Source organism: Bos mutus, chromosome 5 (genome assembly GCF_027580195.1).
Source record: "Bos mutus isolate GX-2022 chromosome 5, NWIPB_WYAK_1.1, whole genome shotgun sequence".
Classification (NCBI taxonomy): Eukaryota; Metazoa; Chordata; class Mammalia; order Artiodactyla; family Bovidae; genus Bos; species Bos mutus.
In genome coordinates this window covers 27,395,972-27,684,329 of record NC_091621.1, presented here as the reverse complement: position 1 = coordinate 27,684,329, position 288,358 = coordinate 27,395,972, and the positions used below count along the sequence as shown (strand labels likewise).

At 40.4% G+C, this 288,358-nt stretch overlaps 3 protein-coding genes and 1 long non-coding RNA gene across 10 annotated transcripts; 2 read left to right on the top strand and 2 right to left on the bottom strand.

Moving 5' to 3' along the window:
- The first annotated feature begins 94,611 nt into the window (after nt 1–94,611).
- CPM (carboxypeptidase M) lies at nt 94,612–176,713 on the top strand. 2 transcript variants are annotated; one of them, XM_070370564.1, is made up of 9 exons: nt 94,612–94,692; nt 94,987–95,149; nt 137,369–137,466; nt 144,350–144,522; nt 146,166–146,350; nt 147,035–147,202; nt 153,281–153,433; nt 164,188–164,336; nt 172,582–176,713. In XM_070370564.1, exons 2-9 carry the CDS (start codon nt 94,990–94,992, stop codon nt 172,624–172,626), a joined length of 1,131 nt encoding a protein of 376 aa, XP_070226665.1. In that variant the 5' UTR covers nt 94,612–94,692; nt 94,987–94,989; the 3' UTR covers nt 172,627–176,713. The 2 variants fall into 2 exon arrangements, with proteins under 2 accessions (XP_070226665.1, XP_005909094.1); XM_005909032.2 differs by lacking the exon at nt 172,582–176,713 and adding an exon at nt 166,434–167,909.
- A 12,691-nt stretch (nt 176,714–189,404) lies between these two features.
- On the top strand, nt 189,405–192,409 carry LOC138987915 (uncharacterized). The gene is made up of 2 exons (XR_011464204.1): nt 189,405–189,539; nt 192,326–192,409. It is a non-coding gene; the product is annotated as an uncharacterized lncRNA (long non-coding RNA).
- On the bottom strand, nt 191,756–217,134 carry MDM2 (MDM2 proto-oncogene). 5 transcript variants are annotated; one of them, XM_014482679.2, is made up of 11 exons: nt 216,763–217,134; nt 215,967–216,051; nt 213,282–213,356; nt 210,994–211,127; nt 208,978–209,027; nt 206,290–206,360; nt 206,056–206,152; nt 201,908–202,068; nt 196,101–196,256; nt 195,048–195,125; nt 191,756–193,170 (listed from the first exon to the last, which is right to left on the bottom strand). In XM_014482679.2, exons 2-11 carry the CDS (start codon nt 216,045–216,047, stop codon nt 192,595–192,597), a joined length of 1,479 nt encoding a protein of 492 aa, XP_014338165.1. In that variant the 5' UTR covers nt 216,048–216,051; nt 216,763–217,134; the 3' UTR covers nt 191,756–192,594. The 5 variants fall into 5 exon arrangements, with proteins under 5 accessions (XP_014338165.1, XP_005909096.1, XP_070226663.1 ...); XM_005909034.2 differs by having other exon boundaries at nt 206,290–206,357; XM_070370562.1 differs by lacking the exon at nt 216,763–217,134 and adding an exon at nt 216,189–216,475.
- A 42,446-nt stretch (nt 217,135–259,580) lies between these two features.
- Nucleotides 259,581–276,806, bottom strand: SLC35E3 (solute carrier family 35 member E3). 2 transcript variants are annotated; one of them, XM_005909040.2, is made up of 5 exons: nt 276,172–276,804; nt 275,236–275,346; nt 271,200–271,358; nt 266,126–266,208; nt 259,581–261,759 (listed from the first exon to the last, which is right to left on the bottom strand). In XM_005909040.2, exons 1-5 carry the CDS (start codon nt 276,571–276,573, stop codon nt 261,573–261,575), a joined length of 942 nt encoding a protein of 313 aa, XP_005909102.1. In that variant the 5' UTR covers nt 276,574–276,804; the 3' UTR covers nt 259,581–261,572. The 2 variants fall into 2 exon arrangements, with proteins under 2 accessions (XP_005909102.1, XP_070226662.1); XM_070370561.1 differs by lacking the exon at nt 275,236–275,346 and having other exon boundaries at nt 276,172–276,806.
- Between the last annotated feature and the right edge of the window lie 11,552 nt (nt 276,807–288,358).

The window sequence follows — 288,358 nt, the reverse complement described above, 5'->3', positions numbered from 1 at the left end:
ATTTTCCAGGCAACCAACTAATGAAGCAACGAAATCATCAAAACTTAAGTGGCTTTTGCATGTCATATGTAAGCAATAAGTGAAAAGAAAATTATTTGAAAGAGTATTGAATTTAAAAACTGACGAAGGCAGATGTTAACCAGTTCACATATAAGCAGCTTAGCAGGCTTCTTTTATGTTGTATTTAGGGTTGCTAAGACCAGGCATAGATACAGCTGCCAAGACATGAATGCAAGTCTATCAAAGATGTTGCTTTAGAAATGTTGGGTGATATGGTAGCAAAGGAGGTAGCTCAAATGCCATTTTCCAGTGAAATTATAGTTTAACATATTCAGGAACTGACTAATGATATGGAAGGCTAATTCACAGGAAAAATGTGAAACTAGCAAAGTATCTTTCATTGAAAGTAGATGAATACACAAGTGCTATTAATCTGGCCATCCTTTTAGTATGTGTATGGTTTAAACATGACCATGATAGGAAGAAATAGTCCTTTTATTTTCTCACTTCATGGCTAATAAACACAACTGTGAACTGTATAAAACTATAAAGGATTACATTGTCCATAAATGTGTCTGGAGTTAGGATTTTGGGTAGGATTATATTCTGATGCCACAGCTGCAATGACTGGAAAGCATTCTGGGTTAGTTACCCTGCTTAAGGAACTGGTGCCAGAATGTAAATCAGCACACTGCTTCCTTCAAAAGTTTTGCTACAAAAGTCAGCCGAACTAAACAGAAAATTTGTGGATCTGAAATCTTTCATAGGAAGATATTTAAACTTCATTATGATTCCAGAGGATAAGTCATTCCAACTGGCTACTGATGAAGGACTGAGGAGGAAATTCACTCTATTTTGTATAAAATTTAAAAATGAGAAACCTAAGCCTGCTCAAATTACTCTGAAATATCTTCTTCTGTTCTGTCAAAATAACCCCATGAGACTAGTTTCCCTACTCTGAGTATTAATAAAACAAAGCACAGAAACAGTTTAATGTATACCTTGCTCCCTTCAAGTGGTGTGTGATCATCAACCTGACCAAGATTGAAGAGTGAGTAAGCAAGCTCATTTGTCTTATTAAAACCCTTAAATATTGATATCAGTGGTCCTATTTAAAGTGAGCCTACAGCACCTAATGGGGGAATCCTATTTCATTCAAAATTTTTACTTATGACGTTGGAAAAACCAAGAGTTATAAGGTCTATCATTTATACACATGCTTTAAAAAACAATATGCTCAATTTTTGTAGTTTTTTCCCCTCTTTTATGTTTGTTCTGATATATTTATTGAAAATAATTTTATGTGTAACAATCTAGAAATAAATGAATCTAATAATAAAAAATACATACTTGAATTTTGTATGTATTTTATCTCACTTTTATAGTACTTCATTTTTTAATTGAATGAAAGATTCTTTAAATTCTATAGTGCTTTATAGGTTCACATACATGATTTCACATAATTCCATAATAACCCTTTTTCTCCTCCTTCCCCGCTATTGCCCCCCCCGCCACTCTGCCCTTTCCCCAATGGTGACTAGCTTGTTCTCTGTACCCCTGAGTCTGCTTCCTTTCTGTTTTATTCTCTAGTAACTCATTTTTATCATATTAAAAGAAGTATTGATCTGTAACAGATTGAAAGAGGGAAAAAGTGGGGTGGAACAACCTTCTCAACAGATTGAAGAAGGCTGCTTTAGAGAGCCAATCTAGATAAGGGATCCACAGCTTAGAATTCTAGCCCCACAGGCCCTGAGCCTGTGTCCAGGACTCACACGAGCTTCTTTCCTGGAAACACACAGCTGCGGGTGAACAGAGTTACCAGTAGGGTAAGCCCTAGATCCCGAGTGTTTGGGGGGTCCTGGACTGAGCTAGGATGTCAAGCCATGAATGCACAGTATGACAAGGAAAAGAAGTGGGCAGGCTACCATATTCCAGCATGAACTCCATAGTGTCCAAATATTCAAAACTTGACAGATTGTAAAGAAGGTGTATTTGTCAGAGCAGAATAATAGAATGCACTTATTCAACAGTCGATAGCTTCATTCATAACTTAAAGTTTCAGACGTTTGGAACATGGGCCTCGATTTTGTTCTCTTGTCAGGGCCTCACAAATGTTAGGGGATGACCTAGCCAGGAGATATGCTAAAGCTGGAGCTCTGAATTTGGCAGTCAGCATGGAGGGAATATTTGAAGCTGAGGGAAAACAGTCAAAGGTAAAGAGAGTAGGTCCTACATTCAGATTGCCTGCTTTGAATCCCTTATCTAGCAATAGAACTATCTATTTGTTCATTGATTTTCTCATCTGTAAAATGGAGATATTTAGGTGTTAATAGCATTTATTTCACGGTATGGTTTCAAGGATCAAATGAGTTCATCCATGTAAACCACTTAGAACTGGCTTGGTATAGAGTAAGTTCTCAATACCAAAGAAAAGTGAAGTCACTCAGTCGTGTCCAACTCTTTGTGACTCTGTGGACTATAGCCTATCAGGCTGCTCTGTCCATGGGATTTTCCAGGCAAGGGTACTGGAGTGGTTGCCATTTCCTTCTCCAGGGGATCTTCCCAACCCAGGGATTGAACCTGGGCCTCCCACACTGCAGGCAGACGCTTTACCATCTGAGCCACCAGGGACTTCTCAATACCAAGGGTGTCACTAAATTACCTGGAAAAGGACTAGAGAGCAAGAACAGAAGGGCCTCAGGCCTATTCCAAGAACCTTAGGAATAGAGATAAGAGAGGGTGAAGAGTGTGTCTTAGCACCCACCACAGGGCCGGCAGGTGGTAACTGCCCAGTAAATGTGGATGGACTTGAAAGGGAGCATACAACATGCTGCTGAATGCAGCAGAAAGTTCCAGTGGGGGAGTACTGAGCAGAGCCTGTTGGATTCCTAGTCAGGAAATACCTTTAAAAGGATGTTTTAGTTCACAGGAAATCAGATCACACTAAATTAAAAAACGAAGGAAAGATATTTCTCTTTTTAGTTTAGCTTAGTAATGCTGGTGGAATCTATGCTTTTATTTTATTTGGAAGCTATGCTTTTAGAAATTAGTGTTAGAGAATAAAAGAGATAAATAGTAGCTTGAAGGACAGGCAAGGTTGAATGAAAGTTCTTTTCTGTTAAAGGAAATAGGGCATAGTTGTTTCTAAGAAAAAGAAGGCAGTGGAGAGGAAGAGATGATTAAAGGGGCAGGAATCTAGGAGAAAGACAGAAGAGATGGAATCAAGAGAAAAAGACATAGGAATGAGTCTTAAAAGAATATTCTGCCTGGGGTGCAAGGAAACAAAATCATCAATAAGAATATAGAGAAGTGTTGAGGACAGAAATTGAAGAAATTCTTGAAGTTTAAAGTGCAGGGAAACTTTAATTTCAAGAAGAGCAAATAAATATAACTGACTAGTAGGAGGGTATTCTGTTACCCATTGTGGCAGATACGGTGAGTTTGTGCACTCACTTGAGTACTTGGCGAGCTGATCTTCCTACTACGGAACAGTAGTTGGCAAGCTACATACAGCCCACAGGCCAAATTTAGCCTGCTGTCCCCCAAATGAACTCAGGTTCCTTCTTCCACTGCACAGCAAAGCCGATCTACTGACACCAGATTGTAGCCACTGGCAATTGAATTATCCTCCAGCACTTCTCCTTTTCCCAGAGGTCAAGGAGGTAGGACTAAATAGATCTAACTCTCTAATTACATGATCGGTTCTCCTGGCAACCATTGTCCTCTCCTTAGATGTGTTTAAAAAGTAACCTCACTAACATAACAAAAGATACTTTGATAATTCTCATCACTTGGGAAATTCCAAGGGTTTTAGGACCTCTGTGCCAGAAATGAGGATGAAGACCAAATATATATATTTTTTGTAGTTCACAATATTACAATATCACATATAAATGGAATTATAGGGTTTTTTAAAATTCTTTGTGACTTAGAATAAAGTCCTTGAGGTTCATCCACGTTGTGGGATTTCTCAGGTGGCTCAGATGGTAGAGAATCTGCCTACAGTGCAGGAGACCAAGGTTTCCCTGGGTCAGGAAAATTCCCTACATAAGGGAATGGCTACCTACTCCAGTATTCTTGCCTGGGAAATCCCATAGCAAATCCTCTGATCTTAAGAAAGTGCATCTGATTCAACCTTTATTAGTAATAAAGTATTAGAAGTCACAGAAAACAAACCTTTGCATATGAGTAAATACTACCATAGATATGGATATACAAATATCTGTTCAAGTCTCTGCTTTTAATTCATTTGAGTATATATCCAAAGGTAGGATTTCTGGATCATATATTAATGCTATTTTTAACCTTTTGAGAAACTGACATAACATTTTCCATAGCAGCTACACCATTTTCCTTTCAGTTTACAAAGGTTCTAACTTCTCCACATTCTCACCAACACTTATTTTCTGTTTTTGTTTTTTGAAATAGCCATCCTAATAGCTATGAGGTGATCTCTCATTGTGATTTTGATTTGCATTTTCCCAATGGCTAAGTGATGTTGAGCATCTTTTCATATATTTATTGCCTATTTATACATTTTCTTTGGAGAAACATCTTTTCACATCCTCTGTCCGTTTGTGAATTGGGTTGTGTGTGTTGTGCTTTAGGAATTCTTTGGAGAAGGAAATGGCAACTCACTCCAGTACTCTTGCCTGGAAAATCCCATGGATGGAGAAGCCTGTTAGGCTACAGTCCATGGGGTTGCAAAGAGTTGGACACGACTGAGTGACTTCACTTTACTGAGCAACTTCACTTTCACTTTAGGAATTCTTTATATATTCTGGATATTAATCCCTTGTGAGATATGTGATTTATAAAGTTTTCTAGTATTCTGTGGGTTGCCCTTTTATTCTATTTACATTGTCCTTTTGCACAAAAATTCCCAGTTTTGATGAAGTTCAATCCATCTATTTTTACTTCTGTTGTTTGTGCTTTTGATGTCATATCCAAGAAAATCATTGTCAAATGTATGAAGAAGAGTTTCCCTTATGTTTTCTTCTAAGAGCTTTATAGTTTTAGTTCTTATGTTTTAAGTTTTTATCCATTTTTAATTAACTTTTGTATATGATGTAAGTTAAGGGGTCCAGCTTCATTTTTTGCGTGTTGATATCTTTTTTTCAGCACCATTTGTTGAAAAGGTTACCCTTTCCCCATCAAATGGCCTTGGTACCCTTGTTGAAAATCAGTTGAAAATCAGTTGATCATATATGTGAAGGTTTATTTCTGGGCTCTTTATATATTTAAGTGGTTGGGGAAAAAATCAAAACAATAGTATTTTGTGACATGTGTAGGTTTTATGAGATTCAAGTTTCAGTGTCCATAGAAAAATGTTCTGTTGCAATATATCCTGGCTGATTTGTTTCTGTATCATCTATGGCTGCTTTTCGGAGAAGGCAATGGCACCCCACTCCAGTACTCTTGCTTGGAAAATCCCGTGGATGGAGGAGCCTGGCTGGCTGCAATCCATGAGGTCGCTAAGAGTCGGACACAACTGAGCAACTTCACTTTCACTTTTCACTTTTCACTTTCATGCATTGGAGAAGGAAATGGCAGCCCACTCCAGTGTTCTTGCCTGGAGAATCCCAGGGACGGGGGAGCCTGGTGGGCTGCCGTCTATGGGGTTGCACAGAGTCGGACACGACTGAAGTGACTTAGCATAGCACGGCTGCTTTTGCATTATAGCTGCAGAGTTGAATGGTTGTGACAGAGTCCATAGCTCTGCAAATCCTAGAATATTTACCATCTGATCTTTCATTCTTTTTTTTTTGAAGATTTTTTTGACAAGGACTGTTTATAAAGTCTTTGGTGAATTTGTTACAATATTGCTTGTTTCATGCCTTTGTTTTTTGGCCATGAGGCATATGGGATCTTAGCTCCCTAAGCAGGGATCAAACCCACACCCCCTGCATTGGGAGGTGAAGTCTTAACCACTGGACTGCCAGGGAAGTCCCCTACTATCGAGTCTTTAAAAAAAAAAAAAATTACCAACCTCTGCTATAGATAGAGGATAAAAAGCTGTGAGATGTATTTCTCAGACTCTCTCACAGCTAGGAGGTAGACAAGTGACCCAGTTTCCACAAATCAGATTTCTCCACATAGATTTGCATGTGGAAATGACTCACAAGAGGCAGCCACATGTGGGGAGATCAAATTTTCTGGTAAGTAAAGTGGGGCATCCAGTTCTTCCCTTGAGGTTGTTGGAGGGTTCTGACATCTGATTCTTTACATCATGAATGCTGAATATTGGAAGGTAGCTGCAACGGAGTCCCTCTAGAAAGGTTCTATGGATATATGCTGTGGTATTTTTCTGACTGTGCTTTCCCTAGCCTCTTTTTTCCTGACTATGTAGCATCAAATCTTAGTTCTCTCTCTCCCTTGGCGAATCTGTGAGCTGCCTGTGTGCTGTGCTTAGTCACTCAGTTGTATCCAACTCTTTGTGACCCCATGGAGTGTAGCCTGCCAGGCTTCTCTGTTCATGGAGATTCTCCAGGCGAGAATGTGGAGCGGGTTGCCATGTCTAATGTTCCTTTAATAAATCTCTTCCTGCTTCAACAGCTAGAGTAACTTCTGTTGTCTGCAACCTAGAACGCTGACTAATATTTTCAGTAAAGACATTTATGTTATACTCAGAGTATAATACTCTGAGTATTATATATATAATATAATATTATATATTATATTATATTAATATTTTGGCAAAAGGTAAGAACAGTGTTTTGTGAGAAACTCTTAATTCTAATCATGTCTTTTCTACCAACTTTTATTGCCTATCACCTTCCAATATCTCTAAAACTGACTTAATGGAATTTATATATCATAAGGGTGATACCTTGTGGCTCAGATGGTAAAGAATCTGCCTGCAATGCAGGAGACTGGGTTTGATCCCTGGGTTGGGAAGATCCCCTGGAGAAGGGCATGGCAACCCATTCCAGTTTTCTTGACTAGGGAAATACCATGGACAGAGGAGCCTGGTGGGCTCCAGTCCATGGGGTCACAAAGAGTCAGACATGACTGAGCGACTCACACACACACACACACACAAGGGTGATACAATAGAGATTATCAAAGGAATAGACACAGAATTTAGACTCGAAAAAGTAAAAGCCTCTGAGTGAGAAACCGTAATTGAAATAGCACATTTATTTGTAGGAACTTCAGTCCCCAGACACTTTGACTTCATTGCACCTGAGTGAAAAAGATATATTTCTGAGAAGAAAGAAAATTAAGTTTCAGTACTTTGTAGAGCAGAAATCCTAAGAGTAATTCAAAAGAAGGAATATAGTTTATCATGGAAGTGATTGTTTAATCATGGGAGTGAACATGTGTTAGAGGTGATGGAGGTGAGCAGATAAGGAAAGAGGGAATGCTCTGCTGCTGCTGCTGCTAAGTTGCTTCAGTCGTGTCCGACTCTGTGCGACCCCATAGATGGCAGCCCACCAGGCTCCTCTGTCCCTGGAATTCTCCAGGCAAGAACACTGGAGTGGGTTGCCATTTCCTTCTCCAATGCATGAAAGTGAAAAGTGAAAGGGAAATCACTCAGTCATGTCTGACTCTTAGCGATTCCATGGACTGCAGCCCACCAGGCTCCTCCGCCCATGGGATTTTCCAGGCAAGAGTACTGGAGTGGGGTGCCGGAATGCTCTAGACCCAGAGGTAATATTCAGAATTTTCATCTCAGTTATTCCTCTTAGATGCTGAGTAACTCACCACATTTAGAGCTGCTCTCATTTCTTCCAGCTGATGACTGCACTCTTGAAAAAACAAAGTGCTCAAATTAGGATGCTTATTTTATTGTTATTTATGCCTGCTCTCTTTTTTTCCCACACAGTCCTGTGGATGAGTAATAGTGACATCACCACAAAAAAACAGAACTTCTTACATGAATCCTGCTTCAGGAATGCCCATGATGATCATTGTGTTAGACGCTCAGTCATGTCTGACTCTTTGCGACCCCATGGACTGTAGTCCTCCAGGCTCCTCTGTTCATGGAATTCTCTAGGCAAGAATACTGGAGTGAGTTGCCATTCCGGGATCTTCCCGACCCAGGGATCAAACCTGGGTGTCCTACATTGCAGGCAGATTCTTTACCATCTGAGCCACCAGGGAAGACTTTCTGATCCTTGCTTTTTTTCCCCTATAAGATATATCCGTTATTAGAGATTTCCACTTTTTTAAAAAAGATTTATTTATTCATTTACTTTTGGCTGACTGGGTCTTCGTTGCTGCAAGCAAGCTTTCTCTAGTTGTGACGAGTGAGGGCTACTCTGTAGTTGGGGAGTGCAGGGTTCTCACTGTAGTGGCTTCTCTTGTTGCAGAGCACAGGTTCTAGGCACTTGGGCTTCAGCGGTTGCAGCTCCAGGACTCTAGAGCATGGGCTCAGCAGCTGTAGTGCATGGGCTTAGTTGCCCCAAGTCTCATGAGATCCTCTTGGAGCAGGGATTGAACCTGTGTCCCCTGCAGTGGCAGGAGGACTCTTAACCACTGGACCACCAGGGAAGCCCAAGATTTCCACTTTTTCTCCTAATGTGAACACATTGATCCTATTGAAACATAATACTTCTCTCCCATGTTCACCTCTCCCATAAAAGGAAAAAATTCCACTCTTACTATACATGAGGAAAAATTGAGAAAGAGAGAAATGAACAAAGTAATTTAAAATGGAATTAAAGAGCATATACACATCCTGAAAGTTAAGATGATACTTAAAGAAATCTGAACAAAGAAGCAAGGCATAGAAAGTCGATAACCTAGTACCATGTGAAAAGTCGATAGGGAAAATAAAAGGTCTCTTCAGAGAAAAGCGCATTCTGGTACAGGTAATAAGGGGGGTTGCTCTAGAAGTTCACACCCAGTAGACAATATCACTTTCATAGGCAAAGAGCAACCTATGCAATCACTTGTGTCACAAACAGCGAGTGACAAGCAGCATCAGACATCTGAGAACTAATTATAGCTTGCCCTTGATTTTCAGCCTGCAATTAGACAACTGTGAGTGCAATTATTTGTGTACCATTTTGTAACAACAGGTAATTGTGACTAAAGAGCTACCTGCATTGTGAAAGGGAGATATAATTGGGGCCCTCTTTTAATAAGTTTGTATTTTAAATCTGAGCAAATGTATAATCTGATTAGTGGAAAGACACCCATGACATTTTTAAAATCACATTTTTATATTTTAACAAGTGCATTCCCTAGCCTATTTGTGGGCCTCACTGCAGCATCACTGGCGTAGTACAATCATCATAAAACTATAAAGAAATGCCACATCCCAGATGGACCAATCGTGAGTGCTATCCAGAACACATGGGCATTCTATAGCCAACACAGAAAAAGTGCAAATAAAAGATCCAAAAGCTGAATCCAATAATTTGCATCGCACTTGAAATATAAAGAAATCAACCGAAGGGCATCCCGCTCAGCACCTGCTACATGGAAGGCACACGGCAAGGATTTCCTAAATTGGCACCGTTACAATCTCCTCTCTTTGTGCCTTCGTGGCATTCAAAACATGCCTTTACTTTAACACCCAGTGCTTTGTGTGTGTGTGTGTGTGTGTGTCTCTTTCCCTACATCTCTGGGTTATTAGAAGAAAATGCTCATGTCTTTTCTTTTTCTCAGCCTGTTTCCGTCTCAGACAGCAGAAAATGAACTCAAATTAGCTTCAGTCAAACAAAACAGAACAAAATGATTGGCCAACAGAGGTAGGCTCTCAGCAGGGTTCTTTCTTTTCTGCACCTCAGGAGGCAACCTCCTCCAGTAGAACAGACTCATTCCCTTTATTGTGGGTGGGTGTCCTTCATATTGGGGGCAGGATAGGCTGATGGCTCTTCAATACGACTGTCGAGCCTTGAATCTGCTCCACCACTTAACCTAAAGTAAGTTATTTAACTGCTTTGAGCCTCAGTTTTCATATCTGTAAAATCAGGGAAATAATACTACTTATGTTGTTGTAAAGATTAAATTAGTGTGTGTATATATATATATATATATATATATATATATATATATGAACTCAACATAGTGTCTGACACATAAAATGTGCTCAATAAATGTAAGCTACATTTAGTACATTTAGTTTAGTGGGTTTTGTTTTTAATGGAAGAGGCAGGGAGCAAGGTATTACAATAGACTGCTGCTGCTGCTAAGTCACTTCAGTCATGTCCGACTTTGTGTGACCCCATAGATGTCAACCCACCAGGCTCTCCTGCCCCTGGGATTCTCCAGGCAAGAACACTGGAGTGGGTTGCCATTTCCTTCTCTAATGCATGAAAGTGAAAAAGTGAAAGTGAAGTTCCTCAGTTGTGTCCAACTCTTAGCTACCCCATGGACTTCAGCCTACCAGGCTCCTCCATCCATGGAATTTTCCAGGCAAGAGTACTGGAGTGGGGTGCCATTGCCTTCTTCTAGGCTTATCACATCCTAACTTAGTGATCCCAAATGAAAAAAGGAACACCAGCATCTGTAACAATTTATATCTCTATATATAATTTATAACATCTATAATACCCCAGCATCTGTATTTCTCAGCATACAAAATTTGGGGGCAAGGATTCTGAGTGGTAACTGAGCACAAATGCACATACATCGAGGGTTTACTGTATGCCAGGCACTATGGTGTTTCCATGCATTATTTCAATTTTCACCGCAACTCTATTATGGAAATGCCATATTTACCCTCACTTTACAGACAAGCAAACCAAAGCTTAGAAAAGTTTAGTACAGAAGGACACAGAGGTTGGCAACCTTTATTTTTTGTTGGTGAAGAATTAGATAGTAAATATTTTAGGCTCTGCAGACCAGATGAGCTTTGTCACAACCACTTAACTCTGGATTGTAGTGTGTGTTAAAAACCAGAATTCAACTGAGTATATTTTGAAGATCTAATTGGTTTTACTGAACAATTCACAAATTGGGCAGTGTCACATCTAGCAAACCTTGCAAAGGACTACCGAAAGACAGGACAAGGAAGTCATAACCAGAAAAAAGGATTATTTCAGATTAGGTCATTTCCCTTTTAAGAAAAAAGGGCCATATTAGGTGGCTTACCTCATCTTCCTTTGGAGGATGGAAAGGGCCATGTGAAAGATTACCTCATTGGTCCTGACCAGAATATTCCTGGATGAGCAGTTAAGACTTCATTTCTAGGACTTCCCTGGTGGGCCAATGGTTAAGAATCCACCTGCCAGGGCAGAGGACTTGGGTTCAATCCCTGGTCCAGGAAGATCCCACATGCTGAGGAACAAGAAGCCTGTGCACCACAACTCCTGAAGCCCGTGTGCCCTAGAGCCCATGCTCTGCAGCAAGAGAAGCCACTGCACTGAGAAGCCCACACGCCACAACCAAGAGTAGCCTCTGCTGGCCACAACTAGAGAAATCCCATGCATAGCAATGAAGACCCAACACAGCCAAAAATAAATAAATCAATAATTTTTTAAAATAATACATTTCTAGGGCAGATTGAAGTTTCATGGGTTACATATTAAGCCCTGATTTGGTGGCATGGTGTAGCATAAGTGACTCCATATTGGGCCTATGATTTTTTTTTAAACAATGCCCCTTCAGCTTATTTGAGAGGTGTGATGAAAATTTAAGGCATTAGCACCACTCTCAGCTGTTGCTCTGAAATTCTCACAGTTTGTATTGTTCTTTTGTACAGAGAAGAGAAGAGAAAGTTAGTCACTTAGTCATGTCTGACTCTTTGTGACTCCATGGACTGTAGACCGCCGGGCTTCTCTGTCCATGGGATTCTCCAGGCAAGAATACTGGAGTGGGTTTCCATTTCTATAAATTATGACATTTTTGCAAAGATCATGGCTTCAGGCTCACAGTTTTTAAGTTTGTTATTCTCTTTCTTTTCTGATGGTTCAGTCTTACAGAGATCATTTTCTTGGTGGTTAGTGGCTGTGGACTTGCATTTAAGGCTTTTGAGAAAATATAACACATAGAGGAAATTATAATGATTCTAATAAGCAGGATAATTCACAATGTCCAGAGACCCAATTAATCAAAATCAAGTAAATCAAAGAAGAGGCTCATTGAAGGAGTCACCTTTTTAAGCCAAGTGGCTTGCTCAGTGAGTTTCAACTTTTACAAAAGTGCAGCAGTTGGTGTTGAGCACGGCATAGACTCGCTCTCAGTTAAAAGATAATCAGGGATCATCCTATTGTCGAGAACAACTTTGGCCACAGAGTCTAAGGGTCTTTGTTGGATAGCCATTGTTTTAGCAATGGAATCTGCAGTAACTTCATGAGTTAAGGAGAAACTTCTGGACATCCCTGCCAGTCTAGTGGCTAAGACTCCATGCTTCCAATGCAGCGGGCATGGATTCCATCCCTGGTCAGGGAATTAAGATTCTACATGCATGTGCAGTGTAGCCACAAAAAAAAAAAAAAAAAAAAAAAAAAAGGCTACATTAAAAAAAAGAAAGGAGAAACTTCTGATCATGTCCTCATTTGCATTTACTCCTAACCAGACAAGGTGGCTCTGCCAAAGGATGAAGACCCTGAATCATAAGCACTTCCCAGTGGGTCCTTTCTAACTTGACAATGGAAATTCAGGGGAATCAACCAATGGGGTGTCTTAGTTTGCTTGTGAAAGGCAAAGAGGCACCATTGGATAACCTGAGGCTTTGCCTGCCTGTGCGTCAGCCACCTAGGCATTCTTGGCCCAAGAAGAATGATAACCAGCACAGACAGAGACAAACCCTGTTGAGGCACAACCATTTCCATTAAGGAGGTACTTTTAATGGATTTTTCACAGGGATTGAGATCTCTTAGTGGGTGGAGCCAAATCTGATTCAGATAATCATGGGAATGTGGGAGTGCAAATGTACTAAGATTTACAAAAGTAATTGTGTCTAATTGGGTACATACAGGTATGATCAGAGAAAGGAAAAACAAGGCACAATTTCTAGCCGCAGAAGTTGAGCTCAGTAAGAGACTTTTGTTTTCCCTGGTAGCTCAGATGGTAAAGAATCTGCCTGCAGTGCAGGAGACCCAGGTTTGATCCCTGGGTCGGAAAGATCCCCTGGAGAAGGGAATGGCAACCCGCTCCAGTATTCTCACCTGGAGAATTCCATGAACAGAGGAGCCTGGTGGGTTACAGTCCATGGAGTCCCAAAGAGTTGGACACAACTGAGCGACTAACACACAAGAGACTTTGCGGGAAAACATTGATTGTAGTTTGCATTGACATCAAGAATAGAAGAGAAACAGGTCTCAGGGAGGATCAGAGATTCTCAGGCATCATAAATAGATTGAAAACTTTGATAACAAATCCAGTAATCAGAAAGGTTACTGCTCCCCACTCTTAACAATGAAACCTGGGAGATAGGATGAGGGTGTTACCTTCCAGGCCAATATAAAGAGAAGAATGAAAAGGTGGAAGGGTTTCATGTTTAAAGTATGAAGCCTCAGTCCAGCATCTTAGGTAGAAGCAGTCTACTTCAAAATCAGCTACTTCTCTTCCACCTCGATTCCTTCTGAGGTCTCCAGTCTGTGTACAGGACCAGGTGTCAGGTGGAGCCTTTTCTAACCATGAGCGAAACGTGTACCCAAGGCTCAATGCTTTCTAGTTTTGAGGCACTGTCAGTGGTCAGAACATTTGGTAAGGTTCCTTCTAATGGGACTAGAGGGCTGTCTTCTTATGATGTTTCCAGAATACCTTAGTCACCAGACTCCAGACTGTGACCAATAGGATTCTTTGAATTGGGATCTGGGAAAGCCACTTCAGCTTGTCGATGACAAGCTTTAGCATAAGACTTACAGTAGCTGGTCATACTCAGAGAAGGCAATGGCAACCCACTCCAGTACTCTTGCCTGGAAAATCCCAGGGACGGGGGAGCCTGGTGGGCTGCCATATATGGGGTCGCACAGAGTCAGACAGGACTGAAGTGACTTAGCAGCAACAGCTGGTCATACTAGCATGAGGCAGCAAGGAGTCAGTAGAAAGTTGCATACTAATGGTCTACTGCTGACTATCACAGGTGGAGATATGAGTTTATGTTTTCCAGAGGGGTACTGCATACAGTTGGCAAAGTCCAGAGGTATTACCTTAGGCCAAAGAAGTCCAGTAGCTTTCTTTTGACCTTGCCTGATGATTAATTGTGCTAGAGACAGTATAATTCCAAAAAGTGCAAGGTTTTCATTAAGGTTCATATGATTTGTCCTGTGAATTGGGTACCTCAGTCACTGGAGGTAGTGGAAGTCTATCCCAGGTGGAAAATACATTTTCTAATAGTTTCTTTGCCACCATTAGGGCATCAGCCTTGTGCCAGAGGAAGGGTCCATTTTAAAAACACCCACATAATAACAATATATTGATCAACCATGCTAAGTGACAACTGAATAAAGGCCAGCCACAGATACTCATAGGGTCCAGAGGAAGGAGGTCTGAGACCTAGTTTTTTTCCAGGATTACGGACCTGACATGCCAAACGTTACTACTTTTGCAGTTTTATCGAAGTCTCCCCACCAATGTCTGTTCACAGATCGAGTTATCTCAAATACGCCGTGATGGGCAGTGGAAAGCAAAAGCTGAAAAATGGGATCTCCGAGGGGTCAGAATAAAACAAGTGGCCATCTTGGGTTTCCCATAGTCCTGACAGTTCATTTGACTTATAACCACTGTTTGCCCATCTTAATTTCTCTGATTCAGGAGCAGACTGTTGCCACGTTACCAGGACTTCCGGAAGGCAGAAGTCTGGCCACAAGGGGTCATTCTGCAGAGGTGCGATGGACTTCATCCACAAGAGCCATAATCTTTATAGACTTCGTTGCTGCTGCCCTCACATGAAAGTCACGAGGACTTTCCCTTGATACTCACTTAGGTTCAGGCCTTTTAGTATGAGTCAGTTTTGAAGGCAGCAATTTCAGAAGAGAAGAAAATAGCCGTAAGAAGCTCATCTGCTTGTGGCCCACTGTGGATTGGGGTCCCAGAGGAGGTAGGAAAACTCTTTTGTTTCCATAACCTCCCCAGATCATGGATGACCCAAAGACATACCAGCTGTCAGTATAAATACTAACAGTGCGTCCTCAGATAGCTGCTGAGGTGCTCTGGTAAGGGCACCTCCTTATTGAGCGGATCCAGCACGTGAGAGGCTTTCTTTTTCAAGTGGTTCATGTTGGATAGTAATAGCATAACCAGCTTGGAAATTTCCATAGTCATTTCTACAGTATGTCCCACCAACAAACAGGATTAACTCAGGATTGGTTAAAGGGATGTCTTGTAAATCAGAACACAGTGTCACAAAAAGGGACACTGTTACTTTCTCACAGTCATGAGGCTCACCTTTGTAGGGTAGAAGAAGGGAAGTAGCAGGATTGAGAATATTGCAACATTTAACACAGTACACATTGCTCTATTTACAATGGATAACCAGCAAGGAACTTTGCTCAATGTTCTGTGGCAGCCTGGATGGGAGGGGAGTTTGGGTGAGAATGGATACATGTATTCCTATGCGCTGAGTCCCTTTGCTGTTCACCTGAAACTGTCACAACATTGCTAATCAGCTATACCCAATACAAAATAAAATCTGTTTGTTTGTTTTTTAAGAATGTTGAGACATTTAAGATGGCTATTAGGAAGTGAAAGAGGAAGAGTCTCATAAGAGGTTAAACCTGCTTGCAGAGAAATGTGTCAATTTAGAGTTAAGACAACTCTGGACTGCAGTGAGGAGGCTGTTAAGTAAACATAATTTCCTAGGGTTAGGTCTGCTGAGGCTTCTACTAACTTCCAACAACAGGAAGGAATGACTGACTCAAGTGCGTTCTACAATATGTAGTTGGCCTGTGTTTATTACCATGTCTTTGCATGAGCATTTCCAGAGCCTAGTTCTCTCTCATGCACAAATAAGGTGAAATGTTTTTAATCATTAGGAAGCCCTAAGGCAGTGGTTCTTGCAGAGCTTGTTTTAGTCTTATAAAAGCCTGCCTGTGTTTATCTTCCCAAATAAGGGGTTCAAAGGCTGAAAGTTTAGTTAAGTTCCTAGAGTGGGGAAATTAATAGAGAAAAATTAGGAACCCATAGCCACAATAACCAACCAAGTTTGTTAATCCATGAAACTCTCGCTTATTTGTGTGTCTAGGAAATTCTTAAATTAGCTTAATCCTTTTTTGAGATAGCTGGATTTCTTCAGTGCTTAGGTTATGACCTACTTAATGAGCAGTATCTAGAGAGAATTACAATTTTTCCTTAGTAACTTTATGTACCTTTCCAGCTAATCTTTTATGAATGCCTCTTTGGTAATTTAGCACAATAAAAGTCATCTAATATTGTAAAAGAATTGATTTCCAGGGAACTGAAAGCTTACATCTTGGGGAGTAGGGAGAAATAAGAAGGCACTTTGGTGAATCCCTGAGGCACAAGGTATATTACTGTCTAGGTATATTACTGATTGTGAACCCCAGTTCCCCTGACATAGAGTTCCCTCGCTGAGTTACTTTGTTCTATTTTTTTTCTTTTTTTAAAATGGAAGTGTAGTTAATTTACAATGTTGTATAAGTTTCAAGTGTACAACAAAAATGATTCAGTTATATATATATGTGTATATATATCCATATCTATTCTTTTTCAGAATCTTTGCCCTCTAGGCTATTACAAAATATTGATTATAGTTCCCTGTGATATACAGTAGGTCCTTGTTGGTTATCTATTTTGTGTACAGTACGTGTATATATTAATCCCAAACTCCTAATTTATCCCTCCCCCTTCCCTTTCCCCTTTGGTAACCATAAATTTGTTTTCTATTTCTGTGAGTCTATTTCTGATTTGTATGTAAGTTCATTTGTATCATTTTTTTTTATATTCCACATATAAGTGATATCATATGATATTTGTCTTTGTCTGACTTACTTCACTTAGTGTGATCATCTCTAGGTCCATCCGCGTTGCTGCAAATGGCACTATTTCCTTCCTTTTTATGGTGCTTTATTCCCTTTCTTGTCTTGCCTTTGTTTCCCTCAGAATTGGGGGGCATCAAAGAAAAGGGCGGGGGTTTAAAATGAGTAGGATACTTTCTAGGTACAAAAGCCGATTTCTGTCCCCTAGCTCTTGCTTGTAGAAAAAGGCTTTAGTCTACTAGGCCTTCCCTGAGATCCAACAAGCAGACTCAAGCAGTTGCTAATGAAGGAAGTGAGAGAAGGCAGAGACAAAGGAAAAGCCGTTTAAACAGGTAATGATAGCCTAGGCAAGAGTTCAGTGATAAAACAGAGTCCTACCTAGTTCGCTTAAGGTATGCATATACTAATCAGATACATACCTTTGAGTTGCTCTGTAGAAACTAAGACCATCACCCAGGTTAAGGATAGCGACTCATTGTGACCATAGCACATAGACCCCAGGCTGATTGGAACCATAAGGTTGATGATTAAGACTGTTACCACAGAGCAGTCCATGGAGAGTCAGAAGAAAGTCCATGAGCTGTAAACCCTCACCCCAAAAGTTGCCTTTAAAAAAACCCTCCCCTGAAAGCCATTGGGGAGTTGAGTCTTTTGAGAATGAGCCACCTGTTCTCCTTGCAATAAATGTAATTTCCTTCATTATAATCTGTTGTTAGTAGCTTGGCTTTGCTTCTCATGAGCAAGAGGACCCAAGTTCAGTTTGGTAACAGTTTTTCCCAGTAAAAGAAAATAGATTTTGGTTGTTGGGACCTAGGAATGCTGCAAAAGACTGAACAAAGGTCTACGACAGTGAACCGTTTTGAGTCTGGTAGGACTTAGGACACGGAGAAGGCAATGGCACCCCACTCCAGTGTTCTTGCCTGGAAGATCCCATGGATGGAGGAGCCTGGTGGGCTGCAGTCCATGGGGTCACGCAGAGTCGGACACGACTGAGTGACTTAGCAGCAGTAGCAGCAGGACTTAGGACAAAAGGATGTTTGGGTATGAAACAACTGAGAAACTGGGAAAAACTTTCTTGTTAATAGTGCTTAAATCCTAGACAAATCTCCATCCCCATCCATTAGTTTTCCTAACCAGTGAGATTTATGTGTTGTAGGGGCTGGTACAAGGAATCATTTGCTATTTTTTTCCACTCTGAGAGATTTGTTGGCATATAAGAGTGGAGTTTAAAGTAGAAAGCGTAACTTCAATATTAACTAGAATTAAGCAAGGTTTCCCATTAATTTTAATAGGAAGCTGCTGGTAATAGTTTGCAGTTTGCTGGAGAATCTCTTGGAGTCCCATCAACTCTGGGAACAAGTCATATGGGGGCGCTCCCTTGGGAGCAGATATGGGGGCACTAAAGATGAAGAATTTGCATAGGACCTTGGAGCATAATCCTTTGTCTAGTGTCTCGGTTGATTTCAAATGAGACAAAGGTCCTTAGGCCAGCATTTTGATGGTGGACCCCTACAAGTGTGTCATATAAGAGGCTGAAGTATTATCTTAGATCTCTAGCCTTGTAGCTGTAATAACTGTAAGGCCAACAGCTTGGCAGATTTTTGTTTATGGTCTTGCTCTAAGATCCTTTCAAAATACTTAGCTATGGGACTTACCTAGTGGTCTAGTGGCTAAGACTCTATGCTCCCAGTGCAGGGGGCCTGGGTTCTATCCCTGGTCTGGGAACTAGATCCCACGTACCTCAACTAAAGATCTCATGTACTACAACTAAGATCTGGCACAGTCAAATAAATAATTGAATAAAAATAAATAAATATTAAAAAAATTCTCAGCTATGATCATGAACTCAGTCAGACTGCCCCCCGCCCCATCCTATTTTCTGCCTTTTAAAAAAATCAGTCCGCTAATCTCAGGTGATAACCATTTACAAATAGGCAACTAGAGTGTGTTAGATGACCCTACTTATTAGGGAACCTGGAATGCCCCAGAAAGAGGGCTTCTACGTGAAGATTTTAGGGCTTCTAAAAATCTGCCACAGATCCACCTTTCTTTTGTTTGCATGACTGAATAATAGACCAATCAGTTCAGGCAAGAGAGACTCTAGGAATGGCTTATACAAGGTCAGTTGCTCTTTTGTGAACTTCTTATGGTCAAGGGTCTTGAATATCATTCTCAGGGTTTGCCATTTCGTTTCCTGCATTCATGATTTTGGGCTTCACCAGGTCCTATGAACACATGCACAAGCTGATAAAGTTCTGGCATCCTAGGATTGTAGGCCCTGATTATGAGTCTAAATTCATAAAAACAAAAACAAAAACAAAAACCTTCTGGGGATCCTCCATAGGTTTAGGAAATTTCTTAACTATGATCCTTAGTTCAGTCTTTGACCAAGGGGAGAAAGATACCTGAGGTGGTTTGTCTGCAACCTCAGGTATTTTTATCTTAAAAAATAACTGTTTAATAAAAGTATTTTTAGTTTAAAAAGTCACTGTTTAATAAAAGTATTTTTATTTTAAAAAGTAACTGTTTTATTAATAAAAGTATTTTTAGTTTAAAAAGTGACTGTTTTATTAATAAAAGTATTTTTAGTTTAAAAAGTGACTATTTAAAGTAATCCATTTAGTTCTGTTTAGCAGTCTCTTCAGAGTGGAAAGGCAGTTCAGACAGAAAATATATAAATTTTTAAAATATATTCTAAATAAATAAATCATAAATTGTGAGGCAATCATAAAACGTGAGGCAAAGGATAGAGGGGAGCAGTGTCATGTTAGTCCTGTTGTCTTTTATTTTAGGTACCTCTTTTATTTTTAATTTTTTGTTAACCTATTTTAACAAGTCTTTATATGAAGCTACTTTGGATCTTGAAGACTTTTGGAAGTTTCTATATCCCAATTCAAATAGGTATCCCATTCTGTTTAATTCAGGAAACTGTACTTTCAAAGGCACTTCCTAAATGAATGATTTTATCTAATTGGAGCATTCCCCAAAATGGCCATTGTAATTCTAGATTGTTTTAATAATATTTTTCCTATTTTTGTGGATATTTACAGCTTCCAGGATTATAGCTCTTGGACATAAAATAGACAGTGTGCTGGAAGGTAGCATGTTTGGTTCTTTAGAATTAAAGATCCAATCTCTTTTAGCTGTCTTTACCTATACAAGACAAACAAATATGTGCACTTTACCAAAGTTTGGCCAAGAAGAAGGGTCTGTGTGTGCCACGAGCAATTCCCAACATGGAGCCTAGGACTGGAAGAAAGGATTGAATAAGCAGGCCTCAAATGAAAGTTGCAAACTGATTCCAAATAAATGAGGAATCGCAGCTGCTACCTGCAGTTCTCAGGAATCTGGGAACAGAATCAAAGGCTGGGAATTTCCAGTCAAATGGGCAATTATGGCTCAAACTACCAGGAGCTCTGATTGTAGAACTAGTGATTCTAGAAAAATAGGGAATGGGTTGAAAAGCCAGTTAGATTGGAGGCTCAACACAAAGAGAGAAACTTACCCACAGCTTTTGAAAGTGATGAGAAGGATAATGAACTCAGGTTCACGGGTACCATGGCTGCATTTCTTGTTGTCCCAAATGCCATCAGACATTCACTTCATATCCCACTGCTGTCACCAAATCTGTTCTAAAAACAAAACCTTTAAAATAAGTTTTAAAGATCTGATGGGCTTTGTTAAATATTCATGAATCAGGTAGCATCCCACCTACCAAGTAAAGGAGAGCTCCAAAGGGCTATGGGAAGGGAAAGAGTTTTAAAGGCAGGACAAGGAAGTCATAAACAGAAAAAAGAATTATTTCAGATTAGGTCCTCTTCCTTTTGGTAAAACAAAGTCTTAGTAGTTGAGTTAGCTCATCTTCCTTTAGGGGATAGAGAGGACTTTCCTGGTGGCTAAGATGGTAAAGAATCTGCCTGCAGTGCAAGAGACCCGTGTTTCATTCCTGGATTGGGAAGAACCCCTGGAGAAGGGAACAGCTACCTACTCCAGTATTTTTATTTTATTTTATTTGTTTGTTTGTTTTGACTATTGTGGGTCTTTGCTGCTGCTTGGGTTTTTCTCCAGTTGGAGTGAGCGGGAGCTACTCTTCATTGTACTACACAGGCTTCTCATTGCAGTGGCTTCTCCTGTTGCAGAGCACGGGCTCTAGGGCTCAAGGGCTTAGTAGGTGCAGCACATGGGCTCAGTAGTTGTGGTTCCTGGGCTGTAGAACACAGGCTCAGTGGTTGTGGCACACAGGCTTAGTTGCTCCGTGGCAAGTGGGATCTTCCCCAACGAGGAATCAAACTTCAGTCTCCTGCATTGGCAGGTAGATTCTTTACCACTGAGCCACGAGGGAAGCCCCCCTACTCCAGTATTCTTGCCTGGAGAATTCTGTGGACAGAGGAGCCTGGCAGACTATATACAGTCCATGGGGTCGCAAAGAGTCAGATAGGACTGAGTGACTAACACTTTCACTTTCATGAGAAAGATTACCTTATTGGTGCTAACCAGAAGATTCCTGATGGACTGGTTAAGACTACATTTCTGGGGGAAGTTGGAACTTCACTTAGATTAGTTATTAAGCTCTGGGTTAATGTGTGGCCTAGCATACATGACTCTGTTTTGAGCCTGTGCTTTTCTTTTTAAAACATGAAAGCAGCCATAGACAATATGTAAACAAATGAATAAAGTTGTATTTTAATACAACTTTTTATAGGCCCCCAAATTTAAAGTTTGTATAATTTTCATGTGTCATAAAATACTATTCTTGTTTGGATTTTTATGTGTCATAAAATATCATTCTTCTTTGAATTCATTAATCATTTAGAAAGGGCTATACAGAAACAGGCAATTGGTTGGATTTGACCATTAGGCTATTGTTTGCTGATGCCTGACTTAGTCACTTTCCCAAGGCCACACAGCTAAAAATGACGGACCCCAAGCATTAGATCCATGTGGTGTGATTGTAATCTACACATTTAATGACATCTGCCTCTAATTTTGTAAAAATGTACTACTGTTGATGAATTGAGTTAGTAAGACTGAAAGGAAATATTTAGTTGAAATCAGCAAAAAGGACTACTGGATAGCCTTTCAGTGGAGTGCTGGAATCTCCAAGAATGTGACTGGGCTATTTTATAACTCTGTATGTTGTAGCAAAGCAATAGCTATGCAAATAATTCTTGACTAAAGGCAGGCAGCTAAATTCTATCTGGTGGAGGGGCAGTACTACCCTACTGTGAAAAAGTCAGTTCTGTACCCACTTTTAAATCCATTTCAATATTCCTTATCTATACGTATTCTATCCTTTGTGCAAAGGATAAAGCGAGAGTCAGAATTTTGCCATTTTGAAATTATCCTTTTAACAGTTTTGAAGGTCTTCATGGGATGCCCAATGGATTCACCCAACAAAGCTGGCTGAAATTTGCTTACTCTCTGTTATTTTTAATTTTAATTGTATTTCTGTGAATTTGTGTTTTGATTTGTTTATGGCCAATAAGTCTTTCCCCATTGGTAAGAGAAATGATTGGGAATTTGATTTATGGTCTAGTTAGTTATTTCTGAGAAGGAAATGGCAACCCACTCCAGTACTCTTGCCTAGAAAATCCCATGGACGGAGGAGCCTGGTGTCCATGGGGTCGCAAAGAGTCGGACATGACTGAGCGACTTCAGTTTCAGTAATTTCTGTAAAGGGATTATTGGATTATAGAGATGTACAGATATTTGTTCATTCTTTTTATGTCTAATTGACTATTAATAGAGCTAAATCAAAAGTGAGAGAGATTGGAGATGCTACACTGCTGGCTTTGGAGACAGGGTAAAGGGCTGCAAGCCAAGGAATACAGGTAGCCTCTAGAGCTTCCAGAATGAATGCACCCCCTTTATTTCACCTCTTTTCAGCCTTCAGACCTCCAGAAAATAGTAAATTTATGTTATTTTAAGCCACTAAGTTTGTGCTAGTTTGTTACAACAGCAATAGGAAACTAATACAGATTCTTTAACAATATGTCCTCCTTTAACCAGGATATAATTGACAGGAGAAAGAAGAGTTGGGAGGAGCTGTAACAACAAAGAATCCGTTGGAGGACCCTGAGAGTTCGAAATGTAGTGGCTCTTCATTGGCTGAGCTGTGATAATCTCTCATTGACTGAGCTTTTGCCAGGTAAGGAGAAATTATTCTTCCTCCTACTGTGTTGTGAAACAGTAACTTTCTATTGAAGTTGCAAAGAATATATTTTCCTGTTGGGTCTGCAGTTACGGTCAATTGATAAGACATAAGAGCTCCCATTTCTGGACTCGCAACTCCATTTTGTTTTGTTTTATTGAAGTTCCAACTCCATTTTAAATGAAGTTTTTGTTCATTAATTTTAACTCTGCCATCTGAAGCTTATCAGTCTCTCCTCTCCTCCTGGTTGACTTTTCCACTTTTTTCTGTTTACACATAGTGTCCTGACTGGACTGCCCACCAAGTTTGCTCTTTCTAGTCTAAGGATGACCTCAACACTGAGCAGAGATGATGCACGCACCTCGAGTGGAAGGAAGTCCTTCCTGAACCAGCGCTCCAGCTGTGCACATCCCAGAAGAAGTCCTCCCCTAACTGGGCTCTTGTGACATAATAAGAAATATATATTTGGTCTTCCTCTCCAGTTTCTGGCACAGAGCTCCTAAAACTCTTGTAATTTCCTAAGTGATAAGAGGTGAAGGACCATCTTTTGTTATAGTATTTAGTTTTTGTCCCCGGTTCCTGAAATAGCTCTTAGAGCAATAAAAGTGGAAGTAGTATATTTTGTTATTCACAACAAGCCCCTTCCTACCAGAAATAAGTTTACGTTAATGAACTGATTTTTTAAAATCTGCTAAGGACGGGAGCTTTTTGCCAGGGAAACTGACTGTGTGATTAGAGGATTGGAACTTTCAGCTCCACCTCCCCACCTCAAGGGAGGGGAGAGGGACTGGAGATTGAGTTAATCACTAATGGCCAATAGTTTAGTCAATCATGACTACCAAATTAAACCTCCAGAAAAATCCTAATCAAACGGGTTCGAAGTGTCCAGGTGGTGAACACATTCACATGCTGGGAAGATGGCATGCCTGGAGAAGGCTTGGAAGCTCTCTGCTCCTTGCTGCGTACCTTGCCCTCTGCATCTCTTCTGCTTCACTGTTCCTGAGTTGTATGTTGTATCACTTTTTTATAGTTGATTTACAATTTTTTTTTTAGTTTCAGGTGTACAGTAAAGTGATTCAGTTACTTATATATATAAGAACCTTCAGATTCTTTTCCACTATAGTTAATTACAAGATATTGGATATAGTTGCCTGTGCTATACAGTAAGACCTTGTTGTTTATCTGAGTTGTATCTTTTATAATAAAGTGGTAAATGTGTTTCCCTAAGTTCTATAAGCTGTTTTAGCAAATCATTGAACCTGAGGGAAGAGACATGGAAAACTTCAGTTTGTTGCCAAGCAGGACAGGAGCTGCAGATGACCTGGGAACCTACTGCTTGGGATTGGCATCTGAAGTGGGGACAGTCTTCTGGGACTGAGCCCTTTACCCTATGAATTCTGATGCTAACTTCAGGCAGATAGCATCAGAATTATATTGAATTGGAACACATCCAGTTGGTATCTACAAAGAAATGGAGAAGAATTTGGTATGGAAAAGCCACTGGTTTTGATCTCATTAGTGTTGTGAGTAGAAACAGAAATGAAGCTTTACATTCAGCCCTTCTTCCCTCCCTCAATTCTACAAAATAGGACACTCCTTCAGAATTGTCATTTTCAGTCAGTTAAGTTCACTTCAGTCATCAGTCGTATCTGACTCTGTGACCCCATGGACCGCAGCACGCCAGGCCTCCCTGTCCATCACCAACTCCCAGAGTTCACCAAAACTCATGTCTATTGAGTCAGTGATGCCACCTAACCATCTCATCCTCTGTCTTCTCCTCCTGCCTTCAGTCTTTCCCAGCATCAGGGTCTTTTCAAATGAGTCAGTTCTTTGCATCAGGTGGCTGAAGTACTGGAGTTTCAGCTTCAGTATCAGCCCTTCCAGTGAACACCCAGGACTGATCTCCTTTAGGATTGACTAGTTGGATCTCCAAGGGACACTCAGGAGTCTTCTCCAAAGCAGTTCAGAAGCATCAGTTCTTTGGTGTTCAGCTTTCTTTATAGTCCAACTCTCACATCCATACATGACCACTGGAAAAAACATAGCTTTGACTAGAAGGACCTTTGTTGGCAAAGTAATGTCTCTGCTTTTGAATATGCTATCTAGGTTGATCATAACTTTCCTTCCAAGGAGTAAGCATCTTTTACTTTCATGGCTGCAGTCACCATCTGCAGTGATTTTGGAGCCTAAGAAAATAAAGTCTGTCACTGTTTCCATTGTTTCCCAATCTATTTGCCATGAAGTGATGGGACCAGATGCCATGATCTTAGTTTTCTGAATGTTGAGCTTTAAGCCAACTTTTTCACTCTCCACTTTCACGTTCATCAAGGGGCTCTTTAGTTCTTCTTCGCTTTCTGCCATAAGGGTGGTATCATCTGCAAATCTGAGGTTATTGATATTTCTCCTGGCAATCTTAATTCCAGCTTGTGCTTCATCCAGCCCAGCATTTCTCATGATGTATTCTGCATAGAAGTTAAATAATCAGGCTGACAATATCAGCCTTGACATACTCCTTTTCCTATTTGGAACCAGTTTGTTGTTCCATGTCCAGTTCTAACTGTTACTTCATGACCTGCATACAGATTTATCAAGAGGCAGGTCAGGTGGTCTGGTACTCCCATCTCTTTCAGAATTTTCCAGTTTATTGTGATCCACACAGTCAAAGGCTTTGGCATAGTCAACAAAGCAGAAATAGATGTTTTTCTGGAACTCTCTTGCTTTTTTGATGATCCAGCAGATGTTGGCAATTTGATCTCTGGTTCCTCTGCCTTTTCTAAAACCAGCTTGAACATCTGGAAGTTCACGGTTCATGTATTGCTGAAGCCTGGCTTGGAGAATTTTGAGCATTACTTTGCTAGCGTGTGAGATGAGTGCAATTGTGCAGTAGTTTGAGCATTCTTTGGCCTAGCCTTTCCTAGGGATTGGAATGAAGACTGACCTTTTCCAGTCCTGTGGCCACTGCTAAGTTTTCCAAATTTGCTGGCATATTGAGTGCAGCACTTTCACAGCATCATTTTTTAGGATTTGAAATAGCTAAACTGGAATTCCATCACCTCCACTAGCTTTGTTTGTAGTGATGCTTCCTAAGGCACACTTGACTTCACATTCCAGGATATCTGGCTCTAGATGAGTGATCACACCATCGTGATTATCTGGGTCATGAAGATTTTTTTTTTGTATAGTTCTTCTGTGTATTCTTGCCACCTAAAATGTTTTAGATTCGCATATAAAACAGAAACACTTCCTTATTATATATTGCTATGTTTTCTGGTCTCCATATAATATAGTTGGGGGGGAAGAGCTATTTTTATTTAAAAACAAAAAAGAAAAATTGATGAAATGGCAATCTCAGTTTTGTTAAAAAAAAAAAAAGAGGAAAAAATGTGCATCTGTGTATGTATAAGAAGATATTTATGGTGGTCACTGCCAACGATAGGATTACAACTGATTTTAATGATTCATTTGCCTTTTCATCATTTTCTAGCTTGTTACAAAAATAAAAAGGATACATCATACATAACATCCTCATATTTTTAATTTTTTCATGGTGCCTCAATAATCACCAAATTGTAAGAAATTATGAATGAGAAGCATGCAAGTCAGACTGACTTGTCCAGGGACCAGAAATGCTCAAATAATCCTAAAAACACTTATCAGAGCTACAAAAACAAAGCTAAAGAACTAAGGATCTGGACCCAAACCAGACCATGCAGCTGTATTCCCAGTAGGTTCCCATGACACAGAGATGGTACTGAGTAAATGTGCAAATATTCTGAGTCGGCTCTATCATGCAGAAGTTATCCTTTATCACACTGTACATGGATTTTGCTCTCTTTTTGCCTTCTAAACCATTTCCCTGCACCAATCTCTCTCTCTCAGGGTGACGTCCAGACAAGAGTATGAGAATCCTTAGTTGCCACACGAATGCCTCATTGGAGTGAAGAACATGAGATTTCATTTGTGAGGAGGAACCCAAGAAGAGCGATCATTCTCTTCTAACAGCTTATAAAGATGTGAATAGAATTGTTTTTGTTTTCACTTCTTTCCTCAGGACTCTCTCAACAGTCCTAATAGGAGACTGTGGTAAGCAACAAAGTCCCTGCTGTACGGGAACAGAATTTACTGCCCTATAATATGTCTCTCTGGCATATTAGTTGTTTTTTGTTTTGTTTTGTTTACTACAGCAAACACTTTTAATAAGAACACAAAATTTGCACAACAGGCACGTTCTGGGGAAAGTAAACGAACTATCACAAGTAGTAATTCTGCTGGAAGAATAAAATAAGGCTCTCTCAGAGTACAAATGTACAGGAGGGAATGATTTAAAATAGGTTCATGATTTATAGTCACATTATACTGTGTTAAACACTGAAAACAAGCATATTAATTAAAAAGCCAGCTAAATGCCAATTGAACACATATACAAATGTTAGTCCACAAAGTTCATGTTAACAGTTTTAAGTACTTCATTTCAACACAAAAGAAATGAACAAGTGAAGGGATACATGTCAAAGTATTAATTTATGACAAAAATCTATGAAGTGAAAAGTTAAAGTGAAGTCGCTCAGTCATGTCCGACTCTTCGCGACCCCATGGACTGAAGCCTACCAGGCTCCTCCATCCATGGGATTTTCCAGGCAAGAGTACTGGAGTGGGGTGCCATTGCCTTCTGCAACTAATTCACTAGTTTGTTATGCAATAAAATAACAGAGGCTTCGAATAAGCTAAACTGGCTAGTAACAACAAATCAGTTTTCTTCAGTGAATACTGTTCTTCTACATAGGCAGGATAATTAATTCATGGATGGTCTTTCTGGTCTGTCTTCAACTATTCTTACACTACATAATGAAGTCTATGACAAAAATCAAGAGAACTTATATTGAAAAAGGATTACATTACTGATAAAACCATGCAGAAGACAGACCACATAACACAAAACCAATGGTGCTGAGCTGTTTTAAGCTGGTTATTTTCTAAGAAACAGCAGACTTGGGAAGAGGTCTGAAAACCAAGAAGCAAAAGGAGTTGCTGTTTTGTAGGAAATATTTCCTGTAAGGAAAATCTTCATTTGCAGGCGTGTTTCCCTCTCTGTGCCTTGAAGAGGATGACCAAGTCTCTAGAAACATTTATCAATGGAGAAGGCAAAGACAAATCTGTATGAGAATCACCTTTGTCTATTGTGCTTTTCCTGATAGCCGCTCCTGACTGACTCTCCCTACCTTTAGCCTGTTTTGTCTTTAGCTGAGGATGGTATTTAAGGTGAGCGCTTTGGCCATTTGGGTGAGTTACTCAGTTTTTCTGTGTTTCTGTGGTGTATATGCTCCCCATGTGGCTCAGCTGGTAAAGAATCCACCTGCAATGCAGGAGACCTGGGTTCAGTCCCTGAATTGGTAAGATTCCCTGGAGAAGGGAAAGCCTACCCACTCCAGTATCCTGGCCTGGAGAATTCCATGGACTATACAGTCACAAAAAGCTGGACACGACTGAGTGACTTTCTCTTTGGCTTTCCCTGATGACTCAGTTGAAGTCTCAAGTTACTGGGGCTTCCCAGGTGGCGCTAGCGGTAAAGAATCCACTCGCCAACACAGGAGACACAAGAGGTTTGATCCCTGGGTCAGGAAGATCCCCTGGATGAGGGCATGGCAATCCACTCCAGTATTTTTGCCTAGAGAACCCCATGGACAGAGGAACCTGGTAGGCTACAGTCCATAGGGTCACAAAGAGTCGGACACGATTGAAGCGACTTAGCACACACACACACACACACACACACACACACACACATATATTATTAAATTTTGTTTCATTTTCTCCTGTTAATTTGTTTTATGTCAATTTTAGTTCTTAGACCAGAAAAATCTAGAAGAGTAGAGGAATATTTCTTCCTCCCAAGCAGTGATTCCTCTAGACTGATAACATGGCTCTCTCTGGCTGACTTAATTTCCCCCAGAGGCCTCCTTGACTCTTCCTTTGATCCTGTCCTGCAGAGACTTTCCTATCAAACTTCTAGACATGCCCCACTGCTGAGTCCTTAGATATTCAGGTGGAACCCCTGCTACATGGTAATTGATATACAGGCAGAGCAAAAACTATGCTATTTTAAAAGTCATATCTCTGTAATTAAGCCCTAGGCTCTTTAACTGTACCCCTAAGGAATGTGATTGTAAGACCCATGACTTCTTGAGTCATCCTCTCAGACACTTTATAATGTGTCAATTGTTTTTAAAAAAATATTTTGACACTTGTTAAAATATTAAGGAAGACTTTATGCAAGACTATTGCAATCAAGGTGTTGTAACAGGGGAAAACTATTCAGCTCACCTCCAAGTACAGCCAAGACAGCTGGGAATTTACAGCCCATGAGCTGAGTAAGAAATCAGTGGATGGAAAATTACTAGGAGGCAACATCAAGGGTAGGAAGATTCTAAATAAACTGACTTAGCAGGATTCTTACTACAACTGAGGTAGGTACGCTAAAGATAGGACATGCACCAAGGCCAACCCCTAGTTGAAAACAGGGCTCAGAGGAACCCAAGTTTGGTCAAGGAGAGAATCTTTGTCACAATATTTCCTGTTTTAAGATGTGGGTCCTAGAACTGAACAATGTAACACAGACATGATCTGATCAATGCAGGGTCTAGAGGGTTCTGTCCTTCCTTGGTGTGAATGCTAAATTTCTCCAATTTGTAAGGCTGATGTGAGATTACTGGGTAGTCACAGAGCCCCCTTATATGGTTGGTTCATAATTAACATTGCAAGCAGGTGTTTACTCACAAGAACTGTCTTTCAATTTTTCCATCATCTTACTCCTGATGCTAAAAACTAGACCTCTGTGCACTGGTGCTGAATCAAATCTCATAGACAGAGTTTTGGGTGAAGTAGAAAAAAAAATAGCTTTATTGCTTTGCTAAGCAAAGGGGACACAGTGGGCTTGTGTCCTTCAAAACTGTGTGTCCCGACCTGGGAGGATTTGGTGAGGAATTTTATAGCAATGGTTCAAGAGTGGAGTTACTGATAAGATAAGGGTGTGTGCACTTCTTTAATCTGACCTCACATGACCTCCTGATGAACTTTTCTTGTTCCTTTAATCTGGTCTCTGATGGTCTTCTCTGGAATGAAGAATGTTAGCATCTTCCATTTATTGAGGATTTTAGTTCGGTAAAGAGTTCAAAGATATTGTTACGCGAATCCTTGAGTAGAAACCAGGACCCTGCCCCAAGACTACACTATTGTTTCTTGACTGCTGTTCCTCTGTCTCTGCAACTCCTCCCTTCCTTGATCAGCAACTGTTGGTGTCTTCACTTTGGGACTCAGGGGAGGTCTTGGATGCAGGAGTCTATCTCCTACAGACAAGAAATGGGGGATAGAAAGGCTTCCATGCCTAGGAGCCCCAGGGGGTCCTGCTGTTTTTCAGAAGTGGCTCCACTCTGGGCCTAGGAATTTATTTCAATAACTGGACATTACCATCCTCATTCACTGTTCTACACTGCTTTGTGCAATATTTCACAAGTGTATGCCATGATAAGGGATGCTGCACAATTTAATGCAGATCCTGTGAACTACCTTGAGCTTACAGTTGGTGCACTATCTGAATAGATGCTGTGCTTCCAGTTTTCAAGTGTCCTGTAGCATCCCTGTGAGTTTGCTGCAGCACTTCAGGGCACCTTGAAGCACAGCTTCAGAACCATGGCCTTGGTCATCCCTTTTATAAACTGGAAAAGGAGTACGTCAAGGCTGTATATTGTCACCCTGCTTATTTAACTTATATACAGAGTGTATCATGAGAAACACTGGGCTGGAAGAAGCACAAACTGGAATCAAGATTGCCAGGAGAAATATCAATAACCTCAGATATGCAGTTGATACCACCCTTATGGCAGAAAGCAAAGAAGAACTAAAAAGCCTCTTGATGAAAGTGAAAGTGGAGAGTGAAAACGTTGGCTTAACACTCAACATTCAGAAAACTAAGATCATGGCATCCAGTCCCATCATTTCATGGCAAATAGATGGGGAAACAATGGAAACAGTGGCTGACTTTATTTTGGGGGGCTCCAAAATCACTGCAGATGGTGACTGCAGCCATGAAATTAAAAGATGCTTACTCCTTGGAAGTAAAGTTATGACCAACCTAGAGAGCATATTAAAAAGCAGAGACATTACTTTGCCAACAAAGGTCCATCTAATCAAGGCTATGGGTTTTCCAGTAGTCATGTGTGGGTGTGAGAGTTAGAATATAAAGAAAGCTGAGTACTAAAGAATTGATGCTTTTGAACTGTGGTGTTGGAGAAGACTCTTGAGAGTCCCTTGGACTGCAAGGAGATAAACCAGTCCATCCTAAAGGAAATCAGTCCTGAATATTCATTGGAAGGACTGATGCTGAAGCTGAAACTCCAATACTTTGGCCACCTGATGCGAAGAACTGACTCATTTGAAAAGACCCTGATGCTGAGAAAGATTAAGGGCAAGAAGAGGGGACAACAGAGGATTAGATGGTTGGATGGCATCACCAACTCAGTGGACATGAGTTTGGGTAAACTCCGGGAGTTGGTGATGGACAGGGAGGCCTGGCATGCTGCAGTTCATGGAGTCACAAAGAGTCTGACACAACTGAGCAACTGAACTGATACTAATATCTCTCTGGACAAGGAACTGCCATTCCAGTAAACAAAAGATGTTGCCTGCCATCCCGGTTCTACAAGGATCAAGCCGTTAGTCACTGTAGCCACCCACCAATGGTGCACCCTCAGGGGCATTCAGGATGGAGAGAAAAAGGAAGTGTTCTGTGCTTTGGGGACTGGCCCTAAATAGTTAAGATGCATATCTAAGGAATAATTTCAATAAATCCAGAGTTTTTTCATCTTCCCATACAAAGAAAAGCACTTAAAGCATAAGCTTGAGATGATGATTTTTTGTGATTAGCAGTAGTCTTTTGTCATTTGCAGTAATATTTTGTTGTTCAACTACATGATTTTTCCAGCCCAAAGCCCCACTATATAGCCTGACTCTTCCCTTCTCTCTTCACAACAGTTTCTCAGATCTACCTGAAAGGCTATACCACTGGCTAGAGTCCTCAGTAAGTTATAAACTTAACTCCCAACTTTTAAGTTGGGAGGTTTTCTTCAGTCAATATCTCTTCAGTCGAAATTTAAAAATTTTTTTTCAGTTTTGTTATTTGAAGACTTACTGGCCAGAGTCACTCAACTAGCGACTCTTCTGTATGAAGAGCAGAAAAAGATAATATTTGGGACATTAGAAGTCAATGTCAGTGAAAATAATGAAATATGGGAGAAAGATGAACTAAGAAAGTCTTAGAAAATGAGATGAGAAACCATGATCTTATTAAATCATTCAACACATGTCAAAGTTTATCACAGAAGACATTTTTTTCTTTTGAATTAGGGCCAGCTTTGGTTATTTGGCTTTGACTGACAGCTGGGATAGTCTGGAATGAAAGGGAGTTGATGAAACTATACTCCCACAACAAAAGGTAGGGTTTTTGTGTTTTTAATCTTTAAAAACCAAGTGTTAAAAAGAAATAAGAAGCCCAAAATGGGATAATTTGCCCCTTACTACAGCAAATCAGGACTTAATTGCTATCTCAACCCTTCCCAGAAATATGGCTTTTAAAAGAGTCCATCTGAAGTTTCCTGATTAACATCAGTGAAATGACCTGTATGATAAAGACCCCTCCCTTTCCCCACACCAGAAAAGATGATATCCTGGCCCCAGATGATCTTTTTTTTTTTTTTTTTTCCAGCTAATGGCTTCCTTGCCCCCACCTCAGCTTCTAGAAAAGTTTTCCATTTTGCACTGCTCCTCTGAGGCCCCTTTTGGTTCCTAGATGGGCTGCTTTCCTTTCACAAATCACCTCATATAGCCAATTAGATCTTCCGACTTACTGGGGGTTGACTTTGTTTTTTAGTACAAGGAAGAGAGAGAAGGACAAAGAGGGGAAGGGAAGAGGAAATTATTTCTCCCCTCACATAATATTTTTTAATCACTCATTTTGTAATCATCTATGTTCCCTTGCTTAGAGGTAATCATGTTTGTGCTGCTGCTACCGCTAAGTTGCTTCAGTCGTGTCTGACTCTGTGCGGCCTCATAGACAGCAGCCCACCAGGCTCCGCATCCCTGGGATTCTCCAGGCAAGAACACTGGAGTGGGTTGCCATTTCCTTCTCCAATGCGGGAAAGTGAAAAGTGAAAGTGAAGTCTCTCAGTCATATCTGACTCTTAGCAACCCCATGAACTGCAGCCTACCAGGCTCCTCCATCCATGGGATTTTCCAGGCAAGAGTACTGGTGTGGGGTGCCATTGCCTTCTCTGAATCATGTTTGTACAAAGTGCATTAATAGAGGATGTTAAAGAGGCTAAGCCTGGATCAGAGTTTAGGATAAACAGGATAAAAAGTCTTTGGGTTTACACGGTGCTTCCCTCTGCCCCATTCTGTCCCAGTCTTGGTGAAGTGGCCTTGTCCAGGCCTGTTCAATTCTTTCTTTAGTCCCATTTTAGGCATCTTTGTATCCTACTCTCTGGGTCCATCTGGATCAGAACATGGTAAAGCAAAGCCTCACAGCAGGAAGGCTTTGATTGAGCTCATAGTTCCTCACTGGGCTCCCCAGTCTCTCCAGAAATAGGGACTGTTGTTCTTACCCAGCAGGAACTTTAATTATCCAAGTGACTGGGGCCTTCGTGAGTGGTTTCTTAACAATTCCATGAGTCATACATTCAAAAAATGGAAAAAGCAGATCCTGAAATCCATGAGTAATAGCACTGTTTCAGAATCAGGGGCACTTTTTTGCTTCCAGATTCCTGAACTTAGGTTTCACTATTTTAGAAATCTGAGCTGGTGGTAAAAGGAGCAAAAATGAATGTGTTATGTGCCCCTTGGTTCATGATCAGCATTTTCACATAGCTCAGCCTTAGTGCAAGGAGCAGCGGTAAGGTTTTGTTCTCATCTCACAAAGCAGCTGTGCTGATACTTAGAGCAGCTGGCTCTAATGTCAGCAATCGACTTGACAACTTGACATTGGTAATTTCACAAGCTAACTTAAACATTCCAGACTGGTTCACAAGCACTGGAAACAAGGGAAGTACTCGGTAGTCAGTGAGAAGAACCAGCCCCTCATACTCCAGAGGAGAAAGTTTCCCTTGTTATAAACTAAAAGGGAAAAAAGGCAAGGCGTCATATTTTAAATTACTAATTAGCTATTTCATGCTGCAGCCAAAGCACTTATCTGTTGAACCAAATATATCACTGTAATGGTTTTGTTTAATGATATTTGGAAAGTTGAAAGTCGACAATGTGAAATATTCAACTCATTCGCACCATCATTAAGAAATGAATTAGGGCCATGGCATTTAAGAGTTGGATGTTGTGCTGTGACACTAAAAAGAAGCATCCTTTGAGCCTTTCCCCAGAGCCCAGGCAGGCCTCCAGATTTCAGGAACCCGGGATGACTAAATAAGTGGGATTATGAAAGGTATGGAAATCCAAACATCTGCCCCAAACTGTCTCCTTTTACTTTAGGAGCTGTCAATTTCCAAAGCCAAACTTAAGAATAAACATTTTTTAAGAGGCACATACAAGGAATAGTTTGCCCCTAACCAAGGGTGACATTAAATAAGCCCACAAATGAGGTGCTTGGCAGGATCACAACTGCACCATTAGAAAAAGTAGCCAGGCAGTCCTGAGGCCTCAGATGGAGTCTAGTTTAAAGAGTTAGGAAAGTTAACTTAAGATCAGGAAAAATGGAAAAATATAGGTTCCCAGGCTTTGAATTCCACCAAAGAAGAGAAACAAGAAAGGAATATATAATATAATTATCTAAACCATACAGACCTTAACATTCAGAAAACTCACCATTCAGAAAACTAAGATCACGGCACCCAGTCCCATCACTTCATGGCAAATAGATGGGGAAACAATGGAAACAGTGACAGACTTTGTTTTTTGGGGCTCCAAAATCACTGCAGATGGTGACTGCAGCCATGAAATTAAAAGACTCTTGCTTCTTTGAAGAAAAGCTATGACAAACCTAGAGAACCTATTAAAAAGCAGAGACCTTACTTTGCCAACAAAGATCCGTCTAGTCAAAGCTATAGTTTTTCCAGTAGTCATTATGGCTGTGAGAGTTGGACTATAAAGAAAGCTGAGAGCTGAAGAATTGATGCTTTTGAACTGTGGTGCTGGAGAAGACTCTTGAGAGTCCCTTGGACTGCAAGGAGATCCAACCAGTCCATCCTAAAGGAGATCAGTCCTGAGTGTTCACTGGAAGGACTGATGTTGAAGCTGAAGCTCCAATACTTGGCCACCTGATGCGAAGAACTGACTCATTGGAAAAGACCCTGACACTGGGAAAGATTGAAGGTGGGAGGAGAAGGGGATGACAGAGGATGAGATGGTTGGATGGTAATCACTGACTCAATGGACATGAGTCTGAGTAAGCTCCAGGAGTTGGTGATGGACAGGGAGGCCTGGCGTGCTGTAGTCCATGGGGTTGCAAAGAGTCGGACACGACTGAGCAACTGAACTGAACTAAACTCAACTGATACAGACCTCTGAGGGTCCATGGAGGATGCCAATAACCACAGGCGTTTCCAGGGGCCAAAGGGACAGTGACCCTGAGTGGCTCCCAGACATAAAATGGGAAAGAAAGGAATAAGTGGGGACCTCAGATTTGGGATCTCAGGTACAGATTCTGTTAACAACACAATGATAGCAATGCACAAATTCTTTCCTCCCTCAGGGCCTTTGAACTTGTCCTTCCAGAAGGGCATGCCTCTTGTTTTCACATGGCTGCTGCTGTTAGTCATTCACCTCTCCATGAGCTTTCCCCAACCACTGGCCACTCTCCACCACATCATTCTGCTTTAACGTCTTCACGGCTTTTACCACCATCTGGGTTCATCATATTTGTTATCTGAGTATCTATTAGTGGTCTGCTATGGGGGAGGAGGAATGAAAGTCAATACATGAAGCACATAACTTCCAAATAATAAAAAATAAAATCTGTAATATTCTTTATTGTATGTGCCATATAGTCAATTGATTTTCTCAGAATGTCATTGAAGATTTTTGCCAAACTCAACTGTGGTTGCATTACAACTGTGATTTAACGGAGTTGCATCCATTCCCAATAAAAGTATTGTCGTTAAACGTGATATGTCATCTACTATTAGGCTATTTCCCAGCCTCATACAGATTATGTTCATTAAATTAGCACTTCTTTCAGCGTGGGCATTATTGCTTACAAGAATGCTAGTCATGGTTTTAGCTTCTTGTGCAGTTGCAAGGTTTGGAATGTTGTTTATCAATAGCTTTCAAAATTCCTGACAATGTAATGATCCACTCTCATGGGCCAACACAAGCTCTGTGCCTCTCCAGCCAGATGGTAGAAAGTTTTATGAGAGGATGAAGGACACCCGGAATGTGTCACATGTACACAGAGCCTTTCCTAATACAAAACATACTCATCTCTTCATTTTGATGCTCTTAAAATCTTTCTCTACCTGATTCTTAATCTTCCTGGGATGGAAAGACTGGGAGAAGTGCTGTCATCCCAACTACAGTTGCCCAGCTACTAAAGATGACAATTACCACACTAATTATTAGAGGATTCTAATGTCCAGAGATTTTGGTCCGAGGTGGAACCTGGAGCTACAGACATCTGAAGCAATTCTTTTCACTGACAGACCATCTTTTTATAAGCGTTGTGCCATAGATTTCAAAACGCTGAGAGCATTTTGGTCTCCTGACTCACGCTGTTTAATTTTGCCTACTCACAGAGGCCTGCAACTTCCACTCAGGCTGGTCATGTGATACGATGTGGCATTTCTTTCGTTTTTAGGATATGGCAATGTATTTGTTTGCTAAGGCGCCATAACCAAATACCACAAACTGGATTGTTTAAATAACAGAAATTGATTATCCCAGAGGTCTGAAGGCTAGAAATCCGAAATCAAGGTGTTGATGGGTTGGTTCCTTCTGAGAGCTGCGAGGGAGAATCTAGTCCAGGTCTCTCTCCTAACTTCTAAGGGTTGGCTGGCAGCCTTTCACATTCCTTGGCTTGTGGATCCATCACCCTGATCTCTGCATTCAGCTTCACATGGTATTCTCCCCACGGGCCGTCTAGCTTAAAGGTCTTTAGAGTTAGATTAAAAAAAAAAAAGTATCTAACTCTAAAGACCTTTAAGCTAGATGGAATTCTAAGAAAGTAAATGTATTCTCTATCTAGTTAAGAATTTTTAAACTTTATGGGATCTTTCATAGCTTTGGGCTCTTACAACTCTTAGAGATATTTAAAGATAGGTCATCATGCAGCTGTTTTGGAGTCAAGAACTCAGGAGATCATTCTTCTGACAACTCCATTCAAGTCAACAGTGTACAGTGCTGGATAACATGCTGTAAATATATATTACATCTTTGAAATCCACTCTGAAATCTCTACTGTTTTACTCCCACAGTCCCTCTAGAAATTCAGTAAACAGCTCAGTGATTACTGGCTATAAATCAATTCTAAGTTGAGCATTTCCCCCTACAGTTGAACATTTCTAAAATCACAATCTGTTTATGATTTTTGGCACACTGTAGTTAATTAGCAGCATTTTTTCATGGGATATAAAATAATGGTATGATCTTAACTGTGGTGTCTTACTTTCAATGATATACAGTAGTGAACATTACCATTTTCAGGTGCTGCTAAGTACTTAGAATCTAATGAATAGTCATAGAAAGAATAGCCTTCACAGTCTTTTAGGAGAGACAAGTAATAATCTTCACTGTAGTAATGTGGGGAGATAGTTTTTTCTGGGGAGATAGTTCTTTTAAGACTCCTGATTCTCACTTACCTACTGCCCTTTCCATCCATGTTGCACTGTGATTATTGGTTTTCTTGACTGTCTTCTCCTCTAGCAACTGGAGGGCAGCTGTCCTTATTTACTGGTCCCTATATCCTCATTGCCCCAGACTGAGCATGGCCCATAGTCAATGCTAAATGATTAAATGAATGGATATAGCTCTAAGCCTACATTGTGTTAGAAAATCTCACTAAAGAAAACTTAGAATTTATGATTAACTATGAAAACAAACTCAAGTTTATCTGCCTACAGGACCTTCAAGTAGGACTGCCTAGAATGCATATTATTAAATGGCTTTTTTGCTGTGGTGGTCCTTGGTAAAAGTTGGAAAATCATAGCAAAGTGTAGGGGTTGTTCTTTGGTTTGCAGTTTTCACAGCCAGCTGTCATCTGGACTGTAAGATCATTCAGGAATGTAGGGGTGTGGAGTGAGGTCTTCCCTGTATTCCAGGGTCCTATATCTCTTCCTTATTCTCAGGTTCAGACAGAATTGAACCTAAGTGAGCTTTGACTAGCATTTTGAAGAAGTGAAGAGATGGGCAGTAGCTGAACAGAACAAGATTGAGATTTAGTAATGCAAGGACAACATAAGGCATATGTGTTAGTTTTCTACTGCTGCATAACAAATGATTATAAACTTAGCAGTTTAACACAACACATATTTATTATCCCACAGGTTCTGTGGGCCAAGAGTTGGGCATGGCTTAGCTGGGTCCCCTGCTTAGGGTCTTACAAAGCTACAAACAAGGTGTTAGCCCTGCTCAAATGGACAATGATCTGCTTCCAAACTCCTTCAGGTCGTTGATAGACCTCATCTGCTTCAGTCATACAACCAGTTTACTTGCTGGTTACAGCTAGGGCTGCTCTCGGCTCTAGAGGCACCTGCAGCTCCCTATCACATGCCCTCTCCTTAGGCTTTCTCACAACATGGCACTATACTTCAGAGCCAGCAATGGAGAGAGAATCTCTGACCAAAGGGAGAGCCCAGTCCTCTGTTAAGGACATTTACCTGACTGAGTCAAGTCCATCCACCACAATCTCCCTTTTGATTTACTCAAAATCAACTGATTTGGGATTTTAATTACATCCATAAAATCCCTTCCTCTTTGTCATATTCTGTTGGCTAAAAGCAGGTCACTAGTCCTACCCAAACTCAAGGGAAGGGGAGATTACATAGGGTGTGAACATTAGAGAGAGAATCAGGGGATCCATTTTAGAATCAGGGGATATCCATAGATATCCCCTTACTATAATAACTTGGAAGTTAACTTTATGGAATTCCAGGGTTGGAAAGGACTTCCACAGACTTTAAGTAGGTCAGAAAAAATGAATGTTTATCCCTTTATAGATCTTCCAGGAAAGTGAGTTTCTTCATAATCAATCTTTGTGAATAATAAAAGCTAACACTTATAGGAGGGAAATATGTTTCTTACCAGGTCCAATTCCTTGGTAGAGGCTTTCTAGCTTCCTGAGGTATGGAGTTGGGAAGGTTGTGAAGCTAAGAGTTCAGTGGAAAAGAATTCCAGGATCAATTATTGATGTCTGCCCAGCAAAGGCTAGTGGAAACAAACATATGACATAGTTGCGAATGTTGTAATGAGAAAAGAACCAGAAGGGAGGAATGGTCTGCTCCAGACCCATGTCCACTCTAGCAGGTGACTTTGAGAAATCACTTTACCTCTCAGCTCTTGTTTCTTTATCTGTTTAAAAAAGAAAAGGGGGAAAAAAAAAGTTGCCTCTTAGGGTTTTCTGGATGATTAAATGACATACCTCAGATGAAGTTGTTCTGTAAATATAAACATTAAACAACTATAAGATGTTATTGCTGTCTAACTTCTTGAAGGAAATTCTTCCAGTACATCTTCTGACATAGCCTTTGTCCCAAGCACCTTGTTGCTTGCTGCTTTCTCCAAATCTCAGGTAGAAAATATATTTCTCAAATTTGCACTTGGTGGACTGACAACTCCCTGGAATAGATGTCTGTCTTATCAAACTGATGAACAGGATGACAACACCATTGTAACTATAGAGTCAGCCCTAATGTGTTCTAACTCCTTTGAGTTTGGTATGTTAAGATCAAGGTTCACCTAAACAAATACTAAAGGATATTCTCTAGACAGGAAACACAAAAACGGTGTATAAAATCGAACCCAAAACAATAAAGTAAATGGCAACGGGATCATACTTATCAGTAATTACCTTAAATGTAAATGGGTTGAATGCCCCAACTAAAAGACAAAGACTGGCTGAATGGATACAAAAACAAGACCCCTACATATGTTGTCTACAAGAGACCCACCTCAAAACAGGGGACACATACAGACTGAAAGTGAAGGGCTGGAAAAAGATTTTCCATGCAAATAGGGACCAAAAGAAAGCAGGAGTAGCAATACTTATATCAGATAAAATAGACTTTAAAACAAAGGCTGTGAAAAGAGACAAAGATGGTCACTACATAATGATCAAAGGATCAATCCAAGAAGAAGATATAACAATTATAAATATATATGCACCCAACACGGGAGCGCCGCAGTATGTAAGACAAATGCTAACAAGTATGAAAGGAGAAATTAACAATAACACAATAATAGTGGGAGACTTTAATACCCCACTCACACCTATGGATAGATCAACTAAACAGAAAATTAACAAGAAACACAAACTTTAAACGATACAATAGACCAGTTAGACCTAATTGATATCTATAGGACATTTCATCCCAAAACAATGAATTTCACCTTTTTCTCAAGCGCACATGGAACCTTCTCCAGGATAGATCACATCCTGGGCCATAAATCTAGCCTTGGTAAATTCAAAAAATAGAAATCATTCCAAGCATCTTTTCTGACCACAATGCAGTAAGCTTAGATCTCAATTACAGGAGAAAAACTATTAAAAATTCCAACATATGGAGGCTGAACAACATGCTGCTTGAATAATCAACAAATCACAGAAGAAATCAAAAAAGAAATCAAAATTTGCATAGAAACGAATGAAAATGAAAACACAACAACCCAAAACCTATGGGACACTTTAAATGCAGTCCTAAAGGGAAAGTTCATAGCAATACAGGCATACCTCAAGAAACAAGAAAAAAGTCAAATAAATAACCTAACCCTACACCTAAAGCAACTAGAAAAGGAAGAAATGAAGAACCCCAGGGTTAGTAGAAGGAAAGAAATCTTAAAAATTAGGGCAGAAATAAATGCAAAAGAAACAAAAGAGACCATAGCAAAAATCAACAAAGCCAAAAGCTGGTTCTTTGAAAGGATAAATAAAATTGACAAACCATTAGCCAGACTCATCAAGAAATAAAGGGAGAAAAATCAAATCAATAAAATTAGAAACGAAAATGGAGAGATCACAACAGACAACACAGAAATACAAAGGATCATAAGAGACTACTATCAACAATTATATGCCAATAAAATGGACAACGTGGAAGAAATGGACAAATTCTTAGAAAAGTACAACTTTCCAAAACTGGACCAGGAAGAAATAGAAAATCTTAACAGACCCATCACAAACAAACAACTTTATTTTAAAATCATGTGTGAACCCTAGGATTGCTGAAAGCGTGGCTGTACAGGTACAATAGGGCAATCTTGGGATCAGAAAAACAAGTTATTTGTAAAGTAAATGCAGTGCAACTGCCTTGAACTCTTTTTAAATGTAGGAAGTGTCAATTCAGGAGCTCTTACCCACAGGCTCAGCTTGTGTCCCTGCCTTCAGTAATTGTTTTTTCTGATAGCAAGCTGAATATGTGAGTAAGAAAACAGTTACCATCCATCAAATCGATACTACTCAAAAGTGGTCTGTGGACCAGCAGTACTGGCATCACCTGAAAGTTTGTTAGAAATACAGACTCTCAATCTGCAACTCAGACTTGTTGAATCTGAATCTGCATTTGAATGTGATCTCAAGGTCATTCACTTACAGGTTAAAGTTTAAGAGGCCAGTACCAAACTTTCCAGAGCAATGTACCTGGGACCTTCCCACACAGCTTGGGGCATCCAGCCTCTTATCAATTGGTCTCTACTTTGCAGAAATTACTGTCATTTTATTATTATTAGTTATTGTTGTGATACTATTTTTAAAAATTAACTTTCCAGCTTTATTGACATATTGACTTAACACTGTATAAGTTTAAGAATATAAGTATATGATAGGATATACGTATGTATCGCAAAATGATTACCACAATAAGATTAGTTTACACATTCATCATGTCACATATTTACATATTGTGTGCTTCTATGTGGTGAGAACTTTTAAAATCTATTCTCTTAGCAATGTTTGAACATATAATATAGTATTGTGAACTATAGTCACCATGCTGTACATGGATCCCCAGAGCTTATTCATCTTATAATGAATGCATTCCTAAGTCAAGATTTAGGAATGGGTAACTAGTCTTGTGGGAACCAGGAACACATCAGCAAAAGTTTGCATCATTGTTTGGGAGTTACCTGGCCCTAATGATCATTAAACAATTATTATTGTTATTATTGATTATTAACTACAAAGCCCTGGATAATAGAGAAGTGATTTGCTACAAAATATATTCCTGGGTAGGGTCAGCAAGAGGACTGGGGAGACTGTAAGGGCCCAAGATTGTGTCATGCTTCCCTAGTTGTAAAGAATCTGCCTGCCAGTGCAGGAGACACAAGCGTCACAGGTTCAATCCATGGGTCGGGAAGATCCCCTCGTGTAGGAAATGGAACCCCACTCCAGTATTCACCTGGAAAATTCCATGGGCAGAAGAACTTGGCAGGCTAAAGTTCACAAGGCCACAAAGAGTTGGACGCGACTAAGCAACTGAGTACACACACACAAGATTGTGTCAGTTATGCTCACAGCCACACAAAAGGCTATGACTTGCCCAAAAGGCACAGATTTGTGCCAAATCTGTGAGGCTCAGGACCCTTTCCTTCTATAAACTGCACCCTCAAAAGTAGAATATGTGATCAAATCTCAAATTCTAAAGGAAAAGGGGAGAACATAGAACAAGATAATAGGAGCGAAGAAAGGAGAGGGGAAGACAGGAAAGAGAGTTCCATGTTGAAGGAGGTATATGAAAGCAGCAGTAGGAAGCTGGGGAGGTGACTCCTCTGGTCCCATCTACAACAGTGGCTAGTGGAGACTAAGCACCCTCTGCTGTGTGCTGCCCTTGGTCGCTCAGTCGCGTCCGACTCTTTGCGACCCCATGGATTGTACCCTGCCAGGCTCCTCTATCCATGGGGATGCTCCAGGCAAGAATACTGGAGTGGATTGCAATTCCCTCCTCCAGGGGATCTTCCCAACCCAGGGATTGAATCCAGGTCTCCTGCATTGCAGGCAGATTCTTTACTGTCTGAGCCACCAGGGAAGCCTTTGTTCTAGTTAGAGCTTTCTGCACATGTGTGCTAAGTCACTTCAGTCATGTCCAACTCTGTGACCCTGTGGACTGTAACCTGCCAGACTCTTCTGTCCATGGGATTCTCAGGGCAAGAATACTAGAGTGGGTTGCCATTCCCTCCTTCAGGGAATCTTCCCGGACCCAGAGATCCAACCCACACCTCTTACGTCTCCTGCACTGGCAGGCAGGTTCTTTACTACTAGTGTCACTGGAAAGCCCTGCTAAGCGCCCTAAGCTCACCTTATCACCTTTGTGATATGCAAATTAGCATCGCTTTAGTGGCTTACCACAACAAATGATCTTGCCCTCTCCTTTGAGAAGTTCAGATAGAAGTATTTTTGCCTTTTGTGCGCAGCTTATTTCTTGGTGTTTCTTTTGAATTTGTACTACCCAATAATTGTCTCATGTGGGTTCATCTCATCCCTAATAGCAGACTATAAAACAGTGCGTATATTCTGGCTTACCCTTCTGTAAGAAGGTAGTCACTGATGAGAACACATTAAATTTCATGAAAATTTTCTAAGAAGAAACTTAAAAACATTAGGGTTGGATAGAGAGAGTTAGTTTAAGAGTAAATTCATAGAGTAGAGACTCCAGACATAAACCCACGCATATATGCTACACTAATTTTTGAAAGTGGTGTCAAGGATACACAAGGGAAAAAGATAGTTTCTTCAACAAATGGTGCTTAGAAAACTGGATATCCTCATGCAAAAGAATAAAACCTGGATGCCTATCTTATACCACTCACAAAAATTAACTAAAAATGGATCAAAGACTTCAATTTATGACCCGAAACCATAAAACTCTTAGAAGAAAATATAGGGGAAAAGATCCTTGACACTGGTGTTGGCAATGAATTATTGGATGAGACAACAAGAGCATAGGCAACAAAAAATAAACAAGTGGGACTACATTAAACTAAAGAACTTCTGCACAGCTAAGGAAGCAATCAATAAAGGGAAAAGGCAGCCTACAGAATGGAAGAAGATATTCACAAATCATGTCTGTGATCAGGGGTTAATATCAAAATATATGAAGAACTCATACAACTCAACAGCAAAAAGCAAATAATCAAATTAAAAATAAGCAAAGGACTCGAATAGATATTTTTTCAAAGAAGGCATACAAATGGCCAATAGGTATATGAAAAGATGCTCAACATCACTAATCATCAGAGAAATGCATATCAAAATCATAGTGAGATATTACTTCAGGCCTGTTAAGCTGGCTATTATCAAGAAAAGATAAGAAATAACAAATGTTGGCAAAGATGTGGAGGAAAGGGAATATGTATACAGTGTTGATAGGAATGTAAAATGGTACAAGCTGTTATGGAAAGTAGTATGGCAACTCCTCAAAATATTAAAAGCTGAACTACCATATGATTCAGCAATCTCTTTCCTAGGTATTGCTGGATATCCAGCAATTGAACTGAAATCAGTATCTCAAATTGAAATGAGATACAAAGGAATTGAAATTAGTATCTTAAACAGATACCTGCATACCCATGTTCATTGTTGTTTTTATTCACAATAGTCAAGATATGGAAAAAACCTAAGTGTGCATCAATGGATGAATGGATAAAGATGTAGTGTTACATACACAATGCAATAGTATTCAACCATGAGAAAGAAGGAATTCCTGCCATTTGTGAAAACATGGATGGACATTGAAGGCATTATGGTAAGTGAAATAAGTTAGACACAGAAAGACAAATACAGTATGATTTCATATGAGGAGCCTAAGAAAGCCAAACTCACAAAAACTGAGAGTACAGTGGGGTTAGCAGGGGTTGGGGGGTAGGAATTGAGCAGATGTTATTTAAGGGTACAAATTTGCAACTAGGAGATCAGGTTCTGGAGATCTAATACAAAGTGATCTTAGTCAATAATACTGTATTATAAAGTTCAAAGTTGCTAAGAGACTAGATCTTAATTGCTCTCACCACAAAAAAGGGTGGTAATTATGTGATACGACTGAGGTGTGAGCTAAGGCTACCACAGTAATCATATTGCAAAATATATGTGTATCAAACCAAGGTGTTGTATTCCTTAAACTTACAGTGTTATATGTCAATTATATCTCAACTTAAAAATTCAAGAATAATGAAGAGGAAGTAAAATAGATTTTGGAAGTATACTGCCAGATATTATAAACTTATCTTATTGCTCCCAGAGAGGTGAGGGTGTCCTAAAGGGAATGACCAGTCCTCAGCTACCTTGGGAAGAGGTCGGTTTGAGAGTAGGGACCAGACTTTGGAGGAGGTGCATGCATGGTAGGGGTAGGAGAGCAACATGTGGCCCCCCTCTCAGATTGTGGAAGTACCTGGAGCACTCCTATTGATAGGGGGTGACTGCTCACTAGTTGGTAACCTGGGAGGGACACAGAAGGGGGCAGAGAAAAAGGTCTCAGGTTAGATCTTAACTCTGCAGTATCTCTGAATCATTCTCTGTGCCACATGTCCTTTCGACATACACACAGCCTGTTCTGCATTGGATCAGGGAAGGTCCACACCCACAGTTGGGTCAGAGTGAGGCAGGGAAATGCTGGGTTCCCTCCCTGAGGTCAGATAATGGTGCCAGCAAGGAACAAATGGGCTCAGCTGGGCACTCCCTAGGGGTGTTCCTTGGAAGAAGGCACTTAACCAAAGCACTGTCTCAGTTCCCTATTTGTAATAGGAAAAGAAACAGTATCTTCCTCTTGGGGTTGTCATGAGGATTAGAAAAAAGTATGTGCAGAGTGACTGGAATTTATACATTCATTCAGCATTTACTCATCTCAGTTAATAGGAGTATACATTAGGCAAGACAGATCAAGTTCCCACTCTCTTGACTTCACATTCTAGAGAGAAGAGATAGACCATCAGCAGATAAAACACCATCAGCCAGAGACTGTCAGACATTGTATTTGCATCCATCATGTACAGCCAGCACTTCCAGGGCCCAGATTTAGCTGATAAGAGCTTCCTAAGGCAACTTGCAGTTGCTACCCATGCTGTCCACCCTGGTCACCTATATTCCTAACAGATACAGCTGTTCGTCATTATGCTTGATTCTCTGAAGTCCCAATTCTATAACTAGCCCCACTTTTATAACAGAATTGGGCCTGATGAATTCAGAAGAACTACTGCCATTTGGGTGCACATGATTTATTCAGAAGAAACCTGTCAAGGGTGAGGGAACCTGTATGGAGATGAGAAGAAGCTAAGCAATAGCAAGCTCAGATCAAAGCTCACCTCGGCCTGATCACTGAGGACTCTGGCATGCAAACTGCATCTTCCACTTGTACTTTGAAGGAAGGGGATGAAGCTTTTGTAGCCCTGTCTCTATCAGTCCTTGGCCGCCCCAACTGAAGAGGCTCCTTAGTCAAGGACGAGTCTGCAGAGAAGGTTACAGGTATAGGCTGCAGCTGTTCCATTCACAGGAGGGAGTCTACGGGCTCACCCCTGGTGAAGGGGCTCTATGCAAAGCATCCATGCCCTCTACGAATATTCACAAGGGAAAATGTCAGAGAGTGATAAGTGCCAGGAGAGAATGAACATTCAGTAACATGAGAGAGACCACGCAGTGACTTTAGCTTGGCTGGCCAGGGGAAACAAGGGGTAGTCTCAGATTTTGAGGAACCTGAGGCTTACTCTTTGGGAGGTGGCGGGGCAGGGGGTCTTCTAAAGTAAAAGAATATAAAATCATAAATACAAAACTAACACAAATGTGAAGATTTATTCAAAATGAGAAATAACAAATTACAAATACTAAAAGCTAATAAATACCTCAAACATCACAAAACCCAGGAAAAAACCCAGATGTTTATATTAATTAACTCCCTGACATATTTCTGTAATACCTTTTCCTCCATGTTTTGATGGTACATTTTTTAACTACCTCTCCATTAGATATTTGATAATAAATTATCTGTTAAGAGAATTAACAGACTCTTTCTGGCTCTTTGCTACCCCATGGACTATAGCCTACCAGGCCCCTCTGTCCATGGGACTCTCCAGGCAAGAGTACTGGAGTGGATTGCCATTTCCTTCTCCAGGGGATCTTCCCGACCCAGGGATCAAACTCAGGTCTCCTGCATTGCAGGCAGATGCTTTAACCTCTGAGCCACCAGGGAAGCCCATTAGATATTTGATAATAAATTATCTGTTAAGAGAATTAAAGACATTTTGATCTTTCATGCCTAACATGGTAGATGAAAAAACGTTTTGTTTTTTTTTAATTAGTGATATTTTGTTAAAGCTTCTTTTAGTTTCAGAATTTGTTATTTGGTAAAATCATGTGACTTTTGAGGATTATTGTCAAGTTCGAGAAAGCCTCTGTTAAGTTTCTTTCATAAATGAGCTATAAACTTTGGGAAGATGTACTGCAGATTGGCTTCTGACTCCACACATTTCAAACTCACTCTCCTCCCATGCTCCTCATTCTTTGGCTGCTGGGCGTCATGGAGCATATTCATAGTGAGATGCCCGTATGTGACGAGGATAAGCAGTCAGAAGCGAATCCAGGAAATTCTTATTATGCAGAGTACATTTAGCAATAATGTACTTCCACAAGGAAATGGCTGCAAATTAGTTAAATATCTCCCCTAAACTCAAATGAAATGAGTCCCTAAATCAACTTCCTTTTAGCCAGGTCCTGAAAATGCCCGTAGCCACTCTGATGCCACCTGACCAGAGGAAGCAAAAAGGTGGGATATTTGGAGTAAAAAGTGCTGGGAACAGGAGCTCCACCCATGACAAAGGTTACGAGGAAGGAGGCTCGGCATACGAAAAGACAGGATCGAGCCTCAGGAGGCCCCCTGGAAATTCTTGAGTATCTACCCCCAAAACCAGAGTCTGCCTACTTTCTGCTTTGTGCTCTCACCTACACCTCTGACTTTACGGGGGGCTGTTCCCCACTACCTCTCTCTGAAAAAAGAGTTAACTTATAGCTCCAGTTAATAAAGTCCCTGGGTGTGATAGTGTTTCAACCTACAAACTCCTTTGGAAGTCCTCTAGCCTGCCTGAATAGGTTTTTGCTCAGAGCCTCCCAACTGTGAGAGGCATGAGATGTTCTAAACTGTCTAAATACAGATTCCTTTGAGCAGTTAAAAGATTGATTAGAAATTGTATTGGTGAAGGGTTTTTCACGTGTTGGGCCAATGTTTGCTGCTAAGTTTCCATATCCCTTACCTGCTGTGTCCCTGGCAGTGTTTGTAACCTTGGACCCTTGAGTTAATTCTTTTTCTTGTTGTAGCCCACCACACCTTTGCCCTATAGGAATGCAACTTTATCTAATGCTTTTGGAGGGTGGCGCCTGACTTTAGAATAATCACCTTCAGAGAAAAATAAGTTTCTTAAAATGTTAACAGGCCTCCGGGCCAGAAGATGATGCAAATCACCTAAACTTTTGCATATGATAAGTTTGCAGGAAGAAAGCCTGGCTTACTGCATGACTCTACCCCTTCCCCCATTATCCTCTATGCATAACTTAAAGTATAAAAACTACTTTGGAAAATAAAGTGCGGGCCTTGTTCACTGAAACTTGGTCTCCCCATGTCGTTCTTTCTCTCACCTTCTGGCTGAATTATTCAGCCTCTTTTCTCCACTGAACTTCCTCACTGAGCTATCCTTATTCTATTACTCTTTATATCCTTAGTTAACGTTTAATTAAGCAGTTGTTTCCTGATCCTCGCCGACACCGTCCCCGCCTCGAATTCCCTGGATCCACTGGGGCTGGACCCCGGCAAAAAAGAGAGTAACTTTTCATTTTTACTGATTGGGCTTATTTTACAGCATTTATAAAAACACATAAACAAGTGAATAGATTACCAGAGTCCTTCCCAAGACTTAGAAAGGGCCCGTGGAAATGAGCCTAGAGTAGGAAATGGCAACCTACTCCAGTATTCTTGCCTGGAGAATCCTATGGAAAGAGGAGCCTGGCAGACTACAGTCCATGGAAATGCAGAGTCAGACACGACTGAGTATGCACGCACGCATGGAAATGAGGGGCTCTGAAATGTAAGCTTCATGCACATCACTTTAAATCTGCCAGTTAGTGAGGGCCTCTGGGAAGAGGTGCCATAGAAGATGAAAACACTTAGTTGACACTCAAAAAGTTATTATTAACTGGAGACTTGGGGTGAATCTACTGTGATATTCCAAGGACCTTTGGTGCTATCCTGAGACTCAGATCAAATGACAAAGGACAGGAACATAACACCTCCCCTGGAAGGCCTCTTTTAAAATAGAAGTGGCCCACATCAGAGATCCTCCCTATTTGGTTTTCCCATTTATGGTTTTCAGCCACCCAGCATACAGGCAATGAATGGTAGCTGTCTAGGTATCTATTTACTGTTGATTGCAATCAGTAAAGATTTAAAATCAGTGCATATTACTATAGATGCTCCTTGGAAAGAAAGCTACAACAAACCTAGATAGCCTATTAAAAAGCAGAGACATCACTTTACCAATAAAGGTCTGTATAGTCAAAGCTATGGTTTTTTCAGTAGTCATGTATGGATGTGAGAGTTGGACCATAAAGAAAGTTAAGTGCCAAAGAATTGATGCTTTTGAATTGTGGTGCTGGAGAAGACTCTTGTGAGCCCCTTAAACTGCAAGGAGATCAAACCAGTCAAAGGGAAAGAAAATCAACCCTGAATATTCATTGGAAGGACTGATGCTGAAGCTGAAGCTCCAATACTTTGGCCACCTGATGTGAAGAGCTGACTCATTGGAAAAGACCCTAATGCTGGGAAAGATTGAAGGTAAAAGGACAGGATGAGATGATGAGAGAGCATCACTGATTCAGTGGACATGAATCTGAGCAAACTCCGGGAGACAGTGAAGGACAGGAAAACCTGTAGTGTGCTGTAGTCCATGGGGTCACAAAGAGCTGGACATGCCTTAGCAACTGAACAGTTAACAAGAAAATCGATAACTAATGAGAACTGACTATATAGCACAGGGAACTCTACCCAATTCCCTGTGGTGACCTAATTGAGAAGGAAATCCAAAAAAGCGCGGTTATATGTATATGTAAAGCTGATTCACTTTGCTGTACAGCAGAAACTAACACAACAGTGTAAAGCAACTTAGTAAAATAAAATCAGTGTATTATTTCACTGTGATTTGCATCTTCTCTTCCTTTGCTGGAAAAGGAAATGGCAATCCACTCCAGTACTATTGCCTGGAAAATCCCATGGACAGAGGAGCCTGGTTAGGCTACAGTCCATGGGGTCGCAAAGAGTCGGCCACGACTGAGCAACTTCATTTTCACTTCCTTTGCTGGCTCGGGGTCTGTGGAAAGGGTGCTGCCTTCCAGGTGTTCCTGATTAGGGCATGAGTCTCCCAGCTTTGTGACTGTTTGTTTACCTGCCTTCCAAAAAATGAGCTGTGCCAGGGCAGGGGCCCTGTCTTACTTTATGCACCCAGCACACAGCCCAAGGCACTTGATTCATGTTACGAGATGAATACATTATTGCCCACCCATGAATGTATAAAGAAGGAAGATCATTTCACCAGTGTCTTTCTTTTATCTCAAATTCCCCAAGAGCAGGTAAGTTAATACTTCGTTCAATCTGTTCAGTCCTGTAACTCTTGACCCTGACTGACTTCTCATTTACATAAATAATGTTCACTGTTGGCTAGAAAGAAATTGCAGAATAAAGGAGAAATAACACACAATATGCAGTTTTCATTCTAGTGACTCTGCACCAAAATATGAAACAGATTCTCTTTCTTATTTTTGAGAAAGACGAGAGAGCTGCTTGTCTAGAATCACTTTTCTCTTTGTCGATGAATGAAAGGTTCTTGTGTTTGCAAGGGTTTCACATGATGTACTAAAAAAAAAAGAAAGGAAAAAGGCGTGTAAAGTTTTCCATAGCAAGTGTGCTTACCAAATTTGTGTGAACTACTTAATTGCAGAGAATTCAGAGGGACAAACCGCACTTCTGGGCAGAGTTAACAGAAAGGGTGCAGGATGTTGTGGTGTTTTTCCTTTGGTTTCCCTTTTCCTCTTTAGCTTTCACGGATCCAAAAACAACAAAAGCAGCAGCAGCAGCAGCAATAACAACAACAAAAACCCACAAATTATTTTTTAATTAAATCTGAAAATTTGAAGCTTATTTCCAAGGGACTAACAATATTTGCCATCAAGCTAAATTAATAGCAGGAAAATAAAAATTTTTTTCTCTTGTCCTTAAAGTACCGACAGTGTTTAATAGAAGCAACTTAAATCCTTCAAAAACTTTCTATGGTTCTCAAATAAACCCCAGATTAAGATAAAAGCTTTAACTCCAAAGATTTCAAAGGAATTACACAAATAACTATTTTTATAAAATATTAAAATCTAGATGAATCTTTGGAGAAGGCAATGGCACCCCACTCCAGTACTCTTGCCTGGAAAATCCCATGGACAGAGGAGCCTGGTAGGCTGCAGTCCATGGGGTCGCTAAGAGTAGGACACGGCTGAGCAACTTCACTTTCACTTTTCACTTTCATGCATTGGACAAGGAAATGGCGACCCACTCCCGTGTTCTTGCCTGGAGAATCCCAGGGACAGGGGAGCCTCGTGGGCTGCGATCTATGGGGTCGCACAGAGTCAGAAATGACAAGCGACTTAGCAGCAGCAGCAGTAGATGAATCCTAAAACTAGTAAATGAAGATTAACTCTGGATATTTAGAAAAGATCTATATGCATCAAATATCTATGTGTGCAAAGCAAGATGAGCATTGTTGTTGTTGTTTAGTGGCTCAGTCAAGTCTGACTCTTTAGCGACTTCGAACCATAGCTCACCAGGCTTCCCTGTCCATGGGATTTCCCAGGCATGAATACTGGAGTGGGCTGTCATCTCCCTCTCCAAGAAGAGCATTAGTTTCATTAATAAATGAACCACCAGGGGTGGTAAATGGAATTTTAATAAGTAAAAGTTAATTTATGTTAAAAAATAAATAAGTTAATCCAAGTAGCTTCAAATGACAACCCTCTCAACCAACTGCCCTATTTCTAAGGGTAATTATGAATGATACTGAAAGGTTTTGCTCAACTCCACTCAATGGTTTTTCTGTACACTGGTCTACTATGTATGTGAAAATCTGGCACCAGCCTCATGATGGGGCTTTCTAAAATAAGTTAGCTTTTATCAATCATTAATACTTTGTTTGAGTTGGCATCTGAGCTAGCATGATGTGAAGGCAAGAACTCTTGGTATGAAGGTAGGCTGCAGGGGTCAGGAAAGGTGAACACAAAAACTGGTTTAAGAAAAAAATAAAAACAACTGTCTCTGTCAGCAGAGACCTCCTTGGGTGGAACATTTAGAATGAAATCATACCCTGGACTGTGGCCAGCTCATCCACATCAATGCCAGCTTCTAAGGCTTTTCAGGAGATGGCAGATAATTTTTTCTTGGCCCATGTTCTCTCCTCTCTCCATGTGGTCCTGGCATAGGGCAGAGGGCAAGCCCATGGTCTGTGTAGCCAGACTTACAATTCAGCTGTATGACCTTGGAAAAAGTTTTTTTGTCCAAGGTCAAAATTTATTTTTCATTTATGCATGTCTGCTCCATTAAAATGCAACTTTCATGAGGGTGACAACTTTCTCTAGTTCGTGACCATAGAAGAGGATCTAGTGCATAGTAGGTGCTCAGTTCTTATTTTTCTCACAACTTAACTGCTCTATGCCTTTATTTTGTGTGTATGTTAGTTGCTCAGTCATATCTAACCCTTTGCAGCTGCATGGACTGTAACCCACCAGGCTCCTCTGTTCATGGGATTTCCCAGACAAGAATACTGGAGTGGGTAGCCTTTCCCTTCTACAGGGGATCTTCCTGACTCAGGGATCGAATCTAGGTCTCCTGCATTGCAGGCAGATTCTTTACTATCTGAGCCACCAGGGAAGCCATGCCTTTATTCAGTTCAGTACAGTCGCTCAGTCGTGTCCGACTCTTTGCGACCCCATGAATCACAGCATGCCAGGCCTCCCTGTCCATCACCAACTCCCGGAGTTCACCCAAACTCACGTCCATCGAGTCAGTGATGCCATCCAGCCATCTCATCCTCTGTCGTCCCCTTTTCCTCCTGCCCCCAATCCCTCCCAGCATCAGAGTCTTTTCCAATGAGTCAACTCTTCGCATGAGGTGGCCAAAGGACTGGAGTTTCAGCTTTAGCATCATTCCTTCCAAAGAAATCCCAGGGCTGATCTCCTTTAGAATGGACTGGTTGGATCTCCTTGCAGTCCAAGGGACTCTCAAGACTCTTCAACACCACAGTTCAAAAGCATCAATTCTTCGGCGCTCAGCCTTCTTCACAGTCCAACTCTCACATCCATACATGACCACAGGAATAACCATAGCCTCGACTGGACGAACCTTTGTTGGCAAAGTAATGTCTCTGCTTTTGAATATGCTATCTAGGTTGGTCATAACTTTCCTTCCAAGGAGTAAGCGTCTTTTAATTTCATGGCTGCAATCACTATCTGCAGTGATTTTGGAGCCCCCCAAAATAAAGTCTGACACTGTTTCCACTGTTTCCCCATCTATTTCCCATGAAGTGATGGGACCAGATGCCATGATCTTCATTTTCTGAATGTTGAGCTTTAAGCCAACTTTTTCACTCTCCTCTTTCACTTTCATCAAGGGGCTTTTTAGTTCTTCTTCACTTCTGCCATAAGGGTGGTGTCATCTGCATATCTGAGGTTATTGATATTTCTCCTGGCAATCTTGATTCCAGCTTGTGCTTCTTCCAGCCCAGCGTTTCTCACGATGTACTCTGCATATAAGTTAAATAGGCAGGGTGACAATATACAGCCTTGACGTACTCCTTTTCCTATTTGGAACCAGTCTGTTGTTCCATGTCCAGTTCTGTTGCCTCCTGACCTGCATATAGGTTTTTCAAGAGGCAGGTCAGGTGGTCTGGTATTCCCATCTCTTTCAGAATTTTCCACAGTTTATTGTGATCCACACAGTCAAAGGCTTTGGCATAGTCAATAAAGCAGAAATAGATGTTTTTCTGGAACTCTCTTGCTTTTTCGATGATCCAGTGGATGTTGGCAATTTGATCTCTGGTTCCTCTGCCTTTTCTAGCTAATATTAATAAAGCAAAAAGGGGACAAAAGTTCAAAAACACTTTATATAGTTTTACAAGATGCATGGCAGGGAAAAAAGTGACTAAGAAGGACCAATAGTATCCTAGGGTCTCCATGGATGCATTCCTGGGGGCAGTGGGCCTCTAATTTCTGGTGGAGGAGGTCTCATTCCTGGATGGAAAATGTCTACTGGTGTCACTCAAGTAGGGGAAAGCCCAAGGGATGGGCCCATGGGTGGTCTTATACCATCAGAGAAGCCATAATGTCATGTAATCCATCCCCAATTCAAAAAAGCCCGTAGTCTTTCATTAAAAACCAGTATCCAAAAATGGGAAAATATATTCCATAAGTACTTAGGCTGAGTCTTAATTCAGTATCTTCAGAGTAATTTTAGCCATCACTTCCTCACAATGATACAATCTCTTCACAAACCCATACTTATTCATTAAATGAGTGAATGAAGCATTTAACCTCTCTGGGCCTAGTTTTCTCACTTTTAAAATGAGGATAATGGTAGTAAAATATGACACACACACACAGGTAACGACCTTTGTCAAAATGTAAGAACAGGGTTTACCCATCCGAGGGGCCCTTCCTGTTCAGAGAGAGCGTGGTTTCAGGATGTGCAGCTGCTGACAAAGGGGGCAAATACAGTCATTGCAGGTGGGTCCTGTTATGCATCGTTCAATCATGTTTACTTGGAATTCACTCGGCTCTTTCAAGAAAGAGACTTGATCATACAGTCCTTATGCTCTTATTTTTGTTTTCTTGCCACTAATATTTAGTGCAATGAAAGTGACTCAAATGCAATGTGATTGAGGAAGGAATAAGGATGGAAGTGAAATTTGTCAGTTACATTCTGAAGCCTTCATTCTCATTTGACTTCCACGTGGGTGGGAAAATATTTTTAGAATTCAGTATGCTCAGTTACAAAATAAGTGTACAAACATTGGAACCTTTCCTACAGATGGTTATGTTCAGTTGGGAAAAAAAAATAGTAGAAATATTTTTGCAATAGCAAAACTAAATATTAAACACCAATGAATAAATTTAAGAAATAAAAGACCTACATGAAGAATCCTCTGCAACTTTATTCAGAGGCATAAAAAAGACATTTATATGAAGAGACACACTTTATCTATGGATGAGAAGATTCATTATTACAAAGGCATCAATTCCCTAATTCATTTATAAGTTTAATGTGAAACTTTCCACAATATTTTTCTTGGACCTATTCAAAATAATTTGAAACATCAATTTTTTAGATTAACCTTATAAGAATAACCAATATAATTTTAGCAAATATGGTAAAGGAAGGATTTGTCTTATCAATTGTTTAACAAAACACACTAAAAGGTATAATACTTAAAGTATAATAAGTAAGACTGCTAGTCATAACCCCCAACATTTATTTTATGGCCTGCTAAGGCTAATGAACTGCAGTGTGAAAAACACTGGTTTACAGATATTTTAAATGGGCAATTTGGTTAAATATAGTATAGGCATAATGTAGAATACATACAGCTATTAAAAATAATGTGCTAGAACTATATTTATTGGCATGGAAAGGTGTTGACAACATATTGATAACTTAAACCTACTAGAATTAATCCATTTTGAAAGAACAACAAAAATACATACAGAGAAAAAAAATATAAACAGATAAGTGCCTATATGTTAGCAAAGGTTATAGCCCATTTGTCTTTAGCTTAAACCTTTTTTCCAATTTTTTGCTATTATAAATAACAGTATAAATACTAAGTTTATGAAAAAAAAAAAAAACATGTTTCGAAATTTCAAATGATGCTTTTAGGATAGGTTCCTAGACATAGAATTACCATAATACACACTTTTAAGGTTATATTGTAAAATTATTTTCCAAAAGGCTTGCAGCAGTTTTCATTCCTATCAGCAATACGTGAACCAACATGTCCTTTTAATCATATTCATATTAAGCATCTCATTTTAAAAACTGATACAAAATTCTAAATATATGCATTTGTTATTTAGATAGGCTAAATTATTTTCACTGTAGTTTAAATTTGTATTTCTTTTATTTTCAGTGAGGTTAATTACTTTTCCACACATCAGTTATTTGTATTTCCTCTTTTGCATATTGTTGCAAATGCTTTCTGCCGTTTCCTTTTGAGTAAGAATGAACATTTACACCACGATGACTGCTATGACTCAATTCTTTTTTTAATTTTAATTTTATTCGAGTATAGTTGATTATATGTTTGTTAGTGTTAGGTATACAGCAAAGTGATTCAATTATACATATACACATATTCATTGTTTTTTTAATTCTTTCATAAGCTTATACAGAATAGTGAGTAGAGTTCCCAGTGCTATTTACTTGTCATTTACTATGACTTGACTCTTTTTGTTTCTAGAGAATATATTATTCTAAAACCCCATATCAAAACTCAGGGTCTAAAATCTTCTCTCATCTAAAGTCCTACCTCATCATATGGAAAGTTTTACATTATCTAGGGACCTATATGTTCTACAAATTTATTAAAATCATTCATTGCCATAGATATTTTTCATCCACTCTTGATTTGCTGTTGCTGTTCATTCCCTAAGTCATGTCTGATTCTTTGTGACCTCATGGACTGCAGCATGCCAGGCTTCCCTGTCCTTCACTATCTCCCGGAGTTTGCTCAAATTCATGTCCACTGAGTTGGTGATGCTATCTGACCATCTCATCTTCTGCCACCTCTTCTCCTTTTGCCTTCAATCTTTCCCAGCATCAGGGTCTTTTACAATGAGTCAGCTCTTCACACCAGGTGGCCAAAGTATTGGAGCTTCAGCATCAATCCTTCCAATGAATATTCAGAATTGATTTCCTTTAGGATTGACTGGTTTGATCTCCTTGCAGTTTGATCTTGATACTTCTAACATAATGGCTTTTATTTATTTATTTTTATTTTTGAACTTTTTTTTGTATTGGGGTATAGCCAATTAACAACACTATGATAGTTTCAGGTGGACAGCAAAGGGACTCAGCCACACATAAACATGTATCTGTCCTCCCCCAAATCCCTCTCCTATCCAGGCTGCCACATAACATTGAGCAGAGTTCCATGTGCTATACAATAATTCCCTGTTGGTTATCCTTTTTTTTTTTTTTGAGTGCACAATCCTCTTTATTGAATGTGTGATATGTTTGTATCTTTTAATCTAATTCCCTGGTGTAAATTCTTTTATTTTTTTAATCTTTTTAAAATATAAATGTATTTATTTTAATTGGAGGCTAATTACTTTACAATATTGTATTGGTTTTGCCATACATCAACATGAATCTGCCACGGGTGTACACATGTTCCCCATCCTGAACCCCAATCCCACCTCCCTCCCCTTACCATTGGTTATCCATTTTAAATATAGCAATGTGTACATGACCATCCCAAACTCCCTAACTGTCCCTTCCCCAGCCACCATGAGTTTGCTTTCTAAGTCTGTGCGCCTCTTTCTGTTTTGTAAGTAAGTTCATTTGTATCATTTCCTTTTAGCTTACACTTATAAGGGATGTCTATGATATTTCTCCTTCTCTGTCTAACTTACTTCACTCAGTGTGATCCTCTCTAGGTCCATCCATGTTGCTGCAAATGTCATCATTTCATCCTTTTGAAAATTTACATTTCTTTTTCCCCCTCTAAATGTGCCTCCCCAAAGTAATTTTAACTAATATGTTGGACCATTACTTTACAAATTTTATTTACACAGCATAAAATCCCCCTATGAACAACATTAAACAAAGTTGTTTAGAAAAAAATTGTGTCCAAAAGACCTAAAAAAGTTAAATAAGCTTATTGCTGCTGCTGCTGCTAAGTTGCTTTAGTCCTGTCCGACTCTGTGCGACCCCACAGACGGTAGCCCACCAGGCTCCCCCGTCCCTGGGATTCTCCAGGCAAGAACGCTGGAGTGGGTTGCCATTTCCTTGTCCAGTGCATGAAAGTGAAAAGTGAAAGTAAAGTTGCTCAGTCGTGTCCGACTCTTCACGACACAGCCTGACTGCAGCCTGCCAGGCTCCTCCATCCATGGGATTTTCCAGGCAAGAGTACTGGAGTGGGTTGCCATTGCCTTCTCCTAATAAGCTTATTGAGCTGGAACTAATTCTTGGTCTATTTTTAGCAATCAATAGCGCTATGGTGGAACTTTCAGGACATACTTGTAGAGCCATAATAAAGACAGTTATTATTTTATTTTCATGAGTTGGGTATTTTATCAAGTAAAAGCATTTTAGACCAGAGTTTTTCAAACTGTGAGTAGGTAATGAAATCAGTTAAGTGGGTTAGACTGGCTTTTATTTTTTTTCATGAAATGAAATTGAAGGCAAAACAAAGGGGAAAACAAAAAAAGAATACTGCATGTAATAAAGGTTAGTGTTAACTTCATATGATGGGCCAGGTCGCTATGTCAAATGTATCCCTATTATAGGCTGTGTCACATAGGTATAAAAGCTCAAGACTATAGATAACAGTTAGTGTTCTTCTCATTAAGAAAAATCCTTAATTAACTATATCCTTACTTCAGCAATTACTCTCCATTAACATAGTCCTTCTAAAATGTTTTATTTTGAAAGTTTTTATTGGAGTATAGTTGATTTACAATGTTATGTTAGTTTCAGGTGTACAGCAAAGGGAATCTGTCATACATACACAGAGATATCTCCCTTTTTAAGATTCTTTTCCCATACAGGCCATTACAGAGTGTTAAGAGGAGTTCCCTGTGCTGTACAGTAGGTCCTTATTAGTCATCTGTGTTATATACAGTGATGTGTATAAATGTCTATCCCAGTCTTCCAATTTATCCCTCCTTCCCTTACCCCCTGGTAACCATAAGTTTATTTTCTACAATCTGTAACTCTATTTCTGCTTAATAACTTAAATTTCTTTTAAAGGGGGTTATTCATGTGCTGTTACCACATGTTAGGCACTGTTCTAGGCACTGAGGATGTAGTGGTAATACTGAGATCTGTACTCTCATAGAGGTCCTGTAGAACAGAAGAAAGATGATGTACAGGATCAGTGGTTCTATAAGCAGGATAACAACAAGGAGCTTAAAGGGAATGCGAGTGACTCAGGTTCAACTTTAGAAAGGATGGTTGGGGAAGGCATCGCTGAAAAGGCAACATCCGAACAGAGTTCAATATTTAATTTTTTAATCTGGCATTTTAAATGTTATTTTAAATCTAAATGAGCATCTTCATAAATAATAGTGGACAATTACTGAGATTAAAATATATATAATCTATTTAATACCCTATTATGATATTTAAATTTTTGTTCATTTATATATTTAGCAATATCTACAAACCAAGAAAAAGAAAAACTTCATTCCTGCTCTCAAAAAATGTCCTGTCTACTGGGGTATTTATGCAAAGGAAATGGGCAAAGGCAATCAGAATGCAATAAGTATATAAGAGAAGGAGGATACACATTGTAGTTCCCTTCTTGGAGGATCGGGGAAGGCTTCTGGAAGGAATGATGACCGTACTGAATTATGAAAGGTGAAATAAATAATAAATTTAAATAAAAGTAAATAAATCAAAGGTGAAATAAAATTGTAAGTTTCCGGTTTGGGTTTTTTTTAATTTTTTTTTTTAACTAATCCTCAAAGCTGTAATTGTGATCATGAGCATTTCAATAGTGTGTAACGAGAAACTCTGAGTCGTGACAAGTGCTTTTAATTTCCCATAGTACTGGATTAGACATCACCCGCTAGAAGGTTAGAGAATTTCCATTAAAGTTAATCTATCTATAATTCTTTATCTTAGGTTTCCCTTTCTCTGTTTACTAAGAAGGGCAGAGGCATGTTTTTTACTTGGAGGGACTGTTGCTTCATAACCTGGAGACTATGGAAGTTTATGCTGCAGAACTACATTCTACATGTTAGGATGTCATTGCAGAGAATTGTGTTTCTTCACCTGAGGTTGTAAAGTGTTTGTCACAGGAGGTTAAGCTAGCTCACCAACCTTGTGATAATTAACCTGTAAGACCTCAATGATGCTGTTAAAATTAACTCAACCAGGATAAAAGACTGTGGTTTTTCTGGTCGGAAAACATCTAAAGCTTTTTCCTCCTTTCTCTGATTATGCAAATAAATAAAACTAAATGGGTAAACCTAAAGCAATTAATTTTAAGCACAACTCCAAATCTCATTCTTCCTCAAAAGTCAGCACGCAACGTGGAATGGAGTCCCTCATTCCAGATCAAAGGAACTGAATACTGTGACGCCTGGGTGCTAGCACAGGCAAGTTTCAGGAACTGAAAGTCATTCAGAAGCAAAACTTCTGGGTGAAGATGGCAGATTGAATAGATGCCTATGATTTTCCTCCCCAACCCATACTAAATCTACCATTGCAAAATGCTCCGGAAATGCCATTTCAAAACCACCACCACCCAACTTTTATTTAAAGCATTTAGACAAAAAGATATGACACTGAAAGATGAACTTCCCAGTTCAGTAGGTGCCCAATATGCTACTGGAGAAGAGTGGAGAAATAGCTCCAAAAGAAATTAATAGGCTGAGTCAAAAAGTGGAAACAAAGCCCTGTTGTGGATGTGTCTGGTGGTGAAAGTAAAGTCCAATGTTGTAAAGAACAATATTTCATAGGAACCTAGAATGTTAGATCCATGAATCAAGGTAAACTGTAAAAGGTCAAACAGGAGGTGGCAAGAGTGAACATCAACATTTTAGGAATCATTGAACTAAAACAAACTGGAATGGGTGAATTTAATTCACATGATCTTTATATCTACTACTACAGGCAAGAATTCCTTAGAATAAATGGAGTAGCCCTCATAGTCAACAAAGAAGTCTGAAAAGGAGTTCTTGGGTGCAATATCAGAAACAACAGAATGATCTCTGTTTCTTTCCAAGGCAAGCCATTCAATATCCCATTAATCCAAGTCTATGCCCCAACCACTATTGCCAAGAAGCTAAAGTTGAACGGTTCTATGAAGACCTACATGAACTTCTAGAACTAACACCCAAAAAAGATGTCCTTTTCATTGTAGGGGACTAAAATGCAAAAGAAGGAAGTCAAGAGATATCTAGAGTAACAGGCAAGTTTAGCCTTGGAGTACAAAATGAAGCAGGGCAAAGGCTAACAGAGTTTTGCCAAGAGAACACACTGGTCATAGAAAATACCCTCTTCCAACAACACAAGAGATGATTCTACACATGGACGTCACCAGGTGGTCAATACCAAAATCAGATTGATTATATTCTTTGCAGCCAAAGATAAAGAAGGTCTATACAGTCAGCAAAAACAAGACCAGGAGCTGACTGTGGCTCAGATCATGAATTCCTTATTGCCAAATTCAGACTTAAATTGAAGAAAGTAGGGAAAAACCACTAGGCCATCCAGGTATGTATGCGTGCATGCATGCTCAGTCACTTCAGTTGTGTCTGACTCTTTGTGACCCTATGGAGGTATGACCTAAATCAAATCCCTTACAACTATACAGTGGAAGTGACAAATAGATTCAAGGGATTAAGTCTGACAGACAGAGTGACTGAAGAACTATGGACAGAGCTTCATAACATTATACAGGAGGTGGTGATCAAAACAATCCCCAAGAAAAAGAAATGCAAAAAGGCAAAATGGTTGTCTGAGGAAGCCTTACAAATAGCTGAGAAAAGAAGAGAAGAAAAAGGTAAAGGAGAAATAGAACGATATATTCCTCTGAATGGAGTTTCAAAGAATAGCAAGGAGAGATAAGAAAGCCTTCCTGAGTGATCAGTGCAAAGAAATAGAGGAAAACAATAGAACAGAAAAGACTAGAGATCTCTTCAAGAAAATTAGAGATACCAAGGAAACATTTCAGGCAAAGATGGGCACAATAAAGGACAGAAACAGTATGGACTAACATAAGCAGAATACATTATGAAGAGGTGGCAAGAATACATAGAAGAACTATAAAAGAAAGATCTTTTTGACCCAGATAACCACGATGGTGTGATCACTCAACTAGAGCCAGTCATCTTTGGAGATGATGGAATTCCAGTTGAGCTATTTCAAATCCTAAAAGATGATGCTGTGAAAGTGCTGCACTCAATATGTCAGCAAATTTGGAAAACTCAGCAGTGGCCACAGGAATGGAAAAGGTCAGTCTTCATTCTAATCCCAGAGAAAGGCAACGCCAATGTTCAAACTACCACACAATTGCACTCATCTCACACACTAGCAAAGTATTGCTCAAAATTCTCCAAGCCAGGTTTCAATACTATGTGAACCGTGAACTTCCAGATGTTCAAGCTGGATTTAGAAAAGGCAGAGGAGCCAGAGATCAAATTGCCAACATCCATTGGATTATCTAAAAAGCAAGAAACTTCCAGAGAAAAACATCTACTTCTGCTTTATTGACTATGCCAAAGCCTTTGACTGTGTGGATCACAACAAACTGTGGAAAATTTTGAAAGAGATGGGAATACTAGACCACCTAACCTGCCTCCTGAGAAATCTGTATGCAGGTCAGGAAGCAACAGTTCAAACTGGACATGGAACAACAGACTGGTTCCAAATAGGAAAAGGAGTACATCAAGGCTGTATATTGTCACCCTGCTTATTTAACTTACATGCAGAGTATATCATGAGAAATGCTGGGCTGGATGAAGCACAAGCTGGAATCAAGATTGCTGAGAGAAATATCAATAACCTCAGATATGCAGATGACACCACCCTTATGGCAGAAAGCAAAGAAGAACTAAAGAGCCTCTTGATGAAAGTGAAAGAGGAGAGTGAAAAAGTTGGCTTAAAACTCAACATTCAGAAAACTAAGATCATGGCATCTGGTCCCATCACTTCATGGGAAATAGATGGGGAAACAATGGAAACAGTGACAGACTTTATTTTGGGCGGCTCCAAATCACTGCAGATGGTGACTGCAGCCATGAAATTAAAACACACTTGCTCCTTGGAAAAAAAACTATGACCAACCTAGACAGCATATTAAAAAGCAGAGACATTACTTTGCCAACAAAGGTCCATCTAGTCAAAGCTACAGTTTTTCCAGTAGTCATCTATGGATGTGAGAGTTGGACTATAAATAAAGTTGAGTGCCAAAAAATTGATGCTTTTGAACTGTGGTGTTGGAGAAGACTCTTGAGAGTCTCTTGGACTGCAAGGAGATCCAACCAGTCCCTCCTAAAGGAAATCAGCTCTGAATATTCATTGGAAGGACTGATGCTGAAGCTGAAGCTCCAATACTTTGGCCACCTGATGCGAAGAATTGACTCATTAGAAAAGACCCTGATGCTGGGAAAGATTGAAGGCAGGAGGAGAAGGGGATGACAGAGGATGAGATGGTTGGATGGCATCACTGACTTGATGGATGTGAGTTTGAGCAAGCTTTGGGAATTGGTGAAGGACAAGGAAGCCTGGTGTGCTGCAGTCCATCAGTTGCAGAGTGAGCGACTGAGCGACTGAACAGTAACAACAAAATGCTATGTATTTTAAACACTTGTTTTCTGCTCAACTCTGGGAGCAGAGTTAACATTAGAATGTCAACTCATAGAAAAAAGTACTTTTGTCTGTTTTGTTCATTAGCACCCTCAGTTGAGAATAGGAGACTGATTGGAAGTTCAAAAATAAGGCTTTAATCTTCATTCTAGGTCTAGGGTGAAATGGCTTGATGTCTTTCTCAGTCTCTTCTCCCTACCCTCTAACCTTCATATTAGTATTTTCAAATATTTCACTGTGGACTAGTCAGAAATTCCGTGAGAAAAGTATTCCTATCTCCTATCTTGAGGGTAAGGTTGGGCAAATTATCACATTCTGGGAGCTGAGTGGAGAGAGAGGTCTGGGAGTTTCTCTATTTGGTGTATTTTAATCAACTTTTTCTCATTGGTTAGTAGATTCATGGGAGAAAATCCATGTCCCAGTTATCTCAGCTCAAGAAATAGAAGTAAAAAACTGATTATGTGTCCTATGCCTTCAATGTCTGCCAGTTCCTTTAGCAATCTCTCCTGGGTCCAGTTTATCAACTTAAACATGAAGATATGTCTCTCACTTACCTAAAGTCTTTAACAGTGCTGTGTGTGAATCTTTGATCTGAGGCTTCCTCACTCATTCTTCCTTGTCTTTCTACTTTCAATGAGCCCCATCTGTTCTTCTTAGTTAGGGCAGGACCTGTTCTATACAGAAGTCTTATTTCCTTTACACAAGGCAAGCAGAAGCCTCATACAAGACAGAAGTTGCATGTATCTCTAATCAAAGAGAATGAAATGGATGGAAAAGGAAACAGGGAACTAACTAGGAGGCTGGGACTGCCATAACAGCATATTTGGATGTTTACAGAAAGTTCACGCAGTTTCTTAATTCTACCACATGTATAGAAAGGTTCCAGCTGAGTTTACATGAGCCTGATAAACTTCACTTCTCTGTAAGGTGATCCCGGCAAGAAAAATGGTCTTCAAAATCAAGTCCTTCTTTGCTGAACTCTTCATTAATTCCTCTGGTTCCAAGCTACTGTGCACAGATGAGCTGCAAAGATGAGTCAAGGTCACTTATCCAGCATTTACCAGTGGGGACCCTGGAACTCTTAGACTGATGATGTTACTTCCTTAAACAGTAGCAAAATTTTACCTAATGATGGCTTGACTTGATTTTTTAAACCTAGCAGTCGAAACACAAATTTGCTGTTGATGATAATGGAGCAATTTTATTCAGTGGGATTCTCTTTGAGGAGAACACTGCACTTATTTTGAAGGAATATTTTGACTAAGGCTTTTCGGGAGTACAAAATAAAAGACTAGCAATGCATATGTCCATCAACAGACGAATGAATTGATCAATGAAATGTGGTATGTACACATGATGGAGCCTATGTACATATGATTCATCCTTAAAAAGGAAGGAAATTCTGACACATGCTACAACATGGATGAAACTTGAAGAAATTGTACTAAGTTAACTAAGCCAGTTACACACCAAGAAAAACAAATACTGTGTGATTCCACTTGTATAAGGTATCTAGAGTTGTCAAATTCAGAGAAGAAAGTAGAATAGGGGTTATCGTGGACTGAGGGAGGAGAAAATGGGTTGTTCAATGGGTACAGACTTTCATTTTCACAAAGTGAAAAAATCCTGGATATTGGTTATACAACAATGTGAATATATATACTTAACAACTGAACTGTAAACTTAAAAATGGTTATGGTGGTAAATTTAATGTGAATTTTAACCACAACGAAAAATTTTTAAAACTTACTTTAAAAGACCATGAGGGCTTCCCTGGTGGAATCATGGTTAGGAATCTGCCTTGCAATGGAGGGGACACCAGTTAGATCTCTGCTCCTGGAAAATTCCACATATTGTGGAACAACTAAGCCCACACTCTAGAGTTTCGGGAAGCCACTACTGAAGCCCACGAGCCCTCGAGCCTGCGCTCCACACAAGAGAAGCCGTGTGGTGAGAAGCCCACACACAACAGGGAGTGGCCCCTGCTCGGCGCAACTAGAGAAAGCCTGTGCTCAGCATCAAAGACCCAGTGCAGCCAAAATAAAATACATAATTTAAAAAAAACAGATGGCGAAACACACTATTTAAAATAACCTAACTTTTTGTCTGTTTTGCCTCACTGTGTGGTTGTGGGATCTTAGTTCCAGTGATCTCTGCAGTGAAAGGGCAAAGTCTTAACCACTGGACCCCAGGGTGAGTTCCCAAATCTGTGTTTTTTAAATGGTCTGCAAGTATTTATGATGATCAGCCAAGTCTGGTAACCACTAGATGGTAGGACAGGTATTAAAATATCTGCCTGGGCTAGTAAATACTTGGGACTAATATTCTGAAGTGATTTTGAAGTTCTTACTAAAAGATTCTCAAGTTTAAATTAGATGACCCTTTTCAGGAGAAACCCTTATATTAGAAGATTGTTTTACAGTTTTATTTTCTTTTACTTAAACATCACAATTACAAAAACAACTTGATTTCCTTCCTCAGATGTTATAGGTAATCAGTATGCTTAATTGTAAGAATATAATTCTTCTTACCTATTCTACAATTAGGGAAAGGTAGTTTCAAAATGTCAAGTTCACTTGAACAAATCATGCTTAGAAGATCTAAAATAAAAACCTAGGCAAGGCCAGCTTCCTGGGCTCAAGACCTGTGCAGCCCCGTAAGGACCCCAGGCTTAGAAAAGCACCATGCTGGGTTTAATTCTCTGTTCTTGCCATCTTGAAATTCTTAACAATTTTTTGACAAGGGACCTCGCATTTTTATTGTGTCTTGGGCCCCACAGATTAGTATCTAGTTAGTCCAGGACTTGGGTCATTGATACCAAAATGTGATGCTTAGCTGGGGGAAGTGTCATATGAGTATAGAAGAACTGTCCTTTTTATTCAAGTTTCAATATAGCCATTTTATACAAAATTTTCATACTAATTTTGCCATGTAGCATTGCAATACTAAATACTGAATCTACAATTAATTTAAAGAGAGGCTAGGCAATGGCGACCCACTCCAGTACTCTTGCCTGGAAAATTCCATGGATGGAGGAGCCGGGTAGGCTGCAGTCCATGGGGTCGCTAAGAGTCGGACACGACTGAGTGACTTCACTTTCACTCTTCACTTTCATGCATTGGAGAAGGAAATGGCAACCCACTCCAGTGTTCTTGCCTGGAGAATCCCAGGGACAGAGGAGCCTGGTGGGCCGCCATCTCAGGGGTCACACAGAATCGGACACGACTGAAGTGACTTAGCAGAGCACATTAAAGTTACATCCATGATTCAAACAGAAATCCTCACAAAGACGGATATAATTTTCTCATAAATATTTACAAGTTTCAAACTGATAGACATTAGTCACTCCATTTATCTTACTGCTTCGTTAAGAATGAGGTCTATCCAGTGTCTATGTCTTATTGAAAATCTGTGAAGCTAATGAAGAAAGAAGAATCCAAGAATGACAAAACTAAATGTTTCCAAGAATGAACAAGTGGTTCCAAGAATGAACCATTTGTTCACTCGTATGTTAAAGAAAATGTGACCTTTTTCCTAGTTTTACCTATCAGAAACACAAATTCTTACATTTACTGATTCAGACAAGTCTCAAAAGCCAAAAAAAAGGCCATTCGTGTAAATGAACAAAGAATGTATTGATATGTTTATCTGAGACTTATTTCCAGAATCCTTTCCAAATCAGTAGAGTAACATTTACGTTTATATTGGTATGTTTTAGTGAATTTTATAAACCCTGAGGCTAACTGACTTTTGCTTATAGAGATATTAACTGATATCAGGAGAGAAAACCAGGGATAAAGCAGAATGAAATGTTAGTGCATTTATATATTAAACCTGGTCATCCTTTCTCACCAGAAATCACTATAGAGTCAGCTTTCACAGAGACACTGAGATCTGAAGTCTGTGTTTCGCTTCTCTGCTGTCCCTTAGGCACTTACATGGTGTTCATGGATGGAAAGTACTCAGTGAAACTTTTCTTCACCCTCTTTCCAATTTTGGCCTCTGGAGAGATAGACTTCCTCCCTTCTGCTAATTTTTCTCCTGTTTCTGTCCTGATAGGGTAGTGCCTCCATGTAGCCAGCTCTTAATCTCTCTCACACTTCCAGTATAATTTACTTGTCTTTCATCCCATTCCTTCTGATTCCCAAAATGAAAATAATCTGATTACTAACTCAGGCTTATGTTTCAATGAATTCATGTTTTAACAAGGTAGCATGAAACTTCTCTTCTCCTGTTATAATAACAATGATCTTTCAAGACAGTGGTTCATGGAGTGACTTTGAAGGTTGAAATTTCTGGCTAGGCAATTGAGATTTTGAAACATGCCTGAGTCACATAATTTATTACATGGCATTCTGTTGACAAGACTGGATTGGCTTTTTCTGAAATATGTTTTATTTGTTCCTTTATTTGATCAACAAACATGTACCGAGGACTTACATAGACTGTGTCGGGACACACAGCATGGAACAAGGTGACCAAGTCCCTATTCTCATGCAGCTTATGTTCTAGGCATGTGGGGAGGAAACCTAGAGACAAAGAACAAAATATTTGGTAATAATAAGTGCTGTGATAAAAATAAGACATGGTGATGTGAAAAGAAATGACTACTTAGGGTGTGGGCTGGAAGCTACAGCTGCGTGGTCAAAGAAGGATTCTCTGGGGAGATGATATTGATGTTGAAACCCTAATGGAGGAACCAGACATGGGATGGTCTGGAAAAAGAGCATATCTGTACATGGAAGTGCTAGTGCAAAGGCCCTAAGATGAGAGGCAACTCTGTGTGTTCAAGGTGGTTATGGCTAGAATGTAGGATGATGGAGGGAGATGGAGTGGGGAGAGCTATGCAAGAGCCAGTTCATGTCGGGTCTTAGAGGACAGGAAGAGGCTTCAGGTTTGAATCTGACTGTGACTGGAAGCCACTGGAGCATTTTAAGCAGGGGGATGATATATTCTGTTTATGTTTTAAAACAACGCCTCTGGCATTTGCATTATGACTATAGTGTCAGAGAGAGGGCATGGAGGGCAGTTAGGACAGAGCTAATGGTGGCTTGGGCCAGGATGGCACCAGTGGGGCGTGTCAGTAGCAGAGCCAGTGTGTATCTTGGAGATAGAGTCAACATAACTTAAGGATGTATTGCACATGGCGAGGAAGAAAGGAAAGAGACGAATCAAGAATGACTCCCGGGTTTTTGGTTTGAATAACTGATTGCACTGTGATGTCATTTTCTGAGGTGGAAAACCTGCATGGAGGAGGGAGTTTGGTGAAACAGATTCAGGAGGGGAAATCAAGAGCCGTTTTTAGAAAGTGTTGAGTGTGCGATGTCTATTAAATATCCAAGTACAATTATCAGGTGAACATTTTGATAGTAAGTCTGGAGCACATACGAGAAGTCAGGGATAAAATTTTAAATTTGAGAGTCATGGCCTATAGATGGAAGGTGAAACCATGGGTCAGGATGAGATTATCTGAGGGAGGGCAAATGAAGAAGCTGAGGAATCAAGAATGCCACCACTTAAAAAAATACGACAAGCTAGTGAATATAACAAAAAAGAAGCCAACTCACAGACATAGAGAACAAACTAGTGATTACCAGTGGGGAGAGGGAAGAGGGGAGGGACAATATAGGGTAGGGGTATAAGAAGTACAAACTATTAGGTATAAAATAAACTACAAGGATATACCATACATGGGAAATATAACCAATGCTTTCTAATAACTATAAATGGAGTACAACCTTTTAAAATTGTGAATCACTACATTATACACATGTAACATATGATACTGTTCAGCAACTAAACACACAGACACAGAATGCCACCACTTAGGGGATAAGCAGAGATGTTAGCAAAGGAGCCATTGAGAAGGATAAAGATCTGGACCATGTGTAGCCCAGAAGCCAAGAGAGAGTCACGTTTCATGGAGAGGGGGCGTGGACTCTACTGGGTGCAGATGAGAGGCTGCATGAGATGCAGACAGATGCGTGGTCATTGGAGGTCTTTGGCAACCTTGACAAGGCAGGTTCAGAGCAACGGGAACATAGTGAGGGGGATTGAAGAAATAGATGCCATATTCTTCCAGGTTGCGCAATACTGCTAAAGCTGTGCTGGAGCACACAATGGTCTCCCAAAGGTTTTTTATTTTTTCTAAACTATGTGACACACAGAAAATACACAGAAAAAAAATGTTGTGAAGTTTTTATTGCCACCTACATAGCTCATAAATCTTGAAATGCCATGAAGAAACTCCTAAATAACTAGCATTAATAAATTTATGGGGTAGCTCTCCAAGACATCATGAGGGAATAACTAATAAAAGCAATTGTAAAAAGTCTAACAAAAATAGAAAACCTGACTGGGAATCACTCATGCCTGATGAATGTCTATGTTGTAATGCTAACAAAGCTACTATAAACATAGAGTATTGACTTCTGTGGTTAAGGCATTTGTAGTATAACAATTCCCACAACTAGCAAAGCACTGGTCTGGAATTGTGACAGACTTTTATTACACTTGTCACAGAGTGTTGCTGAAATCATAGCATACTCCATTTAATTCAACAAAGATTTTTATTCAGCAGATAGTCGAGAGAAGGGACTGTATTGCTGGGGAAGGAGACACAGAGATGAGTCATAAGTGATCTCTGCTTCAAAAAGCTAACGAGAACCCTCTCTACCACCTGGCCACCAGCACCACAAGGGCAGAGACTGTCTCTCTGGATCACCACTTAAGCCAACACCCAGATGCAGAAGGCACTTGTCTGTCTATTTGAGCTGCTACAACAAAATGCCGTGGACTGGTTGGCTTGTAAACAACAGAAATTTCTCATGGTTCTGGAGGCTGGGAAGTTCAGGATCATGGCACTGGCAGATTTGGTATTTGGCAAGGGCTTCCTGGTGAATGGGTTTGCCTGGTGGCTCAGATGGTAGAGAATCTACCTGCAATGTAGGAGACCTGAGTTAAATTCCTGGGTTGAGAAGGTCACCTGGAGGAGGGCATGGCAACCCACTCCAGCATTCTTGCCTGGAGAATCCCATGAACAGAGGAGCCTGGTGGGTGACAGTCCATGGGGTGGCAGAGTCAGACCCGACTGAGTGACTTTCACTTTCCTGGTAAATAGACAGCCATCTTCTTGCTGTGTCCTCACATGGCTGAAGCTCTGTGGGGTCTCTTTCATAAGAGCATCAATACCATCCATAAGGGCGCCATCCTCATGACCTAAGTACCTCCCAAAGACTCCACTGCTTAATTTCACCACCTTGGACATTAGGTTTTGAATGTATGAATTTTGAAGGGACTGAGACATTTGGACCAGAGCAACGCCCAAGCTAATACAAGTTAGTATTTGTGAATAAATAAATCCAAAATAGAGAAAGAAAGGTATATCTGGTCCTTAGTGGGTGTGCAATGAATACTTGTTGAACAGGTATCTTAGGACACATTACAAAATAAATAGGAAAAACAAAGGAATATAGGATTAGAACTGTCTGAAAAAATTCTTGAAAAGATTGTGACTTCTGAAATAGGCCTTGAAGGCTAGATTAACAAATAAAATTAGAAGGAAGGATATTCCAGGCATGGAAACAAGAAAGACCTGCTTCTGTAAGATTTTTAACTGCAAAAGGAGATCTATAAAGAGAAAAGAAAAGAGAAAATATACACATGTTGGAAAAGGCTCTTTATTACTCCATCGTGTGACGTGTGCTGTTTTGAGTTTATTACCTAATATCGAATCAGATATTCTGAAGGACAATTTGCATCACTGTCCTAGGCTGGGTCCCACAATAATAACTTGAAGAAAAAGCTGTTTTCTAGGAACTGTATCTACCTTCTTGGCCTGACTGTCTCTTCTTGAGAAATAGTAGTTTGGGTTAGATCACCTGTAAATTTTGGATGAAGAGATAATCAGCCATCCAACCTCAGGTAACACAGGGAGCAGAGCTCTTTCTTTTGACCCTCCTATAAGCACAGCACAGGTGTATAAGGTCAGCCACAAGTGAGTTTCCACCCTACTTGCTCTCATGGGGAAGCAGACAGACCTCAGGACCCCTGCAGGACTCACTGACAAGATGCAGCCTCAGTGAAATCTGGCCCAGCCCATCCCCCTCCCAACAACTTGGAGAAGGCGTGAAAAGATTATAAATAGGACAAACTGGGGAGACATTTCTCTTCCCTCTCTCCAGCCAGTGCTCCACCTCAGAAATGTCCCAGGTGTGTTTGGAAGAGGGGAGAGCCAGGGCAGAGCAGCCTCATGACTGTGAGACCTGCACCAGTGAGACCAAGTGAGACCGGCTCTGGATTTAACACTGTGGCTTCAGTGTCTCAAAATTCTTAATGACTTTTGAACATGGAACCTCACATCTGGAGATGGGAACTGGCAAGAAGTAGCTTTCAGGGAAAAGCAAGTTCAGGCCTGACTCCCACCTGGACTTTAAACTGGTACTTCTTGACCAGTTTCTAGTCAAGCTCTTTCTCCTCCCAAGTCCTCCCAACATTAGAACAAAGGAGCCTTGGAAGACCCACTGACCTGGGTCTGAGGGATCCGAGGGAAGAACAAGAAAAAGCTCTCTTCAATGATGACATTTCTTTGAAGGCTAATTTTCATCCTAAAACCAAAACAGTGATGTTTTCATTCTGTCCCATAGTATATCTGTTGGATACATTAAAAAAAAAATTTTTTTTTCCTTAATGTTCTTTTCGGGTGTGCCACACGGCATACAGAATCTTATTTCTCCAACCAGGGATGGAACCCATGCCCCCTGCATTGAAAACACAGAGTTCTGACCACTGGACCACCAAGGAAGTCTGGATACATTTTTAAAATAATACAGGATTTGCCCCCAGAAATAATCTTTAAGTGAGTGGTGTTGGAGAAGACTCTTGAAAGTCCCTTGAACTGCAAGGAGATCAAACCAGTCAAACGGGAAGAAAATCAACCCTGAATATTCATTGGAAGGACTGATGCTGAAGCTGAAGCTCCAATACTTTGGCCACCTGATGCGAAGAGCTGACTCGTTGGAAAAGATCCTGATGCTGGGAAAGACTTAGGGCAGGAGGAGAAGGGGACAACAGAGGATGAGATGGTCGGATGGCATCACTGACTTGATGGACATGAGTTTGAGCAAGCTCTGGGAGTTGGTGATGGACAGGGAAACCTGGCGTGCTGCAGTCCATGGAGTCACAGAGTCGGACACGACTGTGCGACTGAACTGAACTGAACTAACACATCAAGAAGGTTCACTTTCTTGATGATCTGGATGTGAAGTTCTCTGTCCCCCACCGCCAGTCACCTCCAATGCAACGACAAGAAGCGGGCACACGAGTCTAGGAGAGACAAGACAAAGGTCCAAATCAGTCAGCACCCACTCACAGACTCCAGCTTCTTTTCTCCCCTCACATAGTTCTCCCGTGGCCTTCACATGATGTAACTCATTGTGTTGTTCCTTTTTTCTGCCCTTCTTTCTTTCCCTCTTGTTATTAAAAAAAAGTCACATTTGCAACAACACGGATAAATCTAGAGAGTATTATGCCAAGTGAAATAAGTTAAACAGAGAAAGACAAATTTTGCCTAATTTCACTTACAGGTTGAACTTAAAAAACCAAAGAAACAAGCAAACAAAACAAAATGAACACAGACTTATAGAAACAGAGAACAAATGGTGATTGCTTAGAAGGGAGTGGGGTGGGGAAGCTGGCAAAATAGGTGAAAGGGGTTAAGAGACACAAACTTCCAGTTATATAATATTTAAGTCATGTGTTCATGCTAAGTCACTTCAGTTGTGTCTGACTCCGTGCAACACGATGGACTGCGGCCTGACAGGCTCCTTTGTCTATATGATTCTTCAAGCAAGAATACTGGAGTGGGTTGCCATGCCCTCCTCCAGGGATAATCTATAAGTCACAGGGAGTTAATATACAGCATAAGGAACATAGTCAATAGAATTGTTATAACATTGTATGGGGGCAATTTGTTACTAGACTTACCATGGTGATCATTTCATAATGTATACAAATTTCAGATTATTTAGTACACCTGAAACTAATATTGTATATCAACTATATTTCAATTTCAAAAAACTCAACATTTGCTAGAACACAGTCCTAACATTGCTTTTTACTATACAATATTTAACTCCTGATCTAGGGGCACTCTCATTGCCAGACCAGTTGGCTTCTGAATGGGTCTCCTGGTTCCTGGTAGTGCTCCACTCCCCTGGGCACTGCCTGCCTCCCACTCTCCATCTCTCTTCTCTGCTCTGGACTCAGAGTCCACTGGTAGCAAAGGCCAAAAGGGCCAACATTCAGCCAATGCAATATGAACCCTGATGGTGATAACAACGATCAGACTCTGGTTGGATGGCGTCACCAACTCAATCAACATGAGTTTGAGCAAACTCCAGGAGAAAGTGAAGGACAGGGGAGCCTGGTGTGCTGCCCGTGGGGTTGCAAAGAGTTGGACACAACTTAGCAACCGAACAACAACAACTCTGATATTTACCTCTTAGGTTTGCCCACACAGTGCCCTCTTCTTAGATGGCTCAAGGGTGTCTAACTGCCTTCATGTCTCAGTTTAGACGCCACCTCCTCTGGGTATCCTTCCTGGATGTACCCCACCCCTGCCTACCGCCAGTTATAAGGCGGTCCTCCCATCCTCCTCTTCCCTCCCCTTGTAGTAATGTACATCCCACTATACTTAATAATTATTCCAAACTAGTCTGTATCCCCTGCTGAACTCCAAGCAAGATCGAAGCAGGAACTATCTTGTCTATTCTCCATTGTATTCCCCAAACTTGGCAGCCTTCTCCTCCTGCCACACACACACACAATTGTTGAATATTTTTGAAGGCTAAACACTGTTAAGTGATTTTCATTTATTATCTTGTGACAGTCGTAGAAGGCGAGAACTAGTGTTCCCATTTAACGGATGGGGAAAGTGAGGTCCAGAGATTAAGTTGCCCAAGATCACACAGAAGTGGTGCCATCATATTGTCAGGCTTTACAGTCTATATGTTGAAAGTCCTGTGTCAGCTGGAGTTCAATCAGAGAGGTAGCACCACTAGGAATGATACAGAGTGAGGGATTTAAGGATTGGACTTGAATGGGCAATTGTTGGACCTTGTTAAATGGTCTCTCTAAGTCTATTGCTTCTGTGTCTGGTGCTGGGGCCTGCAGTCTGCAAGGCAGGTAGTCAGGAAGGAAAGATGGACATGAAGTGGGAGAGAGCAAGGACAAACAGGAGCCTGTGGGGACTAGCTGGAACCCTCCTGAACAGACTGGCACCCACAGTGGTACCCACCTGCTTCAAGCCTCCAACCTCCATGTGAGAAAGACATGAGCTTAAGCACCTTTAGGTTAGGGGTAAACACACACCTGGCCCAGGGATCATGGAAGATGAAGGAGGAGATCTGGGAGGATCTGGAGGAGCTGTGGGACCAGCTTCTCTACATCAACCAGGTGAACCAACAAAGAAGGCTGAGCTGCAACAGCTCTGAGACTCTGCCCTGATCTTCTGAGAATAGAAAAAATAGATGCTTCACTCCCACCTTCCAAATCTTGGCAAAATATCTCTTGCGGCATAGCAACCCAGAAGTATGCAGGGAAAGGAGATCTGGGAAATAGGGTTCCAGCTTAGCTTAATTGCCACAATGTAAATTTTCTTCACTCTGACTCCTAGTTGCTTTACTGTTACAATTACAAAAGATTTCCATTCCTGAAAACCAGTATTTATAACATTAATATACTGCGTGATATTATGCAGTATGGACTTCCCAGGTGGTGCCAGTGGTAAAGAACCCGCCTGCCGAGGCAGGAGACCTAAGGTACACAGGTTCAATCCCTGGGTTGGGAAGGTTCCCTGGAGGAGGTCATGGCAACCCACTCCAGTATTCTTGCCTGAAGAATCACATGGACAGAGGAGCCTGGCGGTCCATAGGGTTTCAAAGAGCCAGACACAAATGAAGTGACTTAGCACACACATGCAGTATATTAATGCCCTTAGTAATCATGCCAGTTGCTTCCCAGGATTCTGAAGCAGGAGTGGGTTTGCCTAGGTCAGCTATCTAATTTCATGTCTAGTTTTTCTGGGACCACCAAACTGTACTTGCAGTAGCTTTTCTGGCTGAGTGGCTCTCCCAAAGCAGTTCTACATGTTCTCCAGAATGGAATGTGTTCATGCTTGATTTAATAAAAGAGGAACCTGTTCTCATAGCACTGCAATCAGAAATTTGGAATTGTGAAAACCTAGAGGGTTGGAGCAGGCACTGATCTATTCCGTGCACTAGTTATTCACTTTAGTATATGTGCCTCTATTGCCCTCTGGGGAGCCAGACCGTTTTCTACTCTTTTAGTCCGTCCGGTTTAGGAGCAGCTGTCTCCACCTTCACTCCAGAAGTGAGCAGATGAACAAGGCCGCTCATCACCCCTCTTCCTTCTTCCCCAGAGAATGATCATTTAAGATCATGACACAGGTAGTTTCACACTTCCAGGGAAAACTCCAGAAAATAAATGGTTAGCATTATTTATCTGATACCCATATTCCAGCTATTACAGATAGATAATGAAACCTCAGTTATTTACGGGCACAAATCAAAAGCACAATTATAAAACTTAAGTTTCCATATTTCTGTTGATTGTGGAAAAGTGAAACAGAAATGACTCCTCCATAGTCTGAAGATAATCCGCAACAGGAATTAAATAAAGGCCTAGCCCTGCAAAAGCGCAGAACCCTTAAAGATTTGGGTCCTATTTGTTCATTTGTTAGGTTCTATTTTGGGTCTTGAGAGCTTGCTTTCAGATACTGCGATATTGTGATTTATAATAAGAAATATATATTTGGTCTTCATCAAGTTTCTGGCATAGAGCTCCTAAAATGCTTAGAATGCTTCTTCTAAGTGTTGAGAACATAAAGTTGCTTCTTGTTATGTAAAATTGAAATGACTTTTGCACCTAACTAGGACTTCCCTGGTGGCTCAGACGGTAAAGCATCTGCCTACAATGCGGGAAACCTGGGTTCAATCCCTGGGTTGGGAAGATCTCCTGGAAAAGGAAATGGCAACCCACTCCAGTATTCTTGCCTGGAAAATCCCATGGACAGAGGAGCCTGGTAAGCTACAGTCCATGGGGTCGCAAAGAGTCAAACATGACTGAGCGACTTCACTTTCACTTTTGCACCTAAGGATCAGGACTGGTTCCCAGGAGAACCAACCACTTGATTAGAGAGTTGGAACTTTCCATTCTACCCCCTGGGTCAGGGAGGGAGACAGAATCCATTACCAGTGGCCAACGATTTAATCAATTGTGCCGATACAATGAAGCCTCCATAAAACTGAAAAGGAGGGGGCTCAAAGAGCTTCTGGGTTGGTGGAGATTTGGGATGAGTGCTCACCTGGAGAGCATGAAAACCCAGGGTCCTTCCCACATACCCTGCTCTAGCCATCTCTTCCATTTGGCTGTTCCTAAGCTATATTCCTTTATAGTAAACTGGTGATCCAGTAAGTAGAATGTTTCTTTGAGTTTTGTGAGTCGTTCCAGCAAATTAATTGAATCCAAGGAGGGTGTTGTGGAAACCTCCAACCTATAGCCAGTTGGTGAGAAGCTCAAGTGATAACCTAGATCTGTGATTATCTGATGAAGGGTGTTGTAGGCATAGAAGGATGATGGACCAATCTTGCAGAACTGAACACTTAAACTGTGGAATCTGATACTATCTCTGTATAGATAGTGTTAAGACAATAAAAACAGCCAGCTATTTTACCAGCAAAATGGGTCTCTTTGATAAACAGCAAAGAATTGCAATTTAGGACATGCAATCTATGGAAAACCACAGGCGAGGCCAGAGAACAAAGAGGACCATTCTTTTATAGAGAAGGGGGAGTTTAAAGGAGCTGTTATAAACAGAGACCATTGGTAGAAACTGGAGTTTGAAGAGTAGTGGCTTTCTATTGGTTGAGTTGTGAAGTCTCATTGGCAGTGCCATGACCCGGCAAGGAGAAATTCTTCTTTCCTCCTGCTGGGTACTAAAGTAATAGCTTTCTTCCTGTTGGAGATGCAAGATAAATCTTCTGTTAGTAATGTAATTGAAGTTGAGTGGTAGGGCCTGAGAGCTCCTTCTTCTGGCCTTCCCATTCCATTTTAAACGTTTTTCTTTTTATTAAGTTTCAATAATGTCAGAAATGAATTGAATTGTAAGAGACCCAGTTTATATCCAGAGAATTGCTTGTTGGTAAGGAGGAAACTCACACAGTTCAGTTCTGTTGCTCAGTTGTGTCTGACTCTTTGCGACCGCATGGACTGCAGCATGCTAGGCCTCCCTGTTCATGCTCAACTCCCGGAGCTTGCTCAAACTCATGTCTATCAAGTCGGTGATACCATCCAACCATCTCATCCTCTGTCATTCCCTTCTCTTCCTGCCTTCAATCTTTCCCAGCATCAGGATCTTTTCAAATGAGTCGGCTCTTCTCATCAGATGGCCAAAGTACTGGAGCTTCAGCTTCAGCATAAGTCCTTCCAATGAATATTCAGGATCAGGACTGTTTTCCTTTAGGATGGACTGGTTTGATCTCCTTGCAGTTCAAGGGACTCTCAAGAGTCTTCCCCAACACCATGGTTCAAAGGCATCACTTCTTTGGTGCTCAATTTTCTTTATGATCCAACTCTCACATCCATACATGACTACTGGAAAAACCATAGCTTTCACTAGACAGACCTTTGTCAGCAAAACAATGTCTCTGCTTTTTAACATGCTGTCTAGGTTTTTCTTAGCTCACACTTTCATGTTGAAATTAGGTTTTCAGAACCCTTTTAGACGGGCAACAGCTATCAGAATTGTTTGGAGAATGGGGGGTGCTGGTAATAGAAAATATGACAATATAAATGTATAAAATATTAAATGATTCATCATCTCAATATTATTTCTTTTTTTTTTTTTTGCTGAGGAAGTGGTGACCGGAGGCACCGGTGGAAAGGGGTAGGGCGCCCCTGAGGGGCCCTGGGAAGGAGAGGGGTGTGAACCCGGGTAGGACCCTTGAGAGGAGGAAGAGGAATTGGAAGAAGAGGAGGTTGGGGGTCCATTAGGACCTGCTTGGCTGTAGGACACCTGGCTGTGAGGTGAGGGCAGGTGTGCTGGCCCTGGTGGATAGGGTCTCAGAGACCCCAGGGAGGGAGACATGGCATAGGGGTGTGCATGGTGGGAACCACCGCTCTCCAGGGGGTGAGGATATGCTCCAGGGGGAGGGGGCCCAGAGCCCCCATGATGTGGTGGTGGTGGTTGCTGCTGCTGCTGCTGTTGCTGGTGGTGGTGGTGATGTGTTGGGGCTGATGGGTGGGCTGTGGACTGGCCTCCAGCTGAAGGAGGGAAGGGACCTGGGTGGGCACTGCTGTTGGCTAAGAGGTGGCCATAGGGAGGAGGTGGAGGGGGACCCTGGCTCCACACAGCCTGGGATGGAAGAGAAGGCTGTGTATACTTGGGGGGCTTATTTCTAATATAATAAAAACTACATGAGTCTATAAAATAAAATACATTATTCTCTTTGTTTGAACCTTCCCTTTCTCCATCCTTTAGGTTTGGGGTTAAAAAGACACATTTTGAAAAAGCCTTCTCTGACCTTCACTCATGCCCACCAGACCTGATTAGAACCTTCTGTTAGTCTGCCTCCTAATATCCTGTAATTTTCCTTTTGTGATACACATCAAAATGTTCGCTGAGTATTTGTGGGTTTCTGTGACTTACACCTTTTCACTTTCATGCATTGGAGAAGGAAATGGCAACCCACTCCAGTGTTCTTGCCTGGAGAATCCCAGGGACAGAGGAGCCTGGTGGGCTGCCATCTATGGGGTCGCAAAGAGTCAGACACGACTGAAGCGACTTAGCAGCAGCAGCAGCAGCAATGACTTACACAATAAAATAGGAACTCTATTAGTATGAAGGATATGTTTCTCTTTTCCACTGTGGTATTCACAGTGCTTAGTGTATTATTTGATGTCAATTATTATTTATTGACAGGCTGAATGAATCAATTAATTAAGCAATCATGAGGAGACAAGAGAATGTTTTGGGTGCTGTCTAAATATATTTAAAATTTGATTTCGAGGAGATCATTGTTGAATGGACACGATCTGGGCTATTTTCAAAAGGATCATTGAAAAGTAAATAATTACCCCTGGACTGCAAAGAAATCAAACCAGTCAATCCTAAAGGAAATCCACTCTGAATATTCATTGGGAGGACTTTTGCTGAGGCTGAACCTCCATTTCTTTGGCCACCTGATGCAAAGAGCCGACTCAATGGAAAGATAGAAGGCAAAAAAGAGAAGGGAGCAGCAGAGGATGAGATGGTTAGATAACATCACTGACTCAATGGACATGAATTTGAGCAAACTCCAGGAGATCAGAGAGGACAGAGGAGCCTGGCAGGCTGCTGTCCATGGTTCCACTGAGTTGGACACAATTTAGCAACTGAACAACAATAAGACCTACAACAGACACAACACTGTATAACAATGTTATTGCAATAAAAAATAAAATTAATTTAATAAAAAAAAGAAGGAATGAGAATTTAAAAAGTAGATAATTAGATAAACTTACAAATATCAACTATAATCAAATAGTCTCACCTTTGTCATTCTGGTACATATACATCTTTTTCTTTCTTTCTCCACAACCCCTTTACTTTTCTTAGCAGATATGGAATATGAACAAAATTGGAGAACCCTTTCTCAAATACATAGCTTATTTTTTCTTAATGAGCCAAAAGATAGTTATTGCTCAACATTTAAAACAAAGCAAGAGAAGAAAATGGATTCAGTAGTTACCAGTTCAGTTCAGTTCAGTCGCTCAGTCATGTCTGACTCTTCGTAACCCCATGAATGGCAGCACGCCAGGCCTCCCTGTCCATCACCAACTCCCGGAGTTCACTCAGACTCACGTCCATCGAGTCAGTGATGCCATCCAGCCATCTCATCCTCTGTCGTCCCCTTCTCCTCCTGCCCCCAATCCCTCCCAGCATCAGAGTCTTTTCCAATGAGTCAGCTTTTCGCATGAGGTGGCCAAAGTACTGGAGTTTCAGCTTTAGCATCATTCCTTCCAAAGAAATCCCAGGGCTGATCTCCTTCAGAATGGACTGGTTGGATCTCCTTGCAGTCCAAGGGACTCTCAAGAGTCTTCTCCAACACCACAGTTCAAAAGCATCAATTCTTCAGCACTCAGCCTTCTTCACAGTCCAACTCTCACATCCACAGGAAAAACCATAGCCTTGATGAGACTGACTTTTGTTGGCAAAGTAATGTCTCTGCTTTTGAATATGCTATCTAGGGGGGGTCATAACTTTCCTTCCAAGGAGTAAGCATCTTTTAATTTCATGGCTGCTGTCACCATCTGCAGTGATTTTGGAGCCCAAAAAAACAAAGTCTGACACTGTTTCCACTGTTTCCCCATCTATTTCCCATGAAGTGATGGTTATACTGTTTCCTAAATAGATATGAGTACATTTATCATCTGCTCTTATGGCAAACAACAGTTTGATAGTGACCAAACATAATCCAGTGAGCCAAGTAAATGCTGCTAAATGTTACTGCCTTGGCTTTGGAAATGTACCTTATTTGGCCTAGGAAGCTTTCTCTTAAATCTATCCTATAAATTAAGTATAGCAGGTAAAGTGAGAATTATTTTTGCACTCAGAGACCATGCTTTCAAGAGAAAAAGTTACTTCTAACAGTTGCTTCTAACAATTAATTATCATGAGCGATCAAGATTTATTCCACTATTGGGCATATGTTGAAAGAAGCTGGGATGCAGAAATAAAGAAGCAGCAGAAGCAAGCTCTTACATCTTTTGCTTCTTTCTGTCTTGCTTATTTTCACTAGGTGGTAACAACAATGACAACAATAGCTCCAATTTGGGGCTTATAAAGAATTTATAACATGCCATAGCTTGTACTAATAAAAATTGCAAAGCTAAGTGATTACCCTGGAGAAGGAGGAAAGGCCCAGTAACTGGGAAGTGGTACAAGAGGGAATTCTGAAGTAACTGAACCATTTTTTATCTTGACCTGAATGGTGGTTACATGAGCATTTAGCTGTGTACTTCTTTGTGTGCTTGTGTATGTGTCTGTAATACTCAATAAAAGTAACTTAAAATACATCAGATCAGATCAGATCAGTCACTCAGTCGTGTCCGACTCTTTGCGACCCCATGAATCGCAGCACGCCAGGCCTCCCTGTCCATCACCAACTCCCGGAGTTCAACGAGACTCACGTCCATCGTGTCAGTGATGCCACCCAGCCATCTAATCCTCTGTTGTCCCCTTCTCTTGCCCCCAAGCCCTCCCAGCATCAGAGTCTTTTCCAATAAGTCAACTCTTCGTATGAGGTGACCAAAGTACTGGAGTTTCAGCTTTAGCATCATTCCTTCCAAAGAAATCCCGGGCTGATCTCCTTCAGAATGGACTGGTTGGATCTCCTTGCAGTCCAAGGGACTCTCAAGAGTCTTCTCCAACACCACAGTTCAAAAGCATCAATTCTTCGGCGCTCAGCCTTCTTCACAGTCCAACTCTCACATTCATACATGACCACAGGAAAAACCATAGCCTTCATGAGACGGACCTTTGTTGGCAACGTAATGTCTCTGCTTTTGAATATGCTATCTAGGTTGGTCATAACTTTCCTTCCAAGGAGTGTCTTTTAATTTCATGGCTGCAGTCACCATCTGTAGTGATTTTGGAGCCCAGAAAAATAAAGTCTGACACTGTTTCCCCATCTATTTCCCATGAAGTGGTGGGACCAGATGCCATGATCTTCGTTTTCTGAATGTTGAGCTTTAAGCCAACTTTTTCACTCTCCACTTTCACTTTCATCAAGAGGCTTTTGAGTTCCTCTTCACTTTCTGCCATAAGGGTGGTGTCATCTGCATATCTGAGGTTATTGATATTTCTCCTGGCAGTCTTGATTCCAGCTTGTGTTTCTTCCAGTCCAGCGTTTCTCATGATGTACTCTGCATATAAGTTAAATAAACAGGGTGACAATATACAGCCTTGACGAACTCCTTTTCCTATTTGGAACCAGTCTGTTGTTCCATGCCCAGCTCTAACTGTTGCTTCCTGACCTGCATACAAATTTCTCAAGAGGCAGATCAGGTGGTCTGGTATTCCCATCTCTTTCAGAATTTTCCACAGTTTATTGTGATCCACACAGTCAAAGGCTTTGGCATAGTCAATAAAGCAGAAATAGATGTTTCTCTGGAACTCTCTTGCTTTTTCCATGATCCAGCGGATGTTGGCAATTTGATCTCTGGTTCCTCTGCCTTTTCTAAAACCAGCTTGAACATCAGGAAGTTCATGGTTCACATATTGCTGAAGCCTGGCTTGGAGAATTTTGAGCATGACTTTACTAGTGTGTGAGATGAGTGCAATTGTGCGGTAGTTTGAGCATTCTTTGGCATTGCCTTTCTTTGGGATTGGAATGAAAACTGACCTTTTCCAGTCCTGTGGCCACTGCTGAGTTTTCCAAATTTGCCTGCATATTGAGTGCAGCACTTTCACAGCATCATCTTTCAGGATTTAAATACATAGAATTCAACGTTTAGAAGACAATCTAGAAAAGTTGAAAGTTGACTGCATATTAATATATTGAAGAATTCTTATCTTAAAAAATTTACCATGTGCCAGATGCTGTTTGTTATAAGTCCTTTACATATCACAACTCATTTAAAATATGCAACCCTATAAAACGCCTACAAACCTATAAGATTGGTACCATGAGTATTGCAAACATGTACACATTTTACATATAAGGAAGTGAAAACACAGAGAGGTTAAGTAACATGCTCAAGGTCAAACAGTAAGTGAGAGAGTTAGGGTTTAAACTTGGGTGATCTGGCTCCTGCACTGCAGGCAGATTCTTTACCACTGAGCCACCAGGGAAGCCCTGGCTCCACAGACAGTTTTTAGCAATTTACTGTATGGCTTATTATGAATTATATACTGAGGCTCTATCCTTCCTAGAGGAACATTTATAAATCAGCAAGCATATCCTGAGCACTGCTGTAGAGGCTGTGGAGGGCTCAACTCACTCTAATTGGGGTATCTTCATGAACTAAATTAGATACATACCACATTTGTTTAGATTTTTCCTGACAGTGGTTCTCAATCAGTGTGTTAGGGTACCCTGGAGGGTCAGGTCTAAGCTTTGATCTGATTAAATTTTCATTTTGCTCCACTGTCAGTAGATAAAATGTTGAGCCAAAAAGGTCATGCTACACAGTGTAGAATGTGGTCCAAACCCCTAAAGACAAGACGGAAGTGGCAGAAAGTAATGTAAGAAAGATCACAGGTTTTTTTGAACATGTGAGATTCTTCAGCGGAGAATTTTGATTGTAGAATGCAAGCTACGTAAGGGCAGGGATTTGACCCGTCTTGTTCACAGTTGTACTCCTTAGGAGATAGCACCGTGCCTGGCACAGGGTAAGCAATAAATAATTGATAAAAGAATGAATGAATGAAAAGAGAGGAAGGAAGGAAGGAGGGGAGAAAGGAAGGAACGAAGGAAGAGTGGGGCAGGGCAGCAAACAGGTTAACTCTCACAGTGATGCACTCAGCGCTGAAGCGGGGACCATGGGAGTGTGATAATGGTGGATACCTTTGTAGTCACTGCTATCTATTGTTAAACACTTCCAGGAACTATGTCGTGCTTTTGATGACTTCGCATTTTTCAGCTCTTTCTCTCTGTGTGCTATCAAAAATTCCAGAATTCAGAAGTTTATCATGAACACAGATGGGTACACAAATCCTTTATAAATCTCCCAAAGGAATGCCAACATGTTTACAATTGTACCTCCAAGATAAACGCACTATTTTGCTTGGATTTCAAGAGAAGATTGCATAGCAAATAGAAAACACAGTCACCATCCCTAATGAAATGCTTATCATCCCTAATGAAATGTTCTCAAAAAATAAAGGAGCAAAACCAAAAACAACAACAACAAATATACAGCACGGACTACAGAGTTCCTGTTTCCAACAGAGTGCTTGAGTTGAGCTGGGTTCTTTAAACTTCTGGGTCCCACTGTTTAGACATCACTCTGAGGTTGCCTAGGAGAAGGACAGAATCTTGGACCTTACTGGAAACCATCTAGCTTTCCACTGACAACTTTCATGTCAATGACTAAAAATGGCCATCTTTCCATCCTACAACACTGTAAAGTCACTTCTTTTATTTTTACCAAGAATTAACAGATCCAATTTAAGCAGACATTTGATTTGGGAGAGCTAGTTTGCAGGACGTAGGTGGAGGGCTGAGGGAGGGAAGTCAGGCTAACAGTAAATACCCAGCCTCTCTCAGCTATATGGAAAGCAGCAGGCAGTGGAGTCACTGAGTGGCATTAGTATGAGTTATTACATTCTACAGGTGAAATGTCAAGAAAACTAGTCTTTTTAAAGACAATTTGTGGGAGTTGTTGCGCTGGTTCTTCTTTGCTGTGAGCAGGGGCTACTTCATTGCAGTACTCGGGCTTCTTATTGCAGTGGCTTCTCTTGCTGCAGAGCACAGGCTCTAGAACGCGAGGGCTTCAGTAGTCTTGGCGCATGTGGAAATCTTCCCAGACCAGGGATTGAATGCGTGTTCTCTGCATTGGCAGAAAAGGCTCTTAACCACTGGCCCACCAGAGAAGTCCAAAGACCATTTTTTAAAGAGCAGTTTTAGGTTTACAACAAAATCAAGAAGGAGGTACAGAGATTTCCCATACAGTCTCTGCCCCTAAATGTGCATAACCTCTCCAGTATCAGCATCATTCACTAGAATAGTAAATTTTCTATCAAGAATGAACCTACAATGACACATCATAAACACCCAATCATCCATAGTTTACCTAAGGGTTCACTCTTGGTGTTGTATATTCTATGGGTTTGAACAAATGTGTAATGCTGTATATCCATCAGTATAATATCATACAGAGTATTTTTACTGCCCTAAAATCCTAGGTGCTCTGTTTATTCATCCCCCACCCCTCCAGTACTCTTGCCTAGAAAATCCCATGGACGGAGGAGCCTGGTGCTGCAGTCCCTGGGGTCGCTGCGAGTTAGACACGACTGAGAGGCTTCACTTTCACTTTTCACTTTCATGCATTGGAGAAGGAAATGGCAACCCACTCCAGTGTTCTTGCCTGGAGAATCCCAGGGTCAGGGGAACCTGGTGGGCTGCCGTCTATGGTGTCGCACAGAGTTGGACACGACTGAAGTGACTTAGCAGCAGCAGCACCCCTCCAAGCCCTACCCTGGCAACCACTGATCTTTTCACTGTCTCCAAAGTTTGGCCTTTTCCAGAATGTCCTATAGTTTGAATTATATACTATGTGGCCTTTTCAGATTGGCTTCTTTCTCTTAGCGATATGCATTTAAAGCTCATCCATGTTTTGTATGGCTAGATAGCTCATTTCTTTTTAGCACTGAATAATATTCCACTGTCTAAATGAACAATGGTCTATCCATTCACTTACTGAAGGACATCTTTGTTGCTTTCAAGTTTTGACAGTTATAAATAAAGCTGCTATAAACATCTTTGTGCAGTTTTTTGTGAGGCCATAAGTTTTCAACTCATTTGGGTAAATACCAAAGAGCAAGATTGCTGAATTATATGGTAAGAATATATTAAATTTTGTAAGAAAACACCAAGCTGTCTTCTAAAGTGACTGTACCATTTTGCACTCCCACCAGCTTTGTATGAGAGTTCACACCCACATAGAATTTAGTGTTATCGGTGATCATGATTTTGCCCACTCTGACAAGTGTGTAATGATACCTCAGTATTATTTTAATTTACATTTCCATGATGACTTAGGATGTGGAGCATCTCTTAATATGCTTATTTGCCATCTACATCCCTTCTCTTGCAAAGCATCTGTTAAGATTTTTGGCACATTTTAAAATCAGGTTGTTTATTTTCTTATTGTTTTAAGAGTTCCTTGTATGTTTTAGCAGTCCTTTATCAGATGTGTCTTTTGCAAATAATTTTTCCCAGTCTGTGACTTGTCTTTTAGCTCTCTTGATATTGTCATTTTGCAGAGCAAAAGTCTTTAATTTTAATGAAGTTCAGCTTATCAATTATTATTTTCTTGATTCATGTCTTTGGTGGTGTGTTGAGGAGGAAGAAATTTTCCTCTGTCCTTCTATCCTATTATTCTGTGTTTAGCCACTCAGTCGTGTCTGACTCTTTACAACCCCACAGACTGTAGCCTATCAGGCTCCTCTGTCCGTGGGATTTCCCAGGCAAGAATAATGGAGTGGGTTGCCATCTCCTCCTCCAGGGGATCTTCCTGAGCCAAGGATGAAATCCACATCTCCTGTGTTTCACCGATTGCAGGAGACTTCTATACTGCTGAGCCATCAGGGGAAGCCCTAGATTATTCTGGCTGGTCTAAAAATTAAATTGACGTGAGACAGATTAACAGGAAAAAATCAAACCAAAATTTAATGATGCGAATATGTGGAAGAGACCAGAGAAACTGAGCCACTTGCCAAATGGCTGAAGCCTCATCTTGAATACCATCCTCAGTTACAGACAAAAGAAGATGTTGAGGGTGGGAAGAGTCAGTTACTGACAGTGATCTATTTGTTTAATCTTTCACCAGTACCTCACTGTTCTGATTAATGTAGCCTTATAGTAAGTCTCGAAGTTGGACTGTGTTAGTCCAGCTATGTTATTCTCCTTTAATTAATTGTATGAGTCCTTTCTTATGCCTTTTCAAATTTACTTTAGCCTCAGTGTGTTGATATCTACAAAATACTTGCTGAGACTTTAATTGATATTGCATTGAATCTACAGATCAAGTTAGGAAAAACCCACATCCTGACAATATTGAGTTTTTCTATACATGGACGCAGAATCTCTCTCCATTTATTTAGTTCTTTGATTTTGTTCATCAGAGTTTTGTAGTTTTCATCATATAGATCCTGTACATATTTTGTTAGATATATACCTAAGTATTTCTTTTGGGGGGATGCCCAAAAGATTGTGGTGGTTTAGTCACTAAGTCATGTCCGATTCTTTGACCCCATGGAATGTAGCCTACCAGGCTCCTCTATCCATGGAATTCTCCGGGTAAGAATACTGGAGTGAGTTGCCATAATGGTATTACGTTTTAAATTTTAAATCCTACTTGTTAGTATGTAGGAAAGCATTTGATTTTTATATATTAACCTTGCTACCTGCAACCTTGCAACAATCACTTGTTAGTTCCAGGAGATGTTTTCGTTTATGTTTGTTTTGTCAGTTCTTTCAGATTTTCTACACAGATAATCATGTCACTTGTGAAACAAAGGCAGTTTTGCATCTTCCTTCACAATTGTGTTTAATTTATATCCTTTTTTCCCCCCTTTTTTGGCCTGATTTCATTAGCAAGGACAGTCAGGAAGATATTAAAAAATAGTGGCCAGAGGGGACATCCTTGCTTTGTTTCTGATCTTAGAGGAAAAACTTTATATCTCTCATCATTAACTCTGATGTTAGCTGTAGGTTTTTTGTAGATAGTCTCTAGTAATTTCAGAATGTTCTCTTCTATTTCTAGTTTACTGAAAGTTTTTAATCAAGAATGAGGTTTGGGTTTTGTCAAATGCTTTTTCTGCATCTATTGATATGGTCATGTGGTATTTCTTTTGTTAGTCTGACGTAATAGGTTACCTTATTCAATTTTCAAATGTTGAACCAGCCTTGTTTACCTGGCATAAATCCAACTTGGTCATGATATATAACTATTTTTATACTTTTTTTGGATTCAACCTGCTAATATTTTGTTGAGGACTTTTGCATCCATGTTCATGAAAGATAGCAATCTGTAGTTTTCTTTTCTTGTAATATATTTGTCTGATTTTAATCCTGGCATCATAGAATAAGTTATGAAGTATTCCCTTTGTGTTTATACTCTAAAAGAGATTATGGCAAATTAGTAAAAATTCTTCCTTAAATATTTGGTAGAATTCACCAGTGATCCATTTGCACCTGGTACTTTCTGTTTTTAGAAGGTTATTAGTCATTGATCAATTTCTTTAATAGATATAGACCCAAACTTGTCTTTAATAAAAAATAAATTTAAATGTTAACTTGTAGAAAACTGATAAGATGCTAATTTCTTTTAATGTAAGGAGGGCATGGCAACCCACTCCAGTATTCTCGCCTGGAGAATGCCCATGGACAGAGGAACCTGGCAGGCTACAGTCCAGGGTGTTGCAAAGAGTTGGACACGACTGGGTGACTAAGCACAATTTATTTATTTATTTTTCATTGCACTGGGTCCTTATTGCTGCGCGTGGGCTTTCTCTAGTTGTGGTGAGCAAGCGTTATGCTCTAGTTTTGGTGCTTGGGCTTCTATTTGCTGTGGCTTCTGTTGTTGTGGAACATGGGCTCTAGGGCGAGAGGGCTTCAGTAGTTGTGGTACACAGGCTTAGTTGTCCCAAGGCATGTGGAATCTTCCCAGACCAGGGACTGAACCCATGTCCCCAGGATTAGCAGGTGGATTCTTTACCACTAGACCACCAGGGAAGTCCCAGAGCTAATTTTTTTGTCTAAGAGAGATACAAATATTTTTTTGTCCTTTATAGATGAAAATGATTTATACTCTGTAGAGAACATAGCACCAAAGGTTATAGTTTATTACTCTGCAGGAATTTAATCAGATTTATGTCTAGCAATAATTTAGAATGGTTTCAATATTCTTTTTTTCTTACACTGATATATATAAAATATTACTTCCCATATCTTTCTTTGAACCAGCTTTGTTTCCTGCTGACTTCTTCAATAATAAGCTAAAAGAAAAACTTGACCTAGGGCTTCCCTGGTGGCTCAGTGGTGGAGTCCACCTGCCAAGGCAGGAGACACAGGTTCTATTCCTGGTCTGGCAGGATCCCACATGCCGTGAAACAAACGAGGCCTGTGTGCCACAACTACTGAATCTGTGCTCTAGAGCCTGGGAGCCACAGCTCCTGACCCTGAGTGCCCGGAGCACGTGCTCCGTAACAGAAGCCGCCGCCGAGGTGAGAAGTCCCTGTACTGCAACTAGAGAACAGCTCACGTAGCAAAGAAGACCCAGCACGGCCAAGAATAAATAAATTTAAAAAATTATTTAAAAAAAAATAAAAACTTGACCTATGTTTACTCCGTATTTTTACTCTGTGTGAGAATTTTTTGAACATTTTGAAATTATAATTTTGACATTTTATCAGAATACAGTTTGGCCAAATATTTAAAACTGCATGTCTAAGAACTGATCCTAAACAAGGATGTGCTCAAAAATTTAGTTCTAAGATCATTTACTGTGTATAAGGGCAAAATATCAGAAGCAAGTGTGCACCATTAGAGGACTACTTAATGCCTAAATTTATTTTCAGAGTTGTTGTTACTGGGTAAGTGGAATTTGTAGCTTTTAAATATTTCTTTACCTTGTTCATATTTTCTTGTGACACTTTTGAAAGAAGGAAAAAGCAAGATTGAAGGTCACAAAGTCTAGTTTCACCGGTCTGCCCATTCTTGTTGACAATTACTGTGGTATTTAACCCCTGACTATAGTCACTTGTCACCAGGCTTCCCTGGTGGCTTAGTGATAAAGAATATGCCTGCCAATGCAGGAGGCAGGGGTTCCATCCCTGGGTGGGGAAGATCCCCTGGAAAAGGAAATGATAACCCAGTCCAGTATTCTTCCCCAGGAAATCCCATGGACGTAGGAGCCTAGTGGGCTACAGTCCACGGGGTTGCAAAAGAGCTGGACACGACCTAGTGACAACATAAACGACAACAAAAAAATAGTCACTATAGTCTTCCCTTCTGCTCTAATTCCTGCCACTATCTTAGGGAATTTCAGAGTCCCATGACAGAATCATTCACCTGCTCCTCGAGCTTTTAAAATTCCTTAATATCCCATTTCCAATGTCCTTCTTAGCTTCTGTAATTCACTCCAAAGAAATTTTAGATCTTGTCTTCATTGAGAATTGTTTATCTCTGACACTTCTGTGCTTTTTGCTTTCAGGTGAAAATGCCTTCATTGTTTTTCTGATGAAAAGAAGTAACACATGTATAACTGCAAATTGTTTTCAGAAAATACAGAAAGATTTTAAAAGAAAAATCAGAACCTTGAAACTCAAAGCTTACCACTCTGCAGTTTGTAACCCTTTAAACCTTTTGCTAGGAATAGTTTTGTTTGTTTGTTTGCTTTCCAAAGTGGGAATTGACTATTCATTTACTTTTACAATCTGCTTTTTGCCACTCAATGACTTATCTTTCCAAGCCAATAAATAAAGACCCACATCATTAATATGACTGAAAAATAATTTATTGTAAGGCTTCAAGGAGATCAAACCAGTCCATCCTAAAGGAAATCAGCTCTGAATATACATTGGAAGGACTGATGCTGAAGCTGAAACTCCAATACTTTGGCCATCTCACACAAAGAACTGACTCATTAGAAAAGACCCTGATGGTGAGAAAGATTGAAGGCAGGAGGAGAAGGGGACAACAGAGAATGAGATGTTTGGATGGCATCACTAACTCGATGGACATGAATTTGAGCAAGCTCTGGGAGTTGGTGATGGACAGGGAAGCCTGGCATGCTGCAGTCCATGGGGTCGCAAAGAGCTGGACACGACTGCGGGACTGAACTGAACTGAAGACTATAATATTCTTCATCTAACCCAAGGTGTCTCAATCTCAACACCAGAATTTGGGGTTAGTAAATTCTTTGTTGTGGGAGGCTGTGTTGTCACTGAAGAATGTTTAGCAGCATTCCTGCCCTCTACCCACTAGATGCCAATAGCACTGTCCTCCTCCCCTACCCCAAATCAATCAAATATTTCACACCTATTCCCAAATGTCACCTGTGGCCAGTATCAACCCCCAGTTGAGAACCAGTGATATAATCAACCTGCCATTGTTTGTTTATCTACTTTGTCACAATTGAAAACAGATGCTTTCACAAACTGGGCTCAATGTTATACAGAAGCCTGGATGGGAGGGGAGTTTGGGGAGAATGGATACATGTATATGTATGGGTGAGTCCCTTTGTTGTGAAATTATCACAACATTGTCAATTGGCTATACCCCAATACAAAGTAAAAAGTTAAAAAACAGTGGTGCTTATAAATATCCTAACATATAAACTTAGCTCTTCTCCAAACTACTTCTATAGCTTAAGTTTTTATCAAGGAAGAGCATATTTTAAATTTCGATGTCCATTCCCCAGATTTCCTCCCAGAAATATTGTAGCAATTTATAATACCATTAAAATAGCAGGAATGTCATTTTCCCAGATCCTGTCCATTTCTAGGTACCATCAATTTTTTAATCTTTCTTGGTGATAAGCAAAACAAAGTATTACTTCACCCTTCTAATGTGTAATTCTTTGATTGCTAAGCAGGATAGTAGCTTTTACTATGTTTATTGACCATTTGTATTACTGCTTTGGTGAACTGCCTATTAATGTCCTTGCCCATTCTTGATTTTGTAAGGGCTATCAATTCTTCCAGTTTGCAATTTTTCCGGTAACCTTTGAGATTTCCTGAATAAAATGTATACATTTTTATGATGTTAAATGATCTGCCTTATTATGGTTTTACCTATAGTGGTGTCGTGCTTAGAAAGATCACCTGTGCTAACTGTAGTGTTTTAGTCTTTCATGCCAACCTTATATACCTCCATATCTTTCACACTCTAACACTAAGCCTTTTTGACCTGTAGACCACTGCAAATAAAATTTAAATGTACATAGGGATCATCTGGAAATCTTACTTAAATGTACGTTCTGATTCAGTAGGTTTGGCGTGAAACAAAGGATTCTGCATTTCCAGCAAACTCCCAGGTGATGTCAATGTTGTCTGGCCATACTTGGAGTGCCTAGGTTCTGGACCTTCAGCCCTCAAATCCCTATTCTCCCTACCTCCTTTCTCTGATTGGCTTTCTCCTGAATTTGCTTCTCTTCCTACCTACTATGAACCCCAAGCACAGCAATTTCAACTATACCTCACTCCTTTGTTTATCTGGAATAAGAACCCTGGCAATTTCCATCCCAGTATGGACCAAGCCATATCTTCTCCAGTCTCCAGCCACATCACCACTAAAAGAAATCACATAACTGCCACTTGCTTCTGTAACAAATGTATGATTTTTAACGTCAGATCAGAAATCCTTCACTTTGTTCCTTGACAGTTCCCTTTCCCATTCTTTACAGTAATTTTGCCTAAATTTAATCTCCTCAACCCTATTCCACCTCCTTTCAGGCCTCTGACGAATGAATAACAAAGAACTTCTTAAAGTCATACAGTAGAAATAACAGAAGAGTAACTGCTGCATACTTTTTTTTTGAGTCCGCTCAGCAGCTCAACAACATCATCATAAGATTTTCCAACTCTTAGAAATTTGGCTTAACGATTTATGAATTAAACTAGGTTATTTACTTAATAGACATCTCCCAGTTATTTAGGTAAGTATAATTATCATTTCCATCTTACAGACTAGGAAACTAAGGTACAGTGAGTTGACACAACCAATGAGTGTCAGAGCAAGGATGGGAACCCAGATTAGATGCTCTTAAACCTCTCTACTCTGCCTCCTGGGAAGGTTCCTAAGTGCTTGGTGTATCTATCTATCACAAAGAAGAGTGACTAGCAATTTTCAACTCTGAAAGGCACATTTCATTCACATTCCCAGGCCCCAGAAATTCTGTTTAAGTCGTCTGGGGTAGTGCCCTGGCACTACTGTTTTTAGTCTGTTAAAGGAGAATGTTATCCTAAATCAGTGCTTTTCAAACGTTTACATTTACTGGACCCTTGGCACAAGTCTCCTGTTACCCTGATAGGTAATGTATAACAGGTGTGTGAGGTGTTTGCCCTCCCCACACACCCTCTCAGGTTTTGGTCAAGTCCTTGCTGTCCCTAGTGCAAACACAGACCATTCCATCCTTCCAGAAAGAAGTATTTTTAGGCCCTGAAACTGACCTGGGCAGCGTTGTTGGAGGGAGCGTCGACATTACAATGATGACTCTGATGCCTTCTTACACATGATTCCAGGTTGTCAGTGTTCAATTTAACTTTGATTTAGTCAAACTTCCCTGGTGGCTCAGCTGGTAAAGAATCTGCCCACAGTGAGGGAGACCTACTGGGTTGGGAAAAGCCCTTGGAGACGGCAACGGCTACACACTCCTTTACTCTGGCTTGGAGAATTCCATGGACTGTATAGTGTCCACGGGGTCGCAAAGAGTCGGACACGACTGAACGACTTTCTCTTTCTTTCATACACTATAAATATTTGTCGGAAATTTTCCTGGATTCCACAAGATTCATTTAAAACTTCCGAACACACGTTCTGAAACGCCACGCGACCGCAGGGCTGGGGGCGCCTGGAGCGTCTGAGAGCGTGGCCCTGGCGAGTCGAAGAGCGTAAGAGCCTGCCTGCAGCTGTGGCCGCCCGGTACTCACGGCGCATCGTGGGGCTCCAGGTGAGCCCCGGGCTTGCCGGCCCGCACCGCCCAACGCGAGAAGCCGTCCCAGCCCTTGCTGCAGCTGTTGGGCGGAGCGCCGGGGACCCCTACATCCGACGGAGCGGTGGCCGAGGTGAGGATACTTCCAACCTTGGGCGCCGGCAAAAACTAAGACCACGCAAGGTAACTCGGTTTCGGGAAGCTCTGCCACGCCTCGGCACAAGCCGCCGCGCCCTGGAATCCTCGCGCCGCGTGGGCACCGGCGGGCTCAGGTGAGAAGCAGGCAGAGGTGCCCGGGTCGCCGGGCTAGACCCCGCCCCGGAGTGCCTCCCGCGGTGTCTGAGTGGGCCAAAGCGACGTCAGTTAGATGTCGAGGGCGGGACCTGAACTCGCCCGCCCCCTGGCCCAGCTATAATGTCTGGTCTCGGCAAGCGGCTGCAGCCAGGCGGTGGTGTGCGCCTGGGCAGGGGTGAGGCCTGGGGCGCGCGGGGTCAGGCGCAGCTGCTGCGGCTGACGGGCGGTGGGGACGTGGGGAGGGGCTGGGTGGGCTACGGGATGGTGGGCACCTGGGGCTGCCGGTGCTCTGGGTACGCTAACTCCTGAAGGTGTTACTTCCAACTTTTACCTCTTTCGGAAGCAGCGAGCTTTAGTGTCGGGAGATCTGATACTAAAGAGGAGAGCGGGAGCTAGTAGCATTCACATTTTCCCTCCAGCCCACCGCCTGCCTTATCTGCTCAGCTTTATTATTTTTATTCATCTCTAGAACATGGACTGCGCCCGCCTCTGGCTAGGGCTGCTAATGCCTGCGGTAGCTGCCCTGGACTTCAGCTACCACCACCAGCCAGAGATGGAAGCGTTTCTGAAGAATGTTGCCCAAAACTACAGTTCTATCACTCACTTACACAGTATCGGGAAATCTGTACAAGGTAGGGCGCGTCTCCTGTACTTTCCAAAACCCCTAGTCCTCACTTTCATTCATCAAATATACCTTAGTTTCCTGTCCCCTTTCTATGAAGCTACTCAGAGGGGCTCCAGGCGAATCCATCACTGTCTCGCGTGTAGATTGTTTCTCCCTTTGTGAGTTGCGTTGCTTTTTGTCAGGGGAGTACTAAGATTTGAATTTTACTAAACGTCTCCTCTGTCATTCGGTGTCATTGAGTGCTTTGCGTGAATGGCGTTCTGATTTTGGATTTTGCAGACAGATTTCTTGGAATGAATATTTTAGCCTTTAGTTTTCTAGATAAACTTTTGCAAAGGAAGTCTGTTTACCCATCTCAAGTTTCCCTTTTTGATGGCTTCTTTAAATATGATTCAGACTGTTAGGATCCTGTCTGCAAGTCTCTTTTAAATTCGAAATAGTTCAGTTCTGTTGGTGAGATTTCTATATCATGTATAATTAGCCCTATGGCTTAAAGTTATGTAAAAAAAAGTGACTCTGGTACTGATTAAAAAGCTGTTTTAAAAATTATTCATTGGAATAAGACAATTGCTGAATAATAAGTGTACCATAGCAGTGACTGGTATTGCTCCTAGTATTTTCATGCTCATTATTTAAATACTTTATTTTAATTTGGAAGCCATATATTGAGTATAAACATGTAAATGTATATTATATTAATTATTTTTTAGTAGATAGGAAAACTGAATCATAGTGAAATGAGTATTTTGCCCAAGAACACCCCAGATCACTAGTGAGTTTTATAACCAGGATTGGCACACAGATCATTCTGCTTCAAGGCTTAAATATTTGGGGGAAAAGACAAATAATTTTACCACGTATTATTAATCTTATATTGGTACTTCCCCCAAAACATACCAGTTGACTAAATATTTAAGTTTTGTCAAGTGTATGTAATTTGGATCTCAACTCTTTTTTTTTCCCCACACCAGAATAATACTTTAACAATCTGCAAATCTGTTCTTTTGGTTTTAAGTCCTGCAAAATGAGTGGTAAATCAAAGATCTGTGCATGAGTCTCTTGGATCTCAACTCTTTATAAGGTGTGTTTCAACCCCAACTGAATTTTAGCTCTGTGTTTTTCAGCCAATTTGGGAGTCTCTTAATCACCATATTCTGAAGTAATCATTTCCCAAAAACTTAAGGCTGTGGTTTATATTGTAAGCAGTGTTCCATAAGTTTGCTTATATGCAATGCAACAGAAAAATCCTAGGCTTGTGTGTAATGGCATCTTTGTTTTTAAACAGCATTGCTAAAGAGTTGGTGCCAGAATTATTCTATATTGCTCTATAATCCAAAATTATAGAGATTGAATGTATGAGAAAGCATATCTTGAATCAGCATACGTATATAGCCTTTTGAAATTGTTTTCCCCTAGGGGTAAAGAAGAGCAACTTTAAAAGATCTCAGAATACTAATTATATCAATAAAGGAAAAACAGAGCACAGCTGACTTGAGTTATTGTTCAGTCATCATTTAAACCACAAGGCAATGTGAATGTTGTTAATTTTTAAGTACTAAGTGAGTTAGCTTTTATTTTTTCAAGCACAAAGTGCTTGTGCAAGAAAATCAGGGACTCTCTCTCAATGTCAACCAGCTATTTTGATCTATCCTGCATGCTGTCAGACTATAGCAATAATGAAAGCCAGCAAGCTTTAATTGTTTTTACCTGTGTGCACTCTTATAGTTAAAGGACTGGGGAATTATCATGTAAAAAATACAATGATGCTAGTTTAGGTCAAAGCTTTGTATTGAGTATGCTCTGAATAATTACTCTGATTAAGATAAGTCCCAAATCTGCTATTGGGTTCCGAGCAGGAGGTTAAACTGTACAGTGGTAACTGGGAGCTGGTTGCCAGGGCATCCTTGTATGGTTGTTGGTATTCTTTTTGCTAGATGGACAGTTCTCCCTGGCCATCTTGCCCTCTGATGTAAGATGCTTACTTAGCAAACATGATTTACCATATGTGTTATTTATTTTTCTTTTTGTATTATGAATGTGGACAACCTACCTAGAAGGGAAAGTAATATTTCTACCTTGCCAATTTATTTTTAGCTTTTGTAAATGCCTGTCACATGTATTTTCACTGCTGTGATCATGGATTATAGTCTGCTTTCTTTCTCCCAGTTCATATTATTTCATTACGTATTTCTATGAATTGAATGGTTTGCTAGTGTGAATTGGTTGCTATATAATATTTTATGTTGATTATGTTAATTTGTTAGTCATTCATCTTTGAGCCATCTATATAGTTTCTAGTGGCCTCTGTTATAAAGAGTAATGCCAAAAAAATAAATGTCATGATTAATGGCCTTCTATTATAATTGAGTATTTTTCCAGTTTTTAATTTTGAAATGTTTGAAACCTACACAAAAGCTCTGCACACAACATCATTCATTATTAGAGAAATGCAAATCAAAACCACAATGAGGTACCATCTCACACCAATCAGAATGGCTGTCATCAAAAAGTCTACAAAAAATTACTGGAGAGGGTGTGCAGAAAAGGGAACCCTCTTATACTGTTGATGGGAATGCAAACTGGTACAGCCACTGTGGAGAAGAGTGTGGAGATTAGAACTACTGTATGACCCAGCAATCCCACTGCTGGGCATACACCCTGAGGAAACCAGAATTGAAAGAGACACATGTATCCCAATGTTCATCGCAGCACTATTTACAATAGCTAGGACATGGAAGCAACCTAGATGTCCATCAGCAGATGAATGGATAAGCAAGCTGTGGTACATATACACAATGGAATATTACTCAGCTATAAAAAATAACACATTTGAGTCAACTTTAATGTGGTGGATGAAACTGGAGTCTATTATACAGAGTGAAGCAGGTCAGAAAGAGAAACACAAATACTATATATTAACACATATATTTGGAATTTAGAAAGATGGAAATGACAGTCCTACATACAGTAGGGCAGCAAGAGACACAGATATAAAGAACAGACTCGGGGTCTGTAGGACAAGGAGAGAGTGGGATGATTTGAGAGAATAGTGTTGAAACATATTCTGAAACATATATTGAAAGTATATTACCGTATGTAAAATAGATGACCAGTGCAAATTTGATTCATGAAGCAGGGCACCCAAAGCCAGTGCTCTGGGACAACCCAGAGGGATAGGGGTGGGGAGGGGGTAGAAGTGGGGTTCAGAATGGGGAACACATTATACCTGTGACTGATTCATGTTGATGTATGGCAAAAATCATCATCACAATACTGTAATTATCTTCTCCTATCTTTTTAATTATTCCTAAGTCCCTTTGTGGAGTGTGTTTGGCACATATTCAGTGATTTTTATGTTTGTTTAGTGGCTTGAATATTTGCCAAAGGAGTCTTGTGAAGCAAGCTGAAAAGTGTGCCATTTGTGTCCTGGCATCAGATAGCCCCCTTTAAAATACAAATGTATTTGTTGTATCAATAGACTCCCCAGCTTTTCTCTTCACATCCCCTCTGGTTAGTTCTAGGACCATTTTAAATAAGATTTCCTACATCTATTCTAAGAATCTTGTCTTTCCTCTTGCTAAGTCTAACCTTTGTCTGAATAAGGAAGGTTGCAAAGGTCAAGGATTAGATAACAATATGTTATAAAGTGCTTTCCACGTATTGGGTGTTTTAATATGTTTTTTAAATCTCAACATCTCAAAGTAGGCATTAACGTCATTTACAGAATGGGTCCAATGAGGTACAGATAAGTCAATTAACTTGCTGAAGATCACACAGCTGACAAGTGTTAGGTCTCAAGCACATCTTTCTCATCAAGGAAGCAGTTCCACATAGATGTGGTTGCATGGAGATTGTGGTAGTTAGTGGAGGGTTTCAGAGTCATGTTTTGGGCACATTTGATCTGAAAATAAAGCTTCTGCCAAGATCCAACACAGTAGTTAGTTGCCACTTGTCTATTGAGCTGTTGAAATGTGACCAGACCAAATTAAGATGAGCTAAAAGTGACTCTGAAGATTTTAATACCAAAAAGTAAAATAGTCCATTAATATTTTATATTGATTCCTTGTTAAAATGTAATGTTTTAAATATATAGGTGAAATAAGACATATTTAAAAATTAACTTCACCTGGTTTTAATTTTGTTAACATGGTTGTGGTTTCTAAAACATTTTAAATTACATATGACTTGCACTGCATTTTGGGCTGTGCTGATCTGGACAGAACTTTGTTGTGAGCAATTTTTTTTCTGAGTACAAAAGAAACTCAAGTTCATCTAGACATTTGGGAAGATATAACAAAGCACCAAGAAGAAAATTAAAATCTCACCATCCAAAGGAAACATTTAGTAAACTTAAAAGGCTATATGCCCTTTGTGTCTTTCTCCCCTCCCACTGAGCCAAATGACTTGCTTGCCTGTGCAAACATTTTTCTAAAACTTAACTTTTAATGCCTGCTACGTGTCCTATCAATGGACGTACTATTGTTTATTTAACTTAGACCCCACTGATGAACGCTTAGTTTGTTTCTAAACTTTTCTTGTTGTTAAAAAAAAAATGGAGGTTCAAAAGGGAGGGGACATATGTATACCAATGGCTGATTCATGTTGATATATGGCAGAAACCAACACAATATTGTAAAGCAATTATCCTTCAATTAAAAATAAATAAAATTTAATGCCATAGAGAACATCTTTGTAGCTAAAACAACTAAAGTTGTCAGAGTGCACACAGGCTTGGTAACCACAAGGCCCAAGTTCAAATTCCAGATTCTCTATTTTGTAGCAGTGTGACCCTGGGTGGTTAGAATACTTCCTGGATCATGGTAAAGTATTACGTAAGCACTGCCGTTCAGGATAAGACCTGCTATTGAGGATACATTTCCAAAAAGGAAATTACCAACACTTAAAGCAGTTTTATGTATTTGATACATGTAACCAAACTTATTTCCTAGGAGTGTATTGATTTGATAATTGCACAAGAAATGTATGCTTAACTCTTCTAAATCTTATATCAGTGATAAATCAGGCATTAGTGGCTTTAAAGATTTCTGTAGTATTTGCCAAAGGGTACAGAGTTTGGTCATCAGGATGAATATGTCCTAGGGATCTACTGTATGGTGGAGTGCCTGTAGTTAACAATGTTTACTTTAACATTTGCTAAGAAGGTAGATATGCTGACTGTTTTGATGATGATGATGAAAGATCACTGTACCATGATTTTTTCATGATTGTTTAAAGTATAAAGGAGAATTTACTTCTCGTGCATTTACCTCACGAACTCTCACTGTCCTATATTCATTCAACAGATATTTTATTGAATTTCTCTGCCAGGAATCTTCATAACATTGCATATGCTCAAAAATCTTCCTAGAATTGGCTTAGATTCCAGCCCCAAAGAGGCATGCACTGCGTTTGCGTATGCAGATCTCTCATTGTCTACTACCCTTGACTACTACTATCTCTCATTGTCTACTACCTTTGACTAGATTTTGACTAGCAATTTACCCTTGGAAAAGAACATTGTATTTAAGACTTTTGCACGACGTTCAGTTTTCTGTCATTTCTGTCATTTCTGTTCATTTCCCAAATGTGATTGGACAGCCAGTTTGCTTGAGATCCTGCATAAAATGCTTTTTGTGATGTAAATATTGACATATTGAGGACTAAATACCAAGAAGACCATTAAAATCTAGGAATTTCAGCTGTAATATACATGTTTGTGATTTCAGATTACATTGAGTTAGCCTTTCCCCTTCTTTAACTTGAAATGTAAGGTCCTTTTCTGAAACATCTTAGGAATATCAGCCTTGTTTTATAACCACTCAGTTTCTTAAAGACACTGCTTTTTTTTTTTTCTTACAAGGAAATGATTTAGATTTCCACCATATTTGTAGGATGATATTTGAAGAGGATGAGATAGAATATCCAAAAAATAACAGAATTTTACTCTGCTTCTTGTGTCTAGGAACAATTTTTGTTCCAAATCTCAAATATATCCAAACACCAATACTCTCGGGCCATTTGAAACTTAAAGGATAGTGACAGCCGACATTAATTGAATTTTACTCTTTACCTAGCACTTTACACATACACCTCACCTAATCACTCTAGCAAGAGTGTGAAATACCATTACTACCCTTCAATTCACATGGGAAGAATTGAGATTCAATGAATCATCCATAGTCAGTAAATGACAGAGTGATTGGAACCAAGTCTGTCTTGCCCAATAGTGAACCCTTAAAAGCACTTTGCTGAAGAGAAAAGTTTCTCCGGTTACCTTTTCTCTCTTTTTGTCCCTTTCCCCTCCCCCACACATCCTTGCCTCTCCCCTTGTCCCGATCCCTGTGATTCTGAAAAAGTAGACAAGCATACTCTATCATCCAAGGAAAGGCCTGTTTTAAATGTTTTTTGTGCTGAGTGATATTCTGTAGAACTCCTTGACCCCTTTTCAGTATTTGCAGTTTCATCCAAAGCAGTGTGAATTCCATATTTTTGTGTAGACTTAATCTTTTTTCTTTATACCAAAACTGTTTGATTATGAGGCAAAAGGAGAAGGCTGAAGTTCTGGTTTGCACACTGTGTGGACACCCACCCACCTAAATGCCATCTCTGAAGTTGATAATAGTGTTTCTCATTAAGAGCAGTACCGCCCCCTAGGGGGAAAATTTGAAAATTGAGGGGCGGTTTAGGCCATAACTTTGAAGTCTTTGGATGGGGGACCTTGCTGGTAATGCATCCTCCTGGTGGTGTTAACAAATACACAGAATTGTCATGCATAGTGAAAAATCGTCCCCCATACTTTCTAATGTCTTCCATAAGTGAAAGACAAGCTTACCATCATCTGAACCTAAAACCAATTCTTTTATTTACAAATGCAAAATATTTTCCTTCACAATATTAATATGTAACAAACTTTCCAGGAATGTAACTATAGGTAAATTGAGGAAAATTTTATTATGTTTTTCTCTGAACCTGATTTTGAGATATTTCACATAAAATCCTGACACCAGTGGGCACACAGCTGTATCAGTCTGCATTTGTAATAAATGCCTTCACTGTGAGTCTCAAGAATTGATATAAGCATCTTTTTCATTGTGTCTTTGAGTGGATGGTGCCCAAGTATTTACATATTGATAATATGGTTTATTATAAATTGCTTTCTTTTTTTCCTTGATATATAAATCTTTTTGAAATTACCTAGGCAAATATTTTCTGTGAATTTTATGCCAACACAGTAAATAAAAGAAGAGTTGCGAAATATTGGGTGTGAAAAGAGGCCTCAACTGATAGGGTTTGGAACTGTTGGTCGAAAACCACAGATGCAGAGAGCTGATAAGGACCCTCTTCAGGTTTGTGTAGCCAGCGTCCAAAAGGTATTTGGTTTCTGTTCTTAACCAAAAAAAACTGTGTGTCTGGAGGTAACACTACAGTGACAAATAGAATCTAGAGTTGAGAACTAACTGCTGTTCACCCTGTTTCCTTCCTTTATTTTGTGCATTTAGAGTGTCCCTTTCTCAAAGAATACAAAGTCAGAAAGTAAGATAAGAATATTACAGTAAAAAAAAAAAAGGAAGTATAGTTGATTTACAATGTTATATTTCAGGTGTACAGCAAAGTGACTTAGTTTATATATACATAAAATATGTGTGTGTGTATATATATTTCAGATTCTTTTCCCTTATAGGTTATTACCAAAAAGTTAAATTTTTAAAGATTATATCAAATACCAACATGCATTTGGGTTAAGGGAAAGAGATTAAATCAGAACTTCCTATCTGGTGATTTAAAGCAATTGGTATTCTTTCTAGCTCTGTAGTCATTCAATGCAATGTAAGATAGTAGTTTGCTGAGAAGGTAGGAAATCCTTGTTTGAGTTTGTGTGCAAATAAACAGACATTAAATAAAAAATACAAAAACAGACATAAGTTCCACGTTAAAAAATGTTTTCTCATGCCTGTTTTGTAAGGACTGCTGCATGTCAGATGGTTAAAAAGTGCACATTTTCTGGTCTGTGGCCTTTCACATACATAACTTTATCAAAAGCTCAACTGGAGGTTTAATCTCCATGGCATCACAAAAATGCCACCAACTTCAAACAAGTTGGCTTCAAACTGGCTCCTCAGACTTAGGCTCCTCAGGCTTCTGAACCTCCCCAGAGCTTCCTGAAGATAACAGCCTTCATGGTGGGGTATAAAGGCATTAACAACAGGGTAAACCCTTCAAATATGCAGGCACTGTCACAAAGTCTGGGAGAAGAAAGCAAACCTGCAATCTGTATAAACAAAGAGCTTTCAGGGAGTTGTTTACGCAGTTTTTAAAAATTGCTCTGATAGAAATCTCTGCGGGAACTAGAACCACACTAAGGAGCACGACCACAGTCACCTGAGCTGACAGTCCTCCCGACATGTAACTGAGCGCCCCTTTCCAACAGCGTGCACAGGAGTACTAGGAATGTAGTCAGGTGAATGTTGAGCACACTGCCGCACTTTCGGAGCAGGAATGGGTGTTGGGGACCACTCGATCATTTATTCCGTTGATTGAGCTGAATTCAAAGTGTCATCTCCTCCTGGAAGCGTTTCTTTAGACGCTTGGGCAGAGGTAGACTCTTCCTGAGCATCTTCCAGCCCCTCTGTCTATATTGCACCTGGAGGGCAGGGCTTTTGCTCATCTGTGTATCATAGTCCCAAATATGCGCTGATTGTATGTGACAGGCGCTCTGAGGGTCACAGCTGAAGAGTTTTTCCATGCACTGTAAAGGAAACTTTAATGTAAATACACTTTTATACAGTATAGTATATAGTATGCTATGTGTATGTATATAAGATGTTTATTTTTATGTATACTTTTATAGACATTTATGTAGTTACACATACTATATGTAACTTTATGCAACATTATATAGTATGTAGTATGTACCCATAAGTGTCAAGAAAATGAATTGTTTCCTGGCCATATAAAGTATTTTGCTCAAACTACAGTAAAATAGTATAACTTGGAGTAGTGGTAATGGAGGACCCACAGTGAGTCACTGGCGTGTGGGAGGAGGCAGTAGGGACGTTAGTGTCCTTCGGGCAGTAAGGCGGATAACTGAACTGTTCACTGCCAACCTAAAGGGGTCCGCCTCTCCCCTCAGCCCCCCAGACACTAACCAAACATGTGTTAAGAGAGTAAATACAAGAGATACACACACAGACCCCTTTCCATTAAGAAGAGTTTAAGTAAATATCCCTGGTTTTATTTGAACAGTGCAAAAATAATTCAAGTATATTTAGAAAATGTAAAAAAAAGAGAAAGGACCTCTCCACCCGCCGCCCCCCTCCCCGCCACACACACACAAATGTTAAGCAGGTACTTGGAATCTCTTAATGTTAAGAGTCTTTTTTTTCCTTCCAAACTCAGCAATGCTTTACAGATTTAAGATGTACAGGTTTTGGAAATACAGAGGTCAACAGATTGAAGGTTGAGAGCATCTTTGATTTTTTAATCCCTATTAAATATTCATTCTCTTGTTCATTGGTAACTCAGTCAAGCCCGTCCATTAAAATTCTTTTACGGGGCCTGTTTACTCTTGAGAAAGTAAATAGCATGGAAAGTGGGGATGTGTGGAGAGTATAGATCATTTTAACATGGAGCACTTCCACAGAAGTTTCCCCATTATTTTAATAATTAAATATATTTGTACCTTGGTAATAATACTGGAGAAGGCAATGGCACCCCACTCCGGTACTCTTGCCTGGAAAATCCCATGGACAGAGGAGCCTGGTGGGCTGTAGTCCATGGGGTTGCTAAGAGTCAGACACGACTGAGCGACTTCCCTTTTACTTTTCACTTTCATGCATTGGAGAAGGCAATGGCACCCCACTCCGGTACTCTTGCCTGGAGAATCCCAGGGATGGGGGAGCCTGGTGGGCTGCCGTCTGTGGGGTCGCACAGAGTCGGACACGACTGCAGCACCCTTTATATTATATTTATAATAATACCAAATGGCAACCCACTCCAGTATTCTTGCCTGGAGAATCCCATGGACAGAGGAATCTCGAGGGCTATAGTCCATGGGGTCGCAAGAGTCAGACAACAACTTGGCAACTAAACCAGCAAACCACCACAGATAATACCAAATGTGTGTGGAGTTAAAGCTGAGATGCAGGTTGCTCAGTTGAGGAACACACTTACTCTTATAGACTGAATAATCTTGCTGTCCTAGAGATAAGCCTGGCAGGGTTATCATTTGTTACCAGTAAATTCCTTTCTGTTTATGAAAAAAACAGACAAATTTGGAAATACCACATTCTAGCCTTAACAAGCATTTAGTTGGGCCTGGTCATCTTCTGAGTTTTAGGAACGTATACTTCTAAATGTACAGACTGTGTCTTCAGATTCAGCAGCACGCTCTAGCTCACAGTGTAGGGGTAGGCAGAGAGTGAGGAGGTTTTGAGGGTAGAGGAGTCTGCTGTATTCCAAGAACAGAAATGAGGCCAGTGGCGCTGGAGCACAGCGAGCAGGGGGAGAATAGTAGTGGGCATGGCTGGAGAGGGGTGCAGGGGACAGTCCATAGAGTGCCCGGCACACGAATTCAAAGAAGGAGAGCTTGAATGCTCTTCTGATAATAACAGGAAACTACTGAACAGTTTTAATCAAAATGATGTCATCTGATGTGGGTTTAGAAAAATTGTGACTTCGGCTGCTGTTGCTGTTGTTGAGTCGCTAAGTCGTGTCTGACTCTTTGCGACCCTGTGAACTAGAGCACGCCAGCCTTCCCTGTCTTTCACTATCTCCTGGAGTTTGCTCAGATTCATATCCATTGAGTCAGTGGTGCTATCTAACCATCTCGTCCTCTGCTGCTGTCTGATGAGTAGAGAGTTAATTAGAAAGGGGAAAGTATAGACGGAGGGAAAATAATTCAGTTATAATAATCCAGGCACCGGTTAATGGTGGTGTTTTGGATGAAGATGCTGTATTAGAAATGGAGAGAAGTGGAGGGATTAGAGATTTGCTTTGGAAATAAAACCAACAATACTTGCTAATGGATTGGAAGAGAGTGGGCAGGGATCAGGGAACAATAAAAGATCCAGGATGACTTTCAGGTTTCCGGCTTGGGCAGCTAAGTGTTTAAGGTATTATTTACCAAGGTAGAAAACACTAGAAAAGGACAAGTTTTGGTTGAAACAAAGAGCTCTGATTTAGACAGATTTTAGAAATTTGAAATCCTTAAAAGATATCCAGTGGGAATGTCCAGTAGACAGGTGTATAGGTGGAGTTTGGAGGAAAGTTTTGACTATAGAAATAAACTTGAGAGTCATCAACATGTAGATGGCATTGAAACCTATGTGATTAAAAAAAAATCTAACGAGAATAGAGATAAAAGAGGGCCAGAATAGAGCTGTAGGATACTGTAATCTTTAATACTGTAATACTGTCTGATAGAGATAGAAGCCAGCAAAGGAGATAGGAAAAAAATCAGCAATGAAGTAGGAAAAAGATGAAAAGCAGTATCATAGACATCTCGAAAGGGCAGCAGTTCAAGAAGTAGAAGTTGGGGTCCCATGACCACCCACTAGTAAATTGCCAAAGGACCCGTGACTCTACAAAGTCATAGCCAGGATTAATGAAGCAAAAGACACAGTGCAGGCACAGCAGAATAATGATACATTTTGCCTGGAGAATCCCAGGGATGGGGGAGCCTGGTGGGCTGCTGTCTATGGGGTTGTGCAGAGTCGGACACGACTGAAGTGACTTAGCAGCAGCAGCAGCAGCAGCAAAACTACAGAAGTCAGCATGGGCTTACCTGTTCTCAGTGAGGGTTGCACAGATGCATGCTTCTCTCCAACCTGAAGTCTGTCTCCACTCACAGAAGCCCACTCGAGTCTTGGAGGCCCAGAGTTCTTCACAGGAGCTGGTCACATGACTATCGTGACCAGCCAGGACACATACCCACACTAAATACCAGGTACCCATTATGAATACTACTGTTTACTTTAAACAATGCTTTAGGCTGGTATATACTGACCCTTTGTCTTGCGGGTACAGAATAGCATCATTAATTAGAGAACATTGAAAGAGTAGTGCTCAGAATTTGGTTAAGGGCATTATGATGAGTTTAAGTATTCTAAAGATAAGCACGGAGAAGGCAATGGCACCCCACTCCAGTACTCTTGCCTGGAAAATCCCATGGACAGAGGAGCCTGGTGGGCTGCCGTCTCTGTGGTCACACAGAGTCGGACACAACTGAAGCGACTTAGCAGCAGCAGCCGAGATAAGCAAGGAGGGAGTAAAACAGACCAGCTATGTTAATTCTTTCCTTGCAGAGGTCCTGGCCAACCATGTTGGATGCAGTTATAAGTGAAGTCTGACAGTCATAAAGTTAAGTGATAGATCCCAAAGTTGCGTTAGTTAATCTATATCTCTGGACAGATTCATTCAATTTATTCAGCAAACGTGTACCAAATGCTTAATATAGTTTGTGACATGTGCTGGCATAAAAATATAGAGGTAAGAAGTCAAATGTGTCCCCTGCCCTGATGGAGCTGATGATCTGAGACGTGCACGGGAAGGAAGAGACATCCTAATGAATGCAGATGGGATTCACCTTGGGGGACTCGATGGCAGGGGAACTGAGGGATAGAAGTGAGTTAGGTGAAAGGTGGAAGTTAAGGCCATAAATAGTGTGTTCAAAGGTCTGGTGGTGAAGGGGCATATGGACCCTGTGGAGCAAAAGTTGAATGTGGCTGGAGAGGAGAGCACGAAGGGGCGAGAGGAGGCAAGACGGGCAGATTGTGGAAGGCCTAGCCTACCTTGTGAAAGACTTCATGCTTCACCCAGAGAGAGTCATCATCATCCTATGGACTCCTGCCTGATAGGTTTGCTTTCTTAAGCAGAAAATTTCTGATTATTTTACAGTTCATTTTGCATTATGATAAAGATTCTCTTTAAGAAGTAAAGTGCAACAGCCATGTCTGGAATAAGAAAAATAGTGAGAAAATAGAAACACGCCAATAAACCAGAGCACCAACAAAGCATAATATTAAATCTACAAAAATAAGAATAGTTCATCAGAATTAATCAGCATAAAGGGTTCTGATTTAAGTACCATATTTGGGCTTGATTATTCATTTAAATCTAAAAGATCATTTATTTTTAATCATACAACTTAGCTAGAAGCATTTTAATGATGCATTGCACATTGTGTCTTTTTTGCCCTCACAGAGTACAGATCACACAAAGATTTTTTTTTTAATCAGTCATTTTGGAGACAAATTATAGTTATGCCAGACTTATATACCGAAAGTATTTAATAATAATTAAATCTAGAATTCAGAGAGATATGTTAGAGTACCTAGGAATAGATGCTTAAAATTTTTTTCCCAACTGTATTGAGATATAATTGGTGTATAATTTTATGTAAGTTTGAAATTTGAAACACATGTACTATAAAATCAGAAAAAGATTAGTTAACATCTCCTCCTCCTCACGTCTATACTATGTTTTGGTGGTGGTGAGAATATTTAAGTCTGGTCATTCATTCAGCAACTTCATATAATACAGTATTGTTCACTATAGTCACTGTGTGTGTTAGTCACTGACTTGTGTCTGACTCTTTTTTCAACCTCATGTGACTGTAACCCACCAGGTTCCTCTGTCCATGGAATTTTCCAGGCAACAATACTGGAGTGGGTTGCCATTTCCTACTCCAGGGGATCTTCCTGACCCAAGGATTGAACCCAGATCTCCTGTATTGCATACGGATTCTTTATTGTTGAGCCATCGGAAAAGCCTGTAGTCATTGTACTGTCTGTTAAGTCCCCAGAATTTATAACTGGAAGTTTGTTTCCCTTGATCAACACCTCCCCATTTCCCCTGCTTCCCAGCCTCTGGCAACCACCAATCCACTCTTTCTGTGAGTCCAGCTTTTTCAGATTCCACATATAAGTCAGATCATAGCTGTGTCTTAGTTCACTTAGCATAATGCCCTCATTTCCTCCATGCTGTCACAGGTGGCAAGATTTCCTTTTCTTTTATGGCTGAATAAAATTCCGTTCTATGTGCATACCACATTTTCTCTATCATTCATCCATCTGTGGACGTTTAAGTTGTTTCCATGTTTTGGCTATTATGACTACTACTGTTTGAACTTGGGGGTGAAGACGCCTCTTGGAGATACTGATTCTGTTTCCTTCAAGTAAATACCCAGAAGTGGAATTGCTGGGTGATATGGTAGTTATTGGGGCTTCCCTGTGGCTCAGACAGTAAAGAATCTACCTGCAGTGCAGGAGACCTGGGTTCAGTCCCTGGCTCAGGAAGACCCCCTGAAGAAGGGAATGGCAACCCACTCCAGTGTTCTTGCCTGGAGAATCCCCACAAACAGAGGAGCCTGGCAGGCTACAGCCCACGGGGTCACAAAAGAGTTGGACATGACTGAGTGAATAACACTTTCACTTTACTTTTTCTTCATGGTAGGTATAATTTTAATTTGGGGGGTGGGGAGGGGAAACTCCATACCATTTTTTATAGTGGCTGTACCAAGGTGTGTGCCTACCAACCATGCACAAGATAGAAACACTTTCTATTTTAAAACAATATTGGAGTTATCATGAAATATAGTTGACCCTTGAATATCATGAGCTTGAACTACGTGGGTCCACTGGGGTTTTTTTTTTTAACAGTAAATACTACCAACTACATGATCTGCAGTTGGTTGAATCCTCTGAGGAGCCACAGATACAAAGGACTGACTAAATTACAAAAAAGACTTCTGATTGTTCAGAGGCTTGGCACCCCTGACCCCTGTGTTGTTTTAGAGTCAACTCTACAACCACTCAAACTTTTCAAGTGTTGTGTAGCAGCACAGAGAGGGAACTTAATCTTGGTCTCATTTTCTAGCAAGTTATTGAGTAGGAACAGCAAGGGTGAGAAAATGCAAGACATGCAGCTGCTGTTTACTACATACCTGTCATGTGCCAGGCACTCTGCTAGGCCCTTTGCAGATTTTCCTCACTTAAGCTATACAAAAGCTCTAAGTTATTTACATGCCTGTCTTAGAGCTGAGAACAAACAGATTCCATAGATGAAGGAACTGATCCAAAATTGTGTCTTGGTAACTGATAGATTTGGGTTAATAATCCAAATGTGTCTTCCAGTAATTCATTTATATACTCAGTCAACAATTGATTTATTGCCCTCCTGTTGTCTATCAGAACCTTGGCGGGAGGCTGCAAAGAACCTGGACCTTTCTCTTTAGGAACTAGGGCCGGGGCCTTACACCTAGTCACCTTAATAGGAAAAGTACCATGCTGCTGCTGCTGCTAAGTCACTTCAGTCGTGTCCGACCCTGTGCGACCCCATAGATGGCAGCCCACCAGGCTCCCCCGTCCCTGGGATTCTCCAGGCAAGAACACTGGAGTGGGTTGCCATTTCCTTCTCCAATGCATGAAAGTGAAAAGTCAAAGTGAAGTCTCTCAGTCGTGTCCAACTCTTAGCGACCTCATGGACTGTAGCCTACCAGGCTCCTCCGTCCATGGGATTTTCCAGGCAAGAGTACTGGAGTGGGGTGCCATTGCCTTCTCTGGAAAAGTACCATAACAGGGCTGTAAATGTTGAAAGGCCTGGTATCCAGGGTGCTTGGGAAAGTCGAGAAAGGTTTATCAGGGAAGCTGATAATTGGACAAAGCTTTGACTATTCCCAGGCAGACAGGTGACAGGGTAGGAATTCTTGGTAAAATGAATGGAGAAAACAGACTGGAGTAAGGGGCAGGGTGAGAGTGTACTGCAAGCAGCATCTGGGGCACTGAATGCTGCCCTCATACACAGTGAAGGATAAAGAATTGACGGTGGTTTCCTGGGATTTTTTCTTTTTAAATTAATTTTTATTGGAGTATAGTTGCTTTACAATGTTGTGTTAGTTTCTGCTCTACAGCAAAGTGAATCAGGTCTATGTATACACATATTCCCTCTTTTTTGGATTTGCTTCCCATTTGGGTCACCACAGAGCACTGAGTAGAGTTCCCTGTGCTAATACGTTGGTATAAAAGTAATTGCAGTTCAGACCATGAATTTTAAATCATCATAACTAGGCTCGAACACATCTTTATTAATCAAAATAGGAACCATTACAATCAGTATATTTTTGCCAATGAGAAATAAGTTTGTTTATTCCTATAGCATAAAAATCCATGCTTTTGGATTCCATAAGCTCTTAGAAAGCATTTTCTGACTCCTGCTGGTTGTGATATTGTTTCCCTGCAAAAAGTTGTTGAGATGCTCGAAGAAGTGTGTAGTTATTTGGTGAGAGGTCAGATGAATACAGCAGATGAGGCAAAACTTCATAACCCAATTCATTCAACTTTTGAAGCACTGGTTGTAAGACATGCAGTTTGGCCTTGTGGAGAAGAATTGGGCCCTTTCTGTTGACCAGTGACAGCTACAGGCATTGCAGTTTTCGATGCATCTCATCAATTTGCTGAGCATACTTCTCAGATGTAATGATTTCACCAGGATTCAAAAAGCTGTAGGGGATCAGACCAGCAGCAGACCACGAAACAGTGACCATGACCTTTTTTGGTACAAGTTTGGCTTTGGGAAGTGCTTTGGAGCTTCTTCTTGGTCCAGCCATTGAGCTGGTAATCACTAGTTGTCATATACATTCCACTGTTCGTTATATATCACAATCCAATCTAAAAGTGGTTCATTATTGTGAGGAATAAGAGAAGATGACACTTCAAAAGGATGATTTTTTTTGATTTGTGGTCAGCTCATGAAGCACCACTTATCAAGCTTTTTCACCTTTCCAATGTACTTCAAATGCCACACAGCCGTAGAATGGTCGACGTTGAGTTCTTCAGTATCTTCTCATATAGTTGGGAGAGGATCGGCTTCAATGATCCTCTCTATTGGTTGCTGTCAACTTCCGATGACCAGCCACTATGCACCTCATCTTCAAGGCTCTCGTCTCTCTGCAGACTTCTTGACCAACCACTGCACTGTACATTCGTTAGCAGTTCCTGGATCAAATACATTGTTAATGTTGTGAGTTGTCTCCACTGCTCTATGACCCATTTTGAACTCGTTTTGAAAAAAAAAAAATCTCTTGAATTTGCTTTTTGTCTAACATCATTTCAATAGTCTAAAATAAATATAAAATGGAAAGTAGTAAGTCCTTAGCAAAAAAATCAGAAAATGAGAAATGTGCATGAAAACACTATATGGCATAACCACATTACGCTTAAGAATGTATTCCAGGGACTTCCCTGGTGGTCCAGTGGCTAAGACTCCATGCTCCCAATGCAGGGGGCCTGGGTTCGATCCCTAGACAAGGAGCTAGATCCCACATGCAGCAACTAAAACCCAGTGCAGCCAAATTAGAATAAATAAATGATTAAAAAAAAAAAAAAAGAACGTATTCTAATATTTAACAGCAAATTTCAACAATGCAAAACTGCAATTACTTTTACACCAACTTAATATATAGTAGGTTCTCATTAATTATCTATTTTATGCATAGCAATGTGTTTATGTAGAACTGATGATGGTTTCTAATATGTCTTAGCACCTAGGGTATCTTAGTTTGTGCTCACTGGAAAATACAAAGTTTTAGGAAGGTTGTGTCTTTGTGAGTTTGGTTATGGTTTTTGAAACAGATTGTTCAAAGGACAGTGATAAATAGGGAAAATATTTTGACTCACGTAACTCTTCACTAAAATTGCATAGTTTGTAGCCCCCAGGGAACTGTCATTCCACAGAACATTCTGTTCTTTGTCCTTGGGAAAATATGTTTAAAAAGGAATAGAGACTCCCCTGGTGGTTAAGACGTCACCTTCCAATGCAGGGGCTTGCCTTCAGTCTCTGGTTGGGGAGCTAAGATCCCGCATGCCTTGTGGCCAAAAAACCTAAACGTAAAACAGGAGCAATATTGTAACAAACTCAACAATGACTTTAAAAATGGTCCACATTTAAAAAAAAAATCTAAAAGAAAAGGAATAAAAAGGGGGTTTTGAGCATTAAAGTTGTATACTTTATTGAATGCTTGCTATGTACTAGCTACTTTCACATATTATTTTAAACCCTGATGTCAATCTGGGAACTAAGTAGTGTTATCCCTGTTTTAGGGGCTTCCCAGGTGGTGCTAGTGGTAAAGAACCTGTCTGCTGATGCAGGAGACATTAGAGACGTGGGATTGATCCCTAGATTGGGAAGATCCTCCAGAGGAGGGCATGGCAACCCACTCCCATATTCTTGCCTGGAGAATTCCATGGACAGAGGAGGCTGGTGGGCTGCAGTCCATGGGGTCGCACCGAGTCCACCATGACTGACACACTTAGCGTGCACGTGCCCCTGTTTTACAGATGGGAAGCTGGGGCTTGGAGAGAAGTTGCATAAGGCAGTTGAGCTGGCAGGCAGCAGAGCTCGGAACTCAAACCTAGAATCCACGTTCCAGTTCCTGCGGTTTTCAAATGGTCTCTAGAACCGGGAAACTTCTGTCAAGGTGACTTGGCCTACTTTAGTGGGTAGAAAGACAGACAACAGGTTGGCTCCTTCAACCAGAGCAGCTCAGCTTAACTTCTTACACTAGATTTTTACATAAGAATCTATTGGAATAAAGGTTCTGTAACCCAGGGACAGGTAACATGAAAGCTACTGCATTGACTATGGAACCTTTGCAAGGATAGTCTGAGAAAGTGCCGTAAGCAAGGCAAACATGCCAGACTCTGGCGAGTGCCAAGGATTATTAATTCCTGCCATTTGGAACATTCTCTTCTAGTTGGACATATATATGTGTGTGTGTGTGTGGACATACATATATGTGATGCTTTACAAAGGGGCTTTTCAGGACCTTCTGAAATGGATAAAAACAAGATTCTTAGAAAATACAGTATTTTATATACCATATATTAAATATATTCTATCAACTTTTTGGCTGATCACCTGTATGTTGAAGTAGGCAAAAGATCTCACTCTTGAGCCTCCGCATGCCCACATCATTCCGGGCAGGTGTAGCCTCTCTCGTTCAGTCGCTAAATCGTGTCCAACTCTGAGACCCCATGAAAAAACTGTTCAATTTTGAGGTGGAAACTCTAGGGAAATAAAGTAAGCTAATAAAACAGAATACTTTCCCAATATGAGAAAGTAATGGCTAAGCATTTGATTTTCAAAACATCCTATACACATAGGAATCAGTGTGATCTTAGAGGCCATGAGTGACCAATGAGAACTTTAATAATGTCCTCTCTTAATATGCAGTCTTTTTATAGCTGCCTTTAAAAACGTTCTCATTTGGCAGTCATTTAAAAAGATGTTTTAATGCTCGCTTCAGCAGCACATATACTTTAAAAAAAAAAAGATTTTAAAATTAGGTGGTAGAGTGAAAAGTGAGTGTTCTATCAAAGTAATCTTAGTAAGATCTTGGTAAGAAAGGGTTGTTGCTATCAGATATTGAAACTGGAGAGCTATCAGAATCGGGTGAGATACTGTATTTATATCCATACCAATAAATACAGATACTTGTAAATAACAAGAACAGTTTAGGTAGTGGTTAAGAATATAGACCCTATAGAAGAGATTGTCTGAATTCAAATCCTGGTTATGCTATTCACTAATTGTGATCTAGAATGAGTTTCTTACCTTCTGTGCCTGTTTCTTTTTTTTGTAAAATGTAAGTAATAATATTTGCCTCATAGGGTGTTGAGAGGATTAAATAAGTTAATAGATGTTAAGTGCTCAGAATGTGATTTTGTTGTTGTTCAGTTACTAAGTCATATCTGATTCTCTGCAATTCCATGGACTGCAGCACACCAGGCTCCTCTGCCCTCCACTGTCTCCTGGAGTTTGTTCAAATTTATGTCCATTGAGTTGGTGATGCTCTCTAATCATCTCATCCTCTGTCTCCCTGTTCTCCTTTTTCCTTTAGTCTTTGCAGGCATTGGAGTCTTTTCCAGTGAGTCAGCTCTTCGCATCAAGTGGCCAAAGTATTAGAGCTTCAGCATCAGTCCTTCCATTGAATATTCAGAATTGATTTCCTTTAGGATTGACTGAATGTGATTGCCACATTATAAATGGTACAGAAACATACTCTGTTATATAAGTTGGGGTATTTAGCAACTTGGAACCATGGCACTGACACATGTTTTGGTGTTTAAAACACTCAAAGCTACCCTTTATTGAAGGCATCTTTGATGTCAGGCACAAGGAGGCAGTATTTGTGCTTTATCTCATTAAATTGTCACAACACTCTGTAAGGTAAATACCAATTGACAGCTTTCAAGACTGACTTGCCAGCAGTTTAGTAACTTGCTCAGGGCCCCAAAACAAGTCACTGGCACATTCAGACCTGAGCTTTCAGTCTCTGGAGGTTGGCTCTGGCACACCTATGGGTTTAGGCTGACCTCATTCCTGCCAGCACAACCTTGTGACCTGGGCCGTACAAGTGCTGGCGTCCAGGCTAGACCCTCCATTTTACAGAAGAGAGACACAAAACCAAAGGATTAAGTGAATGTCCAGAGGTCACCCTCTAATCAGAGTGTGAAGTTCAGATTAGGAAACCAGATAAGGCTGTGTCCAGTGCAGGGTCCAGTGCTTGTGGTACGTTTGACCAAAAATTTCAGGATAAGCTGTCAGATAGCAGATAACTGACTCCATTGTCTAGCATATGCATGCTCAGATACTGGGGGACAGAGCATCCTTTGCTTTAACTGGCTTGTATTTATATACTTGACAACTTGAATGAACTCAGGAAGATGCAGAGTTTTTTTTGTTTTTTCACTTCTGCATTTGCTTTGGAAAATCCCTTATCTCTCTCAGTTCGGTTCAGTTACTCAATCATGTCCAACTCTTTGCAGCCCCGTGGGCTGTAGCACACCAGGCTTCCCTGTCCATACCAACCCTGAAGCTTGTTCAAACTCATGTCCATCAAGTCGGTGATGCCATCCAACCATCTCATCCTCTGTCGAACCCTCCTCCTGCCTTCAATCTTTCCCAGCATTAGGGTCTTTTCCAATGATTTAGTTCTTTACATCAGATGGCCAAAGTATTGGAGTTTCCGCTTCAGCATCACTCCTTCCAATAATTATTCAGGACTGATTTCCTTTAGGATTGACTGGTTTGATTCCCTTGCAGTTCAAGGGACTCTCAAGAGTCTTCTGCAGCACCACAGTTCAAAAGCATCAATTCTTCAACACTCAGTTTTCTTTATGGTCCAACTCTCACATCTGTACATGACCACTGGAAAAACCATAGCTTTGACTAGACAGACCTTTGTCGGCAAAGATCCTTATCTTTAAAGAGATAGAGTCCTTACCTGCAAGCCAGGCTTCAGCAGTATGTGAACCATGAACTTCCAGATGTTCAAGCTGGTTTTAGAAAAGGCAGAGGAACCAGGCAGAGGAATTGCCAACATTCGCTGGATCATTGAAAAAGCAAGAGAGTTCCAGAAAAACATCTATTTCTGCTTTATTGACTATGCCAAAGCCTTTGACTGTGTGGACCACAATAAACTGTGGAAAATTCTGAAAGAGATGGGAATACCAGACCACCTGACCTGCCTCTTGAGAAACCTATATGCAGGTCAGGAAGCAACAGTTAGAGCTGGACATGGAATAACAGACTGGTTCCAAATAGGAAAAGGAGTACGTCAAGGCTGTATATTGTCACCCTGCTTATTTAACTTATATACAGAGTACATCATGAGAAACGCTGGACTGGAAAAAGCACAAGCTGGAGTCAAGATCGCTGGGAGAAATATCAATAACCTCAGATATGCAGATGACACCACCCTTATGGCAGAAAATGAAGAGGAACTAAAAAGCCTCTTGATGAAAGTGAAAGAGGAGAGTGAAAAAGTTGGCTTAAAGCTCAACATTCAGAAAACGAAGATCATGGCATCTGGCCCCATCACTTCATGGCAGATAGATGGGGAAACAGTGGAAACAGTGTCAGACTTAACTTTTTTGTTCTCCAAAATCACTGCAGATGGTGACTGCAGCCATGAAATTAAAAGACGCTTACTTCTTGGAAGGAAAGTAATGACCAACCTAGATAGCATATTGAAAAGCAGAGACATTACTTTGCCAACAAAGATCCATCTAGTCAAGGCTATGGCTTTTCCAGTGGTCATGTATGGATGTGAGAGCTGGACTGTGAAGAAAGCTGAGTGCCGAAGAATTGATGCTTTTAAACTGTGGTGCTGGAGAAGACTCTTGAGAGTCCCTTGTACTGCAAGGAGATCCAACCACTCCATCCTAAAGGAGATCTTTCCTGGGTGTTCATTGGAAGGACTGATGCTGAAGCTGAAACTCCAGTACTTTGGCCACTTCATGGGAAGAATTGACTCATTGGAAAAGACTCTGATGCTGGGAGGGATTGGGGGCAGGAGGAGAAGGGGACGACAGAGGATGAGGTGACTGGATGGCATCACTGACTCGATGGACATGACTTTGGGTGAACTCCAGGAGTTGGTGATGGACAGGGAGGCCTGACATGCTGTGATTCATGGGGTTGCAAAGAGTCGGACACGACTGAGTGACTGGACTGATACCTTTTTAGAGGTTTAGAATCATATTTAACAATGATGTAGTAATCTTCTGAAAAGACTCACCCGTATTTCTCTTTATCACTGATATTCAGCAGATGAGAGCTTTCTATCCTGTTGTTGTTTGGTCGCTCAGTCATGTCCGACTCTTTGCAACCCCATAGACTGCAGCACGCCAGGCTTCCCTGTCCTTCACTGTCTCCCAGAGCTTGCTCAGACTCATGTCCATCGAGTCAGTGATGCCATCCAACCGTCTCATCTCCATCGTCCCTTTCTCCTCCTGCCTTCAATCTTTCCCAGCATCAGAGTTTTTTCTAATGAGTCAGTTCTTCACATCAAGTGGCCAAAGTATTGGAGCTTCAGCTTTAGCATCAGTCATTCCAGTCAATATTCAGGATTGATATCCTTTAGGATTGACTGGTTTGATCTCTTTGTAGTCCAAGGGACTCTCAAGGGTCTTCTCCAGCACCATAGTTCAAAAGCATCACTTCTTTGTCACTCAGCTTTCTTTATGATCCAACTCTCACATCCATACATGGCTACTGGGAAAAACCATAGTTTTGACTATACAGACCTTTATTGCAAAGTGATGTGTCTACTTTTTAATATACTGCCTATCCTGCAGAGGATCACATGTGCACAAAGAATGTATGAGGATGTATATTTATAGCATTTATTTATAATAAAAAAAGATACAGTCATTTAATTAATGCCATTGAACTGTATACTTGAAATGGTTAAAATGGCAAATTTTATGTTTTATCACAGTTTTTAAAAATTAATAATATATTCCAAAACCATTGAATTATATACTTTAAGTGGGTGAATTGTGTAGTATGCGAATTATACTTGATAAAGCTATTCAAAAATAACTATATATTCATCAACAGGGAATTGATTAGGTTATGCTGTACCCAGTCAATGAAACATTCCACAACTTTTATAAAAGAATGAGTTATATTTTTTTCTTTTGACATGGGAAGATTCCAGAATATATATGAAGGAAAAGATGTCATATCCAAACTTTTTTCTATGCATTTATGTAGACAGCATCATATGCACATGTCTACAGTTTTGTTTTATGGGTATTGCTTTGTTAATATTGTTATGCAGCTTGCCTTTTTCACTTATGTGTATGGGGGCGTGGGGCAGGCATGGATTGGTACCTGTAGTAATACCTCATTGTTTTAAACTACTCCATACTATTCGTGGTTTGATTTTACCATAGCCTATTCAGTTACTTCCATGTTGATGAGTATTTAGGTCACTTAACAACTTTCAGTTATCTCAAACAGTTCTGTGATTGATACCCTTTGAACGAGCACATGAGCTCAATAATTTCCTGAGGGTTGGCATTGCTACATCAAAAGGTATGTGCATTCTTGTACTTGGTAGATGCAGATGCCCTTCAGTAGGATGTCTACTGGGCTTCCCTGGTGGCTCAGTGGTAAAGAATCTGCCTGCCAATGCAGAAGTTGCGGGTGAGATCCCCTGGAGAAGAAAATGGCAACCTAGTCCAGTAGTCTTGCCTGGAAAATCCCATGGACAGAGGAACCTGGTGGACTACAGTCACAGGGTTGCAAAAAGAGCTGGACATGACTTAATGACTAAACAACAAGAATGTATGTTTACACTTCCAGCACCACACAAGTGTGTACATTTCCCCACCTCCTAACCAACAATGAAATTTTTTCCAATCCAATGGGCAAAATATGTCTCCTTTAAAATTGTGTTTTCATGATTGAAACTTAAAAGGAGCATGTTTTCACATTTTACTTCACATTAAATAAACATCAGGGTACTGCTCCAGATGCTGGAGACAGCAGTGAACAAATTTCTGCTCCTGTGGAATTTACATTCAAAGTTTATTGGCCATTTTTATTTTCTCATGCCTAATGCCTATTTTTCTACTTATGTGTAGGCCTTCTTAGGTATTTAGGATAGTCTTTGTTACATGTGTGGCAAATATTTTCACCCATTCTGTGGCTTGTCTTTAAATGTTATTTTCAACATCTTTTGCCTTATAGAAGTTTTAAATTTTTACGAAGTCATATTCATCAATCTTTTTCTTTATGCTTTTTTATTTTATGTCTCATTTTAAAAGGCCTTCTTTACCCCCAAGGTCATAAATGTATTCTATACTTTTTCTAGTACTTTGTAGTTTTAGTTTTTACATTTAGCACCTGAATCCATCTGGAATCTATTTTGGTGAATGAAGTGGTGTGTGGATGGATTTCACATCCTACAGTATATATTTTTAAATGTTCAATTTTTTAAAAAGTATGCATGCTTTTTGTAAGCAGAAAGAGTAATGATGATTTTGAAAACACACTTATAAGTGGACTCCGGAGGAGGAAACGTAAAGTGATGGGAAAAGAGGGCTGTGGCCTGTGGAGTGGATTTGGGTCATAATGAACCTAGATATGGACAGAAAGAAGAGCTCTGGCTGACCTTGTGTCCTGGGAGCTACAGCGACTCAGGAAATACATGAGTCATCTCAAATAAACACTATGTCAACTTCAGAATACAAGAATAAGAAAACAAGCCGGAGTGAATCAGAGATGGGATTCTTTGGTGTTTCTAGTAGTAATATAATAGAATTTATCAATTCATCATCTGGGACAAAAATGAGTTTGGGATAGTCTCCTATTTAAAAATAATCCAACACTACATGAATGATTCACTTCATTCCCATTAGTTCTGACTACCAGTCGTTAGTAAAAGTGGTATATTGATTAACACTCTTTTAGATATAAGAAAGCAAAAGTGGCAGAAATAAGGTAACAAATGAACAAAATTCAGGTAGATGATTCTTTAAAGGGGGGGAGGGGTGGAGTGTGATCTAGTCTGGGCTAAGCCACGCAAAGCCACTTTGGTACCCTTCTTCCTTTGGCGTTAGATCCATTTGAGCCTTTAGTGTCTGTGTTACACTGAGTTTAAAAATACTAATCCATTTATCAAACATGTATGTTGATTGGTATGTGCGAGGCTCTGTTTAAGTGCTTTTCAAATATTAGCTCACTTACCCCTCATAACAACCCCATGAGATACAGAAATAAGCCTTATTTTACACATGAGAAAACAGGCTCCAGAGCTGAGGAGGAGCCCGGCATCACATAGGAAGTCACAGAATCCCAGTCTGGACCTATGTGGTCTGGCTCCAGGTACACATAAGTGCTCTGTGGCACATCCACGCAGGGCTGGTGTGCTGCATTCTGAAGGAAATGGTTCTCAATATGGTTTGCATCATAGGACGAGATACTACACAGCCCTGAGAAGGAGTTACATTTACATACAACACTATGAGTAAATCCGCAGTTGGAAATGGATGGTGCCTGGGAGCAGGCACAAGCATGCTTCTACATGCTGGCTGGACATCTGTGTGTTCAGTTTATAAAATCCACAGTGAGCTGTAAAATGTATAGTTTCCTGTATGTGTACTGTATTTTACTGAAAAGGTTGTTTTTTTGTTTTTTTTTTTTTTAATGATGTATATTATAGTCAGCTGAGGAATTAGGAAAAATGCAAACTCCTGAACTCATATCTAGAGGTTCCCAATCTGGATGGGGCCCACAAGCTTGCAGTTTTAACAAATACCCCAGATAACACTGCTGCAGGAAACCCGGAGACCTGCTCATAAGAAACACAGTGATGCTACCGACCTACTTAACCCTGGCCAGCAGCAAGACTATGCAAGATGAGCAGAATTATTATTCATGGGACCTCCCTGGTGATCCAGTAGTTAACACTCTGTACTTCCACTGCAGGGGCACAGGTTTGATCCCTGGTTGGGGAACTAAAATCTTACATGCCACAAGGCATTGGCAAAAAAAAATTTTTTGAGAATGATTGAACTCACACTATAGGATATAGCATAGATAGAGATGTATCTTAATGACTTTAGAGTCACAAAAATGCAGAAACACTGTATAACATGCCCACAACAAGGTTTCTCTGAATCATTTTCATGCTGGAATGAGAGGTGTCTTAAATTCCTCCCGCATGTTAATGGAAAGAGAGTAAACTCCAAGCCTGGCTCTTTTCTACTCAAGTTTATCTCCATTAGATAGAAGTCCTTTGTACACAACCATCACCATTCACATCCTCCACTGCCTCTTCTTCCCCTTCTATCCAAATGCACATGCCATGGTTAAAACTGTTCTGCCCAGCTTCCCTGGTGGGCCTCTCTCATACCATTTCATGCCCACTTACATGTGGGTTAAGTGGGGAGGGCAGTTTGAAGAGCACGAAGTCACTGGCCTTCAAGAGTGCACCTGATTCTGAAGGATGGTTGGGCACATCTCAAGGTGTTGCCCTATTAGTAACTCTGTGGCCCAGCTTGCTGGCTTGTTGAGCAGTAAGAAACCCTGGCAAATCTTGTTGCCCATCCTTGAAGAATCTGCCTCATCTGTACAGCCCAATTATTTGAGAGTACTGAAGTGAATTAGGTGACAGCTTGAATAAGGGCCCTGTCTCCAAATGTGTTAAACTCAACTGAAGTAAACACAGGCACGCTGTCAGAGGGGATGAAGGCCAGCCACCATGTGCAGCAGATGATAAGTGTGGAGCCGGCCCTGTCCTAGGAAATGTGAGATGCACCAGGGCTACACCGACCCATTGTAGGAAAGTGGCTAATATAGTCAAAAAAGGGGTTTCTGGAATGGCTTCTTGCAACTATTGGGACTTTTCACTGAGATTCTTGTGTCACAGCCCTGAAAAAGAGGGTGCCTTTCAAGAGACCGGACGTGCATCATACACTTCCGTGCTTGATCATAGCTTTTGGACATGGCATCTGGCCCACTCTCTCTTGAGAATAGTTTGCCAGTGAGCCACGTGCTATGTGAGCAAGCCACCTCATATCATTGTGAAATTAGAAAGGCATAATTGTTCATTAAATACATATAAACTAACAAAAATCAAGATAAGATGTCCTTTAGTGGGTGAGTAACATTTGGTGGCTGATTAACAGCTGCATTTCCTCTTGCTTCTTTAGAAATGGGCATTGCTCAACCCACATTTTAAGGTAGAAGCTGACCTGAGATGCAAGATAATTATACAGTCTGAAGCAGAAAAGTTGGCTCTGGGAGATTTTCTGACCTTGAAGTGTTCAGTGGCAGCGATCCATGTAATCTTGGATCTGCTCCGGCAGACAGCTCAGGGCTTGAACATACGGTATTGTTTCCTTGGACATATTGAGCCAAAGCTGCAGCTATAGGTACAAGGTGGCATTGTTAAAGCTATGATCTTCAGCTTAAGATTTTTGATCAGTCAGTTGTACATGCACAGCCAGAAAAACTGTTGGGAAGCTTCAGTTCAGTTCAGTCCAGTCACTCAGTCATGTCTGACTCTGCAACCCCATGAATCACAGCATGCCAGGCCTCCCTGTCCATCACCAACTCCCGGAGTTCACTCAGACTCACGTCCATCAAGTCAGTGATGCCATCCAGCCATCTCATCCTCTGTCGTCCCCTTTTCCTCCTGCCCCCAATCCTTCCCAGCATCAGAGTCTTTTCCAATGAGTCAAGTCTTCGCATGAGGTGGCCAAAGTATTGGAGTTTCAGCTTTAGCATCATTCCTTCCAAAGAAATCCCAGGGCTGATCTCCTTCAGAATGGAGTGGTTGGATCTCCTTGCAGTCCAAGGGACTCTCAAGAGTCTTCTCCAGCACCACAGTTCAAAAGCATCAATTCTTTGGCGCTCAGCTTTCTTCACAGTCCAACTCTCACATCCATACATGACCACTGGAAAAACCATAGCCTTGACTAGACTGACCTTTGTTTGCAAAGTAATGTCTCTGCTTTTCAATATACTATCTAGGTTGGTCATAACTTTCCTTCCAAGGAGTAAGCATCTTTTAATTTCATGGCTGCAATCACCATCTGCAGTGATTTTGGAGACCAAAAAAATAAAGTCTTGACACTGTTTCCACTGTTTCCCCATCTATTTCCCATGAAGTGATGGGACCAGATGCCATGATCTTAGTTTTCTGAATGTTGAGCTTTAAAACAACTTTTTCACTCTCCTCTTTCACTTTCATCAAGAGGCTTTTGAGTTCCTCTTCACTTTCTGCCATAAGGGTGGTGTCATCTGCATATTTGAGGTTATTGATATTTCTCCTGGCAATCTTGATTCCAGCTTGTGCTTCTTCCAGCCCAGCGTTTCTCATGATGTACTCTGCATATAAGTTAAATAAACAGGGTGACAATATACAACCTTGATGTACTCCTTTTCCTATTTGGAACCAGTCTGTTGTTCTGTGTCCAGTTCTAACTGTTGCTTCCTGAGCAACTTCCAAAGTAAATGATCATTTCTTTGTCCATCTGGACATAGGTCTACTTTGCAGATAACATTGACCTGAAGGGTAAGAAGGGTCTCAAAACCTCTTCTAGACACAAAAGCACATTACATTCCCAAAGCTTCTTAATTAATGAGTCTAATGCCATTATTGGAGAAGTGACTTACTGAGAATTGCTTTTGTTGGGAGGGGAGAGTGATGTGGGAGATGAAGCTGTAGGTTTATTTTGGGAGTCAAATGCCTCAGGATTCAGGAGTTAGATGCCTCAAGTTCTTTGTCCCAAGAAAGAGAAACAACTATTGCATCTAAAGTGGTAAGAGAGGAAGTTCTACTTTATGTTGAAGGAGCGGTGTGGAACAAACATTAATCTTAGAGTAAAACAAAAAGCCAGTTTGACTCCAAGCTGTCAGGGCCTATTCTTTCAACTGTAAAATGAGGGTACTGCTTGCCTTACATATCTCATGGGGTTTTTGCTAAGGATTAAGTGATAAGATGACATGTGAAAGTATGTGAAACACTTTGGAAATTATGTAAAATATCAGGATTTTAAGCAGATATGGTTTCCTGAAATCTTTGAATTCTTCCTCAGATACCTTGATTATGACATCATTTAAATATGCTACTCCCTCTGTAATCCTAATAATCAAATTCTCAGTGCAATACTAGAAAAGCCCCAAATCAATAGAAATTCCTACTAGAGCAGCTCACCTTCTAATGCCCCTCAGTGAGTGACAGTTGTCCATGGGTCTGCTGAAAGTGTCATTGCTGACTCTTGTAAGCTTGAGAAATCCATTGATAATTTCTGAAGCTTGGGTGTTGCAAAGATGTGAATGCCAAAGCAGTGATTCTTGTGGTTTTGTTTTGAAGTAAATATTTATATTTGTACTGACTTTGCAATGAATTTAACATGCTGCTTTGTTACAGAAGTTAATTAGCACCAGTTCATGGCTTAAATGATGTAGAACTATAATGTTAAATATGCTCACATTCTTCTTGGCTATATCAAAAATAAACAGAAACAGGGACTTGCCTGGTTGTCTAGTGGTTAAGACTCCATGCTGCCCATGCAGGGAGCATAGGTTCAGTCCTTGGTTGGGGAACTAAGATCCCACGTACCATGCAGCATGGCCAAAAGATAGGAAAAAAATAAATCTCATACTCACCACTCTTGAAAGAGGTTGAGTGATTATCATGTAGCTTCTTAAGTTTGTTGACAACAAATTTATGCTGTGATTTTGTCAAAGGATAAATGAAAGGACCCTTGAAAGCCAGAAACTTTCCAAGTTCACGTCCACAGGCTCTTTCTCATCCTTGCCTTCTCAGCAGCCAGAGCCTGTCCCTGCCTCCCCTCCGCTTCCTCACTTGTAGCAGTCTTACTGCTCTGTTCTACCCAAAGTCCGAACAGGAGTGGTGACCAAATTCAGGCAGAGAGAAAAATTCAGCCATCTACATCTTTTTTTCCCCTGATCCAAAGCCCAATCCTGAGGAAGACATGAAACTCACGATTAATGCTCCCCACCATCCAAGCTTCTTATTCTATGTTAATCACTTGACCTTTGCTAAGTTAATGACTTGGTGACCAGAAAACTCAGTGATCACATAAATTATGTGATTTAAAAATACTTCTTTAATTTTTTTCTGGTTGTAATAGAAATTTAAAAACATCCTTTAGTTCACATTCATATTTTCATCGAGATGATTTTTCTTTCTCAATATATATGGAGATTTAATAAGCTATTTTGGGCTCTTCCCTCATAGTCCAGAGGCTAAGACTCTGAGCTCACAATGCAGGGGGTCCAAGTTTGACCCCCAGTCAGGGAACTATATGCCACAAGTCACAACTAAGAGTTTGCATGCTACAGCTAAGACCCAGTGCAGCCAAATAAATTAAAAAAAAAAAAAGCTATTGTGCCTCGGTTTTGGATAGTTTACATAGTAACTTCTTAACCCCCTTTCTAGTATAGTTTTGTGTTTTCTTCAGAAAGAGGCAACCTGTGAATTTCTCACCTTGGGGCCTCCATCCCCCACCTACCCCCAACCATGACTTCACCTTTCAGGTGAATAACTCTGACCTCTTCTGAGCCTGCATCTCACTTTGCAAACTACGGAAACCAGTGAATCAGGCTATGATTTTTTTTTTTTTTTTTTTTTTACCATTATCTTCTACAAATCCTGTCCCCTCCAGCTTTTATTTTGAAATGTTTCAAACCTATAGAAAGACTGCAGAAATATTAAATATTCAGTTTTCATTTATATATGTACCAGCTGTTAATATTTTGCTACATTTGCTTTCTCTCTCTCATGAGCTCTATCTATGGGTTTCAGTGAACTCTTAGAAATGGTAAATAGCGTGCTTACTTACAAACATCTAAGCATACACCATCTAAATATGACTTCTTAACCACAGCACGCCATTATTGAGTTAAGAAAATAATTACTCAATGAACAATATAGTCTGTTTTCAAAGTTCTCCAATGGCTCCAAGAATGCCTCTTATAACATTTTTTTCCCTTAGAATCCAATCAAAAATTGGAAACACACTGCCTATCGTGTTGTATCTCTAGTCTTGTAATCTGGGCCAGTCCCCCTGCCTTTTGTTGACATTGACCATCTCCCGTTGGACCAGTTTTTTGTCACTGACTGATTCCGTAACGAACCAGTTCTTTATCGACAAGCACTGGGGTTGCCCGCCTACAGTGATGAGTTGGCGTCTCTCCACGGCGGGACCAGACTGGGAATCTTAACATGATTTCCAGCCTCCATCTCCTGGAGACTATTAAAATCTGAGTGATGGCTTCAATCACTTTGGCAACAGACCACGTAAGAACACGTTGTGAAAGATGCATTTACGGTTCAGCACAGCTGGCCAAGGCAACCTGCTTCCTCACTTTCCTTATGGCAGTGCTGCTTCCAGGCTCAGCACCAGCCTCAGGCATTTTGCTCTGGGAGTTCTGAATGAGGTTCAGTTCTTGGGCTTGAGTAAATTCCCCTGATGTCTGGTGGTATGAACATTCGTGACAGTTTTCATGCTGTCCCCATTGATTTTGAAGGACATGTTTTCTGAAGACAGCCTGTTCATTCTGTGAATCCACACTTCAGTTTTTTTAAAAACTGTAGCTGATTTTGGTCTACCTGAACTGATCTGCACATTTTCTGAAAGACACATTCTGGGGGCATGATGGGTCTGTCCATATGTTAGGGACACTGTTTACAGTTGAAATTTTTCTTTCATTGCTCTGACGCTGCATCATCTCCTAGGGCTTGTAGTGGTGGTGGTGGTGTAGTCACTAAGCTGTGTCTGATTCTTTACAACCCCATGGACTGTAGCCCACAAGGCTACCCATGGGATCCTCCAGGCAAGAATACTGGAGTAGGTTGCCCTTTCCTTCTCCAGGAGATGTTCCTGACTCAGGGATCAAACCCAAGTCTTCTGCATTGCAGGTGGATTCTTTACCGACTGAACCACCAGGGAAGTCCATAGGGCCGGTAGTAACATCCATCAGTTCAACTCAGGGCCTTCAAACAAACATGTGCTCATCGTGTTTCTGCCACTGTTTATAAAGTTTGTGAGGATTAAATGAGATAGAAATCCCATGTGGTATAGGTACCATCAATCCTATAACATAAAAACTAAATCCACTCAACAAGATTAAGCAATTTACCCAATACCATATGGGTAGTAAGTGTCAAAGCTGGGGGGTTTAAACCCTGGCAATTTGATTCTAAAACCTGCACAAGGCATTGTTACATAAGGTGCCACAAGAGGGACATTGCATATCTGTCAAGAGCTCTCAGATGCTATTTGGAGGTATATGTTGTACAGAATTTCATATATGAAATTCTGGTTTAGATGTACTTAACTAAATTATTGACCCAACTGTGAAACTTAAATCTCAGAATGGTAAAACCAGTGAGAATTTGTGGGATTTTGTTCATCCCACAAAAGCACCGATAGTCCTAATTTTAGGTCAAGTTTAGACCTTAAAGGAGCCTATTTTGGCAACTCCGGGGCTTCTCCCATTGTTAGAAGATCAGCATATTTCTGTCTGAACCCTGGCTTCCTTTACTTTGAAATGAAAGCCTTTTAGGTACAAATGCAACAAGTAGGATGACTGAGAGACAAGGCCTTTGTTCTTCTAAGCAGCTTATGAGAAAACTAGTAAAGAAATTGCCATTATTCCTTGCCACTGAAGGATGAGTTCTTATGGTAGCAATAAATAGGCAATTAGGATAAGCAGGCCTCCAACGAACTGGGGTTTGAGGGAGGGAGCATGGAGGAAGGGCTCAAATGGATCTGAATTGACCTCATTGTAAAACACAGCTGTGTGACACCCCCAGGAATGGATAAGAAGTAAAGCCACCAACTGGGAAGAAAGAACCAAAACACTAACAAGGAACCAGAATGCCCCTGGAAAACCTTAAAAGAGAACCCACCAACGGACAATAAACATAGAGCCAGCTATAATGATTGACCTTTTAAAATAGCGTTTTTAAAAAATCTCAAGTACTTGTTTGTACTTTAAGATGATATTTAATTTGGCTGTTAAAACTGAGCCATTCTTCAAAACGAAGATTTGATTTTGTTTGACCTCTCCCCTAAGGCACCAAAAGCGGAAGTTCGCAGCTTTTTATAGTATGAGGCCTCTAGAGATTTTCACTTTGGGGATTTAAAACAAGTTTCCTGTCTCTCTATGAAAAAAGACTAGAAGGGAACATAAAAAAAATTAGGGCGGCTGGGACATGAGAATTATGGCTAGCTTTTAAAACTTAATTAAAAAAAAAAAATCTCTTATAGCTTAAAAATTAAAAATTTTTAGAGGAAGTGCAACAGATTTATCAGCTTCTGACCTGGGAATCGAGTGGGAGGAATAGAGAAGGTAGAGTTGAAAGAGGAGGAAGGCAGAGGAATTTCCTGCCATCTTCTTGTTTGGGTTGATGGTTGGTGATTAATGAGACAAACACTCAGCTTCTCTGGGAATCGTGACTAGTCTTGAATCAAAAAAAAGGAAGAAAGGAAAATGTCTTCCAATTCAGTACATCTTCAGGTTTTTCCTTTTCTCTTCTCAATTGAAAAAGATAATGTCCCCAAGCAATCAGAAGAATTTCTGATTTAGAAATTGAAACCCCCAAACTTCCCTACTGACTTGTTCAGGAAGCAGTAACATGAAACTAACATTTCCATTTCTCAGGTGTGGTTTCACAGCATTAGTGCCATGGGGACAAATAAGTAAGCAAATGGAATCCCATGTCCCCATGATGACAGAAGAATCTAATCGGAAGCCAGATATTTTGTTTGGACCTCAGCAGTCTCTTATATGGAAATATCCCCAAGAAGGTCTAAAAACCCTGGGATTGATCTAGAAATTTGGAGCTTTTTCAGAGCCCACCCCAGATAGTTCTTTGTAGACTAGCTGTAAGCCTTTTCTTCGGTCCTGGACCCTGGCTCCAACTGAACTTATTTGATCATTTTTCCAGCCATCCATTCATTTAGCAAGCATTTATTGGCCACCTACTACATCTGTGCCAGGCATGACACTAGCTACCACAAGCACAGAGGTGCACAGTCCCATGCCTGCAGGAAAACCTGTGGTTTTAGTGTTAGGAGAGGGGTTGCAGAAGCATGTGGGAGGCATTCAAAAGAGAGTGCAACTCAGGCGGGTAAAATATAGGATCAAGGAAGAAGGGTAAGAAAGGTGATGCATGGGAGGGGGCTTTCGGTTGAGCCTTGGAAAGGCAAGAGGAAGCCGGCCACTTTGATCAGGTAGATAGAGGACTATCCATGCGGGAGCAAGAGCGTATATTTATAGGCATCAAGGCTGATGGTAGCTCCCATTAGAATCACACATGATTAAATTAAGACTGCCTGGAGCCCAGTGTAAGGAATTGTGGTAGAAGGCTAGAGGCAGCAAGTCCATGAGAGGCCACTTGCCGTGCTGAGGAGCTTGGATTGTACTTTGATGTCATGGGGGAAAAGGGACCAAAACTCGGGGTCCTAGCTAGAATATAGAACTGCCAGAGGCAAGAGGCAGCCCAGTCCCATGGCTGCTTCCAGGCGGAGCAGGGCACTTGCTCTTGTCACAGTAGCAGAAGGACCTCTAGGTCGCCCAATTTCTTTCTGCGCCACTGAACCCCTTCTTGACAAGTTCCTCTGTTCAGGAGCAATATCAGGAATTCTGAGCCCACTACACAGTAAATGGCATTAAAGCTCCAGGAGGTCATGTGGCTGACTGGGGATTGGAATCATTGCATCTTACCAAGGATGGGTTCACAGCTTTGCATGTACAGAATCAGACAGACGGGGCATTCACATGGGCTGGCCAGACTTCTCAACTCAATGCAGAAGCCCCAGTGACTGCTGGGCCGTTTGCCATGTTGGAAGAGTGTGTGTGTGAATTTTTTTTTTGTCCCAGAAAAGATCTGAGTAGAGCAGTTGAGTTTTGTCCATGTCCTTCCTCCTCTTGCTACTCCACCTACCCTACTTTTTCAGCCTAGTCAGCTTAGCAGACAAACCTCTGAAGTAGATCTGTCTCAAGATTCCAGAGCTTTGGGGCAGAGCCACTGAGGCTTACCAGTAATCCTTGAATAGAGAACAGTCTGGGGACAAGCTGGTGTACACTAGTTTGCAGACCAGTCTGAAATTTGCACACTAAAGCAAGGAGATGATAGCTTTAACTTCTCAGACCATCCTCATAGGGTCCTTGAAAGCCCTCCTCCCATTTCCAGTTCTCCAGAGGGGATAAAGGAAAATCTCAACACCAGAAATGGCACCTGGCAATTTATGGGCACAGGTTCACGTTTCTTTGATCTTTTCTGTCCCTTAGGTGACTGGAACAGTGCAGCATAGTGGTTAAGAACAGAGCAGGCTCTGAATAGGCCTTCCAGCTCCGTCCTTGGTTACTATGGCTCTCAAACTTTATGTATATTCTTAATTGAAGGATAATTGCTTTACAACGTTGTTGTAGGGCAGAAACCAACACAATACCAATCAGCCATAATTATACGTTTATCTCCTCCCTCCCCTCTCCATCCCACCCCTCTAGGTTGTTATGGACTGCCAGGCCGGGCTCCCTGTGTCATATAGCAGCTTCCCACTAGCTGTTTTACACCTGATAGCGTAAATACGTCAATGCTACTTTCTCTATTACGTCCTACCCTCTCTGTCCCCCACTGTGTCCACAAGTCTGATCTCTGTGTCTGTGGTTCTCAGACTTTAGCGAGCATGAGGATGCCCTGGGGAGCTCATTAAGACACAGACTGCAGGTCCTCACCCCCACGGTCTCTGTACTTAGGGGTGGAGTCTGTACTTAGGGGTGGAGTCTGAGAACCTGCATTTCTAACAAGTTCCCAGAGGATGTGATGATACTGGTCTTGGGACCACACGTGAGAACCATGGCCTTGTGAGCTTCCCTAGGATAGCGCCTCCACCTGTGTGAAAGGATAATCTTTTACCTACTGCTTATGGTCATCAGGGCCAAGTGAATATATATCAAATGCTCTGAACTGTGAGGCATGCTACCGTGCAAACACAGCCATGCTGGAGACGTTGTCCCTGTTTTGTTTGCAGTTGTTTGTGTTGTTTGTCGTAAGCCACTTAGCAGGAACTTCCTCTTCCACTTCCAGGCCCGAGGTCACGGAGACTACATGTTTAACCCGACCAAAGTTATGTGCTATTTTTCAGGTCCTCTGGGACATTATTTGAGGCCGGGCTGGCTTTGTGTGTGTAGTAATGGGAATGAGCATAAGTGAGATTGAAGGTTTGGTGTTGGAGTGTTGGCTTCTTTTTTAGGGAAGACAGGAGGAACTCGCCAGCTTCACATCACTCTTGCCAGTAGAGCTGTTGGTCCCACTTATGTATGAAGACACAAACTCAGGCATCAAGCAAGGTCCCCTGAGCTTTGACTTAGGTCAAAGGGTAATTTTAAGGACACAAAGAGAAATATTCTAGTCTGGGAAACAACTGATCTATCACCCTGGAGGCTGGCGCCTCATGGGTTGGACCTTGCGCATCACCAGCCTTGTCATCACTGCAGGTCTGCTCCTGGGACCAGGCCACCCACACAGGGATTCCACTTCTCTCTGGATTCCACTTCTCTCTGGGTGCTCTCTTGAGCACCAGGTGTGCTCAAGAGCTCTGAAATGCTCAGCCACTTTCTCTCCACTGCTTAGAGTGTTCTGTTTCCTTGCCTTGCGGATCTTTGTGAAGCTTTTTGAATGGTAACACTTTTCTGGTCCTACAAGCAAACCCAGTTAGGTGCCCCGTTGGGCACCATGTCACATCCCTGGGCTTGGAGTCAAGGCCGGAGAGGGTTCCTGGACACAGATACTGACAGTTTTACTTAGGGATTGTTATATCAACACCTGGTATGGACCGTCCCTGTAGGGCAGCCGTAAGTTCAGGTGTATTGCTATGGCTCAGTGGTCATAGACGGGTGGCATGCTGGAACTTGTTCCAGGGACAAATTATGGCAGTGTGATGCTGAAAGAGCTGCTGGGGAACTATGCGCCCAGAGTGGGATTGGCCCTGACCTACCTATTACTTGCAGGAAGAGCCTGGAGTCATCAGAAGAACACAGATACTGGAATTGGACAGACCTGGGTTTGACTCCTGGTTCTACCACTTATATCAATGAATTGTGGGTATCACCCACCACACAGAGGTGTTGTAAAGATCAAGTATTATAAAGTGTAAAGATCAGGTATTATAAAGCTCAGCATACAGTATATGAACTTAATAAACAATAAGATTTAGTGTTTTATTTTTAAAAACTAGAAAGATGGAAAAGTGAAAACAAAGTCTTGGTTTTATAACCCTATCACTTAGCCCATTTTTACTGACAGTGTGCTATTTTCAGTTCTTATAGGGACTCATCAATTATTTCATTTAAGGCTTTATATGCTTTGGAGCTGTTTTGTTCCATGGTATTTTGTTAGTGAATAGTCTATTTTACATGGTTGTAATTATATAATTTTGTACTCTGATTTCTTTGCCATGGTAAAATATTTTACATTAAAAATTCTGTACATAATTTAAGTGGACATGCTGTAATTTACATAAATTACTTATATTTGGACACCTAACCATGGAGCATTGTTGAATGAATGATACTACATTTGTGTAATACAATATCAAACAGCCATTTTATTATTTTTTTAATTTAAATTTATTTATTTTGGACACTGTGGGAGAGGGAGAGGGTGGGATGATTTGGGAGAATGGCACTGAAACATGTTTAATATCATATAAGAAACAAATCGCCAGTCCAGGTTTGATGCAGGATACAGGATGCTTGGGGCTGGTGTACTGGGATGACCCAGAGGGATGGTACGGGGAGGGAGGTGGGAGCAGGGTTCAGGATGGGGAACATGTGTATACCCGTGGCGGATTCATGTTGATGTATGTCAAACAGCCATTTTAAAAGGTGTAGTCAAAGTATATTTGTTCATATAGAAATATGTTCATGATTGTATGTAAAATGAGATGATTTTACCGCCCAAATCTATCTGGACATTCACTGCCTCAATCTGAGCAGCTTTCAAACTTTAATGGGCCTCAGAATCACCAAAGGAGCCTGTTAAGTGCAGGTTGGGGACCCTCCCCCTGGAGTGTGATTTGGGAGATGGGGCTCAGGGATTGGCGCTTTTCCAAGGATCCAGTGATTCTGGTAGGGGAATAACACTCCTTCAGTTTCTCCCTGTTGACACTGTACTTCGTTTTTCAAGCTTCTCCTCCTACTTTCTCCTGAATGCCTAGAGTGTTCTGTTTCCTTGCCTTGCGAATCTTTGTGAAGCCTTTTGAATGGTAACACTTTTCTGGTCCTACAAGCAAACCCAGTTAGGTGCCCAGTTGGGCACCATGTCACATCCCTGGGCTTGGAGTCAAGCCCGGAGAAGGTTCCTGGACACAGATACTGACAATTTTACTTTGTAGTGGAGAGAAAGTGGCTGAGCATTTCAGAGCTCTTGAGCACACCTGGTGCTCGAGTTCAAAGTTCAAAGTAGGTGCTCAAAGTTCAAAGCAGGAACTTGGAGGGATAAAGGCAGCCTGTCCAACCTTGATAGAAAAAAAAAACATCTTGTTTAAATTAGCCTCACCTTGGCAATCAGGCTGTGAAAAGTCAATAGTCTGTCCTTTGTGCATTTACTCTAGTCTAAGCCAGAGATAACCCGTGTTTATTAGAGAGGCGGGTTAAAAACTTTCAAGAGGCTTAGCTTTCCAAAAGCATTGGGTGAATATCTTCAGGTTTATGGGTTGTTTTCATCCTCAGGCTTGGTGCCATGGAGGGTTATTCAAGGTAAGTTTCTCATTTTGCTGTTCACTTAGGAGCCATTCATGCTGAAATTGAGATTGAGTTACTACCAATATTTCTTCATTTAGATTTTATTGGTTTGATTTCCCAACTTCCTTGAACCAAAGTACACACACACACACACATTTTTTTAGGCTGCGCTGGGTCCTTGTCACTGCATGTGGTTTTCTCCCGTCGCGGTGTGTGGGCTTCTCGTTGCCCCGGCTTCCCTTGTTGCGGAGCAGCAGCTCTAGGGCAAGTGGCCTTCAGTAATTTTTGGCACACGGGTTTTAGGGTGCAGGCTTAGTAGTTGTGGCGCTACGTGCTTGGTTGCTCTGCAGCACGTGGAATCTTCCCAAACCAGGGACCAAACCGGTGTTCTCTGCATTGCAAGGCGGATTCTTAACCTCTGGACCACCAGGGAAGCCCTCAAATAATATTGAATACCTATGTCAAGTCAGGTTTTTCTTGTCTTACACTATCCTTTATATTACAGGTCAGCTTTGCAAATGCAGAGTTAGAAAACAATTGAGAAACATTGTGTCGAGGTGATGGGCTTCCCTGGTGGTTCAATGGTAAAGAACCCACCTGCCAATGCAGGAGACATGAGCTTGATCCCTGGGTTGGAAAGATTCCTTAGAGAAGGAAATGGCAACCCACTCCAGTATTCTTGCCTGGGAAATCCCATGGACAGAGGAGCCCGATGGGGTATAATCTATGGGGTAGCAAAAGAGTCGGACACGACTTAGCAGCTGTAAACAACAACGTCAAGATGATACTGAATTTTTTTCCTTGCTTGTGAGGGGACCAGACCATCAGTTCAGTCGCTCAGTCGTGTCCGACTCTTTGTGACCCCATGAATTGCAGCATGCCAGGCCTCCCTGTCCATCACCAACTCCCGGAGTTCACTCAAACTCACGTCCATCGAGTCAGTGATGCCATCCAGCCATCTCATCCTCTGTCTCCCCTTCTCCTCCTGCCCCCAATCCCTCCCAGCATCAGAGTCTTTTCCAATGAGTCAACTCTTCGCATGAAGTGGCCAAAGTATTGGAGTTTCAGCTTTAGCATCATTCCTTCCAAAGAAATCCAAGGGCTGATCTCCTTTAGAATGGACTGGTTGGATCTTCTTGCAGAGACCAGACCATATTCTATACAAATCTGTGGTTATTCTAGCCTTGAAAGCATTAATAGCTACAGAAAAGAATCCCCCAGAAGGAAACCTAAAGAGCCAAGTTTAATAGAAAAAAGCTCTTATTTGCTTCACATGAAAAATGGTAACATGCTAAATTTGAAGCCCTAGGTGATCTGAGAATTGGTAATATGGGGGAATCAAAGATTCTGGTTAATAAAGTGGTTCTGGTGGGAGACCACCAAATGGATTGTACTGATACTTGTCCACATGGCTAACTTGGAGTGACTGTTCAGAACCCTGGTCAGAAGTCAGCTCTAAAACCCTATGTCTGTAAAGTTTTATGTGATCCCACTCCTTGAAAAAGTTTCTTCCTTTATTCTACAGTCACACCAGTACCTTATACACACTCTGTGATCATATATGTCACAGTCCAGTGTAATGATGTTCTTGCATGCTGTTCTTCTCTAGATCAGAGACTCACTGGGTGTAGAGAGCATAACTATCTGTAGGAGTAAATGCATGAACATAATAGTACTAAATAAATGGATGTGAATGAATGACCTGAGTAGTCTGCACTGAACAAGTGGCATCAGTCAGATAAGCTGCCCTTTGGGGATGTTTTTTGACAATTTCTGCAATTACTAAATTTAAAGCATTACCCTGTCAAGATGAACCGTCCTACAATTGTTATAATAAATTAAGAATTAATGGTGGAAAAAACAAGTCCAGTATCTGCTTCTCCCTGAGTTCTTTATGGTAAGAGAGTATTCCCCCACCTATGGGATCCCCAGATTAAAGGAACTACACTAGAAATTCTGCAGAAACGGGCTCCACATTAGCCCACAGACTGCTGTTAAATTCCTTTCCTGGCTTCTTGAATTCCACAGAAGGTTTAGCTATTACAGATATGTGAACTTTGTATCTAGGTGCTAGATATCAAATATACATTTCCCCAATCTCTAGTTTTAAAGTGTATTAAAAAAAAAAAAAGAATGTGATTTTAGAATCGAAAGAAACCTCTTCATTTTGCTGATTAGGACACCAAGCTTCTTGAGTGACAGGCTGTTTTCATTAGTATTAAGAGCTCTAGAATTGAGTCATATAGGCCAGAATTCAGGTCTTGGTTCTGGGGCTCAAATCACAGCCTCTTACTAGCTGTGTGATCATAAGCAGTTTATTTAATATTTTTTGAAGGTCAGTGTTTTCATTTTGTAAAGTCTGGTTAAAAATCTATCTCACTGGCTCAGGACAAGGGATTGCCTGAGTTAATATGAACCAAAGATGCAGTGGTAACATCTGCCCAGAGCAAATCTTCAATGACGTTTAGTCTCTGTCCAAATCTCACCATCTGGCAGAGTTAGGACTTAGAAGTTTTCCTTGAGGCATTGTCAGCATTGTTTGTGGTTCCCAGCTTACTCGACAGGACTTGGTGCTCATCAAGGACACTCACTGCTGAGAGGCTTTGTTACATGATCATTTGAATACAACAAGACTCAGGATTTGCTGTAAAAACAGTCTCCCTTCTGAGTTTCATGTTTTCTTGCTGTTGATTTTTTCACATTCCTTGCACTGAGAGTTATGGCTCCCTCCCAGTCAACTATCAATTATTATTTCCGTGTTATTGTGTGAATTAGCAAGATCACTTCTATAAGGCACCAGGACCTCAGAGCACGCTTTTTGGAAAAACAATTTTGGAAAAATCAAATCTATGTAACCTACTAAGTCTACTAAACATTTTGGAAGAATAAGATCTATGTAACCTACTAAGCCTTCAATTTTTAAAAGTCACATTCTAGAATAAGAAGTTAAATATTTCTGCTGATTGAAAGGATTTTGGCTGGCAGTAGATTAAAAGCGTTCCAGGCACAGAGGTGTTAGTTGCATGAACTGAGATGGTCATGAAACATTCATCAGGTGGAAGAAGTAGCATCATTGTTCACTATTCTCATTCTGCCAGAGTTCATTCATCATTACTCATTTTTCTGTACTTTCTCCCCCGTAAAGGCAGAAACCTGTGGGTTCTCGTCGTGGGACGCTCTCCAAAGGAACACAGGATCGGGATTCCGGAATTCAAGTACGTGGCAAATATGCATGGAGATGAGGTATGTATGTGGTTTGAACGTGTATCTGACGTGTCACCAAAGGACCTTCCCTCGGGTCTCTTGCACTCTGTGTAAATGCAGAGGAAGCAGCCGACATTGCAGCAAAGACTGGAAGGGTCTTCCTGTAAGGCCTTCTGAGAGACTGAAGGAGCCATGATCCCAAACCATCAGCCGCTGGGTTGCTTACCCAGGGCCCTGTGCGGGTAACGGGAGCTCGTTTCTTGTTTGGGGGCTGGAAGAACGTTCAGGACTGCCCAAGTTCCTGAACGCCTCCTGGGTTGGTTTTCCCCACCTCCTGCTCAGCATCGAGGTGACCCAGCAGAAGAGTGATGTATTTGAACTAAGAAGGTCCCAACTGGCGACCCAGCCTCCTCCTGGCTGGCTTTTTGAATGCTTTTGTCACTTTCTCTTAATCCAAAACTTAGCATTTTTGATGCGTAAGTTTAGACCATCAAGCTTAGGGCTCTGTCATCCCCACCATTCCACAAACCCTGAGATGCCATCATAACATTTTGCTCTTTTCCAGCTTATCAGAGATCAACTCTATTTTGTTTCATTTATGTTATTTATCTTATAATTTGCAAAATAGCCTTTTACGACTCCTGGCTGCCCAACCATTCTAACCAGGCATTTGAAGATGTTCCCCAAAATTTCTCACCTTACTTCCTCAGAGTATGTTTTTGTATGTATACTTATATATATATATTTTAGTATATACTTTTATATATGTATTTTATGTACAATAAAATATATTTTAGTATATATTTATACATACTTTTCGATATATATTTTAGTATATACCTCCTCAGCTCTCATATTTTTGAGAATATGAGAGCTGCAGGATTTTCTGTTTCCCAGGACCCCACACAACTGGGCGATCCAGTGGAAGGGAAAGATAGTCTCCAGTCTTGACAGTAAAGAAAATTGACACAGGATCTGTGTCACACCTTATCAAACACACTTTAGGGAATGTCAGAGAAAATGCATAATCCTGTGAGTACAACCTGCTGACTTGTTACAACACTTCCAGATCTGCAATAGTGTGGCAGCACCCACTGCTCAAATGCTGCACTTCCTGTTCCGACTCAACCCTCCCCAGACCCAGGCTTTATAGGAACAGGCTCCACCCTGCGTGACACATGCGCAACTCTGCCTTTCCTGTCCAGACACGCTGCTCAACAGTCCTGACCAGCGAGGGGACTTCTTGTCACTGGAGCTCAAATGCAAACGTTTGCCTCTGAGAAAGTGGCTTGGCTTGTCTTTGAATCTGATTTATGGGTGGGTGGGAGTTACTTTTTTGAGCATAATAGGCTGTGCTCAAAAAGGCTTGATATTGCTGGGAGTCTGATCAAAGTTGTTTTTTGTTGTGTTTTTTTTTTCTGTGTCATAGTGTTTATTTATTTATTTTTTTTAATTAATTTTATTTTATTTTTAAACCTTACATAATTGTATTAGTTTTGCCAAATATCAAAATGAATCCACCACAGGTATACATGTGTTCCCCATCCTGAACCCTCCTCCCTCCTCCCTCCCCATACCATCCCTCTAGGTCGTCCCAGTGCACCAGCCCCAAGCATCCAGCATCGTGCATTGAACCTGGACTGGCATCTCGTTTCTTACATGACATTTCACATGTTTCAATGCCATTCTCCCAAATCTTCCCACCCTCTCCCTCTCCCACAGAGTCCATAAGACTGTTCTATACATCAGTGTCTCTTTTGCTGTCTCGTATACAGGGTTATCGTTACCATCTTTCTAAATTCCATATATATGCGTTAGTATACTGTATTGGTGTTTTTCCTTCTGGCTTACTTCACTCTGTATAATAGGCTTCAGTTTCATCCACCTCATTAGAACTGATTCAAATGTATTCTTTTTAATGGCTGAGTAATACTCCATTGTGTATATGTACCACAGCTTGCTTATCCATTCATCTGCTGATGGACATCTAGGTTGCTTCCATGTCCAAAGCCACAGTTATCAAGACAGTATGGTACTGGCACAAAGACAGAAATATAGATCAATGGAACAAAATAGAAAGCCCAGAGATAAATCCACGCACATATGGACACCTTATCTTTGACAAAGGAGGCAAGAATATACAATGGATTAAAGACAATCTCTTTAACAAGTGGTGCTGGGAAATCTGGTCAACCACTTGTAAAAGAATGAAACTAGAACACTTTCTAACACCATATACAAAAATAAACTCAAAATGGATTAAAGATCTCAACGTAAGACCAGAAACTATAAAACTCCTAGAGGAGAACATAGGCAAAACACTCTCTGACATACATCATAGCAGGATCCTCTATGACCCACCTCCCAGAATATTGGATGGGCCAAAGATCTAAATAGACATTTCTCCAAAGAAGACATACAGATGGCTAACAAACACATGAAAAGATGCTCAACATCACTCATTATCAGAGAAATGCAAAGTTGTTTTTAATAAAACAACTATTCATGATAGATAGCAGCCCAGACTTCCTTTCCCTTTTGCTATCTGGTCAATTGATCGGGTCCCATGGAACCCATTTTTAATAAGAGACATGTGGCCCTCAATTGACTCCAGTAGCTTATTTATTGAATTCCTAGCATTTCGAAAGGTTGCAGTCTGCTGCTCAGAATTTAATCCTCCCAATTGAAACTTCCAAAGAAAAGCAAGAGTCCTTCCTCTTGTTCACCTCTGAATTTGCTTGTACTTTGCCAAATTTCTGACATCTTGCCCTCCAGGTAGTTAATGTATCCCGTCAAAGCAGGTCTCACTCATTTACCTTGATTCTTTGACGACTGCCAAGGACTGAGATTATGCAGAGAGGAATGTCAGTGTGTTTTGGGTGTGGAGGCCTGAAGTCCTGTCACCCTCTGTGTGTCCCAGCTGTTAACAATGTCTGACAGCTTTGGGGGCCACTGAGAAACTTATTATCCTGAATTTAGATCTTGTGTTTTCTGCCCTCCTGGTGCCACCAGGAGCTGGGGAAAGGGATGGCTTAACCCAGAAGCAGAAGGGTCTCTTGGATTAGCTGGGTCTAACCAGCTTCTTCGTCCTTCTTCTTCTCTTAGACCTTTTGGAATTAAAGAGCATTTTCAAGGCACACTGTTAAAAAGCAGCATATATAACATTTGTGGGCAGTGGTTCTTAACCTTCTTTGGGTGGATTCCTTGCTATTCTGGCACTAGCTTTGAATGCTGTCCTCAAGGTGCATGGATCTTCTAGGAGTTTGTGGACCTCAACACTCAGTCTTACACAATACACTACCCAGTTGTGGATTGTTGCTTCAACATTTTTTTGCAATTGTTCTGATAAGTGCGGAAACACTCATTTTCATCTATCTAGCAAGTTCCAACTTGACTGAATTGAAGTAAACCTGGTAGAGATTTATTTTCTGCTTCCTGAGTTCTTGCCATCGTTTTCTAAAAACTTTTAATTTTATGTTGGAGTGTAGTTGATTAATAATGTGTTACATTCAGGTGTACAGCAAAGTGATTCACTTATACATGTATCTATTTTTTCCAAAGCCTTTTCCCATTTAGGTTGTTACATAGTATTGGGCAGAGTCCCCTGTGCTATACAAGGGTCCTTGTTGGTTATCTGTTTTACATATAGCACTGTGTGTATGTCAACCCCAAACTCCCTACCTATCCTTCCCCACTTCCACCACATTCCTCCCTGGTGGCCATAAATTCCTTCTCTGTGAGTCTGTTTCTGTTTTGTAAATAATTTTATTTGTATCATGTTTTTTAAGATTCCTTTTATAAGCAATATTATACAATATTCCTCTTTCTCAGTCTGACTAACTTCACTCACTATGACAATCTGTAGGTCCATCCTGGGGTATTGCCATCTTAATGACCAGATGAATTATCAGAGAAACACTCTAGAAGCTGGTGTGCTTACCCAGCCTTTCAGGCTCTTCATTAGGGATTCTCCACACACTCACAAAAGGAAGCGAAAGTTAAATGAAAGGCTGGATAAGTCAATGGAAACACTTTTGACCACATTAAAAAAAAAAAATTAGTCTGTCTAAGGTCTCATGTTCAAAGACTTAATTTTAAATGAAAAGAGACCTATACATAAAACATGAATATTTGAGACATTTATATTAAAGTTGAGAATTAATTTGAATAATATGTGACATAAATTTGCTTTTACAGAGACAAGAAAATATGGTCCAAGAAAACAAAAGGACCTTGTTTAACTCTCTCCGAAATTTTATCAGTTTATCTCACCAGTTTTAAGATTATCTGACTCTTAATCACTTCTTTATCATACCGCCAAGATTTTTATTTCACCCTATGCAGTTAAGAATTTGTGGTTTGTTTGGGAATATGGAGGCAAACAGAAGATAACCTTGGTCACACATTTGTGTCCTTGAAAGAATCATGATTTTGTTTTTGTAAAAAGAACATAGGTTTTCTTTCCTTTAAAAGAACTAGAAAAATAAGAGTAAGATACTGTCACTCAGAAATAGCCATCATTATTATTTGCCAGATGCTATTCTACATATCTCTTTATTTCTGTAGTAATAGAATGAGAGGAATCAAAAGGAAATAAAATGTCATATGTGTTATCTTTAAGAAGTATGAGATTTAATAACTTTACTTGAGCTTAACAGAACTGAAGTGAAATGAAAATGACTGGTGAACTTGTTAATTTCTCAAAATAAGAAATTATCTTATAAATAAGATTCTTCTGAAGTCAAAAAATTAGGAAAAGCTGAAATTATAATGATTTTATATATATATATATATTTTAAACTTTGGATAATATCCTATGACCCATTGCTATGAAAAGTAAAGAAATTAGCACTTTGAAAACTCATCTCCCCCTTCCCCTAGCCCCACCCTTGCTGTTAACTATAAACCTTAACTTTTACCTTCTATCCTATACTCAGACCACCACAGTTGCTTAATTTAGTTGTGTAGCTTAATCACAGCTTCTTGCTCTTTGTTTTCATTTGCTTGTGGGTGGATGAATTTCATTGCCAATTCCTGTCTTGAGTTCAAGCATGCTTGAGAATGTATGATTCAGAGAGTTAAGAGGAAATTTAGAATCACGTGGGGATTCCAATATGGCTCACTTCATACTTGACCTGGGACTCCGATTGGCCTCAGGTTTTTCCTGGTATGTCCCTCTAAGGGCAGCATCCTGCAGTCTCGAACCAGCATTTAGAAATCTCACTTCCTCCTCCTTTTCCTTGACCCTTTTCTCTTCCCCTCCCCTTGCCAGGAAAGCCCCCACTTCAGCCCACCACACGATCCACTTGTAGAGTCTTTCACAACTTAAAATTACCATCCCCTCCTCCTCTGGTTTTAGGGAAGGCAGTAAGGAGCTTGCACATGTGCTTGAGCTTCCAAAACACCAAACTGAAAACCCAGTGTGTGACTCACGTGACTTTTTTAGTTATTAGTTTGTAAGGACCTTTTTCAACCTACAATTTGGACTATGAAAAATCACAGTAGTGGAAGAGACAGACGTGAGTGGGAGAAAAAACAAATTGAAGTCGGAATGGAATTTATTTCTACTCTAAATTTTATTCTAAATTTTATGGCTATGTATAAATATATAATTCACACATTTAAATTTTTCTTAGTTCCATTTTCAATTATTCTGTATCCATTAGGATAACAGATTCATAAGATGTGATCTCTCTGCTTGCCAGCAAGGGGTAGAGAGTGCAGCATTGTTCCTTCTTTGTCACAGCCGTGAATTGCTACAATGGAGTCATAATTGAAGATTCTTTTGTTGCCCGTGGCCTTCATTAATGCACTGGCAGCACCATCCTTATTTAACCACCTGCTGCACTGATTTCCCATATCCTAACCCCTCAACGACATCTGATCACATTCAAGAGGTAAATATTCCTTACTGAGAAGCAGAATCTTTGAGGTCAGGGTTACAGGGGAAAATTAATGTAGGCTAGTCAGATCTTTACAGAATAAGGCTGAAAATGTGAACTCCTTTTTTTTTCCCCTAAAAAAAGAAAAGAAAAATAGGAAATCTCTCCCTTATACAGCAAGATTTTTCACAGGCCTTCAGTTTCCCAATCATTGTTGGTACATAAGGTAATTTTAGGTGAATGTGACCATATTTATTTTCATAGTCGTGCTTTTATTTTACTGTATAATTAAAAACATGAAATCTAGCAAAATGATAATTATACAAAGTTTATAATTTTTGACGTAAGTAAAAAGTGAGCCAATTTACAGAAAATGCAAACTAAATAATAGTATAGATAATATGGAGACATGGCAGAAAGTTGTGAGGCTGATGTGCCAACGAAACATGAGACTGTGGAGATCAGAAGTACGGAGGTATGGCAAAAATTGCACAAGTGTGCAAGAGGGGAATTTGAAAATAGAAGAACTTGGAAATAGGGGGATCTGGAAATCAGAAACCTATTTAAATCATGAGTATCACCCATTTGGATTTTTCTCTGTTCACATCTGCGTGTCTGCTGCAGGGGTTCTCCATGCGTCATCCACCCAGACATGCACCACAGCACTCCCGTGGGTCACTTGTGCTCAGCTCCCATGCCTGATTTCTAGCTCTCCCTCTCTCCATCACTCCAGCAAGTATTTGGAAGACAAGCAAATTGAAAACGGGATAATAAGAAATAACCTTTACTCCACTCCAATTCATTTTTTAAAAGTAAATTATTAGATACTTTAAAAAATTAACTTAAAAAAAAAACAAACTCTTAAAAAGATTTTGCAGCATACTAGTGATGGATTGCCATCTGCCTGAAGAAATGGTGGTCTGACAGCTGGTTTTGGTTTTAAGTATCATCTGTCGTGTTTCTTGTTGGGGAATTTGTACCTTGGGGACTGTTTTCCTTGTTTTCCTCAAGTAGCCTCTTCTCTGTTTTAACACCTACAGGCTGTAGGGCGGGAACTGCTGCTCCATTTAATTGAATATCTTGTAACCAGAGATGGAAGAGACCCTGAAATCACAAATCTAATCAACAGTACCCGGATACACATCATGCCCTCAATGAACCCAGATGGATTCGAAGCTGTTGTAAAGCCTGACTGTTTTTACAATGATGGCAGGTAAGAATGGGCCCATCTATGTAAAACATAACAAAACCACAAAAGGCCCCCATCAGATCGGACACCTTGGCCCTGTCAAGAGGAATTAGTGAAACATCTCATAGCCTGCGTCATGTCACTGCCATGCTAGAAACTCTTCAGGGCCACCCATGGCTTTGACTGTGAGAAGTGAAATCCTGAATAAGGCTGGGTTACTCCTGTGCCTGCCCACCCTCCACTGCTCCGGCTTTTTTGCTTTTCCCACTGTCACCCTGCTGCAGCCGCTTAGATCCCTCTTCACCCCTGAAACGATGACGACAGGCTTCCTTCTCACCTCTGGCATTCCCACCCCCATCGGCCCCACCCTGGCCTGTTTCAACAGCATTTCCTCAAAGCCTCCTTCCCTAACCTATCGGATATTAGGTCCCCAGTTATACTCATATCACCTGGCCCTTTACCCTCACAGCACAATTTTAATGTCTCATTTCTCCTTTAATGTCTACCCGAGGGCAGGAGCCCTGCCCATAGTGTTCATCACTAGGAAATCCCAGGGCCTAGTATAGAACCTGGCCCCTCGATAAGCAGGTTGATTTATTAAGCCAGCCCAGAAACTAACATAAAGAAGAGTGAGTCTTGTAGTATTTCTTTTTTTTTTTTTTTGTAGTATTTCTGATTTAAAGTTTATTGTATTTTAAATGGCCTCAGGGAGTTTGGAATTTCTCAAATGTCTGATAAACACTGATACTTGTGCAATTAAAATTTTGTTTTTACCAAAGATAAATCACCACTGGATTCCCTTCCACTTTTAAGGTTTTTTTTGTTTTGTTTTGTTTTTTAGCATATTTAAACATGGCCAAGTCTTCCCAGGTGGCTCAGTGGTAAAGAATCCATCTGTCAAGCCAGAGACACAAGTTTGATCCCTGTGTCAGGAAGATTCCCTGGAGAAGGAAATGGCAACCCACTCCAATATTCTTGCCTGGGAAATCCCATGGATAGAGAAGCCTGGCAGGCTACAGTCCATAGGGTCACAGAGTCTGACAGGACTTAATGACCAAACAAGTATGACAAACATAGCCAATCCACTTTTCAGAAATATATTTGTGTAAAATAGCATGTTCCTATTATTTCTGATAACAACTGCTATGGAACAAACTGCCCCAAATTGAGGAAACAGCTACCTTTTTATTTGCTTTCCACTCTGTAAGTTGGGAATTTGGCCAGGGCAGAGCAGGGTCCATCTCTATGCCACGATGACTGGGACCTCAGCGGGGGTCTGTCTGGGACCCTGTGTCTTGAGTTTCAGTTCTGGATCTCACCTGGGTCCTTCATTCCTTCATGTGGCCCCTTGATGTAGCTAGCAGTGGGGTCTCGGTTCCAAATGGGAGTGTTCCAAGAGCAAAAGCCCCGAAACACAAACACTTATCCAACCTCTGCTTACATCCGAATCACTCCTGTCCCACTGGCAAGAACAAGTCACACGGCGGGGAACAACAGAGTGCATGAATACCAAGTGCACTTCGTTGGAGGCTGACAAGGCAACCATCCACCACCTCTGTATTCATATCTGGAAAAACAGCTGGAGCCCAGAGCAGAGGTCTACACTCTACAGGAATTTGCTCCCTCATACACCAACAGTAAACCCTTAAAACTTCTTTCTTTTAAAGGGATAATAGTAACCTCTATGACCTGAATAGAAATTTCCCTGATGCTTTTGAACTTAATGAGGTACCGAGGCAGCCTGAGACCGTGGCAGTCATGAAGTGGCTGACTACAGAGACCTTTGTCCTCTCTGCAAACCTCCATGGTGGTGCCCTGGTGGCCAGTTACCCGTTTGATAATGGTGTTCCAGGTAAGCACACATGGGCCCTGCTCTTGCTTTCTGAATCCAGAGTGAGACTGCAAACTGTCCACCTCTGATGGCGATACACTCTTTCTCTCCCTACTTAATTTTTCTGGTGGGGTTGGAAAAAGCCTCATTTTCTCGACTCTGAGCTATCCTTCCTACAATTTATAAACAGTAGATGGGCAAGGTGTCTGAACTGACAACCAAAAATGGGATTACTTGATATTCATCAGTGAAATAGTAAAATTGTAATTTAGATTAGCACACAAGAGACAACATAACTGAAAAAAAAAAAAAAACGAATCACATGAATAATAATTCCTGACTCCCCTTAAAACTGTGGGATAAGGTATGTACCAAGGAGTTAAAGTATTCTAGTGGCTTCATTTAATCCCTACAATACCTAAGGAAAGTTTACTGATCTGGAATCAATAAGAATGACTCAGAAGGTATTTAACTTTTAAGCTGATTGAGGAGGAGTTTGCACATGTACGTGGTTATTTTGTGTGATATCCCTTCTGCTGTGTCCATTAAAAACTGGGAGAAGAGTAGAGAGACGTTCCTGGAAGTGGGTAGAGGATTTCTCTAGGAAATCAGAGCCTTGGTGTGGAATTTGACGATGCAGGGGCTAATATACTGTATACTTCCTCTACATCAACTAAAAGGTCTTGGTCTGTCTTCCATGTACAGCCACTGGAACATTATACTCTCGGAGCTTAACCCCTGATGATGATGTTTTTCAATATCTTGCAAATACCTATGCTTCAAGGAATCCTGACATGAAAAGGAATTCATGTAGAATTAAAACAGGGTTTTCTAATGGAATTATAAATGGATACTCCTGGTATCCACTGAAAGGTGAGTTTCTCTTCATTCTACTATCCTAGTTGTCTTTACCTAGAGGTGCTGGCTGGCCTTTGTTGACCCCAGTAGTTGCCAGAAGTTAGTCAGGCACAGTGCAGTCCCTTCGGTCGTGTCTCTGTCAGCTAATAGCACAGAGCTAGGAGGGGGACGACCGTTTGAGAGATGCTCAGACATGTTCCCTACTGCCAAAGTTGCCTGAGTTCAGATGCTTGTTTAGCCTTCACTTTGGAGCCAGGAACTGTGCCAAGAAAGATGAACAGGGCACAGATCTTAAGCCCAAGTTTAACAGAGAAGAGCAACATTTAAGTTAATTGTGGTGACAGTGTCATATGAATAAGAACAGAGATTTAGAAAAGGGACAGTGTACCACAGGGGTGTAAAGCCAAAACACAGCAGGAAGTAATGAAGGCCTTGGAGAAATGTAATTCTTATGTCTCATCCAATGGGGGCAGTTGCGACCTGTGTGTTAGTCACCCAGTCGTGTCCAACTCTTTGCAACTCCATGGATTGTAGCCCACCATGCTCCTCTATCCATGGAATTATCCTGGCAAGAATACTGGAGTGGGTTGCCATTTCCTTCTCCAGGAGATCTTCTTGACCCAGGGATCAAACCCGCTTCTCTTGTCTTCTGCAATGGCAGGCAGGTTCTTTACCATCTGAGCCACCAGGGAAGCAAAGTGTGTTGCTGCTGACATCCAGGTAGTTATTCCATGCAGCAGTAAGGAGCAGCATTGCCAGATCTTCCAGTTTGTGAAGCAAGATGGATATTTCCATGAAGTCTCCTGATTTTTCAAGCCACTTTGCAGACTGAACAGAAGATCCCTCTAGTCTTGCTCCCTTGGAATAGGGTAGCCAGGCGAGGGGAGGGAGTGAGGAGTTTGCCATGTAGGGAACATGGCAGAGGGGATGTTCTTGTCAGAAGGAAGAATATCAGCAGAAGCCCAAGGGTGTCATAGTCCTAGTCTAGAAACTCTAGAGAATAGGGGGGATGGAGGACAGAAGGGTGAGAGGGGAGACAGTGGGCGGGGACCAGGTTCCACCACCTCGGTGAAAAGTGCCCCCTTTCAGACTGGTCAGCAGATCTGGCCAGCAGCAGGCGCAGCCTGCATTTCCACACTCAGGCCACTTCCTCACTTGTCACTGTAGATGCACAGGCAGGTAATCTTGCACAAGCTGGGACTTTTATATCTGGGCAGGTTTCTGCCAGCTTTCCAGGCAACATAAATAAGCCTAGACCATGACTGGAAGGCAGCAGGGCCAGCCAGATGCCACAGTGCCCCAAACTTCTCTCCCATGTCCGAGAGACAGCCTCCCCTCCCACCCCCACCTCAGGGGCGGCCTAGTGTGCGCTCACTACTCTACACAGGGAGGAAGGGAGCCCTCCTGCCCAGGGGCAGCTCTGTCCTGCAGCGTGCTATGTGACTTCCCAAGACAGATCCAGACGCGTGGGAGATTGACAGGAACCTAGTCTTGCTGTTGTGAGTTGTTCCCAAGCGTGCCTTTGTTTGCCAGGCCTGACTGGCCTTATCCAGAGTGGCACACACTCTCCACAGTTGGCATTCTCTGTCCAGCGTGCTTTCCACACCTGTTTTGCCATTTAAATTCTTTCTACCTGAGACAGTCATCCAGTCAAGGGCTTTTGTTTTATTTCATTTCTCTCTTTCTTTTTTTCCTCTTCTATTTCTTGGTGAAAATAAGCTTAGAAATACAAAACTTGCAAGTAAAGGAAAAGGAAGAAAAGAGTAATTCTTCCTGGCTAAAACTGGGACCTACATGCGTGCGTGTGTGCTAAGTCGCTTCAGTCCTGTCTGACGCTTTGCAGCCCTATGGACTACAGGCTCCTCTGTCCATGGGATTCTCCAGGCGAGAATACCGGAGTGAGTTGCCATTTCCTTCTCCAGAGACCTACATAAGTATTACTTAATAGTTATATAATATTTTGACCATTTTCTGAGCATAAATATTTACTTCATTACTTCCCAAATACTCTGATGGACTTGCGAAAACTTATTTAACTAGGCAAATATCAAGTATAACTAATTAAAATCTGGCAGAGACTAATTCATTCAAAGATACCATACTTCATCAAATCTAAGATGCCAGTGATTGTAAAATATGTCCCACCAAGAAAGAAAAAGTTTCCAGCTGAACTAATAACACAATGATGCTTTTCAGCCATCAAATTTAAGATGCTTCCCAATTCAGAGATTTTAAAATAGAAGTTGTGCATCTTAAAAAATATGAGAATAACCATTTGAAAATAGAGTGTTGAGAGGTAAGAACTAGAAAGTGAGAATGGGCAGTGACAATCCCAGAAGCAGCGGGGGACTGGGTCGTCCCCTGCTCCCAAGAGTCCACATGGCACCATGTCTCTCATCCACAGACGTAATGTGGTGTGATGGGTGAGAGCACGGGGAGTCTAGGAAGGTGGCATGTGCTCTGGTTTCAGCCATTCACTTGCAAGAACCCCTGGGTACATGACCTACCATTTGTAATTAAGTTTCTCATCTGTAAAATATGGGTGATAATTACTGTGAGGGTTAGAGCTGATAGTGAAGTTCTTCAAACAGTACCTAGCAACAGCAAACACTCAATAAACATTGGTTATTACTCCTCCAAATTCATGTACTTCAGTCGCTCAGTCATGTCTCTGAGACCCCGTGGACTGCAGCACACCAGGCTTCCCTGTCCATCACCAGCTCCTGGAGCTTGCTCAAACTCATGTCCATCAAGTCAGTGATGCCATCCAACCACCTCATCTTCTGTCGTCCCCTTCTCCTCCTACTTTCAATCTTTCCCAGCATCAGATCAGATCAGATCAGTCGCTCAGTCATGTCCGACTCTTTGCAACCCCATGAATCGCAGCACGCCACGCCTCCCTGTCCATCACCAACTCCCAGAGTTCACTCAGACTCACGTCCATCGAGTCAGTGATGCCATCCAGCCATCTCATCCTCTCTTGTCCCCTTCTCTTGCCCCCAATTCCCTCCCAGCATCAGAGTCTTTTCTAATGAGTCAACTCTTCGCATGAGGTGGCCAAGGTACTGGAGTTTCAGCTTTAGCATCAGTCCTTCCAAAGAAATCCCAGGGCTGATCTCCTTCAGAATGGACTGATTGGATGTCCTTGCAGTCCAAGGGACTCTCAAGAGTCTTCTCCAACACCACAGTTTAAAAGCATCAATTCTTTGGCGCTCAGCCTTCTTCACAGTCCAACTCTCACATCCATACATGACCACTGGAAAAACCATAGCCTTGACTAGACGAACCTTTGTTGGCAAAGTAATGTCTCTGCTTTTGAATATGCTATCTACGTTGGTCATAACTTTCCTTCCAAGGAGTAAGCGTCTTTTAATTTCATGGCTGCAGTCACCATCTGCAGTGATTTTGGAGCCCAGAAAAATAAAGTCTGACACTGTTTCCACTGTTTCCCCATCTATTTCCCATGAAGTGATGGGACCAGATGCCATGATCTTCGTTTTCTGAATGTTGAGCTTTAAGCCAACTTTTTCACTCTCCACTTTCACTTTCATCAAGAGGCTTTTTAGTTCCTCTTCACTTTCTGCCATAAGGGTGGTGTCATCTGCATATCTGAGGTTATTGATATTTCTCCCGGCAATCTTGATTCCAGCCTGTGTTTCTTCCAGTCCAGCGTTTCTCATGATATACTCTGCGTATAAGTTAAATAAACAGGGTGACAATATACAGCCTTGATGTACTCCTGTGGGTCTTTTCAAATGAGTCAGTTCTTCGAATCAGGTGGTCAAAGTATTGGAGTTTCAGCTTCAGCCTCAGTCCTTCCAATGAATATTCAGGACTGATTTCCTTTAGGATTGACTGGTTTGATCTTGCAGTTCAAGGGACTCTCAAGAGTCTCCTCCAACACCACAGTTCAAAAGCATCAATTCTTTGGTGCTCAGCTTTCTTTATGGTCCAACTCTCACATCCATACATCACTACTGGAAAAACCATAGCTTTGACTAGACAGATCTTTGTTGGCAAAGCACTGTCTCTGCTTTTTAATATGCTATCTAGGTTGGTCATGGCTTTTCTTCCAAGGAGCAAGCATCTTTTAATTTCATGGCTGCAGTCACCATCTGTAGTAATTTGGGAGCCCCCCAAAATAAAGCCTGTTTTCCACTGTTTCCCCTTCTATTTGCCATGAAGTGATGGGACCAGATGTCATGGTCTTAGTTTTCTGAATGTTGAGTTTTAAGCCAACTTTTTCACTCTCCTCTTTCACTTTCATCAAGAGGCTCTTTAGTTCCTCTTCACTTTCTGCCATAAGGGTGGTGTTATCTGTGTATCCGAGGTTATTGGTATTTCTTCCAGCAATCTTGATTCCAGCTTGTGCTTCATCCAGCCTGGCATTTCTCATGATGTGCTCTGCATATAAGTTAAATAAGCAGGGTGACAATATACAGCCTTGATGTACTCCTTTCCCAATTTGGAACCAGTTTGTTGTTCCATGTCCAATTTAACTGTTGCTTCTTGACCTGCATACATATTTCTCAGGAGGCAGGTCAGGTGGTCTGGTATTCCTGTCTCTTTAAGAATTTTTCACAATTTGTTGTGATCCACACAGTCAAAGGCTTTGGCGTAGTCAGTGAAGCAAAAGTAGTTTTTCTGGAACTCTCTTGCTTTTTCAGTGATCCACCAGATGTTGGTTCCTGTGCCTTTTCTAAATCCAGCTTGAACATCTGAAAGTTCATGGTTCACATACTGTTGAAGCCTGGCTTGGAGAATTTTGAGCATTACTTTGCTAGCATGTGAGATGAGTGCAGTTGTGCAGTCATGAACTCCTTATTGCCAAATTCAGAGTTAAATTGAAGAAAGTAGGGAAAACCACTAGGCCATTCAGGTATGACCTAAATCAAATCCCTTACGATTATACAGTGAAAGTGACAAATAGATTCAAGGGATTAGATCTGATAGAGTACCTGAAGAACTATGGACAGAGGTTCACGACATTGTACAGAAGGCAAGGATCAAGACCATCCCCAAGAAAAAGAAATGCAAAAAGGCAAAATGGTTGTCTGACAAGGCCTTACAAATAGCTGAGAAAAGAGTAAGCAAAAGGCAAAGGAGAAAAGGGAAGATATACCCATTTGAATGCAGAGTTCCGAAGAATAGCAAGGAGAGATAAGAAAGCCTTCCTCAGCAATCAGTGGAAAGAAAGAGAAGAAAACAATAGAATGGGAAAGACTAGAGATCTCTTCAAGAAAATGAGAGATACCAAGGGAACATTTCATGCAAAGATGAGCACAATAAGGGACAGAAATGGTTTGGACCTAACAGAAGAGGTGGCAAGAATACACAGAACTATACAAAAAAGATCTTCATGACCCAGATAATCAGATGGTGTGATCACTCACCTAGAGCCAGACATCCTGGAATGTGAAGTCAAGTGGGCCTTAGGAAGTCTCACTACAAACAAAGCTAGTGGAGGTGATGGAATTCCAGCTGAGCTATTTCAAATCCTAAACGATGATGCTGTGAAAGCGCTGTACTCAATATGCCAGCAAATATGGAAAACTCAGCAGTGGCCACAGGACTGGAAAAGGTCAGTTTTCATTCCAATCCCAGAGAAAGGCAGTGCTGAAGAATGTTCAAACTACCACATAATTGCACTCATCTCACACGCTAGCGTACACTTATTTTCACAGAATAAATGTGTTTATGAAAGGCTTGTAGAAATATTTTAAAAGAAATTTCACTCTAGTTTCTCTCTGTTTAAAATGTAATTTAGGAAAGAAATGTAATATGAAGAATCCTTTTTGTAGTTGTGATTTTTAAAAATACCCTTCCCTTACTCCTCAGTTGATCTGGATACATAGATGAACATCAGTCAGCTCTGATTCAGTTACCCATATGGGAATATTTAGGATTGCTTGGTCATGTCTGGATAATAAAATGTCAAGCTGTAGTTGTACGTGCCAGTATGTCAAATTCATCTTTTCCTGTTTACATTTACTGTCATTGCAACTGTCTGATTCACGTGTCTCCAAGGTATATGATACTTGTCTTCACTCCAACTTCATACTTTTTAAAAGATTTAAATATGTTTGTGTTTAGGTGGAATGCAAGATTACAACTACATCTGGGCCCAGTGTTTTGAAATTACGTTGGAGCTGTCATGCTGTAAATATCCTCGCAAGGAGAAGCTTCCAGGCTTCTGGAAGGATAACAAAGATTCGCTGATTGAATATATAAAACAGGTGCACATAGGTTTGTAAGATTTTCTTATTAATTCATATTATCATAAAATATAGCATCTGGCAAAACCTTTGGGTTGAGAAAATGCAAGCCCCTATTTCTGTTTTCTGGGTCTAGCCTCATTTTTAGTACCAAAACTAACGGTTCAGAATTCTCTCTGCATGAGCATCTGCAGCATATGAAAAATGCAGCACCCATCAGCTCATGTAAGAGAAAGCATGATGTGTGTTACTTTAATTTGGAGATGTAAAATCCAGAGTACTTCTAATTTTACATGTTGAATGACCTGGCAAAAGATCAATAAAACAGGCTGTAACTCTGTTACATCATCACCCATTTAGAAAGAAGCCAAGTTTGCTTGTCATTTGCCATTTAATACCACAGATCCAGAGAATGTTGGACATGCCATTTTTTCCTAGAACTGGTGGTGACCTAGCACCATTGGCTTCAACCCCTCCCACCTCTCAACTGTGCCAAATGACCAGGCACTGGGAGTCTTTGCAGCCTGTTTTTTTGATGCCTGTCTGACCTTTATGACAGATGAGCGGACGGTGTGAGAAGAGCAGTCATTTCTCAGACATGTGCAACAGACTCACCAGGAGGGTTTGTTAAAACATGGATTGCCAGGCTCATCCTCAGAGTTTCTGATTTAGTGGGTCTGGAATGATTGACATCTTCCCTGGTGATGCGGATGCTGCAGGTCCAGGGACTACTCTTTGAAGACCATTGCATGAGAACAGCACATAGCTTGTGGTGATGGTGGAACCTTGGGCAGGGTGTGGAAGGCTCTTCTGCATTGCTCGTGTTATTTTTCTCCATTCAGAACAGTTGGGGGAAGCAAAGCATCAAGAATTCGAGTAACGGTTATGCTACCATATGAAACCAAAGTGGAGTGTGTGTGTGTTGAAGAAGTTTTCATCATGGACCTATTGCATAATTGCAGAATTCCTGGATTTTCTGCATGCTTCACACCAAAGCTTCCCACCTGCTGCAAAGAGATGGGGTAGTTGAGGGGTACAGGGCTGAGCGCAGGGACAGTCAGAAGCTTCTCTTGGCCATACATCCCGAACATGGATATTCCTTCCCCCTTTCCTACTTGACCCCCAACCGCTTGCCATCCCAAAACACAAGTACAGAAAGATTATGTATTTTTTAATATTTATTTTTATTTATTTGGCTGCACTGGGTCTTAGTTGTGGCACGCAGGATCTTTAGTCGTGGCATGCGAACTCTTGTGTGCATGTGGGGTCTAGGCCCCCTGCATTGGGAGCACAGAGTCTTGGCCACCCAGGAAGTTCCCAGAAATAATATTTTTGAATTGGCAGGACTGCATCTAACTGGCTGAGACATTAATGGAGTAGGTTGATGGGGGATATTACAAAATGTAGTATTACCAGCATCTTAGTGTACTTTAACCAGCATCTTAATAATTTTTATTGAGCTTATTATTGGGTCTTTTTCCTTTTTCATTGTGTCACCAGACTCTGTTCTGGTGTTTCTCCTTTTGACTTTCTTCACAAGGCACATTTCTACTTTGGCTGTAGCTTCTACCTATACCAATCTTTTAGTGTAAACTCTAAAAATTCCTCCTTTAGAAGAGTAAAACTGGGAATGCGACGGAACACAAAATACACTCTATGAATTTCAGACTAGCTGGAAAGATTACGGTACTACTGGGCCCCATTAAGGTGGGCTCTGAAATATAATGCTGAAATAATATTGTCAATGAAGGAGCTTTGTAAACTGTTAAATAACATACAAATTATGGCCTAAGCATTATTGTTATTAATTTAAAGCATTTACAAGTCCATTTAACTAGATTTTATAAAGAGTATTCATCTATCTGCGTGTCCCTAAAATCAGATGTGCACAGATCACTTAAACCATATGTATTAATGTATATTAATACATCAACACTGCCCCCTTGTGGTGTAAGACAGGTGTTTGTTTGTTTTCCTCCCTAGTTTAATAATGAAACCCTATTTCAAAATACTTTTTTTTTACTTTACAATATTGTATTGGTTTTGCCATACATCAACATGCATCCGCTGTACTGATACAGCATGGTTACTGTTACCTGATAGAGAGGTTCTCTCCATATTGGTGCTGAGTGGGAAGCCAAAGAGTATGTTTGTGGATAATGGAAACAAACATTTCTTTACCGTTATTGCTCTGGTTTAAGAAAATTATTGAGGTTTGTCATGGTGCATCACATTCATTGGTTCAGTTTCACCAATTGCTGTGATGCTAAGATCTGAGATTTCCAGGTGGGTCAAAGACTCTGGTAAGTTGTCCGTGTCTGGGAAGGAAAGGCCTCTTGCTCTAAGGGAAGAACCTAGTCTAGAGCAGGGGTCCCCAACCAATGCAGTGCGCTTGACTCACACCAAAACCATCCCTCCACCCCTGGTCTGTAGAAAAACTGTCTTCTATGAAACCTACCTGTGGTGATGAAAGGGTTGAGGACCACACTGGTCTAGAGGGCAGGAGCCTGGGTAAAGCCTAAGCTGTTCTGTTATCTGCCTGTGTGAAACCTTGCAAGTCACTTGCCTCGACTGTTTTTAGTCAACTGATAGCTGGGACTAACAGCATATGCCTTGCCTCACCCCAGCTTATTCTAAGGTTCTGATTGGTCATTCTTTCAATTAAATCTCACCTCCAACCTCAGTCTAAACTCAGGCTCTTTGTTGCTGTGTCGTCAAGCTTAAGAGGGTTGACCAGGCTCAGGCTGAGATGAGGGTAAGGCAGACGTTAAGGTGAGTCTGAATTCTAGGGACCTGGAATGTCCCAAACGTTCCCTCTCTGGGGAGAAGTAAAGATGAGCAAGACATAACATTATCTGCTGCTGTCCTCTCCCCTGAACTCCTTAGAGCAGAGCTGAATCCAGAGGTTAGGGGATGCCCACAGCACCCAACAACCTGGGCCCGAGAGAATCTGGTATGTGCTGAGTGCCAGAAGCCTGAGAGACACGGATAACACATCTGTCATGGGATCCAAAGTCAGTGACACATGTGCTCATCAGGTGGGGACATGGGAATGAACAGTCCCCCGAAAACCACCAGCTCAGACTGCGCTCTGGCCAGTTCTTGCCCAGAATGTGCTTTTCATCCACGGAACTTGATACATCCCCAAGGGATGTACATTTATTTCTCCCCCTCATTTCCAGGTGTGGCCACAAAATTTAAGTCTCAGATTTCATTCTCCTTTGCCTATTACATGAACTTTTTTCAAAATTTTGCCTTTTGTTCTCCTGATGTCATAGTGCTGACTTTTATCTGAAAATCTTTGGATCTACTGGTCTTTTTAATTTTTTCCCCATTTTCAATTTTAACATATCAAAATAAATCATCTCTTTTGGTAAAACAATCACTTGTAAGTGAAAAGTTTGGCGGTGCCTGGACAGAGTATTGAACAGACATATAAGATCAAAAGGTAGCTTACAATTGGCTGGTGGTATGGGGTTATCCTCTAATAGAAATTCTGTAGTTAAGCATGGTCTGTGTTTGTTCGTAACAGTGATGTTCAGATATTCCCAACTTGAACTACTGTCTCTAGGTTTGGGTAAGGGGTATATAGAAATGAATCTTTTAATCTTTAGAGGACATTGAATGAAAGTCAAACTCAAATATGAAGACTTTAGCAACTGACCTGAATCCAAATTACTCTTCGTTTCCCCGTACTTGAGGATAAGCAGACTATAGGTCCCTGGAAATCTTTCTTCAGTTTCACAGATGATATAGGGGGGCTGTGTGGGTATCTAAGGTCATCCAAAAACACTGTTCATAGGCTGTCAAAAAATTCAGATCTGTTCTGTTAAAGCGTAACAACCATTTCCAGCCAAGAAGGAAATGCTGACTTTTTTTTAATTTGAAGTATAATTGATTTACAATGTCTTAATTTCTGCTGAACAGCAAAGTGACTCAGTTTTATATATGTATATATAACATATAGTTTTATATATTTTTTATATTCCTTTCTGATTTATCACAGGATATCGAATATAGTTCCTGGTAGGACCTTGTTGTTTATCCATTCTAGACAGCTTGCATCTGCTAATCCCCAACCCCCAGGACATCCCTGTCCCACCACCTACCCCGTGGCAACTGTTCTGTCTGTGGTCTGTATGTATGTACAACATCTTCTTTATCCATTCATCTGCCAAAGGACATTCATGTCTTGACCTTTGTGAATAGTGCTGTTAACACAGGGATACATGTATCTTTTTGAATTATAGTTTTGTCTGGATACATGACAGGGAGTGGGATTGCTGGATTATATAGCAATACTATTTTCAGTTTTTTGAAGCATCTGCATACTGTTTTCCATAGAGACTGCACCAACTTACATTTCTATCAACACTGTAGGCAGGTTTCCTTTTCTCCATACCCTCTCCAGCATTTGTTATTTGTAGACTTTTTAATGATGGCCATTCTAACCAGGGTGCTGCTGCTAAGTTGCTTCAGTCGTGTCTGACTCTGTGCAACCCCATAGATGGCAGCCCACCAGACTCCCCCGTCCCTGGGATTCTCCAGGCAAGAACACTGGAGTGGGTTGCCATTTCCTTCTCCAATGCATGAAAGTGAAAAGTGAAAGTGAAGTCGCTCAGTCCTGTCCAACTCTTAGAGACCCCATGGACTGCAGCCTACCAGGCTCCTCCATCCATGGGAGTTTCCAGGCAAGAGTACTGGAGTGGGGTGCCATCGCCTTTTCTGTAACCAGGGTGAGATGGTATCTAATTGTAGTTTTGATTTGCATCCTTTTATGCCTGTTGGCCATCTGTACGTCATCTTTGGAGAACTGTCTAGTTCTGCCCATTTTGTTAAATCTTTTTGAGTTGTATGAGCTGTTTATATAGGAGGTTTAGTCACTAGGTCGTGTCTGACTCTTGTGACCCCATGGACTGTAGCCTGCCAGGCTCCTCTGTCTATGGGATTCTCCAGGCAAGAATACTGGAGTGGGTTGCCATTTTCTTCTCCAGGGTATCTTCCCGACCCAGGAATTGAACCCAGGTCTCCTGCATTGCAGGCAGATTTTTTACCAACTGAGCTATAAGGGAAGCCCTGCTGTTTATATATTCTGGAGATTAATCCTTTGTCAGTCGCATCATTTGTAAATATTTTCTCCCAGTCGTCTTTTCGTTTATGATTTCCCTTGCTGTGCAAAAGCTTATAGTTTGATTAGGTCCCATTTGTTTTTGTTTTTATTTCTATTGACTTGGCGAAACTTAAGAAAACTGCTATGATTTACATCAGAGAATGTTTTGCCTATGTTCTCTTCTAGGAGTTTTATAGTGTCATGTTTTATGTTTAAGTCTTTAAGACATTTGGAGTTTATTTCTGTGTATGGTGTGTGTTCTAACTTCATTAATATACATGCAGCTGTCCAGCTTTCCCGACACCACTTGCTAAAGAGACTGTCTTTTCTCCATTGTATATTTCTTTTGTCTCCTTTGTTGAAGATTGACCATAGGTTGGTGTGTTTATTTCTGGGCTCTCAGTTGTGTTCCATTGATCTATATGTCTGTTTTTGTGCCAGTACCATGCTGTTTTGATTACTGTTTGCTGATTATTTTAAAGTACCATGGAATTTTTTTCTTGGTATATTCTGCCTTGCATCCTGAATCTTGTTAAACTTTTTTATATTGGAGTATAGCCAATCAACAATGTTGTGATAGTTTCAAACATCCTGAGTCTTATTCTAGCATTATCTGAGATGTTAAAGGATGGTATAAAGTCAATTTCAAAGATAGCTTACTTTTCTATGAGCTTTGGGGTTTTTTTTTTTTTTTTTGGTTTTGAAGAAGATGAAAAATACAAAAGATGCCAACACACATACTGCCAGTACCACAAGCTATCTTGCGTAAATGCAGATTTTCCAAGTGGTAGGAAGACTATGAGCTAGTTCAGAGCCCTAAGGAAGGAAGATCTAAGCAGAGCTTCTTTCCTCACACATTCTTGCTCCTGAGGAACAAAGTTGAATTGAGATCCCAGCAATTTATGTAGTATATCTATTCAACTTCAGACTTACATAGCTGGGGTCTTTCTATTCCTTTGTATCATTTTTCTTATCCAAATAAGAAAGAGAAGGATTAAGAAACGGATTAATATTTGTTGAGCCTCCTCTTGTATTTGATCTTCATGACAATCCTGGAAGGTATATACATATTATGCCCATTTTTTGGTGATGGAATTGAGGCTTGGGAATGTTTAGTGACTTGGGACGTGATGGAAATCTCTCTTCAAAAAAACAATGCCACCGAAATTCAATGAATAAATACAGAATCAGGTTACTAAATTATGACTGATGTTTAACAGTTGAGTACTACCTGAAGATTAAAGGATACATATGACCCTTGAACAACACATGTATGAACTGCATGAATGCACTTATATGCGTGGGGTGGAGTGGGGGACTGGTTTTGTTTTTTCACTAAATATGTACTCTAGTACAATTCATGGTTGGTGGACTCTGCCAGTGCTGAGAGAGCAAACCATAAAGCTGTATGTGGATTTTCAACTGTGTGGAGGGTTGATGTCTCTAACACTTGCATTGTCCAAAGGTTAGCTCTAGTAGGAATAAGTATAAATGGAACCTATTTTTTTTTAAATGCAAAAGAGGAAAAAATCAAAGTGGATATTTACATTTGATTACATTGAAAAAAAAATGAGAAGGAAATATGGAATTCAATAACTTTTATCTTTGTGGCCTCTTCTCATTTATGTCATTAAGATAACATTTGTCAACAAAGTAGACAAACTGAGATGGGAAAACATGATTTAAAATGAGTGGAGTCTTAAAATATATATGGCCTTTTATTAATTGTATTCTTGAAATTTCAAGGTGTCAAGAATACTCCTTGGTCTAATGTACCATTTAAAGTCTATGTTTCCTTATTGATTCTCTAACCGATCTGTTCGGTGATGAAAGTGGGGTATTAAAGTCCCCTACTATTACTGTCAATTTCTCCTCTTATGGCTGTTGGTATTTCCCTTATATATTGAGGTGGTCCTAGGCTGGGTGCCTATATGTTCACAATTGTCATATCTTCTTAGATTGATTCCTTGATCATTGTGTAGTGTCCGTCTTTGTCTCTTACAACAGTCTATTTCCACCATTCTGTCTTCCGGCTTACTCATCCATTCTTCTGCCTGTTACTCCATTGATTCCTTCTAGGGTACTGTTTCATTTCAGTGATTGTGATTTTTGATCTCTTTGTTCTTTAGTTCTAGCTTTTCGTTGAACATTTCTTGTATCTTCTCAATCTATGCCTCCATTCTTCTTCTGAGATCTTGGATTATCTTTTCTATCATTACTCAGAATTCTTTTTCAGGTAGATTGCCTATCTCCCCTTCAATTAGTTTTTGTCCTGGCATTTTACCTTGTTCATTCATCTGGGACATAGTTCTCTGCCATTCTGTCTGATTTTCTGTGATTGCAGCCTCCATTCAACAGGCTGCAGGGTTGTAGCTCTTCTTGCTTCTGCTGTTGGCCTCCTGGTAGATGAGGCTGTTTAAGAGGCTTGTACAGGCTTCCAGGTGTGAGGGACTGATTTTTGCCCATTGGTGGGTAGATATGAGTTTTGTCCCTCTGGTGGGCAGGGCTGTGTCAGGGGGTGTGGTTAGTGGGCAGCTGTGTGCTCAAGAAGATATTAAACAGTCTGTCTGCTGATGGGTGAGGGATTATTTGGCCTGAGGCTTCCCAACATTGGCGCCTACAGGCTTTTGGGTGGAGACAAGTCTTGGTAAGAAAATGGCAGCCTTCCAGAGGGCTCGTGTCAATGAAAATTCCCGAGAACTACCACTGCCAGTGTCCCTGTCCCCGCAGTGAGCCACAGCCATCACCCCCACCTCCACGGTAGACCCTGCAATACTGGCAGGTAAGTCTGGCCCAGTCGATTATTTGGTCTTTGCTTTTTTCCTGGGTCCTGGTGCATATGAGACCCTGTGCGTGCCTGCCAATAATGGAATTTTTGTTTCCCCTAGTTTTGTGGAATTCCTGCTATCAAACCCCACTGGCCTTGAAAGCTAGATTCTCTAGGGACGACTCCTCTCCATTGCCCAACTCCCAGGCTGGGGAGCCTGATATGGAGCTCAGAACTTTCAATCCTATAGAACCTCTGTGGTATAATCATTTTCCAGCCTATGGGTCACCCACCCAACGTATATGGGATTTGGTTTTATCAGGATTGTACCTCCCACCTACTGTCTCATTGTGGCTTCTTCTTTTTCTTTGAAGGTAGGGTATCTCTTGGTAGATTCCAGGGTTTTTTTTTTGTCAGTGGTGTTTCCATAAGAGGTGAGCTCTTGTCCTTCTACTCCACCATCTTGTCTCCTCTCTAATAACAGTGAATTTAAATGTGCAGTTCTAAAGGTTAGAAGTTCAATACCAGTCTCACTGGGCTAAAGTCCAGGTGTCAGCAGGACTGGTTCCTTCCAGAGACTCTTGAAACACATAGCTTTGAAAATGAGAGGGCATGCATCCATGAGACCCACAAAGCTATAGCAAACTGAGAAACAGTTCTTCAAGGAATCACACAGACTTACCTGGCTATCCCCCAGGACCTAGTGCTAAGGCAGCTGATGGAAAAGTGCCCAGTCTTTCTGTGAAAGAAGCCTAGTTGCCTGTCTGAAAGCTTCAGCCGGAGGGGCAGTCATTTCATTTAACACATATCTAGGGGTCAGCTGAAATACTCTCCAGAGATGGAGGCTGCCATCTTTGCCCTGTCCCTCCACCTCCCTGCAGGATCCCAGTGTCTCCTGGAAAGGAGTTTGTGCACTTGTCTGGTGCCCTGTTTTCTACAGTTGCCACCCAGGGGCCACCCCTTCATTTCCTGGTTCTGTTTGACCAGCAGGGCTTGTGTTGATGGATCCTACAGGACTGTAACAAACAGAAAAGGAGTTCTTAACCAGCTACACCCAGGACACAGTGGGAGAGGCAGCAGTAAAAACAGTCTTTTGGTGAAAGAGGACTATTAGTTTATCTTTATAGTTGTGGCCTAAGGAGCAGGCTTCTAATTAAATTTACATCTAGTGGCTGACTACAATCATCTCTAGATGTCATTGGGCACCATCTTCACTCTCAACTTGTCTTCAAGAAAGGAGCTTGTATACCCATCTAGCCCCTTGGCTTTTGTGGCTACTACCCAGAGAACACTTTCTTTGATAGCCTGATTCTCATGAGTTCAAAGAGATGATATCAAACAAAGAAATGGTTCTTAACTGGCTGTCACCCCAGGGCTCAGTGCAAAGGCAATAGACAGAAACACTCATCTCCCAGCCTTCCCTGAAAGAGAGATATTTGTATACCTTCAAAGCTGCTGTCTGAGGGTTACCCTTCCAGTACACCTGAACCTTTGTGCAAAATATTCCCCTTTGAGACACTAACAGGTCTTGGCATACTCTCAACTACGGGAGTCATTAAGACTAAAGTAAGCAGCTTGGGTAATCACAAAGATTTGAGACAAAACCCAGAGCTGGGGCAGGGTTGAATAGTAAGTTCATCTCTTACATGAACCCACTCCTTCAAGACTGGGAGTGATAGTTGTTTTATCTAATGCATATAAACCAACACAGTGTCAGCACAGAGAACTACATTCCAAATCAAAGAACAAGATAAAACCCCAGAAAAGAGCTTAATGAAATAGAGGTAAGTGATGTACATGATAGAGTTCAAAGTAGTGGTCATAAAGATGCTCACTGAGTTCAGCAGAACTATGCATGAACAAAATAATTTCAATAGAAAGAAAATATAAGAAAGTACCAAATAGAAATCATGGAGCTTAAAAATACAGTAGAGGGGTTCAACAACACACTAGATGAGACAGGAGAAAGGTAAGTAAATCCAAAGACAGGACAATGGAATTCATCCAATCAGAGCAGCAAAAAGAAAAAGAATGAAAAACAGTGAAGACGTGTTAAAGAACTTATGCGACAACATCAAGCAGACCAACATTTACATTATAGGAGTCCCCGAAGGTGCAGAAACAGAAAACTTACTTGAAGGAAAAAAAAGGCTCAAAAGTTCCCTAGCCGCAGACATCCAGATCAAGGAAACCTGGAGAATTCCAAATAAACCAAGAGAGACCCACATCAAGACATATTGTAATTAATATGTCAAAAGTTAAAGACAAATAAGAGATATCACCTTACCCCTGTTAGAATGGCTGTTGTCAAAAGACAAGAAGTAACAAGTGTTGGCAAGGATGTGGAGAAAAGAGAACCCTTCTGCACTATTGATAGGAATGTAAATTGGTGCAGCACTATGGAAACAGTATGGAGCTTCTAAGAAAAACTAGAACTAGAACTACTATATGATCCAGTAATTCTACTTAAGGGTATTTATCCAAAAGAAATGGAAGCAACTTAATCAGATGGATAAATAGATACAGAAAATGTGGTATGTTGAAATAAGTCCTGGGGAGGTAGTGTACAGCATGGTAAATATAGTTAATACTGTATGGTATACTTGAAATTTGATAAGAAAGTAAAATAAAAGTTACCATCACAAGAAAAAAGTTAACTATGTTAACTGAGCATATTTTGGTGAATATTTCACAGTACATACATATATTTAGCAATGTTGTATACCTAAAGCTAATATATTTTTATTTTATCTCAAATTTTTTTTTAAAGTTTACCATCCCTCCTCAAATACTCTATTAACTCAGAATAGCTAATAAATATTGGGCTTATTTTTCTTAAACAATTATAAGATTTTTTTTCTTATGCCATAAAATGTGGTGTTAACACAATTCTTTTTTTGTCTTGCAGGTGTAAAGGGCCAAGTTTTTGATCAGAACCAGACTCCATTATCCAATGTAACTGTAGAAGTCCAAGACAGAAAACATATCTGCCCCTATAGAACCAACAAATTTGGAGAGTATTACCTCCTCCTCTTGCCTGGATCCTATGTAGTAGAGGTAAGTATACAATGCTAGTTACTGTTATTAAAATACTATAGAACTCAATACTTACTCACCTAGAAAGGATGTAAAAGTAAGTCTGGAATATGCAAAAGGAGATCCATCAGTACAGAATAAAAAGTCAGTGTCAGATCTGCATCTGTCAGAGGGAGAGTGTAAAATGGCAATAATAAAAATAAACTCAAAATCATGTTTCTTCCCCAACTGGAAATTTTTAAAATAGAAGCCAGATCACATTTCTCGTGATAAAAAATGGAACAAACCCTATAACAACAACCAACATAGTCAAAGTTCTTCCAAGCTTCATGAAATACCAGTTTAACACCTATTCCATGAACTGATTGGGACACAAGTTCCTTAGGATTCATTACAAATAAAATGTGATCCACAAAGTCTACCAGCATATTAAGTGACACATATTTTTGCAGCCTTCTCATAAGCAGATGAAGGTCAGTTTTTCAATCAATCCAAGTAAAATTCCAGATTTTAATTCTATTTAGATGAATGGTTCTGAGGCTTTTCTTCTGTAAGGATACATGGCCTAGTTTGAGGCTGAGTGGGTTTATACAAATCAACTAAATGAATAAGTAGCTGATTTAGTAGGCCAGATTGTGCCTCTTCCTTTTTGACGTGGCTTTATCTAGAATGTCAAGTTATATCTGGTTTGTTTAGTGGGTCTAATGCCAGCCATAGCATACCTTCCATACAGAGCTATTCCTGAGAAGGTAGTCATTTATTCTGTAGTAAAAACTGGCTTTGTAGTTACTTTGTCTTTAGGACATAAAAAAAAGGCATGATTTTCAGTTTGTAAAACTCTGTAGGATTAAAAACTCCCGCTCCAGAAAGTGAAAGAAAGTGAAAGTGAAGTCACTCAGTCGTGTCCGACTCTTTGCGACCCCGTGGACTGTAGCCCACCAGGCTTCTCCATCCATGGTATTTTCCAGGCAAGAATACTGGAGTGGGTTGCCATTTCCTTCTCCAGGGGATCTTCCCGATCCAGGGGTTATCCCCAAAGTGCCCAGCACACATCCTTTTCTTGAGTGTCTCTCCTCCTACCGAGGAGATAGACAGAACTGGAAAGACCCAATTCACTGTGAATCTTTGCCTAAAAAAGGCCCTTTTTTTCCTGGGACATTTTCATTATATGAAAAAAAAAGGGTTTTCCTTGTGGTGAATCTAAATTGTTTTTATGCAATCCCATAAATAAGCCACATCTTAGATATATGTATACGTATAACAGGTTCACTTTGCTGTACACCTGAAACTAAAAACTTGTAAATCAACTGTACTCTAATAAAATTTAAAGTTATAAATTGTTGATTTCCAATTAGTTAGACTAACACAGCACAAATCAGAATTCGTTACTAACTCTAGGACAAAAGGCGAAGGTAAGACTGTGGAAGCGGAGATGAATAACTAAATACAGGCTAGTTAGTGGTCATGTAAATGTTATTCCCCATTCTCTTCTCCCTCTACCATATATAATGAAAGCATTTCTCAGTAAATAACAGTCCATAGTTTAGCATTTGTCGTTATTTTCCTGATCATTTCCTCCACCAAAAAGATAAATCTAGCTGAAGATTCAGATTCATGGACAAAACCAGGTAAAATCAAAGCTTTTTAAGGAAGCAATAACATTATACATATACAGAAATATATAAAATCAGTTTCAGGAAAATGGAATAAATTTGAGAAAAGATTTCCACTTATAAATAATCTTGATTCCGAATCAGGATAGTAAGTAGAGATTGGGACAAAGAGAAACAGTCAACTCTTTTACCTTTGCAATCCGTGATAAATGATGGGGACAGAAATCAGTCTGTTGCTTTTGAATTCTGACATCTCCAGATAAAGGAACTGTCTTTATTTCACTTTGTAATTCTCGGCAACGGCATTAACAACAGTACTCCGTATCAACAGGATAATTCATTCAGCAAGCAGGACTGAAGCTGTTTTTAACACCCGGGGAGACCTGGCAGGTTGTTACATGTGTTTCATAAAGGCTGCATTTTAGTGGTGGATATCAGTGTTTTCAGTGCTGGCACCACAAAACATCTGAAATCACTCAGATAACTGTTTCTCGTTTCCTCTCAGGTTACAGTCCCTGGACATGATCCACATCTCACAAAGGTGACTATTCCCCCCAAATCCCAGAACTTCAGTGCTCTTAAAAAGGATATTTTACTTCCATTCAGAGGGCAATTGAATCATATCTCAGAATCAAATCCTTTATGTCCCAGGATTCCTCTTTACAGTGAACTGCAAGGCCACTCAGCTGCAACAAAACCCAGTCTGTTCTTATTTTTAGTGACTCTTTTTCACATATTGTTCAAATAAAGCAAAATGTGAAACTCAACCCCCATCATCACCTGGAATCAGGGATTAATCATGCCAGGTTACTGCAACTCTTAACTCCCTCTGTGGGACCTTGATTGGATAAACTCCATGATCCTTCCCTAAGAAGAGAAATGTTTGTTTTCAAATCCTGCAATGAGCAATGTATGGTGATAATGAAAGGAATGATTTAGTCTTAATATGGAAGATACCTGCCCATCAAGTACTGCTCACTTACACTTAATCTTGAAGTGGTCTTAGAAATTTATAAGAAGTTAAACTTGAGAAGCTAAAAAAAGTTCCTGCAAGGGGAAAAAAAAGAAAACTAATTTTGTATACAGCCAGCCATTTGAATATAAGCGATGAAGATGAATATTTATTGATTACCTATTACATACATGAGTCGGGAAGATCCCCTGGAGGAGGAAATGGCAATCCACTCCAGTATTCTTGCCTGAAAAATCCCATGGACAGAGGAGCTTGGCGGGGCTACAGTCCAAAAGGTGGCAGAGTTGGACACAGCTGAGTGAGCATATAGCATACTATTAAGACATGCAAGACCTTGCCATGGGTGCTCTGTATGAAGAGATGGTGCCATATATAATTTTCAGTACAGGGAGAAATGATATAGGACTGGGAATATTAAGTTCTGCCAATGTTCTAAGGAAATGTAAGAGAAAATAGGCAACCATGTCCCAGAAGCCCAAGAAAATACAGACCTGATGGGATGACAAATTTGTCTACAGAGCCCCCAAAATAATAGGTTAAGTAAGGGTCCCTGCCTTTCTGAAACCGGATGCCACAGTCCTCAGTTATGCTGATGATCCCCAAATGCCGGACTTCAGACTCAGGTCTGACTGCCCACTGGACACATCTACCTGGGTGTGACCCATAAATACCTCAAACTCATCATGTTGAAAAACTGTACATACTTTTCTCACCAGAGCTGCTTTTCCTCCTGCATTCTCTGTCTCAGTTACTGATAGCACCAAACTAAAAACCTGGAAGTCCCCCTTAATACCTCCTCCTGCTCCTTCATCCCCTCTATTCAGTCAGTCCCTGACTTTCATTTACAATAACAAATAACAAAGATTGTTATCAAATAACAATATGAAAGGAATTTTAAAGGATTCAAATTATTATCATTCAAAGTCAAATATGAAATCATTCCTTTCACATGTTATCAAATAGCAAAGACTTCAAATAACAATAAAGATTGTTATTTGTGTTGACTGATTCTACGTTGTCTTGATGGCTACTAAGACCACCAGGTTTAGGCCATCATAACTCACCTGAACCACAGCAACAGCTTTACTGGTCTCTTGCTCCCAGCCTTCTCCTCTTCAAACGCAACCTCCATGTAGCACTAGGGAAAGGGGCTATAAAAACAATCAGCAATCAACTGCATGTAGTTCCTACACACAGAACATGCCGTGAGTGTTCCCTGTGTCTGGCAGTGCCATTCTGACCCACTACATTTTCTTTCCCACTCCACCTTTAAACCTCAGTTAAGGCTGTCTATTGGGTGCAGAGTTTCTGTTTAAGGTAAGGAAGTTCTGAAAATAGTGATGATGGTTGTACAACGTTGTACAGTATTTAATGCCAGTGAATTGTATACTCAAACTGGTTAAAATGGTCTTATGTATAAAGATAGTAACTATTACATATTAAAACAATGTTTCATAAGGTGCTTTGTGATCATGTACTCTACAAAGTGAAGGTTTCAAGGCATACATGCTATGTAAATTACATCTTTCTTGTTGATGTGAAACTACAACAGAAATAAAGACTAGTCTGTTAAGAGTAAACAAAGAAAACTTAAAGATCGATGATTCCCTTTAAAAAAAAAAGGAAACCTCAGTTCAGGTTTCAATCCCCTTGGGAAACCTTTGCTGACGGTTGTCCATTTCATTTCTCAGTTTCACTGCGCCACCCACTAACCCGTTGATCTGAGGACCCCTGCCTCTTTGCTCCCAAATTACACAGGTTACTTCTGTTATGGGACTTACCACACTGTATTATGATCTTCTACTTCCATGGCTGATTTTCTCTGGTAGAGTGTGAGGTCTTTGAGACCAAGGTCTACTTAATTTGTTTGGAAAATTTATTTATTCTCAAATCCTAGCACATGGTGAGAATTGAATAAATGAACTAAATGCTCCAGCAAACTGCTATACTTAAAACATTATATATACGAATTAGGTTAAGGGGGTTGGGCGGTTATCAAACAGAAAAATATAGCAACTGCGGTAAGCAGATTTCTGAGTGCTGTGTATTCCTCATGGAAAGTGAGTTGCTTTAGTTCTTAAATTGAAAGTTCTATACGATCTGGAAACAAAATATCTTTTCCTAGGGAATACAGAAAAACGAACATAGCATATTGTCTCACTGTAACAGGGAAAGTTGCTTATTGAGAAATTTGGTTCTTATTCTACACAGTGATAATACAGTTGATGCCTATTTTATGACTGATTTAGACAGGGTGGAAGGGGAGAAAATTTTGGTTCAAGAGAAAAAACTTTACAGCACCTAAAGCAGAAATTTGGGGAGACACTTTAATTTCATTACAGACTTTTACATTATATCACTGATAAGTAGACATTGTACTGTATTGATCATAAATTGTTATATCATACTTTAGCATATGAACTACTCCATAGCCTTTTATAGATGTTGCATAAGATGATTTTACAAGTTTTCTCAGTGACTTTCTTTTGTACTATAATTAAGAAATTAAAACATACAAATTGTCTAAGACTATAAAGTCTTGTTGGGTAGGGGCCATGACTACCTCTGAATTCAGTAAAAATCAGAATATTTCTGATTCTCAATAAAGAATTAATATTCCTATAAATAATGAGTGCTGCTCTTTCCATTATGTTACTTTGAAAACACATACTTACACCAGTGTACAAAGTCCACATACCAGAAAGAACTGGTTGTCATCAAACAAAGCCTGGGAAAGACCAAATCTAATGACCTTTTATGAGGCAATAATATTGCAATAACTCTTCAAAGCCTAGATAGCCCTTCCAGGAGAGACATATATGACATATATGTTATATGACATATACTCATCCAAATTAGTTTGTGCATGGGGCAGATAATGGATGAAAAGTATGCCTGCTGCTGCTGCTGCTAATTCACTTCAGTCGTGTCCGACTCTGTGCAACCCCATAGACGGCAGCCCACCAGGCTCCCCTGTCCCTGGGATTCTCCAGGCAAGAACACTGGAGTGGGGTGCCATTTCCTTTCTGACACAAAAAATCAAACACACAAAAAAAAATCAGACAAAAAACATACCATATATACAAAAAAATCTTTGGAAAATTCCCAATGCATACTAATGTAGTAAAGGGTCTGAGAAATCATGCAGGAAAAAAGTGGATTCCTCCAACAGACTCATCCATGGAACCTTTGCTTGAATAATTTAGGCTAGTGCCATCTCTTAGACGGAGAAGGCAATGGCACCCCACTCCAGTACTCTTGCCTGGAAAATCCATGGACAGAGGAGCCTGGTGGGCCGCGAGTCCATGGGGTCGCTAAGAGTCAGGAATGACTGAGCGACTTCATTTTCACTTTTCACTTTCATGCATTGGAGAAGGAAATGGCAACCCACTCCAGTGTTCTTGCCTGGAGAATCCCAGGGACGGGGAAGCCTGGTGGGCTGCTGTCTATGGGGTCGCACGGTGTCGGACACGACTGAAGCGACTTAGCAGCAGCAGCATCAGCAGCATCTCTTAGAACTGACTTATCTAGATTTCTAAACACATTTTGGGAAATGCTGATATAGTGAAGGGCCTTTTGTCCTAAATAATGTCTTATTGATTTCAAAGTGCTTTTGAAACACAAAAGAAGAATTTGCCTCTTCCAGGAATTGGAAAACTAATAGCCCTAACCCTCGTTCCTTGATTGATGCAACCTCTTAACATTGAATTTCTAGTCATAGGGCAGAGAAGTTGGACGTAAGTGTCTATATGCCCCCTGAAACATGCTAAACAAATAATAGTTTAAATGAGACAAGACTGAGGAGGAACTAATTTATAGGTACCAATTTTTTAAAAGTGACAAGTGTCTCAATTTAAAAATAATAGTTTTTCTATTTTCAAAAGGAAAAGAAAGAGCTTCCCTGGTGGCTCAGCTGGTAAAGCAGCTGCCTGCAACATGAGAGACCTGGGTTCGATCCCTGGGTCAGGAAGATCCTCTGGAGAAGGAAATGGCAACCCACTCCAGTACTCTTGCTTGGAAAATTCCATGGATGGAGGAGCCTGGTAGGCTACAGTCCATGGGGTTGCAAAGAGTCAGACATGACTGAGTGACTTTTCAGACACGACTGAGTGACTTCATTATATAGAAATGCCTTTAGCAGGAGTTTCCTGGTATATCTTACCTAGACTTTGATACTTTAAAAAAAAAAATTCTGGCTGCATCACAACCAGGGTGAGATCATAGTTTACCCAACCAGGGATTGAACCCACACTCCCTGCAGTGAAAGTGTAGAGTGTTAAACACTGGACCCCCAGAAGTCCCTAGATTTTGATACTTAAATTTGCAACTCCTTATAGCATTCATTACTCCCATTACACCTTCCAAAGAAAAATACAATTTTTAAATAAACTAAATTTTAAAATAATAGACACAGAGGAAAAAAGTAAAAGGTAAATTCTAAAAAGGATTAGTCCAGGGGGCTTCTCTGGAGGCTCAGTGGTGGAGTCTGCCTGCCAATGCAGGGCTCCATCCCCGATTCGGGAAGATCCCACATGCTGTGGAGCAACCAAGGCTGTGTGCCACAACTATTGAGCCTGGGCTCTAGAGCCCAGGAGCTGAAACTGCTGAAGCCTGCACGCCCTAGAGCCTGTGCTCCACAACCAGAGAAGCCACTGCAGTGAGAAGCCTGAGCGCTGCAACTAGAGAGCGGCACCCAGTCACCGCAACCACAGAAAGTCTGAGCAAGCAATGAAGATCCAGCACAGCCAAAAGTAAATTAAATGTAGTAGTCCATATTTGGGCATGGTAGTATGTTTTTGTTTTTCCTACTTCATTTTTGAAACTTTCCACTTGCCACTTTTGTAATGAAAGTCACTCAGTCATGTTCGACTCTGCAATCCCATGGACTGTTGCCCACCAGGCTCCTCTGTCCATGGAATTCTCCAGGCAAGAATACTGGAGTGGATAGCCATTCCCTTCTCCAGGGGATCTTCCCCATCCAGGGATCAAAACCAGGTCTCTCACATTGTAGGCAGATTCTTTACTGTCTGAGCCACCAGGGGAAGAAATACAACTGATTTAAAGAATGAAATCTCAAATTTCAGAACACCAGCTTATACAACTGCTACACGTTCTTACATATTCATGGAGATTTCCAGAGCTTATATGAAAATAAGTTAACGTAGGTTAAATCTTTTCCTAATTGATCAAGGCAAGGACATGTTCTTCAACATAAAGCACGGTATTATTATGCACAGTGTTTATCTCATGAAACCCTTAAGGGTGACTAGTGAAGGATTTATGTGTAATAGAATTTGTACTACTTCTTTGCTTTCTAGTCTGGCAATCTGTCTTGTGGGAGTATTCTGTACAAACTGTTAGGAGTCTACCTACCATTAGTGATGCCTTCTGAGAATGCTCAATGCGGTGCTTGCATCTGGTGGTTAAAGGAATTAACTACAGAGATTTGGTCTTCTCACATGTCTCTTAGAAAAGAAAAATAAATGATTATGAGAAAAGATGAAAAAAGTATTAATACAGAGGGATGCTCTGTTTTTAACTGGGAAAGTTATTCTATTACACATCTGACACTCCATCAACTTTTTAAGATTACTGTTTCACTAGAATGTTTCTCTTGTCATTTAAGTAATAATTTATTGCATGGACAATAACAACTGTCTTTTCCTCTTGTAAATTTGAGAAAACTGCACAGCTGATTTCCCTGCCAAGCAATATCTTTTACTGAATGCTACTGTGCACAGGATGCAGTACATGAGGTCCCTGGGGTTAGAAGACAACTCAAAATGATGTTATAATCTGCTGTGGAGAGAAGACACAAAGCAGCAAGACAGTGAATGTAAATGTGAGTAGAGTACTCAGGCAACACAGGTGAAAAAATGGGGGTGAGTTGAATTCAAATCTAGCTCAGTGGACTTGTGGTCATAATGGATGCAAGGAGGATATGATTAAAAGTCCTTCCCACTGGCCAGACTCCATTCCAGGATTTGTGTATTATTGTCTCTAATTCTAATTAAAAGACGCTTACTCCTTGGGAGGAAAGTTATGACCAACCTAGATAGCATATTCAAAAGCAGAGATATTACTTTGCCAACAAAGGTCCATCTAGTCAAGGCTATGGTTTTTCCTGTGGTCATGTATGGATGTGAGAGCTGGACTGTGAAGAAAGCTGAGCATCAAAGAATTGATGCTTTTGAACTGTGGTGTTGGAGAAGACTCTCCAGAGTCCCTTGGACTGCAAGGAGATCCAACCAGTCCATTCTAAAGGAGATCGGTCCTGGGTGTTCTTTGGAAGGACTGATGCTAAAGCTGAAACTCCAATACTTTGGCCACCTCATGCGAAGAGTTGACTCATTGGAAAAGACTCTGATGCTGGGAGGAGAAGGGGACGACAGAGGATGAGATGGCTGGATGGCATCACTGACTTGATGGACATGAGTTTGGGTGAACTCCGGGAGTTGGTGACGGACAGGGAGGCCTGGCACGCTGCGATTCATGGGGTCACAGAGTCGGACACGACTCAGTGACTGAACTGAACTGAAATCTAAGGTCACTAAGCAAGTAAGTACCAGATCTGCTATCTGAATTTAGCCTGTCCTGCCCCACTAGGATGAAAATGAAGTCATGAGAAACTCAGGAGGCAAATGACCTTTGTTGCAGCAAGAAACCTGAGAGAATAGAGTGGTGAAAAGAAAGCTTTCATAGAGAGCTCTACAAGTCTAACATGATTGGGCAAACATCTGAGATAATGTCCAACAAGCAGTAAAATTATTGAAGGTTTTTTTTTCAATATTTAAATCAGGGAAGCGACATGAAGATATCTGTAAATTATCTATAAATGGATTTTTTAAAAAATGTGGTGAGGTCAATCTAGGCAGATGTTACTGTGATCTCAGAGGAAAGCCTAGTACAGGATGTGTCCTGGGAAGGTGTGAACCAAAAATAAGCATATGAAACTTAACTGAGAAATAAATGAAATCCACCTAACATGATAGTAAAAATATCTTCTGAAAAGGTTGAAATTTTGAATATGAAAGATATTTTGATAAGCTGCCCAGTAGTTGGGTGAACATCTAAATAGTTGTATTCTAAAGGCAGATCTGTAAGACTGAAACAAGGATAAGAGGGCAACACTGGGAATTCCCGGTGGTCCAGTAGTTAAGGCTCCCTGCTTTCACTGCCATGGACCCAGGTTCCATCCCCCGTGGAGGAACTAAGACCTTGTAAGCCATGCTGAGAGAGAGAGAGAAGGTAATCTCTATCAATTTTTTAAAACAGGAATTTTTAAAGGAGAGTTTTAGAAGAGAATGGTAAGAATTCAAGGATGTTTTAGGATCACCACGCTCCTAAAAACAATCAATGATGGTGCTCTTATCCAAAATAATAATATTGTAACAATATTTTAATATATAATTTCACGTGCATTTCATACTAGTAAACTACTAACCCCATGGGGACTCTCACAATTGCTTGTCACTTCACACTGCCCTTGTTCTATTTTCTGTTTCTCTTTGCTAGTTCCTGTTAATAGTTCATTATACAATTTGCCATTATATTAAACACTTCTGAGCAACTTCTAAATGTGCTGGTGCTTTCAGATATTTATCTTTTTAAAGCAGTATTTGTAAATGTCAAAAATTCCCTGTATTATTAAAAACTGGCTGTGTGATAGACAATATGTCCACAAACTTTTAAACCAGTTTTTAAACAAATTACTAAAATATAATTTTTGTAAATAAGTATTACTAAAAAATAATTTAGTAAATCAAATCAAAAAATTTAGTAAACTAAACCAAAAAACACAATTCAGAATCCAAATAACCAGAAAATGCAACCATCACCTTTTCACAATACAATGAATATTTGCAGTTACTGTCATGAACCCACAGATCTAATCAGTAGCTTTAAAACATTTATTTAAAGTACTCACCTAGAGCCAGACATCCTGGAGTGTGAAGTCAGATGGGTCTTAAGAAGCATTACTATGAACAAAGCTAGTGAGGTGACAGCTGAGCTACTTAAAAGCCTAAAAGATGATGCTGTTAAAGAGATGTACTCAATATGTCAGCAAATTTGGAAAATACAGCAGTGGCCACAGGACAGGTAAGTGTTCATTCCAATCCCACAGAAAGGCAATGCCAAAGAATGTTCAAACTACCACACAATTAATTCATTTCACATGCTAGCAAAGTAATGCTCAAAATCCTTGAACCTAGGTTTCTACACCACATGAACCAAGAACTTCCAGATATACAAGTTGGATTTAGAAAAGGTAGGGAAACCAGAGATCAAATTGCCAACATCTGCTGGATCACAGAAAAAGCAAGGGAATTTCCCAAAAAATCTACTTCTGCTTCATTGACTATGCGAAAGCCTTTAACTGTGTGGATCACAACAAACTGGAAAATTCTTAGAGATGGGAATACCAGACCACCTTCCTGTCTCCTGAGAAATCTGTATACAGGTCAAGAAGCAACAGTTAGAACTGGACATGGAATGGACTGGTTCAGAATTGGGAAAGGAATACAAAGCTGTATATTGTCACGTGCTTATTTAACTTATATGCAGAGTACATCATGAGAAACACTGGGCTGGATGAAGCACAAGCTGGAATCAAGATTTCCAGGAGAACTATCGATAACCTCAGATATGCAGATGACACCACCTTAATGGCAGAAACCAAAGAAAAATTAAAGAGCCTCTTGATGGTGAAAGAGGAGAGTGGAAAAGCTGGCTTCAAACAAGTCAAAAAACGATCATGGCATTCGGTCCCATCACTTCATGGCAAACAGAAGGGTTGAAAAAGTGGAAACAGTGACAGAGTTTATTTTCTTGGGTTCTAAAATCACTGTGGACGGTGACTGCAGCCATGAGATTAAAAGACATTTACTCCTTGGAAGAAAAGCTATGACAAACCTAGATAGCTTATTAAAAAGCAGAGACATCAATTTCCCAACAAAGGTCTATATGTAAACCAAAGCCATGGTTTTACCTTTTCATACTGTTTGTGGGGTTCTCAAATCAAGAATACTGAAGTGGTTTGCCATTCCCTTCTCCAGTGGACCAGATTTTGTCAGGCCCTAACTAGCAGGGACATGCCCTTCAGATTGCCAACATAAGCTGGATCATAGAAAAAGCAAGGAAATCCCCAAATCCACCTACTTCTGATTCACTGACTATGCCAAAGCCTTTTACAAAAGTCCACATAGTCAAAGTTAGGGTTTTTCCTATGGATGTGAGAGTTGGACCATAAAGAAGGCTGAGCACTGAACAACTGACACCCTCGAACTGTGGTGCTGACAAGACTCTTAGTCCTTTGGACAGCACAGAGATCAAACCAGTCAATCCTAAAGGAAATCAACCCTGAATATTCATTGGAAGGACTGATGCTGACCTGCCTCTTAAGAATCTGTATGCAGATCAGGAAGCAACGTTAGAACTGGACATGGAACAGACTGGTTCCATATAGGAAAAAGAGTACGTCAAGGTTGTATATTGTCACCCTGCTTATTTAACTTATCTGCAGAGTACATCATGAGAAACACTGGGCTGGAAGAAGCACAAGCTGGAATTAAGACTGCTGGGAGAAATATCAATAACCTCAGATACGCAGATGACACCACCCTTATGGCAGAAAGTGAAGATCTAAAGAGCCTCTTGATGAACTTGAGAGAGGAGAGTGAAAAAGTTGGCTTAAAACTCAACATTCAGAAAACTAAGATCATGGCATCTGATCCCATCACTTCATGGCAGATAGATGGGAAAACAGTGGAAACAGCAGCTGACTTTATTTTGGGGGGCTCCAAAATCACTGCAGATGGTGACTGCAGTCATGAAATTAAAAGATGCTTACTCCTTGGAAGCAAAGTTATGACCAACCTAGACAGCATATTAAAAAGCAGAGACATTATACTTTGCCAACAAAGGTCCGTCTAGTCAAGGCTATGGTTTTTCCAGTAGTTATGGACTATATAAAGAAAGCTGAGCACTGAAGAATTGAAGCTTTTGAATTGTGGTGTTGGAGAAGACTCTTGAGTCCCTTGGACTGCGAGGAGATCCAACCAGTCCATCCTAAAGATCAGTCCTGAGTGTTCATTGGAAGGACTGATGTTGAAGCTGAAACCCCAATACTCTGGCCACCTGATGTGAAGACTTGACTAATTGGAAAAGACTCTGATGCTGGAAAAGATTGAAAGCAGGAGGAGAAGGGGATGACAGAGGATGAGATGGTTGGATGGCATCACTGACTCAATGGACATGAGTTTGGGTAAACTCCGGGAGTTGATGATGGACAGGGAGACCTAGAGTGCTGGAGTCCATGGGTTCACAAAAGTCAGACACGACTGAGTGACTGAACTGAACTCAAGCTTCAATACTTTGGCCACCTGATGCATAGAGCTGACTAACTGAAAAGACCCTGATCCTGGGAAAAATCGAGGGCAAGAGAAGGGAGTGACAGAGGATGAAATGGTTAGATGGCATCACTGACTCAATGGACACGAGTTTGAGGAAACTCAAGGAGATAGTGATGGCCAGAAAAGCCTGGAGTGCTGCATTTCATGGGGTCACAAAGAGTTGGACACAACTTAGCGACTGAAGAACATGATTTTTCCAGTAGTCATGTATGGATGTAAGAGTGGGACCATAAAGAAGGCTGAGCACCAAAGAACTAATGCTTTCAAATTGTGGTGCTGGAGAAGACTCTTGAGAGTCCCATGGACAGCAAGGAGATCAAACCAGTCAATCCTAAAGGAAATCAACCCTGAATTAGCACCTTAGTGACTGAACAACAAAAAATAAAAAAATCAGACATCAACTGAACAACAAAGTTAAAAACCTAAATTATGCCAACAGCTAATCCTGGTTTGCCTTTGGGACCCACAATCTCCTGCTTTCAAGCCAGCTTCAAGATTCATGTCCCAGTGCTTAGACTCATTCAATATCAACTCTTATTAAGCACCCATATGTATATCACAGTCAAGAAGACATTCATGGAATTTAGGTTCACAGACAACACAGAGAAGTCACACGCGATTACAACAGTGCCTTTCAGGCTGACAAGTGACAGGGTAGCTAATCCTAGTCCCATCCATGCCCTAGCTACATCCCTTTCAGACTGTTCAGAAGTACCACTTGTTGAGAAACTACTTAAGCCAGCCTGCCGTATGGTAACAAAAGTGCAAGATAGGGAGACAACAGCATTTCGTGGCCCTACTAAATTGTGTCATTATTCTCAAGTTGGTCTTATTCCATGCCTTACAAGCTCCCAACTGGGTCACGCTGCCCATATATATGTACTTCCACAGTGTGCAGGCATGGCCATTCTAAAAGCAGCAGCATATTTACACTAGTGCCTTTGATTACCCAAATAGATGATATTCAAATATAATTTTTAACAAAACTCATTATAATGGAGATGTGGCCAAAACAGCAGAGGAGGAAGACCCTGAGCTCACCTCCTCCCACAGGCACACCAAAATTACAACAGGGAAACGACTAATGAGAAAAACTGGAAAACTAGCAGCAAGTATCTTCAACCAAAGATAGAAGGAACTGTAACAAGACATGTAGGAGGGCAGGTGATGTGATGTAGCTAAAACGCATACCCCCAGGTGAATGACCCACAAATGGGAGGATAATTAAAGTTGCAGAGGTTCTCCCACGGAGTGAGTGGTCCAAGCCTCACAGTGGGCTCCCCAGCCCAGAGAATCCTGCACCAGGATGGGCCCTTAGAACATCTGGCTTTAAAGACCAGCAGGGCTTACTTCTGGAAGAGCTAGAGGACTGTGGGAAATAGAGACCCCACTCAAAGATGCACACAAACTCTCACATACTCCAGGACTCAGGCCAGCAGTAGTAATTTGAAAGGAGCCTGAGTCAGAGCCACCATCTGATCTTGGAGTCTCCTGGTGAGGCAGGAGGCAATTGCAGCTTGTCCTGCAGACACAGACACTGGCACAACTATCTTTGGGAGCTTGTTCTATCACATGAACACTGGTGCTGGTGAGTGCCATTTTGGAGTCCTCTCTCTAGCTAATTAGCCTCAGGACCCAGCCCCTCCCACCAGCCTGTTGGCATCAGTATTGGGATGCCCAGGCGAAGCAACTAACCAGGTGGAGAAACAGTCCCACCAACAACAGGCCTGCTGCCTTATGATCTCGAGCCCATAGTCAACCTGGCTCAGACCCTGGTTGGGTCCACCAATGGGCACTACTCACAGGACCAAGCTCACCCATCAGTGGGTAGACACAGGATCCTATGGGCACCACACACCAGCAGGACAAAACATCAACTCTGGGACCCCCAGGACCCTGGGCTAAAGACCTCAGGTCCTGGATCTACCTCCCAGTGAATAAGCATTAGCCCCAAGACACCCTGGGCCTTGGCCCTGCCCACCAGCAAGCAGACACCAGACCTAGGACTACTTCCACCCTGCACCCTACCGTATCAAAACCCAGCCACCTACCAGTAGGCTTGCACCTGCCACAGGACCCCTTGGGCCCCTCAGTCAGCTGGTCCAGGATACGTCCCCCCCTACCAATAGAACACTACCAGCTCTAGGACTTTCGGGGCCTTGCAGGCAGAGACCTGGGAACCCAGTTCTGCCCACCAGTGAGTTGGCATTAGCTCCAGCACTGTCTCCCTACAAGACACCACCAGCCCCAGGAAGCCCCAGTCCCACCCACCAGCAGGCAGACACCAACTCCAAGACACCTTGTAACCCTTAGCCAGCTGCCCCAGGATCCACGCCCATTCATTCACCAGTGAGCAACGCCACACCTCAGACCTGGGAGCCAGCTGTGTTAGCAACTGGCCCCACCCATGAGCAAGCCAACATTAGATCTGGGACACACTCACCCCCTTCACTCCCCACAAGCCCCCACGCCACTTTGCTCACCCCACTGGTGGACTAGCTGGAGCCCAGGATCCCCTAAAGCTCCACAGCCAGCAGCCTTGTAATCCAGCCCTGCCCACCAGCAAATGGCAGCCTCTGCACAAGGCAAGGCCTGGAAACCAACCGGGCTTGGGCCAGCCACATCCATCAGACGGCCCACAGTGATCAGCCCACAAAAGAAGAGTTCACGCAGAAATAGGGGGCGGCCCTACGGCATACAGCCCTAGTCACCAGGTAATGATCACAATGATGTTCCATACCTGAGACAAAGTGCTGTGGGTGAACAGAGCAAAATGTAAGACAGTTTTAACAAAGAATTATAAAATATAAAGAAGAGCCAGAGACGAAGAATATAATAACTGAAATAAAAAATACACTAGAAGGAATCAATAGTAGATTAGACAATACAGAGGAATGGATCCACAAAGCTAGATAGAAGACAGCAGTGGGAATCACGGGAGCTGAACATAAAGAGCAAGCAAACAGAAATGAGGACACCAGTGTTCACAGCAGCATTATTACAATAGCCAAGGTATGGAAGCAACCCAGGTGTCCATCAACAGATGGACAGATATGGTGTGTACACACACACACACACACACACAATGGACTGGATACTACTTAGCCATAAGAGAATGAAACTCTGCTGTTTGCAACATGAATGGACATGAACCATGTTATGTTTAGTAAAATAAGTCAGAAAAAGCCAAAATAATGTATGCTATCGCTTACTCCTTGGAAGAAGTTATGACCAACCTACATAGCATATTCAAAAACAGAGACATTACTTTGCCAACAAAGGTTCGTCTAGTCAAGGCTATGGTTTTTCCTGTGGTCATGTATGGATGTGAGTTGGACTGTGAAGAAGGCTGAGCACTGAAGAATTGATGCTTTTGAACTGTGGTGTTAGAGAAGACTCTTGAGAGTCCCTTGGACTGCAAGGACATCCAACCAGTCCATTCTGAAGGAGATCAGCCCTGGGATTTCTTTGGAAGGAATGATTATAAAGCTGAAACTCCAGTACTTTGGCCACCTCATGCGAAGAGTTGACTCATTGGAAAAGACTCTGATGCTGGGAGGGGTTGGGGGCAGGAGAAGGGGATGACAGAGGATGAGATGGCTGGATGGCATCACTGACTCGATGGACGTGAGTCTGAGTGAACTCCTGGAGTTGGTGATGGACAGGGAGGGCTGGCATGCTGCGATTCATGGGGTCGCAAAGAGTTGGACACGACTGAGCAACTGATCACTTATATGGAGAGTTTAAAAAATAAAACTTGTGAATATAACAAATAGAAACATAGAAAACAGGCTAGTGTTTACCAGAGGGGCAAGGGGAAAAGGAAGAGGGGAGGGACAAGATAGGGGTAGAAGATTAAGAGGTACAAATCATGATGTATAAAGTAAGTTACAATAAAAAAAAAAAAAAAAATGTTACAAGGATATATACAATATTTTGTAACTATAAATGGAACATAAGCTTTGAAAATTGTGAATCACTGTTCTATCCCTGAAACTTACATTGTGCATCAACTATATTTCAATTTTAAAAAAAGAAAGAAAATGAGTTTAAGAGACCTGAGGGAGAGCATCTAGTGGAGCAACACTCACATTACAGGAGTCTCAGAAGAAGAGAGGAAGGGACAGAGAATCCATCTGAAGACATAATAGCTAAAAGCTTCCCTAAGCTAGGAAACAGACATCCAGGTCCAGGAAGCCAAGAGTCTCACACTCAAAGAGGACTACACCAATGCAAAAATTAAAGAATATTAAAGCAGCAAAGCAAGAGCAACTAGTTAAGTCCAAGGGAACTCCCGTAAGGCTATCAGCTGAGTTTTCAGCAGAAACTCTGCAAGCAAGAAGGGAATGGCACAATATACTTAAAGTGATGAAAGGGGAAAACACACACGTACACATACACACAAAAAACCTGGCAAGGCTTTCACTCAAATTTGATGGAGACATCAAACATTTTACAGACAAGCAAAGGTAAGAGTTCAGCACCACCAAACCAGCTTACAAGAAATGTTAAACAGACTTCCTAAGGGGGCAGGCTAGGGGGCAGGGTACAACTAGAAAAATGAAAATTACAGAAGGAAAAAAAAATCTCACTGGTAAAGGCAAATTTATAAAGCAAGTAAGAAGATTAAAAGACAAAATTATCCATAGTAAAACTGCCTATATCCACAATAAGTACTCAGGGAATACAGAAAAAAAGATGTATAATATGACATCAAAAACAGTAAACATGGAGAGAAATGGTCAGTAAAAATGCCAGGATTGTTAAAATGCATTTGAACTGAAGAGATCGGCAACTTAAAATAATCATAGATAGGTAGGTAGGTAGGTAGATAACTTTATGGTAATCAGAAAACCAAAAACCTGTAACGGATACACAGAAAAAAGAAAGGAATTAAAACATAACATTAAAGAGTCTTCAAATCACAAGGGAAGAGAATTAGGACCAAAAACTATAAAACCCTCAAACAATTAACAAAATGGCATTAAGTACATACCTATTAAAAATCACATTAAATGTAAATGAACTAAATGCTCCAATCAAAAGACACAGAATGGCTGAACAGATACAAAAACAATACCAATATATATGCTGCCTGAGACTTGTTTCAAATCTGAAGAAACAGAAAGTAGATGGGAAAATGAGCATTCTGTGAAAATGGGGGTGGGGGTAAAATGAGGTAGCAATACTTAGAAAGAATAAGCTTGAAAATAAAGACTCTCACGAGATTAAGGACAATACATAATGATAAAGGGATAAACCTAAGAAGGCATTAACAGTAATAAATGCATCGAACACAGGGGCACCTAAACACATAAAGCAACTATTAACAGACCCAAAGGGAGAAACAGAGTAATACAATACTAAGGGACTTTCACTACACCACAAAACAAGTTTCCATAAACTTAAAAACTGAAATCACATCATCTTTTCTGACTACAATCTTATGAGACTAGAAAATAAATACAAGGGGAAAAAACTGCAAACACACACACACACACACACAAACATTCCAAAACAATTAACAAAATGGCCATAAGTACCTATCAGTAATTGCATTAAATGTAAGTGTGATGCTAAACAACATGCTACTTATCAATGGATCACTGAAGATGCCAACAAAAAAGGAGCTTAAAAATACCTGGAAATGAAAACAAAAACAAAACAATCCAAAATCTATGTGATGCATCAAAAGCAGTTCTAAGAGAAAAGTTTATAGTGCTACAAGCCTATCTCAGCAAAGAAAAAAAACCTCAAATAAACCACCTATTCTTACACCTAAAAGAACTAGAAAAGGAAAAACAAATAAAACCCAAAGTGAGCAGAAGGAAAGAAATTAAAATATTAGAGCAGAAATAAGAGAGATTTAAAAAACAATAGAGACTAATGAAACTAAGAGCTTGTTCTCTGAAAAGATAAAACTGATTACCCAGACTCAACAACAAGAGCCCAAATCAATAAAATCAGAAATGAAAAGGGGAAACTTAAACTGACACCACAGAATTACAAAGGATCATAAGAGATTACAACAAATAATTATATACTGATAAACGGACCACCTCAAAGAAACGATAAATTCCTAGAAATGTACAATATCCTCAGACTGAACTAAGAACAAATAAAAATGTGAACAAACCAATTACCAGGAATAACACTGAATCAGTAATAAAACAACTTTCAGAAAACAAGAGTTCAGGACCAGACTGCTTCACAGGTGAATTCTTTCATCCAGGAGTTAACACGTATCCTTCTCAAACTATTTCAAAAAACTGTAGAGGAAGTAACATTTCCAAACTCATTCTACAAGACCAGTATCATCCTGCTACCAAAACCAAAGATAATACTAAAAAAGAAATTTACAGGTCAATATCACTGATGAACACACATGCAAAAATTCTTGACAATACATTAGCAACAGAATTCAACAAATCATTAAAAGGATCATACACCAAGATCAAACATCATTTATCCCAGGGATGGACTAATATCTGCAAATTAATCAAGGGGATACACATTAACAAACTGAAGAACAAAAATCATATGATCATCTCAACAGATGTAGAAAAATATGACAAAATTCAACATCCATTTATGATAGAAAGTCAACAAAGTGGTATAGAGGGAACATACCTCAAAACAATAATGGCCATAAATGACAAGCCCACAGCTAACATCATACTCAATGGTGAAGAGGTGAAAGCATCTTCTCTAACACTAGGAACAAGACAGTGATGCCCACTCCTGCCACTTTCATTCAAGACATTATCCGAAGTCCTAGTCATGGCAATCAGGTAGGAAAAAGAAATAGAATCGAAATTGCAAAAAAGTAAATTGTCACTGCTTACAGATAACATCCTATACATAGAAAATCCTGGGAATTCCCTAGTGGTCTAGTGGTGAGGATTTGGTGCCCCTGGGTTGGATTCCTGGTCAGGGAACAAAGATCCTGCAAGTTGCACAGCACACCAAAGAAAATTCTCAAGATGCCAACAAAAACTACTATAGCTCAATGAATTTGGTAAAGCTGCCAGAGACAAAAATCAATAGACAGACACCTGTTGCATTTCTATGCACTAACAACAAATCATCAGAAAGAGAAATTAAGAAACAATCCCATTTAGAACTGCATCAAAAGGAATAAAATATTTAAGACTAAGGTAACTAAGGAGGTTAAAGACCTGTACTGAGAAACCACAGGACATCAATAAAAGAAACTGAAGATGATATAGATAAATGGAGATATACGGTGTTCATGGACTGGAAGGATTAGTTAAAAAGACTATATACTACTCAAGGAAATCTACAGATCAATTCAATCCTTACTAAAATATTAATGATACTTTTCACAGAACTACAACTAATTATAAAACTTCTATGAGAAAACACACACACACAAAATGGTATTTTTCATTGAGAACACACACACACACACACAGACACCCTGAACAGCCAAAATGGTATTTTTCACTGAGAATACACATGCCCTGAATAGCCAAAAGTCTTGAGGAAAAAGAAGCAAGCTGGGGGCCTCCCACTCCCTGGTTCAAACCATACTATAATGCTACAGTCATCATAACAGGGTAGTACTGGCACAAAAACAGACACATAGGTCAATGGAACAGAATAGAGAGCAGAAATAAACCCACACTTATGGTCAATTAATCTATGACAAAGTGGCAAGGATATACAATGAGAAAAACACAACCACTTCAGTAAGGGGTGTTGGGGGATTCCTCGGTGGTCTAGTGCTTAGGCATCTGCCTTGCAACGCAAGGGACACCAGTTCAGTCCCTGGTCCAGGAAGATCCCACATGCTGCGAGGCAACTAAGCTCATACGCCACCTACTACTGAGCCTTGAGCCCTAGAGCCAGTGCTCAGCAGCAAGAGAAGCCACCGCAATGAGAAGCCCTTGCACCGTTAACTACAGAGCAGTCTCCTCTCACAACTAGAAAAAGCCCATGTGCAGCAACCAAGACCCAGCAGAGCCAAAAATAAAATATTCTGAAAAGGCGGTGTCAGGATATCTGGACAACTACATGCAAAAGAAACTGGCCTACTCTCACACCATTCACAAAAATAAATTCAAAATAGATTAAGGAGTTCAATAAAAACAAGCCTATTGAAAAACGGGCAGAGGATCTGAACAGCTATTTCTCCAAAGACTACATACAGATGGCCAACAGGCACATGAAAAGATGCTCAACATCACTAATCAGGGAAATGAAAATCAAAATCACAATGAGATCTCACCTCACACCTACCAGAATGGCTATTATCAAGACAGCAAATAAGGTGGAAAAAAGGGAATCCTTCCTTGTACTCTTGGTGGGCACATTAACTGGTGCAGCCACTACAGAAAACAGTATGGAGCTTCCTCAAAAACTAAAAATAGAGCTACCATATCATCCAGCAACTCCACTCCAGGTATATACCTTGAAAAACCAAAAGCACTAATCCAAAAATTTACCTGCACTTCAGTGTCTGCAGCACTATTTACAACAGCAAAGAAAGCAATCCAAGTATCCATCAATGCACAATGAGTAAAGATGTAGAGATGTAGCATACACACACTGGGCAAGACTAGCCATAAAATGAACAAAATCTTGCCATTTGCAACAATATAGATGGACCCAGAGGGTATTGTGCTAAGTGAGATAAATCAGAGAAGACAAACACTGCATGCTTTCACTATGTGTGGAATCTAAAAAATGAACACAACAAATCAGAAAGGGGTGGTTGCCACAGAGATCAGAGGAGGAAAGAAAGAAGTGAAGATTAACAGGTACAAATATTTAGTTGCAAAGTAAATGACTCAGGTGTGAAATGCACAGGGTATGAATAACAGGCAATAACTATGTAACATCTTTGTACAGTAACATACAATGAGACATTGTATTCATTTGAAAATGTATAGAATACCACATGACTTTGTTGTATAACAGGAACTAACACAGTATTGTAGGTCTTTGTATTTCCAAAAAACCCAAATAAACAGAAAAAGATTTGTGGTTATCAGGTGGGGAGTTGGGGGAGGGGAAATGGATGAAGGCAGTAAAAAGGTACAAACTTCCGGTTAAAAGTACTAAAGTTATAATGTACAACATGATAAATGTAATTAGCACTGCTGTATGTTCTACATTAAAGTTGAGAATAAACCCTTCTCATCACAAGAATAAAAATTTTGTCATTATAATTTACCTATTTAAGATAATGGCTGTTCACTAAACTTACTGTAATAATCATTTAATGTTATTAATAAGTCAAATCATGCTGTAACATCTTACAGCAGAGTACTGTATGTCTATTATATCTCAATAAAACTGGAATAAAAACTCATTCTGGGAAAACTGCTTATAAGATCCAATAGCCACACTTTTTAAACAATTCTTAAGCACTCAGTACACCCTTTATTTGTAAATAAATAAATACATATGCTACATCAAAATATTTAGACAATCAAGACTGCATTAGTAACGCATGTATACGCTGAATGAAATTATGTGCAGCAGTTTGATCAGATCAGTCACTCAGTCGTGTCCGACTCTTTGCGACCCCATGAATCGCAGCATGCCAGGCCTCCCTGTCCATCACCAACTCCCGGAGTTCACTCAGACTCACGTCCATCGAGTCAGTGATGCCATCCAGCCATCTCATTCTGTGTCGTCCCCTTCTCCTCCTGCCCCCAATCCCTCCCAGCATCAGAGTCTTTTCCAATGAGTCAACTCTTCGCATGAGGTGGCCAAAGTACTGGAGTTTCAGCTTTAGCATCAGTCCTTCCAAAGAACACCCAGGACTGGTTGGATGTCCTTGCAGTCCAAGGGAATCTCAAGAACACCACAGTTCAAAAGCATCAATTCTTCAGCGTTCAGCCTTCTTCACAGTCCAACTCTCACATCCATACATGACCATGCAGCAGTTTGAATGTTTTGTAAATAGCATAATTATTGAGTTACATTCTAAATGTCCAGCTGTCCTTCAGTATCCATAAGGGATTGGTTCTAAGATTCCCCGTGATCCCTGGGATACCAAAATCTGAAGATGCTCAAGTCCCTTATATAAAATTCTATGGTTTTGCACATAAACTATGCAAAGGTTCTCCTTCTCCCATATACTTTTAAATCTCTAGATTACTTATAACACTAACTATATCACAAATGCTTGAGTTGAGAGTGTACAACAAATTCAAGTTTTCTTTTTGAAACTTTCTGGTATCTTTTTCCTATTTCCAAACCAAGTTAAAATACATGGAAGTGGAACTCACAGCTACGGAGAAGACTATAGTCCTAGCTTAAGAATTATAAACCCCAAATTAAGCTTTACTCTATTTGAGGAACACTCTTTGGCTAAAGTACTGATCCATTCAGCCATTACCTACCTATCTATATACATGGGTAAGTTGTCTGTGTGTGTTGGGTGTGGGGGGGGGTATTTTTAAAGTTTAATACCATGTTCTGTAACTGGCACACAAACTTGCTGTACAAAATTACCCCAGTTCTATCCTAAATTCACAGTTCAGTTGGTTTTATTATCCTCACTTGAGTATGTACAACTGTCATATATAGGAGAAAAACACTGGGACCTTGTAAATCAAAGTTACTTTCACTATTCTGTTGAAGATTTAATATAAATCAAGATGTTAATCTACACAGTTTGAGAGTTATTTTAGAATTTTATGTTCTGATTCTGTTATTCTTAAAATAATGTATAATTTTTGGAATATTTAGAGGTTATAACATTTTTGGCTAGTATAAAAAAACAAGTCTTCTGTTTAGTCTATCCCTGACAATATCGAAGAGACTGGAGAATGAGAAATGTGTAAGTGCTACTCATGTAGCACCAATATTTCTTTTATCTAGAAAGAGCACCGTAAGCCCCCTACATACACACAAGTTCTAAGAGCACATTTGTTGCCTCCTACATACACACAAGTTCTAAGAGCACATTTGTTAAGTCCAATATGTTCCTTAGTTCAACCGAGTCAGCCTAGGTACCCAACTAACACAACTGGATACACAGTGCTATACTCTAATAGGTTTATAACTTTTCACACAAATAATACATGAAAAACACAAAAAAATAAAATATTTTTTTATCTTACACAGCAGTACCTTAAAAAAATACAGCAATCCACTATACTGGTACAATTCAGCTGGTACACAGGGATTGGCACCAAGTGAATAGGCAAGAAGAGTTACTGACTGGAGGGAGAAGGGGTGGGAGACGTTGGGGCTGAAGGACGGTCAGCTACAGGAGACAGAGCAAGCTGCGATTGCATTCATGCCTCACGCTGACGGCACAGGTTCTGGTTCCTTACTAGATTCAATTCTGTCTACCCTCTTGGAAAAACGATCCAGGGATGTCTGGGTGGTAGCTGTTTTTTCTCATCACAAAATAACATGGTAACACTGGACTGCATTCTGAATGGCTGCTGTGACCTTGTTTCGTGTACTGTTCTACATTTAGCTCCTGTGTCTCAAAAACGAACGGTACCTCCTCAAAGAAAAGCTCCATGCCATTTCCTGTGTTGGGAACCATTTTGGTCCGTCAGCTACTTTTTTCCTCTCGTCAGTCCACTCTCTCAACTGTTTTCACTTTCGTGTCCACTGTTACCACTTGGTGCTTTTTTTTTTCTTGGCTATATGAAACTTTTAGTATTTTATTTTCATAGTTTTACAGTATTGGTAAAAAATAATGACCATTATAAATAAGTATAAAATGGAAGCTGATGAAAAAATAACCCCAAGTCTTCCTTGACTCCCACCCTCCCACCAAAAAATTAGGTAATATGTAGCAAATACCCTTTTCAGACCTTATCTTGAGGCATATATTCACTTTGTAGTGGTGGATGCTTTAGTTGCTAAGTCGTGTCTGACTCTTGCAACCCCACAGACTATAGCCTGCCAGGCTCTTCTGTCCATGGGGTTTTCCCTTCAACAACTGTATGACCCCTGCTTTTACACTTGCTTCTGGACATCCTGAGCTTGAAATAAAAAATACTGTACTACTGTACTCTGCACAGTAGTGTACAGTATACAAAAGCACCGGCTGCAGAGGATGCATGCATGTGACAATGTATAAAAGACACGAGAACTTTAGTGGCTGAGCATGGAAATCCTTGTTTCACTCTTTCAAAGTTCGCAACTTAAAGGTTGCAACTCTTCACAGCTAGGCGGCTTACTGTATTTTAAGCATCTCCAAAAGACTATAGAAACGAAGGATTGGAAGGTTTTTTTTTTTTTTTATGATAATTAGTTAACATATTTTACCTTTTTTTTTTAAATTTTTTTATTTTTTTTAAGTACTTGAGGCAATTTTATTGACAGTGAAACCACACACTGGATTCTCTGTGAAACCACCACAAAACGTGATGATTGTTGGAGCCTTACAAATTCTTTATACCCACTGCCATGTTCCGAATTAACGTGGGCCAGACACATGTTGTAAGCACTGTATAGCCGGCTAAAAAGGTTTCTTCCCCTTCAGATATTAACATCGTATCTCAGATACTGATCACCCTTAAAAGTTGACATAAGGAGTGGTCAGGCCTTTTCCTTATAATTTATAGAGTAAAGGACCAGAAGGAAGTACCTCCTAGTCTTTTTTTTTTTTGACAGCTTTTTCAGCACTTTTTTTTTTTATTTGATAAATTTAACGCCTTTTATTGCCATACCTCATTTTACTGTGCTTTGCTTTAGTGAGCTTTATAGATACATGTTTTTTTTTTTTTTTTTTTTTTCCTTGTTAATTTTCTGTTTAGTTAATCTATCCATAAGTGTGAGTGGGGTATTAAAGTCTCCCACTATTATTGTGTTATTGTTAATTTCTCCTTTCATACTTGTTAGGATTTGTCTTACATACTATGTGCTGCTCATGTTGGGTGGATATATATTTATAATTGTTATATCTTCTTCTTGGATTGATCCTTTGATCATTATGTAGTGACCTTCTTTGTCTCTTTTCACAGCCTTTGTTTTAAAGTCTAATTTATCTGATACTGAGTATTGTGACTCCTGCTTTCTTTTGGTCCCAATTTGCATGGAAAATCTTTTTCCAGCCCTTCACTTTCAGTCTGTATGTGTCCCCTGTTTTGAGGTGGGTCTCTTGTAGACAACATATGTAGGGTCTTGTTTTTGTATCCATTCAGCCAGTCTTTGTCTTTTTGGTTGGGGCATTCAACCCATTTACGTTTAAGGTAATTACTAATAAGTATGATCCCGTTGCCATTTACTTTATTGTTTTGGGTTCGAGTTTATACACCCTTTTTGTGTTTCCTGTCTAGATAAGATCCTTTAGTATTTGTTGGAGAGCTGGTTTGGTGGTGCAGAATTCTCTCAGCTTTTGCTTGTCTGAAAAGCTTTTGATTTCTCCTTCATACTTGAATGAGATCCTTGCTGGGTACAATAATCTGGGCTGTAGGTTATTTTCTTTCATCATTTTAAGTATGTCTTGCCATTCCCTCCTGGCTTGAAGAGTTTCTATTGAAAGATCAGCTGTTATCCTTATGGGAATTCCCTTGTGTGTTATTTGTTGTTTTTCCTTGCTGCTTTTAATATTTGTTCTTTGTGTTTGATCTTTGTTAATTTGATTAATATGTGTCTTGGGGTGTTTCTCCTTGGGTTTATCCTGTTTGGGACTCTCTGGGTTTCTTGGACTTGGGTGATTATTTCCTTCCCCATTTTAGGAAGTTTTCAACTATTATCTCCTCAAGTATTTTCTCATGGTCTTTCTTTTTGTCTTCTTCTTCTGGAACCCCTATGATTCAATGTTGTAGCGTTTAATATTGTCCTGGAGGTCTCTGAGATTGTCCTCATTTCTTTTAATTCGTTTTCTTTTTTATCCTCTCTGATTCATTTATTTCTACCATTCTATCTTCTAATTCACTAATCCTATCTTCTGCCTCTGTTATTCTACTATTTGTTGGCTCCAGAGTGTTTTTAATTTCATTTATTGCATTATTCATTATATATTGACTCTTTTTATTTCTTCTAGGTCCTTGTTAAACCTTTCTTGCATCTTCTCAATCCTTGTCTCCAGGCTATTTATCTGTGATTCCATTTTAATTTCAAGATTTTGGATCAATTTCACTATCATTATTTGGAATTCTTTATCAGGTAGATTCCCTATCTCTTCCTCTTTTGTTTGGTTTGGTGGGCATTTATCCTGTTCCTTTATCTGCTGGGTATTCCTCTGTCTCTTCATCTTGTTTAAATTGCTGAGTTTGGGAGTCCTTTCTGTATTCTGGCAGTTTGTGGAGTTCTCTTTATTGTGGCGTTTCCTCGCTGTGTGTGGGTATGTAGAGGTGGCTTGTCAAGGTTTCCTGGTTAGGGAAGCTTGTGTCGGTGTTCTGGTGGGTGGAGCTGTATTTCTTCTCTTTGTTCAGTCGCTATATGGGGAGGGAGGGAGGGATGCTGCAAACAAATGACACTGGCGTCTTCCGCAGTGCCTCAGCCACACTGGGTCTGCCCCTGCTCACGGCGCGTGTAGCCTCCCTGCCCACACTGCTCAGGCTCTAGGTTGTTCCGCCGGGAACAATCCGAGGCTGGCCCTGGGTTGCATGCACCTCCCAGGTCCAAGCCGCTCAGGTTCAGGCACTCAGGTAGTCCTCAGAGGCACAGACTCAGTTGGGGCTGCGTTTTGTGCTCTTCCCAGGTCCAAGCAGCTCAGGTGATGAGATGTTTGGCGAGCGCCAATGCTGCGACTTATCGCCTCCCCGCCACTTGGTTATCTGGGTGTAAAACCGGCGCACCTTCTCAGGCAGATGTTGACCGTCCAGACCCCCAAGAAGTTTTAGTTAGCAAAGAAGCCAGTTTTATAGATAATGTCTCTCTGGGGCTGCAATTGCCCCCTTCCGGCTCTGGCTGCCTGTCACCAGAGGGGGAAGGTTTGCAGCCAGCTACCTCTGTTTAGTCCTTTGTTCCGTGCACGGGCTGGCGGTGTCTTAGGTTAGGGCTGGCTTTTCGCATGGTAGATATCCCACAGTCTGGTTTGCTAGCCCAAATTATTTCGCCAAGGTTTAAGAGTATCTAAAATTTAAATATTACATCTTTCACAGGAACTTTTTTTTTTACATGAAAGGTACTAAATCCAATCTAAATTACACTGAAAGCCAAATATAAAATAGCAACAGAATAGGCATTTTCCTAAAAGGAATAATCGCTATTGGGAGAAATCTACATGTAAGGTATTATCTTGCTTTGATACACCTAAAAAAAAAAAAATAAATTTCATTTCTAAATTTTTAGGCTTATAATATATAATTCTGTTTTTACAGGTAGTTCAACTAGGGGAAATAAGTTAGTACAATCATTTGAATTGGTTGCCTACATACTGGACAGGGCTTATTCCTTTTTTTTAACTTCTTTGCACATGTGAAGCATGCCATAAGATGTCCTGTTTTGCCATGGACGATGCAACCATTTTTAGGTCGACCCTGGCAAATCACACAAGGTTCAATGGCATTAAGAGGAAAACTAGACTCCATACTTTCTTCTTTGTCTTGTGTTTCTTCTCTCTCAAACTCTTTGACATCTTCTTGGCTACTATAAATGATGCTATTAGAAGTCGATGGCTGAGAATAGTCCTCACTTTCTTGAGACAGAGAGGCTTGTGTGATTTTATCATCATTTTCTTCAACACATGATTCTCTGGAATCACTGACGGTAGATTTCTTACAGTCAGGGACATCAAAGCCCTCGTCTTCTTGCATCGAGTCTCCTAGTTTGGCTTTCTCAGACATATTCCCTTTATCTTTTCCTTTATCTTCAGGAAGCCAATTTTCACGAAGGGCCCAACATCTGTTGCAGTGAGGTGGAAGGGGAGGATTCATTTCATTGCATGAAGTACACTTCCAATAGTCCTTCAAGGAAACAAGAGAGTTAGCTTCTATAACCCTTCAATAACCAATCCAGCAATGCTAGCAACTTGTTCACTATGTCTAAGGCAAAATGTTTTATCATACAACTCAAATTTCAGCATTTCATGTTTTATATAAAACAATGTATTTTCTCAAACATGATCTGGTAAATACCTATTTTTTCCAGCCAAACTACACTGAAAAATTCTAAAATGAAAAATGTATTCACCATGACCTTAACATGTACCTATAAAGTTACAGATACGGTTGGTTCGTTCAGTGTGTGTGTGCTCAGTCGTGTCCGACTCTGCAACCCCATGGACTATTGCCCATCAGGCTCCTCTGTCCATGGGATTTTCAAGGCAAGAATACTGGAGTGGGTTGCCATTTCCTCTTCCAGGGGATATTCCTGACCCAGGGATCAATCTCACATCTCTTGCACTGGCAGGAGCCACCTGGGAAGCCCTAAGAAATGGATATACAGTTTGTGTGTGCTCAGTCGTGTCCAACTCACTGTGACACCATGGACTGTATGTAGCCCACCAGACTCCTCTGGCCATGGAGTTTTCCAGGCAAGAATACTAGAGCAAGTTGCCATTTCCTACTCCAGGGGATCTTACCAATCCAGGGATTGAACCCACATCTCTTGCGTCTCCTGCACTGGCAGGCAGATTCTTTACCACTGCACCACCTCCTTTGGTTTAATCCAAGTGCTATGCTATGGGATCTTCTCTGTAGAGGCCTGTATCCACTCTACTCCTTAAAAGCTCAGATCTGATACCTTGCCCAGAGTTCACCAAATCAATCTAGACAAAACTATTATCCAGTTTGCCATTGACTAAATCTCTTTTAGAAGTTCTATAAAACCAGGGTTCAAATGGGTATTCCCTAATTTCACCCACAAAGGAAATGCTAAACGTTCTCGGCAATCACCACCAGCTAAACTCTGCCATCCTTGTCACTAGCCAAAATGCAACCTCCCACACTGGTTCTTTCAAGTTGTAAACGCAGGGCTCTACTAAATGATAAAACCAAAGACAGAAGTCTTGTAATGTGGGAGGAAGGAAACGGCAACCCACTCCAGTATTCTTGCCTAGGAAATCCCATGGACAGAGGAGCCTGGCAGGTGTGGTCGCAAAGAGTCAGACATGACTGAGCACACACACTCAGTGGAGGAAAGTGCTTCAAGAGTTCAAATAAATTGTAAGACCTATGTCTAAAATATTTAATTCAACCTGACATCAAATGAGTCAGTTAGTTATTTGAATTATTTTCTAATATAGTATAGTATTTTCCTATACTATAGTTTTACAATTTCTCTTTTGCTTTAACTGGATAATAATTGTTTCTATCTCAGAAAAGAGAAAAAAGTGATTTCCTACCTAAATAAAAGGCAATATTAAAAACAAAAATTAAACAATATTTAATTTAAAAAATACACATTCAATACCTCAAGAACTCTGAGGCATAATGTAAATGTTTAAGTCCAAATTTAATAGAAAATCCTATATTTTCTAATACAAATTAATATGAAAATATTTATATTTGGTAAGACTGGCAAAATGTTGGTAAATGTTAGAACTGAATGATAAGTACAAAGGAGATACACTGTACTATTCTCTATGCTATATATACTCAAAATCTTCCATAATACAGTTCTTTAAAAGTTCAAATTCCAGCACAAAAAAAACCTAAAAAGAGTAGCAGCAGATTCCAACCCAATAAAAGAACAAAAATACTTATTAAAGTCATTAAAACTTCACAATTTTAACTTTATAAAAATTATCTCATGTCAAGAAGTAGGAGACTAGATATATTTTTTTAATCTTGATCTCAATGCTATTTTTTTGATTCCTTGAAAAAAATAAATGTATACCTACAGCTAAGGAAATTTCAGGATCTTCTTCAAATGAATCTGTATCACTCTCGCCTGCCTGATACACAGTAACTCGATACACCTAAAACAAACAAAACATTAGCATCCATTCATCACCTTTCTTCTTCAAACAGTAAGACCTGTCAGTGTTAAGTCCTAAACAAACAATATGTACTACAGTCGTCCCTATGAATCTGTGGGGAGACTGGTTCCAGGACCCCCTGAGGATACCTAAATCTGCAGATACCTAAGTCCCTTGTGTTAAGACTGCACAGTATTTGCATACAACCTATGTACATACTTCTCTATATTTCAATCATTTCTAGATTGTTTATAATACTTAATACAATGTAAATATTATGTAATAAGTTGTAAATGCAACATGAATGCTATGTAAACAGTTGATGGCTCACAGCAAATTCAAGTTTGGCATTTTGAAACTTATTTCCAAGCTGCACTGAGTTGCATCTGCAGATGTGGAACCCGCGGTCCAACTGTGCTATATGTGAGAAATCTGAGACAAAGGTCACATGGAATGAGTGACTACAAAGGGAGAGAAATAGAGGACAATAAAATCCTCACCCACGACTAGAAAGTCAACACAGAGGATGTTTAAAATGAATAAAGTAAAAAGTTCAATACGAGCAGTTTTGTTTTATAAATATGCAGGTATTAAATAATAGTGAGATAGCTAGAAATGTCCAAGCTGGTCATTTCTAGGAAACAGATCTGGTGGTACTATGTGACTTTAATTGTATGCTTTTTATAAAAAGTAAATTAACAGTGAAAAGAGGAGAACTGGATTAATTTTAAAATGAGCAGACTATTATAATGCTCATTAAGGCCTACTGACTTCTTGCCACCGTGTTTTTAAAAATATAAATAAGACAACAAGGAATTACAAAGCCTCAAGTCCACAAACCAATATTCTAGTTTGAATAAATTAAGAGCCAAAAATTGTGATATGAAATCTGATAACATTATTTCAACCTCAGTTAATGAATATGGAATGTATATAAGAATTTTAGAATATAATCAGAGAAAAGAAAAAAACTACCTCATCATCTTCATCCGAGAGTTCTTGTCCTTCTTCGCTGAGGCTATAATCTTCTGAATCAAGAGACTCAACTTCAAATTCTACACTGAATTGATCTGAAACTGAATCCTGATCCAACCAATCACCTGAATGTTCACTTACACCAGCATCCAGATCCTAAAATCAGGGGCAAAAAAAGATGACTTAATAGACATTACTTGTAACAGCTTCTTAACTCACCCTGTGTACCTAATTTCCCCTCAGTCCCATTCTACACATGGACACTAGGTTAAGCTTCTGAGTTATGACTATATAAATATTTTCTCTGTTCAAAACTCCATTTAAGAAAAAGGCCAAATTCCCTTGGCATTCAAGGTACATACAGTAACATCCATATTAACATTTTCATATTTTCTCCAACTAAACACCCTGCTTCCCCTTCACTAAATATGAAAAATTAGCCAGATCCAGATTGTTTTCTAAACCAAACTTCAACTTCCACACACACAATTCCTCCCTAACTGGAGTAACTTGAGTTTTCAAATCCTGCTCATTCTTTTTTGCCAAAGGCTTTGTCAATACCATAACTAAAAAACACTCCCACCTTTAATATCTGTGCTACTCATACTATTTTCACACACAATATACAAAACATAATTTTGCATGCATATTTATCTGAATTACACATACTTTAAGAGTTAAGACAATATCTAATCATCTTTATATCTTGATGCTAGTAGTTATAACACATACAATTATGATTTATATTTAATGAACTTTGAGAATTTCTTTGGAAGAGCTTTCATATATAATTTTTTAAATTTATTTTAAAAATTTTGTATCTGCTCATGTGATTCCTATTTTAAAACTCTGATTAACAGTTTAAGAAACTAAGACCTTCAGTCCTGTAATATTTGCCATCAGTGGCTAAGGGTAAGAACATACATAAAGCAGAAGGCTAGAAACAGAAAAAGTACTTTGGTCTAGTAGTCAGGATACATACAATCTTATTTTAGACTTGCCACTAAGTGCCTTTAAGCTTAGACAAATTCAGTTTGTAAAGGCCACAATGATTTCATCCATGAACCATGAGTTTGGATTAAATGATCACTAATATTTAATCATTTATAAAAACAAGGTATATTATTTTATAACCACTAAGGTCAAAAGACTAAAATATTTTTAAATCATGATGTTAGGAAAATAGTAGAAATAACATTCAAATCGCAGTTCTAATTCCTAAAAAAAAGGGGGGGGGGGCTCTATTAACAATCACACTAAAATCATAAGTCAAATCAGAATACAGTAACTATCCATCCTTTCACAGAAAAAGTTGGCCCATGCTGACCTAGGGGGTTCTCTGAAGAGAGCAAAATTTAAAGTAGTTTTCAAAAGTTTCACCTGATGTTCAAAAAAGAAAACCTAGAAATTTTTAAACACTGTGTAAAGCATCAGACAGCCTTGATCTGAAAAAATATTAAAATCTGTTTTTCTGAATTTCGATTATGACAATTATTAGTTATGTGATCTAAAGTTATTTGAAGCCCCCAAATCTTAGTTTCCCATCTATAAATGGAGTTTGAGGCTACTGAGGTGACAAAATGTGGTAATTGCCTAGTATAGAGCCTAGAATGAGATGAGCTAAAATGAAGAAGGAAAGAAAAAAAAAAAAAATCAACCCAACCAAAAGCTTTCACAACTCGGGACTTCACCTGAAAAACAAAAGAATTTTATTTTAATAAAGAGGATTTTTAGAAAAGAACACAGAATAGGACTAACAACAACAAAAAAATACCCTCTACACTGCTTTGGTTACAAGGCAGTATTTCAGGTAGAATGAACAAAAACTTTTAATATCACTTAGCTAGAATTCTGAAACAACTTTAACAAAGACTGTAAGTTTAAATGGGGCATAGTTATTGTATTAAAACCATCTGTAAGGAATCAGATCAGATCAGTTGCTCCGTTGTGTCCGACTCTTTGCGACCCCATGAATCGCAGCATGCCAGGCCTCCCTGTCCATCACCAACTCCCGGAGTTCGCTCAGACTCACATCCATCAAGTCAGTGATGCCATCCAGCCATCTCATCCTCTGTCGTCCCCTTCTCCTCTTGCCCCCAATCCCTCCCAGCATCAGAGTCTTTTCCAATGAGTCAACTCTTTGCATGAGGTGGCCAAAGTACTGGAGATTCAGCTTTAGCATCAGTCCTTCCAAAGAAATTCCAGGGCTGATCTCCTTCAGAATGGACTGGTTGGATCTCCTTGCAGTCCAAGGGACTCTGGAGAGTCTTCTCCAATACCACACTTCAAAAGCATCAATTCTTCTGTGCTCAGCCATCTTCACAGTCCAACTCTCACATCCATACATGACCACTGGAAAAACCATAGCCTTGACTAGACGAACCTTTGTTGGCAAAGTAATGTCTCTGCTTTTGAATATGCTATCTAGGTTGGTCATAACTTTCCTTCCAAGGAGTAAGCATCTTCTAATTTCATGGCTGCAGTCACCATCTGCAGTGATTTTGGAGCCCAGAAAAATAAAGTCTGACACTGTTTCCACTGTTTCTCCATCTATTTCCCATGAAGTGACAGGACCGGATGCCATGATCTTCGTGTTCTGAATGTTGAGCTTTAAGCCAACTTTTTCACTCTCCACTTTCACTTTCATCAAGAGGCTTTTCAGTTCCTCTTCACTTTCTGCCATAAGGGTGGTATCATCTGCATATCTGAGGTTATTGATATTTCTCCCGGCAATCTTGATTCCAGCTTGTGTTTCTTCCAGTCCAGCGTTTCTCATGATGTACTCTGCATATAAGTTAAATAAGCAGGGTGACAATATACAGCCTTGACGTACTCCTTTTCCCATTTGGAACCAGTCTGTTGTTCCATGTCCAGTTTTAACTGTTGCTTCCTGACCTGCATATAGGTTTCTCAAGAGGCAGGTCAGGTAGGTGGTCTGGTATTCCCATCTCTTTCAGAATTTTCCACGGTTTATTGTGATCCACACAGTCAAAGGCTTTGGCATAGTCAAGAAAGCAGAAATAGATGTTTTTCTGGAACTCTCTTGCTTTTTCCATGATCCAGCGGATGTTGGCAATTTGGTCTCTGGTTCCTCTGCCTTTTCTAAAACCAGCTTGAACATCAGGAAGTTCACAGTGCACATATTGCTGAAGCCTGGCTTGGAGAATTTTGAGCATTACTTTACTAGCCTGTGAGATGAGTGCAACTGTGCGGTAGTTTGCGCATTCTTTGGCATTGCCTTTTAAAACTATCCAAACATGAAGTTTGTGACACATCAGTTTAATTTAAGTGAGTAAAGTTGCTCAGTCGTGTCCGACTTTGCGACCCCATGGACTGTAGCCTACCAGGTTCCTCGGTCCATGGGTTTTTCCAGGCATGAATACTGGAGTGGGCTGCCATTTCCTTCTCCAGGGAATCTTCCCGACCCAGGGATCGAACCCGGTCTTCTGCGTTGTAGGCAGACGCTTTACCATCTGAGCTACCAGGGTGGATTCAATTTTTAAATCACACATATTTGTTCTTGAGAGCAAATATTTTTCCCCTCACAGCATTTGTTGACTATTTAAATTATTTGTTTGATTGCTGATGATCTATCTCCCAATGAGGCTAAGGATCATATCTACCTCGACTACTACTGTATCATTACTGCCAAAAGGAACCTGGCACAGAAAAGGCACAAATATCTACTGAATGAAGAACTTGCTCTTGGAGGAGAGCTCAACATGCCATCTAGTGGCCTACACAAGTAACAGCTCTATTAAATGTTACATCTAGAGGGTGCATCTCTATCAATAAAATCCCTGCTTTAGAAGAAAAAAATGCAAAGATAATAAAGTAACAAGAATACATAAAAAGAACATAGTTACTATCATAATTGGTTCATTCCTTTACATATTCTAGAAAACTATAAAACAATCACTAATATACAGAATGGCCATGAGACATTGCCATATCACAAATAAAGATTCCAATTTTAAAGACAAATATGACAAGAAAATATTCCATTTGTTAAGTGTTCTTGTTGGCAAAAACTTCTTTACAAACCTCCCTTCAGTGGTATCTTAAAAACATTAATGCTGGCTAATACTTTGGAATTATTCTATCAGTAATCAAAAAGCACTGATATTTTCCCATCATCCATGCAATAATATACAAATATTTCATGGCCTTAGTAAATACTTTCCCTGATGTCTAGACCTATATATGGAAAATGTGAAGATCAGATTACAGCTGAGAGCTGTAATAAGGTATTTTTACTATAAATATTCAAGACAAAATTGTTTAGAATTCTAAGATTATCTTTGGTGCAGTGGCTCACAAAGATTCTCCAGTATGTAGGGTGACATTAGTAACTAAACACTGGTACGAATTTTACCAACACACTCCAGTGCGACTCCATTATCTTCCACCCTTTTCGCCAAACCTGGGTTAGGAGTAGGGAAGATCTATCAGTTCAGTTCAGTCACTCAGTCGTGTCCAACTCTTTGCAACCCCATGAACCGCAGCACGCCAGGCCTCCCTGTCCATCACCAACTCCCGGAGTCCACCCAAACCCATGTCCATCATGCCATCCAACCATCTCATCCTCTGTCGTCCCCTTCTCCTCCTGCCCTCAATCTTTCCCAGCATCAGGGTCTTTTCTAATGAGTCAGCTCTTCACATCAGGTGGCCAAAGTATTGGAGTTTCAGCCTTAACACCAGTCCTTCCAATGAACACCCAGGACTGATCTTTAGGATGGACTGGTTGGATCTCCTTGCAGTCCAAGGGACTCTCACAAGTCTTCTCCAACACCACAGTTCAAAAGCATCAATTCTTCAGCACTCAGCTTTCTTTATAGTCCAACTCTCACATCTATACATGACCACAGGAAAAACCATAACCTTGACTAGACAGACCTTTGTTGGCAAAGTAATGTCTCTGCTTTTTAATATGTTGTCTAGGTTGGTCATAGCTTTCCTTCCAAGGAGTAAGCATCTTCTAATTTCATGGCTGCAATCACCATCTGCAGTGATTTTGGAGCCCCAAAAAATGAAGTCTGACACTGTTTCCATTGTTTCCCCATCTATCTGCCATGAAGTGATGGGAGCGGATGCCATGATATTAGTTTTCTGAATGTTGAGCTTTAAGCCAACTTTTTCACTCTCTTTCACTTTCATCAAGAGGCTCTTTAGTTCTTCTTCACTTTCTGCCATAAGGGTGGTGTCATCTGCATATCTGAGGTTACTGATATTTCTCCCAGCAATCTTGATTCCAGCTTGTACTTCCTCCAGCCCAGCGTTTCTCATGATGTACTCTACATATAAGTTAAATAAGCAGGGTGACAATATACAGTCTTGACGTACTTCTCCTATTTGGAACCAGTCTGTTGTTCCATGTCCAGTTCTAACTGTTGCTTCCTGACCTGCATATAGGTTTCTCAAGAGGCAGGTCAGGTGGGTGGTCTGGTATTCCCATCTCTTTCAGAATTTTCCACAGTTTATTGTGATCCACACAGTCAAAGGCTTTGGCATAGTCATTAAAGCAGAAATAGATGAAGGTGCCCAATATGCTACTGGAAATTAGTGGAGAAATAACTCCAGAAGGAATGAAGGGATGGAGCCAAAGCAAAAACAACACCTAGTTGTGAATGGGACTGGTGATAGAAGCAAGACTCAACGCTGTAAAGAGCAATATTGCATAGGAAGATCCATAGTTTCATTTGAAAGAAAAAAAATTTACCAAGTGTATAGCAGCAATCATACATCATACACGTATATTCTGTCTGAATGCCTATTAGGAATGCCAGAACTAGACTTTAGAGGATTACCGGATTTGATGGAGTTCCTGTCGATTCACTGCTACTGCTTCTTTCACAACATATCTCCCTTATTACACACAGAGCAAGGCTTTCATCAAAGGAAAGGGAAATATTATCAGATTTGTGGCGCTTTCTCTGTCGTTCACCAGGTAATTCATCTGAATTTTCTTCTGAATATGTAAAGAAAAACAATTAAATTGCTATACTGTAATTTATTTAAAAATTGAGCTGTCTTAAGTTACATCTGTACTAAAACTGTTTCAATGAAATTAAACAGAAAAATAATGAATGCTTCAAAAGTCAACACTTTTACTGATCTGTCCAACTGATGGCAGAACATTACATTTTTAAAAAACTTTTAAAGCTTGTTTCAGGACTTCCCTGGTGGCTCAGACCGTTAAGCGTCTGTCTACAATGTGGGAGACCCGGGTTCGATCCCTGGGTCGGGAAGATCCCCTGGAGAAGGAAATGGCAATCCACTCCAGTACTGTTGCCTGGAAAATCCCATGGACAGAGGAGCCTGGTAGGCTACAGTCCATGGGGTCGCAGAGTTTGACATGACTGAGAGAGTTCACTTTCACTTCACTTCAGAACTTTATCCAGTCACAATTAATTTAATCCATCTAGAGTTTTTACTAACAAGTCAGGATTTTTCTGTCAAACTTTAAAAGATTTCAAAATTATTTAATTTACTTAGAAGGTATTCTTAATGTTCGGTTTCCTTAGTACTCAGTATTTTTAACAGGAATCATAATTAGCAAAATTGATCCATTTATTATTTATTTGGCCATGTGGCTTATTTATTTATTGGGCCAGGTGGCACGCACAACCTTAGTTCCTTGACTAGGAATCGAACCTGTACTCCCCACAATGGAAGCTCATAGTTTTAATCATTGGACCACCAAGAAAGTTCCTGATCCATTTTATTTTAAATAAGAAATTATCTCTAACTTAAACTCAGAATGTTACCAAATCTGTCAGGAATATAAATGAGAGTCCTACCTCATATCAGACATAAAAATAAATTCCAAGTGGATTAAAAAACCAAACACAAAGAACAAAACCATCCAACTATTTTTATATAAGAATGGGAAGGGTGGGAAAGTATAATGTAACACTACAAAGCCCTCAAGAAAAAGATTATCAAGATTAGGTTATGTTAATTAAAACTTAATAACAATATAAAATACAATAAATAAAAGTGAAAAGGCATTGTCAAACTAAAAAAGAACTGCAATATATATTAGAAAATGGTTAATATCCATTTACACAAAGTCCTCCTGCCAATCAAGTAAAAGACAAGATTTTTAAAAAGTCAAAGGACAGTTCAATTCATAAAATACAAATGACTAATAAATATGAAAAAATGACTTATCTTCTAGTGATCAAAGAAATGCAAACTGAAATGAGATACCATTTTCCACCCATGAGAATGACAAAAACCAAAATGAGAAAGAGTGTCAAGAGACTTGGGAGAAAGGACTTTTTATACACTACTGGTAAAAATCCAAAACAATGTAACATTTTATAGGCAGTTTTTCGATCGTAGATAAATACCTACACAATCATTTATAAACATATGTGCAAGGGTGCTCACTGCAGCCTTACATGTTAAGTACCCAAAAGGGTTATGAGATTTAATAAAACATAATCCTAATCTGTATGCCTGAAACAGGTACAACTCACACCTCTGCTCATTCCATTTCCCTCTCTTGACCTTCCTGGTCAGAAGTAATCTTTTCTTCCTCTGAATTCCCAAAACACATTTATATCCTCTAAGATCAAAGTTTCTGATATAAGTTCTTAATCATGTTTATACTATTAGAAAAGGTGACCTTGACTGAAAGATGTGGACTAGAAGGGTAAAACCATGCTGTTGATGCATATTTTTTCAAAGTCCAGAATATTTAACTCTATTAAAAAATAACCTTTGGGGCTTTTTCTGATTATCAAAGTATTATATTACTTATTATAGAAGTCTCTTAAGAAATAGAAATTTAAAAGTAAATCATCTATAATATAACTACTGAGATAACTACTATTAACACTTTAGTAATTTTCCAGCTGTCATTTAAAAAATTTATTTCTTCTTAAACATACCTTTATCACACTGTACGTATAATTTGGGACTGTCTTCTAATTTTTTTTTTGGCTGCACTGCATGGCTTGCAGAATGTCAGTTTCCCAACCAGTGATCCAACCCAGGCCCTAGCAATGAAAGCATCAACTCCTCACCACTAAAAAAAAACTGCAGAACCACTAAAAAATGATCGCCAGGAGCTGTTTTCTCTTAAATATTTTTTTACATTATTTTTAATGCCTCAGAATATGGTGTCCATAATGTATGTTCATCATAACTGAACTATTTAGTCCACAAATCTGAGCACTGGCTTCTGTCTGGCACAGTGCTAGGCAGTGGGTGTAAAAGTGAAGTCAGCCATCATCCTTACCACCAGAGGAGGTTTACATTCAAACATCAAGGCAACCAAAACAAGCTATAATGAGTGGTATGAAGGAAAAAAGCAGGGTACCAAGGAAAAGAGTAACAAAAAGGGATCTACTTTTCTGGGTGGTTAGAGGCAGCCTCTCTGAGAAAGTAATAATTAAGCAAAAATTGAAAAACGAGGAGTTGGTCTTGCAAGGCTGAAACAGAAGAAAAAGAATTTTGACTTGTTTGAGAACCAAACAATCAATGTAGCTGAAACACACTGAAGGTGGGGAAAAAGGCCAAAAACCAGGATAAAAATAGATCAGGCCTTGCAAACCAATGTAAAAGTGTGGGTTTTATTTGAAGGTTAATAGCTTCAAAATAGCTAAAGGGGATCTGGCATACCACAATCCAGTTTACCTTTTATGATCCCTTTTGGTACTATGGTAAAGGACAGAAGCAGCAGTAACTAGAAACAGAAAATCAGAAGCTGCTGCAGTGGTCCAGGTAAGAGATGACAATGGCCTGGACTAGAGTGATGACATTCTCTGGCATCGTGTATGTTTTCAACTATGCATAATGCTTTAATTAACATCTTTACATATAATCTTTGAATTTCTGACTATATCCTTAGGAGAGATTCCTAGAAGTGGAGTCAACCATGATAATTTTAAGGACCCCAAGCCTTTTTATAATTCACAAAGGTCAACCAATTTATACTGACTGATGCACCACCGGTGTATTAGTGTCAACACGTACATTAGCAAGAAGTAAAAAAAAATTATCTTTGCTAATTTGAAAGACCAGAAAAGACATCTTTTTTGCATTTTTTTGTTGTCTATAAAGCTAAATCACTAAAATCTACCCCTCCTCATATTTATTAGTCATTTGTATTTACTATGAAATTTGCAATTCGGATTTTTAATACTTTTCTTATTGATTTTTTTGAAACTTTTAATACAGTAGAAATAGTAACAGTCGAATTTTAAAAGTAAATCAATTTCAGTATGTTGTAATTTTTAATTTATCTTTTAAACTCATTTAGTATTCATTTTGGCATAATGTACAGATGTAATTTGATTTTCTCCCCACCCCACCCCCGGCCCCAAATAACTAACCATTTGTTCTAGTCCTATGTATTTAGTAAGACATCCTCTGCACTTTCTGCCCTTCGCCCTCATGTACAAAACTCTACCCTGAGTTTATCTATATTACTTCACTGATCTGCTAAATTCCTTTTTTTCACTTGAAATATACAGTTTTAGTTATTATGACTTTCACTGGGTAACAGCCTCCTCCCTCTACTCTTTTCTCTGTTAAAAATGCTCTTAGCTATTTTCTTTACCTCATCTTCATTTCTAAGATGTTACTTTCTGTTTTTAAACTCATTGCTATGTTTTATTTATTAGAAATAACAAATACTTTAACTGTAAAGGTGACTAAGAATGATGACTAAAACAGAGTTTAAATTCTTGTCCTCTATTATGTTGACTAGCAGAGAGCCAACTATAAAATATAGGACACAGGAAACTGTGCCTGCTGTAGTCAACCAGAAACATGTTGCTAAGAAAACAATTTTTAAGCCAACTAAATCATATAAAAATAAGAACCTCAGAAATTCATTCACATAAACCACAAAAAGCACAATTTAAGTCTAAACATACTAGTATCAGTAAAAAATGAAAAATGAAAAGCAGTTTGAAAGTGCCAATTAAATATTCACATATACCTGTCTCACTAACTGCTCTCCTTCTAGATGAGGTAGATGGTCTAGAAACCATATCTGAAGATGAAGGTTTCTCTTCCTGTAGCTCTTGCACAAGGTCCTAAGCATTCAAGGGAGAAACAAACAAAAAAAACCCACAAACTTATAACATCAGGAAGGTAAAAATACATTGTTTTAAACAACCTTCCCCAATTTTCAAAAAAACATCATAGTAGAATGAGTTCGTATCAATATTACCTTTTGATTACTCCCACCTTCAAGGTGACACCTGTTTTCACTCACAGATGTGCCTGAATCTGATGGTTCTGCTAGAAAATAAAAACAAAGAATCACAAACTAAGAAAGGAAGGGCTACTCAATAGATGCTATCTAGGACAAACTCCTTACACAGTTTAACTTTCAACCAACATTGAACCTGTAGTCTCCCAAGTGCCATGCTGTGCTGGATACTAGAGATGTAAATAGATAATTCATTTTAATATAGAAGATACATAAGAATCATCATAAAGTACAATAAACACACTAAAAGAAGTAAATTAATGGAGAAGATGGGAGTATGGAGTAATGATTATTTGGCAGAGTAAGGCAAGGTCTGAGTAACAAAGAATCAGGAAAGGTTTCATAGTTGAATATGTGGAAATACAACTGGGAAAGGCTATTTCAGACTGAGAGCCCTGTGTGAAAAAAGCATCCAGACGTGAACTACCTGTGTTTGCTGTAGAACTACAGGTAGTTCATTACTATGGGAATGTAAGCAGGATCATCAAGGATCCGGCATGTCTTGCTAAACAGCACAAAGATAAACAAGCAGTATGCATGCCACCAACTGCAAATCACTGCATCCTTCTCAGCTAATATTTCACATTCCTCCCTAAGGCACGGCTGCAGCCACTCACCATTAAAAAGGTTTAATCTAAGAAATAAAATTGATCTGCTAGTTCACACCAAGTACTTTGGCCAGCGAGTATTAAGGAATCCCTAAATAGTCACTTTAAGCAGGAGTGACAACTCACTCTGCCGAAAGAGAAGAGAATGGGGCAGTGAAACCAGTGTTAGCAACTGCAATTACACACATGAAAAGCATTAAAGCCTAAACTAAAACATGGAAAAAAGGCCAATTCCAGAGAAATTAAAAAAGGGAAAAACCAACAGAAACCTGGTGTCTAATACATAAGACAAGGGAGAAAGGAGTCAAGAAGGATTCCAAGATTCTATCTTGGGTAGATAAATGGGTGGCGTATCATTCACCAAGAAAGAAACTTCAGATGAAAAACAGATTTGAATGGGAAAATAGTGAACTGAAGTGGGTAACTTTCAGGTAGGCAGGTTTAGTTTGTATGTTGATGTATAGACCTGTCACAGCGCAAGTCAAAATTTCAGATATGGAAATATATACAATCACCAAAGATCATAATCAAATACCCTTTATTACTCCCTTGGAAACATTTCACCTTAACAATGAAGCCAGGTCTGAGTATTAACATTTTAAAATGATATGCATTATCATTAAAAAGTTTCTCTTTTGTATTATAGGTAAAGGTATTATATTGATTTTAAGTTGTCCATATGAATAGGTTATATTTTGTTTTAGTGTAAGAGATGTTATAAAACAGACATAATAAAAGGGAAGTGCCAAGTATAATAAGGTTGAGAACCATATTATAAAGGAGTTCTGAAGTTAATTAAGTAAACTAAAACCTGAAACAAAACTCAGAATCTAAATAACATAGGTAATCTACAGGTTACCACCTCATTAATACAATTTTCCTAGCAATCAACAAAGGTTTATTTAAATGAATTGAATACATCAGGGACAATAATTCAGAAAACTGAAAATACTACAACAGATACTATAGTTGTTTATTTGCCTTCATTTGATTTCAAAAAGTGCTCTGTAAAACAAAATCTCAAGTTACCAGCCTAATAATTACTTCTGTTCTAGGATAAGATGATGATGCCCTTTTCTGGGTCTTAAATCCTAACTCTGGAAGAATAGGTATTCAATTCAACACATTTACTAAAAGACCTTATTACCAAACACTGTATTATGTGATGCAGATTGCAAACCTGAATAGGACATAAATGTATAAGCAAGTAAGGGTAACAAAGTAATATAACAATAAAATCTAATACGGAATAATAGGAGCTCAAAGGGGTGGTCAGTTCATTCTGGAAAGTAAACAAGCTTCTGAGAACAGTTCTTAATTACAGACCAAAAATAGACTTAGAAGTCTGTGGTATATTGGAGCCAGCTCCTACCAGCATTCCCAAGCCAAATGTACATTTCTTCCTAATCCCATGTTTGTAGTTGAAAATGGTCAAGGTCAGAGTATTTATATTATGAAAATCAGTAACCACACCTGTATGTGTTTAGGTTTATCTTTACGGAATAAGAACCTAGCACTTTCATCAGATTATCAAAGGGTTATATAATCCAAAAATAACCAGTTAAGAACTACATCTAAAGGAAAGGAAGTAAAATGGCACTCACCTGGAAAAACTGGTAAACAAAGCTTTGTCTACTATAAAAAACACACAAGCAAAGGGCCCTTCCATTCAAATGGTCCTACCTAGGTAGCTGGATTACTTCCCAAAGTTTTTGAATACATGTTTCAAGGTTAGATCATGTCTACCATGCAGAATCTTTTGAAATTATCTACCTTTCAAACAAATTCTAACCTGACATCCCAAGGTTTAAATTTATGTAATAGGATATAGTGCAAATGTGCATAAGGAACTTAGCATTATGTTATTTGTGTTCATATGTATTTCTTCCTATTAAATTTATCATACCCTTACTATAATTAAATATACAATTAGAGCAACTTTTAAAGAGAATCACAATTATAAAATGTCTGCACATCCATAAAATGTCTTTAAGGTATTTTTACAGTATACGGTTTATGGCATTCAAAATTAACTTACCTTGCTGACTGACTACTACCAAATTTCTGTAGATCATTGTATATATTTTCCTTGTAGAGAAAAAGAGAGATGTACATTTTAAAATAAAAATATATTAAACTGGGCTGAACAGGACTTTTAAATATATATTAATATAAACTATCAATTACAACCCAAATTTTAAATTATTACATTCAAGTACTGATAAACTCCTAGACACTAAAAAGCACCAAAATAATTAGTTGCACAATGATTTACATACAGCCATTTTTAATAATCACTAAGGTCTCCCTAGCTCAAAGATTTCCCATCTCCATTTCCTAAAACATGCATGGTTTAGACTTTGGCAAAAGTCCACAAACACTGGTATGAACACATGAGGCACGTTAACATTCTTATTTTCAAACAGAAATTATCTAGCTCTGGGCATAGAAGTAGACTTAAAAAGGTAGTAGGTTATGTAAAACCCAATACATAGGAACTTGATTTATAGTTTTGACTTTCATCAACCTTGGATCAATCATCTAATGGATTTTCTTTCTTGACCTGAAAATTGAAAGATGAAATAGTATGCAGTCATTTAATACAGGCTGACTACTAGTCACTGTTCTAGAAATTGGGGAAAACAAAGAAGGAAATAAAAACAAATCTCTGCCCTCCTGGAACATAAGGAAACAATTCACTTATGCCAGTACTCAATGAAGTCATGGTACTTCTTTTTTTAAATAAATTAAAAATTTTAGAGAACATTTATTGGTCACAAGACATTTCTAATTCTCAAGGTTAAGGGGAAAGTGCCAATCCCAGCTAATTGTTTTCATCCTTGAGACTAATAATATAGCTCCTTAAACTCACAAAAACCAATATTCGTATTCATATCTCATTCCCAAGTCAATAGTTTCGCCAGTGTTTAACCTTAACACATTAGACTTCAAGTCAAAAATAATTTTAAATCTGTACTTTCAGTATCAGAAATTACAGCTCCAAACATTATCAAAATTTAATACATAGTGCAAAATTATCAAGTTATTTATTTTATAAAATTAAAGCTTATATTCCAAGGCCAAGTATAAAATAAAGTAGTAAACATAAATGGTTTGTCAATGGAAAGATGCTTATGTTAGTTTAATAGCAAGATGAAATCAAATAAAGTATATTCACCAATAGTTAAAACACATCTGTGCATACTATCAAAATGATGAGTAAAAATACCTTTTGGTGACAAACCATAGTCACTTCTTCCCTGTCCTTAGCTTTCGCTCTTAATGTACAATAATGAATATATATTTTTAAGTGAAGTTGTTTTAAAGTTATAAATATCCCAATTCAATTATCTTTTTAGCTATATTATTATTGAGCCTTAAATACCAGAAGCTAGTTAAATGTTTCAGGTGAAAAGTATTCATCTCATTAATTAAGACACTGCGAAGAGACGAACTGTCCTAAACCAAATGAAAGGAATTCCAAATGTAAAGAAAGAATGACTGAAAAAAGGGTCTTCAATTCCCAGTAGAACAATTCTAGAAATGTTACCTGGGTTAAATGCAGCTGATTAAGTGTCACAATGGTATATGACAAAGAAAAAGATCTCCAAAGTAACTAGAGCTCAAATTTAAGCCTTTAACCACAAGATAATGTAAAGATTGTCTTTGGAAATGATTACAATAATTTTTTTTAATATGCAGTAACTTGTAGCTAATAAATGCTTTCCATGTGCCAAACACTATTTTTTTTTTACACACTGCTTCCTTATAACCTCTAGGATATTTATATTATTCCTACTTCATATTCAGGGGAAACTTAAGGCTTAACCCAATTTACCTAGTTTCACTGCTAGTAAATGACTGAGCTAGGTCTTAAACCCAAGCCTATAAGATTCCAGAACTCAGGTTCTCAAACAATATGCTGTAATACTGAGAAATTAAACTTCAGTTATCTTTTATACATATTATAACAATTTTCTCTGACAAAATGGTGTGAAGATGGAGGTGAACTGAAATGTTTGCCCAGTTGGCATTTTACAGACTAAAGACTTACCTGTGTTCCTTCACAGAGAAGCTTGGGACTCCAAACAAATCCCCTAGAAGATCATTTGAACAATACACAATATGTTGTTGTTTTTCATCATATAATCGTTTAGTCATGATATACTGGCCAAGATAAAATATAACCTGAAATAGAAATATGATTTCTGAGCATTAAAGAAAATTAAATATTAGTTTCAAATATACTCAATAACATCTCATTTATCTGAAGAGGGTTAAACAACCAACAACCACATCTAAATAACAACCATCCTATATTCTTTAAAAAAAGAAAAGAGCTGATCTTTTATGTTCTCCTTTTAATTTGACGGAAGTAGAAACACTGCTTCTGATTTACTTAAACTTTAAAATGTGTCTTTGGCCAGGGGTGGGGGAGGGCAGACTTCACCTTTGCCCAGATATCTAGGTATTACTTATTAGGAAGAAAGTGAAAGGCAGCAAAATGCAAAACCAATGATAACAATAAAAAGCTGCAGAATCAAAAAAACATCAATTAAAATACAGCAGTGACCTGGAGTCATTTACTAAATAGTTCTGGATACCATATAACTCAATAACCTGAGGTCATCACAGATGAGGAAGACAAGATAATGGTCAATTAATTATATCTATGTAACAGCTGGGGAGAACTCAATGCATGAAATAAGCCCTCAAAGATACCAACATAATGCATACAGTAAGTAACCAAAATAATGACCCTGAATCATACATATATGGTTAATATTTTACAGTTTACAATGTACTTTTACGAGTACTTTCTCTTTCTTCTGATATTTCATAAATCATATGAGAAGTAAAAAAACTGACCAGGTCTTCTGACTCTTAGTCCAGTGTTTGTTTCTTTCTACTACTCCAATACCAGCTTTCATTACTCTCCCACATACCACAAAACAAAGATTCTACAACTGGAAACTGTGTCAGACAACATATACATCACTCTACACGGTCTAACATAAGCATTTTAAGTCTTTATCATGGTCTTGATCAGTTTTCTCCTTATTTCTATCTGCTACAAGTCATATTTTTTTGTTTCCTTAACTGATTATATAATAACATAAGGTCAGACCCAAGTTAACATTCCTAAAATCATCATTTACCTTGATACTTCCCTGCAAACACCATCTATAGACTTAACTGGCTAAGCAGGTTTCAAACTTAAAGGAATAGCTGAATGTGACTGTGGATCAGAAATGGTAGACAGTGAGAAAGGAAGAAGGAAGACAACCTAGACTCCTTCCACAAAACATCCTGTAAGAAAATTTCTGGTGTGGCTAAAAATGGAAAGGATCTGAAATTTCTTCTTGCCCACTATCCTGATGTAGATAAAGTACTTAAGTATTTTAAAGTAATCTGAGCCCCATAAACTGTGAGAGATGGGGAAGAGGCACATTTCATTCACAACAAATTTTGCCCAAGACAGCCCAATCTCTCAGTGAAAAGCATGCTTTTGTACACAAATTCAAAGCTAGAGAACAACACATTGAAATGTATCCATTAAATAGAATGTATGTTCACGAATCAGCTCACCTCTATCCCAGAAAGATCAGTATACTGTACTCATGTATCTCTAGTGCAGAAGTTCTTAACCTGGGATCCATGGATGCCCAAATCCTTGGATAGAATTCAGGGGGTCCATTAATTTGGGTGGAAAAAAAACTGTCTATCTTTATTCTCACTACCTTTTAACTGAAATTTAGCTTTTCCTTCAATTATGAATACAGGCAACAAATCACAAAGTATTAACAATAACTGTGATTTTGTCACCAATAAAAAAAAAAATCACAAGCATTTCTCATATCATACTATGCTTGATGTAAACATCTCAAAATACCAATTATACTTACAACTTTCAAATTAATTTATTAGATCTGTTGCTGAATTAAAGTGGTCATAAAAAAGCATGTATCACAAACTTGTTTACCATTTTGTTAACCGTATTTTAATGTAATTTTCCCACTGTAATCCTATATATTTTATTTCATCCATTTAAAAACATGATTCTGAGACAGAATTACCAATCTGAAAAGTCTTTACAACAGTGCATCAAGTGGGTTAACAGCACAAAAAGGCAATAAACTCCTATAGAGCTTCCCTTTGTCTGAGGTTCCCAGCTGAGAAATGAAATTCGAGTATAAACTGAATTTTCAACTTCAAATTATAGTCCAAATGAGCACAATACTTAATACCACTGCCTACTGAAAATCCCTCTATATGGCCAATTTCTCACCATGGCTATATGTAACTAGGAAGACTTTTTTTTTTAAACTTAGTTCAACATACCTCTTTCATAGTATAAGTGTCCTTCTGTGCACCAACAGACTTCAACAACTTCAAAAGCAATGGCTTTGGTCTAACCTATAAAGAACAAAGAGTTGCTATTATACTTTTAAACCATTCCAGAACCAAAAGCCCTGCAGGAAACTCATCCATAATGCATTTCAATAAGGGTAGCAAACACAATGTCTCGCAACCTCACAAGGTTAGACCCAAAAAAGTCAGTCATAATGTCTTCACTAAATATAACAGACTATGTAAACTGAATACCGCAGACTGTGTTTGGGGAAAAAATACTGAGACGGAATTATTATGCAAGTAATCAGAGGAACTGAAGTATTATCAGCTGTGATCAACATTCATGCCAAGGCAGTGAAACTTACTCTTTTTCCTCCAGCAATTTCTATCATCTGCTTACTACCTTACAAGCTCAACTGTAAACTGAATACCCAAATGAGCTTACTGTAAGCTAAATGACAAAATCTGAGAGAAAAAAATAAATGTAATTTACAATGAGTCCCTTTACCAATCTCTTCTTTCTGCAGATTAGGTTCGTGAAGGTTAAGGAACTTTAACCAAGCTGACAAGGATAATTAAGAACAGATCTGAATACTGCAACTCACAACCCTCAATGGCAAGCCAGCATTTTCCTCCTACTATAGTATCACGCTGACTTTTAGCTGGCTACGTTCCACATATCTACTTGACAAGCATTTTTTGAGCTTCTGCCACGAACCAGACAGTGCTGGTTATTGCACTAACACAAAAATGACAAATACAAAGAACAACGTGTATTGAAAGAGCCAGCCAACTAGATCAAGGGGTCATTTTTTTTCTTTAAAGAGCCCAATAGTAAACATTCTAAAGCTTTTCTCACCAGACAGTATGACTCAGAAGCATAAATAATATGCAACCAATGCATGTGGATGCATTTCAATAATACTATTTACAAAATTAGGCAGCAGACCAAATTTGGCTCATAGCCTGTAGTTTGCTGCCTCTGATCTAGAGGCTCTGCAAGTTGTATTGACAAAATAACTGGCAAGGGGGCAGGGATGTAACGTGTTTATGTTCTTTCTCCCTATCTGTTGCTATATGAAAATCTTCAAAATCTTTACAGCTACACAACCACCCCTACAGGCTGGTGCTTCTGCACCTCCCTTCAGTATACTCCAGTCCTATCTAACTTTGAAATCTGACAGCAACCCAGTTTGGGATCTAATTATCAAAACTAGTTTAAGAAAATTGCCTGTTTCCTGCTCATCAACAGAACATTATTTAATAACTGAAAAATTTTAAACACACAATTAATGTAGTATTGAATCATTTATTGTTCTCATCATGTGTTTTTTCCCCATGTGCTTACATTATGAGCTTTATTTTCAAGTTATTGAAAGAATCAATTCTCCCAGAGAACATATTTTTCTAAAATTTTGTTGTATTAACTTCAAACTATATAAAACAATGCAAAAGGAAAAATCTGCAATGAAAAGCCATAAGCTTTTTATTAAGACTTAAAAGACACGCATTAATAAGAAAATTATTATAAAAAATACCATTCTTTAATCTTACATAAATAAAATTCTAGGCGAGAAAAGAAAAGGCACTAGAAGAAAATACAGCAATGTATTTGCATCATCTTGGGAGGGGAGAGTTCCTCCAAGGCATGATATGAAATTCAAATGCCAGCAGAAATCAAATTTTACTTAAAGACCACATAAGCAAAGTTATTTGTAATATTTATAAATGATAAAAATCAAATACACTTAAAACAAAGAACAGCTACAAATTATTAAGAAAAACCAATAAGCCTAAAAGAAAAGTATACAGATTAAGACCAAGCAAACCCCAAGACACAGATTCAACAAATGACAAGATGCCCAACCTCACCAAAGATTAGGGAAATACAAATTTAAACAATACAATTTCTTTGTCAAAACAATGGCAAAATAATAAAGTGATAATACTCAGTTTTGGCAGAGAGAGGTAACACTTGTGTTAAGATATATAAACAAAGTGCTATTTGTAATACTCAAAAACTAAAAACAATGTAAAAAAGTCTATCACTGAAGGCATAAATTTTTAAAATGGTATACAAACACTGTGGGTTACCACGCAGCTGCTAAAGAAGAATTCTATATATTTTATTTATTGACACAGATGTTATTTGCCCAATATATACACATAAAATCCTATTTTAGCAAAATAAACCAAACAACATAACTAAAACTCACATGTACACATATATATGTGGATATGTACATACAAAAAGATCTAAAAAGTAAGCGTGATCAAAAGACCGGAATTTTCAGTTTTTACTTTATACTCTTCTATAATGTCTAAAATCTTTACAACAATCATGAATGATTTTTGTGACTTTCAGAAACCATTTAAAAGTTAAATACTAACAGGTCAAAATCGAAAAATCAGTCACATAAACCATAACTTCACCATCCATACTTAAGATAATGAAACTGACTTTTAAATTCAGTTTGGTAAAAAGCTAAGAAAATAAATAATGATGCTTACAATTAACTTCTGCTCCACAGTTATAGCTGAGTGGCAGAATTTAAGCTATGGAGTACAATTTCACGTAAAAGAGCTAGGCTATAATTAGGATCTATGGAATTTAGCAGATCGCCTCATAAAATAACTTATTGTTAAAGTTACGCTGGGGACAAAAATACCAACCAGGGTCTCTTGTTCCGAAGCTGGAATCTGTGAGGTGCTTACAGCACCATCAGTAGACACAGACATGTTGGTATTGCACATTTGCCTAAGAGTAGGAAAAAAAACACACGATAAAAACTTGAAATAATGAAACACCTGTTTTTAAAAAAGACAAAAATCATATAGAAATGAGACAAATAATGCCTTTACTAAAAGTAAAGCCGTTAGCAAGTGGGTCCTTACCTGGATCAGCATAAAGTAAGTGCTATATACGTAGGTGACTACAGGTTCTCTCTCCCAAACAGCCAGCGAATACAGCTGGGAAAAGGCATGTTTAAATAGCCCCAGCTGGAGACAAGTCAGGGCTTAGCTCCTTCTACTGCAGACTCGGAACGTGTCCGAACTTGACCAGCCCATCAGGAAAAGCTGAGTCAACCTGCCCACAGAACCAGCCCAATCTTGTCCAGACTCAACGCCTGGGTAATAGAAGCTACCGAACAGGCACCTGTCATTACTACGACTCCGGGTCAAGAACCTGCCCGCAGCTCGGCAGCTGCCCCGCGCACACGACCTTTACCCCGGACGCCCGCGGAGCCCCCTCCCAAACCCCCCGCCCGCTCGGAGCGCGGCCCTAAGACCCCGCCCTCCTCCCGGGCGGCGACAATCTCGCCTCCTACCAACAAAATCTCCACAAACCCACGTGCCCCGCGCCCCCCCACCACGAAAACCTAAAGGCTGCGCGCGGGGCCGAGAGCGAGCCGGGAGACACAAGTCACAGAGCAAACCCCGAACTGCCCACGCGCTTCCACGCCGATACCTGATGCTCACTAACTGGGGTTTTCCGCGACTGGAGTCGGAGTTGGGGGGGCCCCGAGGCTCCCCAGTTTCCGTCACCGGGCGCGCGGAAGCCCGACGCCCCAGGCCTCGGCGACCATTCCACTCGCAGGGCCCTGGCCGACGGGGCGCTCGAACGCAGTAGATCCGGAGAAAAAAAGAGGCTCCTGGCGGTGAAAACGGCAGGACCTCGGTCAGAGGGGTGAGGGCTACCCCTCAGACTAGGCTTCTTGCTCCATTTTCCTTTCAGTCACACCGGGCCACATAGGCCCCTAAACCTGCCGAGCTGGCCGAGGTGCGCCGGATGCGCGCCCCCTGCCGTCCGAGGGCACCGCGCCGGAAGCCGCGGCCCATCCGGGCTTTTGAGCGCGCGCGCGCGCGCCAAGGCCCCGCCGCCTCCGCCCAGTAGGGGCGGGGCTGGACCCTGCGGCCTCGGCGAAGGGGCCCGTCTCGGAGCAGGCTTGAGGCTTCCGGAGTGAGGAAAGGTTACTGGGCGCGCGCGAACGAAGCAGATCGCGAGTTCCCAGCGAGTGGAGGGGATCTCTGGTCCTTCCCGCCGCCGCCTAGTTTGGGCGCCAAACTTGGGACTTCTTTATCCGTTGGTTATTTTTGTATTTGGTGTGTTTACACTTCCAGACCGCGATGGAAACTCAGGCAGATGTGAAGCTAAGCGCCGCTACCAAAAGAGAAACCAAAATTAACAGCTGTGCGATATATTAAGCCCGCACCACCGGCTGCTGGAGTTGTATACAAATAAATTATTTCAAAGCTTGTTTTTTAAAAGTATGATTAAAAAATAGCACAGTGTGGGCTTGTTGAGGGATGTATACAGTATTTTAGTTGGAGGCATAAAAGACTGGTGGTTAGCGTTCAGACGAACGGGAGTAGAGAACGGTTACGCCTTAGGCTTTTAGAGTGTTTGGGCTTTTTTGTCTATATATGAATGTATTCATTCCCATTAAAAATATATTTATTAGGCATTCAGGACTGAAAGACTCACCTACTTTGCCCCCTTTTGCACATAGGCCTGGCCGTCTCAGAAATGAGCCAGGACGTGAGAACTGAGTTGGCTCAACCCAAAAAGTAAAGAACAGCTCATTATTTGAGCTGTTCATTACAAAGAACAGCTTCTTCGCCCAGGAAGCGGTTAGTTCCTTGTGAACAAAGAAGTTTCTGATAAAGTTGTATCTTTCCCTTCTCCCACCCTCTAATCTACTAGAAAGTAATCTTTTTTAAACATCAGTTCAGTTCAGTTCAGTCGCTCAGTCGTGTCCGACTCTTTGCGACCCCATGAATCGCAGCACGCCAGGCCTCCCTGTCCATCACCAACTCCCGGAGTTCACTCAGACTCACGTCCATCGAGTCAGTGATGCCATCCAGCCATCTCATCCTCTGTCGTCCCCTTCTCCTCTTGCCCCCAGTCCCTCCCAGCATCAGAGTCTTTTCCAGTGAGTCAACTCTTCGCATGAGGTGGCCAAAGTACTGGAGTTTCAGCTTTAGCATCATTCCTTCCAAAGAAATCCCAGGGCTGATCTCCTTCAGAAAAACATAGTGGTCACTAAATTGATTTAATCTAATTACTAACATGATCTTCAGGGATTTATTCGGGCTTTATAAAGAACTCATCTTTATCAAATAAAATATAGTTAAGTTTCTGGTTGTAAAAGTGTGTGCTTGACACAGGATAAAATCTCAAGCGATGAAGAAAACAGCATAAAAAGATAAATTATGCAATTTGTTAACGCCAAGTAAAGGAACAGGTGTGTGCTCTGAGTTGAAAAACAGGATTGCTCAGTCAATACTAGGCAGTGCACAAAGGCTTCAGAGACCTTTAGATATAGTCCAGGCACAAGAAAAATATTCAAAAAGCCCAAAAGTGAAAATATAAAGGGCTGTTTCAGAAACAAGTTTGTCTTGCATAAGAAACAAGAAAAAGAATTTAAAGAATTTGGATGTTTCCTTAAATGTCCAACAAAGGAAATTTGGACTTTGGACAGGGTAGGCAGTGGACAAAGGGGAAGAATGTAAACTGGTGAATTGCTTCAAACTGTTTTTAACAGCATCACCATGACCAAATTCATGAATAGTCTGGCAAGCCTCCTCTGGACCAAATTTCCCCCTTCTCTTTGGCCTCGTATTTGAAAAAATCTTCTTGGCAGAATTAGTAGAGCAGAAACAAAGGGCAGAACTGATCAGATTAGTCTTTTTTTTTTTTCTAATGGAAGCAAAAAAAGAAGGGCAAAAATGAAGTGATAGTATTTGGAGTGTTGGGGGAAAAAAGAGATGAGGCAAGGATTCTATATTTCAGGGAAAAGAGACTGAAAATTAACCTAGTGTAACAAGCACTCTCCAAGGCCCCTACTGGTAAAGAAGATGGTCATACTCCTTGCCATCATAGCACCTAGCAGGAAGACTATGAATTTACGCACAAAGAAATAATGATACTGCTGACCAGAAGTCTGGAAGAAATGAAGTTGAATGAGTTGTTGCATTTTGGATGATGCACCACAGAATGAAGAGTTCATGGTAGAAAATACAGAACTGAAACTCAGGCCGAAGACAGACTATCAAGTTTAGGTGTCATTTCAGGGGGCCTCCAAAGAGCTCCAGTACCACAGTCCCTTCTGTCTCAGCACCGAAAGAATTCAGTGAGAGGCAAAGTGATAGAGAAGAAGTGATATACTGGGATAGGCTCTTGTGAGGCTTACAAGCAGGAGGGCAAGGGGATGCCACACCCCAAGAACTCTGTATAGTCTTATAATCAACAGAAAAGTGGGGAGGGAGAGAAGAACTTCTTTGTCTTTCTCAAATAGATGTCATGCTTCCATTATCAGTTCCTCCTCCAGGTTGAGCAAGGGAGTTTTCTTGTCCCTACATGGTCAAGCTAGGCTTCCTTGGTGGTTCAGCAGCAAAGAATCCACCTGTCAATCCAGGAGACGTGGATTTGATCTCTGGGTCGGGAAGGTCCCCTGAAGAACGAAATGGCAACTCATTCCAGTATTCTTGGCTGGGAAATCCCATGGACAAAGCAGCCTGGTGGGCTACAATCCACATGGTTACAAGAATCAGACATGACTTCGCAAGTAAACAACAACAGCAACGGCCAAGCTAGGTCCACAAATTGTTTTTTACATCTGCAAGAGCACGTTCTAGGGATTATTAACTGAGCTCACTGGGCAGGATGTGTGTGTCATGCCACCATTGTTTTATTGTTTTGGGGCATGTTTCGTTGTATGGTTTTATTGCTAAGCAAGCCTGCTTGATTTTGTCGTTAAGCAAACCTGCTTTCTTGAATAATCATTAACTTACAGGGGTCCTCCATATTTTTTTCCTACTTACAATCCCCTAGTGGGATTAACAGTTTAATCACTTACTTTAGGGTCCCTTTACTCTGTCCCTATCAGTTGGCTCTACACTTAAAACCTGATGAGTTCCTCAAAGGAAAGAGACTAAACTGGGATAAGGTAGCAAGGGAACAAACAGCAGAAAATCAGAGAAATAACCAGAAGGCCAACTAATGCCTGGCCATATGGTAGTGTTTCTGGTTAGAGGAGCCAAGTAATGGTACTGAATACTGCAGAAGTCAAAGAAAATGAAGAAAGAAAACACCCTGGATCCGCTCACTCTAAAAGCAGTTCCTGGAGGGGAAAGGGGTAGCTAGGGAGTTTGGGATGGACATGTACACACAGCTGTATTTAAAATGGATAACCAATGAAGTCCAACTGTATAGCACAGATAACTCGGCTCAATGTTATGTGGCAGCCTAGATGGGAGGAAAGTTTGGAGGAGAATGGACACATTTATATATGGCCGAGTCCTTTTGCTGTTCATCTGAAATGATCACAACATTGTTAATCTGCTATATCCTTATACAAAATAAAAAGTTTTTTAAAAAAACAAACCAGTTACTGCTGTTTGTGACTTTACTATTAAGGAAAAAATGCAGACCAGCTGCTACTGTTTCCCTGCATGCATCCATCCCATCCATGGATGTCCTGTATTACTCTGCCCTTGCTGTGCTGCCTGGAGGCTTCTCTGGAGGCACCTTCTGCTTAATATTTAGCAACATTGTTCTTGATACCCTCCTTTGTTCTAAGAGATGGAGATACCTTGAGTATCTTTGCATTCTTTGGCACCTAAGCTCTGCAAACACAGGTACAATAGACTTTTATCCTGGTCCAAGAGCCACTTCTTACTCGCATTTATTCAGTTCAGTTCAGTCACTCAGTCGTGTCCGACTCTTCGTGACCCCATGAATCGCAGCACGCCAGGCCTCCCTGTCCATCACCAACTCCCAGAGTTCACTCAAACTCACGTCCATCGAGTCAGTGATGCCATCCAGCCATCTCATCCTCTGTCGTCCCCTTCTCCTCCTGCCCCCAATCCCTCCCAGCATCAGAGTCTTTTCCAATGAGTCAACTCTTCATATGAGGTGGCCCAAGTACTGGAGTTTCAGCTTTAGCATCATTCCCTCCAAAGAAATCCCAGGGCTGATCTCCTTCAGAATGGACTGGTTGGATCTCCTTGCAGTCCAAGGGACTCTCAAGAGTCTTCTCCAACACCACAGTTCAAAAGCATCAATTCTTCGGCACTCAGCCTTCTTCACAGTCCAACTCTCACATCCATACATGACCACAGGAAAAACCATAGCCTTGACGAGACAGACCTTTGTTGGCAAAGTAATATCTCTGCTTTTGAATAGGCTATCTAGGTTGGTCATAACTTTCCTTCCAAGGAGTAAGCATCTTTTAATTTCATGGCTGCAGTCACCATCTGCAGTGATTTTGGAGCCAAGAAAAATAAAGTCTGACACTGTTTCCACTGTTTCCCCATCTATTTCCCATGAAGTGGTGGGACCGGATGCCATGATCTTTGTTTTCTGAATGTTGAGCTTTAAGCCAACTTTTTCACTCTCCACTTTCACTTTCATCAAGAGGCTTTTGAGTTCCTCTTCACTTTCTGCCATAAGGGTGGTGTCATCTGCATATCTGAGGTTATTGATATTTCTCCCGGCAATCTTGATTCCAGCTTGTGTTTCTTCCAGTCCAGCGTTTCTCATTGATGTACTCTGCATATAAGTTAAATAAGCAGGGTGATAATATACAGCCTTGACATACTCCTTTTCCTATTTGGAACCAGTCTGTTGTTCCATGTCCAGTTCTAACTGTTGCTTCCCGACCTGCATAGAAATTTTTCAAGAGGCAGGTCAGGTGGTCTGGTATTCCCATCTCTTTCAGAATTTTCCACAGTTTATTGTGATCCACACAGTCAAAGGCTTTGGCATAGTCAATAAAGCAGAAATAGATGTTTTTCTGGAACTCTCTTGCTTTTTCCATGATCCAGCGGATGTTGGCAATTTGATCTCTGGTTCCTCTGCCTTTTCTAAAACCAGCTTGAACATCAGGAAGTTCATGGTTCACGTATTGCTGAAGCCTGGCTTGGAGAATTTTGAGCATTACTTAACTAGCATGTGAGATGAGTGCAATTGTGCGGTAGTTAGCGCATTCTTTGGCATTGCCTTTCTTTGGGATTGGAATGAAAACTGACCTTTTCCAGTCCTGTGGCCACTGCTGAGTTTTCCAAATGTGCTGGCATATTGAGTGCAGCACTTTCACAGCATCATTTTTCAGGATTTGAAATAGCTCAACTGGAATTCCATCACCTCCACTAGCTTTGTTCGTAGTGATGCTTTCTAAGGCCCACTTGACTTCACATTCCAGGATGTCTGGCTCTAGGTCAGTGATCACACCATCGTGATTATCTGGGTCATGAAGATCTTTTTTGTACAGGTCTTCTGTGTATTCTTGCCATCTCTTCTTAATATCTTCTGCTTCTGTTAGGTCCATACCATTTCTGTCCTTTATCGAGCCCATCTTTGCGTGAAATGTTCCCTTGGTATCTCTAATTTTCTGGAAGAGATCTCTAGTCTTTCCCATTCTGTTGTTTTCCTCTATTTCTTTGCATTGATCACTGAGGAAGGCTTTCTTATCTCTTCTTGCTATTCTTTGGAACTCTGCATTCAGATGCTTATATCCTTCCTTTTCTCCTCTGCTTTTTGCTTCTCTTCTTTTCACAGCTATTTGTAAGGCCTCCCCAGACAGCCATTTTGCCTTTTTGCATTTCTTTTCCATGGGGATGGGCTTGATCCCTGTCTCCTGTACAATGTCACGAACCTCATTCCATAGTTCATCAGGCACTCTATCTATCAGATCTAGACCCTTAAATCTATTTCTCACTTCCACTGTATAATCATAAGGGATTTGATTTAGGTCATACCTGAATGGTCTAGTGGTTTTCCCTACTTTCTTCAATTTAAGTCTGAATTTGGTAATAAGGAGTTCATGATCTGAGCCACAGTCAGCTCCTGCTCTTGTTTTTGTTGACTGTATAGAGCTTCTCCATCTTTGGCTGCAAATATAATCAATCTGATTTTGGTGTTGACTATCTGGTGATGTCCATGTGTAGAGTCTTCTCTTGTGTTGTTGGAAGAGGGTGTTTGCTATGACCAGTGCATTTTCTTGGCAAAACTCTATTAGTCTTTGCCCTGCTTCATTCTGTATTCCAAGGCAAAATTTGCCTGTTACTCCAGGTGTTTCTTGACTTCCTACTTTTGCATTCCAGTCCCCTATAATGAAAAGGACATCTTTTTTCGGTGTTAGTTCTAAAAGGTCTTGGAGGTCTTCATAGAACTGTTCAACTTCAGCTTCTTCAGCATTACTGGTTGGGGCATAGACTTGGATTACTGTGATATTGAATGGTTTGCCTTGTGACGACTAATCTTTAAAGAATGGTAAAAAAATTAAGATTTATCTCAGAATGTTTAGAATGCTGAAAGTTTTACAGTATTTATGAGACCATCTAAAATTACAGAAGTAGGTCAAATTTCTCATATCTTTGCAAACATCTGAAGATAGTGTTATTTAAAAAGCAAATCCCAGCAAACAGTATCTATAAATACAACATTTTTAGTTCTATTTGGAGAAACAATCAACTTTTTGCTTATTTTCAAAAGATTCAAGTGTGCAGAAATATTCACAAAATAATTATTACCCGATGTCACCACTGCTTATAATACACATTTGTCGTTTCTACTTCAGATATATTTTAAAAGCGGAACATTAAAAAATGAAATTCCCCCATTCTCATTCCTAATCCTATTCCCCTCCCTCTCTTGAGGCAATCATAATTATCAACTTGATATTTATCTGCTGATTCCATGGTTTTAGACATTGACTCTATAAACAGTAAGTACAATAGACCATATGCACAAAACAATAAGAGGAATTGCTGAGCTGTAGGGTAATAATCTATATGGTAAGTTTCAACATCTAATAGGGAAAGCTAGCCTTATCTTTTTAACTATTGTTTTGACTCTTCTTTAATGTCATTTTTAGAATCAGGTTGTCTAATTCATAAAAAAGAATCTCATTGGAATTTTGATTCAATTGTATTGGATTAATAGATTAAACTGACATCTTTTCAGTTTGGATTCTTCCCGGATGAGAACTTAACAGATTGTTCCTTTTTTTCAGGTCTCCCTTTAGCATTCTTTAATAATGCTTTATCATTTTCTCCCCAGGGCTCTAATACCTTTGACTATTTTTTCCTAAGGTAATTTATAATTTTTATTGCTATTGTATAATTGCTAAGTTATATCTTTTTCTGTTTTATTTCTAGTTGGTTATTCTTGGCATATAGGACAATTACTGATTTTTGTATTTTGATTTTAGAGCCAGCAACACTGTTGCATTTTCTTTTATAAATATAACTAATTCTCCAATAGATGCTTTTGAATATTCTATGTAATAATCTCATCTGTAAAAATCATCAAATTGTCTCTTTGTTTCTTGTGCATACATATATTTGTTGTTGTTTAGTTGCTAAATCATGTCCAACTCTTTTGTGATCCCATGGACTGTAGCCTGCCAGGCTCCTCTGTCCATGGGATTTCCCAGGCAAGAATATTGGAATGGGCTCCCATTCACTTCTCTGGAGAATTCCATGGACAGAGAAGCCTGGCGGGCTATAGTCCATGGGGTCACAAAGAGTCAGACATGACTGAGTGACTAACACTTTCACTTTTTCTTTCTCCAGGGGATCTGCCTGAACCAGGGATCAAACCTGAGTCTCCTGCATTGCAGGCAGATTCTTCACCACTAAGCCACCAGGGAAGCACCACGTGGCTTGTGGGATTTTAGTACCTCGACCAGGAACGAAACCCAGGCCCTCAGCAGCGAAAGCACAGAGCATGGCATCCTAACTGCTGGTTTGCCAGGGAATTTATTTATTTCCTTGTCTTAAAACGATTATAAAAATTATTACTTTAGGAAATAGTCGTAATGATAGTGGGTATCCTTGTCATATACTGAACTTTAATAAAAATGCTTTTGAAGTTTGATTTTTGCTGTCAGTTTTAGGTAGATGCCCTTCATTACACTATAAAAGTTTCTTCTATTCACAGGTTTTTACTTTTTTAAATAGATAAGTGTTCATTGCTATATTTAAAATGAATAACCAACAAAAACCTATTGTATAGCACATGGAACTCTGCTTAATGGTATGTGGTAGCCTGGATCAGAAGGGGTTTGGGAGAGAATGGATACACATATATGTATGGCTGAATCCCCTCACTGTTCCCCTGAAACTATCACAACATTGTTAATCGACTATACTCTAATACAAAATGTTTTGGTTGTTAAAATAAAAAATATTAGAAAATATAGATAATAAATTGCTAATAAAAATGACCAGAAATCCATAAATATTTATGAAAGAATATATATTACTTTTTAATAATTATTTATACTTCTCAACATGTCATGAACATTTTGACACGTGTCAAATGTAACAATTTTTAAAAATTTTTATTTTTAATTGGAGGATAATCGCTTTGCAATGTTGTGTTGGTTTCTGCCATACAAAAACATGAATCAGCCATGAGTACATGTGTCCCCTCCTTCTTAAACCTCCTTCCATCCCTCAACCTCATCCCACCACTCTAGGCTATGTGTCAGTATTAAAAACTGGTCAACTAAAAAAAAACTGGTCAACTAATAAATAAAGATATATATATATATATATACACACACACACACGTATGTGTGTGTGTGTGTTCAGTTTTATCAAATGCCTCTTTATGCATCTGGAGATGAAGTGTTTTGCTCTTTAATATGTTAATATGGTAGACTATAGTGATAGATTTGCTAATATTGAACTATCCTTGTGTTTATTTGGATAAACTCTACTTAGTTATTATTTACTTAGGGCTTTTTTCTTATAAAGACACTAATGAATTAAATTTATAACAAGAATCATGCAACAGGATAATATATGGAGCATGTTGTGTGTGTGCTTGCTAAGTAAGTTGTTTCAGTCATGTCCAATTCTTTGTGACACTATGGACTGTAGCCCACCAGGCTCCTCTGTCCTTGGGATTCTCCAGGCAAGAATATTGGAATGGGTTGCCATGCCCTTCGCCAGGGGTTCGTTCCAACCCAGGGATTGAACCTGTGTCTCCTGTGACTCCTGCTTTGCAGGCAGATTCTATACCACTGAGCCACTGGGGAAGCCCCAATATGGAGCATAACTGGTATCCTATCTGGTCCTCAGAGGTTACCGGTGGCTAGAATCCTCAGGATTTTATTGGGGATGCTGCTCTATGAAGAACAGTTGCTCAGTTCTTCAAGACTAAGTTCAAATTAGGCCCAGTTCTTGACTTGAAACTCTGGTTCCCACAGGGGCAATACAGGTTCAACCAGTTTGATAACTTTTACTACTGAGAGTTTAAAGGGAGGACCAGGAACAAAATAGGTACAGAGAGTTTATAACATCCCATACCCCCAACTAAATCTGAAACTGATCATATCTTGTCTGGAAGTTGATGAACCACTCAACTGGCAGAAGAGACATAGTGAGTTCGAGTGGTATCTCCTGCCTTGGTGTGGAAAGCTTGCTGGAGTTTCTCACAGGCCCTTAAGAAGATGGCAAGGGTGTAAGGAGTTTTACTGTAGCCCCTAAGATGAACACTGCCTTTTAACGGAATCCCAGCAGCAAGAGACTGCAGATGTGTATGGTGCAATATGCTGAGTTGTTGCAAAAGAAATTGAATTTCATTCAGATCCCCCCGTCCAACTTCCCACCAGGACCAAGTCAGAGGATCCCTTTGGAGAGCTAGCTTTTGGACACCAGCCACATGGAGGGAACTGATGTTCAACTAGTATTAAACAGAGAATTTGAAACAACCAACAGAAAGGGGGCAGAAATGTCTTCATCATGTAGCTGGGATTGTTCATATAAAGGAACCGTGATTATGCACAACTCATAAAAGGGAAACAAATTCAGAGGGCAATCATGTAATGAAGTTAATTTTCCTCACCCTCCACCTTCTCAACCCAATATCAAAAGAATAACGTAATGGTTCTCTATTGAGAACAAATTATCACAGAGTGGCTTAAAGTAAAACAAATGTATTAGCTCACAGTTCTATGTATCAGAAGTCCAAGTGAGGGCTTCCCTGGTGGCTCAGTGGTAAAGAATCCACCTACCAATGCAGAAGACATGAGTTTGATCCCTGGTCTGAGAAGAATCCACGTGCTGCAGAGCAACTAAGCCCACGCACCACAACTACTGAACCTACGCTCTGGAGACCTGGAATGGCAAACACTATAGAGCCCACCCACTGCGACTAGCGAGCCCGAGTGCCCTGGAGCCCACACTCTGCAACAAGAGAAGCCACCACGAGAGGCCTGTGCACCGCAACTTAGAGAGGAGCCCCCACCTCCCACAGCTAGAGAAAAGCCCACGCAGCAGTGAAGACTCAGCACAACCAAAAACAGACAGATAAATAATTTTTTTCTTTTTTAGAAAAAGAGCAGTGTAAGTGAACCCAACTGGGTTTCTCTGCTCCAGGCCTCATGAAGTCAAACCCAAGATTGGCAAGCTTGAGCTCCTACCTGGGGGTTCTAGAAAAGAACCCACTTTCTAGCTCCTTCAGATTTGGGCCCACATTCAGTTTGTGTTGGTTACAGAACTGTGACCCCCTTTCCCTGTTGACTGTCAGTGGGGGCTGCTCTCAGCTCCTGAAGGCTGCCTGCGTTCAATACATGGCTCCTTTCACTTTAAAGGCAGCAATAGTGTGGTGAGTCACCTTATGGGGCATACTTCATTTTATTATGCTTTGCTTTATTGTACTGTGGATGCTGCTTTTTTTTTTTTTTAAATTAAAAGTGTATGGCAATCCTGTATTGACCAAGTCTATCAGCACCATTTTTTCAATAGCATCTGCTCACTTCACATCTCAGTGTCGTGTTTTGGTAATTTTGGCACTATTTCAAACTGTTTCATTATTACATATATTATGGTGATCTGTGATCAGTGATTCTGATGCTAATATTATCATTGTTTTGGGGTGCCACAAGCTGCACTCGTATAAGAAGGCAAACTTAACCTGTAAATGTTGTGTGTGTTCTGACTGCTCCACCAACCAGCCAATCTCCTTCCTCTCTCCCTCTTCTTGAGCTTCCTATTTCCTAGGACACAGCAGTATTGTAATTAGACCAATTAATAACCCTACAATGGCCTCTAAGTTTTCAAATGACGGGAAGAATCCTAAGTCTCTCACTTCGTCGTCTCTCACGATTTTGTTTATTATGTCTCTCACATCATCAAAAGCTAAACATGATTAAGCTTAGTGAGGAAGGCACGTTGAAAGCCAAGACAGGACAAGAGCTAGACCTCTTGTGCCAGTTAGCCAAGCTGTGAATGCAAAGTAAAAGTTCTTGAAGGAAATTAAAAGTGCTACTCCAGTGAACACACAAACGGTAAGAAAGCAAAATAGCCCTATTGCTGAGATGGAGAAAGCTATAGTGGTCTAGACAGATGATCAAACCAGGCCATGGCACCTCTGTTTACAACATGGTTTACTGAATATTTTCAGCTCACTGCTGAGACCTGCTGCTCAGAAAAAGAGTCCTCTCCAAATATTATTGCTCACTGACAATGCACCTGGTCACCCCAGGGCTCTGATAGAGATGTACAACTATTTAATTAATTGATTTTGTTTTCATGACTGCTAACACAACATCCATTCTGCAGTCCATGGATCAAGAAGTAATTCTGACTTTCAAGTCTTAGTATTTAAGAACTAGATTTCCTAGGGCTTCGACTGCTATAGACAGCGATTCCTCATGATGAGTCTGGACAAAAGCCAACTGAAAATCTTTTGGAAAGAATTCACCATTCTAGATGCCATTAAGAACATTCACAATTCATGAGACAAGGTCAGAACATCAACACTAACAGGAGTTTGAAAGAAGTTGATTCCAACTCTCAAGGATGACCTTGAGGAATAAAAGACTTCAGTGAAAAAAGTAACTGTAGGCTTGAGGGAAAGAGCAAGAGAACTAGAATTAGAATTGGAGCCCAAAGATGTGACTGAATTGCAACAATCTCATGATAAAACTTGAACAGATGAGGAGTTGCTTCTTATGGATCAACAGAGAGCTTTCTTGAAATGGAATCTACTCTTGGTGAAGATGCTGTGAAGATGGTTAAAATGAAAACAAAGGATTTAGAGTATTACTTAAATTTAGTTGATAAAGCAGTGGCAGGGTTTGAGAGGACTGGTTCCAATTTTGAAAGAAGTTCTGTTGTAGGTAAAATGCCATCAAACAGCACTGCATGCTACAGAGAAATGTGTCATGGAGAGAGTCACTGATGTGGTAAACTGCCCTGTGGTATTATTTAAGAAACTGCCACAGCCACCCCAACCTTCAGCACCACCACCCTGATCCATCAGCAGCCATCAACACTGAGGCAAGACTCCACCAGCACAAAGACTACAACTCTTTGGAGACTCAGATGACAGTGTTTTTAGAAACAAAGTATTTTTAAATTAAAGTTCATACATTATTTTTTAGGCATAATGCTATTATTACACACTTAATATGCTACAGTGTAAAGGAAATAATTTTTATATGCAGTGGGAAACTAAAACATTTGTACAACTTTCAGAGAAGGAAATGGCAATCTACTCCAGTATTCTTGCCTGGAAAAGTCCACGGACAGAGGAGCCTGGCAGGCTGCAGTCCATGGGGTTACATGACTGAGCATGCGTGCCTGAGGGTGGAGGGAGATGGGTTGGTAGCAATAAACTGGTAGAACTAAAAAAAAAAAAAAGTGCAACTCTCTTTATTGCAATATTCACTTTTCTGCAAAGCTAGGGAACTGAACCCACACTGTCTCCAAGGTATGCCTGTATTTTGAATCTCAGATTCCCCCCTATGCCACTAGCCAGAGAAAGCTCTGAGTTTAAAGGCTCCTGTGATTAGAATTAGCCAACCCACACAATCTCCTTTTGCCATCTGATGTAACATAATCATGGCTCTACTGACACCTTGATTTCAGACTTCTGATCTCCAGAATCATGAGACAATAAATTTCTATTGTGCTGAGACAATGTCATTTGTGGTACTTTGCCAAGACAGCCAGCAAACTAATACAGTTAGTTTCTGATACTTACCACTGAGAATCATGACTAATGTTAATTTTGTATTGAGTGAATTGTGGTACAACCCAGAACTGGAAAATTTGGCTTAGGAAGGGATAGGTGCCTCTGAATGGCAGGTCCACATGAACTTCAAATTAAAGTCTCACAAAAGCAGTACTGCCTTGCAGGACTGTGGAGCAGTCTTTGGTGGCTTTAAAATCTTCCTCCCAAGACAAGTTGGAGTGGTTGTTGCCATGCTCAGTGGATGCCTTGAGGGAATCAGAGCACTCCTGCCCTGAAGATCAGCAGTCTCTGCCTGAGCACTCAGTTTAAACTGCTGCTGGTGGCTGAGGTGTTTGGAATTGTCTAGTATCTACCACAGGTTCCAGAGGTTTCCACTGTTGATCTTCAAAGTGTTTACAAAGACACTGTGCCTTCCCCATGAGGAGGAGCTGCCTCATACGCAAACAGATCAAGCTTTTTCTCATGTTGCCAAGTCTAGAAGGGGAAGCCAACTTCTAATTATCTATCTCCTATTTCAGGTCACCCTAACACGTGTGTGGGTTTCTTTTTTTTTAGATGTCATGGTATTTTTTGTTTCTGTATTGTGAGCCAACACTACCACTTACATAGATTATGTCAGCCATTTTAGGTCAAACTGTTCCCTAAAACCCAGAAAACAGCAGAAAATTAAAACCAAACAACACAAATGAGGCACCTGCATTACACTAAACGGAGGGGAATTCAAGATACTTTCACTGGCTAAGAGTCTTGGCAGCATGGTACACTTCGTCTCATTGGCTGGAGCAAACAAAACAACTGCCTTACCAGCTCTAATTAGTTTTGACTATAGACAATGCTGAAAAGATAAGGGAAATAGATCTGTAAACAAAATTGTAACGGATTATTATACAAATAATGAGGTTGCACATTTAACACACCACAGCTCAGACAAGAGAATAAAAAATAACACTTTAATTTTGCTATAATTATTCCTAAGGATGTACCTGAAGTTTAATAGGAAAAGTAATTAAATGTCCAATATTATTTATATCTGGTTATTTAAGTCATTTAAACAGTGCCCAATGTCTTTTATTTTATTATTGGTAAATATGTCATAATTTTTTTTTAAATTATTGACATATAGTTGACTTACAATGTTGTGTTCGTTTCCAGTGTACAAAAAAGTGATTCAGTTATACAAACATATATATCTTTTTTCATTCTTTTCCATTACAGGTTATTACAAAATATTGAATATGGTTCTCTGTGCTAAACAATGCTAACACATTGTTTGTTATCTATTAGTGTGTACATGTTAATCCCAAACTCATTTATCCTCTCTCCTTTCCACTTTGGTAACCTCAAGTGTGTCTTCTATGTCTCTAGGTCTATTTGTTTTGTATATAAGTTCATCTGTGTGTGTGTGTGCATGTGTATATATATATATTCCACATATAAGTGATTTCATGGTATTTGTCTAACTCACTTCACTTAGTACAATAATCTCTAGATCCACCCATGTTGCTGCAGTGTCCAGTCTCTTTTAAACAGAAATGTTCATAGGTGCTAATGGTATTTAACAGTTTATTCTAAGAATTTCAATGCAATAGTCTGGTTTTTAAAAATAAATAGGTAGGTAGATAGATAAATAGAAATGCTCATCTTTCATTTAGATTTCCTTCACCCCCTGCTTTTCTAAGTTGAAATTCTAGTATTGGGGTGGGAGTGGAGGCGGTCCTGGCATGTGCTGTTCTGTATCAATTCTGCTCACATCTTTTGCTTTCCAGTTAGGTGATTCCCTTTGACCACCTGGTTACTCCACAATCTGTTAGCTTCTGATGCTAAAATCTAGAGGTTATAGCCCCAACCCTACTAATAAAGTCTAACTGATTCTCTTGCTCTGTGAGCCCCTTGGTTTTAGCACTTACTGCTTAGAGTTGGGGGCTCCCTTTTTATTATTTCTGGGGCTTCCCTTTACCCAGAGGGTAAAGCGTCTGGCTGCAATGCGGGAGACCCAGGTTCGATCCCTGGGTCAGGAAGATCCCATGGAGAAGGAAATGGCAACCCACTCCAGTATTCTTGCCTGGAGAATCCCATGGACAGAGGAGCCTGGTAGGCTACAGTCCATGGGGTCTCAAAGAGTCAGACACAACTGAGCAACTTCACTTTTTATTTCTGGTATAAAAGAAAACATCTTTTTCTTGATTTCAAGTTATGCTATATATGTATATATGTGTATTTAAGTTTATACGTATTTAAATTTTATTTGATGTATTACACATCTCTAAATGTTTAAAGGGAGTGCACATATTTCATCTGCATCAGTTAATAATCAGAAAATGAACTTTTTAAAAATAAAATAAGTAATAAACACATTACTGCTACTGCTAAGTCACTTCAGTTGTGTCCGACTCTGTGTGACCCCATAGACGGCAGCCCACCAGGGTCCCCCGTCCCTGGGATTCTCCAGGCAAGAACACTGGAGTGGGTTGCCATTTCCTTCTCCAATGCAGGAAAGTGAAAAGTGAAAGTGAAGTCGCTCAGTCAGTGTCCAACTCCTAGTGACCCCATGGACTGCAGCCTACCAGGCTCCTCCACCCATGGGATTCTCCAGGCAAGAGTACTGGAGTGGGGTGCCATTGCCCTCTCCAAATACCTTTGTTTAAAAAAGGGGCAACATTTGAGATCGTTTTAAGTCCTACCTGCACTCCTGTCCCTCATAGAAATATATCTGTAACTTGCTTTTTTTAAAGATTTTGTTTATATTTTTTAAGTCTTTACTGAATTTTTTACAACATTGCTCTGTTTTATGTTTTGGTTGTTTTGGCCACAGGCATGTGGGATCCTAGTTCCCTGACCAGAGCCTGAGCCAGTACCCCTGCACTGAAAGGCAAAGTCTTACCCACCGGACCACCAGGGAAGTTCCTGCAACTTGTTTTTTACCCAACTGCACGCGGCTGGGCAGGTTGGCAGAGACCTACCACACCCTTTAAACTGCCTCAAACCACCACATACACAGTTTGAATATACACTTTATTAGCCATTCTTTTATTCATGGTTCTGCATTTCCTGTTCCAGGGGATCTTTGTGACCAACTCCGCAATGGACATGCTTGTACATGTTTTCTTGTGTACAAGTACCGGTGTTTTTGAAAAGGAGATGCTACATCTATAGTGGCTGGCTCATAGCATATGTGTATTTTTATTTTATTCAATATTGCCAAATTGCCCTGTTCAATGTGGCTGTATCAATTTTATATTCCCATTAGCTGCTGCTGCTGCTAAGTCGCTTCAGTCATGTCCGACTCTGTGGGACCCCACAGACAGCAGCCAATGAGGCTCCCCTGTCCCTGGGATTCTCCAGGCAAGAATACTGGAGTGGGTTGCCATTTCCTTCCCATTAGCAGTGTGTATGTATACTCTACCACATTTTACATTTTATTAATGAGTTTAATTTTTATAATGGTTGAAAATTATCTCAGTATTCTATCAAATTTTCTTGATAATTGGTGACATTCAGCTTCTATTTATATGTTCACTGGCCAATTACATTTATTTTTCTATAATTAATTTATCCTATGATTTTTTTCCAGGTTCTCATTGGTTTATTTGAGTTTTCCATTTTTGTAGGAATATCTTATGGATCTAAATACTAATATTTTCTGTGTTCTATGTTTGGCAAATATTATCTCCTACCTTGTCACTTGTCTCTGAACTTTGCTTCCATATGCTAGACATGTTATTGAAGGCTTATGATGCCTTTTGTAATAGAGAACTTATACACACTGTTCAAATTTATCAATCTTGATGCAGTAAAACATATCAACTCATTCCCTAAAACTGACTTCTAATTTTCCAGTCATAAACATTTTCCTACATTTTCTCCTGATACATTTAGGATGTTGCCTCTTAACATTTGAGTCTTTAATCCCTCTAAAATTTATTTTCATGAATGGTGTTAGGTAGAGAATCTAATTTTATCAAAACAAATGATCCACTTTCCCAAAGCCTTATGGAATTGTTAGTGCCTCCTCACTGAAACTGATTCCATCTCTATCGTACATAACACTCTAACTTGGATGAACTAGCCATTTGCAGGTATAACCCACAATAAGAAAAGCCTTAAACATCATCTGCTGGAACTAAGCAACTATCCCCTGACTTATCTAAGTGAGCAGGATGTGTCCTTAAAATGAGATTGCTACATATTTTAGAGCCTGTCTGGAATAATATGCTTGTCCCATCATATCCATGGGGGATTGGTGTATTTGCATAATAATCTATATGTATCCTCCAGATCTCTTGACTTCCTATTTTTGCATTCTGGTCCCCTATAATGAAAAGGACAGATTATAGGGGACTGGAATGCAAAAGTAGGAAGTCAAGAGATACCTGGGTTTGATGCCCAGGTCACAAAGATCCCCTGGAAAAGGAAATGGCAACCAACTCCAGTACTCTTGCCTGGAAAATGCTATGGATGGAGAACCTGGTAGGCCACAGTTCATGGGATCACAGAGTCGTACACGACTGAGCAACTTCACTTAAGAGACACCTGGAGCAAAAGGCAAATTTGGCCTTGGAGTACAAAATGAAGCAGAGCAAAGACTAATAGAGTTTTGCCAAGAGAACGCACTGGTCACAACAAACACCCTCTTCCAACAACACAAGAGAAGACTACACATGGACATCACCAGATGGTCAACAACAAAATCAGACTAATTATATTCTTTGCAGCCAAAGATGGAGAAGCTCTATACAGTCAACAAAAACAAGACTGGGAGCTGACTGTGGCTCAGATCATGAACTCCTTATTGCCAAATTCAGACTTAAATTGAAGAAAGTAGGGAAAACCACTGGACTATTCATGTATGACCTAAATCAAATCCCTTATGATTATACAGTGGAAGTGACAAACAGATTCAAGGGATTAGATCTGATAGAGTATCTGAAGAACTATGGACAGAAGTTCATGACATTGTACAGGAGGCAATGTTCAAGACTATCCCCAAGAAAAAGAAATGCAAAAAGGCAAAATGGTTGTCTGAGGAGGCCTTACAAATAGCTGAGAAAAGAAGAGAAGCGAAAGGCAAAGGAGAAAAGGAAAGATATATCCATTTGAATGCAGAGTTCCAAAGAATAGCAATAAGAGGCAAGAAAACCTTCCTCAGTGAGCAATGCAAAGAAACAGAGGAAAACAATAGAATGGGAAAGACTAGAGATCTCCTCAAGAAAATTAGAGATACCAAGGGAACATTCCATATAAAGATGGGCACAATAAAGGACAGAAATGGTATGGACATAAAAGAAGCAGAAGATCTTAAGAAGACGTAGCAAGAATACACAGAAGAACTGTACAAAAAAGATCTGCATGACCCAGATAAGCACGATGGTGTGATCACTCACCTAGAGCCAGACATCCTGGAATGCGAAGTCAAGAGGACCTTAGGAAGCCTCACTACAAACAAAGCTAGTGGAGGTGATGGAATTCCAGTTGAGCTATTTCAAATCCTGAAAGATGATGCTGTGAAAGTGCTGCACTCAATATGCCAGCAAATTTGGAAAACTCAGCAGTGGCCACAGGACTGGAAAAGGTCAGTTTTCATTCCAACCCCAAAGAAAGGCAATGCCAAAGAATGCTCAAACTACTGCACAATTGCACTCATCTCACACGCTAGTAAAGTAATGCTCAAAATTCTCCAAGCCAGGCTTCAACAATAAGTGAATCGTGAACTTCCAGATGTTCAAGCTGGTTTTAGAAAAGGCAGAGGAACCAGAGATCAAGTTGCCAACATCTGCTGGATTGTCGAAAAAGCAAGAGAGTTCCAGAAAAACATCTATTTCTGCTTTCTTGACTATGCCAAAACCTTTGACTGGTGAATCACAGCAAACTGTGAAAAATTCTTAAAGAGATGGAACTACCAGACCTTATCTGGCTCCAGAAAAATCTGTATGGAGGTCAAGAAGCAACAATTAGAACTGGACATGGAACAACAGACTGTTTCCAAACTGGGAAAGGAGTACGGCAAGGTTGTATATTGTCACCCTGCTTATTTAACTGACATGCAGAGTATATCATGTGAAATGCCGGGCTGGATGAAGCACAAGCTGGAATCAAGATTGCCAGGAGAAATATCAATAACCTCAGATATGCAGATAACACCACCTTTGTGGTGGAAAGTGAATAAGAACTGAAGAGCCTCTTGATGAAAGTGAAAGAGGAGAGTGAAAAAAGTTGGTTTAAAAGTCAACATTCAAACTAAGATCATGGCATCTGGTCCCATCACTTCATAGCAAATAGATGGGGAAACAATGGAAACAGTGACAGCCTTTATTTTCTTGGGCTCTAAAATCACTGCAGATGGTGACTGCAGCCAACAAACTGAAAGACATTTGCTCCTTGGAAGAAAAGCTATGACAAACCTAGACAGCATATTAAAAAAGCAGAGACATTACTTTGCCAACAAAGGTCCATCTACTCAAGGCTATGGTTTTTCCAGTAGTCATGTATGGATGTGAGAATTGGACTATAAAGAAAACTGAGAGCCAAAGAACGGATGCTTTTGAACTGTGGTGTTGGAGAAGACTCTTCAGAGTTTTTTGGACTGCAAGGGGATCCAACCACTCAATCCTCAAGGAAATCAGTCCTGAATATTCACTGGAAGGACTGATGCTGAAGCTGAAACTCCAATCCTTTGGCCATCTGATGCAAAGAACTGACTCACTGGAAAAGATCCTGATGCTGGGAAAGATTGAAGGTGGGAGGAGAAGGGGACCACAGAGGATGAGATGGTTGGATGGCATCACCAACTCGATGGACATGAGTTTGAGCAAGCTCTGGGAGTTGGTGATGGACAGGGAAGCCTGGTGTGCTGCAGTTCATGGGGTAGCAAAGAGTCAGACCCAACTGAGCAACTGAACTGAACTGCACTGTATCCTCCCGTATAACTTTAAGTCATCTCTATTTTACTTATAATTCTTAATATAAGATAGACTATGTGTAAATAGTTGCAAATAAAATCCGAATGCTATATGAAAAGTTGCCAGTGCATGGCAAATTCAAGTTTTGCCTTTTGGAACTTTCTGAAATTTTTTTCCTCAATTTCTTCCATCTGATATTGGTTGAATCCCCAGATGCAGAACCTGTGAATACAGAGGGACAACTGTATATAATAACGGAATGTTACATTTATATACAGGAAGTATATAAAAAGGAGAAATAAATAGTAAGAATTTGATCTTAGAGAAATAGAAAAATAGATAAAAATTTCCAGACTTTCCATGTTTTAAAAGAAATAGCCTTCTACTTAGTCTACTCCCTTCTCTCTGATTATATGCCCATTACAAAACTTTTGACTTTATTCAGTTTCATAGGTACTATGATGCCAAAGGAGCAGATGTCCATAGGGAAGAAATGAGTAAATCAATCTTTCTGAATTGAAAAACATCCTCTGTCATAGAAATAAGTCCTTTAAGAGACTTTAATTCTGTAGTTTAAACAGTTCAAGCCATACAGTTTTCTGGAATTCAATTCTACAGTCTTAGCTCTAGTGCTTGCACCAGTCAGTTCAGTTCAGTCGCTCAGTCGTGTCCGACTCTTCGCGACCCCATGAATTGCAGCACGCCAGGCCTCCCTGTCCATCACCAACTCCCAGAGTTTACTCAAATTCATGTCCGTTGAGTCGGTGATGCCATCCAGCCATCTCATCCTCTGTCAGCCCCTTCTCCTGCCCCCAATCCCTCCCAGCATCAGGGTCTTTTCCACTGAGTCAAATCTTTACATGCGGTGGCCAAAGTACTGGAATTTCAGCTTTAGCATCAGTCCTTCCAATGAACACCCAGGACTGATCTCCTTTAGGATGGACTGGTTGGATCTCCTTGCAGTCCAAGGGACTCTCAAGAGTCTTCTCCAACCACAGTTGGAACCACAGTTCAAAAGCATCAATTCTTCGGCACTCAGCTTTCTTCACAGTCCAACTCTCACATCCATACATGACTACTGGAAAAACCATAGCCTTGACTGACAGACCTTTGTTGGCAAAATAATGTCTCTGCTTTTGAATATGCTGTGTAGGTTGGTCATAACTTTCCTTCCAAGGAGTAAGTGTCATTTAATTTCATGGCTGCAGTCACCATCCATGGTGATTTTGGAGCCCCAAAAAATAAAGTCTGACACTGTTTCCACTGTTTCCCCATCTATTTGCCATGAAGTGATGGGACCAGATGCCATGATCTTAGTTTTCTGAATGTTGAGCTTTAAGCCAACTTTTTCACTCTCCTCTTTCACTTTCATCAAGAGGCTTTTTGGATCCTCTTCACTTTCTGGTGTCATCTGCATATCTGAGGTTATTGATATTTCTCCCAGAAATCTTGATTCCAGCTTTTGCGTCCTCCAGCCCAGCGTTCCTCATGATGTACTCTGCATAGAAGTTAAATAAGCAGGGTGACAATATACAGCCTTGACGTACTCCTTTTCCTATTTGGAACCAGTCTGTTGTTCCATGTCCAGTTCTAACTGTTGCTTCCTGACCTGCATACAGGTTTCTCAAGAGGCAGGTCAGGTGCTCTGGTATGCCCATCTCTTTCAGAATTTTCCACAGTTTATTGTGATCCACACAGTCAAAGGCTTTGGCATAGTCAAGAAAGCAGAAATAGATGTTTTTCTGGAACTCTCTTGCTTTTTCCATGATCCAGCGGATGTTGGCAATTTGATCTCTGGTTCCTCTGCCTTTTCTAAAACCAGCTTGAACATCTGGAAGTTCACGGTTCACGTATTGCTGAAGCCTGGCTTCGAGAATTTTGAGCATTACTTTACTAGTGTGTGAGATGAGTGCAATTGTGCGGTAGTTTGAGGATTCTTTGGCATTGCCTTTCTTTGGGATTGGAATGAAAACTGACCTTTTCCAGTCCTGTGGCCACTGCTGAGTTTTCCAAATTTGCTGGCATATTGAGTGCAGCACTTTCACAGCATCATTTTTCAGGATTTGAAATAGCTCAACTGGAATTCCATCACCTCCACTAGCTTTGTTCGTAGTGATGCTTTCTAAGGCCCACTTGACTTCACATTCCAGGATGTGCTTGCACAGTGCCTGGTATATAGAAAGTACTCAGTACATTTCTTGAATTAATGGATGGCTAAAACCACCACTGTTGTTTGGTTAGGTGAACATTTGAAATGCTATGAATCACAGTAATTTTCCCCCTGAAGTATTACCATGTAAATGATATATTTGTGCAAAACAGTACAGGGCCTACATCTTGAAGTAGAGCTACTTCTTGAAGTAGAACTCATCACATTCAAGGCAGATCACAAATACCACATTCATTTACTCACTCATTCAGTAAAAATTAACTAAGTACCTAAGCTAAGCTCTGGGGAATACAATTATTAAAAAAACAACCATGACCAGGGTTCTTCTATTTAACTAGAATGGAAGGCAGAGGGAGTTGCAGTTGCAAATACTTGGAAGTTTTAAGCAGCAGACTGAAAACACTGGGGAAACCAAGGTATCTGTACTCAGAAATGGGAGAAGACTAGTAGTCATTAACTGGAGAGGCCCCTGGACCTCTAGGGTCCCACTCATCCAAATGAGGTTCATGTATATCAAGTACAAAGTTAAAAACTCCAGGTCTTTCCAGAGGACTGGGGAATCACATAGATCAGCGGACCAAGAACTGTTGGACATTTAGGTGCTTTCCAATTTTTTGCTATTATCAATAGTGTTATGATAAACTTCCCTGGACAAAATCCTTTTGCACATCTGAACTTCCCACAAGTGGATTCTTTGGGTCAAAGATTATGTCAATTTACTGTTTTATGAGCAATATAAAGGGTACTTGTTTTCCCATAGCCTTGACTATACTAGATTTGGAAAGATATGGAGTTCTAGGTCTCTACAAAAATGAAAACAAAATTTTTTCCAACTTTAAAGGTTAAAAGTTTCTGTTTAACTACTCATTTCAGAACTATTTTCATCAGTTAGGAAAACTTGTGTTATATTTATAGAGAAAGGAATTCACTTTACATTATATTGCAATGATTGCTAGTCTTGTTTATTTGTATTAATATTCCCGAGTTGATGGGACTTCCCTGGCGCTCGAGTGGTTAGGACTCCCCTCTTCCACTGGAGGGGATGTGGGTTCAGTCCCTGATTGGGGAACTAAAATCCCACGTGCCTCATGGCCCAGCCAAGGGAAAACAAAAATTTCTTGAGTCAAAGAAGACTGAGTCAAAACAGTTAAAGAGCACTGGTGGGCTTAAGGAAGAGGTCTCTTAGAAGGAAAAAAGGTGGGAAAGGTTAAGAAGAAAATGGAAGAAGATAGGAAACTGAGACAAAAAGAGCAAAAGCAAGAAAGAAAATGATGTAGCCGTGAGACGGTCTGACTCCTGCCACCACACGCCCTGCCTGCGCTTGCCTGCTTTCTTGTGTAGTTTCCCTGTCTGACGTTTTCAGTTGAAACATTGAGCAACAGCAGCTTCCTTTACTATCAGAGGAGGAAATGAAACAGCAAGCATAATAACACTCTGAGAAGTAACTACTGGGGCCAAAATGAGAAATCAGGACATAATGTTTTGTCAAAGGGAAAATCGCATGCTGCGCCTCGCTAAGTCACAAGGATTTTAGGGTTCTGACCCTCCAACATTAGTCATTCCTTCCTTTTCAGCAGTTCCCTCTCTAGTCTTCTAACTGGTCACTGTGCTGTTAATGAACACAGCAGGGCCCTTCAAATCTCTCTGAAAAGTCTGGAAATGAATGCAAATTTTAATAAGCAGCATTTCTGAATGCTGAAATATAAGTCAGTTGACTACAACTTTCTTTCTGCTTCTTAGCATTTTCCCCATTTAAGGGAATTCACTGAACTAAAATTGAAAACTTTTAAGAGGGTTTCATTTTAAGATAACAGAAGAGAAAGTTTACAATGAAAGCCAAGGGTAGCAACGGCTCCCTCTAAGGCCCAGAAAAATGTTACAATCTAACTTTCAAGCCTAGAGGCCAGCTGTCATTTCTTTTAAAAATGTTGGTCAGGCTGTTTTCTATCTCTCATCACCTTATTTAAAGTGTCCTCATCATTTTAAGTTGTTTGGAGACATAAATCTAAATATATCACATGAAAAACAGAAACAAAAAATAAAGTAATTTTAAAGTAAATTACTATTTTTAAAAGTAGACCTGGGGTAGTCGGGCTGAGGGAGATGTTGGTCAAAGGATTAAAAACTTGGAAGATGGGAATATTCTGCACCTGCCAAATAGGGTCCTGATTGCAGGAGAAGGGCTCGGGCTTTTATGGGAAGAAGAGAGGAAGATGAGGCAAGTAGTTTTTTAAGAGGGGTCTGTTGGTAAAAGATGAGGTGATCAATCGGGAGAAGTGTTCATTGGTAAAAGATGAGGTGATCAATCGGGAGAAGTGTTCACCGGTAAAAGATGAGGTAATCAATCGGGAGAGGTGTTCACCGGTAAAAGATGAGGAAAGCTAGAGGCCACTAGGGTTAAGTTCACTGATCGGTCCTGGTCCTTCAACAGAATAGGTCCTTTCTCATTTCTCTTCTGACTTCTCAGACAATTGGCAGTTTGGTCCAGTTCAGAAGTCAAAAAACAGGATATGCATGGCAGTTCCTCCAGAAGCCTGTTCCAGCTCTTTTTAAAGAGCTCCAGTTAGATCATCTTCCACAGTATCAATTCACTCGATTTGTCATATGTTTCTGCATCAGTGGATGTTTAAAAACATTTCTTTCTAAAATGTCAGTAAAGCTGATATCACTTATACTGTGAAAGTATATCCCTTAAAATTTAAATACGAATTTTAAGAAAAGTAGAGTCCTTATCACAATTAAAAATAAATAAAGTCTTTAAAAAAGGAAACCAGATCAGAACTTTGCCCAGCACGGCCATTTAGCAATAACATGGAAAGATGAAGCCAATGTGACCAGCTGTGTCAGAAGTTTCTGGTATTACCACTACAACCCTCTGAGCCAGGTTTCAAAACATTTTAAGGAGGAATTTGGCTGTGGTCTTTATTTTTTTTAAACAAATATTTATTGGCACAGTGCACAACATTTGAAAGACAGCCTGATCAAAACATACAAAGTCCCTGCCTTTCTGGAGCTTGCAGTGCAGTGAAGGAGAAAGGCTAGAAACAAAGAAAAGTATAATTGCAAATTGGGATGAAGCATTAGGAGGAAAAGAACTGGGTTCTTAAAAGAGAGACTAACGGGGCAACTGGACATATATGTAGACATAGCCTCCTGAGATTTATATTAGGGAGAGTCAACCAAGCAGAGGGTGGGGACAGCTTTGTGGGACGGAAACACTGACAAAGGCACCGTGAGTAATGATCACTCAATTACTCAGAGAGCTGCAGTGTTTTGGGACATGTTAATATTTTCTTGTTCACGTATGTGTCACTGCACAACAGTTTAGTATTTTGCATAGGGCTGGGTTCTCTGGCCTTTAGATTGAGAGTTCTCAATCTAAAGGATGAAAGGAAATGTTTTCCTTTTCTTTCTACTTTCCTTGATTTAGCAGTGTGGTGCACGCAAAGGTCTCTTGATTCATGGTACTCACTGAATAAAGGACCATTTCTTGGAGTCCACCTAATTGGGAAAGTCCCCTTGGTTAGACTGCTTCGCCCATGGATTTTGTATTCCTAGCATCAAACAGAGTGTCTCCCATAATCAGTGCTCAATAAATATTTTTGGAATAGTGAATAAAAGACCGAGTGGATGACTAACTCTTCCACTCTATTCATATACTGTTTCCATGTGTCCAGGGAAACCACTCAGCTAGTCTTTAAATGAATGAATAGGATGTGTCAGGCATTGTGCCAGGGATGGGGGTATAAAAGTGAGCAGAAACAGACAAGACCCTGCCCTCGTGGAACTTCTAGTCTACATGTTACAAAAGTCAGAAAACAAGCACATACTGTATTTTCTTTGTTGTCAAAAGAGACTAGGTACAGAATCACACCTTGACTGAACCATATAAGTTTTAAAAGCCCAGAGCAGGGCTCCCCAGTGAGCAGATGCCAGAGTCTACTATTTGGGCTAAGGTACAGATGGCGAAGCCATGGAAAGGGGTTGGCCTCATAAGAAACACAGTTCTGTTGCAAACCAGAGGACAGAGGGCTCACAACCAGAGAGTAAGTCTGACTTCAAGTGACAGTGACTCTTGGAGCTAGGTTCCATCCCTCACCCAGTGCTGCAGATGGGATGCGGCTGAGAAGCAAAGAGAAGTTTCCACATAGACAGGATTAAAGACATGCTGCAGATCTGCACAAACGTCTCAAGAACATGACATGGGTGGTCTCAATATCCTTATTTCCAAAAGGTTGCCCTTTACTGGTCAAAGCTGACAGGTCCCCTCACTGAGAGTTGGGGTGGGGATGAGGGAGTGGATGGGTGTCTCAGGCCAGGTTTGCTCGTAGACAGGGAATTACAACCTTGCTGAATCTCTGCACAGATTTGGCAATAGGACAATACACTTTTGTAACATTACTATCAGACCACCATGGAAGTTAGACTAGTCACTCAACCAGCAATCTGCACAGAGGAACTTGTCAGAGGAGACTGCTCAGCTTCACAGCTCACTGCTCTCCGTCTACATAGCATTTCGAATAAAACAAAAGCTTCATAAAGAATCAATGCCTCTTGGATTACTGACATTGAGAGAAACTTTTCAGAATTATTCAGAGAAACTTCATTCACCAAGCTGAATGAAGCTACTGAATGAAAGCTACTGTTCCTTTCTCAAGAGATAGATACCTGTCTGTGACTTTAATAGCTTCTAGTTCTCTAGAAGAGATTAAGAAGAGGTGATAAGAACACTCAGAAGAACTATACAAAAAAGATCTTTACAACTCGGATAATCGTGACGGGTGTGTTCACTCAATTAGAGCTGGACATCCTAAAGTGTGAAGTCAAGGTGGGCCTTAGGAAGCATTACTAAGAACAAAGCTAGTGGAGGTGATGGAATTCCAGCTGAGCTATTTCAAATCCTAAAAGATGATGCTGTGTAAGTGCTACACTCAATATGCCCGCAAATTTGGAAAACTCAGCAGTGGCCACAGGACTGGAAAAGGTCAGTTTTCATTCCAATCCCAAAGAAAGGCAATGCCAAAGAATGTTCAAACAGCTAAACAATTGTGCTCATTTCACATGCTAGCAAGGTAATGCTTAAAATCCTTCAAGCTAGGCTTCAGCAACATATGAATTGAGAAATTCTAGATGTATACACTGGGTTTAGAAAAGGCAGAGGAACCAGAGATCAAATTGCCAACATTCGTTGGATCATAGAAAAAGCAAGGGAATTTGAAAAAAAAAAAATCTACATCTGCTTCACTGACTATGCTAGAGCCTTTGACTGTATGGATCACAACAAATAGAAATTCGTAAAGAGGTGGGAATACCAGACTACTTTACTTGTCTCCTGAGAAACCTGTATGCAGGACAAGAAGCAACAGTTAGAACTGGACATAAATAATGACCTGGTTCAAAATCAGGGAAGGAATACAACCAGACTCTATACCGATGTGGAATAAGTGTCAGACTTTATTTTTTGGGGCTCCAAAATCACTGCAGATGGTGATTGCAGCCATGAAATTAAAAGATGCTTACTCCTTGGAAGGAAAGTTATGACCAACCTAGATAGCATATTCAAAAGCAGAGATATTACTTTGCCAACAAAGGTCCGTCTAGTCAAGGCTCCGGTTTTTCCGGTAGTCATGTATGGATGTGACAGTTGGACTGTGAAGAAAGCTGAGCGCCAAAGAATTGATGCTTTTGAACTGTGGTGTTGGAGAAGACTCTTGAGGGTCTTCTTGGACTCTTGAGAAGACTCTTGGACTGCAAGGAGATCCAACCAGTCCATCCTAAAGGAGATCAGTCCTGGGTGTTCATTGGAGGGACTGATGCTGAAGCTGAAACTCTTATATTTTGGCCACCTCATGTGAAGAGTTGACTCAGTGGAAAAGACCCTGATGCTGGGAGGGATTGGGGGCAGGAGGAGAAGGAGACAACAGAGGATGAGATGGCTGGATGGCATCACTGACTCGATGGACATGAGTTTGAGTGAACTCCAGGAGTTGGTGATGGACAGGGAGGCCTGGTGTGCTGTGATCCATGGGGTCGCAAAGAGTCGGACACAACTGAGCAGCTGAACTGAACTTAACATCATGCTAAATGCCAGGCTGGATGAATCACAAACTGGAATCAAGACTGCTAGGAAAAATATCAATAACTTCAGATATGAAGATGATACCACTCTAATGGCAGAAAGTGAAGAAGAAGTAAAGAGCCTCTTGATGAGAGTAATAGAGAGTGACAAAAGCTGGCTTGAAACTCAACATCCAAAAAACTAAAATCATGGCCTCCGGTCCCATCACTTCATAGCAAATAGAAATGGAAAAACTGGAAGCAGTGACAGATTTTATTTTCTTGGGCTCCTGCAGACAGTAACTGCAGCCATGAAATTAAAAGACGCTTGCTCCTGGGAAGAAAAACTATGACAAACCTAGACAGTGTGTTAAAAAGCAGGGACAGCACTTTGCTGACAAAAGTCCCTACAGTTAAAGCTATGTTTTTTCCAGTAGTCGTGTACAGATGTGAAAATTTGAGCATAAGGACTGAGCGCCAGAGAATTAATGCTTTCGAATTGTGGTGCTGGAGAAGACTCTTGAGAGTCCCTTGGACAGCAAGGAGATCAAACCAGTCAATCCTAAAGGAAATCAACTCTGAATATTCACTGACAGGGCTGAAGCTGAAGCTCCAAAACTTTGGTCATCTGATGTGAAGAGATGACTCACTGGAAAAAATCCTGACGCTGGGAAAGACTGAGGGCAAAAGGAGAACGGGGTGGCAAAGGATGAGATGGCTAGATAGCATTATAGACTCAGTGGACATGAATCTGAGCAAACTCCAGGGGATAGTGGAGGACAGAGGAGCTTGGTATGCTGTGATCCATGGGGTTGCAGAGTTGGACCTAACTTTGTGACTGAACACCACCAAAAGTTCTCCAGACTCCAAGAAAAGAGGGATACATCTGCCAACTTAAAAATATGCACAATGTGAGAGTTGGGAGTTAATTTTTATTTGGGACAAAATGAGGACTGTGGCCTGGGAGACAGCAACTCAGATAGCTCTGAGAAACTGTCCCAGAGAGGCAGGAGGAGAGGGGGAAGGTGAGTATAAATGTGGTTTTGGTGAAGGGGGAATACATGCAATCAAGCACATATTTTTTCAAAAGGCTTCTACCAGTCTCGTGAAGAGGAACAGTCATCACCATTAAGGATTTTAGTGCTTTTCTAGATATGAGGAGATACAAGAATTGGGCTCATGAAATAGGCTCCTGAAAATACCTAACTATCTGAAGACCTGTCCTGCCTGTTGTTCCCTGAGCACAGAGTGCCTCATTTTCTGCCCTTCACCCCAAACTCTTTTCAGGGGGTGTTGAAGGTCAGTAGTTGTAGCAGTAAATGCACTTAACCCTTGCAGAGGTAGATAGGTAGATGGCAAGTGCCCATGGCAAGTGCCAATTTGTAGTTGACACGTTAGATATATTATACACACACACACCCTCAAGGGTTTATGTGCACTAACAAAAAAAGTTTTACCTATTAAGTAATTGTTTTCTCAAAAACAGGCTCTAAATTATGAGTATAGGTTCCATGGCCATACAGCCTGGTGTACTAGCTCTGACACCAACTTTCCTATTCTCTGCAGGCCTCAGTTTCTTCATCTGTAGAATGGAGATAACAAGATTATTGCAAAGATTCAATAGATTAATACATATACTATTATTGTTAATGATAGTAACATGGAAATTTCCTACAGGAATTTTAAGGGCCATAAATAATCCTGCTGTTATCGCATCCTGACTACCTTCTTTCTTGTCTCTTTCAAATGTCAAGCTCTTTCCTGTCTCAGGATGTTGGCCTTTGCTATATATAATCTTCCTAGGATCCTCTTCCCCAGTTTTGCACATGGCAGATCTCCTTTCATCCTTGAGCTCTAGGCTGATGTCACCTCCTAAGAGGGGCCTTCTCAAAAACAGCCCCTCCCCCATCCCTCATGACTGTCTATCACATACTTTTTTTTCCCTTTTTTGGCTACACCGCTCAACATGTGGGATCTTAGTTCTCCGACCAGGGATCAAACCTGTGTCCTCTGCAATGGAAGGGCAGAGTCCTAACCACTGGACCACCAGGGAAGTCCTCTACATGCTTGTTTACGCTCTTCACATTGTTGATCACCCTATGAAGTCACCCTGTTTACCTCACCACTTGTCGACTGTCTTCCATCATTAGAATGTAAGCTCCACAGGGGCAGCGACATTGTCGTCTTGTTTACCATGACACCCTGAAGGCACAGGGCAGTGGTTTACCATGACATCCTGACATCCTGAAGGCAGTGGTTTACCATGATATCCTGAAGGCACAAAGTATGGTCCATGCAACCCCTGGAAAGGTCTTATAAGGTCAAAACTCTTTTCATAATAACACTAAGACTTCTTTTGCTTTTTTCACCATGTTGACTTTTGCCCTGATGGTGCAAAGGCAACAGTGGGTGAAACTGTCGGCACCTTGGCACGAAGTCATGGAACCAGCTATACTAGCAGTCATTATACTATTCTTCAGCTCCATGCACTCACAGGAAAAGAAAAAGCCAGTTTCACTTAAAAGTCAGTTAAGAATATCCTTGAAGAAGCAATGAAAATTATTTTCCTTTACTTTACCCTTGAGTACATGGCTTTTCAGTATTCTGTATGATGAAATGGGAAGTATACAAAACGCTCCAGCTCTGCAGAGTATATATGCTGGTTATTTTTAGGAAGAGCTCTCTCCTGAGTAAACTGCTTTTTTTTTAATGAACATAATTTTCAGTGGAAAGCACAACAATGAACCACGGATAAGAGCATGGAACTAAAGATGTGGTTTTGAGAATTACCAACTTAGAGCTGACAGTGAAAGATAATGTCTAGTAAGTACCTGACACTGTTTCTACCCAATGGCTGACAGACAAGTTTTCTGCTCTCAAGGATCTTCTAAGAAAGTAAAAGAGTAAAGGTCAGGATGGAGGTTTGCTGTATATTTGAAGCTAGAGAACAGGAAGGAAAAAGAGGCCAACAGGAAACCACTTAGGAAATGCATCAGTTAAAGAAACATCTCTGCAAAGCAATTTGCTTATTATTAGCAAAACAGAGTGGTTATGGGCTACACGCCAAGATGTCGAGACAATCCTCTTGTAACGGTAACTGTTACGGTTTTATTCAGCAAGATGAGATTCTACTTATATGAATACTACTTTAATGGATGTTGCTTTTTTTCCCTTTAACAGAGAATCCTTGCTCATCCAGAGAACTTTCAACATGAATTAATGGGCATGCGGCAACATCACAGGCATCAAGTCCAGAAGTTTGTCAAAGGATAAGTCCTTATCCTTTGCCTGTCACCTCTGGGTTCTGGCCCATCCAGAATAACAGAATAAAAGACAGGAGGAATGAAAGACAGGGAGATGGGAAGGGTGATGCAGAGCACAAGAATTCCTGCAGTTCTTAGTGGATAATTTAACCTGTGCATCTTCACAGCAGGACAGAGGAGACCAAGACTGGGTTAGAAAGGAGATAAACAGGATAGCGTTTGCACCCATGGGCACTCGTCAAGTCTCCATGATGAGAGGCCATGCTTCTCTAGAGCCACACGGTGCTCCATCAGGGGAGGAGTACACGGAAGTTTCAGCTTGTTTCCGTGGCAAAATCCCTGAGTTTCAGAAAAGCATTGAGTTTGAGGGATAAGAGGTTCACAGGCTTGCCATCCCTGAGGAATGTGGTTTGAGTACAAGCACTGGATGTTCTCAAGATGTTCCTTGATTTCAGAAGAACAGTCCCCTGTTTGGCTGAATTCTCCATGGCAATCATTTCATTATAACAAGGCATTTCCTCTCAGGACACAGGTTCTGGCCAATGTCCATACAACTGTGTGTGTGGGCACTGGGAAGCCCTCTAGTGATGCTCCATCTTCCTATGGTTTTACAGAGGTCCCGGACCATTATAAGAGTGAGTTTTTCCTATGTCCTTTATAGAGTATCTGTAGAACCTTCATACAGATGCCCAGCTCCAAGACCCAGGCATGACCTTGCAGTCACTGGTGATACTGTTTCCTTCATCTATCACCTCAAACTGAAGAATTGCAAAAAGTAGTGGAGATGAGGTAGTGACTGAATAGGTGGAAGGCTGCTGGGACAAGGGTAATTAGGGATGACCAAAGTTAGACAGAAATGGTACGGACCTAACAGAAGCAGAAGATATTAAGAAGAGGTGGCAAGAATACACAGAAGAACTGTACAAAAAAGATCTTCACGACCTAGATAATCACGATGGTGTAATCACTAACCTAGAGCCAGACATCCTGGAATGTGAAGTCAAGTGGGCCTTAGAAAGCATCACTACGAACAAAGCTAGTGGAGGTGATGGAATTCCAGTTGAGCTATTTCAAATCCTGAAAGATGATGCTGTGAAAGTGCTGCACTCAATATGCCAGCAAATTTGGAAAACTCAGCAGTGGCCATGGGACTGGAAAAGGTCAGTTTTCATTCTAATCCCAAAGAAAGGCAATGCCAAAGAATGCGCTAACTACCACACAATTGTCCTCATCTCACACGCTAGTAAAGTAATGCTCAAAATTCTCCAAGCCAGGCTTCAGCAATATGTGAACCGTGAACTTCCTGATGTTCAAGCTGGTTTTAGAAAAGGCAGAGGAACCAGAGATCAAATTGCCAACATCCGCTGGATCATGGAAAAAGCAAGAGAGTTCCAGAAAAACATCTATTTCTGCTTTATTGACTATGCCAAAGCCTTTGACTGTGTGGATCACAATAAACTGTGGAAAATTCTGAAAGAGATGGGAATATCAGACCATCCACCTGACCTGCCTCTTGAAAAATTTCTATGCAGGTCAGGAAGCAATAGTTAGAACTGGACATGGAACAACAGACTGGTTCCAAATGGGAAAAGGAGTATGTCAAGGCTGTATATTGTCACCCTGTTTATTTAACTTATATGCAGAGTACATAATGAGAAATGCTGGACTGGAAGAAACACAAGCTGGAATCAAGATTGCCGGGAGAAATATCAATAACCTCAGATATGCAGATGACACCACCCTTATGGCAGAAGGTGAAGAGGAACTGAAAAGCCTCTTGATGAAAGTGAAAGTGGAGAGTGAAAAAGTTGGCTTAAAGCTCAACATTCAGAAAACGAAGATCATGGCATCCGGTCCCATCACTTCATGGGAAATAGATGGGGAAACAGTGGAAACAGTGTCAGACTTTATTTTTTGGGGCTCCAAAATCACTGCAGATAGTGACTGCAGCCATGAAATTAAAAGATGCTTTCTCCTTGGAAGGAAAGCTATGACCAACCTAGATAGCATATTCAAAAGCAGAGACATTACTTTGCCAACAAAGGTCTGTCTCATCAAGGCTATGGTTTTTCCTGTGGTCATCTATGGATGTGAGAGTTGGACTGTGAAGAAGGCTGAGCGCCGAAGAACTGATGCTTTTAAACTGTGGTGTTGGAGAAGACTCTTGAGAGTCCCTTGGACTGCAAGGACATCCAACCAGTCCAATCTGAAGGAGATCAGCCCTGGGTGTTCTTTGGAAGGACTGATGCTAAAGCTGAAACTCTAGTACTTTGGCCACCTCATGTGAAGAGTTGACTCATTGGAAAAGACTCTGAGGCTGGGAGGGATTGAAGGCAGGAGGAGAAGGGGACGACAGAGGATGAGATGGCTGGATGGCATCACTGACTCAATGGATATGAGTTTGGGTGATCTCCGGGAGTTGGTGATGGACAGGGAGGCCCAGTGTGCTGCAATTCATGGGGTTGCAAAGAGTCGGACACGACTGAGCAACTGAACTGAAGGACAAAATGAAAACAGGAAAAAAAAATGAATACATATGGTTGATTCGGATCATTTCACTTTAAAAGGAAAAATAATCTCATATGAGTAGTGAAAAAAATCAAAATTTAGAGTGAATATGAATCTAAAATGGCTCTAAAGACTAAAGTCCTCTTTAAAAAAGACATAGTACTGTCTGGTTAAATAAATATGCAGGCTTGCTCATGTGGCATGCCTAGTGTTCATGAGATTTTAGTTAAATAGAAAAATGTGAATTACTATGGTTTGGTGATGAGCTGTTTTCCAAATTAAAAACAGTATAGCAAAAATAACCTCCAGATATCTATAAATAATTAAATTGGCAATAATTCACCTCCCAATGTGAATTGGGATTTCATATTAAGTGTAAAGCAGCTTTGATAAATCAAATTAAATCATGTCTTCTAGTATTTTATAAAAATAAATCCACTTAACATTTTGCATACTTTCTAAAAACAGAATATATGAGTAACAAAGTGCATATGAACAAGAAACCAGCTCTCACAAGGACCAAAAAAATCTTTCTCATTAATTTCATCTAATATACTCTCAATATAAGCAAATGAGAAATTATAATTTTAATCTGAAAAAGCACACTCAGGGGATTTCAGAGATGGAGGGTTCCTTGGAAATCATTTGGATCCAAGCCCTCATTTTACAAGTGAAGAAACTGAGAACAAGAGGCAAGGGGCTTCCCCACAGCCAAAGGCCACCCTGGTCAAAGGCAGAGTTTGGACTGGGAGCCATGATTCTGAGGTCCAAGCCAGCCCTGCTCCACAGGGACTCACCTGCCCCCAGACTGGTCCTTTTCGTGGTAGGTTTATTTCCCCTTTTTTAACTTTAGTGGTAACAGAGATAAGAAAATGCATAACTGATCACCGTTTAGTGGGCTTGAAAGATTGTTTGCAAGCAAGCCAGCAGTTGGCAAAAGTAACTGTTGATTTTATTAACAGTAACCCACATCTCAAGAATATATTCAATAACCAAAAATAAAACTCCTTTTCAGAGTAAAAGATCATCTCTGTTACAGAAGTATCTTCCAGAGGTACACAGGAATGTTTTGTGCTTTGCAATTTTAATCCTGTAATAAAAAAAAAGCAAAACCCATTCATGTCAAACAGCATTCAATATTGCCTGCAATAGCAATAGAACTGTCTGTACTCTTGGATCCATATCCTTCTCTCATGCACCGACCACTCAGCCTACTCCAACCTGCTTTTTGCCTCTATCACACCACAGAAACAGCCTCATTAAGGTCCACAATAAACTGTAAATAAACACAATGCTTGTTTTTCTGTGCAGGTCTACCTTGACCTCCCAGCAATACCAAAGGTTGGTCACCTTTGGCCACCCTCTCTCCCATTATAACATCCCTGTTTTCCTCCTACTTCTTTGAACTCTTCCTTTTCATCTTCCTCTGTAGAAATACCTACCACTACCAGTATACGGTGGAGTTCCTCAAGGCTCAGCTGTAGACTTCTTGCATTATACTGTCTTCCAAGGTAAACTCATTCTGGTCTGTGTTTTCATCCTCATCAGGTGTATCCCAGAAACTCCCTGTTTATCTCCACTCCACCACAAAATCTCCTGTCCCAAAGACATACAGATAGCTAACAGGCACATGGAAAGATGCTCAGTATTGCTAATTATTCAGTTCAGTTGCTCAGTCGTGTCTGACTCTTTGCGACCCCATGAATCGCAGCGCGCCAGGCCTCCCTGTCCATCACCATCTCCCGGAGTTCACTCAAACTCACGTCCACAGAGAAACGCAAATCAAAATGATGAGATATCATCTCACACCTATCAGAATGACTATCATCAAAAAGTCTACAAACAACAAGTATTGATGAGGATATGAAGAAAAGGGAACTCTCCTGCACTGCTGATAGGAATGAAAACTGGTGTAGCCACTAAGGAAAACAGGATGGAGGCTCCTCAAAAAACTAAAAAGAGAACTCCCATCAGTTCAGTTCAGTTCAGTCGCTCAGTCGTGTCTGACTCTTTGTGACCCCATGAACCATAGCACGCCAGGCCTCCCTGTCCATCACCATCTCCCGGAGTCCACCCAAACCCATGTCCATCAAGTCAATGATGCCATCCAACCATCTCATCCTGTCGTCCCCTTCTCCTCCTGCCCCCAATCTTTCCCAGATTCAGGGTCTTTTCCAATGAGTCAGCTCTTCGCATCAGGTGGCCAAAGTACTGGAGTTTCAGCTTCAACATCAGTCCTGGATATTCATTGGAAGGACTGATCTCCCAGGACTGATCTCCTTTAGGATGGACTGGTTGGATTTCCTTGCAGTCCAAGGGACTCTCAAGAGTCTTCTCCAACACCACAGTTCAAAAGCATCAATTCTTCGGTGCTCAGCTTTCTTCACAGTCCAACTCTCACATCCATACATGACTACTGGAAAAACCATAGATTTGACTAGATGGACCTTTGCTGGCAAAGTAATGTCTCTGCTTTTTTAATATGCTATCTAGGTTGGTCATAACTTTCCTTCCAAGGACTAAGTGTCTTTTAATTTCATTGCTGCAATTGCCATCTGCAGTGATTCTGAAGCCCAGAAAAATAGGTCAGGGGCAGCAGCCCAGAGAGCCTATCCCATGCCCAAGGTTAGGGGCAGTGGCCGAGAGGAGCTACCCTGCATCCGAGGTAAGGAGCAGCAGCTATGCTTTGCTGGAGCACCCATGAAGAGAGACCCTATGTCCAAGGTAAGAGAAACCCAGGTAAGACGGTAGGAACTGTGAGAGGGGATCAGGGGGCAGACAGACTGAAACTACAGTCACGGACAACTAGCCAATCTGATCACACGGACCACAGCCTTGTCTAACTCAGTGAAACTAAGCCATGTCGTATGGGGCCACCCAAAACAGATGGGTCATGGTGGAGATGTCTGACAGAATGTGGTCCACTGGAAAAGGGAATGGCAAACCACTTCAGTATTCTTGCCTTGAGAATCGCATGAACAGTATGAAAAGATAAAAAGATAGGACACTGAAAGAGGAACTCCCCAGGTCGGTAGGTGCCCAATATGATACCAGACATCAGTGGAAAAATAACTCCAGAAAGAATGAAGAGACACAACCCAAACAAAAACAATACCCAGTCGTGGATGTGACTGGTGATGGAAGTACAGTCTGATGCTATAAATAGCAATACTGCATAGGAACCTGGAACGTCAGGTCTATGAATCAAGGGAAATTGGAAGTGGTCAAACAGGAGACAGCAAAAGTGAACATTGACATTTTAGGAATCAGCGAACTAAAATGGACTGGAATGGGTGAATTTAACTCAGATGACCATTATATCTACTACTGTGGGCAAAAATCACCTAGAAGAAATGAAGCAGCCATTATAGTCAACAAAAGAGTCCAAAATGCAGTACTTGGATGCAATCTCAAAAACGACAGAATGATCTCTGTTCGTTTCCAAGGCAAACCATTCAATATCATGGTAATCCAAGTCTATGCCCTGACCAATAATGCTGAAGAAGCTGAAGTTGAACGGTTCTATGAAGACCTCCAAGACCTTTTAGAACTAACACCCAAAAAGATACCTTTTCGTTACTGGGGACTGGAATGCAAAAGTAGGAAGTCAAGAAACACCTGGAGTAACAGGCAAATTTGGCCTTAGAGTATAGCATGAAACAGGGCAAAGTCTCTAATAGAGTTTTGCCAAGAGAATGCACTGGTCATAGCAAACACCCTCTTCCAACAACACAAGAGAAGACTCTACACATGGACATCACCAGATGGTCAACAATGAAATCAGATTGATTCTATTCTTTGCAGCCAAAGATGGAAAAGCTCTATACAGTCAGCACAAACAAGACCTGGAGCTGACTGTAGTTCAGATCATGAACTCCTTATTGCAAAATTCAGACTTAAATTGTAGAAAGTAGGAAAACCACTAGACCATTCAGGTATGACCTAAATCAAATCCTTTATGATTATAAACTGGAAGTGACAAATAGATAAAGGGATTAGATCTGATAGAGTGCCTGAAGAACTATGGACAGAGGTTCATGACATCCTACAGGAGGCAATGATCAAGACCATCCCCAAGAAAAAAAGAAATGAAAAAAGGCAAAATGGTTATCTGAGGAGGCCTTACAAATAGCTGTGAAGAGAAGAGAAGTGAAAGGCAAAGGAGAAAAAGAAAGATATACCCATTTGAATGCAGAGTTCCAAAAAATAGCAAGGAGAGATAAGAAAGCCTTCCTCAGTGATCAATGTAGAATGGGAAAGACTAGAGATCTCTTCAAGAATACTAGATATACCAAGGGAACATTTCATGCAAAAATGGGCTCAATAAAGGACAGAAATGGTATGACCTAACAGAAGCAGAAGATAGTAAGAAGAGGTAGCGAGAATACACAGAACTATGCAAAAAAGATCTTCATGACCCAGATAATCACGATGGTATGATCACTCACATAGAGCCACACATCCTGGAATGCAAAGTCAAGTGGGCCTTAGGAAAAACAAAGCTAGTGGAGGTATTGGAATTCCAGTTGAGCTATTTCAAATCCTAAAAGATGATGCTGTGAAAGTGCTGCACTCAATATGTCAGCAAATTTGGAAAACTCAGCAGTGGCCACAGGACTGGAAAAGGTCAGTTTTCATTCCAATCCTAAAGAAAGGCAATGCCAAAGAATGCTCAAACTACCGCACAACTGCACTCATCTCACACGGTAGCAAAGTAATGCTCAAAATTCTCCTAGCCAGGCTTCAACAGTACATGAACCATGAACTTCCAGATGTTCAAGCTGGTTTTAGAAAAGGCAGAGGAACCAGAGATCAAATTGCCAACATCAGCTGGATCATGGAAAAAGCAAGAGAGTTTCAGAAAAGCATCTACTTCTGCTTTATTGACTAAGCCAAAGCCTTTGACTGTGTGGATCACAGCAAACTGTGAAAAATTCTTAAAGACACAGGAATACCAGACCACCTGTCCTGCTTCCTGAGAAATCTGTATGCAGGTCAGGAAGCAACAGGGAGAACTGGACATAGAACAACAGGCTGGTTCCAAGTCGGGAAAGGAGTACGTCAAGGCTGTATATATATTGTTACTCTGCTTATTTAACTTATATGCAGAATACATGATGCGAAACGCTGGGCTGGATGAACCACAAGCTGGAATCAAGATTGTCAGGAGAAATATCAAAAACCTCAGATATGCAAATGACACCACACTTATGGCAGAAAGTGAAAAAGAACTAAGGAGCCTCGTGATGAAAATGAAAGAGGAGACTGAAAAAGTTGGCTTAAAGCTCAACATTCAAAAAACTAAGATCATGGCATCTGGTCCCATCACTTCATAGCAAATAGATGGGAAACAGTGGAAACAGTGACAGACTTTATTTGGGGGCTTTTGAACTGTGGTGTTGAAGAAGACTCTTGAGAGTCCCTTGGACTGCAAGGAGATCCAACCAGTCCATCTTAAAGGAAATCAGTCCTGAATATTCATTGGAAGGATTGATGTGGAAGCTGAAATTCCAATATTTTGGCTACCTGATGCAAAGAACTGACTCATTTGAAAAGACCCTGATGCTGGGAAAGATTGAAGGTGAGAGAAGGGGACGACAGAGGATGACATGGTTGGATGGCATCACCGACTCAACGGACATGAGTTTGAGTAAACTCCGGGAGTTGGTGATGGACAGGGAGGCCTGGCGTGCCGCAGTCCATGGGGTCGCAAAGAGTTGGACATGACTGATAGACTGAAGTGAACCCCTGAAATTAATATTGTAAATCAATTACACATCAATTTAAAAAAAAAAAGACTCCTGATTTCTAGACCTATATATGTGGTTACTTAATAACTTTAACTGGATTTCTCAAAGACACTTCAAAGTCGAGATAGCTATGTGTGAATTCAGTCTCCACACTCCCCAACCCAACCTCTTCTCGTGTTTCCTATCTCGAGTGGTACCTTTCTCTTTTAAGCTGCCCAAATCATACACATGTGATTCCTGACTTCATCCCTTCTCATGCTCTCCATTTCCAATCTATCTCAAGCCCACTGGATCCCATCTATAAAATCCTCTTGCTCTACCCATTTCTGTCATCTCACCACCACCTCTCCAAGCGATCACATCTCACTACAGCTGTCTCCTCTCTCCTAACCTCTCTCTGGTTTGCTTTCATGTATTTCAAAACAAAGGTGCTGACTGGGACGATGCTCAGAACACTCCGTCTTGCTCTTACTAGATTCCTAACACCGTCTATAAGCTGTTCTGTGGTCCAAGGGCTGGCCTTCCTTTCCAATTTTGTGTCATACCACATCTCCCCTAAATGTAGTTCCTACACTCCATCCTTTTTGCAGTTTAAAACTCATCACAAATTCCTCCAAAGGGCCTTTGTATGCACTATTCCCTTTTACCAGAATGCAATCCCCCCTCTCTTTACTCAGCTCCTTCTTTGCTCAGCTAACTTCTACACAGCCATCAAATTTCAGCTCAGTTGTCCTCTCCTCATGGACACCTTTGCTAACAGCCAATCCTGGGACAGTGGAAACAGTGTCAGACTTTGTTTTTTTGGGCTCCAAAATCACTGCAGATGGTGATTGCAGCCATGAAATTAAAAGACGCTTACTCCTTGGAAGGAAAGCTATGACCAACCTAGATAGCATATTCAAAAGCAGAGACATTACTTTGCCAACAAGGTCCATCTAGTCAAGGCTAGATGTGAAGAAAGCTGAGTGCGAAGAATTGATGCTTTTGAACTGTGGTGTTGGAGAAGACTCTTGAGAGTCCCTTGGACTGCAAGGACATCCAACCAGTCCATTCTGAAGGAGATCAGTCCTGGGTGTTGTTTGTAAGGACTGATGCTAAAGCTGAAACTCCAGTACTTTGGCCACCTCATGCGAAGAGCTGACTCATTGGAAAAGACTCTGATGCTGGGAGGGATTGGGGGCAGGAGGAGAAGGGGACAACAGAGGATGAGATGGCTGGATGGCATCACTGACTCGATGGACGTGGGTCTGAGTCAACTCCGGGAGTTGGTGATGGACAGGGAGGCCTGGTGTGCTGCGGTTCATGGGGTCACAGAGTCAACACAACTGAGCGACTGAACTGAACTGAATCCTGGACCAGACTGTTTTGTTACATGCTCCAGAGAACCATGTGCCTTCTACTATTTGAGTCTGAAATAATACACTTTGATTAATTTCTACCTTTTCTGCTGGAGTAATGTTTAATATCACAGGAAACACAGGACTGTCTTTGCACAGTGTGTGGCACAGTACCTGGCACATAATGTAAGTCTTTGTTCAATGAATGAAATGATCATCCTAGTCCTGATGTTAGCAGCTATAATCTAGTTCAAGTTTGCAAACAGAAAGGCAAAACAGAATATATCTAATATATATGGTCTTCATTCTTTTCTTCAGACCTTCTCCTTTGACCATTCTGCATATTCATTCACCGAACAACTCATCACCAATGGGGTCAACGTGGAGTGCTCCATTAGTTGCTTATAAATAGATTTTTTAGAAAAGATGACTAGTGATTTGAAACTAGAAAGATTTAAAAAGTATTTTTAAGAATGAACAGGAGAACACTGGCTTCATTTCACAGAGAAGAGGATTTCCTCTTTTATGTGATTTTATTTATAAAAATATTTATTTTTTGACTTATTTGGTTATGTTGGATCTCCCTTGTGGCACACAGACTCTAGTTGCAGTATGTGGGATTAGTAGTGTGTCACAGGCTTAGAGGCCTCAAGTCATGTGGGATCTTAGGTGCCTGGCCAGGGATCGAACCCACACTACTTGCACTGAAAGGCAGGTGGTTAACCACTGGACCACCAGGGATGTCCCTCCTTTATGGTTATTTTAAAAAAGAGATAAGGACTTTCTTTGTTGTTGCTGTTTAGTCCCTAAATCATGTCCGACTCTTTGCAACCCCATGAACTGCAGCAAGCCAGACCTCCCTGTCCTTCACCAACTCCCTGAGTTTGCTCAGACTCATGTCCATTGAGTCAGTGATGCCAGCCAAGCATCTCATCCTCTGTCATCTCCTCCTCTTCTGTTTCCTTAGGTGATGCAAATTCGGGAACTGGACAGGCCAGCATCACTCCTGCATACACATAGATGCCATCCTTCCTCTACTGGTTCTAACATGCAACTTGAAAATAAAAACATCAGGTTCTCTTTATTTATAACAGGTAAAAACTGCAGTACAGTCATCTAATATACAACAAAAAAACAAGTGTAATTATATCCTTAACAAAAGGACAGCCAGCATGTTTTCTTCCATAGCACAGAATTACTACTGGTTTGTCTCCGCGGTTGGTCCTCATCATCTGGTACATTTTCCCCCCAGGAATTTCCTTTTCAAAGGAAGACGGTCTTCAGGGCAAAAAATGTTTATCAGACTCTAGTTCCAATAGTATATACTTTATTCACTTATAGATCCATAACCACCCCACCCCACGCTATCCTGCTCCAGCCTTCCTTGAATCCCTATCGACATCAGTCATTTATTACAACTCTCCCCCAACATTTATTATAACCCGCCAAGTTGTATTTACAGTTAAGAAGAATCTGTAAATGGCACAAATCGACTCAGCTGTTAGTGCACAGAAGTCAAATGATCCTCTGAAATACTGAAGTACTTTTCTCCAGCTTTTGGTAAACAATTATATGTTCATTTAAAACACAGAGAATATTCCTTAGACAGACATAACTCCTGAAGCTCATCCAGCAAGACAAATCACTTTGTATTTCTTAGCACAATAAAATGTATCTTTGGAAACTGAGAAGAACCAAAATTATTTAAAACAATAACAGAACACCACACATAAAAATCACACAACAGATTGACTGATCCATTGAAATTGTCAAAATCGATTTTCAGTGGGGCTTCGCATTTCAAATAGGCCAGGGAAAAAAAATGGTCCTAAAAGGTGTATTTTATACATGTGACATTTCATCCTCCAAAGAGCTCTTTTTCTCACTTGAAGTTTCTAAATAACATTTAGAAAAAGAAATATTATAAGAGGGATTATCTGGCTCAGTCAATTTATTGTGAGAGGTTATCAACAACTGCTTTGAATTCTCAAATGTCAAGAGTGGGAAGCCAGTAATAGATTTGGCAGTTTAATATGTGACACTATTATATTCTTAAGTAAAATCATGTATTTCCCCTAGAATTTATTTAATTATCCCTTTTAAAAAATTCATGGAACTTGTTAAATATTGACTATTTCTCTACTTCTCTTTCAAATCTTTCCTCATATCTTCACCAAGTTTCTGCTTAATCTCTGATAACATCTACCTTGACTTGCTGCTCAAGAATTTTCCTTAGCCCACTTAGAAAGGCTGACACAATTCACTCCAAACCCTTCAGTGTCAAAGAGCGCTCCACAGATACCTCACATGTGGGCGTAGGGGAGTGATGGCTGGGAGGTAGTCTTAAGCAATTATCAACATGAATTGCTCAAAGAAGCCAGGAGAACAGTCACCAGGATAAGAAGAAACCTGCTCAGCTTCTCCTGTAGTCTTTTCTTTATTTAAACATGGAGCTCTTTTATTTTTGAACTTAATGTATAGTTTTGAGAGCTCACCAAGAGAACACCCATAGAAACTGTAGTTTTTTTGATAACATTAACATCTTACATCCACTTTCTACTAGAGGAGTAATACTTTTAGAACTGGTTTTTGCTTTATGATCTCCTTTACTGCACTTTGCTTTCTAACAATCATATGTCATTTCTGTAAATGAAAAAAGCAAGAAGTTATACTAAAACAACTAAAATAGAAACGCTAGCCTTAAATTCTGACTTGAATACTTTGGCTTCAATTATAACAGAACTCACATTGGGGACCACCTATGAGCAAGTCGAGGAATCCTATGTGTCTTTCCTTAAAAGCCATTACACATTTGTGGTACAGTGATCTGAATTTCTTTGTCACCATTATAAAACTTTAATTTCATGTACTTCATTTGATATAACCAAACCATTCTATATACTTCATAGAATAACCTTTGAAAGGAAGCATGAGCCATGCTTTAGAGGATAAAGTTTTTCTTAAAAGGTACTCTAAAAGAGAAAGTTATATTTATTTTACTTTTTAATTAATTTTATTATTATTATTTTTTGGTCATGCCACACAGCTTGCGGGATCTTAGCTCCCTGACCAGGGATTGAGCCTGCACCCTTGGCAGTGGAAGTATGGCATCTCAACCACCGGACCACCAGAAAATTCCCAAGTAAGTCATATTTATGAATAAAATTTCCTTTGCTTGACTTTTTGTAAACGATCATTTAATGAATTTTGCAACATAATTTTCATTTCTTCTTTGAAAGTAACTTGCCCACCTAATACTTTTTCTGTTGTCTTCAGGTGACTTTTTCTCTACAAAAACCTAATTAAGGCCGTTGCACCAATTTACTCTTACTTCCTTCTTGTTCACTGAGTTTAAAATGGGTATAGGCAAGAATGCCAAATAATGTACATAACATGCCAAGACCCTGATTAATTGACAATGGATCCTTGAATAAAACATATCCTCCAAATAAAGTAATGCAGAACTTGAAGTGTCCAAACATGTTATAGCTGAGGTTTATAGATAAGGATAAAAAAGAATAACAAGCTAGATGTTTTGTATTCTCTCTCCACACACACACACACACACACACACACACACACACACACACACACTAAGCAAAGGCTTCCAATGGCTGGAGAGAAGTACATGAAACACAGACTGAAGAGCAGCTCCCAAGTCTAAAGAACAGGAACTTCAGTGAAGTCCTGGGTGAATCCTAGTTTCTTCGGGTAGCTTTTAGTAATTAATCAGTGACAGGAGACTCCTTCAACTCTCCCTGCTGACCTCCCCAAAGAAGAGAGAAGGGGCTGCGATACAAAGTTGGGAAAGGGATTCAGAACAAGGTACAGAGAAGCTCTTTTGTAGAGCAATTTGTGATGCTGTTTTATGGAGCCATTTCTAAACTTCCCTTGGCAAGTGAGATGAAATGTGTAAAGCGCCAGAGGGCTGACTCAAGGGCAACGCAGCCAGTGTGCTTAAGCTTAGGAGGGAATCGGGGACAGGGGAGGGACTAGCATGAGCACCAGTGACATGCCAGGCACTGTGCCAGGCGCATATCTAACACCGTTTTATAATATTTAAGCATCGTATTTCCCTTCACTGCAATCACTCTTCTCGTTTACAACAGCGGAGGCTCGAGGATTTTAAGTAACTTAGATCACAGAATTAGTAAGTGGCAGGGCCAGAGGTCAAACATAGATGGGTCTATTTAACTCTAAAGTCCATGTTTGAGTTGAATTTAGTGCCTGTAACTTGCTGCTGGATTAAGGCAGTTCCAAATCACTGTTTATTTAAAAGGCTAACTAAAGACACAACTGGTACCTTTACAAATTATTCTTACTGAATTTTAAATCGTTTTTTCTATATGAATTAGTACTTTATTGTATTTCAGATGTCTGATACGTACCCATGTACTCTTCCTAATAATACTAGAAAGAGCTACCACTCTGTCCCGGTGTCATTGTGAGGATTAACTAAGCTAATATACGCAAGGCTTCGAGCACCCAGTAAGGTCCCTGTATGTGAGCTATTTAGAGCAGTGTTGTGCTGCGCTTAGTCGCTCAGTCGTGTCTGATTCTTTGTCACCCTATGGACTATAGCCTGCCAGGCTCCTCCATCCATGGGGATTCTCCAGGCAAAAATGGGTTGCCATGCCCTCCTCCAAGGGATCTTCCAAACCCAGGGACTGAACTCTGGTCTCCCACATTGTGGGCAGATTCTTTACTGTCTGAGTCACCAGGGATGCCCAAGAATACTGGAGTGGGTAGCCTATCCCTTCTCCAGGGGAACTTCCCAATCCAGGAATTGAACCGGGGTCTCCTGCATTGCAGGTGGATTCTACACCAGCTGAGCTACCAGAGAAGCCCATTAACAGTGGTACTTACACCTAATAAACACTGGCCAGGTGCTGGACACATATTCTCTCAGACACTTACAGCAACCTAATCATGTAGGTACCATGACCCCCATTTCATAAATGATGAGAGTGGGACCAGAGATCTCCCACAACTCGCTGAGGCAGCAGCAGAGCTGCAGCTACATGCCTGGACCTGTCCAACCTCAAAGTCCTGGTTCCCTCCTCTGTTCGGAGCCCAACTAGGCAACCAGGAAGTTCTGCCTGGGCAGGAGAGCACAGGTCAGGTCACCAGGGTACCTGTGCTTGCCTGCCTCAACAGCAGTACTTTTCCTGTGGGACAGAGGACCTTCTCAAGAATGTTAATTATAACCATAATAAAATAGGCTTCATTTTCAATTATGAGCCATCTTCAAGTGCACTGGCTCCCACGTGTCAGCATTTCCTTACTCCTCAGCCTTTCTTTTAAGTGGTCAAGGTCTGTTAAAGATAATTATATGAGAGGAAAGGCAAATTTAAAGAAATTCTTCAGTGAATCCTTTTGTAAATTAGGGGAAAAAACAAACAAACAAACAGGAGCAAGCTATATTCAACATCTCCAACTACTCTAATTCTGCACTTTCTTCCAGTCGGCTTCTACATGGACACTCTGAAGTTCTTGTCAAAATCATCAGTGCCTCCACCTCACCAAGCCCCTTCCTCAATTACCTGAACCTGACCTGGCAGCAGCCTTGGACACAGCTGACTCCCCTCCTCCTCACTTGGTTTCTACACCCTCTCCTCCTTCCTCCCACCTCGACTGCTCCTTCACTGCCCCTTCCGCCTGGCTCCTGTCATCTCTGCAAACTCTAAACACTGAAGTGACCCAGGACTTGGTCTTTAGACACCATTTTTTCCTCTTCCTGTGTGCTTAGTAATGTCAGCCAGACTCACTGCTTCAAACCACGTCTATACACCACCAACTCTCTCCAGAATACCTCCAGCCAAGACCTCGATCTTGAACTCTCAGACTTGTTTCACCCCAAACTGAGCACCTGGTCTTCCTCCCCACCTCCACACCTCCTTCGGGCTGTCCTATTTCAGTCCACAGCAACTGTACTCCACCAGGGGCTCAGGCTCAAAGCTGGGTGAGTCAACCTTCTTTCCTCTCTCATTCTCCATATCCAATCTGCCTGCAAAACCCGCTGGCTCTATTTGGAAATATATCCAGAGTCCAATCACTTCTCACTGCGTCCACTGTGACTCTCCTGGTACCAAACCAGTGTAGTTTCTAAATTAGCATACTGCAGCAGCAGCAGATGGCTTCCCTTCGTCTCTTGCCCCTTTCAATGCAGTAGTTCTCAACTGGGAGTGATTCTGTTACCTGGGCAAGGACGTTTTTGGTTTTCATAATTGGGGAAAAGGGTGCTACTGGTATCTGGTGAGTGGAGGCCAGAAATGCTGCTAAACATCCTCCAATGGACAGGACAGGCCTCTGCAACAAAGAACTGTCTGGATCAAAAGGTCAGTAGCACTGAGGTTGAAAATCCTTGCCTTGCCTGTTCTCAACACAATAGCCCAGAGGGATCCTACTAAAACAGACATAAAATCGTGTCCTGTCCCTGCTCAACGGCTTCACATCTCATGTAAAAGCTCTGCTCAGTTTGACCCCCGATTACCCTGAGTTCTCCTAAAGCCACCCTGTGTTCCCCCTGCTCCAGCCACACAGGTTTCTTGTTCCTTCCAGTCTCTCACCTGCTGTTCCCTCTGCCTGGCAATGCTATCCATCCCACTCTGCGTGGAGCAACCTCACTTCCTTCAGGTCTTTACTCAAAAGTATCTGTTTTGCTGAGGCCTTCCTGTCTACCTTCCATAAAACTTCACCCTGTCCCCAGTATTTCACAACCCCTTCCCTGCTTCATCTTTTTCTCCTTATCACTTTACACTATCTAACACTGCATATGCACATTTCGTTTCTTATTTATAGCCTTTCTCCCCAGAACTTAAGCCTGTGAAAGCAGAGATTTTTGTCTCTTCGGTTCATCACTGTATCTTCAGTGCCTGACATACAGTAGATACTCAGTATGTGAATATTTACTAAGTCAAGAAATGGTTTACAGTGGGCGTTTAGTTAATATTTGTTGAATGAATGAATGGATGTTCTTAGGGCACATACTTGGATGCCTTGATCTGGCAGCACAAGTCCTGGCTAGACCACCCAAGTTCAAACCTGGACACCACACTTCTCGGCGGGTGACTCCAAGTGAGTTATTCAACCCCTCTGCACCTCCACTTCCTCTTCTGCAGAACAAAGACATAATTTACTTCATTGAGCTGCTATAAAAACTAAATGTTAATACACAGAAGGTGTTTCAAACAGTGCCTGGCACAGAAGAAACATTTAGTTAAGTGTTGCTTTTTTTTTTTTTAATTATTACTATTAGAACTGTTGTTATTTATTGATAGCCGTCAAATATGCTGCTTTTATACTTTGTGGACAGCTCAGTGTTCACTCATTACAGATGAAATGCTAAAAATGGGCAGCTGAGTTTGATTAAGATCTTCAAGTCATGACTTCACTTCTTGATATGAAGTAATATTGAGAAAAGCAGGCACACCCAGCCAGACAAGTACAAAAATAAACTCACAAGTCAGAGTGACTAGTCTGAAATTACTGTTACTTAGATTAACCACTCCTTTGTATTATTATCAAACTATCAATAACTGAAAAGTGATGGGAAACCTAAGTATTACCTCAGTATTCACTCAACAAATGTTTATGTACAAGGAGTGGTGCTCTGCATTAATTCTGATATGGGAAAAGCTCACTTAAGAAAATTCAAAAGCATTTATGATACAGAAAGCTAACCCATCTCCCCAGTTCACAGTTTGTTAAATCTCCATAAAGACTAAAAATAACCCAATCTACTCAATTTAGGCCATGCAATAGTAAGTGTGAGACTCAAATAAAGAAATCAATGTGACAGAGTTTTGGAGAATATAAAAGACTATACATTTGTGAATTGTTAGGAAAAGGATACGTGACTGGTGAAGTGTTCCCAATGATCCAATAAATCGACAAGTTCACCATGAAAGCTATTACTCCAGAGAGCAGGACCATCAGCTACAAATAAACCAAAAGAATCATTAATGAAAAGCAGCTGCAATCATTACAATCATCAAGTGAAAATATACTTCATCAGGAACTTCTATCAATCATTAAAAACAAAACTTTTTTTCGGCCGCACCGCAGTGCCTTGTGGGATCCTAGTTCCCCGATCAGGGTACCAAAACTGGAACCCCCTGCAGTGGAAGCGTGGAGTCCAAACCACTGGACTGCCAGGGAGTTTCCCAAAATAAGATTTTTTAAAAGAGATAATCAAGTTTGGAGAAAGCAAGAACTGAGGGTAAAAAAGCAGAATGAGTAGTATTTGAAACTGTAATTTTGTCTACAGAATCCAATGGAAAATTCTTCAACAATATGCTGACTCTGAATATAAATTTCCAGGTTAGTTTTTCTTATCTATCCAGTGAAAAATTATTTTGTAATAATTTCTTATTATAAAAGTAATATTATTCATTATGGAAAAATTAGAAAATAAAGATGAACAAAAAGAACATAAGGAATTTTTTTCCTTTTACTTTTACCAAGATGTAATTGACACACAACACTGTGTAAGTTTCAGGTGTACAGCATCATGATTTGACCTACACACATTACAAAATAGGATTCCCTTGTAGCTCAGTCAGTAAAGAATCTGCCTGCCATGCAAGAGACCCATGTTCGATTCCTGGGTGGGAAAGATACCCTGGAGAAGAAAATGGCAACCCACTCCAGTATTCTTGCCTGGAGAATCCATGGACAGAGAAGCCTGGCTGGTTACAGTCCATGGGGTTCCAACTGTTGGACATGACTGAGCAACTAAACCATAAACCAACCAACCATTATGGAATGGTTACCACAGCAAGAATAGAGAACATCTACCATCCACACATACACAAAATTAAACATATAGGAAAAAGTACTTTTCCCTGTGAAGAGAACTCATAAGGAATTCTTATAATCCCAACCATTCAGCGCAGTTAATACATTGGCATATATCCTTTCACACCTTTTTTCCTTTGAATTGCTCATTTTATTCTTATTTAAATTGAATCAGTAGGCATTCATTCGATATCCACAAAACTAGGCCAGGCCTTATAAGGAACACAATGGGTTCTTGCCCTCAAAGATTTCAGAAACCACTCAAGGACATCATAAAAATCTTTATAACATAATCACAGCTTATATTTACATAGTGCTGACTAAGCAACAAGAATTGTTCTAAATATATTACATGTACTAATTCGTTTAATTGTTGCAAACAGCCATGAGAGAATAAAATATTTTCCCTTTTTACAGACAAGAAAACAGCACAAAGAGGTCAAGTAACTTGCCTAAGACACACAGTTAGTAAGTGGAAGGGCCAAGATCTAAACTCAGGGCAGTCTGCTTCTGGAGTCTCTGCTCCTAACTGGCTCTGCTCTGCTACCTCTTAACCAAATGAAGCTTCCCCAGTGGCTCAGCAGTAAAGAATCTGCCTGCAATGCAGGAGGCTTGCACGAGATGTGGGTTCGATCCCTGGATCAGGAAGAGTCCCGGAGAAGGAAATGACAACACGCTCCAGTATTCTTGCCTGAAAATTCCCACGGACAGTCCATGGTGTCAGAAAGAGTCAAACACAACTGAGCAACTAAACAACAGTGCGATACAAGACGCACAGCTCAGGCAAGAAGAGAAAATTAGTCTTGAGCTCTAACCTCATTAATAGGCAAACAGGCAATAGGTTCTATAGGCTTCTCTAGACAGGAAATGTCCTTTTGGGCTGGAATAGCAAAAAAAATCTTTGGATTTCAATGCATGTTTAGATTAGAAAAAGAAATAACAGGGGCAGGAAACAGTATGGGTCAAAGCAGAGGAATGAAAGCCGAGGTGTGTGCATGGGACATGAGTAAACCTGCTCGGCTGAGGATGGGAGACAGTGGGCTGTCCCACTGTAGACACGCAGGACATTTGTCCACACATATCCCGCAATTTCATTTTAAAAGTCAGAAAACAAGTCAGAGAAAGAGAAATATCATATGATATCGCTGATATGCGGAATCTTAAAAAAAAAAAAGATACAAATGAACTTTTGTATAAAACAGAAACAGACTCACAGACTTAGAGAACAAACTCATGGTTACTGGGGTGAAGGGTGGGGAGGAGGGACAGCGAGGGAGTTTGGGATGGACATGTACCCACTGCTATACTGAAGATGGACAGCCAACAGGGATTTACTGTAGAGTGCAGAGAATTCTGCTTAATATTCTATAACAACTAATTGGGAAAAGAATATGAAAAACAACAGATACATGTATATTGAATCACTCTGTTATATACCTGAAAACAACATAACACTGTTAATCAACTATACGCCAATATAAAATAAAAAATTTAAAAAAGGTTATAAAGCCATTATCTACTGCTGAAATAGAATTCAGAGAAAATATTAGTTACAATTTGAATTATTACGGAGTTTAAATTCCAAAGAAAACATGTCATATTTGAAGACTCTTTCTGTCCCATATGGGTTTTCTCAGTTTTTAAATCAGTACAGTTGTAACTAGACCAGGGGAGTTGGATTTGCAATCTTTTAATTAGAAACAGTAATACCTTACTTTAGTATTTTAAACAACAGTGAGGCTCACTAAATTTTTAACTAAAAGAAATTTGCCCCTTAAAGATTTTAAAAATTGTTTCTAGGAATGTATCATTGTTAATTTTACAGAGTTTACAGTATGTCACAAGCCTATTTCTTGATGACCTTCACATCATTAAAAACACAATTACACTTTGAGACAATGATGCCCTCTAGAGACAGGAAGAAATGAAGGTGATTCTCCCTTATTCAGTGGTCTCAGACTGCTGTGCTCTTGTTTCTTTGACCTTTATTTATGGTCTTTCTGCTGAGGTCCTCATTTTTAAATGTCAGAGGACCAGTCACATAAAGCCTCTCCCCTCCTAGTATAAGGTGCCCAAACTACAGTGGTTTGATAAATTACCACCACCAACAAAACAGACATGCCCATGCCCTGCATTAAATGTATGGGAAGCAGAAGTTCCTTTCCTAAGTAGGGGGACTATACTTTCTAACTTTATTAAAACAATGTTCCCAAAGTACAGACCCCTTTGATCTGGCAATTCCATTCTAAGACTCTATTTCACAGAATAAAAAGTCCCAGTTCATAAGGCCACATGTACAAGGCTGTTTATGCAATATTGTTTATGGTAGTTAAGAACTGCAACTATTATACAGCCATCAAGAGAATGATGTGAAGATATTTTTATGAGACATTGTTAAGTGCGAAAAGCAAGATATAGAAAATCATAAGTCCCTGCTAACACAGCAGGGTCCCAAAAAATCCTTGCTTGAATTTCTAAAAAAAAGAAAATCTGTGTAATATGATCCCACTTTTGTAAAAGAAACAAGTGTATAATTTAAGTATACATATGTGTATGTATGCTTGGGCATGTTTATGTGTTTATATGAGGGTATATACAGCACAGAGAAAAATATGCAAGAACAAACACTAGAGTGTTAACATGACTTACTTCAAGGACAAGGAGTGGGGTAATGGGATGATGAAGTGTGTCTGGGTAGCGGGGCTGGGGAAAAGGAACCCAGAATAAAAACAGCATAAGTAATATGGTTACATATATATGAAATTAAATATACACACACATGCATGTATCTGTGGATTCAAAAAGATCCATGAAATCATCATTACCAAAGCGGTAAAGGTGATTATCCTAGTGTGGCAGGATTCACGGGGACTTTCACTTTATAATTTTATGTATGTTCAACAATATATACAATATAAACTACTTTTTATTGTGATATTATCACAATAAAATCAACAAAGCTATATTTTAATTATAAAACAATAAATGCCCAAAATATTTGTGGGCTATATAGCCTGGCATCACTGTGGAAGGTGACTGCAGCCATAGTGGAAAAGCCAATATGGTTTTTCCAACAGTCATGAACGGATATGAGAGCTGGACCATAAAGAAGGCTGAGCACTGAAGAACTGGTGCTTTCAAACTGTGGTGCTGGAGAAGACTCTTGAGAGTCCCTTGGCCAAAAAGGAAATCAAACCAGTCAATCCTAAAGGTCATCGACCCTGAATATTCATTGGAAGGATTGATGCTGAAGCTAAAGCTTCAATACTTTGGCCACCAGATGATGTGAAGGGCCGACATGATGCTGGGAAAGATTGAAGGCAGGAGGAGAAAGGGGCGACAGGATGAAATGGTTGGATGGCATCACTGACAAGGACATGAGTTTGAGCAAGCTCCAGGAGATAGTGAAGGACAGGGAAGCCTGGTGTGCTGCAGTCCATGGGGTCGCAAAGAGTCAGACACAACTAAGCGACTGGACGACAAATAGGCATGCTCAGCATAGTGACCAGGCATCAGAAGACCTGAATTCTAGTCCTGGTTTTTACCACTGACTAGCTGTTGCACCCTAAGCAAGTCCCTTAACCTTTCTCTGCCTCAGTGTCTTCATCTAAAGAATCATCTTTGGGCTTCCCTGGTGGCTCAGTAGTAAAGAATCCGCCTGCCAATGTGCAAGAACAGGTTCAATCCTTGGTCCGGGAAGATCCCACATGACTCGGAGCAACCAAGCCCAGGCACAGCTACTGAGCCTGTGTTCTAGAGACCAGGAGCCCCAGCTACTGAGCCCACAGGCCGCAACTACTGAAGCCGCCCGCCCCAGAGCCCACCTCCACAAGAAGAGAAGCCACTGCAATGAGAAGCCCGCGCACCGCAGCTAGAGATTAGCCCCTGCCTATCACAGCTAGAGAAAAGCCTGCGCATCAACAAAGACCCTGAACAGCCCCAGAATCACTACTAAATACATAATAAAATTAAATTAAAAAAAAAATAATCTTACCTTGCCTCCCTTAAAGTGTGATTATAAAGATTAAATGTGAGAATGGATCTGAGCTAGCACTCTGAAAACTAAAAATTGCATTAATAATTATTACTGTCTTATTTCTTAGACACCCACCCAAACAATTAGAACTTACCAAAGCAGAGACTGACCAGGGACCAAATATTCCTCCTTCTGCGAACACGGGCTCAAAGAAGGGCACAGCGACCAGCAACATGGCAGATGACATTGGGGCCTGGTAGTACAGCAGCTGCATCGAGTTTACTTGCAATTCATGCTGTTTGGCTCCTACCCACTGAAATTCAGGAGAGAGAACAAGTTAGGCAAAAAAAAAAAAATGGTACTCAACAAAGAAAAGATGCAACTTTGGCCACAAACACAGGAATGAGGAGCAGGGCTCAGGGAAGAGGAAATGCCTAAGATATCAAAGATCAATAATATATATGTATATCTTGTAAGTTCCTTGCATAAAAGGAGTTTTCTATATTCCATGTCTGATCATTGATTTTCTTACTATTAAAGGAGGAAAAGAAATTCTCTCTTCCCTCCAGATCCTAGTAAATATGGAAAATCAATGCATAGGTATCAGAGATCTTGGGAAAATTAGGCATGAATGGATATTTATAAGCAGGAATAAGCAGGCTAATCTTCATAAGCAGGATAAGCAGGAATACAGATGCACTGTCAGACTTCATTTCTTTCTAAAAATGGCCCCCAAAATGAAGACTGGGAAGGCAGGGCGGACTCTTAACTGGAGACGAACAGAAACCTCATTTATCCCAGGTGGCCACCAACGTGTGTGGTCAGAAAGGTATGTGAGGGCTTTTCGTTAACTTCAGAAAACTCAATCAGTGGCAGAGTAGAAGGAACCTCCCTCTCTATGGCTGACTTTTCTGTGAAAAATCCCCCCTAATAAACTATAGATAATCACAACCCCTAAAAAGGCTATCCTTAGAACAGACACTCCACAGCCTCAAACCCTTTCAGTTCTCAAAATGCTTCAGAAATATAACTGAAAAAGAGGTTTAAAGAAAGTTTGATAGGACTGTCTGAATATAAGACCTGGCAAGAACAGCCAGGCTTTTTTGAATAACTGCTCCTACATAATTCTTTTTCCTGTAGGTCCGGGTATCCTGTTACATAAACGCTAAGTCTATAGAAATTCACCAAGACAAAAATAGAAGAGCCGGAAATGTGAAGCATTATCCTGCCAGCCTTAATAAGAGTCTGCTGTGAACATGAAGGACAAAGAGTTGATTCTTTTGCTTGGGACACCACAGTGAGCGAAAATGAATGCAGAGGGTGTACGCACAGCCCTGCGTGGCCTAGCAGCCTCTATGGGCAGTTGCGTGTCTGACACGAGGTAGCAGGCCCAGCTGGAATGGCGGTGACTCTCAGGCCTCCGCTTGCCCTCACTGCAGCGCAGCCTGGCTTCTGCTTGTCACCCTTCTCATGAAACTGCCCCCCAACAGGGCACCTTCACCTCCAGCGGCCACACTGATGGACTGCCCTCGTCCCCCTTCCAGCTGGAGCCCTCTGCAGAACCTGCAACTGCTCTTGGAAGAACTTGACCTCTGGTTTGTGCTGCTTTCTCACTCACCTCTTCCTTCCCTACTATCTGTAAGGGAAAGGTCTGGCTTTCCTCTTACCTCCCCAACTTACCTTTTCCTATCCACTGACACCTAGAGCTCTGACCTTCTTCCTTGAGCATCCTTTAAGTCACTCCTTTAACAGCTTACTGATCATTTCACTTAGATCATCTGCAGGAGCTTATTTAAGATTAAGCTGATTACTTTTTTCCCCAAATGAGCTCCTCCTGTGTTGCTCCAATAATTAATGATACAATCTCCTCCAAGGATCAGACTCATTTTCAGTAGGGTCTGCACTCTCACATTCAGTTGGGTCTTACTACTTCTTTCTCCAAAAGGTGTCTGGAGTTTGTTTTTCCTTTTCATGTCCAGTACCACTGTCCTTGTTCATGTCCTTCCTGTCTTCCCCTTAAACCATGGAGCACTTTCTGACTGCTCTGCCTGTCAACCTGTCTTCCCTTTTATTCATCCTTCACTGCCCCCAGAAGTTTCTAGAACACAAGAAATGATCAAGTTACTGCCCTCTCTGAACTCCAGTCCTGGTGTCTGCAAGATAAAGGGTATACTTTCTCCACATGATACTCAAGACTGTGCCATCTGGTCTCACCCACCCCTCAGCCTTGTCTTTCCACCATGCAACTACAGTCCAGTCTCACCAAAAAGAACCAACTTCTCCAAAAATGCTCTGTATTTTCACACATCATTGCAAAGAAAGACCTCAGCTATATTACTCTGCTAAGCAAATTCCTATGCACTCTTCAATTTGAACTTTCCCATAAAGCCTTACCTCACCACCACCTCCTTGCAGAACTGTCTCTCTTTCCGTGGTGTTCCTCAGAACTTTCCTCATACCCTGAGCTACACTACCTGTGATCAGCCTTCTCCATGCATTTCTTCGATACTGGATTATAGCTGCTTTTCATCTCTGTATCAAGGCTGAGTATAAAGCAGAAGAAATGTCTGCTGAATGGAGGAAAGACTCAATCATCTTTCTACAGCTAAATCTAACAGCTCTTAATTCATCTTAACTCTTTCAGCTCTTAACTCATCTCTTAATTCCTTTCAATGCCCTAGTTGTATGAGAAGAAATAACTTGGAAATTATACAAGGATACAATAGGAAAATACAACTTTGCTTAAAATGAATTTTTGGGGGAATATATCTATTCTGTAACCATAACTTTACCATTTACCAATAATCAAAAACTTTGCCCATAACTTAGTTTAGTCTACAATCATTCCTTAGTCAATCTCATTTCAAATATCTACTTGAGAGATACAGAATTCTTTGATTCCAATCTATAGCAATTTTGAAACTTGTCTGAACAAAAATGGTCATATTGGCATGGCCAGTGAGTACTATGAGTACTCTGAATTGAAGTTATACGTAAAGGATACAAGAAACTCTAACGTTCAACAAATAAAATTTCTTGCTCTAACAAATAATTCATACTGAATCCAAAAAGTCCATTTAACAAAAAAGATAAATAGTATCTAATTAAAAATTTAAACTCATTGAAGTATGCCCAAATGCAGTTTTCTTAAAGCACAAACCTGAGCTTCCTCTGATTTCTCTCTGGAGTAAAAGAATATCTTGGGGCCAAGTGACAAGATTGAGTGGGTGCTCCATCCTTTCATGTCACTGCTCTCTTATTTAAACTGCTTCTCTGCCACTAAGAAACTTATTCAACCCCAGAATTTTCACGTAACAATGTTTCTGAACTAACCAGTACTAGAAAATGCTAAGGCTGCATTATTAAATTCCTAACATTCATAATAAAAATGCTTTAGTTTACAACTAGTGGATGCTTGTGAACAAAGTAAAATTGATCACACATTTGGCTCTGATTCCCCATGCAGGCATACCCAGAATTTTCGGTCCAAGGTTTTCAGTATAGAGAAAATACTGTTTCACTGTACCCTTCGTCATTCATTATTCTTTTCCCCACTATATAAGAAACAAACAAAAAAAACTTGTTGAGATTTTATGGTAATGAAGGAAATAAATCCATGAACAACTTTTCAGTAAATGCCTCCCACAGGCAAGGCATCAGGCTAGTGCAAGAAGTGAGATACTCATTGCTATAAAATACTGACAGAGACAAATCATTAGAATATATAAGCTGTAACAGCAGCATATCTTTTGAGGCAAAGATTTACAAAATCTGAAATTTTCCTTTCCTGTTCAATTTTTTGGATCTGTACTTACTCCTTCATAGTAACATCATAATTAAAGAGTAAATGATAAATACCATAAAACCCATGAACACAATCCTCAAGTAAAAAAGTCTTATTACTCATTTTGTAAGGATTTCCCAAAAAACATTATACCATCACCCGAAACTCAGACTGTGAAGTGTGGGTATTATACACTTACAAACAGGTAGGGAGACACTTGGTGAACACCATACACCCACATTTCTGTCTCCTTTCTTCTCTTCAACTTGAGTCAGACAATTTATGCAATTATGCTTTCTTCCCAACAGTCTATTGTCTCTATACTGTATTGCCTAAACCTTGGGGCACAGCTTCAAAATTTATGAAACCTGCTAAAAGGCACATAAAGAAAAAAAAAATTACCAACCACTTGATAAAGGGATGTAACTAAAACACCAAGAGCAGCAAACACCGTTCCAAGGAAATTAAACTTCACATCGTAATAAGAATTTAGGATTACACCTAAAGTTATAGGAATCTGTAAAGAAAAAGAAGTAGATGCTGTTCAGATTAAATTTATGAGACATAAAATTTGTATTCCTTTCACAGTGTCTTACAAGGTTAACCATAAAAATGCCACTAGGAAACAATGAACCTCTACAAATATTCTTCCATGTGAAAAAAAAAAAGAACTGTTAATCCTACTTCCTCAAAGTTGAATAAAATAATTCTATATTTTTGTTCACATTTAATTTTATTTAAAATTCTGGGTAAAATAATGAGTCGATGCATTGCACTTTGCATGAAAATACCACATGCGAGCACATCGGAGTAAATGGACTACAAAACTAATGTCTAAACAACATGTAAACACAAGGGTATAACAAAAAAAAGCATTAGGATTTTAAGTTCTGCAAGTTATGAAGTACTAAAATTATTTTAGCCCATCTTTTTTTATGTAAAGACTATGAAACCTCTGCAGTATGTCAACACAAACATATCCTGTGAGACATTTAACGTTTATCATAAAGTCAGTTTGAGATTTTCCACTTAATCCGATACGAATTTGCATCACTCAATACAGCTTTCTTTCTTACTCAGAAATCACAGCATAAGGATTTCCATCAAACAGTAGTTACTAAAACTCACACAAGTACAGTCTACTGTGCTGAAAGCCCAACAGAGCGCCAAGATGGCTTTTTTTTCACCTTTCCCAAATAAGCGTGAAGTTCACAAATGACTCAAGTGTGGATTTTACGATCATGGGAAAGAGGATGGCGCAAGGTTACGCAAACTTCCCGGGGGAGAAAGATGGTCCAGGTGAGTTGTTAGAGGCGCACCTCACCCGCCTGAAGCTACTTACCAGCGTGAGCCGTATTTTGGTGGAGAAGGTTTTCTTGTAGCAGAGGGTCTGGATGACTATGATTACTGGCGTGGTCATGGCCTTGGCGAGCTGATAGGTGCCTATGGTGTTATTCTGCAAAGATAAGTTGGTGAAGACCACAAAGCCACAGAAGCTGAGGGCCAGGAGGAGGAGCTTGGAAGGCGGCAGACTTTTAGGGGCAAAGATATCCAGCTTCTGGCACACGTACAAGCCCAGCCAAGTGACCACGAAGTGAACCAGGGTCAGGCTCATGTTGGGGAAGCCGTAGTGGACATAGATCCATTTGTTAAGGAACACAATGCAGATGGACACCAGTAGGTTGAGTAGGAGCCCGGCCGCGATGCGCCCGTTGCCCCGTACTCGATCTGCCAGCGATGCCATGACTCTTGCGTAGCCGGAGGCCGTCAGCCTCGGAAAGGGGCGCCCGGCCTGTCTCCGGCTGCCCTCTCCCTCCTCCGCCGCCGCCGCGTTCTCGCAGCCGCCGGCTTCACGATCCGGCTACGGAGAGACATTCAACCTTCGGGTCCCAGCAGACTAGCAACCTCAGTGAAGCACACATGCTCTGCCGCCGCCTATTCAGTCTGCGACTACGCGGCAGCGCGTCCCGCGCGCCCCGCCCCCTTTCACCCGTGGTCACGTGGCTCAGGGCACCCGCGCTTCCGCCCTCGAACAGTTAGCTGAGCAGCCTCACCTGCGCAGGCGCGTGGCACTCTGGATGAGGCGAGCCGAATCCTTCTTGCTCTACCACCTGAGTTAGCTAAACCCGGCTATACCAATCAGGGACCCCTTTCTTGTTGGACATTTCCTGTGTGTTGGTTGGATCGACTTGTTAGCTACTGTTAGTGTTGAGCACGGAGAAGGCAATGGGACCCCATTCCAGTATTCTTGCCTGGAAAATCCCATGGGCGGAGGAGCCTGGTAGGCTGCAGTCCATGGGGTCGCTAAGAGTCGGACACGACTGAGCGACTTAACCTTCACTTTTCACTTTCATGCATTGGAGAAGGAAATGGCAACCCACTCCAATGTTCTTGCCTGGAGAATCCCAGGGACCGGGGAGCCTGGTGGGCTGCCATCTATGGGGTCGCACAGAGTCGGACACGACTGAAGCGACTTAGCAGTAGCAGTGTTGAGCAAATTTAGTCCTTATCAGACAGGGGAAAGCATTACTTCTTGAAAGCATATTTTTAAACATTTTATTTATAAAATCTAAACATACAGAAGAGTAGACTGTATGATGAACCTACGTATATACTCATCATAGTTACTGTTCAGATTTTTTTTTGTTTGGCTTTTCATTGTTCTAGAAACGTGTCCATTTTACTTAAACGTTCTAATGTATTTCGTCAGAACTGTCCATAGTGTTTTACCATATTTTCAATTTATTTCGTCTGTTGTTATATCACTTTGTTTATTCTAAACATGCATTTGAGTTTTCATTGTCCTTTGATTAGCCTTGTGGGTAACTATTTTACTGGCCTTTTCAAAAATTCTGATTTTGTTACATTACTTTTTTCATTCGTCTCCTGATTTATTCAATAGAAAGTTTAATTCATTTATTTTTATTTAAAAATCAGATCAGATCAGATCAGTCGCTCAGTCGTGTCCGACTCTTTGCGACCCCATGAATCGCAGCACACCAGGCCTCCCTGTCCATCACCAACTCCCGGAGTTCACTCACACTCACGTCCATCGAGTCAGTGATGCCATCCAGCCATCTCATCCTCTGTCGTCCCCTTCTCCTCCTGCCCCCAATCCCTCCCAGCATCAGAGTCTTTTCCAATGAGTCAACTCTTCGCATGAGGTGGCCAAAGTACTGGAGTTTCAGCTTTAGCATCATTCCTTCCAAAGAAATCCCAGGGCTGATCTCCTTCAGAATGGACTGGTTGGATCTCCTCGCAGTCCAAGGGACTCTCAAGAGTCTTCTCCAACACCACAGTTCAAAAGCATCAATTCTTCAGCACACAGCCTTCTTCACAGTCCAACTCTCACATCCATACATGACCACAGGAAAAAATCATAGCCTTGACTAGACGAACCTTTGTTGGCAAAGTAATGTCTCTGCTTTTGAATATGCTATCTAGGTTGGTCATAACTTTCCTTCCAAGGAGTAAGCATCTTTTAATTTCATGGCTGCAGTCACCATCTGTAGTGATTTTGGAGCCCAGAAAAATAAAGTCTGACACTGTTTCCACTGTTTCCCCATTTATTTCCCATGAAGTGGTGGGACCAGATGCCATGATCTTCATTTTCTGAATGTTGAGCTTTAAGCCAACTTTTTCACTCTCCACTTTCACTTTCATCAAGAGGCTTTTCAGTTCCTCTTCACTTTCTGCCATAAGGGTGGTATCATCTGCATATCTGAGGTTATTGATATTTCTCCTGGCAATCTTGATTCCAGCTTGTGTTTCTTCCAGTCCAGCGTTTCTCATGATGTACTCTGCATATAAGTTAAATAAACAGGGTGACAATATACAGCCTTGACGAACTCCTTTTCCTATTTGGAACCAGTCTGTTGTTCCATGTCCAGTTCTAACTGTTGCTTCCTGACCTGCATACAGATATCTCAAGAGGCAGATCAGGTGGTCTGGTATTCCCAACTCTTTCAGAATTTTCCACAGTTTATTGTGATCCACACAGTCAAAGGCTTTGGCATAGTCAATAAAGCAGAAATAGATGTTTTTCTGGAACTCTCTTGCTTTTTCGATGATCCAGCAGATGTTGGCTATTTGATCTCTGGTTCCTCTGTCTTTTCTAAAACCAGGAAGTTCACAGTTCACATATTGCTGAAGCCTGGCTTGGAGAATTTTGAGCATTACTTTACTAGCGTGTGAGATGAGTGCAATTGTGTGGTAGTTTGAGCACTTTTTGGCATTGCCTTTCTTTGGGGTTGGAATGAAAACTGACCTTTTCCAGTCCTGTGGCCACTGCTGAGTTTTCCAAATTTGCTGGCATATTGAGTACAGCACTTTTACGGCATCATCTTTTAGAATTTGGAATAGCTCAACTGGAATCCCATCACCTCCACTAGCTTTGTTCATAGTGATGCTTTCTAAGGCCCACTTGACTTCACATTCCAGGATGTCTGGCTCTAGGCCAGTGATCACACCATCGTGATTATCTGCGTCATGAAGATCTTTTTTGTACAGTTCTTCTGTGTATTCTTGCCATCTCTTCTTAATATCTTCTGCCTCTGTTAGGTCCATACCATTTCTGTCCTTTATCGAGCACATCTTTGCATGAAATGTTCCTTTGGTATCTCTGATTTTCTTGAAGAGATCCCTAGTCTTTCTAATTCTGTTGTTTTCCTCTATTTCTTTGCATTGATCGCTGAAGAAGGCTTTCTTATCTCTTCTTGCTATTCTTTGGAACTCTGCATTCAGATGTTTATATCTTTCCTTTTCTCCTTTGCTTTTCACTTCTCTTCTTTTCACAGCTATTTGTAAGGCCTCCCCAGACAGCCATTTTGCTTTTTTGCATTTCTTTTCTATGGGGATGGTCTTGATCCCTGTCTCCTGTACAATGTCATGAGCCTCATTCCATAGTTCATCAGGCACTCTATCAGATCTCAGCCCTTAAATCTATTTCTCACTTCCACTGTATAATCATAAGGGACTTGATTTAGGTCATACCTGAATGGTCTAGTGGTTTTCCCTACTTTCTTCAATTTAAGTCTGAAATAGATAGATGTAAAGCTGTGAGTTTCCTCTTTTAGACTAGCTTTGCACACAGTCTTCAGTTCAGTCACTCAGTCATGTCCGACTCTTTGCAACCCCATGAATTGCCGCACGCCAGCCTCCCTGTCCATCACCAACTCCTGGAGTTCACTCAGACTCACGTCCATCGAGTCAGTGATGCCATCCAGCTACCTCATCTTCTGTCGTCCCCTTCTCCTCCTGCCCCCAATCCCTCCCAGCATCAGAGTCTTTTCCAATGAGTCACTCTTTGCATGAGGTGGCCAAAGTACTGGAGTTTTAGCTTTATCATCATGCCTTCCAAAGAAATCCCAGGACAGATCTCCTTGCAGTCCAAGGGACTCTCAAGAGTCTTCTCCAACACCACAGTTCAAAAGCATCAATTCTTCAGTGCTCAGCCTTCTTCACAGTCCAACTCTCACATCCATACATAACCACAGGAAAAACCATAGCCTTCACTAGACGGACCTTTGTTGGCAATGTCTCTGCTTTTGAATATGCTATCTAGGTTGGTCATAACTTTCCTTCCAAGGAGTAAGTGTCTTTTAATTTCATGGCTGCAATCACCATCTGCAGTGGTTTTGGAGCCCAAAAAATAAAGTCTGACACTGTTTCCACTGTTTCCCCATCTATTTCCCATGAAGTGATGGGACTGGATGCCATGATCTTCGTTTTCTGAATGTTGAGCTTTAAGCCAACTTTTTCTCTCTCCACTTTCACTTTCATCAAGAGGCTTTTGAGTTCCTCTTCACCTTCTGCCATAAGGGTGGTGTCATCTGCATATCTGAGGTTATTGATATTTCTCCTGGCAATCTTGATTCCAGCTTGTGCTTCTTCCAGTCCAGCGTTTCTCATGATGTACTCTGCATATAAGTTAAATAAGCAGGGTGACAATATACAGCCTTGACGTACTCCTTTTCCTATTTGGAACCAGTCTGTTGTTCCATGTCCAGTTCTAACTGTTGCTTCCTGACCTGCATACAGATATCTCAAGAGGCAGATCAGGTGGTCTGGTATTCCCATCTCTTTCAGAATTTTCCACAGTTTATTGTGATCCACACAATCTTCAGGACAATGTAATATTCTCATTTTCCTTTATCCTTTAGTTTGACTGACAGTTTTCATTTCCTCTTTGAATTCAGAATTATTCAAATATTGAGCACCTGTTTTGTGCCAGGCACACGGTATTTGGTACTTGGGAGATACTGGCAAGTAAAGCCAGACAAAACCCTTTCTCATAGATGTCAGTGAGAGAAGGCATACAATTATAAACCACAACAAATGAAAGTTCTGAAGAAGTAACAAAACATGGTTCTATCAATGTGTACTAAGAGAACCTGATCTAACCAGGAGGAAGTCATCCCCCAAGGAAATGATTCAAATTAAGATGAGAAGTTAATTAGGGAAAGTCTAAAGTCTGACTTTTCTAACAGGGTCTTCCCGATAACGTTTTTCTTCCTGTCATGCCACCAAACTCTACCAATTCGTACTAGAATTGTGTGCCTTTTCAATTGTATGTTTATACTGCCATCCTCTCTTCCAGTTTGAATTGCAGAACTCAGCAGTGATTTACTGTTTACCCTCATTTGCTCCCCAGTTAAGAACCTAGCCTTAGATAGCCTGTCTTCTTTTAGTCTACTCAATTCGCTGTTTCCTTATGATAACAGATTTAGACTAATAATCTTAACATGACTGATAAACTTTATTTTTATCACTTCTCTATTTCTCTTGGAATATTTGAAGTTAAAATATGAACTCTGAAATTTGGGTTAAAATATAAAAATATTTAATGGATTACAACTGCCTTGATTCAAGGCATCCATGAGCCTAACCTCAATTACTGACATTCACCACGTTGCCCATTGTTTCAAAACTTTTGTACATCTCCAGGCTGAAATAGTTGGTGAAGTGGCTTTCTCTACCTTCTTCACCAAAGCACAGGAGCCCTAATCCTTACCAGTCCTGAAACGTGATTATTATCCTTAGTCTCATTGACAGATGTTGGAATAGAGGTAATGAATGTTATGTTGCAGCTAGAATAGATGAGTTCAGTTCAATTCAGTTGCTCAGTCGTGTCCGACTCTTTGCGACCCCATTAATCACCGCACGCCAGGCCTCCCTGTCCATCACCAACTCCCAGAGTCCACCCAAATCCATGTCCATTGTGTTGGTGATGCCATCCAACCATCTCATTCTCTGTCGTCCCCTTCTCCTCCTGCCCCCAATCCCTCCCAGCATCAGAGTCTTTTCCAATGAGTCAACTCTTCGCATGAGGTGGCCAAAATATTGGAGTTTCAGCTTCCGCATCAGTCCTTCCAATAAACACCCAGGACTGATCTCCTTTAGGACGGACTGGTTGGATCTCCTTGCAGTCCAAGGGACCTTTGAAGAGTCTTCTCCAACACCACAGTGCAAAAGCATCAATTCTTCAGGGCTCAGCTTTCTTCACAGTCCAACTCTCACATCCATACATGACCACTGGAAAAACCATAGATTTGACTAGATGGACCTTTGCTGGCAAAGTAATGTCTCTGCTTTTTTAATATGCTATCTAGGTTGGTCATAACTTTCCTTCCAAGGAGTAAGTGTCTTTTAATTTCATGGCTGCAATCACCATCTGCAGTGATTTTGGAGCCCAAAAAAATAAAGTCTGACACTGTTTCCACTGTTTCCCCATCTATTTCCCATGAAGTGATGGGACCAGATGCCATGATCTTCGTTTTCTGAATGTTGAGCTTTAAGCCAACTTTTTCACTCTCCTCTTTCAAGAGGCTTTTGAGTTCCTCTTCACTTTCTGCCATAAGGGTGGTATCATCTGCATATCTGAGGTTATTGATACTTCTCCCGGCAATCTTGATTCCAGCTTGTGCTTCTTCCAGCCCAGCGATTCTCATGATGTACTCTGCATGTAAGGTAAATAAGCAGGGTGGCAATATACAGCCTTGAAGTACTTCTTTTCCTATTTGGAACCAGTCTGTTGTTCCATGTCCAGTTCTAACTGTTGCTTCCTGACCTGCATATAGGTTTCTCAAGAGGCAAGTCAGGTGGTCTGGTATTCCCATCTCTTTCAGAATTTTCCAGTTTATTGTGATCCACACAGTCAAAGGCTTTGGCATAGTCAATAAAGCAGAAATAGATGTTTTTCTGGAACTCTCTTGTTTTTTAGATGATCCAGCGGATGTTGGCAATTTGATCTCTGGTCCTCTGCCTTTTCTAAAACCAGCTTGAACATCTGGAAGTTCATGGTTCACATATTGCTGAAGCCTGGCTTGGAGAATTTTGAGCATTACTTTACTAGCATGTGGGATGAGTGCAATTGTGCGGTAGTTTGAGCATTCTTTGGCATTGCCTTTCTTTGGGGTTGAATAGATTCAAACCCAAATTTCTATGGCTTTCAGCCTATTTCCCCTCCTTTTCATTATGAAAAATTCCAAACATATGCAAAATTAAAATAGTATGGTGAACCTTCCTGTACCCATCTCCTGGCTTCACTAACTGCCATTTTTGTTTCTTGTATACCCACTCCCACATTTAATTTTTAAACAGCCAATTTACATTCATTCAAATGCACAAATCTTATATTATGCAGTTTTTGACACTTGGATTCACTTTGTGATCCACACCCCTTTCAAGGTATAGAACATTTCCACCACCACACAAATTCCCTAGAAAGTCCGTAGCACACACCAAAGAGGAAATCAGTGTTCTAATTTTTCTTCACCTTAGGATAGTTTTGACTGTTTTAGAACTTCATATAAATTATCATATATTATTTACTATTTGTGGCTAGGTTTTGCTGGATAGATCAATTCTTTCCTTTTCACGTTGCTGAGTAGTACTCCTTTGTTTAGTCATTCTCCTATTGATAGGCATTTGGGTTTCCAGTCTGAGGCTATTATAAATAATGCTGCTATGAATATTTTGTACAGGTCTTTTTGTGGAATTTATTTTCGTTTTTCTCATGTAAATATGTTGGCATGAAATTTCTAGGTTAAAGAGTAGGTGATTATAATAGTCAAAACATTCCCCCAAAGACTACCCATTTTACTGTGTCCAAGTAAGTTACTCCACATCTTCCCATGCATTTCGTTGTTAGTCTTTTTGATTTTAGCCATTCTGATGGATGTGTAGTAACATCTTATGGTTTTAATCTGTGTTCACCACTGAGCATTTTTCATGGGTACACTGGTTAGGTATTTGTCCTCCTTTAAGAATCATCTGTTCTAGTATTTACTTTTTTTTTTTTTTTTTTTTCTTTGTAATATTAAATGACCTAAATCAAATCCCTTATGATTATACAGTAGAAGTGACAAATAGATTTAAGGGACTAGATCTGATAGAGTGCCTGATGAACTATGGACGGAGGTTCGTGACATTGTACAGGAGACAAGGATCAAGACCATCCCCATGGAAAAGAAATGCAAAAAAGCAAAATGGCTGTCTGAGGAGGCCTTACAAATAGCTGTGAAAAGAAGAGATGCAAAAAGCAGAGGAGAAAAAGAAAGATATAAGCATCTGAATGCAGAGTTCCAAAGAATATCGAGGAAAGATAAGAAAGCCTTCCTCAGCTATCAATGCAAAGAAATAGAGGAAAACAATAGAATGGGAAAGACTAGAGATCTCTTCAAGAAAATTAGAGATACCAAAGGAACATTTCACGCAAAGATGGGTTCGATAAAGGACAGAAATGGTATGGACCTAACAGAAGCAGAAGATATTAAGAAGAGATGGCAAGAACACACAGAAGAACTGTACAAAGAAGATCTTCACAACCCAGATAATCACGATAGTGTGATCACTGACCTAGAGCCAGACATCCTGGAATGTGAAGTCAAGTGGGCCTTAGAAAGCATCACTACGAACAAAGCTAGTGGAGGTGATAGAATTCCAGTTGAGCTATTCCAAATCCTGAAAGATGATGCTGTGAAAGTGCTGCACTCAATATGCCAGCAAATTTGGAAAACTCAGCAGTGGCCACAGGACTGGAAAAGGTCAGTTTTCATTCCAACCCCAAAGAAAGGCAATGTCAAAGAATGCTCAAACTACCGCACAATTGCACTCATCTCACACGCTAGTAAAGTAATGCTCAAAATTCTCCAAGCCAGGCTTCAGCAATACATGAACCGTGAACTTCCAGATGTTCAAGCTGGTTTTAGAAAAGGCAGAGGACCAGAGATCAAATTGCCAACATCCGCTGGATCATGGAAAAAACGAGAGTTCCAGAAAAACATCTATTTCTGCTTTATTGAGTATGCCAAAGCCTTTGACTGTATGGATCACAATAAACTGGAAAATTCTGAAAGAGATGGGAATACCAGACCACCTGATCTGCCTCTTGAAAAATTTGTATGCAGGTCAGGAAGCAACAGTTAGAATTGGACATGGAACAACAGACTGGCTCCAAGTAGGAAAAGGAGTATGTCAAGGCTGTATTCGAGAAGGCAATGGCACCCCACTCCAGTACTTTTGCCTGGAAAATCCCATGGACGGAGGAGCCTGGTAGGCTGTAGTCCATGGGGTCGATAAGAGTCGGACACGACTGAGCAACTTCACTTTCACTTTTCACTTTCACGCACTGGAGAAGGAAATGGCAACCCACTCCAGTGTTCTTGCCTGGAGAATCCCAGGGATGGGGAAGCCTGGTGGGCTTACACCACCCCTGGTGGGATCGCACAGAGTGGGACACGACTGAAGCGACTTAGCAGCAGCAGGAGCAGCAGCAAGGCTGTATATTGTCACCCTGCTTATTTAACTTATATGCAGATATGCAGATAACACCACCCTTATGGCAGAAAGTGAAGAGGAACTAAAAAGCCTTTTGATGAAAGTGAAAGAGGAGAATGAAGAAGTTGGCTTAAAGCTCAACATTCAGAAAACGTAGATCATGGCATCTGGTCCCATCACTTCATGGGAAATAGATGGGGAAACACTGGAAGCAATGCCAGACTTCATTTTTTGGGCTCCAAAATCACTGCAGATGGTGATTGCAGCCATGAAATTAAAAGACGCTTACTCCTTGGAAGGAAAGTTATGACCAACTTTCAATATGACCAACTGATGCTGAAGCTGAAACTCCAATACTTTGGCCACCTCATGCGAAGAGTTGACTCATTGGAAAAGACCCTGATGCTGGGAGGGATTGGGGGCAGGAGGAGAAGGGAATGACAGAGGATGAGATGGTTGGATGGCATTACCGACTCAATGGACATGAGTTTGAGTAAACTCCGGGAGTTTGTGATGGACAGGCAGGCCTGGCGTGCTCCAATTCATGGGGTCGTAAAGTCGGATACGACTGAGGGACTTAACTGTTCCTTTATTTTTTTTGGCCTCGATGCAAGGTGTGTAGGATCTTAGTTCCTCCACCAGAGATCTAACCCAAGCCCCCTGAAATAGAAGCGCAGAGCCCTAACTACTGAGACCGACAGGAAATTGCCCTGAGTTGCACGAGTTCTTTATATATTCTGGAAACTAGTTTTTTTTTTGGCCAGTTATCCTTTGGCAAATATTTTCTCGCACTTTGTGCCTTATATTTTCTTAATGGTATTTTAAGAGTATTGTTGTTGTTCAGCCACTAAGTCATGTCCAACTCTTTGTGCCCTGGTGGACTGCAGTATGCCAGGCCTCCCTGTCCTTCACTATCTCCCAGAGTTTACTCTAACTCATGCCCATTGTCAGTGATGCCACCCAAATATCTCACCCTCTGTCGCCCCCTTCTGTTGCCGTCAGTCTTTCCCAGCATCAAGATTTTTTTCCATTGAGTGGGCTCTTTGCCTCAGGTGCCAAAGTATTGGGAGTTTCCGCTTCAGCATCAGTCCTTCAATGAATATTCAGGGCTGACGCCCTTTAGGATTGACTGGTTGGATCTCCTTGCTGTCCAAGGGACTCCCAAGAATCTATTCCAACACCGTATTTGAAAGGCATCAATTCTTCAGCAGTCTTCTTTATGGTCCAACTCTCACATCCAAACATGACTACTGGAAAAACCTCAGCTTTGACTATATCCATCTTTGTTGGCAAAGTGATGTCTCTGCTTTTTAATACACTGTCTAGGCTTGTCAAAGTTTTTCTTCCAATAAGCAAACATCTTTTAATTTCATGGCTGCGGTCACCATCCGCAGTGGTTTTGGAGCCCAGGAAAATTAAATCTGTCACTGTTTCCACTTTTTCCTCATCTATTTGCCATGAGGGGATCCGATGCCATGATCTTCCTTTTCTGAATGCTGAGTTTTAAGCCAGTTTTTCACTTTCCTCTTTCATGTTTATCAAGAGGCTCTTTAGTTCCTCTTTACTTTCTGCCATTAAAGTGGTATCATCTGCATATCTGAGCTAAATTTTGTATTTTGATGAAGTCTAAGTAATCAATCTTTTTCCTTAATGTAACTGCTTTCTGTCTGTTGTATAGTAAAACTTTACCTACCCTCTAGGTTTCAAAGATATTCTCCATTTTTCTTAAAAGTTTTACAGTTTTAGTGTTTTTATTCAGGTTTATAATCTACCTCTAACTAATTTTTGTGTACAATATCAACTAAGGGTCAAGGCTGACTATTTCCCATACAGATATTCAGTTGTTTTCTTCATAATTTACTAAACTCTACCCCAATTTTTTATTTGGACAAATTTAAATCTTGTGCCCTTCCCATAGATTCACTGGTTAACCTTTTTTCCTATTTGCTTTATCTATGTAGACTTTTATCTTAAAGCTAAACCATTTCAAAGTAAAGTACAGACTTCATGACCTTTCACTTCTAAATATTTCAGTATGTTTCCTACCCAGAACACTCTCCTACCCAGCCACAATACCAGTATCACACCTAAGAAAATTAGCATTAATTTCACCATACCAATTTGCATACTCTGTCTCATGCTAGAATTTCATAGGAATTGTGTTAAACCTGTATACCAACATGGGGAGAATTAAAATTTTTACTATGTTGAATCTCCAATTAATAAACATATCTCTCCACACTTATTTTGCTCCTTTGGTTTCATTAGCATTTTGTAGTTTTCTGAATAAAATCCGGTACACACTTTGTTAGATTCACACTTTCACGTCAGTTCATACTGCTCTACTGAGGTAAAAGAATTAAAGAGGTTTTGTTAGGTAAACAATTCATCTTTAGAACACTTGAACTAGCATAAATCAAAACTTCAGGCAGAGTCTGAAATCTCTACACCTCTTCCCAAGTGATGCCAGGCCAGTTTCATGGTCAACTCCTGCCGTTTGCCTTGGACACAGAAGGATCAATACCCATCTCTGATTTAAGCCAGGATGTCCTGAACTTAGATCACTTATGGTGTATTATATTTACGCCAAATACAAATTCTATGAATCCCATCCTAGGCTCTTGGGACAGCATCTGTAAATACATATAAGAAACTCACCAGACGAGTCAGATGATCAACCAGCTTTGGGAGCTGCTACTCTACATCTCGTTTCCTCTTAAGAGTCACATTCTCCCTTTTAGTTAATCTCC

What these genes read in the sequence shown, in the direction of transcription:
- SLC35E3 (XM_005909040.2), bottom strand. Translation starts at nt 276,573, where the DNA reads ATGGCATCGCTGGCAGATCGAGTACGGGGCAACGGGCGCATCGCGGCC. An exon ending in CCTGGTCAGTCTCTGCTTTG is followed by an intron (nt 266,209 to 271,199) that starts GTAAGTTCTAAT and finishes GTTTATTTGTAG; the next exon opens with CTGATGGTCCTGCTCTCTGG. An exon ending in GGGAACACTTCACCAGTCAC is followed by an intron (nt 261,760 to 266,125) that starts GTATCCTTTTCC and finishes TATAAACCTCAG; the next exon opens with CTATAACATGTTTGGACACT.
- CPM (XM_005909032.2), top strand. Translation starts at nt 94,990, where the DNA reads ATGGACTGCGCCCGCCTCTGGCTAGGGCTGCTAATGCCTGCGGTAGCT. An exon ending in TATCGGGAAATCTGTACAAG is followed by an intron (nt 95,150 to 137,368) that starts GTAGGGCGCGTC and finishes TCCCCCGTAAAG; the next exon opens with GCAGAAACCTGTGGGTTCTC. An exon ending in TGTTTTTACAATGATGGCAG is followed by an intron (nt 144,523 to 146,165) that starts GTAAGAATGGGC and finishes TTTCTTTTAAAG; the next exon opens with GGATAATAGTAACCTCTATG.
- MDM2 (XM_014482679.2), bottom strand. Translation starts at nt 216,047, where the DNA reads ATGTGCAATACCAACATGTCTGTGTCTACTGATGGTGCTGTAAGCACC. An exon ending in ACACTTATACTATGAAAGAG is followed by an intron (nt 211,128 to 213,281) that starts GTATGTTGAACT and finishes TTTCTATTTCAG; the next exon opens with GTTATATTTTATCTTGGCCA. An exon ending in CAGGAACTCCATCAAATCCG is followed by an intron (nt 196,257 to 201,907) that starts GTAATCCTCTAA and finishes CCCTGATTTTAG; the next exon opens with GATCTGGATGCTGGTGTAAG.